Source organism: Prinia subflava, chromosome 1 (assembly GCF_021018805.1).
Source record: "Prinia subflava isolate CZ2003 ecotype Zambia chromosome 1, Cam_Psub_1.2, whole genome shotgun sequence".
Taxonomy (NCBI): Eukaryota; Metazoa; Chordata; class Aves; order Passeriformes; family Cisticolidae; genus Prinia; species Prinia subflava.
Genome location: NC_086247.1, coordinates 101,903,151 through 102,122,371, shown reverse-complemented (window position 1 = coordinate 102,122,371; position 219,221 = coordinate 101,903,151). Strand labels below are relative to the sequence as shown.

General features: G+C 41.8%; 1 protein-coding gene and 2 long non-coding RNA genes across 4 annotated transcripts; 1 reads left to right on the top strand and 2 right to left on the bottom strand.

The window, feature by feature from the left end:
• Window positions 1-21,018: 21,018 nt before the first annotated feature.
• On the bottom strand, window positions 21,019-29,476 carry LOC134554801 (uncharacterized). The gene is made up of 4 exons (XR_010081314.1): window positions 27,714-29,476; window positions 26,048-26,093; window positions 23,996-24,148; window positions 21,019-23,276 (listed from the first exon to the last, which is right to left on the bottom strand). It is a non-coding gene; the product is annotated as an uncharacterized LOC134554801 (long non-coding RNA).
• Window positions 27,027-187,962, top strand: EGFR (epidermal growth factor receptor). 2 transcript variants are annotated; one of them, XM_063405734.1, is made up of 28 exons: window positions 27,027-27,501; window positions 138,429-138,580; window positions 140,057-140,243; window positions 140,901-141,035; window positions 142,812-142,880; window positions 145,100-145,218; window positions 146,614-146,755; window positions 147,433-147,549; window positions 148,093-148,219; window positions 148,318-148,391; window positions 149,580-149,670; window positions 150,423-150,622; window positions 151,638-151,770; window positions 153,026-153,125; window positions 154,984-155,141; window positions 160,496-160,531; window positions 161,848-161,989; window positions 163,685-163,807; window positions 165,016-165,114; window positions 169,502-169,687; window positions 173,638-173,793; window positions 174,583-174,658; window positions 175,850-175,996; window positions 178,374-178,471; window positions 178,992-179,159; window positions 179,253-179,300; window positions 179,397-179,499; window positions 180,513-187,962. In XM_063405734.1, exons 1-28 carry the CDS (start codon window positions 27,396-27,398, stop codon window positions 180,884-180,886), a joined length of 3,666 nt encoding a protein of 1,221 aa, XP_063261804.1. In that variant the 5' UTR covers window positions 27,027-27,395; the 3' UTR covers window positions 180,887-187,962. The 2 variants fall into 2 exon arrangements, with proteins under 2 accessions (XP_063261804.1, XP_063261794.1); XM_063405724.1 differs by having other exon boundaries at window positions 27,028-27,501; window positions 179,394-179,499.
• LOC134562787 (uncharacterized) lies at window positions 68,037-69,324 on the bottom strand. Its single transcript, XR_010083266.1, has 2 exons — window positions 69,033-69,324; window positions 68,037-68,801 (listed from the first exon to the last, which is right to left on the bottom strand). It is a non-coding gene; the product is annotated as an uncharacterized LOC134562787 (long non-coding RNA).
• Window positions 187,963-219,221: the final 31,259 nt, after the last annotated feature.

Below are 219,221 nucleotides of genomic sequence, written 5' to 3'. Positions count from 1 at the left end.
TTAAGCAAATTGGGTCCTTACAATGTTACTCAGGCTTACCTAATGAATGATGATTTGCTTACGTATTACTTGGCAGTGAGCTAACAAAGCCCCATTAAACAAAATGCATATTAATATTGTCTTAAATTATGGTTTTTACAGTCCACTGTCATTATGCTGAATTAGCTCTGCAGAGAAAACTTGAGGAAATACATGTTCAAGAAAGTGGAATATAATGTGTGCATCTTTGTGCAACATATGTATGGCAGATACTTGAAGGGAGAGTCTGTCATTTGAGTAATGTGCCCTCACACAAAAATAGCAAAGTTCTTGAATCTCAGGGCTCCTATACTGCCATTTATTCTCCATCAGCAGTACATATCTGTGTAGATCCTGTCACTACATGTTTGTAAATGAGTGTGTGTGTGTGTGTGTATGTGTGTGTGTGTGTTTAAGATAATAAAATAAAGGGGAGAAAAAGTAACTGGTGGTGAGGTTTTGAGTGACTCTTGGGATCTATCATGTACCACCCTTCAGGACACGTATTTCCAGTTATTTCTGATCACCCTGTTTGGTAGCTTTCATGTTTTTTCATGCTTTGCCTCAAGGAAAAAGATTATTCAACTATTAGGTCATCTTGTACAACTGCTTTTCTTTCTCAAGAGTCCTCTTTTTCCAGAAAGGTACTCCAACAGCAATTGTAGCAGAGATTCCTAAGGGATGAGATACTGTTGATAAGATTACAGCCAAAGCCAGCATGACTTGACACTGTGTCACACCATAAAAACAAAATAAGGTAATTTTCTTCAGTAGTTTTTCCATATGGCATCTTTTTAGAGATTTGCTAACAGATAAAATGGGAAAGTTTTTTTTTCTCTTTCTTTCCAGTGTTTGCATTCACACAAATATCTTTGTACCATTAGCTATAGCAGCAACAAAACTCCAACATAGAGTCTAATTCTGGGGGAGGGGGAAATTTAGTCCATTCAAATGTTAAGTCCATTTGAATGGTTTTGTCATTCAAAGTTCTGAGTTAGAAAACCCCTTCATCATCAAGTGAACAAGACATTGCCAAAAGGTTAATTCCTGCTCTGGCTTTTAACCTCACAGCAACACCACTTTACTTTGTGATAGCTTTAATCTTCAGACACTAAGAAGAATCTTGCAGTGATGCTTCAGGGTGTGGGAGGTATTCAGTAGGTGCCATTCCTCACTCTGTGTTGACCCTCCTGGTGGATGCAGGGAAGGCTGTGGATGTTGTCTACTTGGACTTCAGCAAGGCCTTTGACACTGTCTCCCACAGCACACTCCTGGAAAAGCTGGCAGCCCACGGCTTGCACAGGAGCACTCTTTGCTGGGTCAGGAACTGGCTGCGTGGCTGAGCCCAGAGAGTGAATGGTGCTGCATCCAGCTGGCAGCCAGGCACCAGTGGTGTCCTTCAGGGGTCTGTGCTGGGGCCAGCTCTGTTCAATATTTTTATTGACGACATGGATAAGGGGATTGAGTCTTTCGTTGGTGAATTTGCAGATGACACTAAGCTGGGAGTGTGTGTCAATCTGTTGGAAGGTAGGAGGGCTCTGCAGAGAGACCTGGAATGGTTGGATGGATGGGCAGAGTCCAATAAGATGAAGTTTATTAAGTCCAAGTGCCAACTCCTGAATTTTGACCACAATAACCCCCTGCAATGTTGTAGGCTGGAGATGGTATGTCTGGACAGTGCCCAGGCAGAAAGGGACTTGGGGGTGCTGGTGAAAGCAGCTGAACAGGAGCCAGCAGTGTGCCCTGGTGGCCAAGAAGGCCAAGGGCATCCTGGTCTGGATCAGGAATGGTGTGGCCACCAGGAGCAGGGAGGTCATTCTTCCCCTGTACTCAGCACTGATGAGGCCACACCACAAGTGCTGTGTCCAGTTCTGGACCCTCAGTTCAGGAAGGACGTTGAGACACTTGAGGGCATCCAGAGGAGGCAACGAGGCTGGAGAGGGGCTTGGAACACAAACCCTGTGAGGAATGGCTGAGGGAGCTGGAGTTGTTTAGCCTGGAGAACAGGATACTCAGGAGTGACCTTGTCACTCTCTACAATTGCTTGAAAGGTGGTTGTACTCAGATGGGGCTTGGTCTCTTTTTCCAGGCAGCAACTGACTGAACAAGAGAACACAGTCTTAAGCTGCACCAAGGGAAATTTAGGTTAGATATTAAGAAAACGTCTTTTCCAGAAAGAGTAATAAAAGACTGGAATCGTCTGCCCAGGGGACATGGTGGAGTCACCACCCCTGGATGCATTAAAAAAATGATTGGCTAGGGCACTCACTGTCATGCTTTAGTTGAGGTGCTGTTAGGGCATGGGCTGGACTTGATAATCTTGACAGTTTCTTCCAACCTAGTAATTCTATAATGCTGTGATATGGGATCAAAGTACAATATGTAAAGTCATTTTCATGAGCATTTTCTTGCCCTCCTATTGACTTTGGAGATTGGATAACCACAACTGATGGGTATGTGGTTAGGCACCCATGGTTTAGGAGGTAATGCTGCAGTCAAATTTGGTTTGTTTCTTTGCTGGTTACTTCACCCTGGTTGTGCCATCTGTCATGGAATTTTCTGGTTCTGTGTGTTCTGCAGTTCCTGGGACTATTACCTGTCTCCCTGGGGTGAGCATGAGCTCTTGGACAGGTCTTGACACTGAAATGTCCATGCATTGTTTCCCCAGTTCTCCCATGCCTCACATTTCCACACTTCTTTCTACTGCAAGAAAACCTGAGTGTGCAGGCTGGCTCATCTTCAAGCTGAAGAGTTGATCAGTTAGCAGGTACTCTTTGCAATAAACCTCCTTTGCTGACCTAGAAACCAAAAAGCATTTCATTTATCAGCCACAGATTTGCCTTTATCCTGCAGGTGGTTCCCACTGCAGGGTGGTGATCCATCACCTGTGAATCATTCTTTCCCAGGTGTCACTGTCTCTGCCTCCACCCCTTGTGTGGTAGTGGCTTTTCCTGGGTGCAGGTGCACACTGTGATTACTCCATCACATCCTTTTAGTCTTGGATCAGAGAAGGTTTTGTGGAACTTCTTTTGAGGGCCTGGATGGACAGACACACAGACACAGAGAAGACACTGTGGGAACAGCTAAAGTTTTTTTCCTGATACCTGGCTATGGGTAAATATTTTAGTTTTTCTCAGTGCCCTTAGGGCACTATTAGACCTTAATAGCCCAGATCAGATTCACCTGGGCCTCTGGCACACCCTCTGCCAGTGCACCTGAAAGATCAATTCAGGCACCGTTGTGCACCTTTGGTTCTTGTCTGACCTATGTCGTGGGTATGCCTGCACTCAGTGCTGTCTCTGTTCACCTGGTTGGACCTCTAGCTCTGCCTACTGCTCTTTGTGACTGGACTCTGAAATGTCCTCTGGACTTGATCCTTTAGCTTGGCCTGTAAGGGATTGTTACTTAACCATATTATTCGTGCCCTGTGGGGTGGCACCCTAGGTGGTGATGGCATTTCTTGCATTGGGATCAGGCTTGAGCTCTGGCTTATCCTCTATTGTGAAGCAACCTTCCTCTTACTGATCTCTGACATAGTCAGAGGTTTTGGCAGAAATACTAATTTGAAATTTAGGTAAGGCATTATTCTGTGTGCTGGTTGGTTATTTAATTTTCATGTGTCTTGTTCAGGAAAACCACAAGTTATGCTTATCATAAAGCAATATTTAGTCTTCACGTATCCCATGTACAGTAGGTACAAGCCTCTGGAAGTCAAAGGAAACGCTGATGAAGATGATGCTCCAAGGTTGGAGGTGTTGCCAAGGTTAAGTGAGCAGCTGTCACTGGGCTTGTTCAGCTTAGAGAAGGCTGAGTGGAGACCTCGTTGGAGTCTATGACTTTCCCAAGGGGACAACAGGGAAGGAGGTGATGACCTTCTCCCTCTGGTGACCAGTGAGAAGACATGAGGAGATGGAAGAAAGCGGCATCAGGGGAAGTTCAGACTGAACATTAGGAAAAGCTTCTTCACTGAGAAGTTGGTTGGGTGCTGCAGCAGAGTCCCCAGGGAAGTGGTTGTGGCACCATGCTGACAGAGTTCAAATAGCATCTGGATAATGCTGTCATATATTTTACTGCTAGATAGTCCTATGAGAATTGGGCTGAATGATTCTTATGGGGCCCTTCACATTTGATATATCTTATGATTTACAAAGCCCAGAACACTTCCTACTAGCTCTATGAAGGCACAGCTATTATAGGAACAAGGCATTCCCATGAAGAAAATGAGCAGTATAGAAGGCTACATTTGCTGATCCAACTCTAATCATCATTTTAGAAAGGCAGAGCAATTTGCAGCCAATTGGGTATGAGGAAGTAATGCTGCCTGATGAGTTGGCAGGACTTCCATGCTCTTTTCCCAGCTTTGTCTGCCTGCTGGTGGATCATCTCTGCTGCTGAACAGACAACATGGCCTCTGACCGTGGGTGGAGCAGCCCAACAGCACAAAAGAAGGTGTGCTGTTGCAAGCTGATTAGAGCATTGGAAAAATGAGTTTTCACTGACTTGTACACAGGGCCTCTGTAACCTTGATAATGTAGTCAATTCCCTGGACTGCAGAAAGAGTTGAGATCCCCAGGTGAGCTATTTGTAGATTTAAGCTATTAATAGCTATCATCACCTAAGGCAGACTGGGTCAAGGAGCTCTCCTTTCTCCTCCTCTACTTCTGAATTCACAGACATAACTTGGAACATGCTGTAATTGTCAGTCATTGCATAGGTAGCAAATTACTGAGCACCTCAAATAAAGAGGAAAGAAAGTGGCATGTACCGTCAGAGATTAATCTGTAAACCATGATGGCTCTTGTGCCTATAGAAGGGATCCACATCTTCAGGGGTACAGGGAACTTTTCTTGAATGTTCAATAGACACTTCAATGATGTAAAAATTGAGTTAGGGGTCTCCTGAATGTGGAATGTGACAGTGGCCATATCTCAAGGGGAAACCTAAACCTTAACCCGTATCTAGGTGGTGCCCAAGTCATCTGAGAGCTGTGGAGGTGGTGGACTCTGGTTTCCTATGGTTTTGTCTTGCACTGTTTTATCTACTATCTCATTAGATGGAAAATCCCCCTGTTTTCCCAGGACTAGAGTTCAGTACGTTTCACTCTTTGCACCCATCTAAGGCAACCATGCTGTAGCCTTCTCAGTGGGGGAGTTGATGGGGGTTTTCTTCTCACTGTCTGCTGGCCTATTTTATATACTGGAGAAACTGAAAATATCTGACGCTGCCGTGTGTTTGTTACACTGGACTGGCAGGCCAGCAGGATCGAAGGTTGCTGGGAGGAGACTGAGTCGAGTTATGCATACACATAAACATATGCACAATTACAGTAACCTGATTACCTTAGGAAACCAAGCTGCAAGTAGCATGAGGTGTAGTAGGATTGTATGAAAAATGGTATTTTCCTCAAATAGAAAGGGAGTCACTAAAATTTGGACACTTGGTGGTTCAATGACATCTGAATATGGACATACACAGAGAGAGAAAATTAAAGCAGAACAAGAAGTGGCAAAAGACAACCGCCTCGAAAATATACACAGGTAACTAAGATATTTTTGAAGTGTGAGTGTTCATGTAATAGGGTATGCACACGCAGCTGTACTGAGCAGTGGGCATAACTCAAAGTATATTTCTTAAAAATAAGTAGAATTGTTTTTATTCTCCTTGCAGAAATACATCACAACGTCCTCAAGGCTGATGGTGGAATTCCATTTTGAAACCTACATGGTGGAATATTGTCCTGACTAGAGAGGACAAGAAATTGCTCTGCAGTGTTTCCTTTCAAAAGGAAAGAAATCCACTCAAAACAACCATCAAGCTATGGTCAGGCTTTTTGTTTGATTTTTCTCAAACAGCCCCTTGCAGATGATTAGAAGCTATATCTGTCCCTGCTCCCTGTGTCACATGGAACAAGATGCTGTGGGTTCTCCTCTGACCTCTACATGGTCATAACAGTCCCAACACACGTACAGAATTCCCCACTGCTACAGAGATGCTGTGTGGATGGTAGATTAGGGTAAGATGCTGCTCCTGATTCTCAAGTTTTGCTTTACCATAAGCCTGTTTTGGGATGAGTTGCTCCTCAATAGGGAATTCCTATTGCCCAGTGTTCAGTATGCTTCAGTGATGCAGGAATTAGGTGTCAGGTGAAATCCTGTCTGATGTAACAGTAAATGACCGAGGTTAGGTTGTAGATGGTAAGAATCAGCTACTTAAATTAATCATGACATGTACAATACTTGGTAGGTATTGAAATAGTTACTCGTAACAGCAAAGATGGCAGTGTCTAGTTCTGAATTGTATCTATGGAGCTATTTCTTTCCTTTAAAGTTTAAGTATTAAAGCACTAAATACTTGTGCACAGTTCAGCACAGTGTAGACACTTCTGAAAGCAGCTATAAATATATTTACCGCTCCAAATTTGAGCAAGCCTCTGGCAAGTGTGAAATACTGTCAAGTCTGTTTTGCATTCTCTCAGTGTTTGGATGTCTGACTTCTGCTTTATGCCACCACAGAGTTGGCAAGACACAGACAAAGCATTTTTCCCAGCTCTCAACCATATCATAAACTCTGCAGGCTTATAAAGCAGTCTGTATTCTGGTGGCATTCCCTAATGCTGCAAGTATAAAGACGCCTAACAGAGAAAAGAAATACTTTTGGTAAAAATAACTGCTAATAGAAAGTTTTACTGAACTATGGTAGAAAATTGCCAAGGGCTGAATGGCCACAGATTGCATTTTTTCTTGCAGAAAAGCTGCTTTGAACTGTGCGTGGCAATCTGACCATGCTTGGGACTGATTGAACTGAGCAATGATCCAGTGATGTTCCCCAGGGAGCCTTGACATGGCCAGCACTCCAAACTTGGCCTTCACAGAGAATCAGAGAAAGAAATAGAGTAGAGGCATCTACAAAATGTTCCTGGTAGTTGTCCTACAACTTAATTGACTCTGTGAAAGACATGAAAAAGCCTCCATGTGGAAGATGACAGAGAGCAACCCAGATCCCAGGGATGAGGTATAGTAGTACCTTTCCCTCCTCCCCTTCCTCCTTGTGTCTGCTCGCATACATTTGTATATGGTATGGCAACCCACAAACATTCAAAACTCTGTCACTCAGAAATAGCATGATTGGTTTTAGTAATCAGGTCATCTTAATAAATACAATTTTGCTTCTTGGCCTTCTGATGTTGCATCTACAGATCACCACCTTTTATGAGGTTTTTACTTCTTTCTTATTTATTTATTTGCCAGTCATTTCAATACCAATTTTTAAAGTTTTCATGCAGCACCAATGAGCATGACAGTTTCCTTAAAATATATAGACTGGAATTCTCTGTTAAACCAAGGCAGAGGATTTAAGAAAGATACAGAATACCACAGGTTCACACTAGAATGATTGTTGTCCAAACTATTTTTTATAAACATGCAGTAAGTAAAATATGACCAGTCCAATGATTAGCAAAAGCACAACCTCAACAGCATGCATCAGAGTCAGACAGGCTTCACAGAAGGATGCCAGACAGCAGGATACAAAACAAATTATTCCCTTATCAAGTGATGCCCTCAGAGAAGAGCTTCATGACCCTGAAGTACTAACCAGCACTGAAAAACTTCAGGGTTGCAGGAAAGGTAAGGAAATAATGCTGCAGAGATCAAAAGTCCTTAAAGAAAATTTGGCATTGCCAACCTAATAAAAGATTGATTAGGAGCTGGAGTCTGTCTTCATAGGCTACAGACTGTCTTAGGTCAAGACGTAATTTGTACCCTCTGAGAGTCCCTCATCTCAGTTGAACTGTAGTTTTGGATTTAATGTGCAAGTTTTAGTGGTTTGTACAACTTGAATTAATATTTTTGAATAGCAACATAACTGACTGGTGCTTCTGTAGGGCTCAAGTCCTGACACAGAGAAGAAAAACTCTCTCTGGTCTCACAGGCTGTGATTCAGCCCCCAGAACACCTCTGCACCTCATTTGCCTGCTGTCCTTTCTAAAGCTGGACTTCCTGAAGAAGCCATGATAGGCAAGCATCTCTGTTGTCCCAGAACTGCACACTCAAATGGGCCTGCCTCCCCACAATCCTTTCAGCAAGAACCCAGGTAAGGACTACATTTTCTCAATGAGGTGGGCACAGCTATTGGCAAGTCCTGTGCAAGAGTCATAAACATTCTTTATTCCTAAATCATATGCCTTGGGTTCTTGGAAGCAAATTATTGGTCTGTGCTGGTATGTAATCACCTTTTAATCAAGTGACTGAGACTTCTATTTTGTTATTTTAAAATTCAGGCCTGGTAATGAACTATAATGATTCACTTTTCAGGTAGAAATCTCAAGTAGCATCCTTAAAAGTTCCCAAAAGTCTTGTGAGGTAAGCAATAATGTCTGGCTCTGCAGATGGGTACATTTTGCTCTGGGAGGGCAAGAGGCCAATTCCATATAGACAACTAGAACGTCATGGCACCCATAAACTTTGGCAAATATGAGTTACAATAATTTGCCCGCAGTGGGAATGTGGGATGCCTGGCGTTCAGTTGCCCAAGTGTTTTGCCTGCTAGCCATATTCTTTAGCCACTTTAGCCACTCCGCCTGGAGTGTCTGAGTGCTGTGGTCAAGGTGTGCAGCAGGCTACTGTAAGTTTGTGAGACATGGGCTCTGACTTCAGGCAGCATGCCTTTTGTTTGTTTTCTTCCTCAGATGGCTTTCTGCCTGGTCTCTGGCTATATCTAGTCAGTGAACAGTGTAAAATTAGGAACTAATAACTGTCACATTGGACTGAATAAAATATCAGCTTTAATCCTTTTTTTAAATGTGTGTGTGTATGTCTCTTTGTTTTCCAGCATCTATAAAACCAAAGTATTAAAATACAGCAGATGTCAGTCAACCATTTCTACAGACTTAAAACTATGCTTCCATAACCATCTATTGCCTCTGGAGTGAGAAACTGGGGAATGGTTACGTTTTCTTGAGTGTCCCATAAAGGCAGTAAGCCCCATGTGAGCTGTTTTAAGAGTGAGTCCTCTGTCAAAATGTTTAGTGGGGAAAGCCTCTGTACACTGAGGGTCACTTCAGTCATCCCATCTCTTCAGGTTTGTGGTCTTAACACTGGGTCTCATGTCATTTGGGAAAAAAAAAGACCCCACGCAAAAAAACCCAACTCCAAAAACCAAAACAACAGGAAATTATTTTGTGTCAAGGTGACCATAAGAACTGTTGGTGAATTTGATTCATTTTTCCCCTTAAAATCATGAGTATTTATATTCCTATACAGAAAAAGCCAATAATATCTACAGAGCATGTTTAATATGTATAAAGCAGTCTCTTAGAGGATTCTCTTTATTTTTTTTCTGCATGCAATGTGCTGTGTGCTGTTCAGGCACTGTTCTTGTATGTACAGACTGAGTCATCCATTCAGGGAATAGAAGTCATGGTCCCACGCTGAGTCATGCTGGCCAAATACAGAGTATCAAGCATCAAAAAATGAAGAGCAGCCTTAGCCTCAAAGAGCTTTTGGAAGTGGAATGTGTCTTAACTATTACAAACATTTGTTGAGCAATTCTGACAAATCTATAAAATTCATTGCTGTCTTGAGAGTAGGAAAAGGAGTAGTTCTAAGAACAGATGAACTAAAGAAACCTAATTTCTTATAAATCTTTCATTAAAGAAATTTGTATAAACCCTGTATTAATCTAACACATTATTTAAATCTATTTATTTTTCTTTTTCTTTGGTTTGAAGAAGATGAGTTCAGTGGAAAGCTCTTTCACTACAAAACATTTATCTCTCTCTGAGGGACTGTCTAGTATCCAACAAGACTGTTTCATCTCAGAAGCCAGGTTAAAAGAATGTTTTATATTTGGGAACTAGCAGTCACCAAACCAGAAGCAGTGCCTGAAGGGTTAGTAGTAGCAGGGAAGGAGATGCTGCTGGGGCAGAAACTTAGGAAGATCCCATAATATCTAATGTGTTGAAAGACAAAACAATAAAGCAAGTTGAGGGCGATAAAGTTATTTGACTGCATATGAAGCACTCCTATAAGTACACCTAGGATTGCATTGCCTGATAAAGCAGTTTTATTCAGGGTCAAATGTAACCTGGGATCTTGCAGGGTTGCTTCCTGTTTGAATATACACGATGAGACATTAGACTCATTTGTTTGGTTATGGAACAGCCAAAAGTATGTTGAGGTGCTTGAGTTCAGGCATCGATGATTGTTTGCATGCTTTTGGTTTTGGTTTGATTCTACAGAACTGCTATAAACAGCTTCTGAACAACCTCTGAACTTGAGCCCTGTTTCTGAGGTAGGATGGGTCCAAAGTTTCACATACTCTTTCAGTTCACTAACAGTGCTGTTCACATGTGACTGAACTTGTATCTGGGCAAAATCTTAGATTAAGCGGAGCAATGTGTGGCAAGCCTCTTCCTCCTGGGATGAAGTAAATTTCAGTTTATGATTCTAACCAGACCACTGTGGATGTGGCCGGTGCTGTTCAGCCTGTGCTAACGGGCTTGGCAAGGACAGCTCAAAACCCCCTGCTCCAGAATGTACAGGAACCCTGCACCAAGTTTGGAGGAAAGGCTCCATTCATAGAGAGCAGGAGCATCACTAGAACTTTTTTCTTTTAAGGACCAACAGTTTGACTTCACAAGTTTGTCGGTGATCTAGCAAACAATACATGAAACAAGACTCAGGTGTGAACCACACTCGAGCTGCTGTTAAGACCTGAAGCTGACAGACAGTGAAGGAGTTATTGCTTGGCTTAACCTCTCAGCAGAGTGAGGTGCAGTGCTGTGTGCTGAAAATATGATGTACCTGTGAAATTTGTTTCTGGTAAATTAATACTAATAACCTGATATCCTGTATGAGGGCTCTGGAAGTTCAAAAATTACGAAGTGTGGGCCCATCTAGAAAGAAGTATTTCTGATTGCTTCAAAATTGCACTTAAAATTGGGGAACTAGAAATTCTCCATGACTGATTTTCGCTTTCTTTTCTTGCTCCTACCAAGGCTTTTCCTTTTCACATTTCCAAACAGAGCAATTTTAAACTATGCAGGAAAGGCCAAGCCCTTCGCCACTGTGGGAAGCGAAAGACTGAACGAGAGGCACTTCTGAGACTGCACCACCACCTGCACCACACTTAATCCAGTAAGGCTCTTGACAGATGTATATGGGCTTTAAATGAAATAGCAGCTCGGATAAATAAGTAAATAAAACTCCCATCTCTCTAGAAAGTGGGAGCTGTTCTCCCCTTTCCTTACTTGTGAGTATAAGCTCTGCCCTCTGAGGCTAGAGAAAAGCCAGCAGAGCTGCCTGCCTGGCAGCACCCCAGCAGCTGCCAGCTACCCCAAATGGCTCAGCATGCCTGGGAACATCCAGGCTAGCCAGCCTCATGCAAAAGGGCTCTCTGGCTGCCTGCGCAGACCTGCACAGCTATTTGAGTGTGTGCTCTGAGAATGCCAGCAGTACCACCCAGACTGCAGCAATTAGCCTAAGGTCACCAGTACATTTCTCCGCATGGGAGTGTCTGCATTTTATGTATCACTATGGCTCGTCTGGGTGTGTGTACATTTGTTTGTGTGCTTGCTCTGTAATGATCCAAACTATCTCACATGTATATTTAAAAACATTTTTGAAAAAGAGGGCAGATATCATTATCTAAAGGACAGTGAAGTGCAGGGTAGGAGGTTATGCCTTTTGCTGAAGGATGCAGAGCAGAGACATGCACTGGGGCACTGGGTTTCTGACACGAAGCCTGCAGTCTCTACTAAGCCATGTTACTTTTTTTGCCTCTTCTGTGTAGGAAGCATTCTGAATTGTAGATTATCTAACATGCATTCTTGCTGTTGTGCTTCAGAAAGCCCTGTGACAAAGGAGAGGAAATTCTATTTCTTTACCGTAGAGCCTTTACTACTTCTGGTGTTACTGACAGCAAGTCTTCAGCTCAGGAGTAATTTACATCCACTTAAGCCTGAACAGCAACCAACTGCTAACAAGAGCACTCAGTGCACCCTTCAGCCAATGTTTGGCAGAGTGACCAACCAAGCCCAGTTGCATTCATTTCCAGTGACCAAAGCAGGTGGTCAGGGACCCAATTATGACCTCAAACACTAAATCAGAGTCCTGCAGATTACCTGATCCAGCAATTAATCCAGCCCTTTGCTTTGCTGTGGGTTTGTTTACAATGATCATTCTTTCTTGAAATTATTAGTCTTGCTTATTTTGGCAGTGTTTACTGAACAGCAGACTGTTTGGCAGCTTTCAGATTTGGAATACTTTTCCTTCAGAACAGTTTTTTCCCCAGATTTTTCCCCCTAAAACAAAGATGTAGAAAGAATCATTTCTGGAACGGACACATTTTGTCCATAGGATGTTTTATTTAGCCACATTATTCAAAGAAGTCTAGAAATAAAATTTATTCTTAACCAATAAATTAAATCATTTTGACTTCAAAATGTCTGAACAGACAGGAATTTTTTTTTTTTATTTTTTAACCAAACAATTTCTGGAATCAGCATACATCAGTATGGCTTATTCTGTGATTCTCACAGAAACTAGAATTTACATGACAAATGTGCCCACCTTCAAAGTAGACTACAAACTCAGAGAACCAATTGAATAAATCACTTTGCAAGAGACAAATACTTTCCTTAGGTCTTTTTTTAGACTGCAACCCCCTAGGGCAGGGATAGTCTTTATTTTATACCATCTATCAGGCCAACCCACTGCTGAAATGTAAGAAGTAATAGTTTCCACCAGACTTGATTCACATCATAAGAACCAGCTTGTGCCCTCTTGTTGACACCTTTGTGTAGGACAGGAGCTGAGCAGATACTCAGACTGGATGTTGTTTAATTTCAAGGGGAGTTAGTGAGATAATATAGTGTAGACTGCAGACTTTGCTCATTAGAATAACACATTTGAGGTTTTTTTATTCATTTCTCAACTCTTAACCACATTCTCACATCTCATTGTAGACTGTGAATTGCAAGCCATATATGAAACTAAAGAAGTCAAAGAACCTATGCGTATTTTTGTGATATATGACATGAGATAATTTCAACACTTACCTGTGTCATTGCTATGTAGTCATTGAACACCATTGTTACAGCAAAAATAACTAAAAGAGGTTTTTTCCCTGTTTTTATTTTTTATGTCATGAGGACAGACAAGCTTGAAACAAACTCTATTCCTTCTCCTTCCCTTTCTGCCTCCCCTGCAAAGTCAGTTAAATACATCCTTCACAAGGCTATAATTTGATGAATTTGATTTCTTATAATGGTACTAGCAGACAAGCAGAGCAGAAAATGTGCTTTCTGTATTGCCATATGCTCTGGTTTTCCACAGCAAAGTAAAAGATCAAATGCTGTCGTCTTTCCTTCTCTGTCATTGTAAATTATTCTGAGGAATCTGTTGCCTGAGATTAAGGAAGGTCAAGCCACAAATGTTCATGGTCCTGAGTACGCTCATCTTTTGTGAGACTTCTCTAGAATCTGTGGAAGCTATATATGTGCCTACAGAGGCTGGTCTCTTTTCTTACTGCTGTCCAAAATTGTAATGCCTCTCCACATGATGGATGGACTTATGGACAGGTTGGATAAGTCCTTGGAGGACCGCATTCCTTAGATAACTTGTCAGCATCTTGCTCCTGCAGTTTGTTGGACTATAAGATCAAGAGCTCATCCTTTGGCTCTGTAAATCGGCAGCTTGAATGTAGACTGAGGTGTTGAACATGCTTTCTTTATTTTGCTCTTTGTTATGCAGTGTTTTCCTAATGGTATGCACATATGGTACAAAGCAGAGATTTACATATTCAGTGTTGCTGCCATAGTGTTCCACACTAGAGGCAGGATTCCAAAGCCTTTACTCATGGTGAGCAGGTCCCTCCTCCATGAGTAATGCCTTGGAGATCAAGGAAGCTCCTAGTGAAATGAAGTGTTACTTAACACATGGTCAAGCTCTAGAACCTTTCCTTGTAGCATTGGGGACAAATATTAGGGTCCCTTCCCCTCCTGTACCTCTGGGTCGATGTGATCCTAGGTAGCAGGTTTGTGTCATGTGGGAATAAAGTCAACAGCCAGAAACACATGGGCAGCAGCCTGCTATCAGAGACAAATCAGGAGAACTCAACCCAAATTATCACCCACCTCTATGAATATCTCAGAGCTCTGTCAGTCCCTATACATATGAGTATTTTTAGTAGCTGGACAGAATATGTGTCCCATTCCATGTGCTCAGGGAGAGAGCAGCTCTTGGGTTGACACTGGAAAAGCCTTCTCTGCCATTTAGAAATAGCTCCAGTGGTGGTGGGTAAAGGCTGTTCACTCCCCAAGGGAAAGAGAAGAGGTGTTCTGTATATGTAAATGCCTCAAAAGCTGGAGAACAGTGCCTAAGGACTTCCATTTCTGCTTGCTTAATTAAGGGGAGAGAGGCTGTACTGTGTCAAACTAAAATCAATGTTTCCATGACACCTGTCTTTCTGCATCCCAAACAATCCCAATTGCTGCTGCTGTGTTATACCTTTCCTGAGTCAACAATTGTGTTTGTGTCCCAGTATTTAACAACCCTCAATGAACTTGAGCTCTTTTATAAATTGTTCACGTACATCACCACATCCTATGGCACTGTCCTTTCCAGCAAAGCTGGACTGAGGGGAAAAGCCCAGCTTTGGTAAAATAAGGTTCTTGCAGAGTGTGGGCTATGGGGCCTGCAGGAAATGGCCAGTGACTTCTGCTCTTCTGGGCTGAGTGTCAGCAGAGCAAGTTTCTCAATATCCTGGCCCTGTCTCTAGCAAAACTGGTGCCTGTTAGCAATGCCACTGCTATTTGGGTGGGAGGTAGTTATATGTGTTAGGCCCAGATTTATAAAGACACTGCAGTATTTAATTCATAAACTAAAGAAAATCTCTGTACTGTGTTGACTATGAAGTCTAATCTGCCAGCTTTGAGTAGAGTGAATTGGTGAAACATTGGAAGAGAACTTGCAGAACTTGTTATACTTGTTCTGTGAATAACACAAGGCTTTCTATTTCCCATACTCTTGTTCTGACGAATTTTACAGGCACTAAAGTAAACAAATGCCTTTCCTAGAGAAATGCTGCTATTTAAAATACTCAGGCTGGAGTTTTGTTTTAAAATGGAAAGAAAGCAAATACATCATTCCACTCTGATTACCAAGAGCAGTGAATTTTTTGTGTGCTTTGGACCTAGAGGCACATACACAACCACTATGCAGCAAACCCCACCTGAGTTCATTGCCTTCTTTCACTCTGGGCTCCAAGGAAGCCTGAGTGGGCCCACATCACATGCAAAAGGGAGGGTTGAAGATTTTATACTGGTTTAAGCCATGGGGTTTCCTGCTCATGGCCTCTGTTCCCCCCACCTTGACCCATACACACAAACAAGCGGCCTCCCCCAAGGTTCTACCTTTCTTTTAATCCCTTCTAGAAAATGAAGTGTCAGATGTTCATATTAATATAGAGGTTAACCAGCCTGTGGTAAGATCTCCTGGCTGGACTGGCTTGATTCATACTGCTCTTGTCACCACATCAATAATTAAGAGTGAGCAGAGCAGCAATGCCAGTGTTGTATCTCATCAACATCTTTCTATTTCAGTGAAGAACCTTCACTTAAGAAGTGAGAGTGCAGCTGGTCTCTGAAACCGAAAACATGCCCTTGCAGATACCAAACCAAAATCATTGTGGAATGTCAAGATTTTAAGAATATTTAACATTCTTGAAGCTCTCCCTGGATGTAAAGCACCATGTGGTTTTTAAGTTGTTACTCTTAAAAATTGTTTAGGTTTTTGTGCTACTTGTTATCTCCATTTTAGGTATGGAAGATTGGTGTTACACAGAGTTCCAGCTTTTGAAGCTCTGGCTCCTACTTCAGCATCTAATTTTTCAGGCCACACACAGAAATTTACCTCCTTTGGGACAGGCTTTTTTTCATTCTTGCACTAATAAGCTGCATAGGTGTCCGTGAAAGGCAGTGACAGGCTCCTATTTGTGTTTTTGAGAGTTTTTCATTGTAATTCTTATTTCCCCTTACTTCCTTCTCCATACTCAGATAAGACTTTTGTTCACTTGTAGTCAATCTTCTGGTTCTTGAGAAACTGGGAAACAAACATAAACTCCTTGTTTTCCTTTCCTGAGGGAAGTCCTTGTGAGCCAGCAGCCGACTCTCCAAGGAAGCCCTCTGACTTCTGTGTGGGCTTGCTCAAGTAGATGCAGCTTCTGTTTCACTTTATGTTAGCTTCAGGGTGAGATGCAGAGATAAAAACAAAGGTCAGGAGCAGATTTGTGAATGACAAACATCAGAATCATGGAGCACATATGCCTCTGCCGTGAGCCGTAACAACTCTGGTAACCTCGGACCACACTGATGTCCTGATATAGTCTCTTTAAACTTAACAAAAGAAGCCTGGAGAGAGCTGTTCAGACACACTGCTGTGTGCTCCAATTCAAATAAGGTCACAGAGCTGCACTCTCTAAACCTATCATTATTCCTGAGGTGCTAGAAAGGACATCAAGGACACATTTCAACTCTTTCAAGTCACACAATCACAGCTTCTTGCCAGCCTCTAATTTTTTAGTTTGTAAGAAGGATTCATGCGTTCATTCCATCTATTGATCCCCATCCCTGTTAACTAATTTTAACCAAATACTATGGAAGAGCAAGGACCTCCCAAGCCTTGTGAAATCAGGTGGTAGGTAAAGAGGGGATGCTGCAGCTTCAGCAACTGTTGTATCACCATCAGCCCATGTGGCCAATTACCATGGATACATCTCCATACCAGCTGTCTCTGATCCAGCTGGTGTTGGAGAGCACAGGAGTGTACTGCAGATGACAGTCAAAAAAGGGAGAAAGCAAAATCATTTGTAGAAAACCAGTCTCCAGTAATTCCACTGCTGGGAGGTCCAGGCATTAGTTGCCTGCTCCATATAGAAGAAGTATTTCTATATTCTGCCACCATTTAGAAAACAGGCATGTTTTTAAGCAGCTTGTCTATTTGCAGACTTATTAATTCCCATAAGACCCTCATCTCAAATTAATAGATTGGGCAAGGCACATAATGAAAAAGCAGTCGTGCAAATAAGCCAGAAAAGCCAAAGTATTGGTTTGCATGAGCAAGTGCTGGCTGCCTAAGCAAGGGCTAGGCAATGTAGCATGAACCCATGAAGGAAGAGCATTATTGAAGTTTAAATTGATAAAACCTTGAGGAAGCTTGAGTCATTGGTGATAAATTTCTATCTTCAGAGGAAAATAGGCTTAAAGGAAAAGGAGGTGGTTTAAAATATATTTAAAGTATCAAATTACATGTATTTATGCCAAAGTCGCTTTCCCACTCCCACAGACTGGGAATAGAAATTGTGGTCCACACTTGCCTCTTTGAAAACTGCAGCATCAGTTGTTTCACACTCAAATAAGCAGTGAGGTCAGGAAGGAAGCAGGTCTGAAAAAGTTAATGCTCTTGCACTAGGTCTCATTTTTTAAATGAATTCAGTCTCTAGTTCTGCAGAAGTGGCTGGGAAAGGAAGTAATGCATTAATTCAAATGACGAGGAACTTTTAAGTTTGGAGAGCTGCTTATGTAGACGGGATGATGGAGAATGTGAAGTAACCTATCCAATCTGACCAATTTCAGAAAAATATTGGCAGGAGGCAAGTCTCTTTATCCTCATAAATCCCTGGGCTCTTTTATGGTATGCTTTCTATTACACCAGGATATTGTGCTCTTGCCAGCAGGGCAGGATATCACACACTGGTAGCTGGGGGTCTGATGGAGGTGGGAGTGTGCACACAGAATTGATTAGAGGTTCACATCCTCTCGCTGTCAAGTCACGTGAGGATTTTAAGGACTGACTGAGTTTGGTGAAGAGGAAGCTACAGAGACAGCTATATCTTAATTACCTCTGGAGGGTTTACTGAAATGCCCGAAGAATTGCTCACCTGTCTGAAGAGAAAGGGAGTATTGCCAGCAAAGCTGTAGGGAGTTCAAGAAGTAAATACCAGAGAGATGAGATCAAATAGATATCCTGAGGTGTTTTGGGGACCATGCTATAAATAGGAAGGAAGAAAAAGCTCAGAGCATTCAGGAGGCCCCTCACAACCCCTTTCTGTAGCCATGTTTGGACAGCACCTAAAATGTGACATCAGCTCTTGATTACCTGGTTTGTGGACTAACTAACTTTGTCCTAATTGAGTTGCAGCACCTGATTTCTGTGGATGCAGTGGCCAGCCCTGGTTCCCACACTGCCTGCCTGCTGATGTGTACCACTGCAATGGCTCCCTGAAGGCCTGGCTGCTTTTAGTCTGTTCTTTTCATTACAGATTTTGTGTACATTGTTTACTTGAGTATCACTTGGTAATGGGAAGTGCTTGGCATTCTCATCCCATTGCCATTTTCATATCAAGTGGTTTTTTTAGTCAACCCGTGAAAGATTGGGTCTGTTTATGTCTGGGTTTGGGGTCAGCCCAGTTTCAAAATCTCAAAGACTGAAGTTCTAGGTCTTGTCTTGCCTTCTAAAGATTAAAATTCATACTTCTGTAGGAACTAAAATATTTTATTATTTCTCTTTTTTTCTAGAAACTGCGGATTGTGGCAAGCATTTGTAAAAGCATTTTGGTATGGATCAGGAGTGGGCTTCTGAGGCTGATCCTCCTCATGCCATGGGCTTTGGTGTAAAACCTGTGTTTCTTCCAAGAAAGAGCTAAGCTGAAAGGTGTGCTCCAGGGGCATATTCATAGTATACCCCAATGAGTAGTGGATTCAGTCCACAGGATCACCAGAGGCAGTCTGAACTAAAATGCCCAGAAATACATGCAGTGACGATGACAGGGCTTATGTTGCAGCTGTTTCACTTCACAAATCCAATTCTCTAACACCTAGTCACTTACCCAAATTTCAGTCTTCAATATTGTACCTTGCAATGTTGGCTAAACTGCCTTAACGCCTTCCTTAAGGACATTTACATTGGCTCCTCCTCATTAGAAAAGAATTGCCATTGCTGGAAAGTCAGGCACTTTGTGACATCTCTGATTTCCAGAACATGCTCTTCTGCTCAGTCACGTTTGTTGATGGTCTCTAACATGCTGCAGAAAACTTTTACCTGAGAAAGATTTTGAAAGTTAAAGGTGTGACAAAGCAAAAAAGTCAGCTGGTTACCTGTCCATGTCCTATGGGATTTGTTTTTCTGGGATTTAGGTTACATTAATCATATTGAATTGATCAGACTTTGCCACATATGTCTTTATTATTTAGCTATGCAGTGCTGAATAAAACATGATAGAATTTTTATAAAGCATTATGACTTGTTTTGCTTTAAATACAAATGATCATCTACTCTGTGGTTAAAACCCTTGGGGGACAAAAACCTCAAAGCACATGACAGAAAAATGCTTTTGCCCTTCTCTTCAGTAACAGCTTTGCTACTGGGCTTTGTTTTCCTGTGGAAAATATGTTAGACAATGAGTTCAGTGGCATATCTCTGGGATCACAGAGAAGGAAGAAGCAAGCAAATGTCTGTAAACATAAGGGTACTTACTAACAGGGCTGGAAGAAAAGAACTGTTCCTTACTCATCTCTCTCTTTTTTTTTTTTTTTTTTTTTTTTTCTTTGAGTGAGAAAGGAAAATTTACCTACTCAGATACTTTCATTGTTGAATCTGTGTGCACTGAGATAAGTAAGGAACAGAACTGCTGACTTCAAAATATTGGGCAATAGCTATAACCGTGTTCATGTTGGTCAATTGTGCAGGGAGTGTTCCCTGCACATTGTGCTAGATCATCTGCATTATTCATTTACACAAACAGTCCCAGGCTGGACTGGCTGATACTCTTCCACATACAATTTGAGACACAGCAGAGGGCAAAGGAGTGCTCCTTGTGGGTAGTTCTGAATGCAAACACATCAGTCTGTGGGCTGAGAGACTTTAACATTTTTATGGATACACTCTACTCTGCGACAATTCATTTCATGCTGGAGAATGGCCCTGTACAGTTACTTGCACAGTCAGCCTCTGTGTAGTTTTTTTTTAATTTGAGTAACATATAGGAATTAATGTAGAAAAGTCTATTTGCTAGCCTATATAAAGACTGGTTGCTGTAGTTTTTCAGAAGAATCACAGTGTTGCAACATCTTATCATTCCTATCTGTATCCACTTTGGATGAAAATGGCAGGAGATGACTGAATCTGAAGAAATCCCCATTAGCCATACCTTTGATCTAACTCATATGCTTTGTGTGTTTACTCAGAGCCACCAGCTTTCCTCACTCTCCCTGTCTTTCCTCACTCTCCCTGTGCCATAGATTTCTCAGCACTACAAACACCTAAGGAGACAGTATTTTGAGCAACCACTTGCAGTATTTGAACTTGGTGTGAGAGCTGGGGAGAGGGAAGGGAAAGGAAGGGAAGGGAAGGGAAGGGAAGGGAAGGGAAGGGAAGGGAAGGGAAGGGAAGGGAAGGGAAGGGAAGGGAAGGGAAGGGAAGGGAAGGGAAGGGAAGGGAAGGGAAGGGAAGGGAAGGGAAGGGAAGGGAAGGGAAGGGAAGGGAAGGGAAGGGAAGGGAAGGGAAGGGAAGGGAAGGGAAGGGAAGGGAAGGGAAGGGAAGGGAAGGGAAGGGAAGGGAAGGGAAGGGAAGGGAAGGTGCAGAATAAACACAGCCAACCCAAACCAACCACCACACCTGAGCTTGGCTTCATGGCACTTTTCCTGGGTCAAAGTTCATGGCATGGGCTTGTGCCTTGTTGTCCCCATCTCTTTGTCACTGTGAACATACATGGGATGTGACAGGCCATGCAGTGGGTCAGGAATTAGGTGAGCAAGGGCATAAAGTGCAGAACAGACAGTGAGAGTAATGCAATTAGCAGTTTCAGTGTTCATAATCAGACACCTGGCATTGCCTCCCACCCACCCTGAATAACCATACAGTGTGCTCTGACAGTGTCACCATGCACCAGCACAGGCTGGGGGGTGACCTTCTGGAAAGGAGCTCTATGGAGAAGGCCCTGGGGATCCCAATGGACAACAAGCTGTCCATGAGCCATGTCCATGAGAGGGGACCATATGAATGCATGTATGTGTCTGAAGGGGGGATGTCAAATGGATGAATCCAGGCTTTTCTCAGTGGTGCTGAGCAATAGGACAAGAAGCAACAGGCAGAAACTGATGCACAGGAAACTCCATATACATATGAGGAAGAACTTCTTTACTGTGCAGATGACCAGATTGGCCACAATACACTGCCCAGAGAGGCTGTGGAGTCTCTCTCACAGGAAATATTCAAGAACAATGTAGATGCGATACTGTGTCATTTGCTCTAGATGACCCTGCTTGAGCAGAGTGGCTGGACAAAGTGACCTACTGTGGTCCCTTCCAATCTGCCCCATTCTGTGATTCTGTGTTCACTCTGCCTCCACTGACATGTCATTAATTGGCAGCATGCTCAGACTGTACTTGCTGCAGTCATACAGAGTTATATGATTTCTGGTTGAATGAAGGAATATGTGTACCATACAACTGTCAGGGTGTAAGTCACCTCAACAAAGTACAGAAATAAGGCAGGAGCTTGTTCTTATGTAGGAAACTTGTACTGTTTAGTAACAAAGATTTTGTATATAATATACCTCATTCCATCATAGTGTCAGTCCTTATATCCTCACCCTCACGGACTGTAAAACTTACTCAGGAAAGAAATGCCTGGTATTGGTACTTGTTAAAGTTTGTGAAAAACCACAATAGTCTCTATGTGAAGTTACAAACAACAAAATTACTTTCAAGCAGGAAGTGCATTCTACCCCTTGAAACTATCTTCTAGATGGCAATGGAGGTGCCACATTCCCCAGGAGTTCAGCAGAGATTTTGCGAGAGAACAACTATACAGTGTGTAAATCTGAACACTTTTGTCAATACAGTGTAGCTATTCCTATGAGACCCTGATAACCCTGTTCAGTTTATCTTATCAATTGCTGTATTTATCTCCAATACTGAAAGAATTTGCCATACCTTTTTTTCCTCTTGTAATTACTTTAGATTTTAATCAAAATGCACAAAAGCAAATTTCTTTCCCCTGCTTTATACTGGACAAAAATTGGGTGTCTTTTCAAAGAGAAGCCATAATTCAGAAAATAGATGGCTCACACTTTCTCCCATGCAATGGATGCAGTAAATCTTTGTGTGCTAAAAAGCACTACAGCCACACAGCTTTTATTTTTAAACTGATTTTTTTTTTGTTTCCTACATTCATTAATGTATAAGCTAGCGCTGTGAATCCCTAACAGAGTTTAAATAATTTTAAAAGTTTGTTCCTGATTTAAGAGAATTTCACTGAAAAATGCCACAGTGAACTTGGCAACTGAGATGATAGATAAATCTTACACGGATATAAAAAAAAGAAAAAAGGCCATGTAGGAACCCTCCTGAGATAACACCTTGGCCATGTGTTGAAATACTGACGGTGGAATTTATTATAATTAAGGTTTAATTTCAACAGTCATGTGTTTGTTGGTGTTGTCCCTTTTAAGTGGTGTTATACAAACAAACAAACAGCTGAATTCTGCCCCTGGGATTAGGCACCCTGGAATGTATGGACAGGTTGGTGAATGAGATGCTGAAAGGCAGTGCCATTGGAAAGGCATCTGGGGGTCCTGGCTGATGGCAAACTGAATGTGGATCAGCAGTGCCCTGGCAGCCAGGAGAGCCAAGTGTGTCCTGGGGGGCACCGGGTACAGCACCACAGCTGGGCAAGGGAGGGGATTGTCCATTCTGCACTGGGACCACCTCACCTCTAGTGCACGAGGCACTTTTGGGTGCCACAATTTAAGAAAGATACAAAGATACTAGAGAGAATCCAAAGGGGACAACAAAGATGGTAAAAGACCTTGAGGGGAAGCTGTATGAGGAGTGGCTGAGGTCATTTGGTCTGTTCAGCCTGAGGGGATAAAACTTCCTCATGAACAGAAGAAGAAGGGCAGACACTGATCTCTTCTCTGTGATGACCAGTGACAGGACTTGAAGGACTGGCTTAGAGCTGTGTCAGGGGAGGTTTGGGATGGATATCGGGAAAAAGTTCTTCCCCCAGAGGGTGGTTGGGCATTGGAACAGACTCCCCAGGGAAATGGTCATGGCATCAAGCCTAACAGAGTTCAAAAAGTGTTTGACACTTCTCAGGCACATGGTGTGACTCTTGGGGGGTCCTGTGAAAGGCAGGACTTGGACTCGATGATCTTGATTAGTTCCTTCCAACTCAGCATATTCTGTGATTCTGTAAACACTGTTAAGTGAAGAGAGAAAGTTAATCTGTAAAAATGCATCCATTTTCATCAGGGACACTCTCTAGAAGTAGCATGATCTACGGTTTAAATAGAGCTCGAGTGATAACCCCAGCTCTGCCACTAATGCTCCGCCCAAGGCAAATTATTTTACATCTATAAAATGGAAATGAGAGCTACTAACCTGCTTTACAGGAGATTTGCAAAGATAAATTTGTTAATGTGTGTGCAATTTTCAACATGCAAAGTGCCATAAAGCTCCATGAATTTTATCTCAGCCCTTGCTTTAAAACCTGAGTGAGGAGTCATAGAATACAAAATACAATGTTGACAATCTCAAACACCATGCAAAATCTGAGCAAACCAGATTGTAAAACTCCACTAATTCATCTCTATTTCATTTCTTCTCCTCCTGTAAAAGGCCTGCCCTCTAAAATCACTTTCACAGCTTGCAAAGAAGAGTAGCATAGCCACTGAGGAATGGTTGCTGATTAATTTTTTTTTTTGAGGGGCAAATGCTGATGCTCTCTTGGTGGATAATGAAAAGCAACACTTTATTTTTATTTTTTTTTTTCATGTAAGGAAAGGATCCAGCAGCAGGGAATTTTTTACTCTTGAGAGGATTTTGGAACTCCATTCTGTTTTGAGGGGATGTGGAAGAGATAGGAGAATTAATCCTGGTTTTTCCACTGATAGGGAAATAAGTTATACATCCTCTTACCTCTCCCCATGTGTGTGTGACAAAGTAACCAGCTCAGTGGTGCAGGCAAGTGGTGGTGAGCAACTGCAGTCAAATTTTGCAATCCAGAAGTATCTTCATGTGGAAGAACTACCAGATTACATGATCTTCACTTTATAGGTCATCATGTTTATGCTTAATATATAGAAGACAAGATATATAAATATATATATATATATACCATAAAGCAAGCAAATCAAAAGAAAACTAAAGAGAGATGTTGCATTTAATATTTTCACTATGAACTATCAATTTGAAAATTGGTGATCAAAAGGTTGGTCTTTTTTCCATGACCTTTGATCCATGCACACATGCAGCCAGTAATAAAATTTTGCAACATGAATATTGCATGCCGTTGGTAAAATTCACATTCGCTTCAAAGGAGTTATACCAAAGGCAGTCACTAAGTATATGACCAGCTGTTTAGGGAAAATGTCATGTTTGAATTCAAACCATTTCAGAAATTGCTCAGTTGTGTAAAAAAGGCCTGAAATTCCTGCCTGTGGTAAGCTTCTCAAACTTCAGTCTTAGAGTTCCTTTACGTGTCTCATGACCTTGGCAAGCAGAGCACAGTGCCACAAAAGTAACATATTTGTGCTCACAAAGGTGGGAGGATGGAGTTTACGGCAGCTTGCTGTGCAGCTCCTTCAGCAGTACTGCACTGCCAGCAGCAGCTGAGAGTCTCCTGTAGTGGATATCTGCAGTGTGGGAAAAAAAATTTAAAGGGGCATTTGCCTAGTCTCCACTTGCTCACCATGTCGGCAATGAAGGAGTTGTTTAGTTAGGACTGAATACTTGAATTTATGTGCATTTATGTAAGGGCAGTACGTGATGGGGAAGTGAAGCAAGTATGAAATGTCCCTTCTCAGTATAGCAGGTAGAATCACAAAAATTCTGCAGAGCAAGTATTTGTTCTTCAGCATGTTAAGACAGGATTTAGACCAGTTTCTCCACTGAATTCATATGCAAAAATGTTTTCCTTTTTTACCTATGTTTAGTTTAGTTTGGTTTTCATTTGTCACTTTTAATCTTTTCTTCTTCTAGATTTTAAAAACCCTATTGCATTCTACAGTGGTAACTTGATACCCAGTGTGCATGTCTAGGGGCACAATTTTATTTATTATTTACCTACAGAACTGATTTGAAGTTAATGTCTTGGTTGTTTTGTGTTTGCTGAGGGTGTGCTCTGAAAATCTTCCATCTCTAAAAGCTGATCTTTTTTCCTAGGTCTCTCTTTCTAAAATTTTTAAAGATTCTCCTATTCATCTAAATAAATGAAAATGAATCACATACACATAGTGTTCATGAAGTCGTATTGTGTGAGAACCTTTGAAGCAAATTTGTACTAATATTGTATTGTAAGCTCAGGTTCTCCCCTCAGTCATAGCCATGAAACCAATCATATGAATAGAGTTCCTTGGATATTATTATTACTGTCTGAGTTTACTTCAAAGTACATCTTTCACATCACTTACAAAATATAATCGAGCCACAGTGTCAGCAACAGGACGTGAAAGATGACATCTTACAATGCAACTCATCTTAATAAATGATTAAAGGCATGTGGTCAGGCAAGGGGCATTGTGCTAGGATGTGTAAATCGGAGGGTAGTTTTCTTTGCCTAGTTATGACAGTGGCTAGTTAAACTATCAGAAAAGACAAGATTTTACAGAGGAATTTGACTGGTAGGTGAAGGGTGATGCATCTCTCAGAGAAACATGCATAACAGAGAAAAGTCAAGGTACACTCAGTGGCTATTTTGCAATCTATTGTGTTCCAATGCCCTGTGAGGGACACGGACATTTAGCAAGGAATTTCCCAAACCTCCTGTCATTATTGACTTTAGTTCTGGAGTTCCCACTTAATCACAGCAGTTTTAAGTCTTCATATCCTATTGACTGTGTAGTCTAAGCCCTCGCAAGAGCTTTATGAAGATATTACCACCGGCGTTCAGCAAGTTTGAGTGTTGAATCATGATTTACTCGGAGAAACCCCAGCCCAGACAAGTGGCACGTCTAAATCCTATTTACATACCCGGGTGACAAGACAGTGCTTCCTCCCACTCTCCAGAGAAAGTTGCCTGTTAAAAAACCGTAGAAATATTTTAACGATTACTGAATAGCTTGGGTTTTCCTCTTTGGGGAAAGGAGCACCATACAGGTACTCTTTCGCTTAATGTCTGTGGATGTACTTGGAGCACCTGTGCTATTTTGCCTTTATTAAGTAACTTGCTAGGCGGAGCAAGGAGCGCTTTCTCCTTGTGTGGAGTGCTGGTGGCAGGGGAACAGAGGCGGTACGGGCAAGACATGGACCCTGTTATCCGTGTGCTAAACACGCACTAAAACTGCGCTGTTCCATTCCACGCACACACTTGGCCTTACAAGTACTGGGAGTGAAATGACCAGAACGAGAGCAGGACTATCCGCAGAGACCGAGTGGGCTCCGCTGATTTCGGGAGGCAGAAACGAGGCCGGAGCCCCGGAGATGCGCCCCTGGGGAGCGGACCGAACCTCCGGAGAGGCTCTTCTGCTCGCCAGTAAAACGCCTCAGTTCTCCCTCGCCCGCAGCCCTCTCTCTGGCGCTGCGATGGGACAGCCCTCCCTGAGGAACGGGACAGCGCCTGTGCTGCAACCCGCCCCGGGACACCCGCACTGCTGTCACCCTCTGCCCCACACCGCTCCCGGGCGGGGACACAGCGAAGGCAGAAGCTGTCTTAGAGCCACACCGCTTTCTCTGGGAGCACTGCAAGCGCACGCTCATGCCTTTGGCAGCTACTGGGCAGAAACTGCCGGGACGTAGAAAAATCCACACATACACACCCTTCTGAGCAAGAAGGAACAGCTAAACTATCTCGTCCCCTCTCCCACCTCCTCTCATCTTATATTCCGGGACAGGTGGGGAGCCCGTCCCTTTTCCACCTGGGCGGGGAAGGCGCTGCCGGTTTCTCCTCCCCTCTCCTCCTTGCTCCCTCCCCGTCCTCCTCCTCCTCCTTGGCGTCCCCAGAGGGAGCCCCTGCGCTCCGCGAGTGAGTGGAGAGCGCAGCCGGGCGCACCCCGTCCCACAGCCGGCTCCAGCCGCTCCGCAAGCCCTGGTGCACCCGCCGCCAGCAGCAGGAGGAGCAGAGGTGGGAGGCGGAGGAGGAGGAGGAGGAGGAAGGCGGCAGTCCGCCCGCAGCGGGGCACGCACGTGTGCGCGCAGACCTCGACGGCCGCCCTCCAGCATGCTGCTCGGAGCCGCGCAGGGCAGAGCGCCGGAGAGGAGCTGATCGCTGCCGCGGGAGAGGAGCAGAGCGGAGCAGAGCAGGAGCGGCTCCCGGAACCCTCCGTGCGCCCGTCCCGTCCGACCCCCAGCCACCCCGCCGAGGGAGCGGCGGTCCCGCAGCATGGGCGGCCGCAGCCCCCTCGCTGCCGCCGGGCCCCGCGGCGCCGCTGTCCTGGTGCTGCTGCTGGGGCGCCTCGCTCTCTGCCTGGCCGTGGAGGGAAAGAAAGGTAGGAGGGGCGCGGGGGTCCCCCGCTCTTTGCCGGCTGCGTCCCGGGGGACCAGGGAGCCGGGGCTGCTGGCGGCTGCGTGCCGCGGCCTCCCGTGGGGAGAGGATGAGGGAAGGTCCCCAACTACTTATTTCCCAAAGGAAAAAGACAATCCGAAACAAAAAAACCACCCCAAAAACAGAAAGAGAGGAGAAGCGGAGAGAAAACCAAACCTATAGCAGCGATCACGCAGCCCTGACTTCCTGATTCTTGGCTTATTTTCTTTTGTGGGGGTGGAGGAAATAAAAGGGAATAAGCCTTGGCACATGTCATCGGTCGTGCTTCTCTCCTTTAGCGTTTCTTTTTCATTCTTCCCCCCTTCCCACGTTGCCCCGTCGCTCCCCGGAGAGCGCTCCCCGGCTCAGCCCGGCACAGCCGCTCCCTTCTCCCCTGCACCGCCGGGAAAAGCCGCGGGGCTCCCGAGGAAGCACCGCTCCCGTAACCCGCTGGCGCTCTGACACGGGCACCTCTGCTTGTCCTATTCAAAAACAGTCATAGTAATAATGGAGAGAAGTATACACCTGGGAAGGGGTGACTGAAAGGAAGGGAAACTTCGTGTGGGTTCTGGTTCCCCAGTGACCAGAATGAGGAGCGATTTATCCCTGTCCGACCCGGCGCGAAGGAGCCGCCGTCCCGTCCCGAGCCTGCCGGCGCTGCCCGCCCGTCCCGGCGGTGCGTGGGAACAGCGCGGCGGGGCTGGCTGTGGGGCCGGGGCGTGGGGCTGCCGCGGGTGAATGGGGTTTCTTTCTCTATTGGAGAAGCTGTCTCAGAGGGTGAGAAGACGTTTCTGGCCGGTCAGACCCGTCGCTTTTTCTCTGTGTGTGGTGTTCTCTTTTGTGAGTTTGGAGAGCAGGCCCCGGCTGCTGTTCCAGCCGGAGAGCAGTCCTCTTTATCTTGGAAATCTGCCAGCCAGAGGAAAAAATGCAGATTTGGGTGGTTTGGTTTTTCTTCTTTTTCCTTTCATTCTTTTAAAAGAAAAAGCGGGAGAAGGGAACTATTACTTTCTAGAAGGACTGATTGCACGGCTTAGAGCAACTGAGTTGGAGTCTTTCGTGACTGTGGACTGTAAAGCCGCCCTGAAAGTGATGAACACCCCATCCAAAAGAACTAGTTGCACAACCTTTAACAAGCGGAAAGATTCTCTTGTTCCAGAAATCAAGTTCATACCTGTTGTTGATGTAACATGGGCAGTTTTTCTTTCCCGGTTTTCTTTTTTATTTATTTATTTTTCCTCACCCTTTGAAGCTGATGAGAAGTAAAGTGTCTCCCATCTGCTCTGCCTGTCTTTTGAGATGCAGTCTCAGGTGGATATGCCATGTATAATATGTAAAGAGGGAGGAGAAATACCTTGTTTGTAATGTTTAATTATGTGTCTCATAAGCTTAGGAGGTTGCCAGTTTTTTGAGCATTACTACATAATCAACAACTACGTGATAAATCCAATAGAAGTTATTCTCAGGATGTGTCAGCAAGTAACTGTTCCTCTGGTAAGAGCTGGAGGCTCAGTTGGCAGAGGTGAAGGCAGGAGGATTTCTTCAGAAAACATTAATCAATTGATTTGACTTCATTAGTTTCTCCCCACATTTGAAGATGAGCAAGAAAATTACTCAGAGGCCCAAAATGAAGCAGCATCTGAGAATTGTGAGAGATTGATTTGAAGCAACAGGTCCAGCAGGTAGCAGAGGATCAGGGTATGCTGGGGACTGCCTCCTTGGTCAAATGATGAGACCTAGCATCAGAATTCAGAGAAATGCTGAAAGGAAACTTGCTGTCGTAAATATATGCAACACTTCTGCACGTTCAAATCGCATATGAAATGACGCTTCTTACAGCTTCAGCCTGATTTGTTCTATTACCAAAAGGAGATGTCTCAAAAAAAGAAAAGGTGTTAGAACATCAGAATCAGCCTATAAGATCCAATCAACACAATGTTTCAATGGAAATTTAAATACAATTATGTCTTCTCCCAAAATTGTAGAATTAATTTTCTTGAAAATGGATGAGAGAAAACTGGTTTTTTTATAACACTGTAGTCATTAAGGTACAAAGGAAAAGCATAATTGAACATGATCCAGAACTGAACAGCATTGCTCAAAAGTGAAGTACTCTCATCACAGGGATCAATACCCATCTCTATCTACCTGCTCTGATGGTGACCCACATTAACTAATCTGGATTTCCACTGAGGTACCCTGGGAGGCCTGCTTGGTGGTACCTGAGGTAAATACCTGTGATAGTTGGCGTTTGACCCATGTCCTTTTTGTGTGCCAGTGCTCAGCAACAGCGCTACGGTTCAGCAAATTGCTTTTTGTTGCTGTGTATTGGTTTTATATCTCTAGTTTTGATCTGTAGCTGCAGCCATTGTGGGATGGGAGTGTGCTGCTCCATGTCAGGAGTGTGCACGCAGGCGTGCTGGGCAGCTCGGGAGCTGCTGGAGTGGACTGTGGTAACTTTCTGCATCTGGAGTCTTGTACAAAGGACTAAGTTCTTTAAGGGAATTGAAGTATTCATGTCCATGTGAAGTGAAAAACCTTTATCTAATATCCTCTGCAATGTTTACGTGTGGGCTGTGTGTGTACTTATGTTGAGTATTGCTGCACTTTACATTGTCTTGTAGTTTCTGCATGATGTCTACACACGTGTATTATTCCACACTTACTTGTGACAGATATGTACAAGAGACAAGTCTTTGTAGATTGTGCAGAGCTTGATCCAGTTACATGCAAGCATCCAGTGCCTTTTTAGATGCACTCCAGTGTAACCTGGCCACTGCTCTGTGGAGCAGAGATCTGGTAGGAGAAGCCTGGAGTTGTGCCTGCTTTGGGGGCCTCCCGGGAGCAGGGGGCTGCCCACACATCCACAGCTGGGCTGAGGAATCAGCAGTGTTCTCTGTCTACCTGGTACCAGGTGAAGGATTTCTCATACTCAGGTTAAAGTCCCGGGAGAGCTGGTACACTGTTCTCTCATTCCCGTGTTTGTATTACCACTGATACAAGTGGAATTTTCTATGTGGACAGGAGCTAGTTTGTTTGTGTAGATATTTATTATGTGAGGTCTTGTCTATGCAACCATCTCTTATTTTCTGTTCTCCTTGGTAAATGACCAAACATTTTTGGATTTGGAAACTAAAATAAATATGTGCAGTCTTGATTGGACTACACTCTAAATACAGTTAGAGAAATGGAAACTTAGATACTGATACGGCCCAATTTGGTGAGATAATAGAAATAAATAAATAGTGTTGAGTGTAGAGCTGCTTTTACTCCAGTGCCTCAGTGTGTGAATGCTTAAGAACAAAACCCAAAACCCATCATTAAGGTCAGTGAAGGGAAGGTAAAATGCTAGCAGTCGTCTCCTTAATTCAGGCAATGTGGAAAATGTAGTGACTATGTGCAGAATTTTACTGAGGAGATTGGGCTCGCAGCAAATTATTTGTGTATGGTGAGCAAACTAGATGCTGAAGTGCTACTAAATACAAATGCATTATTTCTTGCATCAAGAATATATTAAGAGATTTGCAGATAAATAGGAAATCAAGATCAATGCCCTGGAGACTTTACAATCAGAGTAGTCCGTTGTAATTTATTTGTTAATTTATAAAGAGAGACTTTTGGGGAGTGTCGCACAATGCCATTATGGTCCTCAGGGCTGACTTTTGCATTTAGGTATCCATGTATCACTGAAATCACTGGGTTATGCTAGCTTTAGCAGCAAGATAGCTGACTAGCCAAACCAGTTCCTTCAGAAAGTGTCCTTATCTTCCTTGAGCACAAACTGCCTTTGCTTAATAGGTCTTCAGAAACAAGCCTAATGGAAAGTTTACTTCACTTTTGGGAGGATGACAGTACCTTCATGGAATGGTTTTACACAGAAACTGTCGATGTTGCTACAAACCCTTGCTCTAGTCCAGGTTTCAGTAGTATGTGTGCATCAGAGAGTACAGTCACATTGTGTATGTGAGTGAATTATCCCAAAAAGAACTGATACTCAAAATTTGTGTCAGCATGTTATGTTATAAGCACCAGCATTTACGGGTATGAGAACGTGTGATAAATCTCATGCTAGGCTTAGATCTGTATTGCAAAAGGGTTGGTGTAACACAAATTTGACTTGCAGAACTTTTATTTGAGGGAGCCAGAACTGGCTGTACTCACAAAAGCATCTTCTGGCTGTTCTGTATTAGGAATGCTTCCTGCGGTGACCTGGCTACAAACCTTTATAAATCTAGACTAGTCAAATTCTGTAAGAAGATTACTGCTACATAGAATAATTGTCAATTTGGAATTGTGTGAATTGCATTAGACATCTTCTAATTGTGTTAATAATTTCTCAAACTCGTGTTGTGCTGTACTGCTCTCCTTGGACATCTACTAGTGGCAAATGAACTTCCGTTAGTCAGGGCTCGTCTGGCACAAGAATCGCTTTCAACTTGGCTGAGAAGTCACCAGTTTTGTCAGAAAGAGAAAGTTATTAGGAAATGCCACAGAACTGTTATTTGCTTCTCAGTGAAGGATCATTCTCCCTTTTTGATTCCTGCATTTGCCTTGTGGCAGTTATAGGAGGTGTGTAGCCTGTGATGAACACTTGAGCTGCAGTTTCTGCGGTGACAAGGGATAGCTGCCTGTCTCGCACTCGCCTCCAGGTTAGCTTGAGCAACACATCTTGCTCTAAGTGCAGAACTTGCCTCTCTGGGTCCTGAGCAGTGCTTCACCCAGCAGCTGTGATAGGGACCATGGCCAGGAGCTGTGTGATGCTGAGCTCTGTGGCAGAGGAACAGGGATAATAACGAGGGGCCCTCGCTGCTGGGATGCACCCTTCAAACAAGGCTTCTGCAATGCCTCTTTCAAACAAGGCCTCTGGTGATGAGGGTGGTATAAGAGCTGTGTTGGATGTGACTCATCAGAAGTCCTCCGTTCCTGAGAACCTCTGCAGTTCGTACCTCTTGTCTTTAGAGAGCTCATGAAATGCGTGAGGACATGGAGGGCCTGCACTATGGGTTTATCAGCATCGTATAGGTGTTGGTAGAAAGTGCTCAGGTGAATTATGTTTTTCCAGGGATTAATGGTACACAGGGTGGAAATCCACTGCTTGATGTTTTGTGTGGACTTTGACAGCCCTTGTTCAGCTTAATACAGTACTTGTTGATCCTGTTAAGTATGGATTTGACCTTCTCCTGTGCCCCTTCTTCCAGGAACTTCCAGGAGCACTATTAGTAGGTACAGTATGAGACTTAGTGGTGTTTCAGTCCATTCTGGTTATATTACTTCTTGACTTCCAACTATGGCAAACAGAATTGTAATGCTTCCTCTTTTATGGCTGAATTCTGCTGACCTAACAGTATTGAGTAATAGTGTATTTTTTTTAAATTTCAGACATAGTTACAGAACATTTGGCATTACTATGTGCAGAAAAAGCCATTTTTAAACGAAACATGGAAAAAAAAAATAGATGTACTTCTCTGTACAGAGAAGTTGGACCAAAACAAAGGTCTATTTCTGCTGAAGCTGATTATGTGTTAGGAACTGTGACACAACTTTGTAGTTTGTCTTATAGAGGGAATGTGTAGGAGTGGGTATTGTGCTCTCTATGCTTAATGTTATTGAGGGGTTGCTCAAAGGAAGAAACATGAGAAACTTACCTGTGAGATTGTGTGTTTAAACAGGAATTCTTTCTGATGACCAGAGTAAAAAGATGTGGCCATGTGTGTTGGCCATTGCAAGTGCTACCAAACCACACGTTTTTAAAATTATTTTTTAACAAACAGAAGGCATAGTTAGGAGAGAGACGTGCTGGATTTATGTATCCCATAAGGATGTATGAGCTTTCGTTGGGAAGCTCCAATGCAAAGTGTGTTTTGCCTGTTGTCAGACCTGTGCAAGGCAGATGCAAGGATTCTCCTTCTGCCAGCATTTCTTCATCTGCCCAGCACATCTGCGTACATGAAAGTAAACGTCTACGTGTTCACATGCATGTTCTACCAGCAGAGTGCATTGAATCACGGGTGGCTTTTGTTTGTTTCAGTAGTTGAAGAGGAAAAAAAAAACCTAGAAAAAAAGAATAATTTCCAGTCAGACTGAAACAAGTATGTCAGAGGTGGTTTTAGTGAAGTGAAGAGATAAAAAAAAAAAAAGACAACAAAACACTAAGGAAAAAGCCCTGGTTTAATATAATCTGGAAGATCAAATTAGATTCAAGACAATTTCTTTTAAAGTTGGGTAAGAAGCAAAATGAAATGTCGTTTGAAATGAAAATGTGCAGGTTTATTTTGAAAATTCCAGAATACCGCTTGATTTTCTTATACCTCCCTCCCACTTAGTGTTTTGGTGAAGGCGTGTTTGCTGATCTTGGCTCAAAAAACTAAGGTTTTGGGAGTGGGGTAAACTGTCATTTATGTACACGTTAATAGTTCTGCTCTGATCTCTGTGAACACGGAGTTAAATGAAGTCCAAAATGCTTGTGATCGCTCTTCTCTATTTTCATAAACTGAAATAATGAAATAGTAAAAACAATGAAATAGGGATGAATAAATATGTTTAAATTAAAAGAAGTTTGGTATCCATTACCTACCTGGCCTCCGCATGTTTGGTGCCTTCACCGTACATTGCTGAGCTCCAGAGGAGGAGCCCCAGCCTTGCAGGCTCCTTGCTGGAGGTGCAGGAGCAGGCGGGCGGGGGCTCTGGGCAGGCAGGGTGACACTGCTGAGCAGTAGCAATGCCCCAAGGGCCAGCAACACTTCTGTGTGGGCTAAAAGCCTTCTTGTCTAGCAGCTACCTCTCTCTGGTTGCTTTACCTTGCAAAGGTGCTGTGTGACGGGTGGATAGCCTCCCCAGGAGTATCTCCTAGCTCCTTGGAAAAATGGGGGATTTGCCAGGCCCCTCCATCCTAAACTGAAAAACTGTAAGTATTCAGGATCAGCAAAGGCAGATGTGCCAGAACCACTCTGCCAAGGTAGATGGCTCCTTCCTGGGTGCAGAGACCAGTAGGGTTGGATGAGTTGGCAGGGACCGTGCCAGACGGGATGTTTTTGGGGTAAGAGGTGGAAGGAAGCAGAAGAGGATATAAACCAGCTGTCTTGATGACAGGATAGCAGTATTTTAGCTCTGGCTTTTCTAAGAGGAAAATTATCACTTTGTTGGCACGAGGTTTGTATGTTTGGTAATCAGGACATGGTCACATAATCCCTGCCTTCCCATCACCAGATTCTTCAGTAAATATGAAGATAACCAGGAAAGCCCTGGAAACCAGCCATTCTTGGCACTGGGGCACTGCGAGCTCACACAGCACTTTTCCTAGATAGGGAATAGTATTGTTTTACCTGTCATGATTCAAGGGATCGAAGCCACAGAGGCTTTGAATGCTTGCCTGAGGCAACACATCTGGCCACTGATGAAGTTGCCTGCTAGTATTTTGGCCTCTCACCCCCATGCCAAAGCCCATGATAAACACTGCCTGAAGCTGAAGGTAACCAACATCCTACTTGGGGCTTATTGGCAAGCTCTGAGAAAATGCCTAATGCAGACCATCATTCCTTCCCTTTCCTGAAGGCCATTCTGTGTGCCCTTCCCTGGGGACGTGTGCCTTGGTGGAGTCTGGCCAGAGCTTGGGATGAGGTGACCTGTGGTGGCATGCCTCTGGCTTGGCTCCTGGCGGCCGAGGCGTGCTCGCTCCCTGCCTGTGGTAGGGCTCAGCGTGCCTGGCCCCTTGCTCCACCGCCCCGGGCAAGCCCCGGCACCTCCTGAAATAACAGCAGTGTGAGACAGTAGCTGCAAATCAAGGCTGGGTGTAAGCAGATGTGAAGTCTGAACTGTTTCCTAAATTATGCTTTCTGTGTAGCTGCAGCATAGTTATGATGGCAATTTTCACATTTACAAGGCCTAACTTAAAAAAAACCCCTACAACCAACCAACCAACCAACAAAAAGTTATAGCTTCTTCTGTCTGGGGATATGTATTCACTCCGCCTCCTCCATTAAGATCTCAGACATATGGCAATTCTGAAAGTTGAGTTTGATTCGCATCCGAGGCAGTAGATGTTTCTTCTTGAGAGCTGTGTACTTCTATTCTGCAAAGTGAAGTTATGGCTGCATGTGCAGTTCCCTATTACTAAGCAATTATTTGATCTTGAAAATACCAATTTTTCCAATACATTATTAATTCATTACATTGGAATTAATTTTTTAAAATTAAGTTCAAAGTTCTTTTGTAGAACAATGATGTTTTCTGAAATTCACTCAGGAGGTAAGACTGAAGCAGGAGGCAGGGTTCAAGGAAGAAGCTTGTTTTAGCAGTTGGGTCAGTTATTTCAACAATGCCTTTAGCAAAGAGGCTGTTTGCACAAATCAGTAACTAGTTCCCATGATTCAGATTGAATCACGTAGCTCAAGTCATTTGAATAAATAAATGACTTCTAGTAAGTGAGACAACCTCTGCAATTAGGATGGCATGCTGCATATTTCATGTTATTTATTATGTGGTTTTCAATAGATATGATTAAGTTGGTTTACACTTGGAATGCTAGGTAGCATTTCAACACAAGCCACTTAACCAGAGCTCACATTAAAATGAGGTGCACATTTGTTTTGCACAGGTGGCATTATGCTCTATCTTCTACACTTATATTTTCTTGTGAATTTGCTACAGATACTTAACAGGAAAAAGAAATCAACTGGCCAAGAGCACCTCCATTTTCTGTAATTGTAGTGGGCAATTGTCAAGCAGATGCTTCCCAAATATTTACAGTTGCTGCAGTCTTAGCTTTCCTTCATGTCTTACTTGGCCATCAACTCCCTTGGATGTATATAACCAGAGGTGCAGAAAACTGCTTTTCACAGATATGTTCATGATTTATGTGCTGTTCCTGGTGTTTTGAAGGGGATGTGCTTCATGAGTCACCTGCAACTTTTGCTCTTGGGTTTGGAGTTGGGATGAGAGCATTGCAATTCAATGTAGAAGACAACGAAGAAAAAGTCTTCTTGTTCTTTGTCTTTCCTGATGCTATTTAGTAGTTTGGGTTAATTTTAGGTAGCTACGTCATCAAACTGAAAAATCCCAGGTGGATTTGGTGTTGTGAAAATAGCATTTCAAGAAAATGTATGCTGTACCTGTTTGTACCATGGACAAAACAATGTTAATTTAAGAAAATACACCCTGGACTGTCAAAGGCAATAAATAGCTCTGGTTGAAGAGGATATGGAGAATAGGTAAGATTCAGGGCCTCCTGGCCAAGTGATCATCTGCTCTACTCAGGAGAAAATTTTGCAACTACGTTTCTTTGCAACTTTTTCAGTTAATATAGCATGAAAGGTACATTAGAGACAAGAGATACCTATTTGATAAAAGATATTTTCAAAATAATGAAGATATCAGATCTTCAGTGTCAGATAAAAATGCCATTTTGCATATGTGATCCCTATTTCTTCTGAGAGTGGAAGATACAGTTCTCCTACCTGAAGACATGGGTGGTGAATTTTGCACAAACTTCAGAAGCTGGGAGAAAAATAAAAACTTCATTTCTTTTAATCATTGGGAAGGCACAGCTGTGACATGAGCAGATATGACTGTTCGACAAATTTACTTCTCATGTGTTAAATCTGAAGGTTCACAGATCTTCTGCTGGGCACATGAAGGCAAGGAAACCTTCTCCCACAAAAATGTGAGGGAGTTATCCCCAAGTCTGAGTGACTGATTGGCATGATGTTTTGGAAACTGCTGAATAGTAAGGGCCTTTAGTGAAAATCTAAGTTACAGGAGTGGAGTGGTTTTTCTCCTCCATTTTTATTGCAACCTATTTCTCATGAATGGAATTTTGACGTTCTCAAGTCTTGAACAGGATTCAGTTTGTTTTACTGCTCTTCAGACTAGTTCTGCACCAAGTAAATGCCTTTTTATTTTTTCGTTCCCCTTAAAAACAAACAGAAAACCCCAAGTGAACAACCAATTAAACCAGAACAAAACAAAACAATTTTTTTGGAAGCAGAAGTTTTAGTTGGCAAAATCCTGTCTCTGGAAGACAATTTGTCACAGCTGGACCATAATTGAAGCTGGTAGGTTTCCACATGAACATGGGTTTTGCACAGAGCAGTGTGCAGGATGTGGGGTCCTTGGCATTTCAGGAGAGTTGGGAAATGGTGGAAGTGTGACTTTGACTTCTCTTCCTTGGTCTGGCTCTGGAAACATTCCTAAAAACCAAGCTCTTGGAAAACCAGTGGTAACAGTCACATCTCCCCTCCCCCAGGTACTGATCCAGGTCTTTCCTAATGGAGACCCATGGTAATGTGAATAGAAGATGAATTATGCCCAGCAAGAGAGTTTTTTCCACCTGAGGTTACATATTTGCATTCTGACCGGTATCAGAATGCTGAGACTGTTCTCAGTGAGACCCAGTGGCCAGCAGGGCACTGATTGCCTGTACAAATGGACCATTTGGTGTTTGGATTTCTAATGAAAAAAGCCCCTTCTAGGTGGTCCTTGTGTAACCAAACATGTTGGGGACACGGCACAGGCTTCTATTTGAAGTTTCACTCATGTAGCAGGGGAAGGTCAACATGAGAATTGAGCTGCTGGCTGTGCAGCAGATCAAGTGAGGAACTTGCAAGGTGGTATCAGCTCCCCACTTTGCCTTTACTGCCATGTTTGTAACATCTGGGTAGATACTGATGCCATTATCACTACCCCAAAATTAATGACAGAAGTTCAGTCTTCAAGAGTAGGAGCAGTGACAAGTATTTCACAGCAGATCTGGAAGGGAAAACATAAGACAAATGTATGTTGTGTGTTCAGCTTCCACCTGCCTGTAAGGATAAGTAATAGAGTTGTAGCATTTTTATTTTGGTGTAAAAGTAATTTGTAGTTCCTAATTTGACCTCTTGCAGTGAGGGAGTCTGCAGCAGAAGGTGAAGTCAGAACTTTAGCATCTTTAGTAATCTGGTAGGATCTCATTATTTCTTAAAACATCTGTTTTAAGATACATGCCCAGTTAATGGATCAGTTTGATATTTGTCTTTTTGTTTTTAATTTGAAAGGATGAGCACTGAAATGCTCTCCTACTTCCATCTGGTCTTCAAAAAGTAATTAAGTGTTGAACACTGGTATTGTCAGTCTGTTTCCTACCTAATAAGCTCTTCAAGGTGCTCTTGTTAATGATTTTATTATTTCAGATCTCCTCTTGTTCTCTCTTGCCCTCCTTAATGAGGCAGATCCCCTAGGCAGCATGGGTTTATCACAGTTGTCTATGGTAGATGAACTAATCCAGCACCAAGGAAGTTTGTGTTCAGCAGTGTGTAAGATGCTCCCATCAGTATATGTGGATAATTCTTGCTGACACATGAAAGACTTAGCATGTGCAAAAAAGGAAGAACAGACCCTTTTTCTAAATGAGGGTCATCCTGATTTGAACAGCAGCAGTCTGGTTTGCATCAATGAGCACATGTTATTCAACGAATTAAGAATAAAAATAGCTAATTAACACCTTCTCTATTTCTTTTCTATCTGGTCATTAGTTACTACAAGCCAAATTAATTCCTTATACCATAGGGCATGGAAGGGTGACAAACTCAGGTCAAGAACTGAATCCTTTGATGTTCTTGAGAGAAATATTACCTTTTTTTGTTGTGTTGCCTGTATCATGTAATTTAATACAGGTATGCTAACATCTGTGTTTTGTATTTCAACATATGAAGAGAAAATCTGAATTGACTGTTGAAATTTTAAAGAAGGATTATTTTATCCTGTTTAGTATGGTACCTATTGGATCCTATCTGTGGACTAAAATACAGTTTCAAAGATTCAGATCATTTCAGAAATAGCAAACGTATGACTTCTAAGTAAACAGATTGATTATAATAGAGAGGATTAGAAAACAGATTGTTGTGGGCTGACACTGTACTACTGAGAGAGATGATATTGTATTGGTAATCGCACAGTTGGGCTTAATGGCCCATAAACTGATAGAAGCTTTTGTAAAATTGTCAACAGTAATTCCATCCATCGTTAGATTGCCAGTGAACGTCTTCAGGTCCTGGAATAAATCGCTGCCATCAATTGTGTTTATGTAATTTCATAAAATAAGGCTTTCACTCTGAAGATGTAACAACTCTAATAGTAAATAATACTAAGCTAAGACTCAGTCTTAGTGACTCAGGTCTTCAACTGCTGTAGCTGCCCAGAAATCCCTTGCCTGGCTTGGGCTGGGGTGGGTTTCCATCTGAGGTTCCTGTGTGTAGAAGACAGGCAGTTTTTCATTACCTCTGCCGGTTGCTTACTAGGTCAGCAGAAATAGGCAATGTCAGTGCAGGGTTTGCGTGAAAATTAAAAAATATTTTAAGTTTACTATATTTCTACTCTGTTGTTAGTTTTCACTGTGGGTTTTTTGGCATTACAATTATTAGAATGTGAACATTAAAAAGGCTTAATTACTTTCATAAGAATTAATACTCCATTTAAAAAAAGAAGGGCAGAAGTGCTTACATTTTGTCTATAACTTACAAGCTGTGTCAGTGTATGGCCCCTTCAAATTGTTTTCACAGCTACTACCTTCCTATCTCCTTTTTATTTCTCTCATCCCTTCCACATGATTGGTTAGATAAATTATTGGCCATAGTGTGATGCAAAATGGGCTTTAATCCAAAGTAGGAAGAGAAGGAAGTTCTTTTGCAAGAAAATAAATAGCACAGGGTATTTAACAGTGCATTAAGCAACATCACTGTTAATATTGCACTGATAATGCAGTGAGGACAGCAGGAAAATATGTCATTAGTTTAGTCAAGCAGTGAATTGCTCCAGCTCTGATATTTTGTTGGTGATAGTCAACATATCCAGTGCATAAGCATTGCTAATACAAAGCTTAATGAAGAGTTGAACATGGACTTTCCACCTCTGCAGCATGGGGTGGAAAGGAGGAGCTGCTTTACCTGCCTGTATGTGGAGTTTCATTTTTATTCTCTGGGAAGGAGGGGAGCAGAAATGTGCTAAATAGACACAAAGTCTGTCTTCCTGGAGTTACTGCTTGCCCATATTTATTTGCTTTATTTTCTCTAGGGGGTGATGATAGAGGTAGGATCTTGAGGGAATATATTCTCCAATCTCCAGCTGTACAGCTTCAAGAGGCCTTTACCCCAGAAAAATATAATTCCTAAGTTAATGATCTTGAATGGCCCATTGATAATCTTGCTTGCTCCATCTCCACCTTCCCGATATACTTGACAGTGGTAAAGTGGAATTCAAGGAGGGCCTCAATATGATTTGGCTCCCCAGCTTCAGAACCTGCAACTTTGAATAAAAACATTGCAGCTACACACATGGAAGCTTATGGAAAAGGTAAAATTATGGAGAGCTGGAGGAGAGAGAAGAAAATCTGGAACTCTTGCTTGTTGGCCACAGTAACACTGCAGCAGGGACATGCATTTTCTCTTCAGGCTCAATCCAGCAAACCATAGGCATCATATCCCTTTGAAGTCTATGGATATTTTGCCTGCCACTGCAGGTTCAGGGGTTTTTTATTACTTTATTTGCCTAATAAAATTCTTCTCATCTAGTTTAAAGGGAAAAATTGATATGGAATACCACACTGCATTATATGAACACTATGCCAAAAAATAATTCTCCCAAAACAGAAGGTAAGATGATAATCACATCCCAAGATTTTATGGTATCAGTGTTATAACTTGCAGTGAGTCTTTTGCCTGGGTAAGGTAAGTAAGTCTAGGAAGTAGATATTCTGGTAATTGTCCTTCCACTTTCTTTTCTGAAAAGATTGTTTCTAGATACATTTTTGGATGTGATAAATTTGGGTGAATTCTTTAGGTGTAAAGTGCTGTGGCTTCAGGCATTGATTTCTGCCAGCCAAAGCGATGGTCTCATGGATTAGCAAAAATGAGTTATCTCTAAACTTGCTGGAATGAACTTGATGGAGTTGAGTAGCATTTCACTCACACACACACTGGATGTGTTGAAGCCAAAAATTTTACTTGGGAGCTCTTGCAAAGAAACGCATGTGTGTGTCTGTGTGTGTGTCTGTGTGTGTGTCTGTGTGTGTGTGTGTGTAGCTTATACCTCTCTCTCTCTTCCTGAAAATTATTTACTATAGGCCTGAGATGATATGTCAATATGTAATTCTTAGTATAGAGAGGCCTCTGGCACTCTTGCTTTATCATTTAAGAAAAAATTGTGTTACCACAGCAACTGCTGTGCCACCCGGTACTGAAGCACCTACCATCTATGTAGCATGTAGGAAAGTACATTAGACAGATTTTTAAAGTGCATGTAGCTAAAGTGAGAGTAGGAACTTAACACTTGGTGAATGTTACAGTGGAAGAAGATCATGAATTTGTTCAGAAGTTGAGAAAAGTTCTTAATGGAAATAAATAGCAATAGATCTAATTCAGCAAGCCCTTTGACAGATGCATTATTTCAAGTTTATGTGTAATCCCTTTGAAATCAGCTGAGTTCTGTGTAGGGCTAGAGTTTGCAAAGGCTGAAGAGTCTTGTTTTACAGGTGACAAAAATTGCATTGTGAAAGGGAGAGATGGTTTTGAGAGTTTCCAGTGGTGACACTTTTTTAGGGTGTGACTGGTGAGGGCAGATACCTGGCATTTTTCTACAATGAGCCACTGAAAATGATTGAAAGGGAAGTCACGAGTAACTGGAAGTGTTAGAAGTTTTGATTTGTGGGCAGTTACGAATTTTAAACAAGGTTTCATATTACATTTGTGCATCACCTGTATTTGATGTAGCAAGGAATCTGTATTGAGGAGTGTGTATATAAATATGTTTTGTTGTCTATTAAACATTAGAGCGGTACATTGTAAAAGTTTCTGTACTATAAAATGTAATTGTTTTAGGAGAGGCAAGAGACCAAGGAAAGACTAGGAAAGGTTTTAAGCTAGTTTGAACCTAGTAGTGTAAACCTATGTGCGTTATCCTTTTAGGACACTGAGGTGTAAGAAGACCCTGCTGTAGCTGGATGTCCAGGGCTGAACCCAAGCCCTGATGAAGCTGTAGGTTGTCATTAAAATGTCTCTGAAAAATTGCAAGTTTTGCTTGAAAGCCATGCTGAGTTGTAAGGCAGCTTTCCTCTCCCAGCCTGGGTCAGTTAGGCACAAGCCCTGAAAGATCAGTTTTGGATGACTTCTGAACCTCTACCTTTTACATCTTCACTGTAGTATAACCCACAGCACTCAAGCTGATATTCCTTCTCTGTAATCCCCATTCTGATCTTTCTCATGGATTCTCTGTTGGTGACTATTTTTACTGTCACTCTTACTTTAGGATGGTGGAGCAGGTTTATACTTGATAACCATCCTATAGCCTCAGTATGTTTTGTCTGAACAAATGCCAAAAGCACTTGGAAGTTCACTGAGTTAAGGGCAGCAATAGTGACTGTGTCCTGGGACTGGAAGCAGCACCTTTGTGGGGCTGCTCAGACAATAAGCAAAACTGATTGAGAAGGTCCCTAAGAAGTTTCTTCACAAACTCAGTTCAGTTCTGGTATAAATATACCAGGGGAGTCCTGTGCATAAAAGGTATTTCATGCATGTTCCCATTACTGTGTTAAATGAATAGGTGTGTAGTGAAGGTGTTCAGATACGTAGCATGTATGACAATTTGTCTGAGACAACAAAAAGAAGTCAGTTTGTGGTCAAAAGCAGAAATTTTAAGGTTATGTTTTGTTATTTGTATGTAATACTTCAAGTGTGCTGCAGCAAAAATTGAATGCAGGCAGTGATTTATCTCAGAAATATACATCCACCTTCAAAAATCCAGTCTGTCTGCCTGATATCTAATTAATCACTCACTTCTGATGATAAACTCGATGTTCGGCTGGGAATGTTTTCCAGCACTAGCAGGTTTTTAACAAGCTGCTTGAGATGCATATTAAAAATGCTTCTGGAGACAGAGGCAGAAAAGCTTAGAAGTCTGATGACTGTTTATCTGAAAGGAGCTCCCAGGGGCAGAGGAACTGGGTTCACCATTCATAGTAGTTTAACCAGGTAGGAAATTTATTTGTTCGTCTGCTCACAGAGACGTTGAGGGGACAGTCTGTTTTGAATTTTAAAATTAAAGGCAGCGGCACTTTTTCAGTACATGAAGTTTGGAGCCTTGCATAAAGGATGTGGTGGTAGGTGGGGTTGATACCTGAAAACCACGTTTTGTCCATAACTCACAGCCTGTGCACAAAGTGAAAGTAAGTGACTGATATCAGGGAGAGGAAGCTTCCCAAGGATTAGAAAGTTGTGTCATGGACTCCATATTTCATTGCATCAGATTTTTTGTAATGCTTAGCACTCGCAGTTTAAAATGCATGAGTTCCCTTGCTGTGTTTCCTGATTGCATACAACATGATATGCTAAAGGGAGAGAGCTTGCTTTAGCTGTGGACTAAGTTAAACACAAGAGGCTTCTGAAAGCCAGGCTAGTTTGTTAGCATATTTTCATTTATAGGAAGGAATAGCAAACATTGACCTGTGCTGCAGGCAGCTACATGGGCAGCTGTTATCTAAAGCTAACAGTACTTTTATATGCACAGGTATGAAAAGGGGACAGTGTAAGTATCTGCAGCACTGTGATATGGAAACATATGGTCACACTCTACCCTTAGGTAGATTTGCAGCCTTGCTGAAATGCTGAGGTACTCTTCTCAGGTCTGAAAGCAGACCTGGGCCAGGAAGAGCAATGTTCAAAAGCAGGGATGCAAGTCTTTCAGGTTTGCTCCCAGTCTGGGCTGTCAGGTATAAATAACTTGTAAAAAAAAAAAAAAGTTTGTCCTTTATGATTCATTGTAGATAAGTCCTATGCCATAGTCTGCCAACTATTTTTTGTTGTTTTGGATATTTATTTCAGGCCACTGTAACTGCAATAAGGAATTTTGCATGGAAATCATAATCTGTTGCAGATAAAGCAGAGGATTTTGGTTTAGTGTCTCAGAGTAAATGCTGGAAGAAGTATGCCCAAGAAAAAAAGATACACCAAGGAGGAGCTAAAATTACCTGAATTCAAGTATCAAATCCTTAGCAAGCTCTGGGTTTGGGGGGGAGCTTTGGTTTTGATTTTGTTTGGGTAGGTTTGACTTCAGTATATAGGGATCAGAATAATGGATTTCCCATGAGATAGTCAAAAGAGGATTATAAAATCAGGATCTGTATATTATAATTGTCTGCACTGTTGTATAGATTTGATATTGTCTAAGCCCCACCCCCAACTCAAGTAATTGCTCTTTATCAAGAAGTATGTGCTGCAATACAAGGTGTGCGTACTAAAGAGTCTTCATTTTCTTAGAAGTAAAACAAAGGGTGAGTGAAGTCACAGCAATGTGTAAGTGGTGGGGTCTTAAAAATTGTTTGTGTGTGCATGTTTGGAAACTGCCACAAAATCCACTGGTTTGGGGAAATGTGCCCATTCCTAATTGGCTCTGACTTTCCAAGGAGCATGTGGGCATCCTGGAGTGCCAAACACTGCGCTGGGAGTGCTGCTGGGTGGGTGATGCCCCTGTGGGAGCTGCTGTCTGGGCGTGCTGGGGTGGGGGAAGGCTCTGCCTGCCCCATGGCTCCTGGCACTGCTCACAGCCCTGGCATGCTGGCTCAGCTCTGTGCCTTTGCTCTTTGGCCCTGGCTTGGCACCTGCAGGGGTTGGAGCCTCCTCGATAAGCTGGGAGGTTGTGTTTGGGTTAGGCATGATTCACCCTGTAAAAGCTTCTCTAGGTGAGGGCTGTGTAACAGCTTCCTTAAGGTCCCATTAATTTATCTGTCCGTGGCATTTTCTCACTAAGTCTATCAGGGTTTCTAAGTTGTGGACCAGTAGAAAACAAGGAGGAAAAAAAAAGGAAGAAACTTTTAAAGCTTTGAACTATATATTGTATGCAAACTATTATTGGCCATGACTGCATATTTATTAGTTCACAGCTTTAGGATATTCTGCTTTCATTAATATTGAGAATTAATCTGCACTGTGTTTTTCTGCAGCATTAGCAGCAATCCTTGGCTGAATACAAATGAGGTTTTTTGCTGCAGTCCAAATTCAGCTGTGGGCAAAGACTTAAAGAAGATATTCATGAGGCATCTACATGGCATAGTGAATTCTGGTTTAGGTGTTTGCTTTTTCTTATTGTTTCTTTTTAGTGACACTACTTTCTGCAGCATGCCAGGATAACGGATAGGATATTTACACCTTCATTCTTACTTTCTTTTCTTATAGTATTTGATACCGTAGAGCCCTAAGGAGTACATAACTTATTTCCATTGAAAGAGAGTTTGGTCTACCAGAGAAATCTCAGGACAGTTGCTGCTTTGCAGATCTCACAGATTTCTGAAGACAAAATGCCTTTATAAGGGGAAACTAGCCCTGTAATACTGGGAAGCCTACAAAACGTGCTGCACAACTTCTGCACTTAACTACTGTATCACAAGGATACTTGCAAACTGGCCAGACTGAGCAGTGAGAAAGAGGCTTGGACACTTCTCCTTGGCCAAAGAACCTGATGCCAATCTTGGTCATGTTGCGTTTGCTTTATTTTCTCCTGATGTGGGATAAGCATATTCCTTTGCCCAACCACTTGCCTGTTGCCCTCACCGTAAGTTTTTGGTTGGCAGAGCATTCTCAGGGCTGAATTGTGCCTTTGGACAAAGCTTTATAGGAAGGAAAAGCATCTTATGTCTGGGAAGAGTGGAGAAGAGCACCATATGATGGCTGTCCATTCTATGATCTGATTCAAAAGGTGCTCCTTCCCCACAATTTTTATTTATTTTTAATTGAATATTTTCTTTTAAATTATGTGCACTGGACAGGCAACACAACATGCCCTTGATAAATTCATGGTGTTTTGAAAATGCGTGTTTGTTCTTCAAGCTTGTTTTGTACCTTTGTCCTGGGCTCCATTTTATTGGCAATTTAAATCCATTAGAAAGAGAAACAAGTCTCCACAGATCCTGTTATGTACAACAGCTTCACATTTAAATTTGAAGTGTAATCATGCACAAACATTGACTTGACCAGTATTGCTACTGGCATTCCTGTTAAGTGGATAGTTTAAGGCTTAATGACCCTTTTGAAACCAAGTGCTTTCTTTCTGTCATGTATTGATGGTACTGTGTGAGGCCAGCAATTGAATTTTGTAATTTTCTTTTCAGTGATTTTTAGAAAACGTTTCAACGACTGGCCTGGTTTGTTCGCTTCATTACTCTCACTGGTGAGGATGGAACTGTTTGTACAGGGCATGTGCTATCCAGACCCAGCTGGTTCATGTAGCATCCTCAGGATTTCTTCTCAAATTTGGTGAATGCTTGTTAATCTAATTTTGCGATTATCATGGCAAGAGGTTGCCACTTGGACAAGAAATTTACATTATGCAAGAGAAGATCCCTCAGGCCTGGGGCCCTACACGGCAATGAAAAATTTCATTGGTGAACCCAGTCACCAGGGGGTCTACTTGTGGTGAAGTTTGAAAAGTGAAGTTGGGAAGGCCTTGGCACTGAGTGTTGCCCGATTTTTTTCCACTGTGCTTAAGGGTGGAGAGTCACAAAGTGCCTGGTTTCTGGGTATCTGCAATGAATGAAAAAGTAGCGCACAGAGGTCCAAAATGGCACTGGTTGAAAAAATAAATGGTTTGAGGTTTGGTAATGGAACAAATTGCTGAAAGCTTTGGGATTAAGTACATAGAGACGTTCACTTTTTACGTCACTTAGCATTACTTTAACATAGAACAGGCTAGATGCTCTGTGCTTTTTATGTGGGATTGGCACTTCAATCCTTTTAGCCTCCTTCTCCTACCAGAGCAAAGTCTGCATCAACCACTGGCACTGACTGAAGCCTTGGGCTGTGGAATGAACATCCCCATCTAAACATTGAGGAGCCTGAACAAAATCAAGTGAAGCTTTTGCACCTTGCTATTCATAGTTTCTCATCCCATTATGAATTGGAATAATTTAATTTAAGAAGGCAGCTGGTAAAACCAAGAACACACTGAACTTGGCATCAGTCCTCTTGTGCAAGTCTGGGACTCATAAAAGACTTGGACACGGGATGAAGCACCTTCAGCAAGAGCCCCTGGCTGCTACCCAGGACAGCTGCAGGGGCGCTGCAGCCTCCTGTGCCAAACGAGGGTGTTGCAATATGCAGCCACTCCTGAGCACAGAGGGTCTTTCCCACTAGCAGCTTTCTTCCATGGAAAAATATGTTCCTATAAGCGAAGACTGAGCCTGGGACCAGCCTGGGGGTTCAGATAACATCTTTCAAAATGCCACTTTGCAGAGATCAAATAAGCCTTTGGTTATGTCTGTTCTTTGGGACACTTCACAGTTGCAGCACATGGTGCTCCCCGAAGTGTGTGTGACCAGAAGCAAGTAGGCACTTGGGGAGAGAGCAAACGTTAGTTCATCCCCCATGGTGTTAAAGGAAATCCTGCTTCCAGATCGAGCACAGTGCTTTCCACAATGTTCCCATGAGATCTTTCTGCCTCTTGCTAAAGTGTTTGCATTCTTCTTCTTGCAGAGGAGCACAAGGAAAGTTGGAGAAATCCTTGCGAAAGGCAGGGGTTTTTTTTTGGCTTTTGGCAGGCCTGTCAGCAAGGTTTCTGACATTCCAGTTCTACCTTTGGAAAGTTTGTTGTCATGTTATGTAGAAGGAGCTCTGCTTATGAGGGAATAACTAGCTGCCCTCAGTTTATGGAAATATACAGTGGGGCTGCACCCTTGGGTGGTGGATTCTATGACCAGTGAACCTACCTACAGTTTCTTTAAAGTTTGAAATTAAAGCGTAACTTTCATTTTCCTACTTAAGCTGTGCAGTTTGGCTGTTTGCAGTATTCTAGAGAGGCAGCAAAATTGCTGTTGGCTTTCCCACAATAAATCTTTGACCTTCGCCACCATTTAAGCACTAGCAGATTCCCTGTGCTGTGTACGGGGGCGGAGAAAAGAGCTGTGGAGTTACACGCACATGCTGACACACACGCACGTGTTTGTTAGGAGCTCCAGCAAGCACTTGGCCTGTGATCTCAAGGCAGGGCTGGGGGGTTTCTTTCCTCCTCTGCACAATACTGGATGTAAAACAGTTATGCTGCAAAATGATATTGTATGAATTAGGGCAGAACAGTTACTCCATGTGATTCGCATCTCATTCAGCACTCCCCTAAGTTCCCTGGGGAGACCTGTAACATTTGTTGGTGTGTATTTGTGCAACCTCCTGCACACAGCCCAAGGGACTCTTGTGGTACTTGGCTGCCTCTTTCGAGCCCTCGGTGTTCAGGCGCTGATCTGTCATCTGGCGACGGATGCAGAAGTTGAAACTTCAATCTGTGCATGATGCTGATCACGGAGATGCAGCGTGAAATGGAGTTTTCCCCGTGTTATGTTTCCATGAGTTTCAGACTTCAGCAGCTTGTGAGCTTTATGTAAGCTGATGGATGCAAAAGGAGTGCTGAGCGCTGTAGGCATAGGGCAGGGAGGGGAGCAGAGAGGATGGTTTCAGGGCTGCACACATCTGTTACCTTCCTGCCATGCTCACAACAGAGCAGCGGGGGCTTTTTGACACTTTAGATTTTTTTCAGTTCAGTTGCTCAATCCCAGATTTTGTTTTGTACATTACTGTAGTTTCACATTTCAGTGCAAATTATTCACTCCCTGTGCCAAAAATAGGAAATCTTGAGAAAATAGTAAGTAGGTTCAGGAAGGATGAGCAAATTTTTGTGCTGGAGGTGATTAGCTCCATAATGCTCAGGTTCAGATGGACCAGCTGAACCTTTGTGCGGCACATCAGAGCCAAGTGTGAAAATAACTGGTATGAGTTGTATCCATGGCAGATCCCAAGCCTCTCCCTCTGAGAATAAACCAGACAAAAGGACATCTGTACGCTTCTGTTGGCTGAAAGATCTTATGAATTACAGAACATGTCTAAAACAGAGTAAGACTATACATTGTATTACAAGTCCAGAGAACTATTGCTAGTTACTGGGTTTTGCTAGGCTACCATTTCATTCGGGATGGAAAATATGAGGCTCTCCTTAGCCTGCACATTCTGCAGCAACATTTTATCAGCAGGCAAGGTCTCATTAAAGACACCCCATTGGCTGTGCTAGCCCGGCCAATTTTTGAGTGGAAACATTGTATTAACTTGGCTGTTCCCTGCAGGATATTACTCTTGGAAAATTGTAACAAAGTGAACAATCCCCAAATCAGCATTTTTCATTTAGAGCAGGCCATAATTTACAGTACGGTATGGATCTACGCCTGCCTAGAGAATTCCCTGTATGCCGTGGCAGGGAAGAACGTGCATTTCTGCATTTGGCCAAGAAGGCATTTGTCTTACATGCACACAGTGGTTTGCATCCACATGGCCCCTGTGCTTTGCTGTATGTTACATGTAATGACTCATCATCAACTGTCTAAATCCAGGCTACACATCCGTTTTAGGACCACAGTTTATCTCCTGCATGGGAATGGCATGCACTTCCCAGGGCCAAAATAAAGGACAGGGTTTTGCCCCTCACCTCATCAGATCCCAGTGTGCCACAACTAACTTGACTCAAAGACTTCACAAAGGAAAGGAAAATAGTAGTTCAAATACTAAATAAAAATCCAGTGCCAATGTTTTTAAAGAGGAGTTTCAGGGCACTCAACAGAGCTGACTAAGCAACCCACCTCCTTGCACTCAAGAGGTTTATTGCTTGTAGCATCTATGATTTCTTACCTAACTGGATAAAGCCAATGCAGTGGTTTCATTTAAATTCTGGAAGTTTTAAGTAAGCAATGCCCTGAATGTCAGTAAAAAGAGCAGAAAATTTTGCTGTACCAGGAAAAGGAGAAGAGACCATTCTTCTTCCCCCTGTAAAGTTTTCTTTGTCAAGAGTAAAGCAGTTCACTGATTGTCCATAGGTTCTGAGTAGCTGTTCTCTTTTGTTTGCGTAACAACTTGTATCAGCAAATGAAAACAGTTCAAGTTATTCACTTTGGCAGTTGCTTTTTGACAAATGCAAATACTAAATTGTAACATGCTGGAAAAGTCCTATGTCCTGGGGGCAAACCAACCCTTAGTGTCCACAGGGGTGGACTTGGTGGTGCATTTCTGTATGTATTTACTTACATGTATCCATGGAAATATATGTCTATTCTTATTTTCACACACCTGCTGTGTAGAAATCCTGATTCTTTAAAAACATTACCAATGGGGTTTTTATCAGGCAGCCTTAGTCTAACTTAGTATCAGATATTTCCTGACAAGTGGGAGCTATTCCAGCACCAGTACTTCTGAGATTGACAGCTTTAGATACACAGTCTGTGGATATTGTTGTATGTTAAAAAAATAAAAGAAATAAAATTTACTTAGGGAAGTATAGTGCTTCTTCCATTCTAAACATGCTTTTTTTTTTTTCCTCCTTTTTCTCGCTGGGGCATTTTGCAAAGTCTGGATGGGAAAGTATGCTTCCCTTAATACCATTAGAGCTGAGGAGAAGGGGGTAAATATGGCTTGTACTATTGTCTTTCATTCCCATCAACTCCAGTATCACTTCTCCCTTTCATACTCAGTCTAACCTGACTTAATATCCTGCTTCAAAAGAGGGCAATTAAACAAAAGGTCTGCACTTTGTGCCAGCATCTTTGAAGCCAACCATGAGACTCCGTTCCCAGAGGATGAAAGACAATTTCCAAGGAGGCCAAAAATTTCTAGAGCATAAACAAACTAAGTGGATGGTTTCACTAAATGGCTGTATTTATTAATAATTGCATTAACTGCCTCTTATGGGTGTTCACCTGTTGATTTTTGCATTATTATTCTGGTAACCAGCTCAGTCTTACCAACACCAGAGAGGTGTAGTGAGTGATGGCTAGTGTTGTTTCTGCCTGGAGAACAGGATGAAAGTGAAGGTGCCCAATCTCTTTTTTCCACATTTTTTCTTTTAAGAAATAGGGTAGCAACAATAGATAAATCTGCCCTGAACCCTTGTAGGTGATAAAAATAAATGGAATGATGTTTTGGGAAAACTGGGACATCACATTATTTTCATTCATGTCTTGAGATTGCTCTGTCAGAGTGAAAGGATATCTTTCATGATTTTCTTTTTAGGTTTGTTTTTTTGGTTTTTTTTTTGTGGTTTTTTTTTTTTTTTTTTTTTTTTTTTTTTTTTTTTTTTTTTAGCATTAAGATACATTCACCAAGACTAGGTTCTCCTTTCCAAATTTGTGTTTAAGAGTCAGCATATTTGAAGCCTTTGTGGGTGGGCTCGTAAAAAACTTGATCTTTCTTCATGTTCTTTGCATAATGAAGAAAAAAAAGTAAAAACACCTCTGAGGGATCCTGGTAATTGAAACCTAATTCCCAGGTATTTAAGCATATTAATGTCTTTAAAGACAAGGCCAGAAAATTATGGGAACATCTAAAGACTTTGTAGATATTTATGTGAGGGGGGAAAAAAAATCCACAGCCTTTACTTCTATTTTTTTAATTCAGTTGTATTATTTTTTCTTGAGAACATAATGAGAACTGCTAGATTAAATAAGTAGGAGCAGCATATAAATGTTGATTTGCAGCCCTACCGCTCATGGAGGGGAAAGCAGATGCATCATGTGCAGTTACATCTCTGTTGAAATTCACTTAGAACTCCATGGAGTTGAGAAAAAGAGATGTTTTTCTGTACCTCCCAGGTGGAAATGCAATGAATTGAAAGGCCCATGCCAGAGCTCACTCACTTAAGCTCATGGGCTGTTCACAATTACACTCTCCAAATTTGTTCCTGCCTCTTGAAGATATGTGGGATTACTAGCTGAAGATAAGGTTGGTAGCGACCCTAGTGCAACCTGTTAGCCTGATTTGATCCTGCTGTGCAAACAGAGTGGAGAACTGAGGGAGGAGTCACTAATGTGAAGGTAGATCTGACTGCCTTTCAGCTGAAACGTATCTTTACTTTTCACCTTCCAAAAGAGAAGGTATGTTGATTTGGTTAGGGACTGGGTTCAAAATCTAAGTCTTGGCTGTAGTGAAATGTGAAAAAAAAAAACCAAAAAACACCCTCAATAAATAATGAGAGAGAACAACTGTTTCCCTAAGGCAAATTTGAGAAGGTTTATTAATCAGCTTTCAAACTTGTAGTGATACCAACATGCAGTTACAAAACACACAAACCCCCCGCACCGCCCCCAGCAGCTTAATACCAGAAATTATTCTATAAGTAGTATACATTTAGAGCTGAACTGAGATTGGCAGGAGATGTTGTAGAGAGCCTGCTTTTATAACAATTTCTGGTGACTGGAGCATGGAGGAACTTCTTGATCCTGTCGTCTTATGACTCATGTTTGCAGCCTTTGTTTGGTAGAAAAGTCATTTGCTAATCTCACTGATGCACGTAACTGTGTTTGCTAGTGGTTTGGAAAGCATGTAGGATTCCATGCATCTCATGAGTATAGGATTTAAGGTGCTTCACTTCTTTCAGGAGAGAGGCAGAAGGTTACAACTGGAGAACTACAGGACAGTTGCAAATGTGTTTTGGCTGCTTGACCTTTACAGGTCTTCTCTCCCAACCCTGCACAAGGGAAAATTGCTCTGATTTTGAAGTCGTTAATCATTCCTCACTGCCTCACTAAGTTCTGGGGACTCTCCTGATCTTCTGTGTGGAAGCTGAATGCTTGCCAGCTATACAGGCTGGTGTGAGTCATTCCCACAGGGCTCTTGCTGAAGCATCAGATATGTCAAGGCTGTCCTAACCTGTTATTGGGAAGTCTCCAAGTTCTTATAGATAACATGGTTGAATTCCATGTATTTGTCTCTGGGGAGAGATTTCTGGGTCCCTTCCCACATTTCAGATTGGTGCTTGCCTGCATACAGTTAAATGCCTGTGGCCAACACTGCAGTCCATGGAATCCATTCCATGGAGAACACTCAGAGGTGCATTGCTTAGACGCTGGCTGCAGGAGGAAGGATACGTGTTCTGCTTGTGTCGTCTCATCCCTCATTATTTGGGAGAGCAAGGTGTTTTGGAGAGGAGGGTTTTTTTGGTGTTTGGATTTTAAAATGCTGTGCCATGGACAGTTGGTGTGGAATAGGGGTTCTGTTAAACATATCTCACAGTAGCACTGCTTCTCTGTCCGGGAGTTATCTTTAGGGTTTTCAGAATGTCTGCCCTGGGGTCACAGACTCCCTCTAAGACTGCTTGTGAAGAAAACTGCTGTAACCTATCTTTTTTGAAAGGGAGAAATGAAGTCAGGACTTTAAGTTGCCTGGGATAGTTACTGGCTTTTCCTACAATTCTCAGAAAAATGCGCATGTTGTGGTAGAAACATCTGTCCTCTTGTGCTGAGGTGGCAGATCTGATGGGTGAGTTACTACCTGTCAAGATCATTATATGTAAGTAGGACCTGGAGTGTTACTGAGAGGAAGGATGGTTCCCCTTTTTTACGGGTAATTTATCGTGTTTTGTACTTCAGCTGGGGTTTTTTTAAAGGTGTGTTGTTCATTTATGTCACCCTGTTTCTGTGATTTAGTCCCTTGCAGGTGATAGTGTGCTCTGTTTGCATTACCAAGCAAGCATGAACTTTCCGTAGATCAAACCTTTGGCTTAGACATAGGGTGCTTTCTTGAATCTGTAGCCTTTGTAGTCTGAACTAAAAGCCAGAAAACAAAAAAGGTTTCATACTTTGTGGTGGAGGAACATTTTACTGGAGACATTTCGGCCCAGCTGGTCATTACTCATCCAAATTCAGTGGTGGCACTTAGCCCATGTGGGAGGGGCATTGCAATCCGTAGACAGGAAGTACAAATAAGGGGTATTGCTTGGGAAAGAAATTTGCACGGTGAAACTGTGTGTGTGTGCTGTGGTTCTGATACCAATGGAAAATGCAACTTTGACTGTTCACTTCAGGAGAATTTTTTAACAGTTTCTGTACTCAGTTTTAAAATTAAATGTTTCTGCAACAGATTCTACTCCTGAAATCTCTGCTCCTTTTGCACATGGATGCCTAATATTTGTTCTTCTTTACCTGCCCATAGCTAAAACTTTGGGATGTTAAAGTCATCTCAGATTTGTTCAACATGCATGTTTTCTTGAAGCATTTAAAATAAATTAGTGTATTTCCAAGTCTCCTAAGAGATGGAAGAACGGATGGAAGTTTACATATGAAATTTTGAGGACACTTTTGAACAGACCCTTTTTATTTCGAATCCATGATGTACCCAGAAAATTACTACAGGTAGAAATGATGGATTAATAAAAGCTAAAATGGAAAAAGTTTTATATTATTAAAAAAAAAAAAAAGAAAGTAAAAGCTGTGATAAAAATGTGGAGCAGATGCTTCTTTAGTCTTAAGGAAGAGCTTAGTCTGATTAATGTAGATGGCTGGAGAGACTTTTCATCAGAGCTGTGCATGCCAGGCCATGTCTGAGCAGGAATATTTTCTCTCAGTTAATAAACATTTGCTCTTTGCCCGGGGTGCTAAACAACCCTGTTGTTCTGTTCCACCATGTGGAACACCTCTGCAAGCTTTACAAAGGAGACAAAAAAAACTTCAGCCTGGCTGAGTAGAGTTCCTTGTGTTTATACTGAAAGCTGGAGCATGTTTCCCCTCCTCTGCCTTGAGCTCCTTGATTGGTGTAACTGCAGCCTGCCCTCTCTGAAGGGCTTCAGGCTGAGATGGTTTTCTGCAGCAGCAGCCATCACCAGCAAGGGTTCAGCCCTGGGATCGCCTGTAGGAAAGGCAGAGGTGGGACCCGGCTTTCCCTCTGGATGATCTAGTGGCGGGAGGACAAAGTAGTCAGAGTAAAGGGCAACATCCAGAGTCTCAATGGAGAAGAATCTCTGCAGAAGGAGCCCCTGGGCTCTCCTACACATGTATTTATATTGCATGTGGTTGCATCCTGCAAGCGCTGTCCTCGATGGAAGAGGTGTAAGCGAAGGGCTGAATGTAAACTGATGGGTCAGAATGACTTCATGTGTGGCCAGATCCACTCTGAAAAGTCAAAGCAGATTAGGAAAGCGGAAAACTGTTTAATGGTGAGCACATACTTCTGAAGAGCAAAATGTGTGGGTGGTGGTGTAGTAGAAGAGCAGTGTGTGTGTCTGTATGTGAAGCTTTGCATTAAAGCAGCTCCACTGATTAAAACGGATATATTCTTGGATTTATTCCATGGCACTTGGGAAGACTTCTTCTATTATTTTGAATGTGGCCTAAGACAGCTGATATCATATAATCAGATTTTTTTTTAGCAGCACAGTGTTTTCACAAGGTATTTTTGACTGGAAAGAAAAGAACGGTACAGCCCCATTACTAATGCACTAACTTTTTTTCCCCTCTAATATACTTGTGCCTTGCATGCCTTTTGTCGCTGTCGCTATGCTGAAATGACCACAGGACACTTGGAACTATGCAGAGATTGGAGCAGGGGCCAAAAATCCCTGATTTGTTTATTTCATTCCATTATATACTTGTAGAAAGGTGACCATGGATTGGAGGGTGGAATTCCCACCTCTCAAGCACATTGGTCAAAAAGACTGTCAACCAACACTCTCTTCTCATCAAGAAGAATGCAAAATAATGACAGTGTTTACAAAAAACAATCTCTTGTTTGCATGAACAGAGCATGAGAAGTGAAAACTTCTACTTTAATATGAAAGCTCAGAAAACTAGAAAAACTCATGGTGACACCTTTTACATGCAGCAGGCACTTTAACTTTGGGCTTGAGTGCATTTGTTTTCAGAGGATATAAATCGGTTTGATCCTCACTTTTCATTCAGGAGAAAGGCTTGAAAAATCACTCACACAAAAGGAAGGTAGTAAAGTTAAGGAACTTTATATATTGCACAGACATAACATCGAGACCTATTCATATGCTTCTAAAAATTACTGAATTATGTCCACATAAAGTAAATGGAATTGTATCTTCTTTCTTGTCCTCTGAACAGCAGAGGTTTAGCATTACTTTAATGCAGTGATTCATATTCAAAAGATCAGATAACACCAGATATCGCGGAATAGATAAAAACAGTTCACCTGAGAGTTCAACTCCAGTATTATATTGTGACTACTAAGAGCTCCATACCTTTTGTTAGAATGAATACCATCCTTTATCTAGGTATTTTTTATGGAAGTTATCATATTAATAACAATGTAGTCTACAATAGGAAAGAGGGTCTTATTTCACTTGTAATTGTAGGACAGCAATTACTCCAGTGGTATTCAAGAAAATGTAAGAAGGAGGCAGCACAGCTTGGATTCTCATTGCACTCAAAAAGGCCTGATTTGGGTCCCTGGCAAAGCTATCAAGCCCCAAATCAGAATTTCAATCAAACCCGTGTCCACTGCCGGATGTTAAGTGCCTGGCTGGCTCTCTGCCTTTCTTTTGCAGAGTTTAGCAAGGGCCATAAGGAGCGGTATTGCCCTTCCCCACCTCATCAGCAACAGTTATATTGTGATTCACAGCTTGGACAAGAAGTCCTGACGCTTCCCAGGAGGGTTGGAGAGCTGCATTCCCCAGCCCACAGCCAGTTCTTGACCTCTCCCGAGAGACTTGGTTGCTCACAATCGGGTGGAAGGCTTGGTGGGTTTTTCACTTTAGTTATTCACGGTGCATCTGGAAGCATTTGGAAGGTTTTTCCTGGTTGTGTCCCAAGCTCTCTGGAGCAGCGTGGCTGCAGAAAGCTCTTTCAGCCATCGGATGTAAAACAGTTTTGCAGTGGGAGGAAGATTCCTTCTCCCTCCCACCCTCAGCCCTCCCTTAGGAAATTAATCTTTGGAATTGTGTTACTGTGTTTGGCCAAGAGGACCACACTTACTAAAAAAAAAAAAAAAAATCCTGAAAATAACCCTTACTGAAATTTTGTTAATGTTTCCATTTTATTTAACCTTCATCAGACTTTCCTCTTCTGAAACAAGATTGTGATTTAAACTTTTGCCTTTGCTGCATCCCTGGAGTTAAACATCACTCCAGTCCATGCCATCGGTTGAATGTTCAGCCATTAAGCAGAACTCAAGTTAATTGCTGTACTGATTAAACAGCAGTTGTCACCACTCCCCCAGGTGAGTTGCCTGGGAGATACTCTTGTACTGCAGCAATAAAACTATTTCAGAGAAAGGGAAGGTAAATTGGTATGCACAGGTATAATTAAATGTAGTTATTATAGAATCTGAAACAGGACAGCACTTGAATTTGTAATTTTACCAGAGTGAGTTTTTTCATAGTGTAATTTTTTTCCTTATTTTCCCAAATACACAGGAATTTTATTTCTACAAGTCAGTTTTGCCAATAGGATGTTTTCTTGTTTGTTTAAAAGGAGATGAAATGGAACATGTAGCTGGATGTTCTTACGTGCAAATGTTTGAATTGAGCAAGCCCAGAAAGTGTTTGTTTGCAGTTACACACATTCCTGAGCTAAAAATTCTGGCCTGTGTTTCATAAATACCCCTTGGATCTCTCAGGATAAAAGATTCTAGGTAAATAGAAGTATTTGTATAATTGCTCTGCAGCAAAGCAAAAGTCGTTATCTTCCAATCCTAAACAAGGGAATGTACTTAGAAAAGCCCCAAACAATCCCTTTTAAATGTCTTTTCTTCTTTGCTCTGTCATTATGGCCAGAGGAAGAAAAGCTGCAGAATATTTTTTTAAGACAGTATTTGGAAACTGTATACATTTCCAGGGTTCTGAGTTTCTGAAACAGAACTGAGTATTTTCAGAGGCTTTTGAGACTGAAAGAGGCTTGGGTGACAGGCTCTGAAGTGGAAGAGCAAAAGATGTGGATTCTAGCATTTCATTAACAGGTCTGTTTCCCTTGATCTTCTTCCTTTGAAACTGCCGGCCGTGCTATGGGATCCAAATTCTGTGGAATACCTCTGTGAATAGGAATGTAGCATCCCTTTGAGAGTTCCCAGGTCGTCCAAGGCAATAACAAATACCCGGTGCTCTTACAGTTAGCAAAGGGGCATTCTTCAAACATTTACACACTGCCTTTGCTTTAAGCATGCAAGGAATCTCACTGCAACTGAGCTGGAGCCTAAATGTTTGCAGGACATTTAACCACTCGCAGCATGGCCCTGTGTCACTAATGAGTTTCTTCCTGCCAAAGGGGCTGAGACATGGGCCCATGCATTCCCTTTTCAAAGCATCCACCAATGCCTTTGGCTTTCCTGTGTTTGCTTTTTCATAAATAACCACATAAATACCACAGTACTTTGTATCCTATGTCCCATTTGACAGCTGTGTCAAGTTTTACTTAGAATTTTTTAAAACCCTTGAACTACTTACCACAGTGTTTACATAGGTTCAGAGAGCACACAGGGGAGGTCTGTAGATGAAATATCTATCAAGTACCCTTAAATAGAGTTGCATCCCCTTGTTTCAGAATTTATTTTAGTGGCAGGTTGATGGAGTGATAAAAAATATCATGAAAGGTATTTTTAGTACTTTCCTGCTGTCCTGGCTGCTTTCCTTTGCTGCTGATACTACTGGAGCAGGGACAAGGTGGAGAGACTTACTGTTCAGATGACCAGAAGGCTTTTACAGTCCTGAGACACGCTGAGCTTGATTTACTTGAATTCTGCACAGGTTAAAATAGGGATTGAAATGGTAGAGGCTTTGAAGGAGAAAAGAAACGGATGTATCCTTGGACATGAAGCCAGTACTGAAGAAAATTGGCTGGCCCGTTCTTTTCATTGAGAAGTTGCCAACCCAGTTTTAGCATAGTAGTTTATTTGAACACAGGCAGTTTCCTTCTCTTAAGTGGTGTAGTGGACATCAGACTAGTATACAACAGGGTGACTTGACAGCAGGAAATGGATGATCAAAGCAAGGATTTTGAGGAATGGTAGAACTTGATGTCAAATTTCAGAGAATTTCCTTTCACTCTCTAGCAATTTCCAAGAAAATAACTTGAGCTGGTTGTCCATCCCAGACCACTGTCCAGTACAATAATCCTTAACGTTTTAAAGGTTAAGATTTTGGATTTTAAAAAGGGAGCCGAGTCCAAACGTATGAATTCTCTTGTGAAGTTGTTCCACCACCAGTCTGGTATCTGTATGGTTTATAGGATTGTGCTTTTCTTATTCTGCTGTGGAGCCTTTGAAACGATTTGTCCATTTTAAGATGTTTTACAGTAAACCAGGACACTGCTGAGTGGACTAGAGGCTATTAGTCTGCAGTTCTTCAGCTGGTTGAATGTGATTCCTGCTAATTTGCTGGTCTTTTGACTCCTAGATGCTATGAGAAGCTGCCATAAATGGCTCTGTAAAGCAGTCCTTCAGGTTATTGATATTCCCAGGAATCAGTTTCAGTTTTCCTCTGGGCAGTCATATTCAGATGGGCAGAAGATGCTGCCGTTGTTTTTGTGCTCTTTACTTTTTAGCATTCAGTGGTTGGAGCTCCAGGAAACCATTTATAGGATGACCATGATGGCTCTTAAAGCTAAAGCCTCTTGGATGAAAATCTTCACCTTCCAGCCACCAAAAAAAAAAAATCTCCAGGAGGGTTCTTGTGCTGCTTGTGCACACGTCTCTGCTCATTTTTGAATGAACATTAGTTGCTCAGAGGAGCTGAGCAAATTGCCACTGTCTAGTTTGCAGAATTCCATAATTGCCTCGAAGAACCAGAAGTGCTGATTCAGAGAGAATGTCCTGTTTGACATCTAGGAACTTGTCTGAATTGGAGGGAGACCCTGCATTTTGCATGTACAGATTTGGCAAACCACAGATTCATTCAGCTAATGGAGATAGTAGCTAAGGATGCAGTTACTGTGGATTTTAGCAGCACCAAAGCATCTGTGCTAGAGCTATACTCACTGAAAACTAAGCTTTAGTCATAAAATTAGCTTTCCATTCAATAAGATAGAAATGGAGCATGTCATGGAAATATTATCTGGTTATTTACTAACACTGGCCTGCCTGTAAATTCTTTAAGAGAAATTAAAAGTGCAAAACACAGCTGTTTCTTGAAGCTTTTCTGGAGAGGCTTTGAACAACTTCATCTCACACTGATTTGAAGAAAGCAAGTCAGTGCATGGGTGTGACTTTTGGGATTGGGCCTTTGTAAATCGGCCATCTCCAGTATATTAATGACTATCCACTTTAAGGAAAAAAAGATCTGTGATATACCTTTATCTCTGTAGAAAGTTTTTTTTCCTAGAGCGTTTGATAAAGATATAATGAGTATAATTTCAGAAGCCAGTGACAAGACTAAAGTGAAACTTGAAGCTCTGTTTTGTTTTTCAGATGAATGTTACACAGTTTTTGTATGCCTTTTCTTCGTGCCTGTTCCAAAAGCTTCCTTTTTTTCCTTTAAGCAGTCAAAGCACCCAAACACCTTGCCTATTGTACAGTCATGGCATTTGTGTGTAACTGGTGAGATGTTTGTGTGGTGAACATGGTAGTAAAATCTGATCTGCTGGACAAGGTGTGTAGTGCAGTGGTGTGTTTTGCCTGTTAACATAGGTACTTATGGGCACCCAAAAGCCAGAACAAGGAGTGCATGGAGCATTGAGGCTCAGGGTGTGTCTGCAGGCATGATGCCCCTTGATAAGAGGTGGGAGGCAATCACATTCAGCCATCAATGACTGAAAAGGCTTTTTTGTAGAATGGCAGCAGAAGAATGCTATCGATGACTTGTGCAATCCAAACACATGACGTGGAGACAGCTGCAGGGTTTTTGTTATTGTTCTGTGTCCTGATTCCAATCTCCAGTACATGCCAGTTATGTTTGGTCACTGGAAGTGTTCCTGTATGTACATGAACTCCATGTGACAAAAATTACTCTTCTCAGAGGTCACAGATGATTCCTTTGCTTTGGCACAGGAGACCTGCCTGACATGCCTTCTAGTGTCCTTCAAAATGACAAATGTCAAATAAACACCCCTTGGAGAAGGCCTCACTGTTTTTGCCAGAGTTTTGGGGCTGTAGGGTTTCCGTGATTTCCCTTGTCTCCCTAGGCTCTTTGGAGATAAGTCCTTGTTTCTCTAGAAAGCATCTCCATAAACTGTCAGAAAAGGACAGTGGTCTGTGGTTATCAAGAGCTTTCAGCTCATGCTGTGGCCGATCAGTTAATTACAAGGACACCAACACTTGAACTTACTCTGGACATTTCAACTCTGATGAAGTCTGCTAAGTTCATCAAGAACAAAACAATTAGTGCTAAGGATTAGTGTTAAGAATAAGGATTAATTTATTGCTGCAGCAATATGTGTGAGGCACTGGTATACTCTAGTTGCAAAGCCCTCCTTCCTGACAGACAGACATGAGGCTGGTTTTTCACAGTTGTATCTCTGAATCAGTAAATCCCTTTCATGGATCCACCTCAGAATTTATCAGAATGAGAAAATTGTTTACCTGAGTTGGAAATACTCTCCTGAGGGTAACAAGTATGAAAGAAAGATGCCATTCGCTCACAAATAAGAGGTTTCTAAACCAGAGCAGCAGAGGAATGCAGGTCAAGGTCAAGGTGTCATCGTATTGTGACATCATGTTGTGGTGGAACAAATGTAGCTTGACACCTAGCAATAGGTGCTTGGGCATGGAGCAGTGGAGCAGTGGTTGGTGGTACAGAAGGAACAGTCTCAAGTCATCTTACATAATGTTAAGATGTCATCAGTGGCATCCCTACTTGTTTTTAGCTTCTGGTTCAGTCCTTAGCTAAGGTAAATGATGTTTGCAGTCAGTAGGGATAGTGATTATCATGTTTAATCTTACTCCAAAGCAAGACTGTAAGCAGCAGAACTGAGCCATTTTCTCAGTTTCTCTTTTGTCGATGATGGCTTACTTTGATCACTGTTTGACTTTCCAGAAATCACTGAATATTCTGAGTTGGAAGCCATAAAGATCATCAAGTCCAACTCTGCAGTGAATGGCCCCTACAGGGATCAAATCCACAACCTTGATGTTAGTAGCACCATGCTCTCACCAGCTAAACTAATCTCAGGGGTTTTAAGAAAGGCTGTTTGTAAAAGTGGAGAGGTGTGTACCCAAAGTCATGTCAGGTGAGGGTGGGCAGATTTTGAAACCATTAAGTGTGACTCGATCAGATGTGCTGATGAGAACCTCTGTGTATCTGTAATAAAACACTGACCAGTGCAGTGTGGACTGTGTGGTTTTCTCACTGACTTAAGCTAAATGCAATACTCTTGCATTTTTCTAGTAATTCCAACACCTGGAAAAAGATGTCTAAGAGTAAGCTTGTGAGGGAAGAAAAAGCATGTTAGGGAACTTATCCTGAACCACAGTACTGTGAGGAGCTAGTCACATTGACTTTTTTGATTTATGCACTGTTTTGTCCATCAAGATACCTGTTCCTTTCTCTGCTGGCCTCTGTAGTTGTCCTTCCCTATAATATGTGCTTTTTGCTCTTGGGACCAGCAGCTAAAGTATCATATATAAAGATATTTTTGTCTTGATTAAATGCACTATTAAACCTCCAGACATCTTGCAGTGAAAGTGTTTTCTGTAATTACTTGTCTTGAAGGCTCACTGAGGAATGAAGAATATAGGGAAACACTTGGAAAGGCAATCGTATGCCAAAATATTTCTTTCTTTTGATAATCTTCATCTTTTAAAGTATGGTCACATTAGCATATGTGCAGGTCTGTGCTAGATACAATGGACAGTCTTTTAGCACTGTTTTAACAAGATACAAATCTCAGCTCTAATGCACTGATGTGTTTTCTCCTTGCCAGCAAGACAAATACAAGCAATTTTTGTTCTAAAGCTACTGAGTGAATAGTGCTGTCTAACTGTAAATTGCTTTAAGGGGGAATCAATACAGTGCGTCCACTTCTAATAGCCCTTTTGCCAATGTTTTTTTTAAATCTATGTATAAAGTTTGGGCATGGATGATCATTGTTCATTTTAGTTCACAATATATTGTGTATAACTAATGGTACAATTCAAGGGCACAGTGAGAAGGTCATGAAGTTTTAAAAGAAATGGCAAACTGAGTACAGCAAAGGAAAGTTTATTGTTTCACAGTGTTTTGTAATTAATCTTAATAAAGATTTGCTCTATAGAACATAGCTGCTCTTTTATTGAGTTGTTATGTAGTGGCTTTTACCTCTGAGGATGCCTAGAGCACCTTCTCTTGTAAGTGAAGTTTAGAGGAAAATGAGTTATTTGTTCATGCTGCTTCCTCCTTAGCAACTGTGGATTTTTCCCACTCTTCCATTTCAGTGTGCCGTGTTATTACATGCATTTCCATGGCAAATACAACATATCAAAAGCTTTCTCAGACTTGATTTTTCTATCTTTATTTTATAACTAGCTGCATCCAACAATTGCTCCCAGAATGTACCCTGAGAGTATTATAATTTCATCTCTATAAATTTTGTGGTCACATACAAGTCTCACTGGACCAAGCTACTATGTTTTTTTGTTTTGTAGAACTTGCCATTGACTTAGATATGAAAATTGAAAAGCAAAAATTTCTACTTAGAACTTGATTGCCTGTATAGCAAAATGATTTGTTTGTAGCTGCAGGGCTGAGAGGGAATGCTCTGGAGGCATTTTTCTGCAGGGTGGACAGTGCTTGGCTGTTCTCAATTTACACATGCTTGAATTTTGTGTTTCCAAAAATATAGTTTCCATCTATGTTCACTAAAGTTTTTTTAATATCTGGGGGGTTTTGGAATCTACTAAAAAGGCATCTGATTTGTGGTTTTTTTCCCTGTTCTATTTTTTTTTTAATGAGATCTCTTGTTTTCTCAGAAAAAAAAGTCTGCAATGGGATTTGTGCTTGTGTCCCAAAGCAGATGGATACAGTAAGATAGGAACAGCTTTCCCAAGGAGCTGGTGCTGGGTTGTTTTGAGCACATGCCTGTGTCTCATGCTCAGACAAGAAGGGTCACAGATCTCTAGGAGGGGGCATGTGTTTGCACCTCAACCTCTCATAAGGTATGAGGGTGTATTCCATGGTGGTCAGCATGGATAAAAGGGTGAAGGCCTCATACCTTTCCTCCTTTCTGCTTGACTCTGGCCTTTGCTTGTGGCCATGTTTGTGAGACCTGTGCTTCAGATCAAATGTGATGAACTTGACCAATTTCACCAGTGCATTAGAAACAAGCAGATTGTTTCCTACAACATCTGTGTTGTGCATGTGTTTTTTATTTTATCCCTCCTTGTCTTTCAAATGTTTCTATTATGAACCTGGTGATGAAAGCTCCCTTTTTTTGAGCCCGTTTTCAGAGCTGGGTACCTTTCACAGAGTATGCTGGGCAATAAATCACTTTGTTCTTTATGATTGTAACCCCAAATTAGAGGACCAAGGCAACGTGCAAGGCCAGTTACCTTAGTCCCAAGGTGTGTGGGAGAAGTATGAGTGACAACTTTTTTATTTTAAGAAAGAGGCTATTATAAATAAGTTGTGAATAAGACTTGCATCTAAAGCAAGGCCACGACCTTCAAAATGGCGTATTAAAAGTACTAAAATCCAAATAACACAGAGCAATTATTTTGTCCACAAAGAAGATTTCAGACAGTATGCACATAGCTATTAAGATGTGATATTGTCAGTCTTTAACTCTGGAAGCTTGTACGCAAAGCTGACTGGTGTAAAAGAAGAGTTTAAGATGGGTTCTTGTGAAGAAATGCTCGTCTTTGTTGGAAGAAGGAGTATGGCTACCTCAGTCAGGCAGGGATTCATGTGGGTTCAATAGCACTCTTTAGGGAAGTCCTGGTAGCATTTGGAATATTATGTTGCAGAGTTGCTGAAAGATTGTTACATTTTTCATACGTTTAATCTGAAGAGATTTCAAAAGAATTATCCAGAGAGACTTTTTCTAAAATACAGTATCCACAGTCGGTGACTTTCTCACAGTGTTGCTACTGCTCCATGGTTACCATCCAAGTTCATGTCACGAGTTGCAGTGGGATAGTCCTCTTGCTGCTTGCAGCCATGCTGGAACTGGTTTTCACAATGTACAGTCTTTCATCAGTGTTTAATCTTGGATTACATTTGTTTTTTTTCTCCATTCTGCTGCTAGTTTAGTCTTATCCTGCAGATCTCTGCAAACGGTGATGGCTTGTCATGTGGTACTCTTATGGTCTTTTGAGTGGTTCCTCCTTCTCAGTTTTGCAACAATATATTGAGATAATGCTGGATCGCCAAGTCTTGTGAGAACATTGTTATTAAACTGTGGCCCATAGTCTCCCTTCGGAGGTTGAATGATAAAAAACAGATGGGGTCAATTTACACATTAAGAAAAAAAACTTGAAAAGTAAGTGAACAGGAAATAAGCACTGCCCTCATACTGCCTTTTGTTAATTTCTGATTCTTTTCCCTTCATAATTACTCCCCTGTGATGCCAAGTGTTCTTGGAATTATTTGGGTTTGGGGCTTTATTCTTCCCAGCCGTGTCCTCTCTGTAAAAGTTCCTGACTTTTGAGTCACTGTAGGGGAGGCTGCCTACATAGCCCATGCTGCTTCCCCTTGCAGATGGGCAGACCAGGCATTTTGGACAGTCCTTGTAAACGATGAGGGAGGGAGTCTGCAGGAGGAAGGAAAGCTATTATACAAAATCTCCTGAGACTGACTTCCACTCTTAAGCAGTTGCTGAAGCTGGGTCATCAGCTGTCACTGCAACACTGCTACCCCTGGGGACCTGAACCTCATAATCAGCACTGTCAGCTGGACTGCCAGAAAAGACATTAAGTAGGGGTTAAAAAGGAAGAACTGATACGTAAACTATATAAAAGAGCAGGGAGAAATCATGAGTTGGAAAACTCTTCCTTCTAGTTGCTTTCTTGATGGGTTTTTTTATAGCAATGCTCTCTCCCTGTAATGGTTTTAACCTTTGGTCTAGAGTTTGCTTCCTGCCAATATCTGCCAGCAGACATTTGTGTTGGAAAACAGGGATTAACCAAGCAGTGTAGGATTAATTCCATATTTCTTTTAGCATTTTCTGCTCAAGGAGAACTTCATAGTGCCTGAAAACATCTGAAATTCATACTAAAGCTCACTTAATAGCTTGAAGATTTTACTACTAAATTTAATTGGGGTTTAAATATTTTCAGATAATCTCTGACTTTTAAAGCCTAAAATTCCAAATGAGAAAAGTAGGTTTTGTTATCTCAAATGTCTTTGCAGTGATAGTTTGCAGGTGAGGAAGGCCACCAGATTTCTTAAATATAGTGCCACCAAAGGAACTTGGTTTGGTGGTCTAAGGTAAAATGATGAAACTCTTTAGGCCTACATTTCACAAATACAAGGAAAAAAAAGAAGTGGAATTTCTATTATAGTTTCTTGTAAATGGAGAGACATCTAGTGTAATAACAGCAGATCCTTTCATAAAATAGAAGGTGTCCCCAAACATTTACATGCACAAGCATATAAGTGCATTTTCACTTTACAATAAAGCCAGACCTAGACAAAAAGCCTGGATCTAGCACTGCAGTTTAGGCTCCTCACAGATTCAGCTACTTAAACGGTGGCTGTAGGAGGTGAAAAGCTTAGCTCTAGTTCTTGTCCACTTGCTGCTTCATGCATTCCCCAGTAGTGAGTCTGCACTGACTGTTTGAAGACCACTGGGAATGGGGCTTGGAGGGGTTTCTCTCAAACCAAGTCTGCAAGCTCCTCTCTGTTCTTCTGTGTATCTGCAGCAATCTACTTTTTAAAAACGTGTACTTCCTTGAGTCTAAATACACTCTTTAAAAGATCCCTCAAAGAAATGCCTGAGAATGTTTGAGAAAAAGGGAAGAAAATCTGCTCAATGTCTGTGTCATGCCTTAGCTTTGGAACTCAGCAGTAGGCAGATTTTTAAGAATGGCTTTATTAGTTAAGTAGACTTGTTTAAGAGTTTGAGTTAAAATGAAGAGGAAGGTGTGGACTACCTTGCTGTATCAGCTGAAATAGGAGGCTCTCAAGTGCCTACAGGAGAGTTTCTCTTCCTTAGAAAGATATTTTTCTTGCTGATTAATCCTTTTAGAGCTCTTTAGACCAGGAACCACGCTGGTATAGTGGAGTCAGAGGTCTGAAAACACTGAAAATGCATTAGGGACAGGGAAGGTGAAGGGGTCATGGCACCTGCAAAATGTCCTATGAATAATACACACCCAGCTCCAGAAGAGGTATGGTAGGTGGCATGTCCTGACAATGACAGGGAGGACTTTTGTCAGGGCATCTTCCTTTAGCTGCATACAAGCCCTCAGCCTCAGGCTCTCTTCAGGGAGGAGCTTTGTGCTTTTCTTAAGCCTTTTGGCAGACTGGGGAAGTTGTTTCTTGTGGGAGGCTTTTGTGAGGCATGACTGGAAGGACAAGGGTGAGGTGCAGTATTAAACAGTGGCCAAGTCTGATGGACAGTTTGATCTATACTGTGTGGATGCCTCTCCCCAGCTTACTATTTTTGGCTTGTAATGGCTTCACAAAGATGTAAATCCCACTTCATTGTCCTTTGCCCATCCAGTCTCAAGATTTTTATTTAAAAATTAAAAGAAAAAAAAGGAAGAAGAAAAGCTGAATTATTGTCATGGGTTAACACTGGCCAGATGTTAGTGCACCCATGAATATATGTTTTTTCTCTAACAACTCCTGTGGGATGTGATCAGGAACAGAGCAGAGCAGGCTTAAATCTTGAAAACAAAAAAACCCACCAAAACTTTATTAATTACATAAGAACAGGGACAGAAATACTCTTAAACACACACAGAGACAGAAATAAAAACTTCTTAGAACATTTCTTCTCCCAGTTTCTACCTCCCCGCCCATCACTCTTCAAAGACCAACTCTTGGGTTTTAGATTAAACAATCACCACTCAAAAACAAACTAATCTTCAATTCAGCAAGGGAGAGAGGAGTCTCTCTCGCACCACAGACTGTTCCTCAGAAAACACGGGTCCACCCCTTATGTGTTTCCATGTCACCCATAGCACCGCCCGGAGAAGTCTGCTAAGGTGACACTCTCTTTTTCCTATGTCCAGCGCTCTCACCGCTGTCTCATAGGCCAAAACTACATACAGGGCTTTTTAAGGATGCTGCATGCCGAGCTCTCCCCTTTTCACCCAGGGGCCGGGGTTCCAGGAGCAGGTCTGCCCTGAGGGCAGAGGGCACCACCTCACCCTCCCCCTCTCTTCTCTGCTCACTCCAACTCTTCAAGTGCCAGTCACTGTAGCAAAAGCAAGGGCAGCTGCATCCACCCAAAAATGCAGTTTATGTTCAAAAGAGACTCAAGTTCAGTCCATGGCTGACATTATGCAAGAAAAGTCCAGCTCCAAGGCTACTCCTCTCATTCTTCCATCGAGTTCCTTCCAATCATGCTTTATCATCTCGGTCCCAGGCCGCTGCCCTCTCTCCGAAAACCACCAGTCATGAGAATCAATGTCTAAGAAAAGTTTCTTTCTGCCAAGCAAGGGTTAACAGTTTTTTCTCGGCAGGGTGCTGCAGGCGGAGGCACTCCCAGGCTCGGCAACCCCCACATGGCTGAGCACCTTCTCCCGGAGTTTGGGGGGGAGGAGGGGGGTGAGCACACACAGAAGGCACTTCCACAGTTTTCTACCCCTCCATCCTGGACGGGGCAGCTCAGTTCCAGTCTTGTCCCTTCTCTTCTCCCCCCCGGGGGCTCCGGCTTACCTGAGCCGACCACGTGTTTCCCCTCCCCCACCCAGCCTCGTGGCCGGGCAGGGGAAGGAGGCCTCACACGTCCCTCTGCTGAAACCAAGATCTGAAAAGAGGCCGAACCCCCTTGGGGGTCCTGCTTTTAACTCTTTGTGTCCTCAGAGGCGTGTCCAAACCTCCGAGTGACCAATCCAGGTGCCAGCAGAAAAGCTGATTACTGATTGGACTGCCCACATCCCCCTGGAAAAATTCACTTCCCCCCCAACCACGACAATTATGTAATTCAGTACCAGTTGGCTTGATGCCCGAGCAGACACTGGCTGTACTGCAGCTGTCATGAAGGTGGTGTGAAGGCACAGAGTCAAAACTAATGTCACATCACCTGCCCCAGATAACCCATCAGAAATGCTGTCGTGTGCCTGTGGCAGACCTGAACCCCTCATGTCCTCCTGTGGGACTCTTACCGTGGGTGATCAAGGAGGCAAAGCTTTCAAGTCCTGCTGTTCAAACCAAAGAGGGAGGTGGGAGGGTTAAACACTACGCACCATGGCTCCAGCAGCCATGTCTCAAGGGACAGCATTACCAAGAGCACATTTTCCCCTGTCAAACATCAGGCTTTGGCATCTCTTCTTTTTTAATATATCAAGGATAGATATGCTGTGGCTCTGGTATGAAAAAGAATCTGCTGGAAGAGTCTGCCTGGTTCCTGAGCTGCAAGCCAGTGAAATTTTGTGGCAAGTCAGTTCTTGAGTGAAGGCTAAATAGCAAGACCTGGGTGGGGTTTGCCTCTGCCTTTAGAAGTAATCTGAGTTGTCTGTGAAGGGCCAAAGCAATTTTTGGTTCTTTGATGTAAGAACCAGCCAGTTCTTGACCGTCTTGAGTCTTTCTGTAGAAAATAAATTCACCACTGGCACTGTTTGAATAAATGAAGAAAATAAACTGAGTTAGAGTTAGTTTCTGAGGTTGTTACATCCTTTTGTGAAGTATCTGGATCTGGTAAAAGAAACATCACCAGTGCCAACAAGAAGGGGGGAAAAGAGGAGCTGTTTGCTCCTCTGCTTCCTGCTGGTGTCCTTGCCTCCTGCCTTGATAAGGTTTCCTCCAGCTCTCACTCCCTGCTGTAAATGTGCCTGTGCTGCATTGGTGGGGGCTGTGCTTTTCCTCCAGCACCAGTGTCCATGGTCATATAGCTGTCATCTCAGGTCAGCCCTCTTCATTGCTCCATCCAGCATTTTATCTGCACTGACCTGGACTTCAAAACAAGGGTAGAAAACTGTCTCTGCAATAGGAATGATTAATAAGGACTTGGGATCTTTTATTTGTGCGTTGGAGAAGATGAAAAAGCAAGGCTTGCCTGAAGATGGATCATCAGAAATTAGCAAAACAAACAAGGTAAAGCAGAGCTCCTTATGCCCATGTGATAATCTGCTTCCCTTGTATGGTACCTGTAATTCTGGCTTTTTTTAGTAAATAAGCTATGGACACTGAACCTGATGGGAATTAAAACCTAGGTGGCGTGCTCAGGATAGGAAGGAAATGTAAGCCAAGAGTTTCAGTGTTTGGGTCCCTCAGCCTCTGCTAGCAGAGCTAGGGCCAGTACATGCAGAGGGAGGAAATGGGTGCATGCTCAGTTGCCTGAGCTGTTTGCTAAATAGGGGCATGTCTGTGGGTCTGTGCCACAGAGCAGTGAAAGTCTGAAACATTAACTGTCCACCTGAGGACCTGTTTCCCTCTATTTTTTAGAGAACTGCCAAATAGGAAAGAAAGTTAAAACCCGTGGATAGGTGTTAACCTCGGCTCTGACATATTATTCAACCTCAGTTCAGCCTAATGCTGTGAAAAGCAGAGATAAATGAAGAGAAAAATTAAAGAGATGAAGAGGAGAAAGAGTAGACCTGCAGTAATAATTTTTTTCCCCAGTTCACGAGAAGGCAGTAGGGTAGGGGTAGGGTAGATAGCCATCTTGCTCGTAGGCAAAAGCCACTTCTCCTTTTAAGGCCTCTTTTGTATGTGGGATGCTTTAATGAACAGTGGGAGTTTTCTACTGGAAAAGACAGAAAAAGAGCTAAGGTCATTTGTACAGTTGAAAGTAATATATTTTTCTGCTACACTGAAGGAAAGTTCTGACCAAACCTTCAGTGTTCTTTTAACTGATTACTTCCATATGGACTGACTTTTTGTGATCAAGTAATGTTAATGCAGCTGAAACCAAAGCAGGTCTTAATTCCTGTACTTACCACTGCAGAAAATGCACCTCTTTACATGCACATTAGTTACATTTTATTCCAGCTTTATAGTGTTTCGGGGGGGAATTTCTTTACCTGCATAAGAACAAGCTACTGAAACCACTACTGCGCTGTTGGAGGGAGTGGGCCCAGTACACAAACAGGAGCCTTTCCAGCACCCCAGAAGAAATGCTCTGCATATTGTTGATTGTTTAAAGTTTCCTTTTTTTCTGTTTTTAGGATACTAATGAAATTTAAACTAAACTAGGAAATTAATAGAAATATTTACAGTGCAGCTAGAATAATTTGTGGCATTAACACAAAAATAAACATTCCCAAGAAAGGATTGGAAAGCAGAGTTATATCATAAAAAGAAATAGCCAGCACATTCCTTTTGTCCCATCTTCCAACCTGTCACTTGTGTTTGTCTCTCCCAAATACCATGGACTCTTTGCACATTTATTTAATTTAAATAAAGCATACAGCTCTATATCTTTTTTAATATTGGGTCAGAGAGCATAACTGGGACAATCTGTAAAGAAATGAAAAATATAAATATTTTAGCAAGTGAGCAGCTGCTGCATTTTCACTTTTTACTGTATATACTACTATTGAAGGTACTGGGAAGAGAGATGGGGCTGGAGGGGAAGGAGGGCAGCGAGATGGTATGTAAAGGGAAGCTGAGAAAATGCGTTAAAATGACACATCTTGAGAGAATCCATTTGAACAGTGGAGATTTACAAAGTTTTGTCCTACTCCATGGCAACTTGGGTACACAGATCAAACATGTCATAGGAGTCACATGGGGCAGGTGAGCCTTGAGCCAAAAAATTCGAGAGGGAGCAGTATGAGGGGGCGGGAGATGCTGGAAGACTTGGGAGACGCCTGTGTGCTGCACAAGAGCAGCAGGCCTAGCTGAGGAGGAAGGAGGGTTTGGTGCCCATCATGGGCTGCCATTAGGTACAGCCAGAGATTTTACTTCTCCTTTAGAAGAGCAGATAGGTACTTATTCTTTTGGGTTTTTTTAGACAAAACCTTTAAATAAAGTCCTCTAACACTTGTTTAAGGAAAAATACATGTTGTTTTTTGTTGTTTTGCTTTTCTTTGGGGATGAGGCTTGTTCATCACTTTCCTATGGTCTGCCATGTATGACCAGAACACTTTACTCCATGTTGGCATGCTGCTTGTTTTCCAACATGCTCTAATATTTGCATTTCAATTTTGGGGCATCTTTTAATTTACTTTTGCTTATGTGTCTTGATTTGTTTATGCTGTGATAGAATTGAACATCCCAACCACTGGCATAGTCTCTTATATAGAAAGCTAAAACTAAAGCATTGGTGTAAATTTGGTGCTTTGAGGAATTTTCATGCAACACCAGCAACCTTAGATCATTCCTAATACAGCCTGATTGAGAGGGTTTCCCTTGAATGGAAATTACAGTGTGATACCATGCTGAGACACAACAGATTTCTCATGGCAGCTTAACGCATTCTCGGCTCAGCATAATTCCTAAGTCTTGTACCACTCAATATATGCCATTATCTTAGCTCAGTGGGTCTGTCTGAATTGACAGATTAATGGCAAATTGTCTTGTTCTGTTCAACTTCGTAGTAGAATATAGGAATTAAAAAAAAAAAAAGAGAGAGAGAGACAGATGAGCCGACTTCCTAAAATAGTCTTTATGGAAGCTTAATGTCCCCTGCAGCTAGAGAATGTGCATGCACTGAAATGGGAAAGCATGCTTCTCCATGGCATTGTTGGGGATAGTGGATTAGTGCAGCTGAAACAAGGATTTGTTGCATGAAATTCTGACTGTGTAAAACTGGGTCTCCACTATCTGCAGGTGAGACAGTCAGGAGGTGAGCTCCTGTAATGCTCATTCCTGGGGTGGGTTACCAGTGGTCCCAGGCATGACCAAGGTCCCCTTAGAAAAAGTGATGCTCAGGCTGATAATGAAGTATGGCCCTGAAAATCCTGTTCTAGGACAACCCATGGAAATACATATAAGGAAAGCAGGGATGAGGCATCCTTTATTCCAGCATGGCTCATAGTTCCTAGAGCAAATGAAAGAGCTGTGTTTAATTTGAGTCAATTTCCTAGGGTGAATGTTGGAACTGTATTCCCCTCTCCGTTCTTTTTCTTCTGGCCCATCCCACATTGTTCAGATCAACTTGGTTTGACCCCAGTAGCTGGGTCTGCTATGTTTTATGTTTTTTGGTGGCTGCCTAGAAAATATCTGAGCTCCAGGGGCTGAAGTGGAAGCACATCGTAAACAGGAGCCTGGATTCTCTCTATGCCATCCATCAAGGTGAGGAAAGGGAATCAATATGGGAAAGCTACAGGACAGAAGGAGATGTCCTCCACCTGTTACTTTAACTCCTGATGGTACTCCTGAAAACCAGGGGCTTCTAACATATTATTCTGCTTATTTTCCTTGCTGTGTTTGTATGCGTCTCTATTCTTTACCAAAACATGTTTGAAAATTATAACTGATCATGAACTCCTCTCAAAGCTTTTCATTAGATACTATCAATACCTGATCCTAGATAAATTCGAAGGGGAAAGATACGTGAAGCAGTATTACTGCTTTAAAATGTTAAGTAATTAATTACAAATTCACTATTTCTCCTTAGAGAAGACAGAGGAGGAGCAAGGTGGGCACCATGAGGACATCACAAGTATTTCTCAAACCTCTTCAGCCCTTTCATCTGGGCAGTGCTAGCACTAGAACAGAAAATACTTGTCCACTTAGGGATGAACAGTTCAAGTGGAACTTGTCTTTATTCATTTGTTTGGTTATGTGAGTGGCCTTTAGTTTCTTCTTAAAAGAATTGTTTGTTCAAACAAATTATGAAAAAGAGCAAAAGATGGTTTCGTTCTTCTCTGATAAAACCAAGGGGTTTGGGTCGTGAGAGAAGCAGCATTCTTGCAACTCCAGAGACTAAGGCAGTTTTTAGGCAGTGAGCAGTAAGCAGGTGGTGAATGTTAAATAAAGAGATCAAGGAAGGCAGCTTGTGGTTAAAAAGGAGACTGGGACACACCTGCCAGGTTCTGAAAGTGGGCTATCATTGTTTAGTCTATATTGTGTCCAAGAGGCTGGGTTGTTCTTGTGTGACAGACCAGCTGCTCAACTCCCTCAAGTCTCAAAGTTAGCAACGTAAGTCCAGAATATTAAGGTTTTGTAAGAACAGGGCTAACAAAACCTTATTTACGTAGGTTTTTGTACTCTTTCACACACTTTGAGTTCTTTTGGGCAGTGGATCAAGCAGAGTGTTTGCTGCTGCTTTCCAAGCAGGTTTGCTTCCCATTAATGAGTGGCTTCATCTTTTTATATATATCCTTCACTTCTGAGCAGTTACTTTTTAGCTGATTGGACCTAAGAGGAGGCAAGAAAGCATCAAAAATCAATACAGCATCAAAAATGAGTCACTTCCCTTACCTATATGGTTCACTGGAAAAACTTCACTTCTTTCTTTCCTAAGACCTTTCTCAATAGTTTATCTAAGACAAGCTTTTATTTTTTTAATCTTAAGATGGCATCTTGTGAGCTTCGGTTAGTTTTTCTGACATTTGTGGTATATGCAGTAGTATAAATTGGAGGAACATTTTAAAAGAATGGATGATTCGATCCCCTTTATTTAATACTTGACCAGGGAGGATACCTTATTTCGTCTGCTGCTTCCTGGTTTGGGGAATGAATGGGTTGAAGAAACAGCACACACAAGCTCATCTTCATGAGAAAACCTTCTAAGCTGATCCCAGCTACTGGTTCCACCACTGCCCACTGAAATTGCAGCTAGGATGGGCTTATTCCTGGGGTTGAAAACTCCAGGGTGACTCAGGTTTGGAGGAAAGTGAGAGGCGTGGAGCTGATTGACTCACTGGGTCAGCCAGGATCGGTGTAGTGGGCAGAGATCCCCACCAGGCTCGGTGGCCTGGTATGGCTGAGTGGGAACACTGGAGGCTGATGGAAGCAAACGTGCTCCATCGTTACTTGTGTCCCTCAGAGTCGTAGAGTTTTGGGGTTAGAAGGGATCTTAGGGATAATCTAGTTCCAGCTGCCCTGCCATGTGCAGGGACACCTTCTGCTTGCATAAAGTCCCATCCAGGCTAGCCATCCCCATCCTCTGTGGATGGGGAATAGGAATTGCAGTTGTTGCTAAAAGCAGTTCATGAGACTGTGGATGTATAGCATAGCTTTAAATTATACTCTGTGATCTCCACACCATATTGTTGTCCTGCATTACAGTGTGTTACCAGAGTTCTTTCTTCTTGCTCTTCCTTCAGTGAATGCAGAAAACTTTCAAAGTTTTATTACCAGTACTTGCAACAAAAGATGGCAAGCAAAGACATTTGCCTGTGTACTTTAGTCTGTTTTCTGGAGCAAGTTTTTTGAGGGTAAACACTTCTGGTTAGTACTGGTCAAAGCCAAATCAAAGATCTTGTATGTACTTGCAGACAAGAACATATTTTATTCCGTTTTCAACAGTGCCAATTGATGACAATTGACATTTTCTTCAGAGCCCAGTATCCTGGAAACAAGTGATTAAATTATAAAATTATTTAAAAAAAAACCCAAAAAACTCTCACAAACCCAAACAAGCCCACCCAAAATTCTGGGTTTAGTCTTCCTGCTTGAAAATGTTATGAAATAAGACATCAGTGCTTCCTAGGGTTTGAAATGTAAATAAATACAGCTCTCTCTCCACGTTTGTTATCATACATTTATTTTTATAAAACTCCTTTATACCTGTTTACTTTGATACTTCTGAAAAAAATCCAGGTGATTGTAGTAAACAATTCAAACACATAGGGGTTTTCTCTGATTAGACCTAACATGTGTTAATAACACATGTATTAATAATTCCAAAATGCTTCTTAATCCATATAATAGCTGCAGGTTTCTTCTTAATAGGTTTGAAATTTTCCCATTTGAAATTAGGTTTATTTAATTATAGTTGGATTAGGCACAGGATTGTGCACCTTCAAGGAGCAGCCTTGAAGGACTGTGCACTGTGGAGCAGCCTTGAAGGCAAGATTTTTGTTGTGCTTGGTGGTGGTATCGAGCAGGGTGGTGAACCAAGCCTTGGCACAATCTCCAGAACTGGTAATTTCAACATTATAGGGTGTGCAAGCACCTCTGTAGACTCACTTCTGAGTTAACAGGCCCCCAGTCTCTCCCAGATTGCTTGTGGTTTGGTGTTCCCATTAGCTCTGAATGTAAGCTCTGATTCCCTGTAGTGCTCAGAAGGAGGTAAGCCCTCTGAAACTGAGATGGCTGGGAAGAAGGATGGTTACTGGGGGAATCCAACCTGGTGTCAAGCTTCTTTCCCCCTATTTTTTTGGCCGGCTCCAGCACCGCATAGATGAGAGCAGGGCTTGGCAGCTGCTCAGGGCTAATGTGCCAGACTGTATTTTCCTTTCCCAAATTAAGCATGCTGGTACAGTGTCTGTGAGAGGTAGTGGTTCCTGGCTCCTAGCTTTTGCTGAGTTTGGAAATCACTGAAAGCCAGGAGCTACTGTGTGCCAGTGAAAACTGGCTTCATACCACAGCAGGCCAGCTTGGTTTAGAGCATCCTGGAAATGATGGAGAGCCCTGTGTGAAAGCTCATTTTTAAGATGTTTTACTTTGCCTATGCTCAGACTTTTCCTCCTCTGTTCCCAGTGAGCTTTAAAATAATTTCTATATTTGCTCACTTAATGGTAGTATACTTTTTTCCTGCCCAGATTTTTGCCTCTGAAATGAGGGTGCAGACATGATGTTATCTGTCTCTCAGCCCACCACACTGGCTAGTGAATGAGTGAGAACCACAGCTTCTGTCAGGTCTGACAGCAGGCTGGCTTGCTTTCTGCAGGGTGCTGAAGAGATGCCTTAATCCCAGCTGTTTCCAAGGGCAAGCCCTGGGTCTTTCCAGTTCTTATGTGCTTATACTTTCCAGGGTTTTAAAAACTGATTGTGCCCAAAAGCCCCTTTTTGCAGCTGAGATGGAAGCTTCAGAAGTATTCTCCAGACTGCTGGAGCTTCATCTAGGTGTTTTCCCTTCCTGTCACTGCAGAGTGGTATTTGCAGGCTGTCAAGGAAGGTCCTTGCTGGGCCTGGTATAGCAGCTCAGCAGTGGTTGCAGCTGCTCCCAAGATTCCTGGGTGCTTTCAGATAAACAGCGGTGTTGGTATCTTCATCCCAGCCATCAGCCCAAACCTGTAATTACTTTGACTCTGAGCTATGTCCCTTCACTTCTCCTACCCCTGTTAAACCTGTTCATGGCAGCCAGAAGTTGCTTGGCCAATACCAATGCTCTCCTGTTACAATACAGGGCACATGCTCGCGTCTGTGTTGCCTTCGATGCTCAGGCCAGCTGCAAATGCTATGCCTGGCTGATGAAGCATGTCTCAGGCTGTGCTGCCTTGCTGGTCGAATGGTGTAGCTAAAAGCCTTTTACTGAGTTTTTCCTTTGTTTTTTGCTTTCAATTTTCCACTGCTGTGGTATTGGGCTATGACATTTATCTGCAACTGGTTTCCTTCTATTCAAGTGAGATGGACAAATGGAAACTGGTAAGGTGGGAAGTAAGTAATAGTGAGATCACATGAATTCTCCCAGCATGGGAGTTCCCTGAGTGTTTTTCAGGTTAACAAAGCAAAGCTGCTGAGTCTGGTTGCTGTTTTTGTAAGGATTCATCCATCCGTTCCCATGTTCTGTCCTCAAAGCCTCTGAAGTTTAGACCAAGCAGAAGCTACCTCTGATGTTCTGGGTTATCTTTTTTCCGTGAGACTTGGTCAGCCTCTTCCATAGCCATTTACAAATAAACACAGGAATCAAATTCTGCTCCATTTACAAGTAAGTCAACCTCATTGATTTCAATGGGACTGCTGCAGACATAAGTCAGCGGAATATGTGCTCCATGTTTTGCTAAGTTGTTGGCAGAAGGTGGATTTGTACAAGCTCACCAGAGCAGAGATTGTCTTTACATGAGAAAAACAACACTTAGTACAACAGTCCCTGATTCGGTTTCCTCAGAGGTGCAGAAATAACAAATACACTAGACCCGGTTACCAGCACTTAAAAGGATAACTTCATCCCTAGTTCTTCACCCAGATGTAAGAGGGAGATATATTTAGAATAAAGCCATTTCCCCCACTACCACCACATACAAACAAAGCTGTGCAGTTGTAGAAATACTTGAGGCAACATGTGCAACTGATTCCCACTGGGTTTGTAACTGAGGAGACACACGGTGGGAACAGCTTGGAAGAAAATCTTCAAAGACTACATAAGGACAGTAGTGCCTTTGCAGTGAGAGCCCTACAAACTTTGCTTTTAGAAAACACTCTGACACTTGCAATCTGAAAGAGAAATCTGAAGCAGGTTGAAAGGGAAAAAATATCAAAGACATCCCTTTCTTTTCATTCCCCTTTGTGCCCAAGTTTCCCTACTATCCTCCTTTAGACTCGTTCACCAAAAAAATGAGCAGGCTGTGGAAACGCACAAGGTAAAATTCACACTACTTCAGTTTTGCCCCTCTGCTTAGGCTTGTGAGAGGCTCAAAGATGCCCTCTGTGAGCTTGATAGCTTCTGGTTATGTTGTGGGTCCCCTAACAGTGATATGAACTCTGAGCCAGCTCTTTCCCTTCCCTGAGGCATTCTTCAAGTCAAGAGCAGCACAACTGTCTGAGATGCTGATGGGTGCTCTGCTTTTGCAAACAGGCTGCAGATATTTGCTCCATTGCCTTTCAAACAGCTCGGGCAGTACCAGAACATTGGTAGTCATTGGTAAATACTTCTGTGAGCAGAGGATAAACCACCAAGGGCTGCCTGATTTCTTCCTATACGTCTTCCCAAAACATAGGTTGAAAATAACCATTGATTATGTCCCCCCGATTTATATATCCCCTAGAAGAACTGTGCACAGAAAGCATATATGACACCTGCTCTCCAAGTAGAATCTGTAGATGCATTGCACACACCTCCCCCATCACGTTGGAAATGCTCCAAATGTGTCTTTTTCAGCTATTACCCTCAAGGCAAACATTCCCTGGTGTTGCATGTAGTACCTCTGTGTGAGAGGAGCAGAATGTGAGAGAAGTGATTGGATCATGAGCTTTCAGAAGTACCCTCACGTGCTTCAGCTCCCCTGCCCTGAAACTGCAAAATGTACTTTAGCATTGGAGTCTGCTCCCCCGCCAGCAGAGTTCAGCTTCTAGCAGCAGTGCTGGGTTAAAGTCCCTGCAAATGAACCCACTGTTGAAAGCAACTTAGACCAGCTGAAAAGATCATTAAACTAGGTGCTTGGGGCTTTCAAATGCCTGTGTTCTCAGTATGCCACTGTGTAGCCTTTCTTCAAAAGGCTGTAAGAGTATTACATGCTAATCCCAATTAAATTCAAAATATCCCTGGGTGTTTACCACTGTTACCCTCTCTTTTTCATTCTTAATTGCATTGTAGCTGAATAACTCTGTATCCACATTGGATTATTTATGAATAGCATATTGAGTTGTACTCTTTTTCATTTCACAACAGGGATCTGCTTTTACAGGATTGGTGTAGTCTGAAATGTCTGCCTTTCAAGGCCTTAGTCTTGTCACGAATCAAATAACAAGAGTTGTTTGGCTTGGTTGTTTTTCTTTTTTTTTTTATAGGTATGTGGTTTCTCAGTGAGATATTCACCTTGTAGGATAAAAACATGGTAAACAAGGTCTATGATCTATCAATACTGGGTTTGGAGATTTGAGCATCTATGTATGTATGTCATATACATATACACACTGATGCTTTGGGAGGAAAATAGTGAGAATATGTAAAACAGCACAAGTTATTTGGTTGCAATAGCACTAATACATAGTGGAGGGGGCGGGAGGGGGGAAGAAACACTCTTATTTTTGTCTGTCCTGTTGAATATCTACAGCACCAGTTCACCCCTGTGTCACACCCCTGTTGGCTGCTGGGCCTCTGCAGAATGTGGCTGGCGCTGCTCAGTGCAGCCTCCGCGCTGAGGCAGAGGAGAGTTCCCTGTTGCTGAGGGCAGGTGTTCCCAGGGTAGCTAGCTGGAGGAGCTTCTGCTGCATCCCTTCCTTGCAGTTTTTCTGGAGATGAACTGAATTTCAGTTTCTGCAGCTATTGTAATCTGCCAGATGCTGCATAGTTTTTTTCTTTCTTTTTCTTCTGAAAGAACCCAGTTTGCTTGTATGGTTTTTTTAAGTTTTAAGCAAATATTCTCAAGCCTGGATCCATTTCCCTCCCCCCACTATTCAATTAGGAGGAAATATGAATACTGCCAGTACTGAAAATAATTCTGCAGGTATTTCCATCAGGTGTCCATGCAGACTTGTCTCCCAGAGATTTTAATGAATGGCACGTGTTGCACAAAGAGAATAAGCATGTGTACAAGTGGGGGGCAGGCTTTGAAGAATAGGAAGAGCTGCTCTTGGGGTTAGTAATGATAAAATGGATCAGCTTTGATTTTCTTTTATGACTAAGAATAGCCTTTTCTCATAAACAGGATGGAAATTGACAGTCCAAGAACCTTGCAAGTCATAGTACATTTTTAGGGTTTTGGGAGGATCTTGGAGTAGGAGGATGGTTTTGTTTACTACTGACTTTCAAGTCCCTAGAGAGGTGGAGCCTTGGATGCAGCAAAGCCTGCAGAGCATGCCTGCATTCTGACCTGGGCATCTTCCCGTACTGCCTTGGGATTTATCGAGCCTGTGTGAGGTGGCTGCTGGTAGGTAATGCTCTCAAGACAAGTTTTGCCCCTTGTCCCCTTTGTTTTGAGGGTGGGGGGGGCTTCCTCCTGCCCTGCTGCAAAGTAAAGACAGTGTGATTAAAACAACAGTGCCACGTGTGCGGGCTCGTGCAGCCGTGCCTAACCACGCACCTGAGAGGCCTGGGATGCTAAGCTCTTAGGGATATGGGTTGCTTAGTGAAGGATGGAGGGACCATGTGAGTCCAAGCTGCTTCAGCTGAAACTGAGGATTGGAAGAAAGATATTAAGCAGGTTAAAGCACCCTGGCTGTGTGCATACATATAAAATAAAAAGTTCGTGTCAGTGGTTTATTTGGATTCCGCTTACATTTTTTGCTGAATATTTAGCACTTCATCTAGATTTTTCTGGTTTTTCCTTTCTTCATCATTCTCCATTAGCAAAGTCCCTTCCTGAAATGTTTCTTGTTGCTTTTCTCAAAAGCACTTTAAATTAAAGGGAAGTTGTTTTCTCTTTTTCCTTTTGCCAACCATGGCTATGTTCCCCCTATCTGACTGGAGGAAACCTTTGCTTCCTACCCAAGCCGACCCTGGGTAACCCTGCTGCAGCTGCTCACACGAAAACCCTGGGATTCTCAGTGCAAGCTGAAAGGCACATGCAGGAAAACTTTTTTTTTCTTGACTAACAAAAACCCACTGGGGAGCTGGAAGATTTCCCACTGGTTTAATTATGGAGGTCTAATGAATTGCAAAAGTTAAAGAGGAGGAAGAGTTCTTTAAATGAATCTCAACTGATTTTTTTTTTTTTTTTTTAAGTTGAGGGGTTTCTGTAGCCTAAGCTGGCAGGAGAAGAGGGGACTCTCCAGTGAGAAATGTAGAAAGACCTGTCAATGTTTATTACTCTATTAAGCGTTAACCAAAATGAATCAGAAGCACCCAGGGGAGAAGGTTTTATATGGAACAAAGCCTCAGTTAAATAACCTCCATTATTTTATCTAAAATGTTTGTACGTACAGTGTATGAGAAGTTGATATAAGCAGTGGAGTAGAAGGTACAGGCAGGGAATGAAATACCAATATATTTTATTGTATACATGTATTTAGGAAACTGTTTCCAAGACTGTTTTCCTCATCCACAAAGCTGGCTTAGGGAGTATTTGCTTTGCCCCCTCTTTCACAATCACCTACTGTAGTTTCCCACCTCCAACCTGTGCCTGTACAACTGTTTGTACTTTGGGCTGTACTGGAAATCAGGTCTCTGGTCCTTTGGTCAGAGTAGTTAATTCATGTTTAAAACAGGAAAAAGATTAGGGGAGGGCAGGTTGGGGACTTTCAGGAGAGGCTAGAGGATAGCCCAGTGCATTTTTGGTATCTTCTAGGGAAAACCAATATAGAACTAAAGCCAATGTGGGAAATCCTGTCACATCACAGGTGACTCTTGGGATATTAAATCCCATTAACTGTCCCCCAAAATAAGCATGAACTGAAAGCCCCAGACCCCTTGCAGAATCCAATGAGGTGGTCAGGTACAGGCTGGAAACTGGGGAAGGTTTTCTAATAGTAGCCAAGTGTTTTTACTCCCCTAGGAGCTCAGTGTGACTATTTTCTTTCTCCTTCTTGCTCTCCTATGCTCCTGCTATTTTATGAACTTAGACTTACAGGCTGTGCTGTCTCTTCCTCTCCACATGCAAAGAGTAGCAAGCCAAGCATACCAGCAAAACAAGGTTGATCAGATGAAATACAAATGTTTTTTATTCTGCACATCTTGTTGTAGCTGCTGCCTATAGATGGAAGGATTTTCATGTCCCAGTATCCTGTGACCTACTTAGAGAATTGGAATAGCTTATGGTTGCAGTTCATTAGAGAAAGGGATTTTAATATCTAGAGGAATATGATGACTAATACGATGTAATTTATATAATAGCAGTCATATATGCATCAGTCTTGTCTCTACACTGATGTTTCTATGAATGCCTTTAGTATGTCCTGCTCTGTCAACAACACTTAGCATTTATCCAATGTCTTCTGCTTTCTAAGGAGCTACAGGACCATTTATGCATTTATACACCTTTTTAGAAACAGAAACAGTGGCCTTTGATGTTCAGTGTACGATGCCAATGGAGAAAGCTTGTCTCTAATTGAGTAAGTTTAGTAAAAAGAGCTGCAGTTCAAGTGGCTGCTCTTAAAACATGCCATTTGCCCTTGATAATTTCATGATAACTGTGATATCTATAGCAGTTCCTGTAAGGAGCACTGGATATGGCTAGATGATATGACAGTAAAATTAATTAAAGACAAACTGCAGAGTTTTCAGAAGGGCTGACTACATATATTGTGTACCTGGCAGAGCTTGGCAGAAACCCTGCAGGTTTGCTTGGCCATGCAGCCTGCCAGCTAATGCCTGCTCTCGCTGAAAACAGGTTAGATCCAAATTTTCTTCTGTTTTTGCTTTGCTTCGTTGCTAGCAACAATTCCAGCAGTGTTGAAAGAGAAAGTGCTTAGAGAGGAGTTTCTTACAACAAAGCCAAGTAATCCCTTTTGGGCTTTGACTGTCATGAGTTTAGCCCTGGTGCCACTTGTCCACATTTCACCCTTGGTGGGATTGTTCTGCTGCAAATACTTGTAGTGTTATTTTTGGCAAGTTTGTTGCATTTTTATTTAAAATAAATCAAGCAAATGCCTCTGCTACACCATCAGAGTAGCCATGTCTTTGAGCTTGGTCATACTTGAGAAGTGCAAGGGGGAAGGAAACAGAATCGATGAGAATGGTGTGTGTTTTTCTTGCATGTATTATTTGATATTATTCATCTCTCTGGTATGAAGGAATGTTGCTTTAGGCTGCAGCAGCTTTCTGTTTTCCAGGCAGTACCTTGTGTATGCTGACACCTGCTTTTATTTAAGATAATTTCTGCTCCACTGTTCCCGCCTTCCTTCCCCCTCCTTCAGAGAAGGAGAAGGTCAGGCAGAATCACCCTTCCCCTTCACTTGAATTAAAATCTCTCAGCCTGTTAGTTCACAGGGACTCTTTCCAAATCCTTTAAAGGGTTATTGGCAGAGCCTGAGCTGGTGCAAATCAGCCCAGCACCGTTGCTTCTCGGTGGCCCTCTGCCAGGCTCTGTGAGCTGGAGGGCTGGCCGAACAGCCCGAGTGATTTCTTATACCTCATTTCACCTTGCTCTTTTGTCTGAAAAAGGGTTTAATTTGCAAAGGAAAGATGCATGGAAGAAAAGGGGACCTAAGAATGAGTCTGTTCAATGCTGTGTTTGACTCAGGGCCTTTTCTTACAGAGAGGCTTTGCCACAGCCAGAATCAAGCAAGACAGCAGCAAGGAACAGCAACTGATCTACCAGGCTTTTGGCTCTTTGACCAATCCCATATGTGAGGGATCAAGCATTTTGGTGCTGATTTGTTCTAGTCCTGTTAGATACATTAAAATGGAAAAAAAAGTAAAAAGCTAACAAACCGCCCCCTCTTCTTACCTCAAGTTTAGATACACTGAAGGGAAGATTTTTACTCTTGTCCAAATTAAGTTGAGGTTACATTCTGCCTGGCTGCCCCTGTGGCTTTGCTGTCCCTTTGCTGTCCCTGGGGTGGCAGAGGTGGTGAGCACTGGGTTTCCAGCCCTTGTGGCTGGCTTGATGCAGTAGTTGGTAGCCATCAGTCAGCAGGCTACAGCCAGGCATCAGCCAGCCCAGCTGGCTCCGCTGCGAGGCCAGCTCACAGGGAGGAAGGGAAAAGACCAGCGGGGTTTAGTATAATAAACTATCCCAGAGAAGCCTTTCAGTGGATGGTGAGTGAGAGCCCATTGTGGCTGTCTTTCCCACAGGAAAAGAGAAGGGAGGATACTAACCACCTTCGAGGAATGTGTTTAACAGATTGCAGGAGCCCATGTTGCTGACAACTGCAATTGCAGTTCTGGAATCAATACAGTCCCAGAAGTTTGAAGTCGCTTGACAAATTGCTTGTGAATGAAAATCTCTCCTAGATAAAGTGATACATTTTCAAGCAAACACTGGGCTTAGGAAGAAAAATAGCAGTGAACAAAATTCCCCAGTGCTGCTTTGATAGCCTCATCCTGTTCCCAGTGAGTTACAACCTGGCTGATGTTGTGAAAGCAATGAATGAAAGTCTGGCTGTTCTCTGCTATCATCTTCACAGAACCAAGGATTGTTTGGAGCTGAAGGTGCTGTGAGCCTCTGCAAGCATCTGGTGCCTGTTATATAGTTGTCAAAAGCAGTCTGGAAGGTCCAGATTGATATTAAATTCTGCACTATTCATGAGCAAAAGTCAACCAAGCACAGGGCAGAGAGATATTTTAGTTACTCCAGCTTTGAGAGCTGGATCAACAGAACATCCTTCTGGATTTTCTTTCTTTTCTTTCTTTGAACTGGCTAATTTTGCACCACAAAGTAATTCTGCTCCCAATCTTCAGTTACCATTTACATCTATGGACCTCCTAGCATTATTCATTTCCAGGCTGTTTGGAGAAAACCTCTGTGTAACTGAGAGTCATAGTGTAATATGTTTTCAATATGTACCCCATCCCTACAAGTTGACTTCCAGTAGCAGCAGAACAGCTGAAGGAAGAACGTGTTACTGTGTCCTGTATTTGCAGAGCTCCCTCCTTCCCCTCTGTGTATATATAAATTAGCAGTGGGTGAGGAAAAAAAATCATGGGGACACCAAATAAACTCTCTTAATTAACATGGAGTTTCTGTGCCACTTAGCATAAACACAGTAGTAGAGATTTGCTGACCCTTAAGTTCAACCACACTGCATGGTTGGGAAACCCCACAAGGTGCAGGAATTGTTTGGGGGGGGGAGTCAAAGTTTATGGAGCTGTGAGCACTCCTGATGCCACAGAAAGAGCTCCAGGTGAGGAAGGCTGAGGAAAACAAAACTCATTGGCCAAGCAGTGTGGCTTCATACGTAAGTCAACATGACAGGTTTTGGAGACCAGTAGTACTTTAAACATAGAAGGCAGGCTAAAAAGCTTAAATTTGGGCTTAAATTTTAGCCTCACTACATTTTACAGTTGAGTACGACTGGAATATCATTCTTTGAACCAAATATCAAAATCTTTAGCCAAAGAATAAATGCTACCATGAGGATTTTCCCATGAAGAGTAAAAGGTCAATGGGAACTGCTTTTACTTATTCCAGTCTTTCTGTAGCTTATTAGCATAAGCTACAGAAAGACTTTATAGTCACATTGAATGTATGGTTTGGGAGATGATATGAATCAAGTAGGGATGCATATTTTGAAATCATAACCTTTAGTCCTGAAGCACAAACTAGAATTCAGTGTATTTGAGCACAAAAGCTTTAAATGGGAAAAAATACTTATAATCTAGTCATCACATGAGGATAGCTTTTGACCTTTATATTGATGGGAGGACTTTTTTGTTATGAGCACCATTTCAAGGTTGCTGGCTGATATTCAAATGGTGTCCAGAGCCCATGCAGGTGGTTGCTGCCAGTGTGTTTATTCATAAATGTGTGTAGCATCCCACCTGCATCACCAGAAACCCATCTATAATAGAGGGATTATTTTAAATATCCATTCTGATCTCTAGCAGTAAATGCACAGCAGCTCATCTGTCATGAAGTCTTGCAAACATGAGAATTTACATTAGTAAAAAACACATAGTGAGTTAACTCCAAATTTTTTCTTTTGTGGACTTTGAAAATTGTTTCTGCTTCAAAAAATCCTCCAAAGCTTCTTACACGAAAAATTTAAGCTACTTCATGACAGCTACTTCATTTCTCCATCTAAAACTGCTTCTAGGGATGGTAGTTCCAGTTCATTTGTATAAGTCTTTATTCTGACTGTGGTTTTTCCAGCACAGTGTCTTTCCCGAGGTATTTTCAGACAATTTCATAACACGCGATGGCCATGCTGAACTAGCATTTGATGTAGGCTTGTGCACCCTGCCAAAGGATCCTTAAAAAAATAAACCCTGGAAATTTTGTGTGTGGTTTGCTTTCTTCTAAGAGCAAGTAGAATTATTTAAATATTTTTATAAGTCAAAATGTAGACACTTGAAGACATTGGAAGTGATTTTATATGTCTGTGCTGGCACACAGGCTAATATGACTCCAGAATCAGACCAACTTGAAAGAAATGACAGGCAAAGCAGCCATTGGGAACTGTAATGGAGGAGAAAGTTACGATGTGCATTTCATTTGACAAAATCTTTCCTGGTGTTACCCACTAAGAGCATCCTCATTCTCCACTTGCCCTTACCTTGTGCTGATAAATGCCACCCCCTCACTTGTACCTGCCATGCTGTGCAACACTGGAGAATTTAAAAATAGCCTGGCAATTAAAATGGTTTAGGTTGGGTTGGGTTTTTTTTTCCTTCTTTTGGAGCCAGACCTGTTCATCCGGTTCACAGAATGCGGCTGCTGAAACAGTTGTGCTGGCGCAATGAAGGGGGTGGCTGGCAGACAGACAGACAGACAGACAGCAAGGCAGGGACAGGAACGGATGGAGGAACAGTGGCAGAGGACCAAAATGTATGGCTGTTGAAGAATCCACCTGAAAAGCCACAAACAGCCTTAGCATGTCCTCATTTTCTGCCTCTACTCCTTCTCCTCTCTGGATCTCTTTATGAAGACCCCTTACCTCACCATCTCTTCTGGGCTGCACATCCAAGCATTTGTCTCTTTCTAGGCTTGATGAAGGCTGATATTAGGTAGGGGGTGATCACTTTTCTAATGCTCCCCAGGCCACTTACCTACACAGTATCTGAGGAGAGCTATTTACAAGAACCACCATGTCTGTTTTCATACAAATTAGCCACCAGCCTGGAACTTGTGATGAATCTCAAACAGACTTCTCTTTGTCCTGTTGGATGGGTTTGAAAAGAAAATTTATGTGTTTTCGAGTTAGTGCGGCGAATTAGCAGCTGCTTGTCCAGTTTCTGCTGCATAATATTGTCGTGTTGCAACAGGTTTGTCCTAGAGTCAAGAGGCACTGGTATGCAACCAGACTTCCACAATGCACAAATCCTTCCCAGGCACTTTTTGGTCTGGAAGTGCATGTATGGTGATAAGTGAAAACCTTTCTCTCCTCCCCTTCCCAAGCCCCCTCCTTTTGTAGCTTGAATGTGCCCAAAGAATGTTGAATTAGCACTGAATTTCTGGTATGCAAGCAGAAAGTTCTGAACAAAACACAACCCTACTGTAGGTAGCCTCTGCTCACTTTGTTGCATGTGTTGATGGAGTGTGGGAAAACAGATGGACTGAGCTTTACCAAATGCAATTTGAAAAGCATGTAAGCATGTAGGAACGAGTGGCATAGGCGGCTATTAATACTTTACACATTGGGGTTGTATTAAATAAGACAACTTTTCTTTTTAAACAAATGCCAAGGGTTTTTTTTTCATAATACCACTAATTGTTAGAACACACTTGAAAGGTGTTTAACTCACTCCAGCCACTTCATAATGGCACCTTTCCTACTACAAAAACCAGCGGGAATGAAGCAGACTTGCCCACACAAGCTCTTCTTAATTTACTAATCTGTAGTTTGGGTGGTTTTTTTTTTTTTTGCTTCATGATCTCACCAGTCTTTCTCATGGCTGGCAGTTTGTGTACTCTGTTGCAGTCATGCACTGCCACTGCACTGACAAGAGTTTGCACGGTTCTCCAGCAATTTGTTAACTTTATGTAGCTGAGCCTGTTTAACAAGATGAAATGAGATTTCTGCCCCACAGTCCCCTCCCTGTGCTACAGCAGGTCTTACAGGAGGTTGATGAGGTTTTTAGGTCAGCTGGTTATTTCACAAATGCTCAGCTGTGGAGAAGAGCTATGTCTCTGCAGCAAAGCTGGTCATGTCTGTAATAAAGTAGTAATAGCACTTCTCAACTATGATCAATGAGTGCTTTGCAAATATTAGCAAATCCAATTTTGATTCAACTCTTCTGTGCCTGGCTCTACAAAGATAGAGGGAAGGCAAATTACTTACCCAGCACTGTGCAGGAGATGCATGATGGGGGCCCAGTCTGGTGCACAAAGGTAATGTTTCCTCATCTAGATCATTAACTGCAGCATTTTAGCTACTCTTCTCCTAGGGCTGCTTAGAAAGAGGTGTTTCTTAGCTGTGAGAACAGTGAGAGCTGTAAGAACATTGGCACAAGATGAAAGTGGTGTTTGATGAGATTAAAGTGTTGGGCATGAAAAAAAGCAATGCTTTGAGTTAGGCTAGAGATAGGGACAGGCTTGGAGAGAGAAGCAGAAAGGACAAGGGTCCTCAAATGGCTGGAGGTAATCATGTTCTGGCAAGCTAAATGAAAAGTACAACCCTGCTTTTATTGTGCAACATACTTCCATTGCAGAATTGGAAATGCTGGATGAGGCTATGGCTTTTCCATGTTTTAGATCTTAAGTGTGTTGTTAAACATTCTGGTTGACACCAAGTGGCTTCAGTGAGAAAGCATTTACAGTGGGGAAATAAATAAACCCCATAATCTTTAAGTACCAAAGACAAAAGTGCTCATGGGCTAGTGGTAATAAAACTGTGGAAGAGCATGAGAACTGATGGCTGATGAACAACAGATAAGGCCTTCAAGACAGCAGGCATCCAAAGTGCCACATTGCCGTCGGAATGAACGAGCAGTTGGTAGATGTATAAACTGTGTCTTTGCCCAGGCTGCTGGTCTCATGTTTTTATAGCTGAAAAACTCTTATGTTCAATATGGTTTGTGAAAGAACTCTTCTGTTTTGGAAAGAACAGATAGAGAAGTTTTGTACCATGAAAGCTCCCAAAAATATTTGAGGTTGTTGGGAGCCCACTGTGCCCCAGAGCTGCCTTCTTGTTGTGGAGAAGAGACAGGTTGAGGTTTCCCATGGTACTGACAGTAATGCAAACTATGAAGGGTTTTTGACATGGGCAGACATCAAAAGAAAGGCAGTCCTGCAAATCGTTCCTACCTTGCTATTTCATCAGGCATCCTCATCTTTTGCCCTCCATAATCTGGAAAATGTGGTTTATTCAGCTTTACAAGGTATGAACTGTTTCCCAGGGCATTCTGGACACTTATGCCACTCATTGCAACTTTCAGATATATTAGTGTACCTTATTTGTTGATAACTGACTGCACCTGCTTTTCTTGTTTCTTTGCTGGAGTTTTCTTTGTTTGAATTTTTAAATGTTGTTTCCTAAAAGTAGATGTGCAAGGCACAATTGTTAAAGCTTTTCTTAGCAGCTATCTCAGCTTGATGCTAAGAAGCAGAAATGTTTCAGACTTGTGCTCCCAGTTTGTAGACATTACTCTGCATTCACAGGAAGCCTTTAGTACAGAGTGAATGAAAGGACTACAGTGACCTTCTGCAGCTCTTTCCCTTCTGGTTTTGTATTCAGAAACTCATTTCACATTTTACATTTCTGTCCTGTTTCTTAGACTTCTATTTTCATCATTCTGGTAATACTATCACTCGGTAAAAAACTGGAATTGGGATTCAGCTTCATTTAGTAGAACTATCCAGATAAAGAAATGACAATCTCTGTGAAATTGGATACCGTGCCACTGCTTCTGGGGGCTGAGGATAGGGAAAGGAAATGTGCTGATCAGATAGCTTTATACAAGAAACTAGAGTGAAACTTAAGTTCTTTCTTTCATTCATTTTTGGTTAAGTTCCTTAGTTATCCAGACTCTTTTCATTTAAATTAGAATAGAGGTAAATGCATTCAACCAGAAAAATTTCATTGCTAGCCAGTTAAACAAGCTGGTTTTGTACTTTTCTCCCTTTCAAAGTTACTGAACTGTAACCATGTATTGTCAAGAGTACCCTGTCTTCATGCACTTAAAAAAAAATCATTCATATGAATGCAAAGCTGCACAAAACCTTCTCACCTTACTGGTGAGCTGCTCTCTTAAGACTGGGCTGAGTATTCCTTGCTTGGGGATGTGTAATAAAAATGGAACATGGGAAGTCTCTGTCTTCTTTTATTAGTCTTGCATTGAAATGCTTGCATCAAGGACCTGAGAGTTTTGCTGCAAAGAATGTATCTCTTTGAGGCCATTCTTTCCCAAATTTGCTTAGTGATGATAATTCAAGACCCCTACTTCAGTCATGGTGGGAATGTTCCTTCCAGGCTTGAATAAATGGACTGCACAATCAGGGTAATCCTTTCTGATGATCACTTGCCATGTGATGACAGACACCAGCCCTTGCACTGGTGCCATGGCAAGTGATTTCACCTTTATGGACAATTTTCAACAGGTGCTTCTTCAGAGAAGATAGGAACTTGATAATGGCACAGGGAAAAGTTAGCACTTACACAGATTTGATATTTAATTGCAATATTTCAGCCAAGACAGTGACAGCTGATTTCTCATGTATTTACTGGTCTGGACCCATCATTTTTAGGGCAGTCTCTTTCTCAGAGCAGCCCTGAAGAGCTCTGAGTCTCCCTGAAGGGTTCAATAGCAGCACAAGCTATTGCTTTTCAGTATGGTGCTGGAGTCCCTTGGTGAGGCTTTTCCAGTGTCAGGGGCACACAGGAGTTGGTAGAACAATCTTGTTTCTGAGAGGACTTTACCTGCCAGCTCTTAAGGAGGGAAACCTCATCATAGGACAATGACTAAAGCAAACTCACTGTATTGGCTTGAGGCTGCCCACCCTCACAGGGATGGGTCTCGCAGCCTCGTGGGAAACCCAAGAATGTGTTTGCAGGGTCTGGTACCACCTGTACCACTGAGGTGGAATAGGAGGAACCATGTAACAACTATTCTAACAGTTTAACACCACAAACCTACTAGCAGAGCACTAGATGCTACTTGGTGTCCTGCAGCTCACACAAGTACTCCTGGCTCTTCTCTTGCCCCCACCACACATCTGAGACATAAAAGCCAGCTGCTTTGTCATCGATATCTACAAGGTCTTTCCAAGCCACACCCCACACTGAGGCTTGATTCAAACCTACAGGATGCAGTGACAGGGCTCTTCAATGTCACACACACACAGAAAAAGGTCACACATAGAATCACTAGGTTGGAAGAGACCTCCAAGATCGAGTCCAACCCAGCCCTAACAGCACCTCAACTAAACCATGGCACCGAGTACCACATCCAGTCTTTTTTTAAAGACATCCAGGGATAGTGACCCTACCACCTCCCCAGGCAAACAGTTCCAGTACTTTATCACCCTTTCTTTCCTGACATCCATCTAAATTTCCCCTGGTGCAGCTTAAGACTGTGTTCTCTTGTTCTGTCAGTTGCTGCCTGGAGAAAGAGACCAAGCCCCATCTGAGTACAACCACCTTTCAAGCAGTTGTAGAGAGTGATAAGGTCATCTCCGAGTCTTCTTCAGGCTAAACAACTGCAGCTCCCTCAGTTGTTCCTCACAGGGTTTGTGTTCCAAGCCCCTCTCCAGCCTCGTTGCCTCCTCTGGATGCCCTCAAGTGTCTCAACGTCCTTCCTGAACTGAGGGTCCAGAACTGGACACAGCACTTGTGGTGTGGCCTCATCAGTGCTGAGTACAGGGGAAGAATGACCTCCCTGCTCCTGGTGGCCACACCATTCCTGATCCAGACCAGGATGCCCTTGGCCTTCTTGGCTACCAGGGCACACTGCTAGCTCATGTTCACTGCTGTCACCAGAACCCCCAGGCCCCTTTCTATCTGGGCAAAGTTAGGGTTTCCTTTCTTTCCTCACCTATTTTGTGTGTAATTTCTTTGTTTTCTCTGGAGAGGTTTATTTTCCTCAGTGGAACACCCCATCAAGGTCAGTCATTAGGGCTTGGAGGAGTGTGTCAGACCTTGAGTCATATCCTAGGCCATCCTTCTCTCTTGTTCGGTTGTTCATTTTAGGAGTTTTTGGAATGGCTTTCTCTTTGTTCAGGCTTCAAAGATGTCTCTCTTTTGATACGTGATCCCTGTTGTTTGTTTAATGACAGCCTTTCTGGGAACAAAAAAATTAAACAGCCACTAACCAGGAAAAAATTGTTTATGATTACAAGGGCTCCTGAATTGACTCTTCAATGTTCCTAGGGTGCTGAAACTGGAGGAAAAAAGCTTAGACTTTTCTTTAAGTCACTTAAAACATCACTTTTTCCGGTCCTGCAAAATGGCTTTTTGGATGAGCTCACAGCTGGTAAATGCTTTATGTTGGCAGCTTACTAAAATACAAATGCAAAATTTGCTTTCTCTCAAATTTACTTCTTTTTTTCCCCCCTCTCAGTATTTCCATTTTCCAGGGGCAGTTGTTACAAGGAACAATTTGGGAGAACACCAGAAGGAGTCAGGGAAAAGTATATTGCAATTATTTCCACCAGAAATCCATTTCAGCATATTTTACCTCTTATTTGCCGCCAGGTCAATTGTACACTCCAAAAAACTATAATTCCCCTCCTCACCTCTCTTTGTCCTTCCTAGTGCCACCGTGTGGCCTCTTGGGTCTGGAGCTTCTTCCTGTTTTTTTAATATATTCCTTGCTTGGGTGAGATGCAATATATTAAGGCCACTAGACGGAAAATGGGGCATTTGGGGGTTTAGCCTTTTCTTTTTGACAAAAGTCTCTTTGACCTTTTTTTGACATTGTGTGTGTCTGTGCCAGTGACATAGTTCCTGCTCAGTTCTGAGGGCACAGAGGTTGGAGGTCTCTGTCCAGTCAGGCTGTCCCATTATCTCCAGTTGCAGACCAGTGCTTTTCACGTTGACATTCCCATTCAGTGGCTGTTCCCAGTCATCACGGTGGCCAACCTGGTGCTGCTCAAAATAGGAGCGGATGTGGGGAGTCCTGCACAGATCCACCCTTCCTCCACCACAGAGACAGTTGCCCATGGGGACTTTGTATTGAATGTTGCAGAATGAAAGGCTTTAAAGTGGTTAAGTGGGGAAGGAATGGGAAATGCCTGTGAAGAAAGTACAGAGCAGTAGGGAGCTGAGGAAGAAGTGAAAACTGCTATATAGGTGGAGTGGTTTAGACAAAAGCAGGAACACAGCAAAGAATGTGTAAATAAGTGGAAAATTCAGGTGTTGTCTGAATTAGTGAAGCCTGCTGATAGAAAGCCGCTGTTTGGTACAGAGGTTGGCAAGCGTGTTCGGGGAGGTGTGTGTGTCATCGCTCGGGAGGCAGTGCACTGAGGTGATCTCAGTTGCCACATTTTATTGCAGCGTTTCTGTGGGTGCAGCAAGATAAGCAGCCAGAGCAGGAGCTCACAGTGGGTGGAGGGAGTGCTTGATGGACCAGGAGGAGGTGGAGAGGAACGGAGAAGTTTGTAACGGTTTTGGAAAGGAAGACCAGCTGTAACTCCGGGTCACACCATCTTCCAGATGTGGTGTTGAGAAATCTATTTCTGACTTCTTTCACCTTCAAAAAGATCAGTGAATATAAACAACACAAGTTACTGTCTGGAGCACCTGGTTTGGGTCTGAGGAATTGTAATTATACGTGATTGGTGTAGGTGCTTCCCTAATAAGTCTAACAGCTTTAGCACACCAGCAGTACTGTATATGCAAGCAAGAAAGTTAGCAACAAGGAATACCCTTGACTGAAGTGACTTAAGTGAGAAAAAAGCTTTTCCAAGCTGTGAAGGAGTGAGATGTCTCTGCAGAGGTGCTGCTGGGTAGCTGCAGCTGCTGGAGTGCTGCGGGCAGGGCCCTGGGATGCCTTGCCTTGCAGCCCCAGCAGCTGCAGCCTGTGCCTTGCATTAAGTGTGTGCGGCTTAATCCTGCAGTAGAAACTTAAATAGGGGTTTTTTTTGCATGGAAAGAAGGCCTTCGTGGCTTTGGCTAAGTATGCAGCATGGTTTGTAAGAAGAACAAGGGGGAAAAAAAGAAACAAATCCAAATTAAAACTAATGAAAAGAGAGAGAAAAGAAGGAAGGAAGGAAACAACCAGAGTTCTTAGCTGACATACTGAGCACTCATCCTTGTGTTTTGTTTCCTTCAGGCAGGAACAAGAACTGTCTCTGTGTTTTTTCTAGGCCATTCAGGAAGTGTTACAGCGCAATAATAGCCCAGTTATCTAATAGTCAAAGTTTATTTAGGCTTTCACTGCTTCCCCTGCCCACTTGAGCCCTCTCCCTCACCCCCCCAACTATTCCTCCCCGCCCCCCCATGCAGTTTGCTGGGTTGCTTAGACTGAGCTCAATTTGACCGCCAAATGGGGGAGGGAAGCTGTTGCCTGCATGTCATTTCCATTACACTCACGCATATTTTCATCTGGAAACTTTTTTTTCCTCCTAGTCGACAATAACAACGGGGAAGGAAAAAGCCCTATGGCAGTAAAACATCCCGTTTATCCTCTCATCAGTGCTTTGGGGGCTCACCTTCATGAGACCCCCGAAGCATTACATGCCTGCTTTAAACCAGCAGCACTGATCAGTTGGTACAACAGTGATTGAAAAAGAAGTCTTCACTGTTAGGGCTGCCCAGAAGTTATAGGTATTAAATGCTAATTGTACTTTTGTGTATTTCATGAACAGAAGAATGAGATAAGAGCATTCCTTTATTAATCGTTGCAAAACCCCTTATCTTTTCTTTCTTTCCTCTGCTTTGAAGCATGCTGGAAATATTGTGATAACTTTAGATTAGGCAGTGGATGATAAACCCCAAAGGGTGTTTTAGTTGGTGTGTTTGCTTAGAAGTTGTCATTCAAATGTTTCTGATGCTCAGAAGTAATAGTACATTGGGAAAATAGCTGGTGTGAACTGTGCCATACAGTAATCTATGCAGTGACACTGCAGTGAGAGGAAAAAGCAAACAATCAGTTATTTTGGAAACTTCCCTTCTGACTCTGCTTACTGAACTGACAGGAGATGCACAGGTCTGAGACCAAAGACCAGGTCAGAAATAATTCCAAGCTGGTTAGCCCAGCCCTTCCTTTTTCCAAGGATATTGTGTGTAGTATCATATACAATACTGAGAAGACCCTCAGTTGGTTGAGGCATGGTGCTGATAATGCCAAGGTCAAGGTTCAACTCCTGTATGTGCCAGGCCATTCACTTAGAGTTGGGCTTGATGATGCTCATGGGCCCTTTCCAACTCAAAACACTCTGTGATTCTCTAGGGTTCCTTATCAGGAGTGGGACTTAGAATCTGACATCCCTAATCTGATTTTGATCTTTTTATGATCCTCATCTTTTCAAAATCTTAACACAATGAGAATTTGGGCCTTGGCTAGCAGATGATGCTCAGCTGCCAGTAGGCAGCTCTCAGACCAAGGTTGTTCCCTCATTTTCAGGCAGCAAGCTTCCAAAACACATGCATGGGTAAATCACATCAAATGCAAAAAATTTCAGTCCAGTTTCTAAGTGAATTATGAGGTCTTTTTAACTTTAAAAATAAAATCCAAGGGTGTTATTTTGTTAAGGTAATGCTACATTATAGAGCAAATTATAGTACAGTGGGACACCTATGAGCATGTGACATTTACAGTAAAGTGTGTTATAGCATGACTTACCCCTGTTATTACCACATCATTTGGCACTTGAAAGAAATGTTCCCTTTTGTGACATATGTGAAAGAAAAGATCCAGTCCACTGCTTTGTGCTGAATCTGAGTCTTTGCAGAGCTGCAGTTTCAACTCCCCTTCTGAAGTGCTGAAGTTTATTGCTGTATTTGGTTTATCCCGTGAAAGGACTATTTAGCAAGTAAAATATTCTTTTCTTTCTCCTTTTGTAGAACTCTTTGGAAGTTTAAATTGCACTCCTGAGCTCTCGAAAAAAAAGGCATGGGATTGTAGCATTTGTTTTGCAGTGTTTCTAATGTGAGCAGTAATCACCCTGTGACATTACTCAAGCCAAAGAACTAGTTGTATACTAAAAAATCCAATATGCACAGATTTATCCTTTATATGTTTGTTCCTCCATAGTTGATGTGGAATATTGCTGGGTCAAGATAATCAGCTGCAAAGTTTCACCAAGGGTTGTTCTCCTGGTTTGCTGTGTCCTGACACCAAAGTGGGACTGCTGTGTCCAGACGTGGAGATCTTACGGTGGGCAGGCTCCCAGCTAGGGGCAGTGCTGGTGCAAGGCTGCTGAAGGCTGTCCTAGTGACGGCCAGCTGTGCTCCCAGCCACCAGCCTGCCTGTGCACATGCACGCTTGCTGGCCTCCACTGCTGTGTGCTGGGTTTAGCCTCATCCCAGTGATGCTGGCTGGCCTGGTGTGTCTGTATGGCAGGACCTTGTGGACAGTTCTCTTTTTGCCCTGCCTGAGTTTGGAGCATGAATGCACACCCTCTCTAAAGGTGCATGTACATATTTGATCCAGATTGTTTTCCTAACGCATATTCTACATTCCAAGCACCCAGCTCCCCAGGGATCTCAAGACCCTTTGTGAACTTGTGCATCTGCAGTCGATAGTTGCAAGCAGAAGTGGCATTTTATGTGACTGCCCCTCCTGCACTCTGCCCACTTAATTCTGGGTGGGGCCTGCAGCTCACATTCCTGACCCCAAGCCACCACCATGAGGTGCCCTCAGTTCTTGGCCCAGCCATCCCTGTGGGATTTGCTCTGCTCTTGCTCCCAGGGCTGCAGCCAGGAGCCCCTAGTTCCTGTTCCATTCCAGCAGCAAACTGGGGGCTTGAGGGGCGATATTATAGTCCAAGTCAAGATGGAAAAGCTCCTCTTCTCATTAATCTACTATTTAACATATATCAGTGGGTTATTATTTATATTATAGGGTCTTATTTATAGAAAAGCTGCCTCAGAAGTTTGCCAGTTTAGCCTAATTATCCCCTTCTGTGGGTGCAGTAGTAGGTCTTTAATGTGCTAATGGGAGAGCATGAAAGCTGTTACCAATAATATGCTGGGAATTCTGAAGCAGATCTGGAGATTATGAAGCACGGTGACTGGGGGATGTGAATCCTAAGGATCTCTTCGGGATAAACTGTGGCTAAGTGACATTCAGATATAAAGGAGGTAACCCAGCCAACCTGCAGGTGAGCCTCTAGAAAAACTGTTGTACATAATACAAGTCACAGGAACTTGTTTTTGTCAGGAACCTAATGTTGATATTTGTAGAATAGGAAGGGCAAGCCTGTAAGTCATCCGTGTTAGGGCAAGTGGGTAGGAGAAAAGAATTATGTGATTTTTGAACTCCAGATTTGCCTTCATATTGTACCACAGGTTTGTGTTCTTCAAATTAGGTGCAGGGGGAGCAGCTGGACATTTTGGCCTGCAAAGCCTTTGCAATTGCATTAGTGCACACCACTCTTGGTGTACCAGCTCTTCATGAACACCTTGTCCTGTGTCAGCCACCCAAGTCTGCAAAACTCTGCTAGATAAATAGCATTTATTTCTAGTTTTTTTGTTTTTAAGCTTAGAACACCCAAATAAAGCTATTGACTTCTACTGTAGTTCAATAGGAATTAGATTTGTATTTTCTTAAAATGTTTTGAAGGAGCTTTATGGGAGACAGACAAGAACATTCTTGTGGGCGAATGTGTGCTGCAAGTGTGGAGTGTGTTTAAGGCCAGGAAGAAGCTTGTGCTGCATCCTGTGGGGATCTTCTGAGCTGTGGGCATGAAGAAGGAGAGGGGCTGGGCAGCATCACTCCCAGGGTGGCCTGCCTGTCCCTCACTGATTTGCTGTGCCCAAAACCTGAGTGAGTTACTGAGAGGAGACTTCATCCAACGTAAAACAGTTTTAATGGTCTTAAAAAAAGTATGTGCAAGCCATCTGTTAATTCAACTTAGTCCAAGTGCTTTGGAGGCTAGGATGAATGTGAGGGCATGCAAAAAAAGCCTTCTTGGATTTGCTGGATGTGAAAAACAAGGTCCTTGAACCTCTTTTTTCTCCTTTATAGCTCCAAAACCATCTGAAGCACCAGTAATAGAACCACTACAATCACAGTTGCCAGTGTGCTACTCTTAGAGCTGGTCTTGGCTTTTCTTAAGTGCATCCAGTTGCTGTAGTGAATGCTCTTGTGTTCAGGAGTCATGCCTTAGGACTTAATAGGTGCCTTCCACGTGTCCAAGGAGAATAAGGTGAGAGGCATATTTTAGCAATCAAATGCAAAACCCTGTCATTTATTAAATATGTTTCTCAAGTTAATGAGAGAACATGCTGTCCACAGTGCTCTGCAGAGATACAGCACACTGAATAGCTTTCCACACTGCAAGAGAAAAACATAATTCCTGAGGCTGAGTCCCAGGAGATAATGTCTGGTGATAACATTTGTTCGCTGGAACTTCTCTTTCTGTGTAGATGACAGTTGCCATTGATGGAAAAAATATATTGGTACAGTATCAAACTGCATACCCACTTAGGACATAACTCATCCCATGTATTGCACAAGAATATTGTTAAGTTTCAGATGTCTCCTGGAAATGGCAGGCTTTGGACTTCTGGGAAGGTTTGGATTAATTTTTTTTTGCTGAACCAGATGCAATTATGGAATAATATAAAATTCACATGTTCTTTTCATTGTGGTCAGGTTATATTAATGACAGCCATCTCCCAAGCATTAATTCTGAGCTCATTGTTTAGAGAACATAATTAAATTTTTGAAATTAATAAAGGTTTCCAATTTAAGTAGCACTGAACTGCATGGAGAAGTTCTATTGCAGATAAAAACCCTGAGACACAACCAGCTCAGTGCCATACACTGCGTCAAGCTGCTAAAGAAAGATATCCAGTGCAATATTGACAAGATGTGTTAGATAAAAGATGTGCTGCTGCTCTTTGATTGGTTATCCTGTGCATTTGTTTCATAACCAATATAAGAGCATTGAAAAATGATTTATTTTGTTGATCTGCTCAGAGCATTTACAAATCCTCTAAAACTAAAATTGTCATGGATATGCTGTGTGGATTTAACTCATTGGATAGAAAGTCTAGATTATCTATTGTTTGCCTATTACAAATAAACCCACTTTATTTACAGGGTGGCTTGGATTACACTCGCCAGCAGAGAACCCATTCTAATGAACTGGGTATCATTCCACTTGCCAGACAAGTGTTTTATTTTCATTTCATGGTCGTTGGTCTCTTCTTACAGCACCTAAGCCACAGTCCGAGAATCCAAGACTTGTGAAACAGCAGAAAACGGTCCTGTGCTGAAACCAACTGATGGGAATTTAATTGTTGAGTCTAATCTTGTCCTTGGTTTAAGTCAACAGGAGATAAATCTGGAAAGTAAGGGCACAAATGGACACTTAAAAGTTTCTTAGGTGATAAACGCTCTTTACTTTCTTCAATTTCAAAGGGAGCTCTAATGCCAGAGCTTACAAATATTATCATCTATACTTCATTTAATTTACTTACTTATGGGCAAGGGACTATTTAAACTTCTATGTCAAGTGAATAAGAGCTTTCACAGCTGCAAAGTAGAACATAAATTGCTAGAATAGTCCCTGAAAATTTGTTCAATCAAATTCTCTTTTCTTTGTGTAACCTGCGTCTCTTTCTCATCTATCAGCCACTTACAAGTTTCAGCAAATTGTTTGGATGTTAAGGGATTTTTCTTTACTTCTTTAACAGAAGGACAGAATTACATTTTTAAATGAGACCTGAGATCGGCTATTGTTATTGACTCTGAGTCTACTTTGATTGGATGTGTAGACAGCCAGCATAACACAAATTGCAACCCTTATGATCATGCAATTATCTGAAGAGTAGTATTTTTAAATACTAGTGGTGCTCTTTGATTCACTTGATTGCCATTACTTGCCGTAGTTGCATTTCTTTTTTTAACATATTTACTATCATGTGCCTCATTACATTACAAACTATAATGTACTTTGCCATGTACCTCACAAAAATACCTCTCTATAAAAATCCCACTGCACATGCAGCACTGCAGAGACCATCACTAGGATGCTGCGTTTTGGATGATTTTTCTGACTTAAAGTGTTATTTATTATTCAATGCATTCTTCCCTTAGCTTTGCTGTACCGAGTACAAGAGCAGTGACTAAGAGCATGATGTTATCCCCTCTCACAAAATAAACCCCCCACTGACCAAAAGTTTCTGAAGAGAAGGATGGATGGACAGACCAGCAAAATGCACTGCACATTCCAGTCACAGGGATATTCTTCTCATGCTCCAACAAAACAAGGCTTTCATCTTAGTGGGGTTTCCCCTTCACGGTTATTAATGAGATTAACATGTTTTCTCTTTCTTTAATTAAAATTCCACCTACTTACTTGGGGATCTGGTGCTGAAGTGCTGCTCAAGTGAATGGATGGGCTCCTGCCTCATGCCCCGGGGTCTGATGGAGCCTGGCAGCAGAGGCAGCAGCAGGAGAGCGTATGTACATCTCAGCACCCAAAGCACATTCCAGGGTAGCCGAGGGAGGATTCCCACCCAGGCACCCGACATTCCGACAGCTCTTAGCTTTGTGTCTCTTCTCCTCCCCCAGGCACTGCCCTAAAGTATCAAACTCTCAAGGACAACACTGGGCCCTTCCAGCCCCTGAAGGAGTCAACAGGGAATAACGCCTTCTGTCTCCCTCCAGCTGGGCTGTGCAGCTGGAGTGTCTTTGAAGCCAGCTGAGTTTCTTTTCTTTTATTTTAAGTTAGACTATCTGTAAGAGGGCTGGAATTCTAGAAAAGTGAAATGCATCTCATTAAATGTGAGATTAAAACTGGTTTTGAAAACATTAAAAAGAAGCTTTTGGTGTCTGATCTTTATTAAAAACACTTTGGTCAAGCCCATGTTTTATTAAAAACAATTAAATTAGTGTGTTCAGTATCTTGTAATTAAATATATGCTTTTCATTTGAGGAGCTGAATTCATTTGCATCCAGAATTTCCATGTTCGTGCAGAAAGAAAAGCATCAGGGAAAGAGCACCTTCACTTTCTAGAATGGTACCCTTTTAGGTAAAGCTCACCAGCTGCACAGATGTAGGGGAACTAATAGACAGAAAGCATTAGTCTGATAGCTATCCAAATAGGGGTTTAGATTTTTCTTTTCATAAAAATGGAAAGATTTTTTACTCTTCACTGTCTTGAACAGGTACTTCTGCTACTATACTCATTTCTTACAAGAATTTCTTAGTGGAATTTGTTGTTAGTGTGGTTTGGGTTTTTTACCTGTCAACCAGCAGCAAAACATCGATACATACGTCATAGGCTCTTTCAGACTACAAGTGTCTCTTGTCATCTGGAATAATATAGACCATTTAACCACAGCCAGTTACTCCTGCAAGTGTTATTTCCTGGGCTTTATCTTTCCCTTCTCAGTGTAACTTTTGGGCTCCAAGTACTCTGTGAGTGGTAGAATTAAAGGAGCTTCTTCTCCATTGATGTTTCCTGTTTCTCCTGGGTATGGTGCCTCATCACAGCAACCACAGTTGCCCTCCTTGTTGGTTTCTCATGACTTTCTTTTCCACCACTTCTGGCCTACCCTTCCATGACCTCATAGCTGGTAGGAGTTGCTGTGTTCAACTTGGCCAGTGGTGGAGGAATAGAAGAGCCAACATTGTGCCAGTGCCCAGGGAGAGAGAGGGTAGAGTTTTAACCTAAACAGCACCAAGGTCAATGAAAATTTTTTCTGTTCTGACTCCCTAGAGTTTTGTTTGCTGATTAAAGGACCTGCGGGAGAATTGAAAGATTGTCATGTGAACCTGTGCTTTTTTTAGAGCCCATATCTTTTATAGGTTTTGTTATTACAGTAACAGAAGAAGTTATATACGAGGTCACATGCAGCCAGGCCTGCACTCGTGTTTGATCTGTATGAATGACTTTGAGTGGAGACTGATTTCTCTATTGTCTTCACTACTTCTTTACTTCTTATGGGTGACATAAAGGCACATAAATAAAAGCATCATATTGTCAAGTGCCTTGTGGTTTTGATTGTCTTATTGGCCAGCTGCTCAGATGGAGATGCTGAGGGCTTCTGCTTCCAGGTGCTCTTTTGGATCCCTCAGACTGTGACTGGCGTTGCTGCCATTTTGATTGTGTCGGAATGTGGAAAGAAGGATGCCTCAATTTGGGTGCCAAAAATCAAATAGCTCAAATAAGAATTTATGCCATAGAGGAGAAAGAGAAGCAGAAAACTTGTAGCTAAAAATATAGGAAATTGCTCCAGGCTTAATTGTCACTGACTTTTTCAAACCCATGCAAATCAGAGTATGTATGTTTATCTGTTTCTGGAAAGAAAACAGCCACAGATGAAAAAGTGGTCTCTTGGTTTTGTTTTTATTCTGGATGGTTTCTTTACAAGCCAACAAACCAAAAAATACACCTTCAGCTACTCAGGTTTTATATTAATATCAGGTCTTCTTTCTTTAAGATTATTCTCTAAATGCCAACTTCTGATAAACTGGAAATCTGAAACACCAGGAAAATCCCAGGGCAAATAACCAGCTTTTTTTCATATTTATCTAGCAACTTTGATTTTTTTTTTTTAGCCTTTTGAGCCCTCTGGTGGGTTTGTATTTGTAGAGGACAGTGCAAAGAACAAGTCAATATTTATTCTAGTTAACTGATAAATAACTGGGTGATTCAGAGAACCTTAGTAAGAATACCCTTGTCATGGTCATTACTGACGTCTGTGGGTTTATTGCTCACTAGGTTTCTGCACAAATCTGTAATAAAACCCCTAAACATAGCAAGAGCTCTGAATGTAGGAGTTGGGTGCATACTGCATGTGGAGAGTTTGCTCTTGTAGAAACACAGGGAAGGGATCAGAGGTTTGCAATTAAGCTTCAACCCCAGCACTTGCACTCATCAGAAGGGATTCATTGTTTATAAACTGCTCTGCTTTTCAAGGGCTGAGCACATAATTAGCATCCTAACTTTTAAATCCTTCACCTAAAAGGCTCCTCCTCTCTTTTGTATGTGTTATTCTCTGTGCAGTCATGCAAGCAGAAAAGGTGGCATATTTGGTATTTTCACTTAGTATGCACACCCTCTGTAAAAGGAAGTTTGGGAAATATTAGTGGAGCTTTTCTGTTTAAGTAGCAGAGGCTCTTCAACCAAGCTTTAACAGCTCCCTTGCTACCACCACAATCTCTTCCAGCCCCTTCCCGTTATCACCAAGAGGCCAGTACAGTACGATCTGCTGGAGAACTTGTTGCTATCTGAAAAGTCTCATGCCCTGAAGCTGCTTTGATTTCAACCAGCTGAGCTTCCAGACCTTTGTAGACCATTAGAAAGCAAAACAGGGATCTAAAAAAGCAGAAAGATTGTTTGTACTGGAAGCTTTTCAGCTGTCTGTTGAAACAATATAATACAGCGTTAGAAGCTGGAATGTCCTCGGTAGAATAGATCCATGGTTGGAATAAGGCTGCTAACAACTTTGGTGTTTAAGTTAAAGATGTGTGCCAGATGGTGTATGTTTAGTGTTTTTCTTCTCTGATAATATTTATGGTCCATACATTGGAAAAATAAATCTGTGGCTTTTTAGTACAGACCATTCTGGTTAATATTTCTATTTGTGGTATACGCCTCAGCTTCTAAACAGCTCTGCATTTGGAAGAAGGAAACATGACCCTGTTATTAAAAAACTGTTCTGGACCACCCTGATTGATAAGCACTTGTTTGTAAATATGTCATTGAAATGATCCTGTGATATTTTTTGAAAGTTTTTCTGTATCTGCAGTAGAGGATAAAATCATGATACCCAGAATGATATTTCATTTCCTCATGAGAATCAACAAGCATTCTTGTGGCCACACCTTTTCTCTGCCCTCTTTATTACCTTCTTGATAAGTATAAACCTTAAGTTCTGGCATGGGTTGTGTGGGGAGATGTTTTGTTTTTAATAAAACTCTACAGGACTACTAGATGCTGTTAACAGAGTTCATACTTCACCTCTTCTCAAAGAGAAGGACCATCCAGAATAATTTGAGTTAGAAGAGATCTTAGAGATTATCTAGCTCCAGTCCCTGTCATGGAAAGGGACTCCACCCACTAAGTCAGGTTGCTCAGGGACCCATCCAACCTGGCCTTGAACTCTTCCACTGCTCAGATCCAGTCTACTATCAATTTCCATCCACCTTGGGAATGGTTTTGGAGACATCCATGTGCTCTGGGGCACCAGATTATCTCTGTTCCTGTTATGTTTCAGCACTACCATACAAAGTGGTGAATGTCCTCAAGAGTCAGCACAGTGGGATGGCTATGTCCTTCCACTGAAATGTTTGAGATTTTAAGTTACCAGCCAAAACATGACTTCATTTAAAGTAAATTGCATTTAAATAAAATCAGGACCAGAATTTCTTTGCCATCTATGATTCCTATCTGGAGAAGGGTGTATAGTCAGGCGAATAAGTTGTGCAGTCTTTTGCCCATGTGCAGGTTAGTCAAGGGGAAGTATTGCTGCAAGGTTAAAATCAGTAGCTTCCCAAAAGAGGCTGATGCAGAGAGGCTGTCTGGGAAGCTGGGGATGACTGTTTTCAGGAGGGAAGCCTGTGGTACAGAGAGAAAATGCCCTGGGAAAGGAGAGAAATTGAAATAGTTTGTACTGTTGATTTGGTCTCTATGCTGGAATTCTGAATGAAAACTTAATTATTTAAAAGGTTTGGCCTCAAACTTTTAGACAGTAATAGTCTAGGGGTGTTAGAAAAGCAAAACATGAATTTCCTAATGTATGCCATCACTTCTTATGAAGGACCACAGGGTCCTTCAGAGGAAACATGCCACAGAGGGGAAGACTAGGGCCACTTGTTTCCCATTTCTCATCACGCAAATGTCCTCATTTCTCCTTCTAAGCCTTAGGAACAGCAATGAATTTTTATCCAAGTACGTTACTGCCGAGTACAGAAACATTCCTGGAAAAGCACTCACTGCCTATAAAATGTCACCTGACTTAAATCATCTGGTGAGACATTTCCCTAAAGGTTAATGAAAACACCCACTCTCAAAGAGGAGTTTTGCAGTGGATTCAAAACACCGGAGAGATGGAGAAGGATGAGGGCTCAGCTGGCTCCTGAGAGGTGGCAAGAAGGAAGAGTATCACCAATAGCCTTTCTCAGTGAGCCTTCAAACGCTGCCATTGCACTGTCTCTCCAACGTGGTCCTGAGGACCACAGTTGTGAGCTATGGCTAAACCAACTTATTACAGCACATTAGGCACTTTCTTTTAGAGCACAGCAGGTGCTTTCTTTCACTGTCACACTTTGAAACCATCGGATTAGGCTTCTGGCATGCCTTGTACAAGACTGGCTTGTAGCTTATCCTACAAACAGAGTAGGACAAGGAGTTGAGTTAGTTTTTAGGGTAGGTTGTGTGTCTGTTCTTTGCCTTAAATGATCCTCTTCCCTCTGGGTGGTGAGGAGAAGCTTCCCTGGAATCCTTTTGCCAGCCTCTTTGTTATTCATTCCCAATCAATAGGGATCCTACAAAGCTTCTATAATTTTCTTATACAAATATTTGGCTAATTATATTATCTCATTTTTTTTGTAGTCAGAGCCCTATCTGTCTTTTCTCACAGAGGTAGAATAACAGCAAGAAAAATTAATTCCTCCCCATCTGGAAGCTGATCAGTGGAGCCTGAGTCATCAGAGGTGATATTTCTTTGGTTTGCTGAAGATATATATTTTTATTTCCTGGAATCCAGCAGTCTTTGCAGTCAGTATGTGTTATATTTCTCTCTCCTTCCCTCTTGAGGGAACTGTTCATAATGTTTTTTTTCTTTTTTCTTTTTTTTTTTTCTTTTTTTTTTTTTCTTTTTTTTTATGGACTTGTGTGACAAGGAAAAAGGAAAAAACCTGCAATAGAAGAGTTTTTCCGGAGAAAAGCAGTAACACGCACATCTGGCCTATTCTGGTACTGTTTAGAAGGAGGAAATCAGGGGGTGTAGGGTTAGGTTTTGTTTGCATTGCCTTTTTCTTTGGCCTCTCCTACCACATGCAGGCTCAGCTCCTGCCACTTGAATTGACCAGATGCCTTGGATTGTCCTTACTTGCTGATGCAATGGGTGATCAGCAGCTGCATTACTGGCTGCTGCAACAGGGAAAAGCCTGGAGCCTTTTTTGTCCCAGAACTGTTATGGAAGGAGGTCTTGGGGCATGGTCTCCCCTTGTTCCGACATGGTAACAAGGTGCAAAATTATCAAGGTATTGGTATTTGCCTAATTTGTGCTGGTTTGCAGGAAATACAATGAGACTGGGGCTTCTGCCTGAGGCAGTGTGCACCCAGTGGAGTCAGTGACAGAATCAGTCATTTGAAGTGCACCTAAAAAGCCCAAAGGAACACTAGGGAGGGTGTCCAGGCATTCATGAACCGAAGAAACTTCTTCCTTTAGCAGTACATCCCTTGCCTGACCATAGGACATGCTCTTCAGAGGGGCACCCTGGATGCTGCAGAGATTTGTAGATGTCTTGGTGGTTCCCAGGGCCACAGAATGAGGTCTGTGGTTTTTCTATTGAAAAAGAGGTTTTATAAACTCTCTGAAGCTGAGTGGGGCCATGCTGCTGACCCATGATGTAGGCTGAGGCAGGTGGCACCACCGTCCAGTCCTGAAGCCTGGTTTTCCCTCAGGAATAGGATTTTCTCCTTTATCCCTTTGTAGCAATGGGTATTTTGTTGGTGTTTGTTGTGTAATACCCCTGGCTTGTTATTAAAGGTCAGGCTTTATGAACAGCCACTGTACACGCGTTAGGTTTAATGGCATGACGTTAAAATAAGGAGAGACTGATCCAGAGGCTTCCACACTGAGATCTACACTGACTTAAATGTAAAGTCTCATTTTTTCCAGTAGTGTTACCATGCAGTCCACAAGATACTGCTCCTTTTGCTTAAAGCACTGCAGACACTTCAGCCCTTTCTTTAAGCAACAGGCACATTATCTTTGCTATTATTGACACCTAGTACATGAATAGAGCATTTTCCCAGCTCAATCCCACCTGGTTAAGGACTGTGTGTACTGACCTTCTGCGTTTTTGGGGAAGTGTCAGACACCTCATATTTTACAGTGCTGGTGGTGGTTTGCTTGGAGAGCCCTGTGATATGCTATCTGCAGTGCAGTTCAGCCGAAGTTCTCCCAAGCTGAAGGTCCCAAGCAGCAAAGAGGCCTTCTTGTCTAATAAATCCTGGAGATGGATCTGGCCAGAAAATTTTTCTTTTATGTCTCCTTAAGTTTTAAATTGAATTTTGATAACTTCAAGGGCTTTATAGATGTAAATTTCCTTTTGTGGGTCATGACATCACGGTCATGAGACTGTGCAATCTCAGCTGGGTTTTGCACACAGGAACTATATCTGGTTGTACAGATGTTTTCAGCATGCTGTTATATCAGAGATATCTTGTACGAACGTTTGTTATAATTTGTCTGTCTGGGTGTTGGGTTTTTTTTTGCTTCCCAGCAAGATAAAAGAAGAGCTGAATTGATGCATGAAAGGAATGTTGGTCTTAAACCAATTGTTTGTTATTTTCTCCAGACCAGTATGAGGGAGAAAAGGAATTGGGTTAACAGCAGCTGACTGATCTGCAGTCTGTTTTTCTTCAGCATTCTCAGTCTCTGAACTTTGATCCAGCTCTTCCCAATGAAAAAATAAGGATAACACCTGTGTCATAGAATTAAGCTTTTTGGCTCTTTTGGTGAAGGGGCAAAGAAGGACAGGACATTTTTGTTTATAGTTAACATTTTGTTGTTCTAATGCTTATCAGTACTATTGAGTGAAGTATCCAAGTATCTTGGAAAGAGTATAAGGGGTTTGCTGCAGTAATAGACATACTTAAGTAGAAAATTTGGAGGGAAAATCAGCTGTATGTGCAGATTTCCTGGATATTTTTTTAAATTGCTGTTTTAAATCTATTTTCTGTTTGTAATTTGTTTTTAGCATAACTGTTTTCAGAACATGGATGCAGGTAAGTGAGTTTTGTGCTAAGCCATGATAAAGAAGTTGACTTAGGAAAAATTATGAAGCTGAAACTCATGGCAGAGGTACATACTAGATGTCCTTTTTATAACCAGCTACTTCATAAGTGGAATTATTGGACTCTATGAATGCATTTTCCCAGATTAATAGTATTTGAAACTCATGAGAGATACTTAGCTTTTGTTATATGATGTAACTTTGCTGCTCAGCAAATACTAAGTGCCTGATTCTGCTCTCCTGAAGTCTTTGGGATCTTGGCTGTATGTAAGATTAAGTGCAGCTATGAAGATGTTGTGTGTATATTTAAATACGTTCTTGATGAGACCCTTAGAATTAATTCTGCCCTTGTTATTTGGCGTGAGAGAACTGGCTGTGCTCAGTATTGTAATTCAAACATCCAATAAAGGAGTCAAAATGGCATGCCACTATCTCTAGAGCCCTACCCTGACAGGAGCTGGCATTTACTGTTTTCTTTGGCAGGTTGCTATGTCATGACAAACTTAAACGAGCATGTAGCATATATGAGTCTGCAAATAAATCTACCAGGACCAGAAATAAATTTATTCTTTGACAGGAGAATAATTAACTAGTTGTATTTATTTGTAATAGTTGTATTAGAATTGTAGTCCTCACATGCACATAGTGGTTTTTGTAGCATAGGAGGCCTTTTCCTGGTAACATATCTATAATTCAAACTTTGAAAAAAGGACAGAAACAACCTTTGAAGATTATTTTGTGCATGAACATTTTCAAAATATTTTAATATTAAATCCTTTTCTCTCTCTTTTGTGATTATACTGTTTTTGAAATAAGAGTGATAAGAAATAAGGTGATCATAATTTTTTGACAAAGAGGTTTTCTGAGGGAAACTACAGAAAAGTAACAACTGAAATATAAGCAGATCTTCAACACTCAAATAGTCACCAGTCTGTCTGGGATGTAAAAAAGGTGTATGTCTGAACAGATATTGCTATTTAGGGATAATTTTATTGATAATGGCCGTCTCATTGATTTAGGATTTTAATAGAATTTTCAAGTGTCTTTAACAATCTCTAATAATAAAAATGTGCGGCAGCTGGAAGCATGCTCTAGGTTCTTTTTAAATTCCATGGTCCCAAACCATTAAGTGTACTTGGAGAGCACAAGGAGGAACATTTTTTCCCCATACTACAGCATCTTACCTTTTTGCTATCCCTAATCCTATTCACTATTTCTTGTTTCTTTTAGTTATATTGAATCAACCTAGGTTTCATATAAAGAGTGTTAACATAAAAGACTTACCCAGTCTAGGAAACCAAACATATTACAAAGCCTGGTCTATGCATTACCACTTTCAGACCCTTCCAAAAAGTTATTTGATAGTGAGTGGTGGTAAAAAAGATAGAAAGGATTTTTGTCATTCTGTAATTTTCATGAAGTTTAAGCAGGAAAGATTTCTGCTGAATTTCTAATATGCAAGATGAGGAAAAAGCTGTAAAGGTCCTCTGGGTGTACTCCAGAGTGAATCGAAAGGCAAGAGAGTGGTAGAGGCAACTTCTGTTTTTCCTTGCAAATGAAAGGTCATGTTTACCAACTTGGAAATGTTTTGGAAAACTAAATGATTGTCTGTTCATCAATTCTAGGGTCATTTTGTAAGCTTTTTAATAGACTATGTAATCTACTGCCTACAGGCAATTTTTGCATAACAACAGGATGGGAAATTCTTTTAAAATATACATTTTTAATGGTGCCAGAAATGTAATTTCTTGTGTAGTAATATGATGATGGCAAAGGTAATCATAGCAACCCTCCTCAAAATACTGTGCCTGGGAACATACATTTCAGCAAAGTTGCTCCTCTGCCCAAAATCTGGAATTCTAAGCAGATTTTGCAGGAAGCTATGGTTTGATATCTCAGTTGAACACTAGGCAGATGTGGCCATGTGGGTGCTGTGGCCCTTTCCAGACACAGAGATCTTCCAGAATCCTGCTTCAGATAGGTCAAACCCACAGAACATGGGAAAGAGTGTTCAGCTGGCAAGTCTGGAAAAGGCTTTTCTTCCTGGTCTAGCAGACACTGGAGGATGTTGATTTCAGGCTTTGATTTAAGCCTGCCTAGTAGCAGAGCAGGTACCATGAAGAGACTTGAGTGTCATAGCTGGTGAAGGGATTTGAGTACTTCAGCTTGTTCCCAATTTTCTAATTGTATGATGGTCTTCTTTTATATACTAAACCAGGCCATATCCTTTCTGATGGAGAAATTTAACAGATTTTAACAGATAGCTGTGTGGATGGTAGCTCCAGCAGCTATATTTTAAAGAAATTTGAGACCCTGTAGCCCAGATTCTTTTGATGCAGACCATGTTTGTATTTTTTGTGTAGGTACCCTGTTATAGGGGTTCTGGTTTTAATTTGCACTATTCTGGGGACACCAGGATGAAAAGATGTAAGTACAAACACATCTGGAAATGGGATTCCTTGGGGGTCCTTGAGTGAACCTATTAGAAAATAGGATTAAAAATATATTTTCTTGACTGATAATTTACAAAAAGACATAGAGCCTACAGTGCAAAGCCTCCATGCTTTTCTGGTACCCAACCATTGTCAATTAATTTCATTGTGATTTTAATTTCTTCAGAAGTAGCCAGTATTCAGCTCTATATTTTTCTAGGCAGAGAATAAAATCAGATGCTCGACTTCAGTATTGAAACCCAATTCCTCTATTCACATTAATCATGTGAAAGATAATTTGAGCTTGGCCATGAACATTTTACATCTATACTGGCTTTTACAAAGATAGACAATACAATTACCCACAGTCAATTTTTCTTATTAAGACAGAAGAGAGGGCAAGTTCATTTCTCACTAGTGTAATTCTGAGGTTTTCTTTCAATAAAAAGGAGCCGGGGGAAAGCACAAGATTTTTTACCCCAGGAAAAGAAGTTTATATCACCTCAGCAGGAAATTGAACTTTGATTCATGATAGTAAGAAGAAGAAAATCACATAGATACTTCTTTGGACATTGTATAGGGCTGTGTTGGTTATTTTCATGGTGACTAATTAAATGCAATCTTTCCATAGTGCACTGAATGCCGATTTATCTCTAATTAGGTGAATGAAACACTGCAAGATGGTCTCTCAGTTATCTCTAAGTCCATCATATTGCCAGTGGAAATTAGCACTGCAAATACTAATTAAGGTCCTGTTGGGTTGATCCCTGCTCTGTTAGCCCTTCTGAGTAAGCCACAGCCAAAACCTTGCTCACTTTAACCCAGGCTCAGAGGTGGGATTTGAGCAGGCTGTGTCAGGAGAAACAGAAGCATCTTCAAGCCTGGTTCTCTTCTCTCTCTGTTTACCCCTTGGGAAGACAGTATTGTTGAATGTGCTGCCCGGCAGTGTCCATGAACCTTGGCTAGAAGTTAGATAAAACCCAAGAAACTGCAATCAGTCATATCCAGCATCTCAATAAAAGCAATTTCTGTAGGAAAGAGGGTTCAGGCACAGTAGAAAGTATAGCTTTGTATTTAAAGATTTCACTATTAAGACATGACTGTGAAAAACTGTTTTATGCCTCTCTGCCTGAGAAGTGCAGATTAGCCAGAAGAAATAAAAAGGTGAAAAGCAGACCTGTTCCACCAGCGATAAAAAAGTCCATCAGTCAATCTGGTGGATGAATCTCTTCTCTGCTGTAACTGTCTTCCATGTGGGAAGATTTGAGGGGTTTTTTTCTGAAACATCTGGTTCTCTCAAGGCAAGAGAAGATCTCATTGTTTACACAGAGCAGTTCATATTGCGAACACCGACACTTTAAAATAGTCGCACTCTCTTTTGGTAAGTTGTTCATGGAAAGGCTTGCTTTCTGGCATGAAATAAAAGGGAAAACTGTGAGAAGCAGCTAATTATTGAAGGAATATTAATAGAGGAAGTACAGCTTGGACCCCCCCATTCCCTCTCCTGCTAGGCTCGTTTGCTAAACTGAAAAAATGGAGCTGAATGTCTTTATTTGAAGTGTAGTATCATTTCTGGTGAGTCACCAACTCCTATGGAGTTAAAACAGTACAAATCCTGTTATTTCAGGTGGTTGTGTAAACTGCTTAGTTTCTGTGTAATTCTGCCACCACTGGTAAACACAGGGCAGAGAGAAGAACGGGAATAAGCACCCCTCTACTCAAACCTTCCCTAGTGAAATTCTGCTTTTATTTGAGAAGACCTAGCGTGAGTGGTTTTGTTAGTAAAAAGGTACAAAATTTAAGTAACCTTTTTTCACCCTTATTCCCACCAGAGAGATCTGTGAGGCCCTGAAGCAAGTCACTGGCAGGCAGGATGAACTGCTTAGGAGCTAATAAAAATATTTAAAGACCACGTAAATATACAGAGCAGTAACTAGATACTGACTTTCTGTTCTCGCCACAAAACATTGAAAATGAGTCATCTGCCTGTAACAGGGGAAAAAAAAAAAAAAAAAAAAAAAAAAAAGGAGATAAGGAGATGTAGAGAGATCTTGCTGTCCCCTTCCCTGCAAATCTTCCAAATTCCTGTCCCGTGTCCCTGTGGGCAACTGTATGGGATTTAAGCTGAAAGGCCAGGCTCTGCTGTTGGGTCAGTCAGGAGCAATCCCTTCTGCAGAGAGCTGCACACAGGTGTGCCCTTCACAGTTAATGGGGCATGAATAATTTGCATTTTAAAGGTATTTTCATTAATATTACATGTGTCATTGCAGATGTATTCATGTGCTAGTACTGACAATGAGCTCTGATGATTTGCTAAAAAGAAAATAAAGGCAAAAAATTCATAAATTTTTAGGAGCAGTTTTATCTCTCCTCTCCCCCTATCCAGTTCTAAGGATAGGCTTCTCAGATCTTGAGTTCAGTAATTTTTCATCCATAAAATAGATTTTGAGGGCAGAAAGGGTGGGGAAGCTGAAAGGGTTATGCTAATGCTGAGAAGGGAAAAAAATTATCAGTCTTGCCACTGCTCATGCAAAGTCCCTTCTGTGTGCAGAAACAGGCTCAGCTGTGCTTCTTTGAGGGGAAGAATAGGATGTGATCTCTGATAGCTTTAAAAAGGAAGGTGGGGTGCTATGAACACATTGTCTATTGGTTAATAGTTGTTCTCTTCTTGACAAATAATAAGCTGCAAAGCAAGAAGGGACAGGTACAAGAGAAATAATTGGGAGCTCTTGATTTTTCCCGGATGAATCAGTCTTCCTGGGGATATTAACTTTGTCATTTATACAGATGATTAAAAAAAAAAAAAGTGGAGATTTAAAGAAATACTCTCAAATTCACATGTGGATTTACCATACTTTGAAACCTGCTTCACACTGCTCTTGTTCATGTTCCTGACTGCAGTTTTTGCATTGCAAAAAAAAGGCTTATGTTGCCTAATTATTTAAGGCAGTCCTGGAACCATAAAACATGAATCTGGACAAGCACTTCCTTGCATGTTTTAGGCTATGGCCAGAGACCCTGTCACCAGGAACACTTGAGCATCCATCCATAGGGAAAACCCCTCCAGTGTTCTTGCCAGAGCTGCAGGCACAACCATGATGTGAAATTCTGGGCTGAATTGCTGGTAGTTTCAACAGGATATTTTCCCATGGCATCATTTCAGGGACATATATTTGCTTTAGGGCACAGGTAACTGTATTTATTGTTCCTGTTACTTGCTGTGTGCTGTGGACTGTGTTCTCCCTTATGTCTTTATCTCTGCAAGTCAGAAGATAGTGTTAAGTGAAGGCAGAATTTGGTATAATAATACTAAGCATGTGGCCTGTGGTAGTCCCCTTATGCTGTCAGTCAGAGGAAGTATTAAGGGAATTATTTTATACATACCATTTCAAATTTTGTTGTTCTAGCTCTAGAACTTAAGAGGGGAAATGTATCATAGTCCACAGGAAAATTCATATCCTACTCTGTGTAAGGTCAGCTGCACGTGTGTACATTGGATCCTCTGATTATTAGCTGCCTTGAGCTGTGAGGATCATCCCCTAATACTATAATTTGCTTTCTTTCTCAGGAAGAGCAGAAGATGGGTGATGATTTTGTGCAAAAGCTCTGTAAGATTTCTTTCCAATAATTCTCTTCTTGCCCTGCTTGGTGCCTCCACATCCTGACAGATTTCACCCTAGAGGGTGGTAGAGACGGAGGTGTGGAGATGTCGGTGTTCCCAGGGGCACCTAAATGGTTCTAGCATGTATTTCAGAGAGGCCTGAAGAAGCAATAACTTGCACTGATTTTGGACTTCTCACTCTCTGGCATTGAGTGGACCAAAGTGACCTCTGTTTCTTCATAGTAAAACATTGTGTCATGCCAAATACTGTGAGTAATTCCCATTTGGCCTCGCATCGTTTGCCTGTGAGTTGTACATGAATGGTACCAGCAGCAATAAAATCTTGGGTAATACCTGATACGTAACTCCTCTGTCCCTTGCTGGGCATAATTCTATTCCTAAATGAGATGTGACATTTACTGAGCACTAGTTTGTCCTATCAAGTTCTTAGTGCCTTGGGTAGCAGCCAGAAAGGGCAGAGGAGGAGAGTACCTGTGGGTGGGAGAACTGACGCCATTCTGTGTCTCAGTGATTTTGTTGTTACACTTTTCTCTCATCTGCTAAAATGTGAAAAGCAGACTTGAGTGGGTGACAGATCCAGTGAAGAGTCCATGCCCCAAGTGAGTGCCTGAGTGTCTCATCCGCATGTCGAGTTTTGCTGGTTGATGTTTGGACTTTTCTGCTCACAGCCCAGAAGCTGACTCATGGCTGTGCAAACCCTGGCCTGAGTTAGTGGGGAGCAGCTGACTGCGCCTGCTCTGTCTGTTCATGGCCCCCTCCCATATATGTTAAGTCAGTATGTTAATTTAATTTTTTGTTGTTATTTCTGATATAACTCAGCTGGGAGGCATGCTGTATTGCAGTAGAATGCTGATTTCTCTGCTCAGCTGTGGCTTGGGATGGCAGGGCAGGAGCTCCTGCAGCCCACAGTAACCTTGACTTCAGCCAGCTGTCATGCTCAGGCAAGTTTTGTCTTGCTCTGTGACGCTTACCTGGCCTTTCCTCACGGACCAGCCCTGCCTCTCAGGAGTGTGACTACGCCATGAACCACCAGATATTGGGCAGGATGGTTCTCAGCACCCTGTGGTGGCTGAGAAACCTCTCAACATGGCACTTTGGGGCTGGAAATAGAAATCCAGTTGTGCAGAGTGAGCTGGGTTTGCTTGGCTTGCTGCAAAGGGTCTTCAGTGGCCCCAGGTAAATATGAGTTATTATAAGAAAGTCAAGGGTGTAATGAAGGATAAGACTTATGGGTTTTAGTAATTGCAAAAGGGTTTACTTTCTTATTTTAACAATACCCACTCAGTATGACTGGTGTATTCTTCAGGAAGCAGTGATTCCATCCTTACTGGGAAACACCCTTACTGATGCCCAGCCAGCACCAGGGGCTGAGCTAGGAGCAGTCCCAGCAGTGCTACCAGAGGCAAGGACAAAGTCAGCTCTCCCTGCTGCAATTCCCTTGGTGTCTGTGTTAGGAGGCTGGGGTGCTACTTTTTACCTCCTTGCCATCATAGATTACCTCAGTAATTCTTTTCCCTTTAGCTGCCATTAACAGAACCATCAACCCCTAAAAGTAAAACACATCCTTAAAATGTGTCTGTCTTGATTTTTGTATATTTTTTTCTGCTGTTGTTTGTGGTGGGGTTTATTTGTTTTTTGTCTGACTCAGATAATCTAGTATTTTTTAAAATTTTTTGTGCGTGTTCACAACGGAGTTTTTACTCATGGCTGCTGGAAATTGGCACTTCACTAAGGCATAGTACTTTAATATCAAATATTGGCAGGGATTTTTTATTAGTGGTCACAGAGAAGATTAAACATATCCTGAATGTGGATAAATACATGTAGACATTTTAATAAAGTGATAGGACACAAGGCTTCACATATTAACAAACAATTGCTGCTGTTGGTTATTAAGTTTACTCTGGGTAAATCAACTCTGAATGCATCACAGCCGTAATTTTTCAGCTTGCAAATGGTTTTGGATGGTGTGGATAAGCAGGCAAAAGGATTTTGCTTTTGGGGGTTTCTGGGTGATGATGTCAGGCAGTGGGAAAGGAAACAGTGTTGCCATCTGGGATGGACACAAGGGTGTGGGAGCAATGTTCCCTGGCCCATGCCAACCCATCAAGCTACAGCTCACAGGTACACTCCTCTCTGCACAGTAAGCTCATGCCTTCTTCACTCCTGAGCTTTGCTTTCCTAAAACAAGACCTTTCTCCTCTTTGCCCTTTTTCTCTTAACTATTTTGAGAGAGGTTTGGGGAGAGCAGCCTTCTGGTTCACTGTGTTCTGGCTGCTTGTTTGGAAGAAGACAGATTACAGAGGGTAGATCTTTAAAGAAAAGGTGAATCTCAATGGGAAAGTGCCAAGTAAAAAGATAAAACCACAAGGAGCCCAGGTTGAGGAAATATACAGAGAAAACCTTGATTAGCAACAGTGACTGTTCACAAGGAGTACAGCCTTCCTATTGATGATGGGAATATTTGTCTTTCCAGGCTTCTGGCTCTTCAGTGCTATGTCCTCATTTAGACAGAGAGTGATGGTGATGGTGCACACTAAAAAAACTGAACCAAGATATGCACAATCAAATTTCTTCCTCTTGCTTTTGAGATGCTGATTTTCATTTGTCCTTCAGAATAATGTGTTAAGACAGAGTTTATCCTTTCTGGTGCATTTGTTTCCCCACATGATTCTGCCCAACTATGAGTGGTACTCAAGTAAGTACATGATAAACTATGGGATAGGTTACATTATAGGGAGCTTTATCACAATTTTTTAACTCACTTGAGCATCTCTTTTGAGGAGAAAAACAAAGCTTAAAAAGCACTTTCAGATCATGTTGTTCTTCTAAAGAGCACTAAGTACTCTAAACCTGTGTGTGTGGATTTTTTGGAACATGGCAGGAAGAGGCACCAGGACAAGATGTGGGTGCTGAGACAGGTAACTGGCTACACATCTGTCCCTGCTCTGACTTCTCTCACTGTGTACTGTGAACACATGACCTAATAATTGCATAAGCAGCCCCATGTGATATCCTCCCTTCTCCCAGCACTTAAACCAAGACCCTAAGAGCTGTGCAGAAATAAGAAGTATTTAATTTCAATGGTGAAGACATACTCTCACTTTCATCCAGGAGAGAATGTAGTCCCAGATGCCTTCTGTGGGGATAAGAGTGGTCACACAGACTGTGTATTGCAGGAAGATGTGACTGCCAAAGAAGTTGTTTTGACTGCAGCAGAGAAAATAAAATGTGAAAACCATTAAGAAAATATGAGGGAGAATTCAAGACTGTGGCCCTCTTAGAGGATAATTTCATACCGGAAGGACCATTTAATCAAAACTCCAGATCAAGCAATTATCAAAGTTTGTAAAGCTATTCTCCTTTCTGCCATAATACAATTTCTCCCTGCTACAATATATGTGCAAATTCAGTTTGGATTTCAAGGGGGTTTTATAGTGAGTGCTTCTTGGCAATAAGACAAACATGCTAAGTCTAGCTTTTCTTCTTGCTCATAACTTTTAAAAGTGTGGTGAAATTGGATTTAATTAACTGGATTGTCTTTAAACTGTTCTTTCTTGCTGCTGTCTGTGAGAGAGACATAGATCTGGAATAATTTTGGCTCAGTCAGTGTCATTACTTCTGTTTTGATGTAGCTGTAACTGAGAGCAAAATCTGATCTTCCCTGAGAAAGCCATCATTTACTAGTTTAAAAGGACGAGTGAAAGCTCAGTGAGTTATGGAGAATATTCTTAATGCTCTGCTGTGCAAATCTCACAAATTTTTTGTATTAAGAGGAAAGACAGAGTTAATTCAGTTTAATAAAAATACTTTTCATTTTGCAATTTTTTCCAATTCATTGAATTTGACACGGATTTTCATAAAGTACACCAAAAAAAGCTTGAATTATGTCAGGTGTGGGGTGGGTGGTTCATTTTATACATGTATGTGAGCTTTCATCCTTCCTCAGAGGAGAGAATGTCTTTAAATGCACATTTTTTCACATTGCCCTTCTAGTGCAGCTTGATCCCTCAGATAAATCACTACTCACTGTTTATGTTATCACTGTGGAAAAGTTTGTGAAATCACAGATTTGGCAGCACAGTTTCACAAACATCCTTGAACAGGAGAACACCGTCTGGGAAAAGTGAAATGTTTTATTACAATTCGAGTTCTCAGCTTTAGATGTCTGCAGTATCTGCTGAACAACCTCCTCCCTCGGCCAAGAAGGATGGGATTTAGACTGATCTGCCAACACTTATGGTATCATCTGATGGTCTGTTTTGCATTTTTTATTTCAGCCATAGCCTGGGCTAATTTTGGCACCATTAATACAAACTTTGGGTTTGCCTGCTTTAATTCATAGTGATTTTTTTAAACTTAGGGAGACAAGACTTAACCATGTGTGGGAGTGGTGTCTCAAATCAATAGGACTGTGTTATAGGTGTAAATCCTGTGGGTCTGTCCCACAGGGACACAGTGAAGGGGACAGAAGCCATCACCCCAGATGTTTGAGCAAGAGGAGATGCCAGTAAGCAGTTAGCAAAGGATGCAGGAGTAGTTGGTCTATTGCTCTCCTGAAATGTTTTGTTGCTTGCTGCTCAGAAACAGATGGTAGGAAAGAAAAACCCCAAAAATTGTCAGTAGCATTGCAGTGAATTTTAAAATGTTTTTGTCAGCGAGCCTCAAAAGCAGCTCTTTTTCTCCCTCCAATCTGGAACTAGAGTCCAATCCACTCTGTAAATAATACCTTTTAAAAAATCCATGATAAACAGAAAGTCACAGTTCTGATCTTGTGATCTCCCTCTAATTTTCAATCAGCAATAATGAACAAGCTACTGCATGTGGAAATACAACCTCATTGCTCCCTATGACCTCTATGACCTTGCCTGGGACAACATTTGTATTTGGCTTACTGCATAAGTTTTGCTTTTCTGATAAATATTTGTTCTGTTTGGAAAAAAAATCCATCAGGTTAATTGTGGTTAATAGTTAGCCAAAAAGTAACAGGTAAGTAAACAGAGCTTTACAAACAAGGTGTACAGGAAGTAGCACAGAGTGTTTTCTGTGGCATCACAGACAGATAATTTATCAGGTACAGCTCATAGAGCTTCAGTGACACAGATATGACTGTCTGTGTTTGGGTTTTTTTCTATTACATTTCCCTTAAAAATTAGCTTAGATTTAAAAGACCAGCCTTCCTTTTTTTCTCTGCAAGGGGTGTGGATGCCAGAAAATTACATTAACTAAGAAGAAAATGAATCAGAGGTTAGCTCACAGTTGCATCAGGTTGACTTTTGCTACTATGAAAAGCATTATATGGTACTGAAGACAGCCAGGATGTTTACATGTACAGTAAAAGGTGCATGGCCAGGAGAGATCTGCAGGAAAGTAATTCTTAATGTAATTTCACAATCTTAAATCTTCACCGAGAGAAATGTATCATCTCCACTTTTCCAATCACTGTCCATCACAGCATACCCAGGTCAAGCTCTTTTTTTGTATAGTTTTAAAAAAGTGATAAATATTTTTAAAAATACCCAATATAATCTGTCATCAAGCAATCATGATTCTACATGTCTGTGCAATAAAATGAGACCTTCATGTTTTCAAGGAATGAAGAAAGCTGCATGGCTATGGAACCTTTATTTTGTCTTTGAGATCAGGCTCAGTTTCAGAAAGTGCTTTGAAGGAAAAGAAAATTAAGGTAAATGAAGTAAATGGAAAATAGACTAAAGCTTTAGACTAAAGCTTTGTGTTAGCAAAAATCAGTCTACCAGGTGGTCTTTCTTGGCGAGATGGTTGGGTTTTTGCTTTTGTTTCCTTTTGTGGAGATAATTACTAGCCTGAACTTCAGTAACCCTAGTGATGAAATTAAGTTACTACATAACTTTGAAGGAGGTGAAGTTTAGTAGCAGATTTTAAACTTGAATGAAGGGCTGATTAAAGAGGGGACAACAGATTGTATCAGAAAAGCTCTGGAGACAGGTATCTACTGGGTATCCTTCAGAATTGTTCTTGGGACATGTATAATTAAATATTTTCATTAAGGATCTTTGCACAGGTGTTTCTCACAGTGATGTTTCATAATGGAGAACTGAGAGAGTGAGAAGGAAGAGGAAGGTTTGGATGGCATTTGAGTATAATTGGAGGATGCTAAGAAATGGAATGAAAGTTAAAATTGTGCAGAATGCAAAATTACATACTTACTCTGTTTTAATCTGGAAGAATGTGGGAGCCCTTGTGTATATCCAGAAAATAAGGATACACTGTGCAGAAAGTCCCAGTAGTAATAAAGCATTAATATCATTTACAATACACTACTAAGTTCTTGGAAGGAACACTGTGTATAGTTATGGTCCCCAGTCTAATGGAATATGGATATTAACTGGATAATAAAAGGGAAAACAGGGAAACATGCTGGTTTATGAGACAGGGCTAAGATAGTTGAATAAATCAAAATAATCTGTGACATGGTATATGCATTGGAAAAGACAATATCAGACTGGGAAGAAGCTACCTTAATGGAAAGAACAATGCTAGCACAACTTATACAAATAGTCTGAATGATAAAGCCTGCGTTTAGGCTGAACATTTAGAAGCAAATTTCATAAATATCAGAGGGATGAAGGTCTGGAGCAGCCTCCAAGAGGCACAGAGGGCCCTGCTGCCTCCCTGGGGCTTCAAGCATGAAAAGCATATGTCTCCAGAGGGCCGTGGCATGGCACACATAAGCATTGAACAGGGAACCTGTAGAAACATCACATGACCCTGTAGTTTCTAATGCATAAGAAATCTGCTTATAGCCATCACTGATGTCATTCCTTCCCATTAATCTCCTAGTTGTTTGTAAATTAATAAATCACAGGCAAGTTGGGTCTTGTTACAACCCATATGTTTGTGGAGAAATTTGATTTATGCTGTGTCTCTATTGAAATCGTAAGCTGCCTGCAAAAAAAGGGGCCTGGTATCCTATGCAGAGAGGATGAATAGTTCCATGAGTCTGCTGATCTGTGCCCGCTGACTGCAGAGGGTCCAGCAGCAGCTCACACCAGTGAGTCCTTCGAAAGCAGCTGTGCCTGATGCTTTCTATTCCTGGGCATGAGTGACTCAGCAGCACCCAGTTGTTAGGAATGGCATGACATGGGGTTTCTGCCCTTGCAGAGGCAGGGTTTGAGCCCATCTGGCAGGGAACTGGTAGGGTTTGTGTGTACGTGCAGCACAGCTGGAGTCGGTGCATCTTTGTCTGGTGGCTGGCGTAGCTGTGCTGATCTCTCCCCTGTCAGCAGTGCTCTGCATATAATGTAATTATCACAGTCCACTTCCAGGAGGGGAAATACCTCAAGAGCTGTCTATGACCTCTCAAAGTACGTATTCGTGAAGGCACTTGGTGCTAAAGTAAGGTGGTCAGAGGAAACATCCAGTTTTTAAAGCCCACATGAGTGAATCACTTTGAGAAATACCTCAGAGTTTTCAGGAACATTTGTAAGATTGAGAAATCAAAACATTTCCTGCAATTAGAAGGCACTCAGAAGGCATATGTTATATGTCAAAGCCATAACTTTTGACCTCTTGGCCCTCTTGAGCAAGAGATTCCCAGGCTATTAAATTGTCTTTATTGCTCTGTCATATATTTGTAGCACGTGTTCAGTAGTAAATATCTTATCTCATAACAGAACTAAAGAAAATACTGTGCTTCCTTTAAAAAAAAAGAAAAAAGAAAAAAATCCAACAAATACCAACAACCAACCAAAAAAAAAAACCAAACCCTAAACAACCAAACAAAAACCTTTTCTATTTTCTTAATCAAGACAGGAGCATGACCCTAGATGAAAAACCTCTGGCTGAAGAATCTAGACTTTGTTTTGAGCCATGATATTGTGCCACAGAGGATAAAGTGCATTTTAAGTCACTGATAAATAAGCTGACTACTTTTATTTAGGGACACACTGTTACATGGTAGTGCTGAGAAATAATTAATGCACTCACTTGGGCAGTTGTCATTGCGGAACATAGCGCTCCCCATCCCCACGTAATTCCCCCACCCCCAGCCTTTTCTTCCAGCCAATTGGTGAGCAAGGAAAGAAATTTTTTCCCATCATCGCAAGGAAATAGTTACAGTATCTGGGTTATGTGATGATAAACTCCTGTGGAAATTGAGACAGGATTGTTTTTCCCTCACAGTCAACTATGTGTTAGTATCATACATATCTATAAAATATATTGAGTCCCCGTTCTTCTGAAGAGCACTTTCTAGCTCAATGTGTCTTCAGCATTGGGATATTCTTTACACAGTTAGAGGAGTATTTATTCATCTGGTCGAAAAATTTATTTGCTATGCTTAAATTAAAGCTGATGACATATATTCCTTGAAAATAAGTGAGGAAGAAACGACATTGGCTCCATAGGGAGACTCCTGTAATCATTTGCATGATTGGGAGTGTTTCTTGTTAAGGGGTCTGTGCATTAGCACACAAGACTTTATGGGAGACTGTGGTAGGCACTGTTTATGCTCAGGAAGAGATTAGGAATCGGTGTGCAGTGCTCTACCACCCCTCTCCCATAGTTCAGTCTCACCTTTAAGTACTTCAGGTAGACTTATGGTGGTATCAAGAGGCCATGTAATATATATATATATATAAATATATGTATGTTATGTATGTGTGTGTGTGTGAATATACAGTTCTGGGGGGTGCAATGTAGGCAGTGGTAGGAGGTGCTTTAAAGGAGTTTATGCATACCAGTGATTTCCAGCATTGTTCAATAGACAACCATCTACAGTGGTTCTAAGGGAGGTGGGGTACAGATCTCTCTAGCACATGTAAGCCTGCTTTTCATTATTTAGATTTCATGGGCATAAAACTAGTCCAGGGTCTCCCAGAGTGGTGTTGAGCACAAATTGAAAATCTCTGGTTGAGGAAGCACATTAAATGATGCCTTAGAAGGAATGAGACAATCCACTTTTGCAGTAATAACCACAGATCTAATAGCATCTCTTTACTAAAAGCATGCAAAAAGTAAGTTTCCAGTACTCTGAGAGATGTGCACATTTAGTCACTGCTTCTGAAATCCTGTTGCCTCTCCATAAGTTTTCGCATAATGGCCACAGTGAAATGCTTTCCAACAGGAGACAGCCTTCCAGATCTATGGTATAGGGTTTGATTACTTATGGTCAAGTTTGAATCTAAAAAATTGCTTAAAACCAAAAAGAACGGGATAAGGCTTTAAGGCAGAATTTTCAAAAGCAGCAGAATCACCATCAGGGCTTCACAGCTTCATCTTTACATGGTCACTGATCTAGGCCAATGCAGATTTTCCACTTGATGAATTTTGTATTTCAGATGCCTAAAACTTATTTTCCCTTCCTGATGGAAAGCCAAATTTTTAAATAAATGCACTTAAATGGAAAAAGAAGGATAGACAGCTTTTCATGCTTGAAGGCATACGTTATTAGGAACAGGTAAGAATACGTTTGGTGTTTATGAGCATCCCCACGTTTTTAGTTAGGATTAATTCCTCACAAAATTGCAACCTTAATCAGGAGGTTTCAGAAGGCTAGTATTTTGCTGTGTCCCAGCATCTGGCAGAGTGCATCAGTCACATCCTGTGAGGTGCAAGGGTTGTGGGACTCCTTGGAACAGTGGGCTCCAACATATGGAGGGAGAAGCAACACACTAAACCACCACATTTGAGTTACTCTCAGACCTACATTTTCTTTCCTGAGTTGTGTTAGTAGCACATTATCTGGAAAAGATGCACACTGACAGAGCTTTTTCCCACAAGTATAAACTACATTGCCATTTATTGGGAGAGTTCAGTAAAGCATAGCAGAAACTTTCCATAGACAGTTTTAAGACTTTTAATGGAAACTTATTTTGGCAAAGCTCTGAAAGAACTCAGTAATTTCATTTATGAGATCCAAGAGCTAAAAAACACAAACCCCATCTATCGGGCTCTGTCTCGTAAAAGCAAACCTGGTGACAGCAGAGACATCCTGTAGCTGTATAACACAGCCAGATCACAAGCTCAGTTTTCCCAAGGGGTTGCTTAACTCCTGTACCAGAACCTTTGGGGAGCTTGTAAGCTGAATGCGGCTGTAATGCATCTACCAGCAGCTGTTTTCTGTCCCTTCTAAGCCCATTTTTCTTTTTATTTCTTTTACCACTATTATGTTTAACACTGTTTTGCATTCTGCTTGAAAATGACGATACTGCTCCAAGGTACTGCAGCCCAGTGCAACTAAGTGAAGTCAGTGCCCTCACACAACACTGATATCAACACAGTGATGTTGCATTTGGAGCAAAATGAGGGCACTTGTTCCTTCAGAATGTTCCTTCATGGAGGCATAGTAAGTCTTGAAAACTTTACTTCTTAGTGGCAAAACTTCCATCTTTGTTTGAGGAATGCTGATCCATCCTTAAGGGAGGATTTTCAATAGCCAGTACTGATGGCCACCTCCCACTGGCACACTGTATGATTTACATGCCAAACTCCTATTCCTACTTTGGAAAATCTGTCTAAATCTTTTGAAGTTTTGTAATGCAGACTTTTTAGTCCTAGTATGGAGAACAGGATTGTTCTGCTTTATTTTTCCAAGGCTGGCTATACAATCCAATGTAGTACCACACAGTCTCGCATTCAACACTGCAAAGTTCATTTCGTAGCCCATGGAAGAAATCATTTTATTTGTCCATGATGAGTATTTGTTTCCATGTTTTGGGAGGTGAGGATGAAGGCAACACAGAGCTGCTATAACACGAAGTTGCTAACACACAAAGCTGCTCTGTTCTCTGGGGCTGGTAGCATTTCATCACTTGCAGTGAGGCAGTTTACTGGGCTCACAAGAGCTGCTGCAGCTCCTCTATGAAATGATAGATAGTGATTGAAGACTGGCAAATGCATCAAAGGCAGCCAAACAGACCTATGGCTTTAAAAACTTGGTAGGTGTCATTTTTCCCAGATAAGGTGGCTCTGGTTTTAGTAAGGCTTATCAGAAGATACTTCACAAGACAGGGAGCAGCTTTGCAGTGGAGTGGGAGAGTTGGCTGTGTGATGTGTCCACTTGGTCAGAAGGTGACCATTTTGCAGTTTTGGAAACTTTCTGCAGTGTCCAAGGCCAGATCTTTCCGAAGTTAATGTCATTTTTCTGGAAAACAAAGTGTGATTTTTTTTTCTGTTGAGGTACATAAATGCCTGCCTCACATAATTTTTTCCCTTCATAGTGTTAGTACTCCATAGAAGTCCTTGGAAGATTCAAGCATGCAAATTCTTGGAGTGATGGATCTCAAATCTTAACGCGGCTTGCCTCTAATCTTCTGAGGCTGAACTCCACCAATCCTTCCTTTCTTTGAATTTCCACCAAAGATATGGGTTAGAGAAAAATGTGACATCTCCAAGCAATGTGCCAGAAATAAATTAGAATGCGATTTAAATTGTCTTGCTGTTCAAGAAACTTCTTCCCACAAAAAGCTGAAGTCTTGAAGGGAAGTGGGTTTCTTAGCAGGTTCCTTGTGTTTGGGAAGGTATAAGGCATCCTAGCAGCACTGGAGTAACAAATATGTACATCGTTTATGCCTTTGGCAGGTGAGCAGGGCTAATTCTCCGATGATGCTGGTGCTGGAGCCTCTTACTAGTATGTTCCCAGCTCTGTTTCCCTTCCTTTTCTTTTAGGAAACAAAAAAGCCAGACACCCATGTACAGCAGTGAGTTTCCAAGTTGTAATATAATAAAACGTAAAAGCTGATTATTGCTAGTCAGAGTGGAAAAAAAAAAAAAGAAAAAACCCAAACCCAATGGATAACAAAAATTTCTCCATTCATCAAAACACTTGAGTGCAATCTTTTGCAGAAGAAAGATTGCAGGAACAGGGGAGCAGATGGGAACAGGAGCAAGCGATATCAAATTCTACAGTCAAGCTTCTCTGGCTTTCATGTCTCTTCATGTATTTTGCTGCACTAGTAAAAAGTTTCTGGCATTTTTTCCCCCCTCAAGACACTTTTGGCAAAGATAAGCGCAGTCCAACCGTCTGCTACTGATAATGTTTTCACATTCTGGGCTGGAGCTTAGGTTGTAGCTGATTTACCAGCTTTTTGTATACAAGGGGACGTTTATTCCCCATGTTTACTGAACTGATGGGGCAGTTTCTTTCTGGCAATTTTTTCTGCAGGGTGGAATGTGCTAAAGCAGGTTTGTGTCGTTTATGTAAGGGCAGGTTTTCTTTTAATTCTTATCTGCATGTCATCTTCTGGATTTTCATACTTGCATGTAGGGGGGTGACATGTTTGATAAAGCTGTGTGTTGTTTTTCCTGCCTTTTTGCTTGGAAAAGATCCTTTAGGAAGACTGTCTCTCAAGCATTAGGGACAAAAGAGTTGCAGAATGAAATTTAGCAGCTGCAGTCATCTTTGTTATGATTTAAATCTGTTTACAATTGAACAGCCACTAATTCTGACTATGTGTGAAATAATAATTTGACCTAAGAAGACACACAGGTTAATACAAGGCACAGCCATTTGATAAACGTGAGGTTTTGTTCTTTTCAGAGAAAAAAAGTTTCACCTACCCATCTTCAATATTTGTTTTATTAGTATTTTCAAAGACAATAATTAAAAAAACAAAGAAAAAACCAAAAAGAAACAAACAAACAACAACAAAAAAAAACACCTCAGACTTTTTTTTCTGTGACATGCATGAATGAACATTACGATCATGGAAGTCTAAGAGTGTTACCAGAGCTTTATCCAGTATTACATTATATTTGTGGAGATTTTCTGGGCTCCATACTAGGCCATGCAGCATTTGGTTTGCTGAAAAGGGTGAAAAGACATGAGGAAGGAACCTTCCAAATCATAAGATGGAGAGGGAACTTCTTCAGAGTTTGAATAGCATGAAATGTACTATAATCACGTATTTCAAATACCTTTTATAGTGTTCAAACTTGTTTATGTGTCTTCACAGATCTGAACTCTGGCATTAAATGTGACTGAGATTCCTTATTGCTAAAGAAGACCAGCTCTAAAAGCAGTCCACTTGCTATAACATGCAACATTTATAGTAACAATGACTAAATTCAATGTTTTCTCTTCTCAGACTTTTGAAGATAAGTTGTTCTTCATCTTCAAAACTTGCCCAGGTGCTGTTAAACCATTTTGTGGGTTTTTAGCTGGGCTTTAAAATGTAATTGTAGTTCTCCTCCTTTGAGAGTAAAGGGTGGTAGAAAGTCTATTTACCTCATTTATTAAATTTCACACAGTTAAATTAAGTGAAATAACTACTTGATTCAGATCCCATTCATTTCAATAGCAGTCTTTCCACTGAGTTTTAGTCAAGGTTTAAATGAAGATCAGAAGATGATCCTCATTTACATGTAATATGCTCTTCTGCTATGCCTTTTAAACTTAAATATTACCGGAGGCTCTTCAAACCCAGAAGCGTGTATTAACTTGCTTGCTTGTCAACATGCACAAATATCCAAATTTTGTGTGGTAGCCCTGGAGTAAGTGTTAGCATTTATTCCCATGAATGCACCGTTGTTGACAACAATCTTTTAAAGCTTTTTATCAGCTTGCATTTGTTCTTTGTAGTCAGTTGACAGGACATTTACTACAGTAACTTAACAGCACTTCTTATTGTTTGAAGCAGTAAATACTATTTATCTTAGCCCTGTCTGCAGTTTTTGTCTTGATTTAGTCTTGCTCGAGAAGGTGACCTCATTCTTAAGGGACAAGATGTCTCATAGGGAACTTTGAGGCATAGATCTTTCTGCAGCTTTCCAGTTTGACTCCACAGGAGGCTGAAAATTACTGTAGACCAGCCCTGGGGGGAAATGTCAGAACTGATGCAGCTGACTGGCCCAGAGGCTCGGGCAGCATTCACCATGGGTGCTGGCAGCACTTCCCATGTCCTCAGTGGGCAGAACCACCCACAGAAGTAGATGGGGTTATCATGGAGGTGGACAAGTGTAGTTTAAGGCAGCAAATCAAGCTGGAGTCGTTGTTGTTGTGTTTCAGCAGTACTCCACATGCGTTGCATCTCTAGAGATGTCCATCCGCTCATCTGGGAGAGTTACATATATATATATATGTATATGTGTGTGTAATCGTGTATTTATTGGTGAAAAAAATAAGGATGTGTTGTATTTGTAATAGCAAGCTTTTAGTGTTCTACTTGGAATCAGCTGCAAGTGGTTTCTCTTGTTCTTTTTGGGCCAGTGTGTGAGTGCTCACATAGAATTTACACCTCAGGGGATTCAGAAATACATGCATGAGAACCACAGCTTACTTCAACATAAGACTTGATTTAATATAAATAAAGGAAAACATACGACTTTTTTCATTGGAAGGCACAAATTGAAATATACAATTGCGTGTCTCAAGAAATCCCACATGCTAAAGTGTTCACAGCATAGTTTAATGCCTTTAACTCTCGTTTCTCAAGTTAACTCATTTTGAAACAATTTTAAACAATTCAGTGCTGATGTAACTAGCAACTGATCCCATATTTTCATTGCCACACATCTTCAGTTTCTTTTTATTGTGCTATAAAATCCTGCTGCTTCATAGATGTTGCCAGAACAAACAACAATGAAGAATGTAGGGTTTTTTAGACACAGACTTATTTATCCATTGTCATCTACTTGTTTTCCCAAATATTTTGATGTAGATCTTGAGGTACCAGAGCCCTGCCAGACATGTGTCACCAGATTCAAGGCTTGGTGAGCCATGCTCATAGTTGGAGGTCTCTTGGCTGCTTGCTGCTGTGCTCTATACAGACTTTTTACGCCACTTGCAGCAACACAGTAATACAAACTTCACCATGGATGCCAGGAGAATCATTTCATTTCTATTAGCTGTTTCCCAGGGCCTGAACCTCACATGGATGGAGCTGTGTGACTGTCCTTCTCACACTCCAGAGCTCTGCCTAGCGGATGCACACAGGTTTTTTGCAATGAATATAGTAGCTATGCTGGTGTGTGAAGCTGGAGGGTGGAAGGACTGCAGCCATGGACTTTTAGCCAGGGCCTGTGCTACCTGACAGACCCATCCTTGGGAGAAACAAGCCACTGGAGTGCACAGAGCTGCTGGGACTGACACCAGAGTCTGTTTGTCCTTTGCATGGTCTTGTTTGGGTACACACAGTACAGTGCAAGACAAACTTACTTTGGTCAGTATATGGATTTCACACAGCATGAAGATCACTGTTCCAAAATACAGTCATGGGCACTGCTTTCTCTTGGAGGACCCAGAATAAGTGGGATGGCAGAACTTCCATCTAGCATAACCAGTATACCACAAACTCTGTATTTGCCCCACTCTTTAATTTCCTCCTCAGTGGTTCCCCAAGTCTCGTTTCTTTCCATAGCACTCAGTGGTGATTCCCTGTGTTGTACACCACTTGGATGTCTAAGCTGCAGTTGGCATTTTGTCTTGAAGAGCCCCCTTTTGCACTCTATAGCATCCAGCTTCAGTGGGTCTGTTGTGTGTAGGGAATACTGAGTCTAAAAATGGAAAGCTAGAGCAAACCTCATCACTTTGCCCATCCTGATATTGCTATATTTGTAGAGCCAAGCCCAGCACCCTGCTCCATTGGGCTCACATGGAAAAACTTCGTGGGAGGACCTCAGAGTCCATGCTGACTTATCATAGCAAGTCGATATGGCTCAAATTTTTGTAAATATGGGTAAAAAAGGGGGGAAGGTGCCTCTGTGGTTTTCTGCACAAAATTTTGTAAGTGTGGTGTCTAATATTTATAAACTATTCATTATCTTGGTGTATATACGTGTGAATACGTTTGCATGGTCGCTGAACAATATGAAGTTCCCTTATTCTTGGTTTTTCCTCACTAACAGATTGTAAAAGCAACTCATCATTTAAGTTCACTGGTGATTACACTTGCAATAGACCTGGCCTTTTGACCTTGAGCAATAGCTCAAAAGAGAAAGCCCCATGCAAGCTCTGAGTTACCTTTGTAGCAGCTTCTCCAGAGGGTTCTAGTGGGAAGAACAAGCCAACAGCAGCACGCCAGCTGCTGGGGAGGACATCTTGGGCACCTTGACTTTCCAGACATCATTCTCAATAAATAGCCTACAAGGGTCAAGACAAAATCCTAGTGCACTAGTCACTGGCCATGTGTCAGGGGTGTGGGCTGAAATGTAGCTTGGAGAAAGGCTGAAGCCTGAGGGGATCATCCTGGTAGCACTGGGCGTGGGAGCTGCCCCGGGTGGCACCTGCTTTGCAGGGAGAGGAGAGCCCTCCAGTGCAGAGGCCACTACCCTCAGGGCATGCCAGGGCACCAGCAGGGATTAATGCCAGCACCCACCTCCCATCCTTCAGCATTTGTTACTGATGGACCCAGTGGATCCTAGTTTCTCTCTCAGGTCACCTCATACTATTCCCAAGTCTTTTCCAGGGCAATTGCATTCCACGACCCCATTTTCTGTCTACTATGTGTTCTGCAGTCTTTGATGTAACACCTTGCCTTTGGCTATAGTACATGTAATGTTGTTCAGGGAGCTTATTTTCCTAAATTATACAAACCAGCCTGTGCAGATCATCTGTCCCTCTTTGTTATTTAGAACTCCAGCAAAGCTTGTGTCATCTGCTGGAATCCTCAGCAGTGATTTAAAATCTTCATAGAGATCACTAACAAAGCCATGTGAAGAAAACTGAGCTAAACTCAGGTTACCTTTCAGTACCTCAGTGGAAATACCCTCCTTCGAAATTCCCATCTATTATTCAGTTTTGGAAATCAACTTTTGCCCAAACTGTACAAAATTATGAGGTCACAATTCCTGTTTATTTGAAATTTTGACGGTATTTACAGAAAATATCTGTATCAACCACAGTTTTATCGTAAGACATTCAGAGGGCAAAGCTTAAATCTGGGCTAGTCCATCCTGTCCATGTGCTTGCTCCAAATTAATACCTGTATCAGCAAGAGAAGAATTTAATCCCCCATCCAGTTCCCATTGAAAGCAGTGGAAAGACTGATTTCAGTATATTCTGGTCTGGCCTTAATCTCTGGAAGATTAATAAACATACATGCAGAATTAAATAATGGCAACAAAGAAGAAAAATAGAAATATTAGTAAATGATATTGGGGAAGGCAAAAAGCACTCTGGGAAATAAATAAGGTTGAATCCCTTGTCAGAAATACTGTGACTTTGGTGAGGTCTTCATCTGGGAGCCAGTTGATTTGTATGCGATTATTTGTTCTTTTGGCAAAGGCACTCACCAGCAATCAGACCATCTGTCATGATGCCTCCATCCTTTGCAATTTAGAATGTGACTTTTGACAGGGCAGGTCTCCACTCCTAGTTTGAGTTAGGAAGGGAAACCTAAAATTTATCTGGAAAAGTTGTTTTTGTCAAGTAAATAAAAATAAGAAACCATCTGGGAAAGCTATCCCTCGAGGCATATTCTTTTTTTCCACTTGGGTGTTAGTTTTGGTAATTTTTGGAATTACAGTTTCCATCTAAGTATTTTTAAAAGCTCTGTCATTGTTTTGGTTCCAATGTGTCTAAAAGTTGGAATTAATCTCAGCAACTGCATTACTCTAAACCACACTGTTTGAGCAAGAACTTACTAAAGCCACATGAGGTTGTTTTTCACAATGTTTTAAATTAAAGTATTTGGATATGTGAAAAAATCATTATCTTCTGCAGAAGAATTTCCAGTGCCTGAATGTTGCTGTCATTAAGCTGAAACTGGACTTTTTAGGCACTGTATGGGTTTGCAAGCACTGTTCTCAAGGGAAAACATTTGCCAGCATGTGAGCACTGTTTGTATTCCTCACCTGTTTCCTAGCTTTCCTTTTCATAACTTCCCGTGGCACATTGCAGCAGATTCTGTTTTCATTTTGTGTCATGTGAACTTTCCTCCCTCTTGAAATTCTTAATCAGTGTGTTAAACACACTCAATCCAGCAATTCTGAAATTTCTCCATCCCTTCTCTCTCTAGAGTTGAGGAACTTGTGAATATAAGAAATATTTATATTTAAGTGATTGATTACACAAAATGTAATGTCACTTTCTTATTCCAATCTCTGGTATTTCGTACCCTGTTTTCTTTAGGGAAAACATTGCATGGTTCTTTCTCTTTCTAATAGGTTAGTCATGATGACAAATGTCCTGTCTGTTCTAGTGCTTTGTTATAAGTTTAAGTATCATTACTTTGACCATTTGATAGCTAGTAAGCTACACTTTGCTGATTTCCACTGCAGGTTATGTGGATCCATTTGATAGCTGAAAGGGTATACTTTAAAGCTTGTTTAAAAAATACCTGATATAGAGCTGATGTGCATATTTATGCTTGAATGACAAGCATCTTCATTTAATTTCAGAGGGCCCATTAGATGAAGGGCCTCATAAAAGGGAAATAGTTTTTCTCCCAGGGAAGATCATGGAGGTGCAGGATATGGCCAAGATCCCCTCTGTGTTGTGCAAGAGGGACCCAGAGGATACAAGGGTCGAGGGCTGGGATGGTGTGGTTGCTCATACAGACCCGAACTGAACAATATTTCCTATAAAGTTATTCCAATTCACTTGGAAGGTTTTTTGCCCCACACTCTTGTAAGGGTGTATTGGGTGTAGGCAGCACTGATGGCAGCACATCCAGTAGCACTGTCTCCCTGGGCATTCAGTGGCAGCTGTGTATCCCAGCCAAGCACCCAGCAGGGTACTGCTCTTCCATAAAGTACCTAAAAACAATCAAAAGTGAAATTAGTGCTAACCAGTGAGAAGAGAGGAGTACTTATGACTGCACTGTCAGATTAAACTAATATCCCTTATCTACAAATTTTGTGTTATTGTCAGTAATGGCTAGAAAACATGCAAAAGTATATAAATTTAGCATACCAGGACATATATAGTTAAAAGTGACATATGAAGCATGGAGATAGACTTGCATATCTCAGAAATTGCCTTTGTGGGTTATTATTTTTATGTGTCCATCATCCAAGGAGAACAAGAGGATGATTTGGGGATTGGTGATAATTTGGTTTCAAAGAGTTCTCTGGAGTTTTTCTCAAGTCCAGGACAAATATGCATGACAGGCTTGGGACTTAAGTAATCAGAGATTTTCTGGGGAAAAGGTGAAAACAGAATTTACTTGTATCAGTGCAATTCTTGCAGGGACCACTTTGTTTAATCTGAGTTTGTATAGATTTGGGAAAATATTTCTGCTTAGAATTACAGCTGTACAAATGCCCTCTGTCTCCTTACCATCACTTGGGGAAAATGCCATTTAGGAAATGCTTTGATTTCATGCCACTACTTCAGGCTGCACAAGAAAAATGTGGCCAAGGAGCAAAGGACTGCAGAGGGTGAACCAGTTTCCATCACCTAGAAATACTCCTGCAAATCCAAGTTTGAGGCAGAGAAGAGGAGGAACAAGCATGTCTGTGGACACACAGAAGTTTTAGTAACCAGGACAGCCAAACCTGCACTTTTCATAAGCCCTAAATTCAACAAGTTTGCATTTATCAGTATTGTGTGCCTCTTTCCTGAGCCCTTTGATTGCTGCTGCCTTATACAGCACCTGACGTTTGAGTCGTTTCAGCAGTATCTAAGTTTTTGTTAGGCTGCGTGTTGAGGTAATGCTGCAACTGATTCAAGATCAACATCACTTTGGCATTTAGCAATTGTGGCACGTGGGTTTAAATCTATGTCACACAGAACTTAAATGCTTCATGGTGGTAATCCCATGATGCTGCCCCGCAGAACTCTGGATGGCCCCCATGTCACAGGAGTGGTGGCTGAGGCACTAAGGGTCTGGGAGATCACCCTGGCTGGGGTAAGAGAACCCTGCACTCCCAACATGCAGCCCTGCTATTAGCACTGCCACAGACAGCAGCCTCTTGGGACTTGCCCTCTGTGTCAAAACTTTCCAGACCGGTTGAGTTTTTGTTATATAAACATCACAGATAAAAGCAAAGCTTTCATCTTTCAGGGATCAGCCCATGCCCTGAAGTTCAGTTCTGGATTCTGGCTTTTCCTCTGGCCAGGGATGTTCTCACTCTGAATGTTTTACTCTCCTTTTTAGCTAAAATGTGTAAGTGTCGACACAGAACATATATTATATGCTACATGCTACCACAGCTTCCAGCAGTACCATGCAAGTGTCCGTGCCCACCACTGACTCCTAAACCTGGATAGTGCTGGCTTTGCTACACATTGAAACAAAGTTATGTAATGAATGTATTGTATGTGGCATCAGAATCTGTCCTTTAGAGGGCAAACAGGTTGAGTTCAATGGAGGTTAAATCATAATAAAGTCCATCTACTCAAGCATGCACATCCCACTTAAGACTCTGCAGAGCAAGGCAAGCACCTCATTGTCTGTGCTTTAGCCTCTGGCCAGAGTGGCATTCACACTGTGATGTTATATACAGATAGTTATAGCGTGTATCTTTTTAGAACACAGTTTCCATAAGCAAAGAAATTGCAGGAATGATGCTATTCATCACATACAAGCAGGCCATTTTTTTTTTCAAATGTTCTAATTGGAAAATTATTCTGCACCTTTGCCTGAGTTCAGTAACACTGCTGCAGGGATTTACCTTGTTTTGTTTGATCTGGGTTTTATTTGCTCAGCATATACTGCTTATGACCCAGGTTCTCATTTGGTAAATACTGGTGTGATGAAGTTCACTCTGTGGATGTACTTAGATCCCTTATATCTTTTTGTGCAAACAAAAATTTGTGCATGAGGGAGAAAGCTCCACTGTTGTGTTCTGACTGATACTCTGACAGCCACATACTGTTGATTTCTTAACAAAAGCAGCCTTTTTTCTTCCGCTCCCTAAATCATAACTAACATCTCATCTACAGCTAGTGGTTACTGGATGGATGTGATGAGGTGACCAGTGGTTTTGCATGTAGCCTAAGATATCTTTGGTAGAGAGCCATCAAAGTGCTCTCTGCTCACAGTACTGGGGGAAAAAAAGTAGGTCCTAGGGGACCAAACTGAAGCCTTTTCAGTGCTTGTTATGTCTGGGCTTTCCTGTGCAGCTTCACAGGCAGGGAAGATCCTTCTCTTAATTATTTGCTTCTGTCTCCTTGCTGTCCTCTGAGCTGTTTCCAATGCATGGAGCATCATGATGAACCAAATCAATAAGGTTTCCTGAGCTAAAAATACCCTCTGTCCAATTATTTATTCATTGTCCTATATTATGTGTAGTTTGGATCAGCCCTTTGGCACGGTTCCCTGAGAGGTCCCATGGGAGAGGGAGAGAGAGAGAAGTGCAAGCGTAACCATGCCCTCTGACTGCTGCCTCAGCCTTGACCTAGTAAGCAGAGAAAAAGTCTGTCTTTCTCAAGACAGCTGACTCAAGTTTAGAGCTCCAACACTTTTCTGATCCCAAGCGAAGCACATGAGTGCAGTTTGTGGTAAGGATTGTTTCCGCAAGCTGGGCTCTTTTGTTGTATGATCTGACTGGTACCAAGCTGCATTGAGTCAGTTAAGGGCACAGGTGGCCAGGAGGATGTCACCAGAGAAAAAGACTCCTTCTTCCAGCCATCCTTTGGCTCAGGTGTTGCATAAACATTGCATCTTGTGCATTGGGCCTGTCTTGGGTGTCAGGGCAGATCTTTGCTGGTAACTTCAGAGATGCAACAAGTGCATCGGGTCATTTGTGGACCCTGAAGACCACAGCAGGATGACTTATATACTTTTATTTCTGTGAGCAGTCTAAACTGCTCCTGCACTGTGCTTGTGCTCCTGCACTCCTTTGGAGTGCTTTCCAAAATCACACTGTTCTAAAGATTAGATATGAGGTGCCTAAACTGAGCATCCAAGCTGAGATTTTAAACAGTCTGAGAATCTATTATTACTGGTTTTTCCTTAGTTGTAGGATGACATTGCTTATAATTCAATATGCCCTCTAGGATGATTCCTTGACTTTTCCAGTCAGTTCAAAACTCTTCATCCCTGTCCCCAACAACAACATTTTTTCCAGAGCAGACTAGCCATATGACAGTATTTCTAACTTTCAAAATGTGACCACTCTGCAGAATAAAAATCTGCCTGTGACTCTGATGATTTGTGGTCCTTGCACTTGAAGCAGACAGCAAATACAGACTTGAAGTGTGAACAATGCAACAGTTAAGTTTGAAACTGGAACAGAAGCTGAAACAGAAAATCTCACTTAAAATTTCTAAAGCAAATGTTAAGAAATTCAGAAATTCAAAATACATAAAAAGGGTCAAGCAGCTTAGATGATGTACTCACAGCCCGTCACCGTATTCCCATTTACCAGCAGTTGCCACTCTGATTCCAAACACTATAAAGTTTATCTGGATGTATAATGAGAAATAACTGAAGAATGTGAGTGAACAGACTTGATTTAACCATGGTCCAGAGTATGTAATGTTATCACTGTAACTCCTAATGCTGATGATTGTACTGAGAAGTACCACATGTTCAGTGAATAGTTTTGATGATTGGTAAGTGTGGTTTTATCACTGTCATCACATTGTTTTTCCTACTAATAAAGCATCAGTTGTTCAGTAATTCTTCAACAGCTGTTGTCTTTTGTTACTAGAACTGGAACATATTTCCAGCTTTGTCAAGAGTCTTTGTTACTTGCTTTGCCGCACCCCAGTTTGTGATTGGTGCTTCTATGAATTATGGCTCTACAAAAGTATCATTTCATGTATTCATTTCTCCAAGTTAAAAGAATACAATTCTTTTGATGTGTTATCGAAAGCTCTGCAGTCAAGCTGGGGTTGCCTCCCTTTGCTCCCACTGAAAAGCAAAGCAGAGCTGAAGGAGCCCCTGGAAGGGGTTGTGAAGTTTTTTACCACATTTTCTTCTATATCATTCTCCTTTGCTCTATATTAGCATAACTGAGAGGTGTGTTCACTTGACCCTGTAGGGATAGCCGAGGGAATGACTGTATGGGTACAGAATTTTTGAGGGTTGTGTCTGGTGTTTTTCTTCAGAGCAATTTTGCATTTTGCTCATTCATTGCAATCAAATACAATGGTGATCACTTTTTTTCAGTTCCTCTAGATTTAATGAAGCAGAGTAATATAATTTCAGGAGAGGAACAATTTTTCCATCATGCTGTTATAAATATTTGGAATCTCAGTGGTGCTCTGTGTGACACTTCTCCTTCCCCACCAGGCAGAAGTGGATTTGAGTGCCAAAGATGAATATGCCAGAAAATCTCCGGAATCTGTCATACTCCAAAAATGTCAGAGTGGCAAGAGATGTGTAAACCCTGGGAGTTCAGTTAGACCTTAAAACCAGAATTTGTAGCTTAAAGGGCCCTTCAGGAAGACCCCCTTCCTCCCTCTGAGCTTACAAGGAGACGCAATGCCCCTGAAAGTAATATAAAATAGGTCCTCAGGGAAATCACCTTTGATGATACCTGGCAGCATGCCAGTTTTTGTAGTGTTCAGTGAAATGTATCAATGCCCTCTCCTCAGGAACTGAGTTATGTCTGTGATACAGAAAACTTAGTGCTACCTATGTACAAAACCCTCATATTTAAGCTTTTCTATAACAGAATGTGATGGAGGGTTATTTCAGCTCTAAATTCTGGTACATCTCTGTCCCTGGGAAACACTGCATACTTCCTACACTATTGCCATTAGAGTCATGAGAGATAATGTTCTTCTTTCTTATGAAGCTGATGCTTAACTTACTGTGGTGCTTTTAAAGATAAGTGAGCAACAAGTCTTTGCCCTGTAGTTATTCTTCCTTTCCTTCATGGAGCTTTCTCCTTTCCTCCACAGTTTGTCAAGGGACAAATAACAAGCTGACCCAGCTGGGACATGTGGAAGACCATTTCACCAGCCTGCAGAGGATGTACAACAATTGCGAGGTGGTACTCAGCAACCTGGAGATTACATATGTGGAGCACAATCGTGATCTCTCTTTCCTGAAGGTTAGTGTTCATGGTCAATGGGGCCTTCTCTGCTACAATAAATCCTACTCCATTTTTTAAGTGCAAAGGATCAGCTGCTGCTAACATCCTGCGTTGATCCAAAACCGTAGCCAGTTAATGTCGGAGGAATTGCAGCCTGCAGTCTAAGCATACCTGTAGGCTGCAGGATGCACTCAACCCTACTCTACAAATCACGTTCTTTGAGAAATAGCTTTTCAAGCACTTGCCAGCCTGTGCTGGGTGCCCTGCAGATGGGTTTCTTCTTATTTATAATTAGAATTCCGCGCTTATCTCAATTCTCGGAGAGCAAAAGGCTTTGTGGTGCTGTTGGGCAAAGCGAAGCACAAAGAGAATGGCAGATTTTGAAGTGTGGAGGCCTTTTCACTGCTCTCCAAACTGTGATCCCTTCCCCTGCCATGGTGGTGAGTTCCTCTGCTCACACCCTCAGCAGGCAGGCAAGTCCTATGCAATAACTTCCCACGTGGATTCTTGAAGTGATCTTCAAGATAATCCCCTGTGATTGACACATGGGCTACTCCCATCTCAATGTTTGTTTTGTGCACAAGTTCATGGGCAAATTAAGGCAAGTTGAGGAGGGAGTGAACAGAAGACGGATACTAAAATGCAGCCATGGCTGACATGGGGACTTCCAGGTTCTCCACCAGCAGGTAACAAGCAAGATAAAAAAAATTTATGGTTTGAACATGTGGGTTACAAATATGATGGTATTGCCATTCTTCTTTCCCAAACACAACCTGAATCACAGAGCTCAGGGTAATGAGGAATGTAACCAGTGTCTTGAAAATTTAGTGGTAATCTTCATAGAAAAGGAAAATATCCTAAGTAGTAGCCGGAAGGATTTTCACTTGGAGTGATTTTTATAGGGGATAGAAATGCATACATTTCACAGTGCAAGACAAGAATTAACCCACATGTAGGAACACTACCTCATTTGTCTTTTTGGCCAATAAAGATATATATTATTTAAATATATATATATATATATATTATTTAAAAAGGTTGCCTAGTCTTCCCCTCTGATGAGCAAGGGAAGGGGCACAGAAGAGACAATATAAAAGCTTGAATCAGGTGGCATCTGTGTGCTGCCAGTTGTTGAAGTCTAGGCATGTGTTTATGGGAAGCATCACACTTAGTTGCCATTTCATGCATGCTTGCCCTTTTCTCCCACATGCCCTAGTCAACCCCACTTACCCTTACTTGGGGACAGAACAGGGCTATGCTGGACCTTTGGAATGACCCCCTGGTAGCCACTGAAAGGCTGGGTTTATAGATGCTTAACCACCCAGGTTTTTCACATAGTCCTTTTTTCTTCTTAGATTTATTTATTTTTAATGAGATTAAGTGATCTGTCATTCCTTAAAGTAGAAAGATGGTGGATTGGAGGAGTGGGAGGAGGAAAGCAGTTATTGAAGAGTACTATGATTAAGCACCTTGTTTCTTCTGTTGTTCTCTTAGACAATACAGGAGGTCGCAGGCTACGTGCTCATCGCACTTAACATGGTGGATGTCATTCCCCTTGAAAACCTCCAGATCATCCGAGGCAATGTGCTGTATGACAACTCCTACGCCCTGGCAGTTTTATCCAACTACCACATGAATAAAACCCAGGGACTCCGACAGCTGCCCATGAAGCGCCTTTCAGGTGAGACACAGGCAAGAGGTGGAGACACGTCTAAGGCCAACTTCAACCATCAGCTTATTGGTGTCAAGATCTATTGGACTTCGCCTCTCAAAGCCATATGCCATGAAACCCTGCTTTAAAAGCAAGGATCTGAATGTACTTTTCTAATTGCTTTCCTGCTAGCCAGTCTTCTGCAAAAGATAAAGAAAATCCATCAAGATTCATCTTTGTTCCCGAAACTGGCAAAGAAGCATCCATTTGTTATTTTGTATTATTTGATTCCAGTGCGTACATATCAATATTTTCTGTTAGATCCCTGTGGGCACTGGTAATATCTGTGTCTCACATGATCTCTGGCTATGCACACCAGCAGTGCCTACTCTGCTGAGCACGGTGGGCCCTAGAGGTGGCACCAGGCAGAAAACTGCCCACAGTAGCATCTTCATGGCATAAGAGAAAAGCTGACTCTTCAGAACCTGTCAGTCTGATCCTGGTGTTAGTTACACCATCAGGAGTGCTGATGCCCTGCAGGTTGTTTTTTCTGTCAGTATCATGTGACTGAGGTGGAGAAATATGTAGTTTGTTTCTCTTTCTTTAGATCAGAGACATTTTGGAGATGTCTCAGGGGCAAATTAGGGATTTGGTTCACTTAGCATTTTTTTTTTGTTTCTGTAACAGAAATTCTGAATGGAGGTGTTAAAATCAGCAACAACCCCAAACTGTGCAACATGGACACTGTTCTTTGGAATGACATCATTGACACAAGCAAGAAGCCTCCCACAGTGCTTGAATTTGCAAGCAACCTGTCTTCTTGTGAGTATTAACTTACCAAAAGTGCTATGTGTCCCCCTCCAGACACATTTTACCCCTTTTTCAGAGCGTAAAATGAACATCCCATCTTACATGCAGTGGGTTCCTGGTCCAACAATTTCTAATGAAGGCCACCAAGCCCTGTTCCAAGAGAAGTGCTTTAATTTCTGCACTGCTGGTCTAGAATAGAATTTTTCATGATGATTAGGTCCTTAACTCATAGCTTAGCAAAGTTCTTGGGAATGTTCCTCTTGGTTTAAGACAGTATCCTGCATATGTTCTCAGCTCAGAGACATGTGCACTCATTTGCTTTCCAGAAATCTTCTGTTTACAATGTAAGGCTCTGGTCTCGAAAACCCATATGGATGGCTTCGTGGAGTTACTTGAAGTCTTTTTAGAGCTAAAGCCCAAGTTGAATGGCATAAAATTCTCATGTTTTGGGATGCACAGATTACCCTGGCAAAAGTAATAATAAACAGGTAGATAAATCTGACACTTCAGATCAACAGAAAGATGAGGGAATATTTAAAAGTTTGTACAGCATCTGCTTAGAGTGTCCTCAACCTAATTCTTCAGCCTTATGAGTCCCTCGTAAAATCCCAAATCATTTCACAGAAAGGAGGGTTTATTTTCATTTCTGAGCATTTTATTTCTGGCATTATAAATTGGCAGGAAAACATATTTTCTTTATCTTCTTCCAGTTGCATAATTGCCTGAGAGCTAATAGCCAACTTCTGTGTTGACTTATTTTTCTACAGAGCCCTGGCATAATCAAGAAGTTGCAAACTATACATGTCAGCACAGGAGTTTGGCTCTGAACACCACAGAAATGTTAACCTTTAACTTTTCAACTAAAAAAAAAAAAAAAGAAAGCTCTTTGGTCCCACACCAAATCAATCAACTCTTGGACAAGTATTGGCATTTGTTCAGCTATTTGATGGCTGATGGGGGGAAGGAGAATCACATGCTATTAGTGGGAAGAAAGACTCTAGTAGGAAATGCCTTTTAAATGTAGTGAATTCCACTTTAATCTGCTAAGACAGCCTTTTATGGCTTTAATAATGGTCTCATACTCTAAAATAAGTTGTTTCTCTGGGACTTTGCTTGTCATTAAGAGAAAGAAGAAAGAACAGAGCAAGGAGGGAGGAATGAGAAAGAACCCAGCACTGAGCCCTGGAGGTCAGGCAAGGTGTCTCTCCATCCTGCCCACCTCTTCATCAATTGTCCATCTGCAGCATAGTCCTACACAAGGAGTATTTTTGACAGAGGATGGGAGGAGGGCACAAGCAGACAAGTCAAATTACTTTGTGGTCAGAGTAGCTGGCAATTGCCTGTGAATCCAGTTGGATTTGTTTTCTTTTTAGAACTGCCTTGCTCAGAAACACTTATTTACATGTGGCCTGTAGTGAGCAGCTGGCACATGCCTGACTTCAGGCAAGCCAGTGGTGACCTGCCAGTGCATGAAAACCCCAGCAGAAGGGCCAGACAGGCAGTAGCTGAGATTCCTCTTCCTGGGAAAAATATGCCTCTTTCGTAAACTAGACTGGGTAGGTATTGTGCTCACTTGCTCAAAGGTGTGGAGGTGGAGAACTGCACGTAGGAAAGCAGAGGTGAACAAAGGATAACAAATTCAGCTCTCAAATTTTTTGAGCACTGTTATATAGGTGCTTCCTACCCTGGTTTATCAGGAAGGAAATCTCAAGTCATTCATCTCCAATGTTCATGGTACATTGTTGTTTTCTTTGTTTACAGAATATTATACTCTCTCTTGTGTTTTAGGTCCCAAATGCCATCAGAACTGCACAGAAGACCATTGCTGGGGCCCTGGTGAACAAAACTGCCAGACATGTAAGCCTGCAGATTAGTTAAGGAAGAGCTTGTGTGCTCTAACATACATACTTCATTTCTGTTTACTGAAAAACTAACTGTAATTATGCAGGTGGTATGCTTGCCTGATGCTAAGAGAGCAGCAGAAACATCCATTTACAAGTGCATGAGATTTTGCAACAGTTTATTTTTCCTAGAGTAAAGGTTGAGAAAGAACATCATGTCAATTTGTTTCACTGCTTATTATTTTTTTCTCTAGAACGTGGGGAAATACACTGGGTTTTGTTTTGTGAAAAGTTCAGTGGAAAGGCTGCTGATCTAGACATAACACAAATGGAAGTAACATCCTACATTCAGTTTTCCGTTGCAAATAGTCACCTCAATCTAAGTTTTTTGTCTGCAAATGTCAAGCCAAATTTGTATGACTTAGAGCTTGAGGAAAGAGAAGCATATAACTTTCCTGTCTTCAAGCAGTGTAAGCTTCAGTTTTTGTCAGTTGGCTCTGCAGTTTGGCTCTCAGGGTGGACAGTGGCTGTGCATACAAAGCCCTTCCTGGGTTGGTTCCTGCAGCTGAGGCTGCACAGCTGTCCCAGGACCTTGCGAAACCTCAGGTCTCAGCCCTGCAAGCTTCCAGCATTTACAAACCCTTGCTGGAATCAGGAGGTTGATGATGCAAAAAACAAAATCTTTTGCGGGCTCTTGCTCGCCTCTCCAGGCATTTGAGAATCCAGCCAACTGAAAATGTATCCCACATTTCCATATGTGGGAAAGTTTGGGGGATATGTCTCTTTCTCCTGGAAATGAATGTGGGATACTCCATACTAAGTAAAAATGTTTGATGTAATATACGTTTCCAGCAGGAAACTCTAGTCAGTAGTTATCAAAGTGATGAGGTGCTTTATTCCCCTGCTAATTCTTATGAAAAAAATTGTATCAAAACATCATTCATGTAGAACAATGTGCCTTTTATTCCCCTGTTTCTAGTTGAATGGAGGAGTTGCTATCAGAGAAGCTAATGCGTACTGCGGAAATAATCTGGTTTCTTGAAAATACACTATCTTGCTTACAGGTCTACAAGAAAAAATAAAATAATACAGTTTGGATACAGAACTGTGTAATGGAAGAAGAATATATGATTTTTAAAAACCACTGTTATATACCCTGAAGCTGGCTAATTTTTGAAATAATTTTCTGTTAATTAACAACCATGGTTTTCAGACTTACAGGAATTCCTGATAATATTGTAACTCATTTGTGCCAATTGTGAAGTTGATAACACAGTGCACAGCTAAAGTGCTCAGGGTGTTATATGAAGCAGAGTAGCCATCAGGTTCTTCTGGCACCTTATGTCAGACTCCATAGGTCAGTAATTTTTTTTTTTTTTTTTTTTTTTTTTTTGAGAACAAACAATCCCATTTTGGGTCTCTGGTACAAGAACATGCTAGCTGTTCATTTGTGGGGCTTTTAAAATTGTTATGATTATTCTTTTCTCTGCTTTGATATTCAAATTGAGGAGCTTTCCCAATTCTCAACAAAATGTTGCAGGCAGTCTTTGCTTCCCTGCAAAAAGCTGGATTAGGGCCAGTTCTTCCTTCTGGTTGTTGCACTGCTGCAAACCCTGAGGGAGTTGTGTAATGAAGATAAAATTTGGCCAAGGATTTGAACATTAAAGAAAAATAATCCAATGTGCATATGAAATCTGCTTGCTGAGTGAGTCTCCCTCATCTCCCCAAATTTTGGAAAGATTTTAGTGCAATACAGGGACATTTTAAGCACCACACCAACAATGTACAGTTTCCAGTTATAGTACAGAGTCCCAGCAATTCTGTCACATTGTTTTTTCCAAAGTTAGCACCAATAATAGTAAATTTTCTCAGTGAAATGGAGACAGACTCTACCCTGTTGCCCAGCTATAAGATGTAATGACTCTGTCACAGAATTTTACTTGGTCTAAGCATTGAGACAACAGGGTTGTTCTTTCTAAGCAGGACATGTTTCCTGGCTAGGATCAGAGTTCTTAGCACCTCATAAGAGCCAAGATAATTACAGGCTGAACATGACCCCTTCTTACCACCACCCACACTTGCTCTCACCCCTCCCAAACTTTGGCCTTAAATGAGGACAGCATGTCCCATAAGGAAAATCTAGCACAAAACCTGCACCAGACCCTTTCTCCATATTTCTTGATCTCATTGCAGCTAGTACAGCTGATGTTTTTAATTTTTTCTTGTATCTTCCAGTAACAAAAGTCATCTGTGCTCAGCAGTGCTCTGGCCGGTGCAGGGGAAAGGTGCCCAGCGACTGCTGCCACAACCAGTGTGCTGCGGGGTGCACCGGGCCTCGGGAGAGTGACTGCCTGGTAATGATGCTACACCACCACCATAATGCCTTCAATCCCTGACCTGTCAAGCAGGGCTTTCAGCTGTGTGTCCTCTAGCCTTCTTCAGCCCCAGAGGGCCTCCTGAGAGATGCTGACTGGGAGGGTGCTCCAGGGCTTCCCTGCGTGGATGGTTGCTGGGAGGGAAGATGGCATGAGCTTTACAGCACCCTTAGGTGGTCTTCACTGACTCTGCCCATGGTCCTTCCTAGTGTGTTCCAAACAGTGTTAATGCCTTTGACTGTCCAGTGAGTCCAACGCTGTTGCAGAGCATCTAAGTGTTTGCTGTAGGCAACTACATGAACAGGCCCACGGACCCACAGCTGCCCCCATGGTGCAGCAGCTTTCCAGGCCAGCACAGCTTTGCCTGTACTCCTTAGCACTAGTCAGTAATAATCTTGGTTTACTAAAGCAAGAAGTTGTAAGGAAAGTAAGAAGTGATGAGTCTTCATTTTTTTGCATTTTTCCAAACTTCTGGAATGGAATCTGGGTTTTCCTTTCTGCTTTTGACTTTCCACAAAAGCACTGTGTTTGGGGAGTGAAGAGAGAAGAAACAAATGGAGCTTCTTTAGGGAATAAAGGTCCCATTGCTTTTCCACAAGAGTTTCAGGGGTTTGGTGCATGCTGTGGTTTTTAAGTCTTCCCCAGGTTTGCACTACAATTCATTTGGAATTAAGTGACATTCAGTAACCACCATAGAAATCCTCCAGCCTGGATTTTATTGTTGATACCTCTGTTTCCTTTTAAGATGGCTATGATCTCCTTACTGGCTCACAGAAAAGACAGTTACTCTCTCTCATCTGGAAAGCCAGGGGAGAAGAAAGGGAAAAAGAGAGTCATTAATTTAATGCACATTTAGATTGGAAGAACTAACTTGCTCTTCATAAATGCCTGCTAAATTGTTCATTACCTGCAGCCAAATATAATGGCTTGAGTTTAATATTTAGCCAGAAAAGTCAGTAATTGGCAGGAAAGGACTTGATTTGATTTAGGTTATTAAAAACTGGCCAAAAAAAGTACAGTTTGTCTTGATCTGGTTCCTGCTTGTAGGGAAAATTTTTCTGTCTAAGGCATGCAGATTTGCTCCTGTTCCCACGTGAATCCCAGCAGCTCTCCAACCAGAGTGCCAAGATTTCTTGTTCAGAAAAAGAAAAGCTCATGGTTTCTTTTTTTAAAAAATACTAAACTCCATTACCCAGCCTGAAGCAACCTTTCAGCTTCAAATCCTGAGGGGTCATCCCTGTAGCTGCTTGGGGTTTCCATTAGAGCTAAGCAGGAAGCAGATGAGGCTGTCAGAGTGTTTTGAAGAGCTGATGTAAAATCACTGTCACTTTTTAAGGAGAAGGCAGTTTAATGGGTGCTGTTGTTCAATGGCAGGCATGCCGCAAGTTTCGGGATGATGCTACGTGCAAGGATACATGCCCCCCGTTGGTCCTGTATAACCCCACCACTTACCAGATGGATGTGAACCCTGAAGGAAAATACAGCTTCGGAGCCACTTGTGTGAAGGAATGTCCACGTAAGTTCATTTCAGGTTGCAGCGGCAAAGGAGGAGGGGAGTTGGAGAAAAGGGGGCAGGGTCCTATGTCATCCCTCTCTGTTGTGGTCAGGTGAAAGAGCACTCGTTCTCTTCAGCTTCTGTGAGAACTGGGAACGGGTGATAAAGTGAGCCTCTGCAAGTCTGCATCCATCACCTTGCCTGATTTTTAATCTTTGCATTTTGACTTCTGAAATTTTTTCTCTTGATGAAGAGAAAGACATCTTCTTAAAACCATTAAACAGTAACTATATGGGATCAGTGCTACGGATTACCAAAGCATTATCAACTCTTAAATAGTTCTTAATTAGGACTGTTTAAAAAAATTGATTTTAACACTCCATCTCAAGGCATGTGATAATTGTTTTCTCTACAGATGCTTGCTTTTTCTTTCTTGTTATTTCATTTCTGTATTTTTTTAATCCATCTAGACTTGAATGTTGTTTCTGTGACCATTCCCCTCCCTGTAAAATAGTGATAGCACTTTATGTTCATCTACCTTCAAATGATATTTGTGGTGTTCATAGTTAATGCCCATACATTCCTGAGTGTGCCAAAAGCTCAAATCCCCACTTTCTTACAAGTCTTGAAGTTCTTGTCTGGCCCTCAAAGCATCCCTCTTCTATTTCAGTCATGTTTGTATCCCTTTTTTTTTCCAGACAACTACGTGGTGACAGACCATGGCTCATGCGTTCGCTCGTGCAATGCTGATACTTACGAAGTGGAAGAAAATGGTGTTCGGAAGTGCAAAAAGTGTGATGGGCTATGCAGCAAAGGTATAAAAAGCATGGAATAAACCAGTAAGGCTTTGAGATGGTAGAGAACTTACTAGGAAAGGTGCAGGGAGTTCTGATCTTAGTTAAGTGCAAATTCAATATAAATCAGATCCAGTGATAGTTTTGAGATCCGACAAGTGGTGTGATCAGGAAGCATGACTGTGGAGCGTGCTCTCCAGATGGAATACACCAGTACAGTAGATAAACTGTGTGCTGTGTGCATGTATATCTTGCATGTCAGCCTTCTTCTCCATTTGTCCTTCATCAAGGGGAATGGAAATGGGACAAAAAGAGAAGAGACTCTGCCAGAGTCTGTGTGCAGAGATGCTCAGACCAGAGCTGCACAGCTGGGCAAGCAGGAAGCAGTTATCCTGTGGCACTTTCTGAAAAGCAAAAATAGGCAAAACATATGTGAAACTCAGAGTGGTAGGTTTGGCCATACAGGAATTCTTTCTGAACTCATGGCACCTCCATGTTTCTACCCTGCCATGTGACTGGGCTTCACTTTTGTCCCTCCTAACTTTTGTATCTCTCCTTTAACAGTGTGCAATGGCATTGGAATAGGTGAACTTAAAGGGATCCTCTCCATAAATGCAACTAATATCGACTCCTTCAAAAACTGTACCAAGATCAATGGGGACGTCAGCATTCTCCCAGTTGCATTTCTAGGGTGAGTTACCTGCTGGTCATCAAGCACTGAAAGAAAAGGGCAAGGGAAAATCCAACCTAAGCTGTTCTTTTCCCAATTTCTCATTCTGTTTGTTTCAGTGATGCCTTCACAAAGACCCTGCCTTTGGATCCCAAGAAGCTGGATGTCTTCAAAACAGTCAAAGAAATATCAGGTTAGCAGTGAATTTAAGCTGAGGTGGTTTTTGACTGATACTGCCAAAAACACAAATAGGGAGGAGGGAATTTTTTTAAGCACACAAAGAGAAGTGCATGCAAAGTGTTTCTTGTCTCTGAGCTAACAAGGGTCACTCTTAACCAAGGTGGTCAGCAGCACCTTGCCAACATTACGCCCACATAAGCCATACTGGTCTTCAATCCAAGGTGTGTGGCTTGGCCAGAACATCCCTTCTGCTGAACTGTCAGCCCTAGAGAAGAGTAACAGCAGTGGAGATCCTCAGCCACCCAAGAAGCATGTGGTGATGCAGAGGCGTGTCACTCTGGCTAAAGAAAGCCAAGTGTGTTTCTATTTGTGGAAAACCTTTCAGCAGCTCCTTAGGGAAGCATGCATAGTGGCTTGCATCATCCTTATGGAGACACCCTCTCCAGCCTGAAGAGTTCTTCCTTGGGGTGAATGTGTCTCCATCTGCACAAAGCAGCCAGCAGAACACTCAGCCACTGTCTCACTCCTAGTATCAATTAGAAGTAGTTGTGTTCAGCCCATTATGCAATGAATGTAACACTGGGGCTAGGTCTACAGACACGACTCCAGTTCTCCTTTTCTTTTTCTCTCACTTGTGTGTTTCCCTTCAGGGTAGCAATGACTACTTGCAGAGCTTCATACAGTACACTGCAATTTTCCAAATTCTTCCCTTCCTCCCAAACACTTCAGCTGAGTGGAGAATTCTGCTTACCTCAGAAAATCCACTACAAGTAGCTATTCTGCTCTGTTCCTGCTTTTCAGTTTTCCTCTTCCCTGAGGTCAGCCAAAAAATGGGATGGAGTGCTGCCTTTCTCCCACAGATCCAGAGTCTGCAACCTCTCAGCTAGGGTATCTACTGGCAAGAGCCATCATTGCTGGAGCCTCAGTGTGGCGGGATGTGTGGCTCACCGACGTGCTCTGCTATGCTCCTAAGCCCTCATGGCAGGCTAAGAAGTAAACTGTTTATAAAACAGGGTTTAAAAATATCTCCTTGCTCCCTCAAATGTCATGTTAGACTTTGAGATCCTTCAGATAAGCATAGGGAAAGTATAAGCACCTTCTCCTGGTGGAGGATTTCCTACAATAGAAGGTTCTGCTGCCAGTACTAACGGTGAGTTTATTTCCATTGTGATTATTTTTTAATCTTCTTTTCCTCTTTCAGGATTTTTGTTGATTCAAGCCTGGCCTGAAAATGCTACTGATCTCTATGCTTTTGAAAATCTGGAGATTATACGAGGCAGAACAAAGCAACAGTAAGTAAATCATGTGCCACAGCCACTCTAAGAGAGACCCTGTTTTGAGTTGCTCTTGTCTGAGCACACCAAGGTTGCAAGCAGTGTGAGACTTAGGTGTCCCAAAACTGATGCAAAATGGGGCAAACCCTGCAAGGAGTAGAGCATCATCTCTTTAGCATAGATAATGTGCCCTGGGAGTAAAGACCCTCAGCTCTATACCATGTATGGAGGGCTGTCCTGAGCCTGCTTTCAGGACCAGAGTCTCCCTCACCATCCTGGAAGCACAAGCAGTACAGAAAGAGCTCTTTACAGTCTAGGGTAAGTCACTATGTGATCAGAAGCACTGTGGGATTTGAGGTATCTGGGCAGTCATGGATGGAGGCTGCCAAGCAGTGCAGACATCAGCAATGCTTCCAGTGCCCTCCTAGGCTTGCCCCAAGAGGAAGAATGACTTGATGGACAAGCACAAAACAATAGCGACTTCACCTACAACCACTGTTCCACATAATTTACTTGTCAGAACGTTTGTGTCCTGCCAGTTTTAGCTTAAAAAGCCCTTGCAAAACCAGATGTGAGTATTGCAGTTGTTAGGTAATAGACATGTCTTGTATGAGGCATTAAGTTTAGAGGGCTGAGCAGAATCTTGCTTGAAGGAAATGCAGTTCACAGCAAGACGCATTTTACAACTAAAAGAAAAACATGCTGAGGTAATCCTGCTTACTAATTACTTTTCTTGCATGTCTTTTTCTATTTGTCCATCTCCATTTTAGTGGCCAGTATTCCCTTGCCGTTGTTAACTTGAAAATACAGTCTCTAGGGCTGCGCTCCCTCAAGGAAATTAGTGATGGAGATGTTGCCATTATGAAGAACAAGAACCTCTGTTATGCTGACACCATGGACTGGCACAGCCTGTTTGCAACTGAGAGCCAGAAAACTAAGATTTTACAGAACAGAGATAAAAATGAGTGTGGTGAGTGCTGCATTCCTGCTCACCATCCAAGCTTGTGCTGAAATTCAAGACTATGCTTACATTTTCATGATTCAAGCAATGCTTTGCTCTCTGTGTTCCTCTGGCTACAAAATTCATCAGTGATACTGCTTTAATGAAAGTGGTGAGGGAAGAGTGGCTTTTTTTTTTCTTCCCACCAAAATGTGGACTTTGTGGTGTCCAGTAAATCAGGAGATTGTTCACTACTATAAACAAAATGAAGCCACATCCGTTGAAGGACACAAAAACTAACTCCTAACACTGGCCTTTTTTGACAAGGTCAAAGTTGTTGTTCAACCATACTGTTATTGACTGCAGTGGTCCCTGGGCCAAAATCTAATTATTTCTTTTTGCAGAATATGAATTTGTTGTATTTTAGAAATCTGTCATAGGAATACAGAATGGTTTTTGTGAGAAGGAACATTTAAAGGTCATGTAGGCCAACCCCTCTGCTGTGGGCAGTGATGTCTTTCACTAGACCAGGTTGCTCAGGGCCCCATCCGATCTGACCTTGAACTTTGAGGGATTAGGCATCCACCCTATGCAACTCACCACCCATTGTTGCTATGTCTTCATTGTATCCATAAATATATCTACCCTTTCAGTTCAAAAGCATTTCCCTTTGACCTGTCACTTATAGGCCTTGTTAAAAAGTTAAGTGCCCTTCAAGTACAAAAAATCCCACTAATGTTTCTCCAGAGCTGTCTTTTCCCCAGGGTGGACAGCCCCAGCTCCCTCAGCCTGACTTGACTTTATTATAAATCTGTTAAGCTGCCACAGAGGAGAGAATTCTTATTTTGAATGGCCAGAAGTCACTCAATTTCAGGCTTTGGGGTTTAGAGAAGCATGATTACTCCTCTTCCACTCTACTAGAACCATTCATATCTATTTTGGAACAGGTGGAGAAACTGGTTGGTTAGATGGAGTGAGAATGGAGTGTTTGACCTCTCTCTTGCCTTGACATTCATGTCTTTCCTTGTTCCTCTTTCTCTCTCAGCTGCCTCCAAGCATGTTTGTGACCCCCTGTGCTCAGACGTAGGCTGCTGGGGCCCAGGGCCCTTCCACTGCTTCTCCTGCAGGTTTTTTGATCGTCAGAAAGAATGTGTGAAACAGTGCAACATCCTGCAAGGGTAAGGTGTCCCAGGGGTGCTTTAGGTTTTGGTGATGGTATGGGAGTTTTGGTTTTTAAAATGTGCTGTAGCTAGATCGAAAGCAAGAAACTGGGTCTCTGGTTGTATGGGATTTCCCCAGCCTTGCAGAGATGCTGTGTGAACCACAGTACCTAGCTAAGGTAACTCTCCTTCCCCATTCAGTATTGCTTAGGAGTTTGCTCCTGACATGGTGACTGCTAAGAAAACATGCTCTTAAGCCCACAAGGAGACTGTCTGGAGGCCCAAGGATGCTAAAGTCTCTGGGAGCTCAGTTATCCCCAGAGTCAGGGCTTCACTGCTTGATAGACTTCTTTCCTCTTATATTTGCCCAGATGAGCAGTGTGAAAAGCTGCAGTCAAGGGAGAACAAACTTTCATCCAAAAATCAATGAGAGCAGCAATTTCAGGCAAAATTATTACCTCAGCTTCACTCAGGATATGGAAAAAAATATTGCCTTGTGTGTCAATTCAACAGGTGATGTAGGTGGAAAAGGCACGTCTAGCAGCAAAATTACAAAGTTTGACTTTTAAAGCTCCAGAGTATTAAGCAAGTACTTGTTGAGGTGCTGATGCCTCTGATGTTTGTATTTCTCTAGTGGCTTGCAGTTTAGCAGCTGCCTTTTTTTTAAAGTTAATTCCCTCTAGCAGCTATTATAACCTGAAGGGCAGATCAGGGCATTTTTTGTGTCAAATGATGGGTAGATTTAGTTTAATTAATAACACCATTACTTGAAGTGGAACAGCTTTATTGCTATTAAAACCATCTGTTCCCAACTTTCATATTTTAATGATTCATTGTGTGTTGTAGAGAGGACATGAATTTAATTATCAGTGCCTTGCTGTTTAACTTTCCTAATTATTATTTGTAGCCTTGGAATCACTTGAACTGTTTTTGCTGATCTCTTTGCATCACTACCATTTAAAAGCCTCTAGAAATGGTTGTGAGTATTCTGTGACATTAGCTTAAAAGGGAAAGTAAATTAATTTGTAGTGTGCAATCTGGAGTGCCATGTGTTTCACTGTCAACCAAATTTCCCTTACTGTTACATCCTCCTGGTCACACTGAGGATGTAAGAGCACTGAGCAAGTGCTACTGGTGTAGCCAAGAGGGTCCCTCCTCCAGTCTCAGTACCATCAATGTAATGTGGAGAAGTCTGGAAAAGAAGACCACAATTTATCAATTGCTATTATTTCTGAGGTTTAATTATTTCTCTTTTTTTGTTGTTGTTTTCCAGGGAACCAAGAGAATTTGAAAAGGATTCCAAGTGCCTCCCCTGCCACCCCGAGTGCCTGGTGCAAAACTCCACCATGTACAATGCAACTTGCACTGGACCTGTAAGAGCAAATTAATCTTAGCAAACTGAACATCAGATCATATATTAATATGTATTTCCCATGTTCAGATAATCCTGAGGTCTCATTTTAACCCTATTTGAGGTGAAGCAGAGAATGGGGGTGGTTAGAAGTCAAGATCTTGGGGCAAGTGAGCAGGATAGGAAACCTCAGGGTGATTGTTTTATTTTGTGACATGTAATCCACAGTCACAGACATTGTAGAGTCTTTCATATTTTTTGTGTTTTTAGAGAAAAAAATACTTTGCCAAATATGGCAAACATTTGAGTAACTTGTAACCACTCAGCCTCCAAGTTGGTGTGAACACATTAGATCAAATTCAGATCTTCATTGCAAAAGTCCAAATCTCTCTTTTAAAATCAAATCTCCTGCTTCCATCACAGGTCTACCTCTGTGTTATTTAACCCAACTCTTTAAACACCTCTTGCCACTGCTAGCAGCCTCTGAGTGTTTGACCCTTGCCCACTGTTGTGGTGTAGGAATGGTAGTCGTCAGCTTAGCACTCCCACTGAGACTCTCCAAACCACAGGCTGCTCACTTACTCTCTCCTGTTTCCCCTGTGGCTGGCTGGAGAGGAGAACTAGAGGCATAAGAGAGGAAAATCATGGGTTGAGATAAGAACAATTTACTGGAAACAGCAATGAGATAAGAAAGGGAACAGTTACAGCAACAATATGAACAACAGTGTGCAAGAAAGATGAAGGATTCACATGTAATTGCTTAGAATCACCATTACCCCACTGTTCTCTCTACCATGCTTGCTCAACCAGAAGGAACCCCTTCTCCCCAGAGGAAACTCCTTCCCCCTCCCCAGCAATGACATGAAGGGATATAGAATAACCTCCCATCTCCTACCCATGACCCTGCTGGCTACTGCAAAAATTAACCCTGTCCTGTCAGGAACACGGACACCCATCATCAGTTTGAAGAGTCACTGCTCAGTCATGTGAAGCATTTCCATCCTCCCTCCTAGTTCCATGGCCTCAAGGATGTTATTTACATTATAAACTCCTTCAGGCAGTGATCCCCTGTTCCATATATGCCTAGCATCTAGTAATCAGTCTATTATAGTGGCCCTTAAACATTACAGTGATTAAAATAATCTTCCTGTACTGTGTCTTACTTTTGTCTCACTGCAACCAGCACTGTGGATCTGGTCTGGTTTTTCTCTATAGTAGAATCTGACCCACAATTGCTGGTTCCCCTGTTTTAAAATATTTAGGTCATTCATGGTGCTGTTACAGTCTTAATAAAAACAGTTCTGCCAAAAATGGCCGAAGGCAATGCCTTTAAATGCAAACCAAGTGCTCTTCAAAGTGGACAAAAACATGCATGGACTCCTTGGGTTGCCTTCATCATCCTATGCTTCTTCCTAACAGAGGAAAGAACACGTGTCTGAGAAACCAGAAAAATAATGATTTGATTCCAGTATTTCAGGGAGGTATCAGGGGTCTATATCCACTATTTTAAATTATGTGACAGTAGATTGCACCAGGTGGCAACCAAGATGTCTGCTTTTCAGCTAACCCCTTATCAAGGTGTTATTAAATTCTTCTCCATTTAAAATGCAAAATGCAAGTTTTCCAACCAGACAGAAGGCAGAGGGAAAAAGAAGCAACATTGTAATGCAAGAAAATATTAGCTTTAAGCAGCAGGAACTGTCTTTTGTATGGTCCATCCTACAAGAGCAAGTTATGTGCAAGAATATCAGATAGCAAGGTAATAAAATCAGACAATGCTGAAAATTTCCAGCAGTGAAAGGCACTTAGATTTATCTTCTAAGTTTCCTTCTGAATAGATTGATGTAAGGGCATTATAAACAAGTTGTTTCTCTCTGCAGGGCCCTGACAATTGCATGAAGTGTGCCCATTTCATAGATGGCCCCCACTGTGTGAAATCCTGCCCAGCAGGGGTTCTGGGCGAGAATGACACCCTGGTGTGGAAATATGCCGATGGGAATAATGTTTGCCAGCTCTGCCATCCAAACTGCACCCGGGGGTGAGTAAAATCTGGGATCAAATGGCAACAGGGAGGAAAAGAAACAGAGAAACAGCTTGACTCCAGCTCTTTTTCTTCCTGACGGTCCCATGTCAAACCACTGAGAAGAACTAGCAGGGAGCAAGAGAGGTCAGGAGGACACAGTTAGTGTAAGCAGAGTGTAGCAAACTTTGTAAGTAGGAAAAAGGTCAGTGGTACTTTGTCTTTATGCAGAAGGAAAGAAAAAAAATAGTTTAAGGGTTTGAAACAGGCTTATTTGATAACTTGAAAAGAGAATTTTACAGGACTCACCCACCATTGATGCACCTTTTTTTTCCCCACCTGTCTTGTTGCTGTGTCCACTGGTTTTGAGAGGAACATCAGTGACATCTGGTGGACGCTGGGTTCCCAGGGCCCATTTTTCTCTGTGTCTTTCAACCTTCAGGAGGGAAATCCCAGTGGGGTAACACAGTGATTTTCTTCTCCCTTCTTTCCATATGCTAGCACTTGTTCTGAATTTAAAGCCTTGTGAGTGTGGCTTTTTTAACAGGCATCACAGTAAATCCAATCTATATGAGCCATTTTTCTCCTCATTTGGGGACACGCTTAAACTACAACCTGTAACAAGGTGTGAATTGATCTGTTTAACCTACATCACAAGTAACAGTGGTCTCCTCTCCTGATTTCCAACCTACAAAAGACATGGGATGCACAGGAAAAGGTTTTATGGTCTGAGAGCTGATTATTGGACTGTGATGCTTTCAAAGCAAAAAGTCAGCCCAAGTTTGGTGTATTTTCCTTCACAGATCTCTGCTTTTTACCTTGCAAGTCTGTCTGGTCCAAAATCCTTCTATAATATGCCCATAATAAGTGTTGCAAGAGAGGAGACCAACTTAGACCAACCATCACATCATATATTAGCTAATCCAACTGCCAATTCCCCACCTTCATGGAAAAAAGGAGATGAAGGGTGGAATCAGCAAGTAACAGCCTTTTCTAGTGCTTGTAGTGAAATTGAGAGCAATGGTTTTCAGATAGTAGTTATACCAGCCTTGTGGATTTGCCACGATTTACAGTGATGCCCCTTGGTTTTGTTATGGCTTATCATGGCTTCCCACTGCAAGCCCAAGAAGAAATTTTCTCATTTGAAAAGGGATTGTAATAAGTTTGCTCTTTATTAATGACCTCAGTAGTCCCTGCTGATGCAAACTAGCCACAGTGGTCCAAAATACTCCTTCTAACTAGCCACATGGAAATGCAGCTGATTCCTGGAACAGTGTAATGAGTAACCGCATCTGAACAAGGCCTGTTTTTCTCACCATGTGGCCTCAGTAGTGAGATCGAACACTAGACCCTAATGCAGATTTGGAGAAGATAATTTGGCAGATGGGGATGTAAAACGAGCCACACAGTGGCTCTTAGTGCACAGGCAACTTCCCCAAGCAGAATTGGTCAGAGAAGTCAATTCCTGCCTTGCTTTAGCAGTGGATGGGGGAACCACAAGAGTCAGGCAGGAGATGAGGCTACAGTAAGGAGACTTTTTTAAAATGAGGACTACCCAACACAGGGCTCAGTGTATTCGGTCCTGTGTTATTAAGGCAGAACATAAAAAGTAGTGTCAATTTCATCTTTCACATGAAAGAGCTGGGTTGAGTTTGCATCAGTTACATTGTGAACATGCTCAATAGCCAAATTCAAGCTGATGCCCAAATGTGGCAGATGAAATAGGCTGTATCCCTGAAGGGCTTAAAGAGCTAGAAGGAGGTAGTGTTGCAATATTTGCTATACAGATGGGACATCTGTGGCCATGGGTGAGTAGGGAGCCAGTGTCAGGGTTATAATATGGGAACATGCAGCCAGGCACAGCATTGTCCCTCTGAAGGCAATCCATCAGCAATGCCATTTCTCTTCACGCCTTTCCCTCGTTTTGCTGTGGGAATGGATCTCTTCAGCAGTGGGTGGAAAACATCTGTCTCACAAAGCTTTTGCATCCTTAAAAACCACAGTCTCAGCAATTCCTGCATGACAAGAAATAACTTCATTTCTGTCCCTGTCCAATTTCACGGCTAGAGCCCACGAAATCTTATCAGCTTGATTAAGTATGCTGACTTCAGTAGTCATGCAGGCAAGGGTTCCCAGGATCTCTCTCTGTTTTCCTTATTTGAAGAGGCTTCAAGTAAAAGACTTCTTTTCCCAGCAGACTTTCATTTTTTTGCTTTAGGTATGCGTACTGGTCGTACATTGCCTCTTTTGGAAAGGCATAAAGAATCTCTTTGAGTTGCATTTTCTTTGCTGAGTCCATTTTTCAGCCTTCATTAGGAAATAGAATGAAGGCTGCCTCCTGCTTAGCCCAAAAGACCCCTTCTCTCTTAATTCTCCTGTATTCTCTTAGGGGTTTTGTACATGAGCTTTCTTTTGCCCTGCCTCTAGTACAGCTGAGAATATATGCTCAATAAAGAAAGCAACATCTCAAAAGTCCTGGAATTACCCCATATGTTCAATTAAAAACACTCACCATCTTAATTAATCTGCTTAGTGTTGAAGGATTTGATTTTTCCTTGCCAGTCTCACAGAATACAGGAAATAAACTCAGACACAGCCACTGGCTAATCAAGGAGGAGAAGAGGCCACCACTGTAGCCAATATCACTGGCGGGCGCATCCTGCCTCCATCCACAGTTGTTATCAACACTCTGTGTCTCATCAGTCCCCAGTTTAAATGCTGAGGGATTTTTGAGGGAGAAGTGAAATTGGCCAGGGGATCTGAGAGGGAAGGCTGCAGAAGCACAGCACAAATTCTATGCCTTTGTCACTATTGGAAGGCTACTTAGAAAGAAAGGGCAAAGTAATTTTTGTAAAGTTTTAAAAGATTTAAAAATGGTTTTCCATTTCTTTTATGGTTGTGAAGTAACTTAGGCTGTTACAGGGTGAGTCCCCTCTGAAAGGCCATCAATCATAACAGCTTGACTGTATTACATCAAATTAGGAACTATAGGTCAATGAGAAAGTTGATAACATCTTGATGGATTTAGGAAATAAATAGCTGTGTCTGCACTGGGACAAGTAATGTTTACATAGGTAAAATGTGTAGTTCAGGATGAAGTAGTTTTCAGAAGGTGTACACAGAACTAATTTTCCAATAGATAGAGAAACATATCAGAGACTACAACTGCTGTTATATTCTTCTCATATATCCATAAGATCTTAAGTTACTTCATAACATAAAGTCACATTTGTCATTTGTCATTGGTTTCTAAGCAGAAGAAAAATTACTCAGGAATGGAAAACATGATTGTTTAGATTCCATAAAATCTGGGTTACTTATGTAGGGTGTCATCATAAAATTCCACATTAAGAAAGATAGTTATATATAGTCCTGGAGGGATAATTCTTATGGACTTTGTTTTTTCTCCGACTTGTGGAATTAATCAGAAAACCAAGGGGGATTTGGAAAGCACAAGCTGATCTCTCTATTTCTTCCCAAACACCTTTTTACTTTATCCTACAAGACTTGATATACATGGATTTGTGTGGGAAAAGGAAGGAGATTGACAAAAATATACAGTTCTCCTGCCTCTACTTTAATGTCTAAGAGAAAAACTGGTCAGTCATTGTTCAGACTGTAACTACAATCCCCTCAGCCAGTCTTGTTTGCTATTAGAAAGCACACAGAGAACTTGCCATCTTGAAGTAGCATGGCAAACCAGAATTTTGAGGAAGAGATACCTTGAGAGACCATAGTCCTATTCTGAAATTAGGTGAGGTCTTCTAATTTCACATTCTTATCAAGAGCAGCTGCACATGCTTTGTTGCGTTAGAAATTCATATCTGGGAGGTAGACTATGACTGGATGAGGTCTGGAGTCCCTGATCAGTTTTCCATTGAGAACCTGAAGAGAGAAGTCCAAGGCAAAATCTGCCTCTTATGATGATAAGCAAGCTGGTGGCTCTGCTCTGCATGTGCAGCCTCTCTGTGCTTTGTTACACAACTGAGCAAACAAAGCAGGCTGTATGCTGGTAGGAAAGTTAACAAAGCTGAGGACCCAGAATCCGGGAATTGGTATGCACAGCACTTCCAGCATGTCCAGGACACCGGGATGCACATTCTTGCATGGGAGCCCAGTGAACTTACAAGACCTTCCAGATGCTGGGTCTTGGAGCACTGTGTTGGCCCAGAAACAAGGCAAATACACAAGGGAAGATCCGAGTAATGAAAGCAAACAAACAAACTAAAACCCAATGAAATGAGTAGTTGCTTCACCTCTTCCTTCCGCAGACCCAGACCAAGTTATGAGAGAAGATCTGCAATTCTACCTGGCATTTTGAAATTTTTCTTGTTCCTCCTCTCAGTGAGAGGGATTCCAGAGCAGTTTTCCTGGCATAGGCTCAATCCTTACCCCCTACTTGACCTCCTCTGGAATTGTTTTGGGATGATCCATTTTCTTTAAGTCAGCACAGGGAGCGGATACCACAAACTGGACTTTACTCGTTCCTGTACTCTGTTTTCCAGGGGTGATGTCACCCTGTCAGTAATGCTCTCCTTCCTCAGTAGACACCACAAAGACCACAATTCCCATGAAAAGCATACATCTCATAGCCCAGCAGCACCTGGGGAATGCACTGTGCCTCTCACACTCATTAGACCATCAAGTGAATGCAGTCATTGTGTTTTATTTTGCACTGCACTGCCAAAATTTTGAGCATTTTAAACTCAAATGGAGGGTGAATGACTTGCCAGTGGAGTGCCTGTCTCTCTGGATAATGATTGTACCTGTTTACATTACCAGTAACATAAGACTTTGGATTCTAAAGGAAAAATACCATGGACACATGCCAGCAAACTGTAGCCCGAGAGAGTGCTGTCAAATCCCATTTTTTTGATGGAAATCTGTGTATCTGCTACCCAAATTTTCCATTGCAATACAAAGTCTGGAAATTGAAATCTTTACCTTATCAGGAAACAAGGATTATGTAGGAGGGTCTGCAATGATGTGTTTCCACATGCATTTCTGTCCATGTGGGAGGAGGAGGCTACTTCTGTCCTCCTCCACAGTCAGCCCTGGGCTTTGCACAGAGACAGGGAATCCATGAATTTTGTGTATCTATGTCCTCCCCCATGTCTAGCACATACTTAAATGTTGTTTTAAAACATCCTTTAAACTAAGTATGCAGCATAGCTATTGCTCTAGATAAAAGATTTTGGAGCAAGGTTGTTGACTGATATTGAATGGAGTGTATGACTGTTATAAATTCCTATGTTAACACTTGGACTGCTCTGAAGCACAAACTTTCAAATCAGTAGCTCTCTTCTCAGTAGGAATTACAGAAGTATGTAGGCCAGAGCTACTATGTTTGTAACGTTCATTTGTTTTTACAGGTGCAAAGGGCCAGGTCTTGAAGGCTGTCCAAATGGGTGAGTATTTCATCTGCTACAATTAATGGCAGAGCTGGAAAGAATGTGTGTGTGTGTTTACATTTCCACACTGGACACTGCAAGGCTGGGACTAAAGTCTTCAGCTGTTTACAGGGAAGTGACAGATTGAAGCAGGTTTAGAGCTATAAAAATGGTTTCAAGAACTGAGAAATATTGCTACTGGCACAAGACTTCAAAATCTTGTTCCACCTGCAATTTTTGTCAAGGTGAGACCAGGGATCTGTTACTGAAGAATCAAAGGAAGGGCTGGAAAAAGAAAGGATTAAGGGCAGAAAGAGAGATGTTTAGGACTGATATAGTTACCTGTGTTACAGGACACTCAGAGATGCAGAGGGTCTTTTCCGGCCCTGTGATCTGTACATCTCCAAATACTGTGTGCCTAGATGGATGCTCATTCATCGCACTCAGACTAGATCTTATATCACACTGTTTGGCTTCACGATGTGCTTGAGGTCATGCAACAAGCAAACTACCTTCTCTGACTGAAAGAGAGGGATTTAGTTTCTGGCCCCAAAGTCATGTTATGGCAATGTAAATTCATCCTAGAAGTACTGTTAAAAAGTGACTGCATTTAATAGTAATCTCTGGGGCAACTTAGAAAAATGCTGGGAAAGATCTCTAAGGACAGACCAAAAAACAATCTTGGACAGCCAGTTTTTCTTTTCAACTTAAATTTGCAATTATCTAGGCTCTAATAAAGAGGCAGCAATCTGTGTGTATAGTGGGGATGGTACACAATAACTGGCTTCAGACATTTGTACTTGTAAGGAAGACAGATGATCTGACTTCCAGTGTGACCCTTACAGCATCCTTCCCCCCAACCAGTAATGAGGGAATTTCAGCTGCATTGCTGGTGTCACAACTGTGGATGCCTCTCTGAGAGGCCTTCTCTCCACATGCTTCGTGTCTCTGATCACACCAGGGCTGCCCACAGCTGGCACACACACGCATCACAGATTTGATGCCCATGTGCTTGGTGGGTTTGTCAGAGGGAGGAGAAATCCCCTCGCTTAAGCTGTGAGGATCAGTTCCAAGTGTGAGTTTGAAGGAAGAATGAAGACTTGTGGTTTAAGCCCAGATGGAAATTAAGCACCACTTTGAGCAGATTACTGGATGAGTGACCTCATGTAAAAATACAGGTGCCCAGGAAATCTGAAATGTCAAATAGGCTTATGCAGGTGTCCAGATTCTGTGTTTGATCAAAACATAAGGCTTCCTGCAACCTCTGTAGGGCTTCTTCAAAATCAAACAGCTAAGAATTTTTTTCCCTTTCTGCACGCCCTCCTGTGCTGCAGCTCCAAGATCCCCTCCATCGCCGCCGGGGTTGTCGGGGGCCTCCTGTGCCTGGTGGTGGTGGGCCTGGGCATCGGCCTGTACCTGCGCAGACGCCACATCGTCAGGAAGCGCACCCTGCGGCGGCTGCTGCAGGAGAGGGAGGTAAGCACTGCCACTCCCCTGCCTCACCTGGGGCACTGAGTCCTCCTCCTGTACCAGGGGATTAAAGCACTCTGCATCTGCCTTGTAACTCAGCAATCCCTTGCGATGGGGAACGTGGCGGCTGCCATGCTGCTCAAGAAAGGAGCAGCACACACCTAACACCTTCTCAGTCTCAGATCTGATCCCTCTGCATATAATTTGCAAAATATTTAAGGGATTTGGATGTCTCAATCCCAAGGAAAGTCATCAAGATTGTCTACTCAGAAAAAACTGCACCTTCAGGTTGAGGTGCAATGTGTTTGCTGATCCATACTACCTTCCTGTTTAGAACTTCAGCCTCAAATCCAGTGTCCCTCCAGACAAGCCTTGAGGCTCCTGTGGCAACTTGGGGTGCTTTTGAAAATTTTGCCCCCTTGATCAGGTGCATGTCTGATCCTGTGGAAAAAAAGGAGAGGAGGGAAAGGAAAGGCATTGAGGAAGTGTTTGTGTCTTGTCTTTGGTTTGTTTTTAGCACAAAAAGCCCACAAAGCCATTAAAGTGAATGGTTCACCCTGTTGAGCATGAATAAGGTTTCTATTTTTTGTAAGGTTTCTTCACTGCTTTTTGTTTTTTGCATGGCTTTGTGTGCATTAGAACATCACCCTCTGGATACCTCATGTACAGCAAAATTCTTAATCCTGGGTGGAAGCTGCTCTTCTGTGGTTAGCCCCCTTCTCTTTCTAGTCCGATTCTAGTAAATTAGCCAATTCTTTCTAACATTTTGCTAAAATCCCATTTGCAGCTTTTTTTCTCTACTCTCTAGCTTTGCAGAGACAGCTGCTAATATCCTTAAAAAAAAGAAGAGAAAACCAAGCTGGCTTGTTTTTCATTCCACTATGAAACTATATATTACATACTGCTCTATTCTGCAGTTGTGATAGTACAGTTCAATTTGTCCTCAGCTCATATTGTACCCTCTGGACTCCTCAAAATGAGGATATTTCATCACAAAAGAGAGACTCCTGGTCCTCTAAAATCAGATTTAATCTAACTAAATACGGTTTTATTAAAAAAAAAAAAAAACCTAAGGAAAAAGCTGACTTATGCATCTGACTTACACATCATAAAAGCATTGAATATCTTCAGAGGGCGTTATTGCTGTTTGCAATAAGGCTAAAATAAAATTTTGAAAAAATCAATAGGCAATTCAACGTCCTTTTTTTTTTTTTTTGAGGAAAGAAACACTGTCAGAGTTTCAATTGCTGCTTGTACACCAAGTGGTCTGGGGCAACCACCGGTACCATGGGAATTTTATTAAAAAATTAAACAAGACCAGACATGAAAAGGTGCAGGTGATTCTCGCCCATTATTTTAAATATTTTAATAATTTATTCACAAGTTCAAAACAAAAATAATCTCCTTTAGCATCTGTGGTAATTACATTATTTTTCATGCCATGTGTTTCAAGGCTTTGAAGTCATAGCCTCCATTTGAGAAGAGGTATTCCTTCATTCTCCTTCAAAATGGCAGTTGCCACTCCATGCTTCATTTTTGGAGCAGGTATTTATTCCTGCAAGTCAGAGCAGAGCTATCCTCCTGAAAACTTCAAATGGAATCAAATGTTCATTATTTTAAAGGAAGGGTTTATTTGCTTCCACAAAGTGTTCAACCTTCCAGACTGTGTAATCTTCTAACATCATCTTCTCTCTGCACTAGCTTGTTGAACCACTGACACCCAGCGGGGAGGCACCAAACCAGGCTCATCTGAGAATTTTAAAGGAAACAGAATTTAAAAAGGTCAAAGTTTTAGGCTCTGGAGCTTTTGGCACTGTTTATAAGGTAAGATCACTGTGTTTCTGTTCCCCTTTTCATCCCGCTCCCTCCTGCAGAAGCCACCTAAACAAAGCAAGAACTGGGAACTTCAATCATTGTGTAGATTTTTTTTAAAAACTACATTTTATAGCATGTATCTATGTGTTGAAGGGTAGAAAGATTACTCAATCATCATTAGTTTTGTTAGAAGCTGGGTAACTGGAGAAGGTTTTCATAAAACATTGCCACAGCAATACTGCTGAACCTGGAGAACAAAGATCTTGACTTAAAAACTACCACAGTAAGTACACCTCATTGTAAATATTAAGCAGAAAAAGAAATGCACTTTGGTTAGCTCAGTGCAAAGCCATTATTCTGTATCATCTGGGATCTTCTATAATTTTCAATCATTCTTCTGTTAAAACTGATTCAGATGTGTGAAAGTGTCTGCACACCTTCAATTGTGTAGGTTCACAAGTTATTTTTTCTCTTGGTGTTTGTTTATCCTTTGTGCTTCTTCATCAAATACCTCTTTTCTCTGCTTCTCCTTTAATTCAGGATATGTGTTTCAGGCTTTTCCGTTAACTGTAGGCTCCTATATTTCTTTATAAAGCTCTATATTCTGAATCAGGCTTCCAGCTCTGATTAGGAACTTCAGGGGCACAAAAGGATGTGCTTTGCTGGGGATTTCAGCAACATATCCTCACAGTGCCGCACTGCTGACCTGCCACCTAAATGGCCTCCTGACACTATAGATGTAGAGCACTGCATCAGTGGGACATAGATTTCCCTGCCACTGCATGTGTATAGCACTGGATTATTTGTACAGTATAGGTGCCATCTGGTTTTAATGAGAAAATGCTAATTATTTTCATCCCGTGATTTATAAATTGGAAGTGGCAAGGTTTTGCACATGCAGTTACTGTGATGCTCTAATTAGCTGTATTTCCATCCACAAGAGTTGCTCTTTATGCATCTCTTGGGCCATTTATACAAGCATAGTAATGAACATGCTTTTTCAAGAAAGCATGGTAGAGGTGAGTGAAAAAGAATTACCACCCCATTAACAGGAATTTGGTAATACCCACATCTGTTGCATATTTTTGTCCTCTGCCATGTCTTTCCATTGCTCAGAATATTTAAATCTACTCAGAAGATATGAAATATATATGTAACTGTGAGAACTAACCTGTTAGGTATGAGACTGAATAACTCTTTGTACTTCTTTTTGGTAGGGACTTTGGATCCCAGAAGGAGAGAAGGTTAAAATTCCTGTTGCTATTAAAGAGTTGAGAGAGGCTACATCACCAAAAGCCAACAAGGAAATACTTGATGTGAGTTTTCATGTTTGTTTTGTCAAGTTGTCAGTGGTCTGTGGATTTTCTTCTCTAACAACTAGAAGAGTTTCAGAATTTTGTGTGGGAAGAAATATTTTGCATCCTAAAGTCAGTTCTCCATCTAGAAGTTCTACACTTTGCAGCCCAGTCTGCAGTGCTTTTGTGTCTCTCATGAATCCAAGTACAGGTTTTGTACTCGTGGAGTAGCACCTAAGGAGTGGTCAAGACCACACATTTGCAATTAATTCTTTTTTCTTTATTCTGATATTTCAGGCCTTAAACTGTAGCATTCATTGTCATTATGGTGGTACAACTAAGCCAAATAACAACAGACCTAATGATGTATGAATCCTGCGGATTGTCATAAGCTAGTTGCTTGATTAAATAGGATTAAATTAACTATAACTCCAAAATAAAATTTAAAAATCCCAGTTGTCTGATTTCTCTGCCATATAATGCAAGAAATTATCTCACCTTCTGAAAGAAGCTTGGGATTTTTTATTTTATTGTTTGGATATAGTTCATCCCTTCAGAAAACCGGAGAAAAGGCTATGGCACACTGATTTAGGAGTTCATAAATGTTTGGGTTTACAACGAGTGAGCCAGAATCCTAAATACAAAGTTTCCTGAACCTGGAATTGATGAAAATCTTAACTAGATCGAAAGCCATGGAACATGCAGCACCAAGGGTGTATAAATTTCTGTACAAGGAAAGGAGAATGCTGAGTGAAGAGAGGAGCACTCGGAAGTTTCGTGTAAATTCAGATTTCCCGTGCTGTGGTTCAGTCTTAAGCAACAAGAAGAGCGTGTCTGTCTGTCTTTCTGTCCTGTCCCAAATGGACCTGTTTGTCTGGAATTGATGGTGTTGTTAATCAAGCACACAAGTCCTTCAGCCATAGGAAAAATTGTGGATTTTTTTTATTTTGGTAGGGACTGAATTTAGAAGGAGGTTTTTTTAAATCAAATTTTAGCCTCCAAATGACTCCTCAGGTAGGAAGGTTCATCTCAGATCATTGAGACTAGTGAAGATCTTAACAAAAAGACCGTCCTTGTAGTGAGAAGTCTCAGGATAAATGTCTGTGAACAAACCACCACTTGTGGTTTATTATCTGACAATAATAAAGCTCACTGGCTTTTTCAAGTCACCCTGAATAAACAGTGTTATTCCAATACATTACTCTGCTTCAACAGTTTGTGTGTTATGCACCATATGATTTGATAGGCATATTGCAGCAGTGCAGAAGAATAGGTGGTCCATCTCCAAATCCATCCAGGAAGCAATATCCATTCTGCTTTTAGTTTAGACTCCAGACAAGTCTCAGCCCTTCTCCAGGTCCCTACCTATGTGACCCCCACTCCTGCCCCTCACCTGCCTGTGATCCCTCCCTTCACTGGCATTCCCTGCATTGAGGAGCTGGCAGAGATGCTGCTCAGCTGCCTGCCCTGACCCCTGCCCCACATTTTGCTCTTCACAGTGCTAAGGAGCATCACACAGTGTTCAAAAAGGATGCTTTGGACTTAACTGCGTTAAAATCCTGAAGGCATGTATCCTGAAGGAATGGTTAATCAACAAGCCTATAGTACTTCATCCTTCCCTCAAGATCACTGGATAGGGCAGTAGATGCAGGGGCTGTGTGCCCTTCAGTGGTATCAAAGTGCTTTCTCTTCTAAAAGAAATTTCTGTAGCAAATCCCCCCATTATCTTTTCCTTTGAATTAGAATGCTTAACAAAAAGCTCTTGCTTTTTCAATCCTGTTAATTTTAAAATATTTTGGCTGGTGGAACTGTGTATTTCAGAACTAAATTTAAAAAAATACAAAGCTAGTGAAAGAAGTCAAAGGGATGACTCCAAAAGCACTTCTCAAAACAGATTTTTGCTACACAACCAATTTTCCAAGGTCACTGGAACCTCAAAGATAATAATGTCTCATTAAAGATGATTTGTCTTACAGAATCACACTAGGTATAGAACAAGCACAGCAGCTTTAGCTCTTATAATCTGGGCAAGCCCTGGCTGACTTTATTAGGGTAGGGTTAATTCAGAAGGTTGTTGTTAAATACCAAGCATACTTGGAGCAGGTCAGAGCGTACCCGAAGAGATTTCCAAGATAAACAGTTGAAACAAAGACCCACTTTAATGTTTTGGACTATTTAGAAGGACCCACAACCACACAATAGCTCCGTTCTGTTTTCTGCAAGGAGGAGGCGGTGGCCTATTTTCCTTTGCAGTATCAAATGGAAGAGGTGGTGTCAGCCCTTGGATGCTTTCAGGAAGGTGTGTGGCCCAAACGCCGGCCGCGCTCCCGCAGCGCTCAGCCCCCCGGTCAGCCCCACGCGGGCTGCGCGGCAGATGGGCACTGAGAACAGCTCCTACTCTGCAGTATTCCCCCCACCCTGCCCTGCCAAAATGAATACAATGTGGATCTGAATCCCAGCAGGAAGCAAGGCATCCTTCATCATTACAATGGCTCAGTTTGGAAGCACAGGGAAATGAAGTTGTTTCGGTCTCTGCTTTTGTCTGAGTATTGGATAACAAATTTGCAAGAATCTCTAAAAAATGATACCACAAATATATACAAACTGAGTAGCATATTGTGTTCCTGCTTTACTTTTCCTTGAGCCCACACAATCAGTGCTATCCATGGCAGAGGGATGTTTTTCAATGGTTTGCCCACATCATGCTGTAGGTTGATGAGCTCTTACCAGTTCTGGTGGAGATCCTATTTAACCTGTCTGCCTGGAAGCCATTTTCATCCCGAGGGCTCCAAAACAAGGATACCAAATGCAGTACTAGTACCTCAAAAGAGGTTGCATTACATCATGATTTGCTTAGGCTGGCATATTAAGCAACAACACAGAGGCCAGAAAATATTGCTTAAGAATTGGAGTTGCTTATTTCTTGAACGTCATTGCCTTAATAACTTTGTTTAATAATAGTTCTCACCAGCTATGGAGCTATGTGACATCTGTGGAACGCTTGCTAGATGATGAGTACAGTGCTATGATATTTGTTTTCTTAAGCTCTTAGAAAGAACACATTTGCTCTTTCCCTTGCACCATTTGTGTCTTCACTATGATTTTAGGCTTGGGGGGACTGCTAGCCTGATTTGCCAAGGGGTGATTAGTATGTGTTACTCCAGATGCTAAATCAAGATGCTGACCTGCTCACTGAATGGAAAAATTCCCATTCATTTCCCCTTGTGTTGCTTTTTAATCAAATCACTTTTAAAATATCTAAAAGTGACAGACATACTGTAAATCAGACACAAAGTTAGCTAAAGAAACCAAATAACTGCAGCTCTGGTTTTTTTCCCCAACTGGAATCCATTCTTTGAGCTGGCACTTGACAGTGGAGTTGAATATAAATATAGATCTCAAATTCCAATCCATAAGTAGCTTTTGCACACAAAAACCATGAGGTCAGGAATTTTTACCCCATGGCCATGTTAAATAATGTACTTGAACCAGCCTCTGAAGGGGTCTTTCCCTTCCCACAGAAGAACAAAAGAAGAAGAGGTATCTTGGGTGTTGTAGATAGGTACCTAAAGCTACACATGATGTACCAACATTTGAAAAGAGTTTTTCACATATTTATGAAACTAAACTCCAAAATTCCAGTTGACCAAAGGGTCTGTAATGCTTGAGTTTCCACATTCAAGTACCTTCCTAGTATCATTTACATTGCTATATAAGTCTAAAACAGCTTTTCCAGTTGAGGACAGTATTTTCACCATTGTTACTTAAAGACAAGCATTCAAGCTTCTAAAGTGGTGAACTGATTATTACTCTATTTGGTTTGCCATGGACTGAAGAACAACATGGTCAAGAACAGGGTTTGTTAAAGAATGAGACTGTCAGTCATATTCTAGATGAAAACTTTGACTTTCTGGGTTAGTACCAACCTTGACAGGAGAGCAGAATTCTCAAAAATACTGATTTCTAGTCATTTTCATTAAAAGGTCTGTGGGGAAAGCCATATGACACATGTTCACAAAATGTGTTGCCCTTGCAATTAGGTGCTTAAAATGATGAAATCCCATCAGCTTCCAGTTGGTGTTCAATTTATTAATTCCTCCTTGGTCTGTAAATTTTAATCTCCCAGGATTTTATGTCCAGTGTTTGCTTGGTGTACAGTAGTGAGAGACTGGCTCTTCTGTGGCATTTCAGTGATGATTTGGTGTTCAAAATCTGGACATTCCACTGAATAGAAAATAGTCAGTCCACAAAGTGGGAAATATGTGTATTTTGCATGTGATATGAGACACAGAGTTTGCACTTAATATTTTAGCAATTTCTTGGGTGACCAACTTATTTTAAACTGCCTCCAAATATTCGTGTCATGCCAAAGGGAGTTTCACATTTCTTTTTTTGCCTTTCTTCTCAGGAAGCTTATGTGATGGCTAGTGTTGACAATCCTCATGTATGTCGCTTGTTGGGAATCTGCCTCACTTCGACTGTTCAGCTCATCACACAGCTGATGCCTTACGGCTGCCTCCTGGATTACATCCGAGAGCACAAGGACAACATCGGCTCTCAGTACCTCCTCAACTGGTGTGTGCAGATTGCAAAGGTAAGCAGACCAGAACTCCACATCAGCTAAAACTCAGAGATCTGACACCATGTAATGTGTTTATTTAGTTACCTGTCTCTGCAAATCTTTCTGTTTCACCGCCTGGATCCTAGATATCTTACACGTGGCAGTAAGCAGTTACTTTTTCTTGAGCAATTTACTGGTTTCATGCTGATGAACAAACCTTAACTATTCTTGAAAATGCTTCTAGGCAGCATAATATTGTCACCTAGATATTTATGTCCAAAACAAACACCCAGTATTGACATGAAAATGTAATGCAAATGTGATGCAGCACAGGCAGCAGGGAAGGCAATAGAATACTTGTCAATTCCCATAGCAAAAAGCTGCTTCCATCAGTGGATTTCTTCGGGCTATGTCACAGGACAGTGATGTTGAATATCTTCTTGTGTGCCTTGGAGAGTTTGATACTGAAATCTCTGAGGCTAGGGATCGAAACTGCTGACTACTGAATACCAGCTCCGTCCTTGCTCAGGCTGGCTTTCACCAAAAGACATTCAGGCACCCCAGAACTATTCTATAATTCACAGGCGCTGAGCTAGGGTCTGTAATGTAACGGCAGTGGCCATAAAAGATTCATTATCACACCTGGTACTGTTTGCCAAAGAGCAGCAAAGGAACTGCAATACAGTCTCCAGCCCTTAGCAGCAATATGCTGTATTTGGATGGTGGTTAGCCATTTGCAAGCATGGAAGAACAAAGCAAAACCAGCAAAAACCACCCCTGCAATCTGTAGGAGATTCATCATATGAGATGGCAGTGTCCACATAGCATGGTTGCTTTAATGCTGTTTATTTCAGGAATGCTGGTCTGCAGGATAACCACACACTTAAAAACTTACTAGCCCCTTGAGGCCTTGTATACATCCCAGGCTTGCCCAGCTGTAGTTTGCTTTCAGGAAACATGCTGAGGACCTCAGACATGCATCAACCAAATGTCTGTAGAGCACATTTCTCATCTGTGTGTGTGTACTTTTTTTACATTGTGCTACGCAAGTGAAATCTAATTTATACGTCCACCTGGGATGTGAGTTGCATTTTTTGTGACTTTTTGTGACTCTTTTACTTTGTTTTTTGAAATCAATTACTGCTCTGCCCTCTGGTTTCAGTCTCTTTGGAGGATGAGCTGGAGACCTCCTCCTTCTTGTCCTTGTTTTTAAGGTGGCAAAATGTATCCCCAAATGGGTCGTTGGGCATTGCTTGCCCGAAAGGTTGCCATTCACAATTGTTTGCTTTCGTTTGATTTTTTCATGGCAGTTCAACGTTTGCCCATAGCAACTTCTACCCTCGCCAGCAATGCTTGACCTTCAACATACTCCTTTGTGCTGCTCCACACTGAAGTTTTCCTCAAAGCACTCGTAAATCTTATGTACCACTAGCTTTTTCCCACCAATGTGTCTGGTGTTACTACTCTGCTAAAGTTATGCCAGATTTTTGAACATTCTCTGACTCTTTAAAAATTTACTTATGAGTGGAAAAAAAAAGAAACAAATACATGTCCAGTAACTAACCAGCAGGAGGCAAGTTCCCTGGGAAGCTTATTTTTGTTACTGTTTTCACAGCTTTGAAATAAGTTTTCTTTGCATCTTTTACAAACATTATCTTTTGCTGAGGTATGGAGTCCTCTCTTCCAGGCAAGATGTTATGACAGAGCATAAACGCTCCATGTGCAGAAACACTGTGAAGGAACTCTTTGAACACAATGGTCTCATGCTTAGTGATGAAAAATAGATTAAACTCCAGGCCTGCACACAATTAAAGATGTGCTGAACTTTCTAAATGGGCAGTTCAACATCTCCTGTGTATGGTTATGCATGTGCAAGAGTCTTCAGCCATCAGCACCTTAAACAGCTTAGTGTGGAACTGATATTCTGCCTTTCAGCAGCTCTGAGTCTTATTAGCCTCTGCAGCAAGTCAATTTTAGCAGGATTTTTTTTTGTCCTACTGAGGCTAGATTACAGAATTATTATTTTTTTAAGATAGTCTGTTTTCTGTCAGCAGCTCAGAAGTTTCTTTTTCAAGAGCTCTGCTTGCTGAAGATCTATTTGTGTGATTCAGTGCATGCTCATAGTGGCACTGTGCCAGTTTGTTTGGGTGGTTTGTTTTGGCAACATTAACAGTGCATGGGTGAAGTTCTGCTGAGGGACTTGGAAGGAGGATTCCATGGTGGTCCAGCTTAGAAGTGGGCTTAGGAAGCAGATGGAGGATGGAAGGCAATTATTCCCTCCAGTCCTCTGCCATCACATCAACATGATCATTTTGGTGCTAACTTTGTAGGTTAAAAGTAATTTTTTATCAATTCTCCTCATAAAAATACAAGCTCATAAGCTACCACCAGCAGAAATGTATGGACTGGGATTAATAGTGGGTTTTGAAAAAGATATTGCAGGAAACTTGGAAATCATGAACTTTTTGATTCCATGTACCAAGAGATTAGTGTTGAAGGAAAGAAAGGTAATCTCTGTGGTCAGAAACACAGCTGTTAAATTTATGCTTTTGAAGTCTAACCAGCACAATTAGTTACATTCCTCCTTGAGAGGCAGTCATACCAAAAAAGCACGTATGCTATGGCAAATCCAGCCTAATCATGGGAGACAGTGAAACTGGAAGAGCTTGCCTTTTTCAAAGAGGACTGGAAAATGGATGCAACTCTGAGTTCAGACTTAAAATTAAGTTTTTTATTTTTTTCCCCCATTTTTACCTTTGCAATGGACTGACTCATTGTTAGCAGGAAGAAGGCAGAGTATATTGCCTGTAATAAAACACAGTATGAGCAACTTTGAATGTCTAAATATTCTCAGTAGGGTTGGTGTGTGTACTTAATGGCAGGGGATAGTTAAACTCTGTACTGTGCTCTCCTGAAGTCACTGGGTTTGCACAAGTGCAGCCGAAAGAAGAATTCATCCCTTTATTTGTAAGTTCCATCCTGATTTTGTATTTCTTGAACTAAGTCCCAAAGGAACCACATCCCCTGCTACTATCTACTCTACCCTGCCTCTTTTTCCTTCATGACTCCAGCAGTGCCAGGACCCACAAGAAGGTTCCTGGAGGGTAACAGTAGCAGTGCAAGTACTCATCCTTGCCCCGCAATAAATGTCGTGTAAATGGAGATCTCGGGTTGGTTTTCCCAAGATATGTTGGTTAAGAATCTTTTCTCGTTGAAAGCCTGTGCCAGAAGCAGAAGAAAAAGTCGGAATTCGGCAGTTCTGGTTTCTCAAAGTTGTTTATTATTTCTTATCTCTCAGTTCTTTCAGCACCCTGCCAAGGTCCTTTCTGCAGCAAGGGCATGAGGCGACTCCCCCCAGGTCGGGAGGGCTCGGACCTTTTGTAACTTTTCTCTGACCCAACCATTGCCCATGACATTTTTTTATTTACAATTAATTACCAAAACATACTACCTATGTTAAAAATGTCATTTCTATTCTAAACCAATCCCCCATGATCCACCACACCAGAAGATGGAGGAGGAGAACAAGAAAGAAGAAGGACAGGGCTACACCCTGATTTCTCCGTCTTGCCTTCCCTGACTCCATTCTAAAAACCCCAAATTCTACCTTTGCACCCTGTGATAAACTAACTACTATTTATATCAAACTCTTGTGGCTTGTAATTCTTCGTACAAGGTTGGCAGTTTCTCCCATGGACTGAGGTCAAAGACAATATCATTTTGGGCTCTGTGCCAGGGTCTCCTACCCCCCTGCCAGGGTCCCAGACCCTCCTGCCAGGGTCTCAGACCATCCAGCCAGGGCCTCAGACCATCCAGGGCAGCCAGAGGGATGCCCTGGACTCTGACAGGGAGAGTGCAGGTGGCATAACTTACCACGCATTCTAGGTGATGTCTGTAGCTACCACAAGACAGCTGAGGTTTGGTGATTTGTGTGTCGGAGCTCCGAGTGCACAGGGCCTTACCAACAGTGTGTTACATTGCAGGGAATGAACTACCTGGAGGAGCGGCGCCTGGTGCACCGTGACCTTGCTGCCAGGAATGTCCTTGTAAAGACTCCTCAACATGTGAAAATCACGGACTTTGGGCTGGCAAAGCTGCTCGGTGCAGACGAGAAGGAATATCATGCTGAGGGAGGCAAGGTAAAGCACACTGCAGAATGAACTACTGCACATTTGCCGGTGTTTGTGCTTGTACACAAGCCTCCAACAAAGTGGGGGGGAAAGGAGAGTGTGTTTTTCAAAGCTCTCAGCTGCCATCTCAGTGAGCTGCCTTTGAAGCCTATGGAAGTCCTTTGAAATCAGCCAAAGCAGCACCAGGCCAGTGGGACTGCAGTGGGAGCAGAGGTAGCAGCTTTTGAAATTCCCACCCAGAAAGAATGTCTGGAAAAATTCATCAGTGTAGCCAACACCAATAAGACTGTGCAGTTTATAAAGGGAAAGGGAATGTTGTATATTCATAGCAGGAGAAAGACCTGTCAGACTTGGTTCAACACACCTTCGTGTTGTACTGCGTGCTGATGGAGGGAATGCGTCCTGCTGAGAAATTAAAGAGAAGCTGCTTGCAAATATTGCAGAGGCCATAAATAGAAACCATATGAGTGTAGATTAATCATATAGCCTAAGACTGGATTTGTGTCCTTTTCTGATAGAAAGCTAAAAGGTAGTTATTTGACTGCTAAAAATATTGTAAAACTGTTTAGTAAGAGATATTTCTGATATACCTAGTATTCCACACATTTCCAGGTCCTTCATAATGTATGACAGTCATAAAGGGAGACTCAAAAATTGCCTGTTCTACCATTCAGATAGTTGGCTGTTTTTGTTTATTTCCTTCTGCAACCAAACTATTGATTTACACACCACCTGGTGGTAAATATCCCTGATGAATTTTGGGTCAGCCTCTTAAGGATTCTTTGTGAATTTTTCTAGGTTCCTATTAAATGGATGGCACTGGAGTCAATTTTGCACCGGATTTACACTCATCAAAGTGATGTCTGGAGTTATGGTAAGTTTAAAAGCAATTACAATTATTGCAGATGGGATGGAAAATGTCAGGATTTGCTGGTGACTATACTGGCCTTTTTATTTTGTATTATGAGAAGAACAAGAATATATAGCTAGTATATAAACACAGTGCCCAAATCACGTATTCAACAAAGTAAAATCGCCAGGAAACTGCATGTGAGTGCGGTGTAAGATATTTCACAGAATATGCTTTGAGTAATGAGCTTCCCTCTGAAAGGGGCTACAGGTAGAAGACTCTGGTCTATTTGCTGAACTTCTGTTAAAGTTTTTCTTCAGCAGCTTCACATGAAATATAATGGAGCTGGCAATAGAGCTGCATAACTAAGAGGACTTAAAATCACTGGTCACACTATCAGTCAGTGTCAATCTGTAACTCTGCTGAGGCCTAAAATGCTTATGCTGTCCTGGTATTGAGAGGACTATGCTAAAAGGGAAGCAGTGTGATAACCTCTTTAGAGAATTTATTTTGTATTTGGTATAGTTCATAAAGTCAGCTTTAAAGAAAGGAGCAGAAAGGAAATTTTTTGAAGAACCTATTGCAAAATTTTCCCCCCATGGGCTCTTATATTCCTGGAAAATATTTAATGCAGATGGTCAGACATAGTGTCCTTTTCGAAAGAGTACAGCCGCTGGACTTCTTAATCCATTTATGTATCTTGGCATCCAAAATCTTGTTTTGTATCCTAAGCTACTAGACAATCACAACAGCTACATCACAAGAGTCCATGGTATGTCAGCAAATGACGCTTAGGCAGCTGGTTTACACATCTTTCAAAAACCACTTTTGCTTGTCTCCAGAGAGATTGTTTTCAAACAAAAAGACAACTTCCATTTTTAAAAACGCTTGCTGTGCTGGAGTTGGGAGACAGCAACCTGCATTTCCTTTCTGTGGGGCCAGGAGGTTTGTGGAATGTTTAACACTAATATACTAGCTAAGATTAAAAAAAAAAAAAAAAAGGAAAAAAGTGAAACCTTAAATGGAAGCAGGATGATTTCAAACTGTTATATTAATCTCTCTATAAAATCACGGCAGAAAATGCTTTCTCTGGTTGGGGTTCTGGCAGAACAGTGCTTCCAGGGCACCCCTCTCTGCTCGCCACCTCTCCACACCCAAGCCCAGCAGTCCAGCTCCTGGCAGTCTCTTTCATGATCTTGTCTTTCCACCCTACAGGTGTGACAGTTTGGGAGCTGATGACATTTGGGTCCAAGCCATATGAAGGGATCCCTGCCAGTGAGATCTCCTCTGTCCTGGAGAAGGGCGAGCGTTTGCCCCAGCCCCCCATCTGTACCATCGACGTGTACATGATCATGGTCAAATGTGAGTTCACTCTTGGGGTTGTGGCTGCTCATCTGAGTTCAATAAGTAACTCAGTTGCATTTTATGCTGTGTTCCTGGTAATGGCACAGAAATAGGGTTGTGTGAAAAGAGTGGTGACACCTGACAGTGTTCCCATATCTTAAGCTTTACCTAGGAGCACGGGACGTGCTTTCATGAGTCACTCATTCAACCAACTAATTTTTTCACCATTCACACCACTGACTGATATTGTCAATTCTTTTATATGGTCAGGCAGTATAAATTAGCATGACACCAATCACTTTGCCTGATACTCTGGTTCTGTATGTCTAGGAAATAAAATGAACACTTCCTTCTCCTCCAAGCTCCCCCTTGGTTCAGTAATGTGCTTCCCACTGCAATCACACAGGGGGATTATTACTAAAGGAGTGTCGGGAGTGCAGGCACCATCATAATGTCAGATACACATGAGGACTCAGAGTTCCTTTTCAAATTTCTTCCTCATTTTTGGCTGGTCCCTTTTTGGCATGCAGCTGTTGCAGTACAGTAGCTCAAAACTAGAGGGTTTCTGAAGCACTTTTTGGCCAGTTTAGGGTACGTCAAAAGGCTTCTGAACCTCAAACCCCTTTTCCATCTATATTATTTACTAAATGTCAGATTACTACCTGGCTCCCTGCACATCTCTAGGCCATGACTGCCACATCCCTACTCACGTCTGTGAGGATGTGATAAGCAGCCCACTAGGTGGCATTTAAGACCTTCTCACTGGAGCGACATGCACCTGTTCCTGAAACAGGAGCCACACTACCATGAACACTCTGTAGTGTAGCACTTTTGAGGAATCCTAGAACACCCACATACTGCTGTGGTGGGACAAGCACCACACAAGGTGAGCCTGATCCTGTGCTCAGCAGAGCCACAGGAACTGCATCCAAAAGTGTTCACCTAGCCTGGGAGGAGCCCAGACCCCAAAGCAAAGTCCTAGGAACTCATCCTCAGAGATTCTGAACCCTCCTGACACTCAATCCCTGTCCTTAGGGTCAGTCCAGATGTTGAAAGGAGGCATTTTGCCAGGCACCTAATCCAGTACCTTTTGGTTGCTTTTAAAACACAGCCAATGGAGTGTGCCCGTCCTTTCCAGGCTGAATTAAAGTCAAGAGTGTGAGGATCTGGGGTCTGAGCCTTCCTGCTGGCACAGGACTCAGCTGCACATCTCTGCTGCTCTGGTCACCTCATGTGTGCAGGCTACAGTGCAGACCCTATTGAAGTTGTGCCATTTTATCTGAAGGAGGTCAGGATTCCCTGAAGTCATCTCTTTTATAATCAGAAAGTATAAGCTGAAATGTTCAAAGCTATTGGAAAATAATTACTAACTTTTTAATTTAAAAACGAGCATTTAAATATAGGCAAATTAGAGGTAAAATCAGAAACAGATTCTACTCCTGCAAGAACAGTGAACTCCAAACATTCCATTTTGTCCAATAGCAAGAAACATTTCTTTTTGAATTAGTGCAGAATCATATATCTAGCATCATAAAAAGTCACTGGAAATGATGAGATTTTGTCTAATGTGGATGTCTTAGTCTAATACAGATTTCAGAAGGCAGATTACCACTTCATTTTTCCATTAATATAGATAGGCTGTTTCTTCTGAGTTCCTCTAGACACACTAAGCTTGACCTTTATTATTTTTAACTTTAAACACAAGAGTTTCTAGATCAGCTCATCTGTTAGCTGATTACAGAAAATATGAGTTTCCTAACTAATGTCACACGTAAAACCTCCAGTATCTATATTTGAAATCTCTTCTAGCATTGATCCAAACTAAGCTGTCAGGACTTAATTTTGTTGAAGTCAGTGTACTAATTAAATACAGCTTAGTTGCAGTAATCTTTCAATATGTCTCCAGTGAGGATGTTTTGAATTTTAGAAGACATATGGTAAACAGGGAGTCTTCTGCTGTAGGCAACCCAGGACTTCATGAAGCACTCCAGTGACTGTCAGACGGTCAAATCCTTGTACCTCAGCAGGCACCCACTGGTGTTAGTTTGCTTCCTCTCCTTCAAGAGCTTTTTTCAAAGCAAATTAATTGGGATTATCCCTCGGGTGGGACCTCCCTGCCCATATGGAGACAGGCCAGCTGGAGAGGAGACAGACTCAGCCTGAAGCTTTTCCAACATGGGGTTTTATTTCCATCTTCCCCAAACTGCCAAGATCTGCATTTTAAATGCTGAAATTCACACCCATGGCTGGTGAATTAACTCTTTATGGTGGTCCCTTAGGGGTTAGCTCTTTTCTTTGTTCCATGCATGGAACTGCTTTTTTGCTGTTATATTTTATTTTAAACTCTGTGTTTGATCACCAGAACCATTTTGTTTGTGCATTGCTATTCCTGCAGGCTGGATGATCGATGCAGACAGCCGTCCCAAGTTCCGTGAGCTGATAGCTGAATTCTCAAAAATGGCCCGTGACCCTCCACGCTATCTTGTTATACAGGTACTAACCACTAATGGTGGGAAAATGTCCAATGGGCCTTTCATCTGAGGCCCAGAGTAAATAGTAATGCATATGAGAACATATGCATAACTGAAGGCCACATTTATTGTTGCTTTCCAGGTTTTAACACATTCAGCTAGAGCCACAAACAAAATGTCAAGACTGGTCACTATTTTCTTGGTACTGGTCTCAGTGTAGGACCAGAAATAGTCCATACTGTAGTCATGAGAGGAGAACAGAGTTTGATCCTCTTCAAAATGCAGCATGGACTGAGACTGTAGGCCTAAGTTCCCCTAAACTCTAGGTAAATCTGGTTAAATTCACAGATCTCTGTATGGGCCATTTACTTAAGCATTGGGCTTGCCTTGTGTGTCCCTTCCAAGTCAGAATATTCTGTGAATCTCTGAATCAAGATTTTGTATCTTGTGCCTCTTGTTAAATTACTTTGTCTCAGAGAGAAGGGGAGAATGAGGTCTGGAAAGGAGTCTGCAAGTCTTGTCTCACACTGACATTTTAACAGGGAGATGATAGGATGCACCTGCCCAGCCCCACGGACTCCAAGTTTTATCGCACCCTGATGGAGGAGGAGGACATGGAAGATATAGTGGATGCAGATGAGTACCTCGTGCCACACCAGGGCTTCTTCAACAGCCCTTCAACATCTCGCACTCCTCTCTTGAGTTCATTGGTATGAAAATTTTCCACTGTGGAAACATGACATGAAATTTTAAGAGTGAACTGCTTCTCATAATGTCTGTATTTTTTTTCTCTGTCTTTTAAGAGTGCAACCAGCAACAACTCTGCTACAACCTGTATTGACAGGAATGGGGTAAGTAGAATGACCTTTGAGTAACTCCTCCTATGTGGATCAGCTTCTATAAATCAGTTCCTTCAATACTGTTTTTCTCTACTTTCATCCTAGCAGGGGCACCCTGTGCGGGAAGACAGTTTTGTCCAGAGATATAGTTCAGACCCAACAGGGGCTTTCTTGGAGGACAGCATAGATGATAGCTTCCTACCAGCCCCAGGTGAGTAACTCTCCTGTTTTTCCATCCCATGGCTACTCATTCACAAACTATTTGCTTGCAAATATCATCATTTTCCTTCCTTTTCTGTAGAAATGAAGCAATTCAAATGCTTTTTACCCTTTTGGCTCAGTAAAGGGGAATGGAAAAGTGTGTACATACCATTTTTCTAGCCTTTATCTGTCTGCTGACCATTTCTCATTTCTGTTCCCTCATGAGCCAGATTCCTTATGTTAGCCATGTGTGCCATCTAGGCAAGGAGTTTGCGTGTGTGGTTATATGTTTAAATTTTTCTACTTGAGAAAGTAGCACCTAAACTTTCGGTTCGATTTTTTTACCATCTTTACCATTTCAACAACATAAAGAGCTTTATGGATGCTTTCAGAAGTTAATCTACAGAAGGCAGTTCATGGTTTCACATGGACCTGCAGTGTAGGCGGTCAGAGAGAGAGCCAGTGAGCACTGAGGGAGATGGGGCTGGATAATGCCATGATGCTTTGTGTCCTTAAAAACCCCCAACCAACTATTCCAAGAATATACCATAGCTAAAAAGGGTGAAAGGCCCTGCGAGGAATAGCACTGACGTGAAATGTGGAGTCACTGTTACTGCCAGTCCTGTATTTTCTAGGCATTTTCCTCATCTCTAAACATTTTTTCCAGAGAAACAGCTTCTGGCAGCTAACCTCCCAAACTGCCATTTCAGAACACTATCTGGGACACAGCCACCCACACGCCACTAAAATCAGCAGTAGCTATCTCACTGTCTCATGGTCCAAGCAATCTTTCTGCTGGTTGGCAAACAAAATTCTTGAAGGTTAACCTCAGGTGTGTTTGGTGCCCCAGAGTGGCAATCCCTGCCTTTGACTCTTTTCCACTCTGGGAAGTTCAGAGACATGCCATGTGCGAAGAGCAAGTGGCAGCTGTCTTGAAACTAAATGTCAAGTGACACAAATGGCTGCATTAATTTTGTATCTTCCCTTTCATTCCTTCTCATTTTTATTTGCTTTTTATTCTAGAGTATGTAAACCAATTGGTGCCCAAGCAAGCATCTGCCTCAGCAGTCCAGAATCCAATCTACAACTTCTCTCTCACAGCAAACTCAAAGGTCCCCACAGACTCCAGCTACCAGAATTCACACAGCACAGCTGTGGACAACCCCGAGTATCTCAACACTAACCAGTCTCCCCTGGCCAAGACAGTCTTTGAGAGCTCTCCTTACTGGATCCAGGCGGGCAACCACCAAATAAATCTGGACAATCCTGACTACCAGCAGGACTTCTTACCGAAGGAAACCAAACCCAATGGTCTCCTGAAAGTTCCTGCAGCAGAAAACCCAGAGTACTTGAGGGTAGCAGCACCAAAAAGTGAATACATTGAAGCCTCAGCATGACCACAGAGAATTTCTTCTTGCAGCAAGGCAAGCTGGATAAGTGAACTGTTGGCTGCTGCAAGAGTGGACTCAGAGCCATTTGGCTGAGAGCAAATGGCAACCACAATGCATCAAAAAGCACCTCTGCTTTTCAGCATGGGACTTTGAAACTGCAAAGCCTGTCTGATGGTAGTTTGGGTCTTTCCTTGCCCGTTTCCATGCAATAACTGAGGCCCATAGCCTGTGCTTGGATGCATTTTGGGATGGAGCAGGATCTTTCTGGACTGAAGAAATATGGATGCATTCCTTTCATTTTCAAATGGTAGCATGGTAAAAAGCCACTCTGGGATGAACTTGAGAGCTGTACACATTGTACAGTCAAATTCCTTTCTACATTCTGTATTTTTATAAATGTTTCTAACAGAATTTTTGGATCTTTTACAAGATCAGATGCTCGTAATCAGATGTACTGCTCGTCTGCTAAGTGTTGCTCAGATCACCAGCAGGAAAAAGAATTATGTTCCAAATCTCCTGGAACTGAAACTGTTATTCCAAATCACCAGATTTTTATGAATTGGCTCCATATACTGCCTTTTGGCCCAAAGGTGAAAAGTGCATCTGAGGGATATATGGGTGATTCTGCCCAGGGCAGTATGGAGTGGATTGGTCTGGGGAAAACTAGCACAAGGAGCAAAATGGCACAATGCATCACCTGCTGACCACTACTGCTACAAACTGACATGAGGAACACGCCTCCAAGCCACCTATACATGATTATAAAGTGCTCACTAGTCTGTTTTCTGATGGTCAAACCCAAAATTTTTTTTGTTCTGATCCCTTACGCAGCTGTCAAGTTGTCAAAATGCCTTTCCTCTTCAACAAAACTGTTAAAGATGTTGCCGTAACTGAAAAATGAAGTGTCAGATAATGTTTAACAGACTTCAATTAAATGTCAAGGAAATGCAAATAGTGGCAAATTGGAGCACTCACAAGACAGACTGGAAGAACTATACTAAATTAAACTTGACTAAGGCAAGAAACACAGGTAGCTCTAGCTGAGCAGCTTTATTTCCCTTTTTAAAGGGGCTCAAAGCAAAACTAATTTTCCCTTATACATTTGGCAAAGAAAAGGGATATCTAAGTAGTACACTTCACTCACTTCAAGGCAAAATACTGCCAATTGTTGTCCCACACTGGGGCAGGGGCTGGGACTGGTTATATGTTCCTTTGGGGTTACTATCCTGGCAATGCAGGAGGAGCAGTGAGAATGAATTAAGGAAAGAAAGAATAATCTGGAATGATGGAAAATATTATCTCCCTCTTCTGAAGCACAGAGTTGCCTACTGCTTCTTTGAAATATACAGCATCATCTTCTGGTTATTAGTGTGGTATAGACAAGCAAGGCAAGGCTAAGATTTTGGCTTGATGGTACAAATCAGTCACAGCAAAAGAAGCTACTCTTTCCAGTGACCCATAAAATTATTCCATCACTAACATTTCTTATGAATGTAGGAGGAGCAAAGTGCCTAAAGTGTGAATTTAGTCAGTCCTTTAGATGCATCCCACCAGCAGCTTGGCAGTGCTATTTTAATCAAACCACTAGATCAGAAAGAAAATTCTCATTTGGGGACAAAGGCCCTTAACTACTTGAATGTTGACAACTTGCTTGAGGGTAGCATAAGCTAGCTGACTTGGAGAGGATCTGTAGTCTATATTAAGTAGCAAGAAATGGTCAAATTTATGCTACTGCTGTGTTTTGAATACATCATTATGTGTTTCAATTTATGTATCGCATCTGAAGTCCAGGATCAAGCAGCAAATCCTTAGAGCACTGTTTTTACAGATTTACTGAGGAAAGGAGACCTTCAGTCACGTGAAATGAGCCCTTTTTAAGTAACATGCATTAGCAGTTTGTATGTGTATGGCTCATGGGTTCCACTACAGTACAGGGTGAAGTGGCATTTGGGTCAGAATCCAGAGATCGTTCTGTTCAGTAGATGTGTCTCACCATGCCCAAGTCCCAGACACAGCAACGTGGAAGATGCAATATTTGACTTGGATTATCAGTGGCTTGTATTTAAAACAGTAACCAAAATTCAGTTCCCACGTCCAATTAGCAGCAGATTTCTCCTTGCATTCCTGAGAGCAGATTTGTTGTGTTGCTCTCACAAGTGTGCAACATGTGCACACAGGCAGCGCTGCTTTTCCCCACCCACCGCCCTGGCAGAAATGTACATAAAACTAAAAAAAGATCTGAACAGAATTCACAGATAATTTTTCAATTTGCTGAATCTGTTATGTCCCCAAGCAGAACACTAGAAAGTCACACCATGCATATTCTCCCACAGAATCTTTCAAACACTACTGCACAAAGGAATTTACTGATTTTGATCTGTTTAATCTGTTAGCTAAAACAAGAAAGCCACTGAGAAATAGCAGTCTCTATCACCAGCATTATGTAGCATGAATAGAGGTTAACACTTGCCCTTTTAAAACAATTCAGGAGGGATTCAGTAGCACTTCATTGCTAGAAAAAAAGGAGATTCATCTAAAAATTAAGCAATCTAAATTTGAAAGAACATCTCTCTTGAAATGTGATGTTTTTGATGAAAAAAGTAGGAAAGACAATTAAGACCACAATTTGTTGGTACCAATGTAGATTCCAGATTGGCGGGATCAACTATATATTGTGAAGTATTTCTGGTAAATAGGCATCCTGTAAGCCATGATTTGGAGGTTGACAGCTCAGTAATGATTCAAAAGCCAGCAAAAAATAAAAACTAGGTAGTGCCTGCAGGGGCAGATGCAGTGGCGCTGGAAGCAGATGGGTCTGTGCAGCTGCTGGCTGTGGGTGGAAGCACAGGTGCTATGCAGAGTGATGCTCACAGGGTAACAGACAATAGCAATATACCAAATAATTTTCACCAGGATTAAAAAAAAAAAAACACCCACCCAACAAGTAAGCAGCAGCAATGTCCTGATTTTCCCATTGCAGCACACTGCACATAAAACAGCAAGGAGACCCCAGCAGATTGTAGGTTCTCATACAGGAGAACATGGTTAAGCAGCATAAATCAACATCCAGAAATAACTTGAAAGGTCAGCTGGAGGTGTGGGTAGAAAAGGCTGATTTTAAAGACACAGCTAAATAGGGAAATGTGGCATTCCAAAGCCTCTTTTAAAAGCTGTCTTACCACTTGAGAAAGATAAAATTTCCCTTTTTACTGTATTTCTCATGGAAGGCAAAATAAAACACAAGCTAGTCCTTAGCATCTATCATAAAGCAGTCGTTATTACAGAACTCCTTTTGCAATAATAATTTAGGACTTTTAATAACTTCTAAGTGAATGAAAACATAAGTCAAGAGTCTTCATTTTACTTTGATGTTTTCCAGTGATTGTGTGTCGTGTCAGCACACTTGATTTCACTGTGGGCCTTGGGTTGTTTTCTTGTGCTGCAAAGGGAGTTGACCCGGGAAATTTTCTTCATGTTGCAATTGATTTTTTCAAGTAAATTCATCCAGGGGCCAGGGGCTTGCTTTTGTTCCCAGCTGACAGTCAACACTGAAGTAAGCTTTTTTAGAGAAAGCAGTTAGAACTAGATGGTGGTTTCTGGAATGCCTCAGGGTGATGCCCCATCTCACCAACCTCACCACAACTTGAAGCCTGCTCTAGCATTAGAAAATGTGATGCTGTTGTTTGTTTGAAAGGAAGGTGCTTGTACAGGGAGAATAATGCCAGGGAAGGACTGCAGCTGATCAATCCATACCTGAGACAGCTGCTGACTTTGCACAGAAACATCACTGAGGCCACTGACTGTTCCTGCAGGTACAGGTGCTGCTGTCCCTCATCTCAGCTTGATGTGAAGGGGGTTGCAGAGATTGCTTGTGCAAAAACCAATGTACATAGCATTCATACTAAGGGGGGTATCTCTTCTCTTCCCTGGGGGATGGAGTTAGGGTTACAACATCACAGGACCCCAAACAGCTTGAAGAAGTCCCATCACAAGGTGTCTGAGGTGTCTTGGTCTTTCTGTGGGTGCTCCAGGGTGCCAGGAAGAAACTTTGCATTTCCAGACAAGTGCTCATTTTTCACATTCAGGGTTGAACATTTTCTATGAGTATGACCACTGCCTCTCAAATGAGCAGTTACAGTACTCTGGCTATTGTTTGCCCCAAAGTTTCTCTATGAGAAAACACTTGAATCAGGACAATGAAAATGTACCTGTGTCCTCCTTCTTGATGGAAACTGTAAACTCATGAAATGTCAGACTCTGTGTATAACACTTAGCAAGAGTGCTTTGTAATATTTTATCACCACTGGTTCAAATTTTTATATTGGGATCCCATTTTCTATCTTCCTTCTTGTAAGTGTTCCCTCCTTGTTCTGACCTACAACTTTCAAGGAGCCTTTTTAAATAATAAAGAAAATAATAGAAAAAAAATTTATACAAAAGAAAAACTTGACACCTTCAAGTAGCTTGTCAAATGGGCTGCATTAGGACCAAAGATGTAACGTCTTGTTTTCTTGCTTTAAAGGAATAAGGTATTGATTGCCACTTCCACAGCCTTTTTTTATAGAAAAGATCTACAGAGCTCCACCCTTCATTAGGGGGGGGTCAGACCTCCACTGAGCCAAGAGAGTTTGGCAGGAGGGTGAGGCCTCTCCATAGAAAACCAAACTGAATATCAGGACCATGTATCACTTCAGGGTCAAACATACAACCTCTACTCTGTATTGCACTTAATGCAATATCTAAACAGAGACGCAGCCAAGAAAAAAATAAGGAAATACATGATACTTTGGCTCAGTATCAGGAAAAAATATGATGATGTGAAGATGAGACATGATGAAATAACTTTTTTGTGTGAGGAAGTGTGTAGGCAGGCAGTGAGACTTTAAAACAGTAACACTTTTTGTTATGTATTACTTTAATTATGCAGGGGAGTTGAAATCACAGAGCTTCCATGATATGCTTTGCTTTCTGCCATGTCTCCTGCCTGTGTTTGATGTCTCGTGTTAGGCAGATGACCACCTCTATTACCATGGCCATGTGGACTGAATTGCAGGTTGGTGCAACCTCTTCTTTTTATGCAGGGAGAGAAAAGTGCAGTCATAGTTGGCTGTACCATAGGTCAAGCGAAGCCCTCAACAGGATCCAAAAATGGGTTTCCCAAGGGAAAAAATTGGCAACTGAAGACCTGCTTGGCAAAAGACACAGCACGTGTTGCACTGATGAAGTCAGCAGTCAGAAGGCTGAACACCTTCAGCCAAGATTTGGGGCTGGTGCTTCACCAGCTTTGCTGTCATCTTCTAACATGGTGCAGATGGGGCTGTCTGGATGTGCAGCAGCACAGGTCCTGTGGTCTCTTTCTATCTCTCACTTTGAAGTAATGGATTTTTCTGATTAATAAGGTGAAAACCAGAAATCGAAAATGCCTCTAACAACTGGACTGGTAGAAGGTGCTGCTCCTACACAGCCAATACAGTCCATCATTTCCAGTCAGGCTGGAATTTATCCAGACTCTTCTCCTTACCTCCCACAAGCTAGTTGGAGAGTGTGCATTTGCAACCACCATCAATGTTATCCTCATATTTTATTAAAGGGAATAATCATAGTTGTCTACAATGGTAGGAGGCTCGGCTTACATACCTACATTGCTTTTTTAATCCTACATTCCTAATAGTGTTCTCCTTGAAATAAATGGGATGTTTAAATTGATTACACTGACAGTATAAAAAAAGGCTAATGTTGAGTGATTTTTGAAAATCCCTCACAATAATCAGGGATCCTATGGATCCATTGCCCATTTTAGGCTGCTTTGTATTGATGCAATCAACCGAATATAAGGTATGATGACTTGGTTTTAATAAACTGTCAAGCAATATATCCATAGATACAGATGGTACCCTCACAGCATTGTAAAGTTACTCAACTATGAAAGCACTATTTGTAAAATAAGAAACTCTTGACTTTTATATGGTTTAATGGTTTATACTGTTAATCAAAGATTGTTTGTATATGAGCGATGAAAAAATGAGGTGTATATTATTCTTTTTAATTGTTTTTAATTTTTGGAGGACTTTTATTGTAATATACTGTTGTATTTGGGGGGAACAAAAAGCAGTGGCTAGCTTGTAGCTTGTAGCCAGAGGAGAAATCACAGTAAGGGTTCTTTATTGATGGACCTAGATTTTTTTTTTTTCTGGTAAAATTTGTCACCTTGGGGATTTATCCAGAGTTTAGTGAAGCTAGCAACAGCACTCTTTCCTCTCTCTTTGGCTCTCTGCATGCACAGTGCTGGAGTTTCATAATGTGAGCAATAATACAGACAAGCTTGTGACCAATGGAAGTGCAATATGAAAGCCCAGGTGCTGCTTATCAGGGCCCTAAAAAAGCTGCTGTTTTATGTGTCAGGTTCCCACTTCAATGACAAGAGCAGAAGCAGAGTGAAAGCAATCCCTCAAAAGCTGATCCATGTGGTGTGGCATATGAAGCCATAGTGTTGGCCATTTCCAAAGTGTGCAGCTAAGGCAAAATAAAGTCTCAACCAGAGTCGCACTGATTACTTAAATTATTGTATCATACTAGGCAGGAAGAGAAATTCTGTTAGCAACAGCAGCCAAATTATGCCCCAGTGTACCCTGAGTATGGGTGTTTAATATCCAACTGGTGGAACATGTGGCAGACAAAGATTAAAGGAATTGCAGGGTCTTCAACATAACAGAGCAAAATACACTGCATTGGCAAGACAGTAAAGAAGAGAGGAGCTGGAACTGTCGGTATGCATTCAGCCTGGATAGGTCCCTAGTATCACAATTAGTAAATGAAATAATTTTTTGTTTTTATAGATGGATTTTGTACACATGAAAAAAAGAAAAGAGGCCACAACAGCACCTTTTTTGTTTTCATCTTTCCATCCAGTCCCTTCCAGTATGTAGGCTGCATGTTTTACCAGCTCAACCTATTTTATGCAGAAATTATGTAGTCTTAATCTTCATATTACTGGTTCTCAGAAATGTCTAATGAGTACTAATGCATGATATTTTTATTTTAATAAAAGTAATTAAATAAATATTTGCTCTTCTGGCACATGATTTCCTTCCTCCCACTTTGAAATTTTCTGCCTTGAGAAGATGCTAGATAAGTTAGTATTGCTCTGAAGAAGAATAATTAGTATCAAGAAGGAAATTAAAATATACATTGTACATCTATGCGCCTCCTCTGTGAAGATCAGAAAGCAACTTGTAGATTTAAAAGTCCTTATCAGACAGGAAACTGCTGTTGTCTGTATCTGACAGAGGCAGAGCAATGCCTCTGTATTTACCCCAGAGAGATGAGGACCCTGACTTGCTAAATCCCACTTTCAAAGCACCAAAAGAGAGGAATTTAAATGAGGAATAGTATAAGTATAGAAAAGCGTGGGTGTTTGGGAAGGATGAGCATTCAGAAATTCCACTGGGTTCAGTGCAGTCAACTTCAAATAAACAGAAAAGTGACAGAGGGTGCAAGAATAGAAGACAGCCAAAGAAACACAGCTGCAGTTTAACCTCCCTATCTGCCTGCGCAGGATATGGCAGATTAAGATAAGATATAGAAAATTTCTGTAAAAAGATAGGAGAGGAATACAAGGCTCTTCCACAGGCTCCATCATTATTAACAGCAGCCCTAAGCAAGCCTTACCCTTTGGCACTCCTGACCTCAACCCAGGAAAACAACAAAGCCAGCCTTTGGGGAACTATCAGAATGCCCCATAATTACATCAGAACACATTAGAAATGTACAAGGGAGACAGTAAAAGATAATGCCCTACAGCCCACAGTCACAGCTGGACCACCTACCATGGCACCTGGCACAGACCCACATGCCTCCTACAGCACTGAACATGGACGGGCTTCACCATCACTCTGAGACACTCAGGTTTCAGCACTAACTCGTCACAAATGGCCTTGTTCGTTCTTGTCCTAAGGCTGCTGACTGGGGCAATGCTTCTGCAGCAGCATTTGATAAGGAGTGTTTGTACCAGGCATGGGACTGGCAAGAAAGAGGGGCCTTGCAATTGCCAAAGGTGGGGGCTGGGAACAGCAGTCCTTAGAGTGGCATCATGCTTGCTGAGCCAAGCCTGAGATGGGCTTGGTTCTTTTGTCAGCACCCACCTGCATCAGAGCCACGGCAGACCCCCAGGAGGGCTTCCACTGCCACAGCAGGCACAAAGCAACTTGTCCAGCTCAGGGTGCTCAGTGGGGCTGATCTTGCTCCCCACATCATGAGGTGGCCTTCTTGGAGCCCATCTCTAAATATAAACGGAGAAGGCCCCAATCCCACAATGTGAATTAGTGCTGTTTATTTGAGAGAGGAGATGGAATTGCAGATCAGGTGGTGCTTTAAATTGTTTGTTGGGAACTGAAATCTCTCTAATAAGCACCATCTGTGTGAAGGTCAACACCAGAGTTCTTGTTGCAGAAATCCTTTTACTTGAAAACCTGTTTTCTTTCTAAAGAGAGCAGAAGGAATGTTATTCATTGTGTGTGCGTTAACCTCAGAGACTGTTTTCTTCGGTAGGTTAGAGCCCTGAAACTGAACTAGTTCAGAAATAGCATGGTAAGTGTTGTTCATATTTATCCTGTATTGTATGTATGTATTTATGTATTGTATGTTTGCACCTTTTTTTCCTTTTCTTTTTTAAAGCACACAGACTTATGGATTGCACTAGACTTTGCTGGACACTGTCCCTCTCAGACAGGAGCAATAATGATACAGGAGATGGATACCCTTGTCACACAGACAGCTTTTATTTAGCAATGTTTGTCCTGGCACAGATTTAGCAAGCCAAAGTACAGCTAGTAAGGGTCGCAGCTGGTTGTATAGATTCCCACCTAGCTCTTGGAGCCTGTTAAATCATCAAAAGCTGAGGATCTCTGTGTGAATTTACTGGTTATGGGTAAGAAATGCAGCAATGTGTAACCTCTACTGCTGCCCATGGAGACCAGGCCATGCTAGGTCAAACCAAGCCTGGCTAGGCATAAATGTCACGGGAATGCAGCACTGGCACAGCACAGTGGTGGGATCCTTCAGGCATAGCCCTTGCTCCTGTGGCCAGACATCCTGTGTGGCACTCGTAGAGCGCATCTGCGGTTCTTTGAGATTTCCAAAAGGAACACAAGTTTGCAAAGCCTCTATGGGACTATTCCTCAAAGAGCACCAGAAGGAAAGCTAATGGTGCCCTCTCTTGGAAGGAAGGAACTGTGTCCAGAGCACACAAAGCTTTAAAATAGGTCTCCCAGCAAACCAGGCTGAAAAAATGAGCTTGCGTAGGCGATTTATTTTCCAGTCCATTTGGAGTACAGGTTCATGGTACATTTAATTCAACCTACGTATGGGATGCTGCTAGAAAGGGTCACTGCACTGATCCAATGGAAAATTAATCCCTCTCTTTGGCAGCTTAGTTTTAGCAGACTTGCAAGGCAATTGCATGCACCACAGAGCTGACTCCTGACATGGCAATGTACATGCAAAGGCTACGACCATACCCCTTGGTGACAAGTGTACAAGTGACAGCATCATAACAAAGGGGACATCCTCCTGCCCTCAAAAGCCCTTGTGCATGTTACTGTAAATAATTCTATCTCCCCAATTCTCAGTTACTGGGTTTCTTCTTGTCTTGCAGGAAAAGCAATATTGTGCAGGTGAGGCTGTGAAGAATCTTAAAGTAATGCAAATAGGCTGTGTCAGAACAAAGAGATCCAGGTTCATGTTTGGTTTGTGATCATTATGCTGCTGGTAGGGAGAATCCTTCATCCAGCCTTTTTGTATCTTGTGGGAATGCTGCAGCATGGGTTTAACACAATACAGAAGCAAAAGGCTATTTTCAGTGAATGACAGTTTTAGAAAAGCCATGGTTTTGCCTAATGCAAACACTGCCTCGATATACTTTTAAAAATTAGTGCATTGGCCTCTGGGGCTTGCTAATGCAAGATTATTTCTAGTACTTGTTTTATTGGTTTAGAATCCAGTGGGGATCTGCCTAAAAAATCTGACCACTTCATGTTTTGCTGCTGTGAATAATGATGATGGAACAGAATTGTAAGCAAGCTAGACTTTCAATTATTCTTGGGTTTTGAGTGCTAAGCTAACAAACTTATCTTCCATCAGGCATGAGTTGCATCAACAGTGAAAGAAGCAAAACGTCTGTGTGCCAAAACCTGGGAACTTTAGGAGCAGAGAGCTATGGACATGCCCCTGAAGCATGTGTCTATAAGAAATGTGTAACAATACAAGAGCACACACAAAGTTGCATTCTTGCCAAAAGTCAAGCTGCTGTTTCCCCTGTCTCATATCAAAGCCTGATGAGGAAGACTTTGTATACTTACAGGGCCTTCCCCCACCACAGGGGAGGCAGCAGAGAGGGACACCTTCATAGTTACTTGATGGTCAAGCTGCCTCCAGTGGGCACTTGAAACCAACACAAAACGGCAGGGAGGCACCAGGCAATTCCTGGGAGAATCAGTGATCTATATGTAATTAAACAAATGTGATTAGGCAATAGTTATTAGAGATAACGCCAACTCCAAATTAATCTTTGTAAGCAGCCCTGTTAGCAAGCTAATTCCACTGGTTTTCTAATGCTTCCCTTCAATAGAAACTGGTGCAGGTCAATAGGTCACTTCTCCCAGAGGGACAATGCCCACTGGAAAGCTTAAAACAATTATTTAGCCAGAGATGAGCCCATTGAAGTACTGGTAGCTGGGCCATCTCCATCAGAGAATTTCCACCAGGCTGGTTTACAAGGGAGAAGCCAGAGGAAGGAGAAAAGAGGGTGTAGGTGGGACATTCAGACTATCCAAAGAAACCCTGAAGAGACCTTGAAGGGAGATGACCCTGTCTGCTTCACAGTATGTGACTGGTATTTACTCCTACAAGGACCCTGGAAGGTAGGAAAGCCTGTTACACACAAGTAATAAAAATAACTCTTTTCTTTTAACTTTAAAAAGAATGAGAAAAAGAAGCACAAACAGGCCCAGTATGGGATGGCCTTAGAGGAAGGAAGCAAATCGGTATTGGCAGGACTGTAAAGGGCTCTGAGGATAGAAGAAGTGCAAATTTTATAAGGACGGGAAGAAAACATGGTGGAGGGTTGAGCTAAGAAGAGGCGTATCAGAGACTGGTTGACTGATTTGGGAAAAGAGGTATTTTCTTTAAAATAAACCTGCAGCAGAATTTGGTTGTGGTTGAGTGACCAAAGGCATGTGCACACAAAGAGCATTTCATTTCCTAAATTATTAACTAGATCTCTTTCTACATGTGGTTATTTTGTTTTGTGAAGATGTTTGAGCCCTCTGGAGATGTTTTGGACAGTATTGGATAGATTTCCTTCTTGGATGGTCTTTTGGACTTGTATTACTTAGTGGAGAATGACATAGCAAGGGGCATGTGGGGCAGTGCTGCAGAAAGAGAAGTGACGGTAGGTCCTGCCTGGAAGTGAGAAGAAGAAGAGTGGGTTGTAGCAGGAGACAGTTTGGAGGATGTACCTAAAAAGTCAGGTTTTGAGCCCATGCTTATGACTTTAGCTGAGGTGATGGCAGCCTTTCATACAGTTTCTTTATCAAAGGGTCAGTGCAATTACACAAGTATTAGCTCTGTAGCTGAATCACACATAGGCTGCAGGCTGTTTTGTAGATTGCATGTTTCTGAGCAAGGTTTTGTAGGTACTTAGCACAGTGAGATCCTTTTGAAATGTAACCCTTCGATTTTTTGGAGGAAAAAAAATCCCAAGTGTACCTTCTGAGGAGAGCTGCTGGAAGTGTAGTTTTCTGGTCTCACATTTTGTCAGGTCAGTCCTGCGCACTGAGCAGAAGAGTTAGTTCCTGGTGCTAGGGCTGCTCCAGCTCTCTGGTGAGTACAACAAAAAAGGGTCTGATTGGAACTCTGCTGTTTTATAGCCACTGAGCCAGCAGGGCTTTCTATCAGTTTAAGAGCTTATGGCTTCTCTTCTGTTATACTGATCATGATTTTTGCCTTGAAATATTTAATGAGGACACTTGCCTAGGTCGTTTTACGGGTATAAAGTCTCTAAAGGTCTTACAACATTTTAGTATCTAAATAGAGTAATTTATTTATACAAAAGCACATATCTGAAGGCATAAGAGTTCTAAGAGCAGCTTTACAATACAATCAATTATAAACCTAGGCAAACAAAGTCTAAACAAGACAATAACCAAAGCATAGAAATCTTAACACACAGAGTTCTAATGAAACAGCAAACAAAGCATAGAATTCCTAACAAGCAAAACTCTAATAAGACTATAAGCAAAACACATATCTGACATTACAGCCTCTAGGTAAATCAGCCTCCCGTCTGACCCCAAGCTGGATTTTCCAACCGTGGGGTCACAATAACAGAAAGGGATCACAAGATCACAGATCCCAGACAGGGGTTCCAGCCGTGGGGATCACAACAACAGAAAGGGGCCCCAAGATTCAAAACCCACACAGAGTCCCCGATCACAGGGTCACGATGACAGTGAGGGATCCCGAACCGCACAGAGTTCCCGTCTGGGGGACCGCAGGGACAAGGAGGGGTCCCGGGGGTCCCAAACCTTTGCAGTTCACGGTTGCAGAGACAGGAAGGAGGTCCTGGGGTCCCGGACCCTCACAGACTCCCCAGCAGCCCCGAACAGAGTCCCAGGGCAAACACCGCAGGGGAAAAGGGAAGGGACGGGATCGCAGGGGCAAGGAGGGGTCCCTGGGGTCCTGCACCCTCGCAGGGGGAAGGGACGGGACCCCAGGGCCCAGATGCCAGGCTACAATAGGTGGTACCTTTAGAATCCCATCCGGCTCCCTAGCAAGGCTCCTCCCTCAGGCTGCAGGAGGTGGAGGTTGGATCGATAGATCGGATTGATCAATCAATCAATCCCTCCGCTGACCGACTGACACAGAGGCTTTTTATCCCAAATTGCAAAATGCATATTCATATTTTTTATCTACACACTAGTCAATCTGGATACAATTCTAAAGTTCGTAAAACTACGAAAATCAGCGTCAAAACCTATGCACATAACATATCTATTAACGTAAAATTCTATCTTACTAGCATAAGGTTCTACCTTGTTGTACATAAAACTCATACTAAAAATTATAAACAGTACCTTACTCTATTTTTGTTATGTCTATACTCTATCACTAGCCTGAAGCTGTGTCCTTCTACACTGAACTAGGACTTAGGGCATGTAAGACTTAAGGCTCAGGGTTAGATTTCTACTTTATGTATCTAAAGCTTTTATATATTCTAATTTTTCTAAAGGTTTTAATTCTATCTCTGTACTTTTCACTCTCTGTGGAGGATCCATGGAAACATAGACTCCGACAGACACTCTTTATTTCGAAAACATAAATATAGAGAGACTACTTACCCATATGTGCTGAGAAATTAGTGGTCAATAAATTAATAGTGATAATTTATAGTATAATTTCAAGAAATAGAGGGAGAAATATTATGTAGTATAGATGCCTTCCGTATGATACACTATCATATTGCTCTAAAATAAACCATTTAATACAGATTGGGCTAAAGAGGATTCTTAGCTCTTTGCTGAGGAATGCTCTGTTTTTTCATTTTATAAAATGAAATTTTACATTTACTTTTCTTTTTAATTTTAGAAAATTCTTAGTCTGCACATTGCTCTGATATAGTACAAACTCAGTAACACCCCAGGTTTGCTCTAGTGGTGGTTTTTTTGTCATAGTACTCTGGATGCTTTTTCTCATAAAGAAGGTGCATTTCACCCCATGCAGAAGAAATGCAGGCAAACAAAGTAACATGCAGACAAGTAACAAGCAGTGGCTAAGATGAAGTCCAATGGTTGCTGTTTGCATCTTCTCAAGGTATCCTCATATCTCAAGGTCTCAGCTATAAACACATTCAAATACGTAAACGACGCAAACCATATTTTTAGCCATTTAAGCTGTTTCATAAACCCACTTGTATAGGTATAAAATTTTCCAATACTGCAGTGGTCTGATTAACGAAAACTTAATAAATTTGGCCCATCAAGGTTGCTGGTAGAATAACATTAGCTGATTTTCCTGGATATAAAAGTATACTAAGTTTTGGGACAAAGGAGGCTGCTCTTTGCCTTGTTCCAGTTCCTGAGGAAGTGTAGGTAGTAGATGAAGAACAACCTAATGAGTTCAGTGGAGAGAAGGGGAAGATTTTATACTGAAACAGCAGGAAGCTTGAAGAATTAGACTCAAAGCCTGTTGTTGCTGCAGAGCTCTTGTGTTTAAATGAATAAGAAGCACTCTTTAAATATTGGTATTTTGTACTGGATTCCCTGGAAAGAAGGTTTTGTCAAATTTGCCAGAGACAGAGCTGCTGTAATTTTTTCAATTTTGCGTGGTTGATGTATTCTATTAAGCAGAATACCAATGTGGGTTGCCTTTGTAGATGAGAAGAGCTGGCCCCACAGATCTTGTTCAATTAGCACCATTTGTTTCCTGGGTTGCAGGGTTATGTTTCTGTTGCTTGTTGAAGTCAAGGAGTAACTGATGGAGTTAGAGAGAATGAGTGGCCCACTATGGGGTTGCTGGTGGTGTGCAGTGCAGCACTTGAGCCCAACCTTCTCCTACCTCAGCCAGAACCCTCAGCAGTGCTGGTCCGGGGGAGGAGGGCAGCATGGCAAAAGGCAGCAGCAGGTAAAGCAGAAAAACTAATTACTGAAAATCTGGCAGCAAACCGAATTCATAGCAAACCACTTCAGTGCAGCATGCAAAACAAAGAGGCTGACAGAAATCCCACCTTTATAATCATCAGCATGTTTAGCTCAAAAAAAGAAAAAAAGGGGGAGAAAAAAGAGAAAAAAGAAAGAAAACAAGCTTTTCATCTTCAAAGTCCTTTAAAAACATTCACTAATTAACCTTCTATGTCTCAGTATTGCAGCTATCATGGGAAGGGCCTTAGGGGAAATAGTAGTAAAGCTTCTAAATATCCCTTTGAGATATCAGCTGAACCACAGATTTTTTTTTTTTCTTTTTTTTCTTTTCTTTTTTTCTTTTCTTTTTTTCTTTTTGGCTCACCACTGAATGCAAAACACTTCTATAAATACTTCAAATAGCACTAAGTATGCTATTGAAATGCATATGTGTGTATACAACCTGTGTAAAAAGTTATGCATCATTTATGTCCCTGTTAAGTCTTTAAAGCATGACTAATGGCACATCACCCTCTTTGCTGGAATGAACTTCTTTATGTGGGTCTTTGAAGACTTGCATACAAGATTAGCTCTGTAAAGTAGTCCCACAGAAGTTCAGTGAAGTCGTTCCTGGGGTAATACAGGAAGGTAACCTTAGCATGAGCAAAGCCGTGATGAGTGTAAACTGGCCTTTGGGACCCTTTCTCTTGTTGGCACACACTGGTAGGTCCTTCAGCCCTGCTGAGGTTACTACTCTGACTTGGGTTTTTTCTGGGGAAGCTCCTTGGTGACTCACTTCAAGTCCCAAGCCAGAGAGTGCCCCAAGAAGCCTCACCCCACAGCAGGATTTGCTGCCGTTCCACCAATAAGAGCATCAATCATTTGTGTATGATATAAAAGCTGAGGTCAACTCACTAACTTATGATTTTTATCCAAAAGGTAAAACTGTATTTTAAACTATATTTGTAATCTCTGTTTTAAACTACAGTTCTGTATATATTTACTCCTGGATAACATAAAAAATACTGTATGGCATCATGTTTATCCCTTGATAAAAGTTCAGAGAAACAGACTTCTAAGTAGCTGTCTCTCTTTTACAATGAGATTTTGAATAGCCAGATCACTTATGACCCAATTCTTCAATGCACACATACACTTAGACATTTAGACAGTCTCCTAGCAGTTGGATTACCATCTGACTCCCACTGTTTTCAAAATGTAGTTCTGATTCATTTACAGAAACTTTGCTTTACCCTTTTCTCATAAACCTTCTTAGCTGTTTTAAGAAGTGGTCATAAAGTTTAGTTTCCCATTCAATACTGAGGAATGTCTTCACAGAAAGTGTTTCTTCCTGCACTAAATTATTTTCTAGAAATCTATGACTTTCTCATATACTTTGTTGGCTGATACTGTTGTGACTACTTTAGTCGCACAACTTAGCTGAACACCATATTTCATAGTTAATTTCAAATGCAAATTTTTCAAGGCTTTGCCACAATAGAGTACATGCCATTCTTACACTCTGTGAATACTCCGGTTCTTCAGTTTTTTAGGTTTCTGCAGTGACCACCATGTCAGAGTGACAAATAATGATACGACGGCATCACTGAAAATTAAACAAGACCAGCAAGATTTGCTATTTACTGGTCCAGCTGCAACTTTTACCAGTTTTAGCAGTTTGTCAGTTAAGGAAAATTACGCAAGTGAAAAACTAGATCTTTAAAGTTGCTAATGAGTAACTGGATATATCACAAACTTTTCCTCAAGCATGATTTGCTGACAGGGGTGGAAGCAAAGCAGAGTTGCCCAAATGGGGTAGGACATTCTTGGTTTTGTGGGGCACAAATGCTGGCAAACACATACATTAAAGCACCAAATGGGCCACCACTAATGGGAATTTTCTCTTAAACTTTCCTGTGGGAAGAAGAGTACATCTGTTGATACAAGTGACAGCTTTTAAGCATACAGAGATGTCGGTGTTTATTATATTGACTTTCTGAAAGGTTTTCATTGAAGCTTTTATCTCAGCTCCACACAGGCAACCTTCACATCTTCTACTTCTTTGAGGCATATAGCTAACATTTGTTTCCATCATACAAAAGGTTTTCTCATCTATCAGGGAAACTTTCAGCACCAGAAAGTTCAAAGAGAACTTGAGTTCACACTGCATAGCAGAAGGGCATCTCCTTGCCTCTTATAAACCCACACCATTTCTTCCTTATGCCAAGTTCTGGAGGACTATAGAAGCTTCTGGACTACCAGGCACAGTGGATCTGTCTTGCCCAACTTACAGGCTTAGTCTGGAAGTTAGCGCTGCTGATACATACTGGTTGGGTGCCTTGGGATATTTGAGTTCCTGCTCAAAATTAACTCTTTTTAAAACATTCAGGCCCTGAAAGAGTTCATGCAAGTTTTGACCCACTGTTTCAAAATTGCAGAGTTACTTTTTCAGACAGTTTGGTAGTATATCAAAGTTTGTGTTGATTTTTCCCTGTACAACAAGGACCAAAATGCAGCAAAATTCAGAGCCCCATCTTCACTCTCTTCTAAATGATGAAGCATTTTGCTATTAGACATATGCTAGCACAAGATCTGTGTGTTTCCTACTGCCTCATCATCTTTCAGCATCTCACATTATCTACATTATGATTTGTTCCATGTTTCGCCCCTTCTTTCAGTATTTGAAGTGGTGATTGAACACTTGCTGTCCTCTGAGCTGCCACCTATTTATTCAGCAGCAGCCCAAACCAAAACACACACTGGGCAGAGCCACATATTGTAAAGACAGACCACTCTGGAAGCAAATGATTTCAGGAAAAAATCAAATCAGTGCTAATTCTGAAAAAAAAAAAATAAAGGTCAAATAGTAGGAGATGAGGCTGGATAAGCTTCTTAAGAGCTTACTTCTTTAATCTATCGAGGACACTTTATCTGGGTATTTACCAATAGCTAGAAACCATACAGCATTTCCTTTTTGTTTTGTTCTAAGCCCTCCATCTGTTTATATTTAAAACCAGAGATGGAAGGAAAGAGAAATATTCATAGATCTGGAAAACCAATGGAATTGGTAGGGGACTGGGGTGAATTTCAAAGTGGTGGTACACTGCTACTTAGAATTTGTGTTTGATGAAAGATAAATCATCTCCAGACGACTGTTTCAAATATGTAACATAGATAGATTCAGTTTAATGACTGAAATAAAATTGTGACATCACCAACATGTTGAGTCTAATCATCTTGAAGAGAGGCCTGCTTGTTTATGCTCAGAACTAGCCCTTGGAGACCTCAGTACCACAGAAGCTTAAAATGTCTGATTGTACTTCACATGAAAGATTTCAGCCTCTTCAGCTACCAGAATATTACTTTCCTTGAGCATTAAGAACAGTAAATAATCAAGAAAAAAACCCATTTTGCCCACATCTAGAGTGGGAATGGAAGCATCAATCCACTCACTCCTCTTTCCCATCCTGCAGCATCATTTGACTCAGCAACAACTGAAACGGTGCAAGGAAACACTCCTGGTGAGAAGAGCACACCCCTCCTCCCCGTCCCACCTCACCAGGACCGGGATGCTAAATCTGCACCACTCATACCAGCAACATGTCTGGTCTTGTTCCACTTGACACCTCCCCGGCCCCATCACATCTCACACAGCTTAATATAACACTAAAAACCACCTTCTGCCTCAACTATAATAGTTCTTAAGCAAGATGTGTCTCTCTGAGAATGTCACCCAGACTTTTCATTTTCTGTCATTCCACTCTCACCACCTACTTGTGTTACAAGACCAAAGAGCTCTTGGCCAAGATCAAGGAGCTTTTTCTGATCAAAGTAGTAGTAGAAGGTTGTGCTGTTACTTTGGTTTTTCTTCTTCTATTTTTAGTCCTTCACATCTTCATTCTAACTGTTGTTTAGGCCATCATCTTTTTCACCTTATAGGATCCTTTACCCTCGTTCCCACCTTTCCTTCACATCCTCGGACCACCTGCTTGACTCTTCAGTTTCTTATCCCTTCTCGGTCTCTGACCTCAGTCCTGTGCTTTTTTGCATTATGATGAAGCCCTGACTAGAGCCGTATGTACTCTGGAAGCCCAGATTTGACACAGCCACAAGAGGCAGGCACCTCCACTGCTGAGGAGGAAGACCTCATAACCAAAACCTGTAGCTCCATCCTGTCAGTCACTGAATGCTGTACACTGATGTTGCCTTCTCCCTTCAGGAAGGCTTTGGTTGAAAGGCAATTTTTTTCTATGTTCTTTTCCCATGTGAAGCTGATAGATTATCTTACTTAATGAAGCACTCTGTAGCCTGATGACTGTGATTTATTCTTCTTCCCAAGTGGTTTAATTCTACATTGGTTTTCTTTGATTTGTCAAAAAGGAACAGTAATTGGAACGGAAGTCACAGAGGCTGCTTTAGATCAAACAAAGCAAGAATTCCCCATGGTCTTCAGTCCACTACAGGTTTTCTCTTTTCTGGCTGTATTCTTTTACTCAGCGCCTGACAAAATTGCTTATTTTTGTTGAAATTTTCAGCAAAAATAACTCAGCAGTTTGGAGTGGGAATGTTGTTGTCAGAGGCAAAGAGAAGGATGGAATGCATGTTGTGAGTAAAATAATCTCGTGCTCTTAACAGTGCTGAAAAAAACCCAAACAATTAGCTACTGAACTTTTCAGTTAGCCACATTGATTTCAATGGCAACTGGGCAAGATTTTAGGTATCACAGGAGAAACTGATTCTGAGTGAGCAGACACTTCTGCTGTGCTAGTAGGCTGTGCACATCAGGTACCTCTCACTGCACCAGACTGGATGCAACACTCAGTGGGCTGTGAAGTCTGGCCAGACACTAACAGAACATGAAGGGCTGTTGGGAAATCTCCATCCTTTACAAGGCAAAGATATCCTCACAGCATTTCCTCAAGGTGGGTGCTGATTTGGAGATGGCCCCTATGAACATCACTGTGCAAAACCTAAAATAGGTCTTCCATCACACATTGCTGCTGAGAGGTCTTGGAGCACAAGCTTCTCCCTCAAACCAAGTCAAGCAAGGTATCACTGCCCATTAGAGCATCTCAGGTGCTTTCTGATGGGCTGAATCCAGGGTGAGATGAACCAGACTATCAGAAAACTGGGTTTGGTCAGGTTTTGTTGTTTCACAAAAGTAAAGCCCTAATAACGTTCATGTTCAAATACTTGAAGATTAAGATGATACAAGTCCTGTATTTCTTAGACGTCTAATATAGGAAGTACCAGTGGGGGTTATGCAACCTCTGACAATCATTGAATGCTTTTAATTTGGATAATGCTGTGAAGAATTCAAGGTGCTTTATATACGTTTTACTATAGGGCCAGATTTTTTTTTACTATAGGGCACTTGGTCTTTGAATGAATACTTCAGAGAAGGAGAGAAGGATAAAAGGGAAATTTCCTCAGCTTTTCAAACTGTGCCTTGAAGAACCATAGAATCATAGAATGGTTTGGGTTGGAAGGCATCTTTAAGATCATCCAGTTTCAAACTTCCTGCCATGGGCAGGGACAACTTTTACTAGACCAGGTTGCTCAGAGCTTCATCCAGCCTGAGCTTGCACAATGCCAGGGATGGGACATCCTACACTGTGGGAGCCTCACTGCTTTGTGATCTATTAAGTTCGTCTGCTGGCATGAACTGATTTTATCGCAAAGCCCTATTTCATATATTTGTAAGCCTCCAAAAACATTTCTAAATCCTCTCCTAACCTGCAGATCTATAGCTCCTCTCAACCTTGGTTCTTGTATGTGGGAGATTTACTATTCCAGAATCTCACATCCTCCGTTCTGCCAAGTGCCAAAGAAAATACTTATAGGCCCTAGTTGTCTTTGTCTCCAGATACTCCAATGACTCTGTTTGTGTTTTAATTCAAACACCAACCTTCACCTTTTTTAAAGCAAGGTCTTGGTTCCTTCATTCATTATAAGATCCATTATAAGAAAGTTAGTGTGGCTGAAAACTTCAAATAGTACAGCAAATAGCAGTGAGGGGACATGAGAACATGAAATTCAGGAAAAATGAGAATTACTACATGGGTGTATTAGCACCTTGCAAAATCCACGATGTCAGCCTATGTTGTCTGTCCAGCACACGTTATCTTGGTAGTAATGTCACCAAAAAGGGCATTTTCCTTCCATGTGACAAAAGATGCCTGTGAAATTGCATGAGTTTTGAACTAACACTGCTATAGAAGATATTGAAGTGATTGCAATATGGCAAGATGTGGATCCAAACTCAGACAATCTTCAGGTTAGAAAGATTAGCTTTAGCATCTTCAACCTCATCTTGAAGTTAGAAAATAGTGAGAACTAAAGAAGACTGAATTACAAATTGTGCTGTGGTCAGACAACTTTTATTACGTTTTATTGGTTTGAACATGACACTGCAATTCAATTTGTTAGAAAACATTAAGTATCAGAAAACATCAAAACATCCACTTAAATACTGAGCACATGAAAAAGAAATACAAAAATTGGCCAACAGAACATACCTTACAATTCTATTAAAACGTAAATCTTAAGTTTTGCTTCTCTCGAGCTTAATTGAAGTCCTGGCTTGAAGACAGATGTAGTGAATGTGTATTTCCTAGTACCCTATATAGCCAGTACGTCAATTCAGTCTCAGCTTGAACACAAAATCTTTTCCCAGATGACGTGTCTGTGATTCTTTTGCATCCTGAGGCACTTGGCAAGAATTCTGACAAACCAGGTTAAACTCAAAAGAGACTGAAAACACCTGAGGCAATGGGATTCTAAGCCTTGATCGATTGAAAGACAGGGAGTATTTATTTTTTAAGGGAGAGAAAAAAGAACAAAGAGAAGTCATTTAAGCGATGCAAACTCAACTCTGATACCATGAATAAAAAAACTCACAACACTGACAAACCAGAAGGCAGCAGGCAGAAAATATCATATCACTAATGTTGTTAGTAGAGCCAAAATAGCACAGGAATGAATTTCCACTGAACACCAAGTAAAATCTAAAGATGGTCTAGGTTGTTACCAGCTTGAGTGAGCTCTTTGCACTCACCATCAATAGTTGTTTGATGTTAATAATTGTTCCTTCAAAAGCGATGTGATATCTTTGATAGGGGAGGAAATGCAACTAAGGTCAATCTCTTCCATTAGAGGCATATCTATTGATGAGTAAACTTTCTAAATAAATGTACCATATTTTACCTAATACTGCAAATTCTGAAGTTGTCACAAGCATACACACTTTTAAATCTTTTTTAATCAATTTGTCTAATGAGAGGCCAGACCAGACCAAAACAAGATGCTTTTATTGTTATGTCAACACACTTCAACTTTCATCCTGGATAAGATGGGAGCATCTCTGCAAGATGCTTTTTGCATGCCCACTTACAACGATCTCTGCACGCCCATTTAACTCTTTCTTGCTGTTGCTACCAGGTATGGAGTTAATTGATATTGTCACGATATGCTGTGTAAAATGAACATCTTAACTATCATAAAGTTAATGCATCTTTTATTTAAGAGTCACATACATGTTTTTCAATTAACAATACTTTGTTGGTATGCTGAAGCACTAATAAAATCCAAAATACTTACTGATAAGGACAGAGGCAATCAAGTAGAATTTGCAACAAAGAGGAAAGCCAAGATGTCTTTTTGAATCATGCTATAATTCAAAGTTAGTTTCTTTACTAGCTGCAGAAATTGCTGTGTGATGCTCTTTGGTTTGCATTGCTTACAAAGACAGATACTCAGCAGTCTATTTTAACCATAGAAATCTGAATGCTAGAGTTAAACTGGTAAATTTAGAGGCAAAGAAAGAAACAGTGAAAGAAATTCTTACTACATCAAAATACATTAAAACTGAGTCTTCCCAATTATTTTTTAAAATACTTTTACTGTCACTCAAATCAGGAAAGTAGCCATTTTTAAAAGATGTTTCTTTATTTTTCAGCAGATCTTATACAGGCATTTATTAAGAATCTTTTGTGCTGATTTCGAGATAAAAATACTGTTATTTGAACCTTAGTCATGTGAGCTACAAAAATGATGTACATTTAGGAAAGCCCAAATCAAATTTTAACTTGCTTTGCCTTTCATTGAGATAATTGCTTAATTAAATCCCAGATAAAAGATTCTATGTATTTTATGCAAGTTTTAATCTCTGGTGATGATTAAGCTGGGGGGGAAATCATGTTCCCATAATACCCTGTTGAGTTTCTCAGTATTTGCAAATTATCAGTGTTCTCTAGTAACAAGTCTTTCCTCTCTTCTCTGTAGCACTCCTCTTACAAAACATGCTCAATTTAGTGTGAGATAAATAGACATGCTTGCACTGTTTCTCAGCACATTCTTAGAGTAGATGTTTCTTCAATAGCTCCTGATAGGAGGAAGATAAGCAGACCATGTTGTACAGAAAATGTGCTGCTGAGTGTTGGCCAAATCTCCATCTATTTTCAAGAAAACATGAGTTTAACTGGCTGTAGCACAGGCAACTTCATTGTCTGGAGGTGCAATAATGAGCATCCCAGATATACAAAACAAAGATCACATCATTGCATATTAAATTTTCTCTGTTGAGGTGCTTGAAATTACAGACTAAAAGACTTTATCTTAAATTTTAGTATTACTCATTAATGGGGGAGGATTTGTTTGCAATACAATAAGAAGAATATCCAAAATTTAAAGTAATCACTGTGCATAAATCCTCCCCTTTGCAGAGAAATAATATGTCCTATATATGTTAAGCCTTTGTCTAGTTTATTGTTGATGGTCAGGCAGATCATCTGAGGCATCATTAGCAGAAGAGCTACTAACTGTGTTCTTTAGCTAATTAAGATACCATGTCTTCTTTCTTGACAGGAGCAAAGTTTTGCTTTGTTTCAGTTATTTCCTCTAAGCAAAAAACCCTTCTGTTTAACTCCTCATAGGTACAAGATGAATTATTGTCGTGAGTAACTCTTCAAAGCCTCAGGCTTTATAAGGCAAAGATGCTCACCTTATGGTTGCTTCTGTCTCTTTTCAAAAATCAAGTGGACACATTTAAAACTTACAGGTCACCATGCCTTAGGGTCTAGCTCTATTTCATCCCCAAGCATACAACACATGGGATTCTTGAGTCCCTGTAAACTAGAGTAGACATACACCAGATATTTCACTCATTCTGCTTGCTTCAGATACATGCAGAAATATCAAGATTTTTCCCTTTTTCAGTAAGAGCAGGAGTCTACTTAAGAACAAATATTTAACAAATCCTACCTGCTAAGACCTGTTACCTCCCTTATCCAACTCTTACTGCCCACTATCTATTGCTGCTCCTCCAAGGGGCATGTCAACATGTGTGTACTGCCCTGCCTCTGCTCAGCAGGCTAAGAAGGGCATTTGCAGTCACTGGTGTTTAAGGATAATGACTCCAGATTAACAGTCAGGAGATACATGTGGAATAAAGCTAGAACTCATTCAAACTTAATTCCCTTTGCTTCAGAATCTTTCTCAGGCAACATACTTCCCTCAGAACAGCTTCTTCCTTCCCTCCTACTCTGTGCCTTTTCCAAACAGCATACCATAGCAAATGCCAGGCTTTCTGTTGAAGAGTGAAAACCTCATTATAATGGATCTCTTGCTGGCAGGCATCAAGATTCAGGGTGCCGTGGGTGAAGTATGTTGGTCACTGAGTAAGAAAGGGAAAAATTTCTGCCCTAGACTATATGGCAGCTTCATTTTCATCCTATACCCACTTCTTTTGCTGAAGTAGTCTACCTGCCTTCCCCATGTGAAAGGAGGCATGTAGCCCAGATTCAGCCCCAGGACTCGTGTTAGATGCAGAGATCCCAAGGCTCCTGTCCTTGGAGGAGTGCTGCCACCAGTGACGGGTTCAAACAGATGCAAATGCTGCAGCTGGGAAAGTGTTTGGGGGAAGGAAGCCTGGGCACTACACCATAAGGTTCCTGGCTGCTGTGTCCCCAGGTGGGGTGAGAGGAGCTCTGTCCTTTTTGTAGCTCCATCAGCTCATCTCTGAGGATCAGTTCTGACTGGGTGAGGCTGCAGTGCCTGGGTGATGAGGTCCCAGGAGGGATGCTGTGTTTGCAGAGACACTTGTCCTCTGCGCTTCACTTAAGGCACCTTAGGTTTTCTGGAAGAGGTTGTGTTGGTAACAACAGCCAAAGCTCTGCATGAACAATTTGCTGTCAGTGAAGCCCCCCTCCTCCAAGGCTGACAGCAGCACTCAGAGCCACTGCATGGTGTACATGGATCCAGCAGTTGAGGAAGAAGGCCCTACATTTGGGGGTTCATAGGTAACTCCTGTATTACATTTCACATCTGGGCCTCCACCACTGGCATTCAAAACCCCCAAGCTGTTCAATAAATGCATAAACTGCAGCAGCTAGCAAGAAATGCTTTGATGCTGCTGCATTAAGAGGCCTCATTAACAAGCACTGGTATAGTCTTAACATGGAGACCCTTTATTTGGGAGAGATCTTACAAATGGAGCAACACTGAAGTGACCCAAGCTTCCCAAGAGGGTTTGGGTCACAGCCCTCCAGGGACCATCCTTCTAGACTATGATGGCAGAACACAAGGGTGTAAATGACAATTTTGGAAACTTTAGTCTCTGCCCAGGTTAGAGGCTCTTCAGGGAAGTGGTCACAGCACCAAACCTGGCATAGTTCAAGAAGCACGTGCACAACGCTTTCAGGCACATGATGTGATTTTTTATATTGTCCTGTGCAGAGACAGGAGTTGGACTTGATGATCCTTGTGGGTCCCTTCCAGGTCAGGATAGTATGTGATGCTACGATAAACACATAGAAGATTTTTGACTCAAACATATTTCTCAACTATTGCTGCTGGTTTTTAAGATCTTCAGGATTTACTACACCTCTCCTTGACTTTCTATTTCTTGTATGATTGGTTTTTTACATTAAGGTTGTATTCTGTCCAATGTTCCATTTTCTTTTCTCAATAGCCCTAGGAGTGGACTTTCAATGTAGGTATAATTAGCCTGATTTCTGCCAACAAGGCAACCAGCTCAGTTGGCTTGATGAAATTCTTGGGATTTCATTATACACACCAGATTTAATTCTTTACAGGCCTCCCATTGTTCCTTAATTACATCTTGCTCTCCAGATATCGTTATTCCTTAACTGGCCCAAAATTAAAACAGTTTAAAAAATATTTAATCACATTCCTTTCTTATTTGTAGTTGTCTATCACCCATATAAAACAAAAGATACCTTAAAATAGCCTTGCATATTTGAAATATGGAACTGAAAATTTTCTGCAAAGATAATAAAGTCAAATCCTGCTGTGTTCCTGGTCTAAATTTAGTAGAATAATGATGATGCAAGCCTGGTATGGACATCTTGGGATTTAACAGTCCTTTTTCCTCTCTGAAGAATTACACAATTACACCTAGTCCATGTCTAATAATTTGTCCAGCCTGATTTTAAAATCCTTCCATAAACACTCCTGTGTAGCTTATTTAGGCAGTGCACCACACATAAATTCCCAATACTGCACCATAAAATATCTGTGATGCAAATTCATTGAGTTCATAATGGCCTGTTTTGCAATAGTCTTTGAGAGTAAATTACCATTAACAAATTTCTCTTTAATACAGGCCTTGAATACAGGATTATTACTACATCTTATTTCTAGTCTTTTCTTTTCTATACCAAACAAAGCAATTTCCTTCAATGTTTTCTCAAAAGTCACGACTTTGGCTCTTGTTTTCTGGCCATGCTTTCTCTACCTCCTACCTTTTTCATTTCCCTCTTCTGGACTCCTCCCAGTTTGGAAATACTTGAGAAAGTGTCGTGTCCAAAACTGTTCCATGCCAGTGTCAGCATCCCAGGGTCAAGCAGGAAAGGATAATTACCTTGCATATGTTACCCACAACACTTCTGTCAGCCTCCCACAGCATGAGATTTGCCTAATTTTGTAACAGTATCATATTATGGCAGTATCATTTGTCATGGCACCATTAGACATCGCCATAAGAGCACCTTCATTCCCTATTTTACACTTATTTTAATTTCCCTTTCCCAAGCTTAAGTGTTTGTATTCAAAAACTGGATTTCCCCTTGTTGATTTTGGGCCTTTTGTGCTGTTTCTCAATATGGCTCTGAATTTTGATCCTGTGTCTCAAAGAGCTTGTAATCCCTCCTGTTGTTTGGACACTTGTGTGTTTCGTGATTCATGTTGCTGATGAAAATGCTGAGATGATTTCTACAGAGCCCTGCATGTAATGCCTTCCTAGCTTAACCTCAAAGCATGGAAGTATGTGCTCACAGTACTGTGACCCTGGGTAGGTACATCTTTCTTTTGTTTCCTTTAGAGCGTGTTAGATGGGACCCCACCAAAAGCCTCAGCAGAGTCGAGATATGTCTACTGCTTCTCCCTCATCCATGAGAACAATTATCCTATCAGAGAAGGAAACCATTACTTAGACATTATTTATTCTTGACAAATCTACTCTGGTTTTGTTAGCTTATTGTTTTCTACGTACAGATCACATGCATCTGTCGTGGTTGCGGAGGGAGGTGAATTTTTCCAGGGAGAGGTGAGCAGGCTAATAAGTGATCAGCTTTTCTGCTGGTACCTGGATTGGTCACTCAGAGGTTTAGACACACCTCTGAGGACACAAAGAGTTAAAAGCAGGACTCTAAGGGGGTTCGGCCTCTTTTTAGATTCCGGTTTCAGCAGAGAGACTTCTCAGGCCTCCTTCCCCTGCCCAGCCACGAGGCTGGGTGGGGGAGGGGAAACACGTGGTCGGGCTCAGGTAAGCCAGAGCCCGGGGGGGAGAAAAGAGGGGACAAGACTAGAACTGAGCTGCCCCGTCCAGGATGGAGAAGTGGAAAACTGTGGAAGTGCCTTCTGTGTGTGCTCACCCCCCTCCCCCCTCCTCCGGGAGAAGGTGCCTAGCCATGTGGGGGTTGCCCAGCCTGGGAGTGCCTCAGCCTGCACCCTGCTGGGAGATAGAAACTGTTAATCCTTTCTTGGCAGAAAGAAACTTTTCTTAGACATTGATTCTCATGACTAGTAGTTTCCGAGGAGAGAGAGAGGGAAGCAGCCTGGGACCGAGATGATAAAGCACGATTAGAAGGAACCCGATAGGCAAAGAATGAGAGGAGTAGCTTTCTGAGCTAGACTTTTCTTGCATAATGTCAGCCATGGACTGAACTTAAGTCTCTTTTGAACATAAACTGCATTTTAGGTAGATACAGCTGCCCTTGCTTTTGCTACAGTGACTGGCACTTGAAGAGTGGAGCGAGCAGAGAAGAGAAGGGGAGGGTGTGGTGGCGCCCTCTGCCCTCAGGGCAGACCTGCTCCTGGAACCTCGGCCCCTGGGTAAAAAGGGGAGAGCTCGGCATGCAAGCATCCTTAAAAGAGCCTTGTATGCAGCTTCAGCCTATGGACAGCGGTGAGAGCACTGGACATAGGAAAAAGAGAGAGTCACCCTGGCAGACTTTTCCGGGCGGTGCCACGGGTGACATGGGAACACATAAGGGGTAGACCCGTGTTTTCTGGAGAACAGTCTGTGGTGCGAGAGAGACTCCTCTCTCCCTTGCTGAATTGAAGATTAGTTTGTTTTTGAGTGGTGATTGTTTGATCTAAAACCCAAAAGTTTAGTCTGTGAAGAGTAATGTGTAGGGAGTGGAAACTGGGAGAAGAAATGTTCTGAGAAGTTTTTATTTCTGTCTCTGTGTGTGTTTAAGAGTTTTTCTGTCTCTGTTCTTATGTAATGTAATAAAGTTTTGGTGTTTTTTTTGTTTTCAAGATTTAAGCCTGCTCTGCTCTGTTCCTGATCACATCCCACAGCAGTTGTTAAAAAAAAACATATATTCATGAGTGCATTAACATCTAGCCAGTGCCTACCCATGACAGCATCTTTCAGGATAACAGAGATAGGTTTGTTATCTCCCTGAATCTTGCTTTTCCTCTTTTGAAGAATAGGTTCCGTGGGTTTTCTTCTAGTTCCTAGAGAACCTTTTCTTCTTTTGTTACCAATGGGTTTTACCGGTTCAGATATTGCTTCAGTTTCTTAGATATTCCAGGACGAGTTGTATCAGGCCATTCAAACTTTAATATATGTAACACATTAAATATTTTCTAACATCTTCTTTCCCTACTCTGTGCTCCTGTGAACAACTAAACTGTGCTTCTAAGTGCTTTAGGCATTTGTTAACAACTTATGTCATGCCTGAAGCAAAGATGTCATTAAGTATCTTAGCTTTCTCATCATAGCCTATTATTTGTAATTCTTACTTATTAAGGAATGGGCCAGATTTTTACTTTGCTTTTTTCTGTTCTTTTAGTGTTCATACAATCTTTTCACATTAATTTGTTATCACTTCAATAGTAGTAAGTCATTGTGTAGTTTGTCTGTCTGGGCTCAACCATACACCTTGGGTCGATTTTTTTTCTCCCCATCTTTAGCCAGATGTCATTGTTCCTAATTTGTAAATAAATCCCTTTTAAAACAGTCAAGACTTTACAGAGCTTCTGCTCCAGCTATTCCTTCTTATGTTGATTCCCTTCTCCTTTGCAGCACAATAATTTGCTGTTGTGTCTTAAATACAGCTTCTTTCAGTAATTGTTATCTCTCCTGCACTTCTTTATCCTTAAATTATCCCTCCAAAAACATCCTCTCACAAATTTTACCAACATCTGCTTTACTGAAGCACATTATTTCTATTTTGCTTCTCTCATGGTGTCCTTTTCTTAAAATAATCAATTTTATCAATGGTTTTGCAATAATTTCCTCCTCCTTAGTCTCTGGAATCTATAATTTTTACAGAAGTTGGCCCAGCGTGTTAAGGAGCCCCTGGGCCAGAAAGATGCTGTAGTTTATGGTCAAAAAAATAGATATGAAAAAATAAAACATGACCTGCTTGTGGCTGCATGCAACGATATTGGTACTACTTGAAAAGGACCAACATTACTCCAGAAATGTGCAGAGGTTATCTGTTTAATTCTGATGTGATATGACAGCTGAGTTGCAAGACATAGGAGGAGAAGTATGTTAATTTATTTAACTACTTAAGGAAGTCTAAACCAGTCAGTGCAGTCACCTCAGCAAAATTTAGGTTTTCTATGGTGTTAGCAGTCACCTCTCTTGTTGTTTAAGCACACAAACTTCTGTATTCTGCAACTCGTTATTTTCATAACTGCAGAGGGATACTCAGCCTTTTGGTGAACTGCATGCAGTATGACAGTGATGGAGGGACTAAACAACAACCAAGTCATTCCTCTATTCTTTGACCCAAAATGCTCTTCAAAGCTAGAATATCTGAGGAAAAAAGGGGAGAAACATCCCACATAAGTTCCTTATCAGTTCAGGTTAGGAAAAAAATCTAAATACAGCACTATTAGTAGCCTCTTTTATGTCATACTGATAGATTTTAAATGGCTTCCAGGAGGGCCCTACTTTCATATTTCAGCTGTCTTCTCATTATTGTTAGACCTGGAAGCTCAGTACCAGATGATGGAAATATTAGTACAGTTAAACAGCAGGAGAGAGCTGAGGAAATAAACACACATATCAGGAAACTGTCTGAATGGGGAGTTCACTTCAGACAGAAATCTCCCTTCAAGCCATAAAACAGAAGACTGCCTAGATCCATCCTTTTCTAAGGTTCTCTTATCTGTCAGATCAGTAATTTGGCTTGTCATTCCCTTGGCAGAATTTGAAGCAGGTTTAGATGCCTGATTTCCATCCTCACACAAACACAACATGTGCAGAGCTGTTAATGACAATTAGACTTTAAAATCCTGCTGTGGGAAATCTCACACAGAAGCTTAGTGAATATTATAACCATCTCACTTGCCAATATCCCTCCCTCAGCAGGAATCTATGAAGAAAAAACAACTTTGTTCGCACATTCACTGGCTCCTAGAAACTGCCACTGTCAATGAACAAGGAGAAGTTCTTTTGTGTCCCTCGAGACCACTGTACTTCCCCAAGTCACGGAAATATGAAAATCTTGGTTTACTGGCTCACAACAACCACATTACAGCACTTTTTACCCAAGAAGTTTATTGAAGTATTTCCAAAATGCCTCACTGATAGGTTACTCCAAAATCTTCCTCTTCTGATAGTTAATCACTCCTTTTTGTTGTTGTTTTATTTTAGCTTGAATTTCATCACAGGCAACATATAATATTTTTTTCCATTGCAAGTATGGTCCTTAATAATTGTTTACCTCCACAGTGTAGATACAGCTGCATATTTATATCTGTCTCTTATTTATGAACAGCAACTATACACCACTCCAGCCTTCATTCTGCTAAACAAGCCAGAATGGTCTCAGCTTTCCTCATTAAACAGACTCTCCATTCCCATTTTCGGCATCTGCTTCAATTTTAATGGATTTTTTTTTTTAGTAGAACTGACCAGCTCCCCTGCAGGCAGATTGCTGTGACCTTAAACTCTGGTCAATACACCATTACCCCTGTTAAAGCCACCAACCCTTCTTTCACAACTGCTCATTTCACTGAGACCTTATACTACAGCATTCTAATCATCCTCTGCGAAATTCACTGTGTTTTTCCTTATTTGCTGTACAAATATTGTTAATACTAATACCTGTTAAAAGTACACCCAAATCCACTCCTTTATTACCTTACTACCAACCCTATTACCTTCCCTTTAGGCCCATGCATTCCCTTTGACAATAGCACATTGTTACCTCCCTTTCTTCTAGATCCTCACTTTCTGAAAGATAATTGTATTAACCTGCTACAGGGCTACATGTGAAATTGCCAGTTATGTTGCTGCAACTGTGCAAATAGTGACAGCTACAGAATTGCTTTTCTTGCCAAAGAACAGTAATGAGTTTCTCCACTGTGAATGATATATTACAAACCCATATAGTATTTTTTCCATTTAGCTCCATCTTTCCTATTAATCTTTTCTTAAACGTCTGTACTAAATCTTTGCATCCTGCCAAGGCTGACTGATGGTTGGTAATGGATGGCTTCATGATTCTTCTCTTGGTTAAACAGGTCCTATATGTGCAGTTCTCCAACCACACAGTACTGGCTAATTTGCTCACTGCATGGATAAACACCACTAGGGGAATTACAGTTTCATTCGCCAACTTTTATAAACCCAGTTAAACTGAGTAATAAATAATCTAAGTTTAGTTTTCACCCAAACCCAGAATGTGGTAATTTGTTCTCCTTCACTTATTCCCATTACCCTGTTTCACAGCCACTTTCTGTAATATCTCTAGTACTAAATACTGAACAGAAACACTAATTTTGCTTTTCACTAGGTTTAGATTGCCTTTAGTATTCTTAATGGTTTTTAACCTTATCTTTCCCTTAAATAAAACAAAACCTTACAGCTCTTTCTTTGCTCTTTCTTACTTACACAGCTAAAAGGGTTTTACCATTGTTCTAGCAGTAGCTGGTTTCTTGTATAAGGTACTAGTCACCTGTAGAATTGCATTTTATTGAAATAGTATGCTCTGGCTCACCACTGGAAAGTGTATGGTTTATGCCAAGTCTGTAACCTCCCTGCAGTATCCTGTGTCTGTAACCTCATTGGTCTCTAGATCTGTCTGCGCCCATTTCAAAGCTCCCTGTTAAGGGTGCAAGCAGAGAGGGCTTGCTCTTTTTGTCCTGGAGGCCTCCGGAGGCTCCGCTCCTCTCCCCTTCCCTCTCCCCTTCCCTCTCCCCTTCCCCCTCTCCCCCTCCTTTCCCCCTCTCCCTCAGTGACCAAGCTGCCTTCCTGGGGTCGAACTCCAAATAAATCCTCATCTCAACAGCACCTCACCAGCCGTCTGGAGTCTCCTTGCCTGCCTGCATGCGAACACCCATGACCCTAGGACCCGAGGGGCTCCTGGGGAACCTTCCCCAGGGACCCTCCCCATATCTAAATTACAACAGTCACCTACATTTTTGGAAATCTGATCTTTTTCCTCATGCTCTCTGAAAAAACATGGGGTTTTTTTAAAGATGTAAATCAGAACTTGAAGACCAAGAAGAATTTGAAAGCTAAAATAATCCAGGCACAGGTTTTTGGCTAACAGAGACCATTTCAGTGACTAATGGAAAAAGTGGATCTGTTTCTCTTTTTGTCTCTCCTTCCTTCTAGCCTCGAAATTCAGAAACCATGGGAAACGCAATGCCCATGATGCTAATGTACACCTTGCAGGGGCAGATGGAGACCTGCACTGACTGGGAAGAGCTGGGATGGACGTGCTGCACAACCTTGTACCCGCGACTCCATCTTATAATGTGTGAACAAGATAGCATTAGACAATGATAATAATGGCACTGTGATCCCTTGGTCACCACTGCTCTTTGGTAAAAACACACCAGCTCTCCATGCTGTTTCCACAAGGACTAAAAAGGGATCTATTATACCTAAAATACAAAATGGGGAGGGGGAGCAGAAAGCAGGGGGAAAGAGTGTTGTTCAGACATGGAGCTCATTTCACACACCTTGCACCACGATCCACATACCAACACTGTGCTGAGGGCGGCTGTACCTGTGCTAGTTTTGATTCCCTAGCAAGGCAATAGAGGCATGAATAACACAGTAAACACTTCTCTACATAGTCTGAAACTGCAGAAGAAGACTTTCAAGTTTGACACAGGAAATAATTTGATCAAGGGAACAACAGCGGAGATGGATACCTGTGGAGGAAACTCTTTTTTGTGATGTTTTTTAAAACCTGGTCAAGCAAACATGTCAGGAACAGCCCTGACCTCTTGCAGCTGAAAGATGGGTGAGAAATTTGTTCGTCTTCAAGCTTGGTGCTGTATTGCTGATTCTGAAGGCTGGTGACTACCCACGGTGACAGGCAGTGGATGGTACAACCTGTGTTAGAGGCTCTCTTGCCATTTCCCTGCTATCAGTATCAAGGCTCTACTATCTTGAGCACTACTCTCTGTATTTGCACTTTCAGTGTCAGGGCAGAGACAAGCTACATGCCTCATTTAAAGTCAGTGAGATCTTTCACTAGGTAGGAGCAGTACACTCCTTGATGGTTTTTTATCTCATTTTTCTCGCATCCCCTTGTTTCTCGTTGTTTATCTTCTTCTCCCTTCTTGTACTGTTGTAGTTTTTTCTTACTCTGCAAAAGCTGTAAAGCTACTTTGCCAGAAGGTGCTTGATCCCCACTCTGTCCTGATTCAGCAAAAGCCACTGAAGATGGAACCCAAACCTCTGGACTTGTGAGTATCCTCTGAAGATTGTAAGCCTCTGTAAACAAACCCTGAAGAAACCGGACCAAGATCACTCCCTGTATCACAGCAACATGCCCATAATTCCTGGTGAGCCCTAGGCCTGAGTCTTTCACCTATCCTAGTCTCAAGGTAGTGACTAAGGCTGCTTTTTAAGCCACTGACATTGAGTCATTCAAAGAATATCAGAAGAAGTAAGGTGTCCAGCTTGCAACAGCTTCCTTAGGCAAAAGGAGTCCTCTTGTCCAACATTTGTTTTGTTACTCCTTTTTACTGATCCTTCCTTCTCTGTGTAAAGTCCTTTTGTCTTCAGTGGGGCTTTAGTCTAGCAAAGAAACCTGATCCTGCCAATTTTATTTCATAATATCATGTTTATCACAAGCAGTAACCCCCCAGCTTATTAGACCTAAACAGCTTTAAATAATTTAGTAGCAGAATATATTCTTATACAATGGTGGAGGTAAAAAAGAAACTAGGAAGTGCAGATAAAGGGAGGTGAAGAGGGAATTAGGAAGTCCTTTTTTACAGACTATTATAGGCTATAATAAGGCTTTTATTCCTTGATCACTATGGTAGTGATTAAGGAGTAAAAGGTTTGCTACAGAGCACAAAGGATACACCATAGACAGAGTGCAGCCTGAAGAGATGACCAGAGAAAAAACAAAAGCTTTGCATGAAAGTTTGAAAAACTATATTTATGTTCAATAAAAGTATGATCCCTGATTTGCATCAGGTATAAACTACCCCGTCTCCACTGATCTGCTGTACTACTTGACACAAACTGACAAATTGCCATATCTTGTTTTTCCACACTAAATAAAGCAGTGTAAAGCCTTGTTCTCCATTCTGCATCACATTAGCAGAGTCCAGTCCTGAAGCTCTTGTCTCTCTCAATTAATTTCACCTGGATTTCTACAATCAGAAATAAAATGAGATTAATGCCAGCTGCTATAATGGTTTCCCAGAATTTAAAAAGCACTTTAGCATGGGTGCTGAAGTCATATACTCATCATCCTGTCTTCACAGAGCAAAGCGTGGATGGGGCTATTGCTTGCACATATGTGGAGCCATTGTCCATGAAAATAAATGAGCACTATTATACTGTAATAAGAATGATCATAGATGCTGAAAGAATCATCGAACATGTCACAGCCAGAGCTATGGAGATTCCTGATGGCTGCTCACACTCGTTCCACAAGCCACATAACACTGCGTCAGAGTGTAGTGGGAGGGGCAGCTGTGTGCCTGTCCTCAGAGGGTTGACTCTGCGATATATGATGCTCTTTCCCACCTTGTTAGTTAGGTTAATTTACAATGCATGCTGAAAATCAAGCAGCAAAAAGGAAAGGAAATACATAGGAAAGCACAGCATCATTAATGGTTTATGTATGGATTCTGATTATGTAGTCCTGACCAAATATGTAATAGATATTTGCAGGGAGATAAGGGCCACTGAATAACTAAACCAATATGATTTCACCAGAAGCCATTTATTGTTTACAATACAATCCCAATTATAGATTCTAAGTCTATGGTCCAGGTGGGCACACATCTCTGGGTTGACTAAGTCCCTTGTTCATGAGAAAGGCACATCTCTTTCAAGACATCTAACTGGTCAGGGTCCATCAACACGTTGCACCTCCTTTATCTAGGTTTAGCATTACTGGTAGTCAGATTCTCAGGCTCTTCTTTTCTTATATTTAACCCTGTTTTTCTCAGCAACCTTGATGAATTCCTGAGGGTTCTAATGCAAAACTGCAGGTGGTTTGGTAAGATTACTCACAAACAGTTAGGCTGGGGCATCAAAATGGATTGTTATACAGATGCATTGCAACAGATATTTTATTTTACTAATAAAAAAATGGGCACTAGTCTCGTCATGAGCAGAGCATTAGATGCTGCAGGATGTGAAGAGGATTGGAGAGAAGGAAAGGCCATAAGAGAAGGGTTTATGATTCCTTCTTATGTAAAGAATGAATAGCTTAATGATCTGATATGAATAAGTTTCATGATTTACATGAAGAAGCTGATTTCTAAATAAGAAAGAAGCTTTGTTTAGATAGTAGTTGGATTTTACCTATAACACAGAAAGGAAAAGGAGAGCTTTTGGCTAGATCAGCTTGCCGCAGGGCTGCACATTTGCCAGTGCTACAGAAGTGCAGGTTACAGGAGTGCTTAGCTGCAGTGGTGAAGTAAGGGTGAGGGCTCAGTGCTTTCAGTAGCATTTAGACATTTTCTGGATGAAAGCACCAATGAAATTGTGATTTCAGTAGGCAAAGCCTCCTGCTTCATACTGCTGGAGATGAGAGATGTGAATTAATTATTGCTTAAAACTTATGTTACAGGTTGACACCTCACTCAGCCCAACTATTTTCCTCCTCCTTCATCCATGATTCCCACTTGGGCTGTGGGAGCTCTGCAAGGAAGGAAAAAAACACTCCCTGAAAAGAAGCCTGAAAGTCTTTTGAACTCTATCCTACCTGCTAAGAACAAAAGGCGGCCTTGTATGCTTGAAACTAAACATATCACATTGCAACAAATGTGAAGAAAGTGAACATGAAAGAAGTGCTCCAGAAAACAGGATGTTAAATGCAGCAGTGTGCAGATAATCAAACAGTGCAATGATGCAAAAGGGAAGAGATGCCAACCCAGCAACCCACAGCTCCAGAAGAAGGGAAGAACCTGCTCTTGCAAGGTGCCAGGGACCACCTTCTCTCCTTATCTGTTGGCCTTGAGCAGGTACCAACTGGTATGATCCTGCTTTTAATATTTCCATCATTTTGATTCAGGAAGAGTAGAAGGTGTGAGAAAACAGAAACCATACACACTCGTATCAAAGACAACTCTCATCTTCATTTTGGGAATGCAACTACTTGCACCGATGCAGCCGGTCTCCACTAAAGGTAGGAAACTATTCTCAAAGAAAACATGTTATTTGAAATATCGACTCCGAGACAAGAGATGTCTTTAAAAGGTTCTGCATTTACCTTTTCAGGTACTGCAATACAGCACAAAAGACTTACCCATTAAAGAATACATGATGCACAAAGTGACTTTTTAATTATCACAGAAGAGGATATTTTATAGATGACTCTAATTTTTAAGTGACTGGTTGTATTGACTTCCAGAGCAAATACAAGGTACTTCTTGTCAGAGAGGTTGTTCGGAATTTCTGCTCTGTCATCAGCTCAATTTATAAAAATAAATAAAATTTAAAAAGTATTAATTCAAATTCATATCCTGTGACAAGGTGAGAGACATGTCCCATGTCTTATTCACATGTATATTCCTACAAACAACTGTAAACTGAAGCAAGTGCCAGGACAGGTATAACCTTTATTTAATCTTATGCACTGAATATGTATTTTGATAGCGATAAAGTTACCCAGTGCATAAAGATCAATATGTCTGCACAGTGCCCAGTTATTGAATTAATGCTTTATGGTCTAGCTGACTTACAATTACTGGCAAAAAGGAATGGCATAGTTGGGATTAAATAATTCATGGCATAATGAGGTCTCCTGTGCCTGTAATTTTACACAATACTGTGTGCAGAGGTTGGCCGGATTGCAGGCTTTCTGTTGGTTCGCTCTACACAATGATATTTCAGTACACAGTATCAATTTCTGAAGGCTATGACTGTATTGACAGCATGTACTATTTATTTGTGAATAGAGAAGATTTATCCTCGATGATTGTACAGTGCCCTCTCATCTGGAGCTCTGCTCCTAGCTTAAAGTGGGGGTGTCACACGACGACGGGCTAAATTTATGGTGACACAGTGCCCTGGCATTCAGCCCCCGCTCCCAGGACTGGATCCGAGACACAAACGCGCGATCCACACGGGATCCAGACGCTGCTCTTCGCCAGGTGGGATGAGATCCCACCCTCACGTCCAGCCGCCACGGCCGATCGCTGAGGGCCTTCCCCACCCATCGCCGCCAGCCCCCTCCAGGGCTGTCAGGTTTTCTGATGTCTTTCAGGGGGGCTTGGAGGTGTTTTTCTAGTATGTTTTGGCTGGTTGGAGCGGGCTCCCCGTCGGCAGAACGCTGAGCGCGGCCAGGCCAACATTACAGCCCGGGGGCGGGCCGAAGGAAGGAGACCACCCCCCCTTCTCCCGGCAGAGCTGCCTCCTCTCTGGCTGAGGGGCGGTCGCCGTCGGCTGCGCCGTCCCCGCCGGGCGGTAGCCGAGGACCGCGTCCCTCCCTCCCGCCGGGGCTGGCCGGGGGCCGGCGCGCCGGGCGCGGGGGTGCCGGCGGATGAGCGCGGCCCGGCAGCGGCTGCGGATGAGCCGGGCGAAGGAGATGGTGGCGTACTGCCTGCTCCTGGGGCTGTCCGTGCCCCTCCTGCTGCTGCTGCCGCTCCTCTGAGATGCGCCGGGCGGCGACTCGCCCCCGCCGCGGGGGCACGGGCGGGAGGAGCCGGCGGCAGCCCCGCTCCGCCGCCCGGCGTGCGGCCGGCGGCAGCAG

Coding starts and splice junctions, on each gene's coding strand:
- EGFR (XM_063405724.1), top strand. CDS start 27,396: ATGGGCGGCCGCAGCCCCCTCGCTGCCGCCGGGCCCCGCGGCGCCGCT. Junction 160,532..161,847: donor CTTGAAGGCTGTCCAAATGG/GTGAGTATTTCA, acceptor CCTGTGCTGCAG/CTCCAAGATCCCCTCCATCG. Junction 179,160..179,252: donor CTCCTCTCTTGAGTTCATTG/GTATGAAAATTT, acceptor CTGTCTTTTAAG/AGTGCAACCAGCAACAACTC.